Genomic DNA, 263,516 nt, shown 5'->3' with positions numbered 1-263,516 from the left:
CGTAGCTTTGAGACATAGAAATTAGAGAGGAACGGAAAGTGTAGCCTCGACAAAGCTTTAAAATAATCTTCACGTCTCAAAGCTATGCGAGATCAAAGTTGGCTGTACTTGAGGCTACAATTTCTGCTCCTCTCTCTAATTTTATGGAATAGCTTCACGCAATATTATCATTCTACCTCTAAATTTGGCGGGAAAATGGAGGTCCCTGAATTTCAGAGTGTTTCAAACAAAATATACTAAATCTAGCAGCACTACTATGCTTTTCAGCAGACATTGAAATTGTTTGTCTGGCAGCGCTGTTTCTATTTTTCCTAAACTGTCAGCGGCTTATTTATTATTATCGATTGAAACAAAGTAACTTGAAATATTAAGTTTGGAGAAATTGCCATAATATTTGCCCCTTAGAAATGCGCGGTTGGGCTGATCCTAAAGACTTCGGCCTAAGGCTGTTGGAACACTTCAACAGGCGTCAGTTGACCAGTTAATTCCAAGTTAATTGGTCTATTATTCGTTTAAATTAGGATTTGGTATTAGATTTTTTTCTCCATAAAAATTGTATGATGTGATTTATTTATTATAAAATTAGGGTTAAAAACAGAAGTAATAAAAAAGAAAACGAAAGTAAAAATAAAAGATGGGGGGGGCGAAAAGGGGTAACCCACAACACCTGCGCGTGGAGTGATTATGCTTTTGAGGAAAGGGTAGAGAGGTTTCAGTCTGCAGAAGAAGGATTTCGACGCGGGATTTTTGGCGGGGGGAATACACATTGAAAAATAAAAACAAAAACTGTCTAGACACAAGCCGGGCGCGTGTCTGCCGATTTTGCTCGATAGAAAGGAGAGGTTCTGCCGAAGAAGGATTTCGATGCGATATTTTTGGCGGGAAAACGCATTGGAAAAAAATTAGTGGGGCGAAAAACGGTAACCCACGATCCCAGGGGGGGGGAGTACTGTGATATTGGTAAAAACGTTTTCGTTTTGAAAGCATAGACTGTGTAACTATTAAATAAATAAGCTTTTCTCATAATAATTGGCATTTTATTTGATATGCTACCATAAGCATAAGTATTATCCCAACGCTCAGTGGCGTAGGCACGAGGGTACAGGGGTACAATATACAATATACCCTCTGATTTAATAACCTAAAGTTTCGATTATTTTGATATATGATATTTATTCATATTTTTTCTCGTTAAAGTGAGGTAATACAAATACCTTTAAAATTATACCTACAAACCGCGAAACCTTCCGTAGCTGTTGTATGGCCAGAGGTGAATTAATACGTTTTAACTCCAAAACATTTTTTAAACTAATCATATCTCGGCCGTAACGTGTGTGAATTAAAAAAAGCAATGCAATATTCACGTAATTTTAAACACCTCAAGGAATTGAAAGTCTCAAACACCGGAAAGCAAAGTTTTAAGAAGTTTCAAATCGCATTGCTTTTTAGTTTCTGCCACAAAGAATTGCCAATTTCTCAAAATATTGATATTTACATTTATAAATATTACAATTTCTTTTATCCATGGAAAACACTTAACTAATTATTTTATAAAAAGAAGAGACACGCATGGATTTACTTTTAACAATTTATATTAGGTCTTTTACAACTAATAAATTGTTAAAAGTAAATCCAGGCATGTCTCTTTTTATAGAATACAGTCGAAAAGCAAAACTCGCGATCTTTCCATACGCGGTTTTCCCCGTTTTTTTCTGCTAACTTTGGAGCCTTTTTAATTGTTGGCCGGGGAATAATTAGCGGCTGCGGGAGGGCGAAAACGTAGGGGTCAACCGGAAAGAGGTCAAGATAGAGCGAGAGACCGAGAGCGAGGGGGGGACTTAGGGGATGATCGTCCGTTCGCAGACCGAGAGGGAGGAGGAGAAAACGATCGGTCCACGGAAGCCACAAACACACAAACATTCAGCTAGTTGAGTAAATTGGGGTTTAGAAAACGGAAACAAAAAGCACTTTACTTTAAATATGCAAATTAAATTATTTTTCAATAGTAAATAGGCATTTTTTTAAATTGCAAACGTTTAATAGTGCAATATTAACATATATTTGATTTCTTTGATTAGTTTCAGATGTAATTATGATAAAGCGTTTTTGTACACAATATTTTTAGTTTCTCCGTTTGGAGTAAGTATGTACGGGTTATTTGCAGCTCCAACCCACATAAAGCATGGGTTTTCTAAATTAATTCCCGCAGTTTTAAGTGACTGTCCTTTGGAAATTGCAGGCGTTTGAAATCAAAGGCATATCGGTTGGTATTATGGGTATGCGTGGAATGAATACGGCCCGGGCAAAGGTGTCTGCGTGACACAGCTAGAGAGGGCAGGGGGAGGGCTGAGAAAAGAGAACGAACGCAAGCGAAAAGGGTCGAAGGTCGTGCCATGCAGCAGCTAAGTGAGGCAATTAGAGCCAGAGAGATAAACTCCCGTGTCTTTTAATACCCGCGTCTCTTGACAGCGTGAGGTCAGGGGTTTCGGTCTTGCGGTCACCGGTTATTGGTCCCGTGGTCAAAAACTACGAAGGTTAGCAATCTCAAGACGCCATAAAACCTGACGGCAGGGGCCACAATGCCACAGGCCAAATTTCGTGCGAATCGGACAATTATCTTTGGCGTGCATAGAAGGTAACAAACCAATATATATATACAGGGTGTTTCCCAAATGGTGGTAGGACCGAGCGGCTACGGGTTCTACAGATTATTTTAAGACGAAAATGTTCTATGGCATTTTTCCGATTTAGGCCACCGTTTCGAAGTTGCGAAACAATTGATGTATGGACGACCCCTAATTTAACAATACATTTTAATACCTTAACGTAAATTAGCCGTTTCATTCAAAAAACATCGGCACGCGGCCGAAATTAAAAATCTTTCTCGGCGAACGTAACTTCTGATGAATTAATAAAAAATCCACGCGCTCACAGTGACTTCAAAATCATTTGATTGTGACGCGAACGCGCTATTTTTTTCGTTACCATGGCAATTATCTGATTTGATTTTTTTAAATTTGTGTGTTTTATCGGAAAACTAAAATTTAAATTTTTTCGAATGTATCTAATTTTATTGCAATAGAGTAATGGCAGTGCTACGTCACACGACGTCACCCATGCTTTTTTCATATTCATAAAAAATTAAAGCTACGAAGTGCTACTACTCTATAGCCAGAATTCTATATTTTAAAACGGCTATACCCAATCTTGGTAATAAGCACATTTTGTGAAGTTTATAACCTTGTTTATTGGTATTAACCAAAAAAAAAAAATAATAAATAATTAGAGAAAATGGTGACATGCTCTTCTGTGTAGAACCAAGACAATTGGGAAATGATACTTAATAATTGACTATTTAAGGAATTGTTCAAAATGGAGTCCTTCGTGTTCTATGCATAATTGTGATCGGCGGACTATCGCGTTGCAATCTGCACTTATTTCACCGCTAGTCCTGATGACGTTGAACGCGTCAATAATCCGAGCGCGTAGTGTCTCTTCGTCAGGAACCTCTGTGGCGTACACCATGTCTTTAACGCGACCCCAGAGGTAATAATCCAATGGTGTTAGGTCCGGTGATCTCGCCGGCCAAGGCGTAGGCCCTGCTCGACCGATCCATCTTTCACCGAAGTTTTCGTTCAGATGTGCTCGAACTTGGCGTCCAAAATGGGGTGGCGCACCATCGTGTTGAAACCAGAGTCTTGCTCTATCGTGCAATGGCATGTCGTCTAAGGCATCTTCAAGTTCGTTGCGCAAAAAATGCAAATAGTGTTCGGCATTCAAGCGAAGAGGAAGGACGAATGGACCAATAAGGCTGTCGCCTACCATTCCTGCCCAAACGTTAACCCTCCATTCTTCTTGAAAATTTGCATTTCGGATGGCGTTAGGATTATCGTGCGCCCATTGATGAAGGTTGTGCAGATTTAAAACGCCTCTTCTTGTAAACTGTGCCTCATCGGACCATAGAATGCGTCTATGAAACGTATCATTAGCCCCGTGTTGCTACAATAGCCATTCACAAAAGAAGCGCCGTCTTGGAAAGTCGTCTGGCCGTAGGTGTTGCACTCTTTGATAGTGATATGGATGTTGTGAGTCGTCGTGTAGGATATTCCAAACGTATTTGCTAGACACGTTCAGCATTCTCCCCACGCGTCTGGTGCTTAGGGTAGGGTATATATATACAAACATCATATTTTATTTATATAGATTAGTTATATTTTCTTTTAGTTTTTGCCACAAAAAATGGCACCTTTTCCAAAATATTGCTATTTATATTTAGTTCTTTCCCAAAAATCAGACTTATTTTTTGGGGGTTTGTATTTTTACTTTAGTAGATTTAGTACAGTCTAAACATTTCGAATATTTGGTTACCGCCATCACTCGTATGGTATCCAAAATATCTATGGATGTATTTGTTGAGTCGAATTGACGATGTTAGTAGACGAGAGAAAAACGTGCAATTTGGAAATTTTCAAACAAATTTAAAAAATACTAAAAAAAATCTAAAATTTTAAAACCTGGAAAAATCGAGCACTGAGTTTTCTTTTACATTTTAGAAATAAAATAATATTAGCGAATGATGTCATCTTTAGAAAACACAATTATTGTTTTCGGCGATCTAGTCCACAATTTTCATTTAATGATCGTTAGAAAATAGAAATTTTTATTTAAAACATTATACGTGGAATTCGGTGACATAGGTATGCTGAGTATTAGCCTAGCCTCGCTGCGTAGTCGGGTTATCGAGTACTTGATAGGAGCTGGTTTTATTCCAGTAATTATGAAATTAAATGTAAAAGGAGTATAAAGTAACCTCCAATGCTGAAAAATATTTATTTAATTTTAACGAACCACAGTTTCCACAACTTTGTAGGTACCTCTTTGAACTTTGAAGTAACGAGGATAGAAAAAACAAATACCCGAATATGCAATTTTTTGGTACTCGTAATCGAAGAGTATTCTCCAATTACTTATTCGAGGTCGATATTATTTCTTTATGGTCAACCGGTCACTCCAAGACAAATCGGCCAACGCTGTGAACCAGACTACTTTCGATGTCCTTCAAAATTTGCATAGATTCTGAGATTTTCATAATTATCGAAAAAGCCGTGACACTTTTGGATTTTCTTCTAAGTGCACGCGTGTAGATTAAATAGTAGGAGGGGGAAAGTGGAGATTCTCGAGGGGGAGGACAATTTTGAGTGGCATCTCCAACCTGATTCTGATTGGGTAAAATAAAGTCCCCGAAATCAAAGGGCTAATGGGCGTCTTCGGGTAGTAGAGAACACCCTTCCGCAACTGAAGATGGGGATATTTTTTTTCACTAAATTTGTACTATCTACGTCATGAAATCCACGGAAACTACCGTTATGATGATTTACACTATACGTTTCATTTTTTACAACTATGGGCAGTACTCTCCATGACCGCTCAACGCGTATAAAAGGGGTTTACGGATGACTGAAAACTACAACTCTTGATTTGAAATTAATTGAAAATGGTCTTGGGAAAAGTGCTCCTAGCCAGCGAATGGCTAAGTGCCCCATCAAATTCTAGCGCGTCTAGCGACGACTTAGGCGAGGTATCCTCCACGGATACCGCGAGCGAGTCGTAAGTTTATTTATGATTTATAAAGTTATGATGGGTCTGGATATTTTCCGTAAATTGCTAATTCTTCAATTAAATGATTAGGGACCAACCGGAGTGGCCAACAGTAAGCGCTCTGATTGAGGAAATGCCGTCAACCATTTTGAATCTGAATGGTTTTGCGTAAATATACCACCTTTAACATTTCTGATATGATTTGTAATAAGATTTTTAATTTAACAATATATATTTATTTAGAATTATGATGTCAATTGTCATTGAGGTCCCTTCTCACCCCCCCCCCCCCCCGTTATTACTCCCTGGTACGACACAGGGGTAGTACTGGGAACTGTGGAGAACATAATTGCCACTCATATTTTCCATGTGTATGTATAATTAATATATATATATAATATACTTTCCTATAAATTTTACTTTCGTATTTTAGTCCATCACGAAACGCGGAGGGTGTATACATCCCTCCACCGGATGGATGTAAAGAACTGAATGCCGATGGTTTTGCGTATGTATTATTTCTAATACTGTTTGATAAACATTGTTTTTGAATAAAGTACACTCTTAAAAAAAGGGTGTTTTAATGGTATATTAAGGGTGTGATATCTGTAAAAAAAACAATCTTTAATGTTAATTTAAACGCCCTAAAGGGATTTTTATTGTCCCAAATTAAAAACCTGAAACGTTGTATAAAGGGTGCTATATTACCCCGTAAATTGAGTGATTTAACACCTGGTAAGGGTGTAGCTCCCTTAAGGCAGTAGTTTAGTACCCTAAAAGGAGTATTTTAACACTTTTAAGGGAGTATTGTAGCACCCTTAAGGAAGTAGTTTAGAACCTTAAAGGGAGTAGTTATAAAACTTTAAAGCGAGTATTATAGAACCCTTAAGGGAGTATTGTAGAACTATGAAGGGGGTAGTGTAACAACCTGAAGGGAGTCGTTTGGTACCCTAAAAGGAGTGGTCTCGTACCCTAGAGGGAGTAGATAATAACCCTGAAGGGAATAGTTTTATACCACCAACTGTTAACAAAGGAACCAAAACGGATGACATAAGCACTCCAAACAGTGTAAATAAACACCCTAGCAGGAAAACTGCTTTTTAAGGTGTAGAATAACATCCTTTATAAACCTGTTAAGGTGTTAAATATGGGACAAGAAAACACCCTTAAAGGTTTGAAAAGAAACCTTTTTTTTAAGAGTGTATGATTATTATTACTATATATAATTACATTTTTATTTTATTTATCTTCCTTGACTAGTATTCAAACTTCGTTAACGGCGATTTTCATCCGGCGGAGGGATTTTCAACAGTTGATGGAAGATTAGAGTAGGGAAGCTTTACATAGGCTGGATATTTTCGTGATGGAATTCGTAATATCCGAAATAGGAAGAACTGCCGTTGAAAATTTTCCTACAGCGTTGCGAATCTAATTTTAAAAATAATTGTTAATTTAAAAATTTCCATGAGAAAATCTCGGACTAATTAAATAATTTATTTTTATTCATTCTTCAATATTTTTTTTTGTATAAAGTAGAGGGGCCTTCTTGTTAAAATGTTGCTCTTACGTCGCAGTCTCTTACTTTTACAAGGCTATACAAGCGCGCTACAGTTATGACGAATATAAGTTTTCTAAATTTACAACATTTATTATTGTATAACGAACATTTTATATCGAGATTTGAAATCACTATGTAGCGAGGGGCTAACCACTCTTAGAAAATCTGTACACCGGATTACGCTTAGATTACCACTGCCAAAGGCAGGGACTTCAAAGATTACGCGTAATCCCATTAGTACAGTCAAAGGTACGGCTCTGTACACCGATTACGCGGAGTGATCAGCCCCTCGCTATGTAGTGATCATCAACCTAATAAATTCTGATTCTGTATGATATATTTCGCTTTCAACACTTCTAAACACCCAACAACTTTTATGTTTTTTTTCTAATCTACCCTAGTTAAGGCCGAGATAGGATTAGTTAAAAAACTGTTTGGGAGTGAAAACGTATTAATTCACCTCTGGCCGTACAACAGGTAAGGAAAGTTTCACGGTTTGTAGGTATTATTTTAAAGGTATTTGTATTATCCCACTTTAAAGAGAAAAATATGAATAAATATCCAATTTAGTCTAAAATACAATTTAATTACCAATTATTTAAACTTAAGTGTATAATAATATAATCGAAACTTTAGGTTATTAAATTCCGAGGGTATATTGTATATATTGTACCCCTGTACCTTGGTGCCTACGCCACTGAGCGTTGGGATAATACTTATGCTTATGGTAGCATTGACAATTATTATGAGAAAAGCTTATTTATTTCCTAGGTACACAGTCTATGCTTTCAAAACGACACGGCACTCCTTCCCCCGGGCCCGGGGTCGTGGGTCACCGCTTTTCGTCCCGCTCATTCTTTTCCAATGCGTTTTCCCGCCAAAAATCTCGCGTCGAAATCCTTCTTCTGCGGAACCTCTTTATCCTTTCTCTCGAGCCCGGCTTGTGTCTAGACAATTTTTGTTTTTATTTTTCAATGTGTATTCCCCCCCCCCCCCCCCCAATCATATCGTGTCGAAATCTTTCTTCTGCAGACTGAAACCTCTCTCCCCTTTCCTCAAAAGAAAAATCACGCCACGCGCAGGTGTTGTGGGTTACCCCCTTTCGCCCCCCATCTTTTATTTTCACTTTCATTTTATTTTTATCACTTCTGTTTTTAACCCTAATTTTATAATAACTAAATCACATCATACACTTTTTATGGAGAAAAAAATCTAATCCCAAATCCTAATTTAATCGAATAACAGACGCCTGTTGAAGTGTTCCAACCGCCTTCTAAAGGCCGTAGTCTTTAGGATCAGCCCAACCACTCATTTCCTAGGGGCAATTATCTCAAAACTTAATATTTCAAGATACGTTGTTTCTATAGTCTTAATCGATAATTCAACCCAGAATGTAAATTTATAAAAAAAGTGCTTATGCAAGTTATGCTTCTTGCTAGTTCACGTAAAAGCTGGTTCGATAAAAAGACCAATTAATGAATTATTTTTATAATTTTGGCCAAAAATATTTTGTAAGAAAAATAGAATACATTACTACTTTTAATGCCCATCCCTTTTTCAATTTAAGTTCTTATCCATATACTTCATTGTTTACCCATTCTTCACTGTTTTTTTTTGTGTTAAAACAACAATGAAATTAAAAAAGTAAGAAACCATGTTTGTACCATTTTAAACATAATTTTATTACCAAAATTCGAAATTGAAATTGATTAACGACGCACACCCTTAAATGATTAAATCCGACTTAATCATGATTATTTTGATTAAATTCGATTTAATCACGATTATAATGATTAAATCATATTTAATCATGATTGGGATTGGAATAATCTAATTTCGATTAGAAATTTTGAAATTATTACAATCGTGATTATAATTATTGTAATCGTGACTAAAATTATTTAATCGTGATTACTATGATCAGAACGATTTAAACTGATTAGAATTATTAGATCGTGATTCGATTGATTAAATCGTGATTCGATTGATTAAATCGTGATTCGATTGATTAAATTACGATTAGTTACGATATCAGTTACACCATTGATGATAATAGGTGGAGCTACTACTAAATTGTACGGCCTATCATTAAACACAATTACTCTGTCTTGATAATCTAAAATGGCCTTATGTTCTAATAAGAAATCGTGTCCCAGTATTAAATCACCAAATAAAGTAGGTACTAAATGGAACTTATGGAAGGTATGAGTGTAATAATAATAATAATAATAATAATAATAATGAGTGTATAAATTATCGTCAACGACGTCAATTTGGAACGTTATGGGGACCTTGCCTTTTGTAAAAAAGAAGTGTCCGCCAGGCATAAAGACACAATCATCTCTCAATTCCACCTCCGCTACATTTTTAAGTTTACAAAATGTCTGTAAAGACATAAAGGAAGCTTCAGCACCGCCATCGATGCGAGCGAAGAAAATATAAGACGGTAGCTTAGAAGATGGAATAATAAGGGGTAACGAGAAAGATGAATGCCCCTTTTTCCTCAAACTACCAAAGGCAAGATTAACAATAGACCTAGCCTCCTAGGCCTCTTGTTTATATTTCTAAGTGTTACAGAGGATTTTCTACTTATCTTACAAGAAACAAAACCTCTCCCTTTGTTTTTGTTTTCTTGTTTCCCAATAATTCTGGGCAATTAAGCCAATATGACCTTTCTGGCCACAATGATGGCAAATGAGACGCCACTGTTTATTAGGAACTTCCCTTTTTGTGTCAAAGTTACTGTTAGCCTCTCGTTCCTCTTTTTGTCTTACCTCCCTTGGAATTTCAGGGACATTGCTAATAGGCCTAATCCGACGTTCAACATGTTCAGCAATACGTAATAATTCAGCGATAGATGTGAAATCTCTGGCCAAGTGAACGCTAAAACTAGTTCTCATGTTCTCAACCAAAAAATGAACAAGTTTCGTTTCATTTATTGGTTCCCTTAAAGTTAAATTTAACCGTTGGATTCTATTAATAAAGGTAGCTACGGATTCGTTAAACTTTTGCTTAGAACTAAGAATCTCAACCTCTAATTCTTGCACTTCGACCAAGGGTAATAATGTGGTCCTTAGTATTTGTATAAATCGTTATAATTAAGTAATAAACTGGTATTGGCCTTGTCTGTACCAAAAGAGAGCTTTGTCCTGTAAACATAAAGATATGAGGGCTAAAATTTCCGCCTCGGTTAGTTGATGTAAGTTTTGAAACATATCTAAATTAAAGTGAAACTCCGTAATTTCTCTCTTATCTCCAGAGAATTTAAAAGTCGGCATAGGAAGTTTAGGCCTATGGGGAGCGACACTCCTTTGAGCTTGATTAGCTGCTAAACCTTCAAAGCATTGTCTCATTACCCCTATTAAATCATCCAATTGCTCATTATGGTTAGGGAGAGATCTATGTTAGTTTTTACCCCTTGAGGACTACGTTTTATACTATTAAACTGAGGGTTATCCTCTTGAGTACGTTTATTCGGAGAAGGAAAGATAGGAAGATCTGGGTATTTTTGTCATACTCGAGGAGTATCCTCTCTAGTTATGTTAGTATCAGAGAGAAAGGGACTACTTCTAAAATACTTTCCCGATTATCTTTAGGAAGAGCAATAGGCCTCCGTACCGCAGATTGATCTCGAAGTAAGGGGTGAACGTAATCAAAGTTACCCAAATCCCCAGTAGTTATACTACCATCACATTCCCCTTGGCTGGCTCTATTGGTAGTGGTATTTTGGCAAGGAAAATCATTCCTACTCACGTCTCTCCAATTGCTACCAACCGTTGGAAAATCCCCAAAAATGGTATGTCGTATTCGACGAGTGGCTTCTTGGTGCGAAGTGTAATCTCTTCGACGCGTGACTGTAGGAGCATCCCTCTCGATGGCAAGTGTCGCTTGACCGCTTTGTACGCTTGAATGGAATAAACCAGGTGTTAGAGAACCAGTCAACCTTTCTGGGTTTCTTACATTCTGGGAGACCAAGAGTCTAGGTGCCCGTAATCTAAATCCCGAGGGATCCCCTGCTCCAGACTCCAGTACCCGGCATACTTCTGGAAGGAACAACTGGTATGCGTTGTGCCCTTTCCGGTGACTCCTCAGCATCCTCAGAAACGGGATTTTGCCAATTGCTACAGTGAGCCATTGCCCCTAGTAAATAGGTCCAATTATAGTAAGGGATAATAAATAAAAGAAATAAACACGAGAGATAATACATTCAAATAAAATACAAAGGGAAACCTGTCAATACTTGGCCAAGGCTCACAATGATTCGTAAAATGGAAAAAAAATATCAGCATCAACGCTTAAGAAGCCTCGTGTCCCAGTTCGGGCGCCATTTTTTTAACTTACTGCAACCGATATGGATTCCAGTAGACTAAAAATAACTCAGAAAGACAAATAACTAGAATTGTAAGTTTTAATGTTTCATCGTTAAATATCGAAATAATACAACATAATTAGGCCTGAGCCTCTTTAAATAACAATGGTTAAGACGATATAAATTAAGTTTAAAGCTTTATTTCGTACATTAATATTAGTAGTTTACGCCGATAAACAAATTTACACTCACCAATGCGTTAAGAGCCATGGCGACCGACCGAAAAAAGGCCCTCCGAGGAAAACTCTGTATGTCCATAGCCGACTGAATAAAACTAAAATACAGGATGCTTTCATTAATATGTTGCCATCCTGACGGATCATAGCCTTCAGTTTTCTTGTCAAACCTTTTAATCTTTAAGAAAATACAATCCACCATTCATTGAAACGTTTTATAACTCCCTAGTTCTCCCCCAAGTTGGTTTACGCTTCTCTATTTGGAAACCGCATGTCCATTCTGATATTCTTCCCCTTCAAAATGCCTTCACTAAACTCCGCTTTAAACTTTCCAACCATCCAGCTCGTACCTGCTTGCGTTATAATTTTTTTTTCAAATAGAGCTAATACCCAAGGCACCAACTTTGACCACATAAACAATGTTGCTAATGAACGAGGTTCGGAACAAGCTAATATAGTAAGTTATTGTCTAGGGTTTTTCTATCGGTTATTCTAGAGAGAGCTAGTACTCGACAAAGTTATCGAATATTCGCTAAATCTTGAAGTAGGGAAGTAGAATGGAAGAGAAATTTCGGTGGGCAATGCGTGAGACCGAGGGGTAAGACACTGCGAACTCGGTGTACACTGCCGTACCTTTGACAGTGCTAAATGGCACTCGCGAACTTTTGAAAATATGTACCTTTAACAGAGACAAAACGTTACCCATAAGCCTTTTCCAGGTCGGTAGGGTGGTCTAGCGTCGCCAGCACCTTGGATTAATAATATGACTACTGGATATAGCACTACTTCATTTAGCCGTTTCTCATAATGCCCGCATCCGCACCGCGGCGCTCGCGTCTGGGTGGGACAAATATTTTGCAGCCTCGGAGCAGCTGTCGGTACGCGTGGTTGTTAGGCGTAAAATTTTTATTACCTTTTTTGATTCTAATGTGATTTATGCTGTTTTATGGATTTTTTGGTAAGTTTCCCAGATTTATTTATTTGTTTGTAGTAGTGAATTAACGTTTTTCAATTGGTAGCGGTTATAATAATGAATTTATGGAATACGTATGAAGAATTGGGAATTTTAAGTCCCCAAGGAGTTTCAAACCGAAAACAAAAGGGAAATTTTTCAAATTCTGAATCTTCTGGTAATAAATTTCATAATTTGTAAATCTTTGTTGTTAAACTAGACAGTAATCTTTCTCTTGATTAGATGAAATTTCATCAGATGACGTTACTGATTCCAGTAGTGAAGGGATTACCGGATTATCTGGTAAAGTGCCTATATTTATTTTTACTTCATTTGGAGTTAACCTTATTGTTGTTTAGATGAGAGTGAGAATTATCCATCACCTGGCAAAAACAAAAAAGAGGTTCCCCCTACAACTGCAGAAATACATTACGATGGTTTTTCTTCAGATAATAGTGGAGGTAATCCATCACGTGGTAAACTACAGAAATATTTTATGATGATTTTCCATCAGGTGTGTGTTTTTTTTTGGTTAATTTGGAAATTAGGTTTAACAAATTTTCTTTTGCCATAGATGAAAATGTCATCAGTGAAGATGATTTCCTAAGTGACGGTGATATAGAGAAATATTTTGCTTCTGAAAATAATCTTAGTGGGCAAGCTCTCAGGACAATATCAAAGTAAGCTTAACTATATAATAACACTACTTTGTTTTATGTAGAATTTGTGGGTTACACACAATTTCACTTGTAGTACTCCGAAGCCCCCGGGCAAAAATAATAATAAAGTGCTGCCGAAGAAAAGAGCCAAAAAAGTGATACGAAGTTACATGATTAATCGTAAGTGTAATAGTTATTTTGGTTATTTTCATAGTTTATGCTATAAATTCAAAATAAAACTATATTATAGCAAATGACTATGATGGAGCTTTTGGAGGAATTTTCTCTGAGGTACAAAACTCAATTCGAACCTCACAATTAAAACTAAACGCAGGTGCCAAGAAATGTTACGATTGGGTTTTGAACCTTAAAGTTCATGACCTAATAGAATTAAAAGGAGCAATTTGCCATATCTTAACAGAAACAGCGGCAGATAAAATCACTATTAAAATAAATAACTTGATCAAAAATAGAAATAGAGTCCAAAAGTTTTTAAATTCATTGAAACACACTGCGGTGAGTAAGAAGTTATCTAGAGTAGATTTTTAAAACAGTTCATTATAATTATTTTTAAATAATGCAGGGTTTTCAAGATATGGAAATTCGAGAAAGGGTTTTTGCAATAAATATGTTGACAAGGAGATTAATTGAAATGGGTTGTGCTCAACGCCCAAATGTTCCTATTGATATTGATGTTCCTATAGAAGAGGCACAAGATACATTAATGTATGTTATTGGTGCAGTGCTGAGAGCGATTGGAAGGAAGAGTAACTGTGGTACAAAACTTGTGCACAACCTTTGTACAACAAAGGAGAATAGCCCTAAAGAATTACGGGCATGGATTGAAGCCCAAGATAGGGGTGGATTGTTCTACCCAACAACCGAAGCCTTAATTTTTTTAAACAGATATACAGACAAATTGGAAAGTATTTTGGGAAAATTGCGATAGAAAATAGAATTTTAAAAGCGAAAAATGACGTTTTAGCTGATAGTGAGATTCTAAACAAGTGGAATAGTTTTTGCAAAAATACTAATGTTGAAAGCAGTCAAGAAATATTGTTACTTAACCATGCAATACAGTATTTTTTCAACACTGTTGCGAATGGACATTTGAAGAAACTAAAGCATGACTTCAAATCCAAAGCTATGCAAAAACCAGCCAAATCAAAAGCAAATTCCAAGGACAGGCAGCGAAAACAAATACTACAAATGTCTTCAGGATTTAATAAATAAATTTAAAAATTATTAATTTTTTCCATGGCTTAGATTGTAAGTTAAAATAAAAGAATAACATATGGAATTGTTTTTGAAATTTAAAAACCTTTCATTAAGTTTCAATAAAATCTAGGAGCGTTCGAGGTTGAGCCTTTATAAAGAATCTCAAACTCCAAAGCTCCTAGATTTTAGTTAACCTTAATCAAAGGTTTTTAACTTTAAAATAAACTGCCATATGTAATTCGTTTATTTTATCTTAAGAATTTAATAACTTTATGTGCAATAAAATAAAGAATTGCGTTTTTAAAATGATTTACTTATTCATATATTCCTTCAAAAGAGTCAATTGATGTATTGCCTAATGCACTGTGACAAGGTAATTTGTAATTTTTCAGCATGAACAGGGTTTCTCTGTTGTTTCCAATGGTGTCAACTGTGGGGTTGTCATTCGACCCATTGGCTCCTCTTTGCCTGGAGAACTCCAATTCCAGAGGATCCTGGTTGAAGTTGCCAGTCAAAACGAATTTTGCTCCTTTACTCAATAGGAATTTCACAATTCCTACCATGGCTTTAGCTAGAAACAAACAATTATTATACTGCATTTATTTTTGGAAAAATGAGAAAAACCTACTGGATTGCCTAAGTCCTGAAAGGGTTTCAGTTGATAGTAACATCTTTTTTTTTTCCTCCACAGAATAATTTCCTGGGCGCAGCTCTATTTCCTGGTCCCATGCATCTAGGTAACCTAGGAAATCTTCCTCTAGCCACTAGAAAGATATAGGTTTATGGTTTAACTAACTAATAAGCAACTTTAGTTATAGAAAGTACTAGTTAGTTACTTTTAGACGTATATCATTGATTGTAGAAAATGGTCTCTTATTTTGTTTCCGCTTATGGTAAGCCTCGTTGAAGTTGGTCGAATTGAAAATGTCAAACCATTTGTCAAATAATTTGATGAATTTGACAGTTTCTGCATATTTATCTATATGTTCTTTAAACATTAAGTTTATTGAATTTGCTACAGATGTACTCAGAACTTGACTTGCGTATCGCACCTTCATCTTGCTATACGAATTTAATTGTACGTGATCAAGGGTAAGTTTGTGTGCTTTTCTTAAGTTTCCTGTATTTAGCATTTCCCTTGTGTACACTTCTTTCACAGGATACCACGTTATGTTTTGGCCATTTTTATACATTAACCGAACTTTGGATCCTTCTTGGCTTGCATACAAGCAATTTCGAGGTGGATCAAACATGAAGAAAAGTTTTTTTTCTTCGTCTAGGCTGTATGGATTATCGCAACAGTGAAGAATTTCATCCATGGGCTGTGTATTCATTGAAAAAAACTTGCGGTTCGAAGCAGCTCCATCAGCAATAACAGATATAATTTTGAAACCCAGAGATTCCAGTTTTTCAATCGCTTCCCAAACTATAGAATTTAGGTCATCTGCTGTTAAGCTATTGGTCGCAAAATGAGCAAACGGATATTTCACGTGACTCGTGGCCCCTCTCAGCATTAGCATTAGCACATGCGTTGCCACACTTTTATCTGAATATTTATTTGAATCTAGCTGGTTAATGTTATTTCTTGCATCATTTAGATGGGTGTAGCCTATTATATCACCAGTTGTCTTCTTAAAAATAAGTTTCTCCTTGGCTTTTATTTCATCTAATAAAATGCTGAAATATTGCTTATGTGGTTCCAAAGTCTGAGGCTTAATATCGTCTTTCATTTTATTTAGTACGACATCATTGAATCCTAGTGTACGTTTCTCTTTGGGAGTATGTCGGAACAAAGTACTAAAAGATGGTAATTGCAAAATGCTTGAATCTGATAGGCTTCGGTATGCACTTGGGGACTTGTGATACTGATAAAGGCACCACTTGATAACAAGTGGGTGCCACCTCCGACCACGTTCATCAGTGTGCTTTATTATTTTCAATTGAGTTCTTAAAAAAAGTGCAGCGAAGGATTTATCCTCTTCTTTGGGCAATGAATTCTGTAGTATAGATTGAATGCATGTATCGTCGCTTTCATTTAGTCTTTCTCCTTCTGTGGCTATATATTTCTGGATTCTTTTTTTCAATCGTTTCACCTTTCTTCTTGAAAGTATTTCTTTATACTTCGACGCTTTGATCAATTCAATCAGATCATTCCTTGACATAGACTTATACTTCTTGTTTGTTGTTTTTGCATCTAACGATTTTCTTTTCAAAGCGTAACATCTTAGTTTTAAGCAAAACATACAGGTCTTCTTATTTGATAACTGAAGGCACCTTTCATCGTGCATAGCCCCAGAAGACAAAAAAAACTTTCCACGTGACCTATTCTTTAACAAGTTTACTAAATCTTCTCCGATAACTCCAGTGCAAACCTTTAATTGATTGAGACTAGGTAATACTTCGCAAAGATCCGTTTTGTTAGAGATCATCTTAGGCACAATAAACAAATTATGACTCTCCAAATTTTGTCCTGACACCGAAGCTTGAAATCCAAACTCGGCATTTACAGTCACAGTTATTTGCAACCTATTTGTTTCTCTATCAATCTTATGCATTTGGAGTCTTCTGTTATTCAATGAAAAGAACCAATTTGAATCATCCTGAAATTTTAGCCATTCATCAGTGTTGAAAAAATCTTTAAATCTGATAACAATAGGCTCTGCATTGGCATTTTGTGCTGTAGCTGTTGATGTAGTTTCCAAGATTGTTATTGTATTTGTGCTTTCTAAATGGCTTTCAGGATGTCTTTCATCGATGTTAAGTTCCTCATGAGTAGTAAACTTAGATGTAGAGGCTTTCAAACTTGGTACCAAACCCTACAATTAGAAAATACAAATATATTAGTGGAAGCTACATTAATTAGAGTAAAGGATTTACTTACTTTCTCTGTATTGTCATTTTGTGCTGTAGCTGTCATTTCTAAGATTGCTACTGTATTTAGACTTTCTAAATGGCTTTCAGGAGGTCGTTTATCAATGTTAAGTTCCTCGTGAGTAGTAAGCTTACATGTAGATAATTTCAAACTCGATAACAAACCCTACAATTAGAAAATACAACTATATTAGTGGAAGCTACATTAATTACAGTAAAGGATTTACTTACTTGCGAATGTACAAGATCCGAATACTGAGTAGGACTAGTTTGGTTAACAAAATGTTTTGAACATAGATATGTTTCTTTTGTTACATTTTCCATTTTAAATGTACTTCGTACTTGTGTTAACCAATTTAGCCATTTCCGACAAAGCTCTGGCTTCTTTTTCCCTTTTGGGAAAGGTACAAAGGAAACGCCTAACATGTGATTTCTATGTCCGTATCTAGAATCGCTATTGCAACTTGGGTAAACGCAATGTTCAATTCTACCCATTATATCGAGATATACGAAATAATTTATGTTTATATCTATTAATTAGTATTGTATAATGAACTCACTGTTTACAACCGCTAACATCCGCACAACCTAAAGAACTAGTTTCGCGTGCCTAGAGACACGGCCCCTTTAAGTTCGCTTACCTGTGCCCGCCAAAGTTATTTTAAAAATTTCGCGCATGCGCCAAAGCACTTGTCCGGCCTCAAGCCCGATTTTTATTTTGCCGTTTGAAAGACGCCCTAAATAGCTGTAGCGGAGGTAGAGTGCTATATCCAGTAGTCATATTATTAATCCAAGCCAGCACTAACGGTTCGGTAAAGGCGTTGCGAGCTTGTACGTATACGAAGCTTCCAAAACCCTAGGTATTCTGGGAGTAATTCGTCAGCTTTGATGGGGAACGGAAATCTAGAGGCATTATGTTTTCCCCTCGATTTTCCCGCCTTCCAGCCTTAATTATCTCCTGCAAGGCTAAACCACCTGAATTAATGGCTTTAAAAGTCGCTCGATGACTTAAGCCTAATGTGGTGCCTTGAGTATTAGCCTTTAGCCTTCAAATTCAGAGCCGCTTCATCAATTAGGTGAAATAGGGGCGCTACGCGTTTGGACGTGCTTCGTAGTCGAGTGTGTCAGATGGAAAAACTTCAAAATAAAGGTTTAAAGAGTTCGTTTATGTATAAAAGGGAGCACGACGTGAAAGACATAAGTTAAAAAGGCAATAGCAATATCAGCTAGTATTGTCTGTATAATTTGGTTCACCGTCGTATACCCGGGCTTACGCCGCTTACCTCAATATACTACTATTAGTTAAATAAGACCACGTGTCGAGCCAACTGTCCTAATGTAATGTTGTAATTTGGATAAAATGGGTACGTGACGAACAAATACACGTATTATGAAGTTAAACTATACTAACTACTAACCCGATTTTACTTGCCTATGAGCGCCAAAGGTTTTAATTTTAAAATATATTTATCCGGTTTTATCACATTTGTAAACTCAAGAGTTAAAGTTCGGCGTTTGGATAAAAAATTATCCGTCCTAATCAAACCGAGCAGAGCCTTCAGCGCGCTTGAAAGCTGCTTTGCGAGAAGTGAGGACCTCGGTCGCTCGACTTCAGTAAAAATGTTTTTACCTGACGTTTTTTCTTCCAGTATATTTAGTTTGACAGTTTCCATCTTCATGGCGAATCCAAATAAAAAACAAGTTGTAAACGACAACCAAGACTCCAGTTCGGATTTATTTTTAAAGCGTATGAAAGATGAACTTCCAGATCAGTTGTACACTTGTTTAATCAATACAGGGTATGATACATCAGACTCTATTAAAAAACTTACCGAGAGAGGGGGAAAATTCAGCAAATTGAAGAATTTATTAAGGAGAATCATGATATCTTTGAAGAATCTGTTGCTAAAGTAATGTTTGGTGGATTCATTAAATATAAAGAGAAATTTCGATTTCTTCCTGGGCACTTTGATAAGCTGGAGTCTTTTGCCAAGAAGCTGAACGACGAAAACATGTTACACCCGTTAAATAATAAAACATGTAGTAGGCTTGCTACTATAGGCCTAAGAGCAAACGTAGTTTTTCATCTTGCAAATCAATTGGACAAGATCACTGTAGTCGACTCGATAATCGATTTAACATCAAATAAACAGGCAAACAAAACATCAGAAACTCTCGAGGAAACTCCTGAGGAAAATCCACCGGCAGTCTCAAATTTGGAGATACTTAAAGGGCTTCGCGATCAAGTAAACAAGTACAAAAAGAGCGCTGCTTTCAACAAAACGTCATTGTTACTGGAAAATGTTAATTTCAAGTTCGAATTTGAACTCGCAAGTGGTGGAGGTGTCTATAAAATACATTGTTTAGATTGTGGGCTAAAGTAACTTTGAATAAAACTGTTACTGGTATTGGGTACAGCTGTTAAAATTTTTATAGACATTTAAAGAAATGTTTAACCAAACTACAAAGCTCGCTCCGTCAAACCAAACTTTGGGAAAATTTTTCTTTGGGCCAAATAAATTCTAACCATCAGCATGAAAAGAGACAAAGCCAAGATTCTACCGATCCTAAAATTAAGGATTTTACGACTCATGTTACAATCGAGGTTACAGCTAATGAAACACATTCAAGTTTAGCGGATTCTACCCAAATGAAAACCAAAAATGTCGGTAAGGAGGATTCTAGTTCGAAATCTTCGGATTTTTAGAAAACCTCCCTTCCGAAGTTGCGTTTGTGAAGGGAGGTAACTCGTCAATTTTTAGTACTGCAGTGGAGCCTACATTAGCAATTAAATCACCAAATTATAATAATTCAAGAACTGAGCGCAAACGTCGTAAATTAGAAATCGATAGTATGGACCCATTGCAAACGAAAATAAATGACTTTTATCGGGTGTTAGACAAAATAGAATTTTATACGAAGGAATATGTTAACCTTTTCGATGACTTTCGTTCTAATTTAACCAAGAACTTTGCTAGTGATTCAATTGCTAGTTGTAGCTCAATCACACACATAACTGAAACTGATCCCCCGAAAATTTGTGTTTTTCTTAAAGAGCTTTGGCGAAACTGTTATTCAAAAACAAGGTAACACACGGATAGCGTAAAGAAGTTCAGTGTTGCGTTTTTCATTCTTGTAGGATCGTTGGCATATACATTCATGTCTCAAAATATGCCTTCTGCTTTACCTCCTCTGCGTCAAGTAAGAAGGTATCTTTTCGAAGAAAGGCGACCGATAAAAGAAGGTGAAATTCGAACGATCCAGTTGCTTGAACACCTGAAACGTTATAAAGTGCCACATAAATACGTAGTCGTAAGTGAAGACGGAACTCGTATTTTAAGAAGAATCGATTACGATCAGTGCACTAACAGTTGCGTTGGATTTGTTAGACCTCTGAACAAGAACGGTTTCCCTAATTTGCAAACAATGCTATTCACCACTTTTGAAGAAGTCGAAAACTACTTTTCAAAAGAAACTAAAGCCAACGTTGCCTACGTATATGTGGCTCAGCCGCTTCATCCTGGGACACCGTCGATATGTTTATGCGTCTTTGGATTTGACAACAAGTTTACGTACCTTAACGTCGTACAACGATGGAACTTTCTGAAATCGGAATGCGCAAAGGTGGGAATCACGGTGGTGTCATTTTCTAGCGACGGTGATCCTAGGCTCTTGAAAGCAATGACCAATGAATCGGGTATTCTAGAGCGTCGACAATGGTTAGAGCCATCGTCATTGTCAAGCTTTGTTCCACAAACTCGTTCACAAGACTGGGAATGGTTTCTGAATGTAAAACTGGAACCGCCGTTTTATTTTCAAGACCATATACATGTGGGTACAAAATTACGGTGCAGATTATTGAAACCGTCGATAATATTACCAAAGGGCAAAGAGGTTTGCTCAATTTCTCATTTAAAATTGTTGTTGTCATAATGTACCAAGGTTGATCATGGTTTGAAAGAGTCGGATCTTAACCCGAAGGATAAGCAGAATTTTGCCGCTGTCGAGAGAATTATGTCTCTAAATACTGAAAACCTTCTAGTAGAAAAAGTTCCTAATAGTCAAGCCACAATTTTATATTTGAAGATCATGAGAGCTGTAACTTTTGCATTCCTCAACAAAGCGACGTCTTTCGTTGAAAGAATACGTGACATTTGGTGGGCTGTATTTTTCCTTAGATTTTGGAAACTATGGATTGAAAAATCGGAATTTTATAATGTTAACGAAAACTTTCTGACTCTTAATTGTTATACTTGCATTGAGTTAAACGCCAATAATCTCGTTAGCCTATGTTTGACGAACAACGAGTGTAAAAACGCGCTGCGTCCTTATCTTACCGGCTCCCAGCCTTGTGAAAAGTTGTTTCGTTCGTGCAGAAGCATGTCTACGGTATTTTCTACAGTAACGAATTTTTCACTTTTGGAGTTTCTCAACCGAATTCACGGATTGGACGTTCAAGCTCAATTAGTGAGCGAGGGTATATTTCAGTATCCTAAACAAAAGAAGGATGGGAGTCGCTTTGTCGAACAAAAGACATCCGACGTTATCTCCATACCCAGTGCTTCTGAAATTTTACAAATTATTAAAGATGCGAGGTTAAAAGCCATCGAATCGGTCCGTCTTCTTGGAATGTCTGAGGTACTTAAAGCGACAGATACGGAATTGACTGGGGTGTTCTTGCGTAAAACTCCATCTCTGTCACTATCAGAAATTTTGGAGGCTGAGGGATCCGTGGACGACAACAGAAACATGCCGGAATCTTTGACGTTAATGATGAAATTGCCGAAGACTTAGAAACCATTTCTGCTTTCCACGAGAGAAAGTTTGAGCCGAGGGTTGGGCAATTTGTCAAGAAGCAACGCGACGGAAAAAGTGGCCTACCACAATACGAACTCAACTCCCATACTTCAAGTTCCGAAGTTGAAGTTAAATTGGAAAGTTCTTCACCATTTACGTCTTATAATATTCAAGGAGAAACGATATACATAAGAAAAAGAACGGCTCTTTGGCTTCTCAATTCAAATGAATCTCTTTCTAATGATAGACTTCTTCGTGTCCGTAGCGCTTACTCTTCCAGTGAAAATAACGCCCACGTTTCGAATAAAGACACTGTTCGAACCATTCAATCCGAAACGATTCACGTTGGAGACTTTTGTGCCTTCAAATACGAAAAAACATTTGTCGTAGGAAGGATTCTTCAGTTCTCTTATCTTAAAGGGAAAACAGAAGCAAAGAGAAGCTATTCTGGGTCTTACGCTAATAGAAAAGATGCCGAAAATATTGGCGTTATGTGTCATTGGTACGAACCAAGCAGCTTCTCTAAAGAGCAGTCCGAGAAAACAGAATTACAATATTGTGATAAATTTAGTCACGGCTATTGCAAGTTGGAGCAATACGTTTGTACACTCCCTGAAAACGGTGTTTGTTATAAAGATTCCAAAATGTATTTAGCGGAAAGTGTTCGCGTAAAAATACTCACTATCCTAAACAAATAATTTTTTTACTTGACTTAATACCGGAAATTCATTTAATACGGAATTTAAAACCAGACCCATTTTAGTAGGAGGAACGTCGGGAGGAACACCGTAAGGAATCTTAGATACCGCGTATTCTTTGTTTCGAAGTCAGATATAGTTGGGAGTGGGCTTGGTTTTAATCAGTAATTCTCTAGTTATTATTGGCTCGATTTTTATTTAAGTACATGTTTAGGATAATTCGTCAGGCAGTAGGGCTAAAAATCTAAACTCAAATGTTCCTTTTACCTTAATGTTTTCCCGTTAAAACTGGTATTCTAATCAGTTTAAGAGCGCACCAATCAATAAAAATATAACTTCATTTTTTATTTAAAGAAGATTCTCAGCAATTAAATTAAACTTACTAAGGAAGGCCTGAAAAAATAGGATAGTACCAATTTTCTATAGGAAGTGAAAAAAAATTAGATGAAATAAATTAGTTTTTTAAACGTAAAATCGAAATAAATCCCACAACTACTCGCTGAATTACGGAATCGGATGCAAAATCATGAAATCAGTCGGTTAATTTCAAAAACAGTCAGAAAATTCCAAAATCAGTAGAAAAATCAACAACCTTATCGTAAAACCGCGTAATCAACGAAAAAACACGAAAACATTCGCTTGATTTCGAAATCATGAAATCAGTTACTTGATTTCGAAATCAGACGAAAATCCATGAAATCAGTCACAAAATCACGAAATCATTAAAAAATCTCGAAATCATTAAAAATTTTGAAATCAGACGAAAATCCATGAAATCAGTCACAAAATCACGAAATCATTAGAAAAATCTCGAAATCAGTCGCCAAACTTCGAAATCAAGAAATCCGTCACTTGATTTCGAAATCAGTTACGAAATCACGAAATCACACTGATTTCGAAATCCCGTACGCTTTGCCAGTCTTATGTCCGACCCCTCGCATTACACCCGCCTTCTTGTTTGTCATTATATAAATAAACTATCCCTTCAACTATTAATACAAGACAATATGGTGAGGATTTTGTCTTGAAATCAATTTTTTTGCAGATTATTGAAATGGCCGAACAACTCTATGTAAAACCAAAATATTTTTATCTTGAAAACAGATATTATTTGAGTAAATTGGATATTAACTCTTTCTTTAAAAGCTCATGCTCAAGAAATATTGGATATTATTCAGAAGTTTGGGAACATCTTTTTTTAATTCACGTGGAGCAACAAAAGAATATAATTTTAGGTTCTTTTTACTCACCCAAATTATTGACAATTTTAACGATTGTAATAGTAATCAATTAAACGATGAATATTATTATAATTTTATTTCACATCCAAAAATAGTGGACTTTATGAATGCTTTTCTAAATGAATCGGAAAATCTGGTATATAGTGATTTTGGGTTTGCACAACTAAAAACTGAATTAAGTAAGATATTACCAAACTCACCTGTAAATTTATCACCAATTCCGATAGAAACTGAATTAATGAGAGCACAAATTTAAAGGAAAGGGTTGAATTATTTTTGCAATTTTTTTATCCGCAATTTTTGAGAAAATGTAATTAATTATGGTGTCCTAAAAACATTTCCAGGGACAGACAACAATGCCGTCTCAAAACCATCTCCAGGGACAGGCAACAATGCCTTCTCAAAACCAGCTCCGGGGACAGGCAACAATGCCGTCTCCAAAACATTTCGATAGACAGGCAACAATGCCGTCTCAAACATATTTCCAGGGACAGGCAAGAATGCCGTCTGAAACATATTTCAAGGGACAGGCAATAAAGCTGTCTCAAAACCAGCCAGATCAGCAAAAGCGACGACCAAACAAACCCTAAAAATTTTAAAGTCTGTCCAGGACCCAAGACTACTTTCGAAAATACTTCTGACGAGGGAGAAATTAAAAATGATCTATCTGAAACAACCAGTGATGGTGACAGTGTTAGTGGTGAAGAAAAGTCAAATATTTCCATTTGAAAAAAGGGGAAGCCATTTCGAACTGGAATGCAGAGCTCATTGCCAACTAAAGAAATAAAGATGTTGTTGGTCTCGATAGAAAATAATTAATTTGTTGGGCCATTATTCCACACATCACTACCCATGAATATTAAAGTACGTCGTGGGGACATGCATGCTTTTTGCGTCCCCAGAGATGAAATTAATGATATAAAATGTGACAGAGTAAAATTTATATCTACAAAAGGAAATCTGAAAATGGAAGACCTGGTGAAAAATATTTCTGGGAAAAAAGTTAAAACAGTGAAGCAACAATACTTTTATGTGCATAAGGTGCAAGGTTTTTAGAAAAGAATGTATGTGCTGACCCATCCGTCAAATTAATCAAAAGTTAGAGTCATAGCCCACTAAATTGTCTTGTCTTAAAATTATTTCCCTAAATAGCTTGAAAATCGGGTAGAGTGGGAGAAATCTATTTGTGACAGAGGCCTTCAAATAAGTAATCCCTTTACCATCCTCTTCAGTTCCGTTTTCCATCTGAAGTACGCATTTCCCTTATCTATTTATTTTCTAATGTATATTTTATCGAAAAACGTTTCCCCTTTTTCCTTATTCAGTATTTAATTAGTATTTTAAACGCCCTTGTAGATTAATGTCGATAGAAAATGTGAATTTTGAATATTAGGAATTCATTAAGCTCCATAACCAATTTAAAAAAACTTGGAATAATAATTACAAAACTGATGGTGATCTTCTCCCAAATCTGTAAAAGTTAAATGTCACCGTAAAAGGTAATTAAAAAATGTGCTTTTATAAATTTTACATTGTAGTAATTTGTTACGTTAGTGTGCATTTAAATTTTATGCTTTTGTAAAGGTGGGTCTCAGCATGCTGACTATATTTGTGATTTTATAATTTATTTTCCTTGGTTGAACATTGGGAATTTATATTTCATAGCTATTTGAATACGTACAATGTATTTATATTTTGTTATCTGTACCAACGGAACATGATTTTCATAGAAAAAAATCTAGAACTTTGCCGAGATCATAAGTGTTGTTCAAATTTTAATGACGACAATCGAAATACATTTTTAAAACTAGATAATCGTCAAAGCCATCCTATGAAATCTCTCAATCTCCAAACATTTCACAGTTGATAAGGTATGCTTTGCTTTCTAGTCTCAAATTTTCAATGGCTTAATAGAATTAATTTTTTATTATTCTTCAAGTTTTTTTTTTGTAAATATGATAGTGCCTTGTTTTCTGCTTCAACTGTTCAATTACGAATACGGTCAATACTGGTAGAATAAAAATCGGCTTGGAAAGTGTTGAACCTACTCCAGAGGATAAGAAAGGAAACCCCAACATAATTTCCTTTGCAAGCTGCAGTTTCTCCAGTTAACCCGATGTAGGTCCTACCAGTGTTAAATATCATAAATTTATACATGATGGTTTAAAGCTAGGATTTACGAATAACATTCATAGAATATTTCCCTGGATTTCCGATATGTAGTTATCAAAGTGTTGAGAGATTTTTGACAGCAAAAACTGAAAGTAACCTAAAAACATTCCTGAGGTATCAAGGACACATTTTGCATGGCTCAACAGTTCCGCACGATAATAATCATAGAAGCAATTAAATCTGTACCATATGAAACATAAATAATAGTTTGAACCGAAAACCGATTTATTTTTACACAAAAAAATTGATCTTCGTATACCTGCAAGTATGGGATACCATAATTGGTTAAAAAAAAGTAACAAAATAACTTTGTTAATTCAAGTGGTTTTTTACGTTTAAGAAATAGGTAATAGAGAGTTTAAAGGAAATTTTTTTAAAAACTGTGTTAACATTATCTGCTACCAGATCAATTTATCAAGTATTGTTTAGATATCTCTTCGGACTGGTTTTTGGGAGGGAGAAGGCAGATGTTACTCTCCTTATGAGGCTGATGGATAGCTTTAGCACTTCAACTGCTTGACCTCTCTAATGCTTTAAAAATATTAACAGTGATCCAAATAAATTTAAAAGCACATAAGCAGTGGTTGAAGTGGTATGAAAATGAGTAATATCTTAGAAATTTTATTAACAAACCAACTGAACTATATTCTAATAGAGTATCATGTACAAAGCTAAATACAAAGTAGAAATGTTAAGGAAAATACCCAAAAAAAAAAATTTAATCATGTTAATATTTTACATAAATCAAACCTCAAATCCCACTTCCACCATTATGAAGAAGTACACTAATTTTAAATTTATATTTTTCTATTAAGGATCTATATATTAGTTTTGTAAAATCAGGTTACTTATTTATATAAATGATCAATATCTAAACGCTAGGTTAAATTTCCCAAAATATCACTGACAGTTAAACATATCATACGTAACTTAATGACTCATAAGTATGCCTCTGATTTATAACATTTAAATAGAGACAATTTCATTAGGACTTATGAGAGCGGTTTTCAACCGGAACATAAAATTATCGGACTGTTAAAGGGAATATAACCTCTGGTATTTCTGTCGCCCTCCGAGGGTTCCAATATTGTCCGCTGCCTCCCATGGCTTTTCACCATTGCGGCGCTGATAATTGCTGATTGTGAAGGGAATAAAGGAAATTGATGGGGTCTTCCATAAAGAACGCGTTGGAGGTTCTATTCCCTTTAATTGAAAATTTCTAAGATTACTTGTGCTATTGAAATGGTTACCATGGACACCAAACTCACTTGACACAAGCTAAACTATCGTGCAAAAATTCTGTGAATTTTCAAACTCTGCTTTTGAAAATTTGTATGTACACTGGTCTTCATCACCTATTTTCTTTATCGTATTTTGGCAATTTTCATTGTGATGGAGGGCAGATAAGGCCAACCTTATTTAAGGAAATTTGGTAATAAATAAACTTATGTTTCAAGTATTAAAACTGACCTGGATTGCATTGCCTCATTAGACAACCAAGTGGAATTGTACCCTTCAAGCGAACTTATCTGGATGTTAATTCTATATCTTTTAATAACCTTTTCCCTTTCAATTACTTTTACAACTTGAAGGTGAGTCAAGGTTCCTACAAAGGTACTGAAAGTTCAACAGGCGCACAACAAGTTTCCTAGTAAAATTTGTATCTAAACAAGGTTGATTCATAAAATATTTTCACTAGCCAAGATAAATTTTAAGAGTCTCCAATACCCTTCAGATTTCTATATGAAATGCACATAAAGGCAATCACAGAGGAAAAATGTTGTTACCTTAACATCAAGAAAACTTGGTACAATTAATATTTAAAATATTGTAGAGAAAAAAATTATTAATAATAATCAGCTAGGCTAATACCCAAAAAGAGTAATCATCTAAAGGATTATAAATTATAAAGATAAAAACCCAAACGAACAACATAGTCAACTGATATTAACATTGAATTGTCCACATACAAGTGGAAACAAGAATGGAGCATATATCTCGCGCCCTTCATTTAGCGAAGTTATAACGACTGACATTTGTGGATCCAGTTAAATTTTAACGCACATGCTTAAAAACATGTTCAAGGACAGGTGTATTAAAGTTTTGATATTTAATCACATTCTGACGCAGTTTTGTTGATAGTGCTATGATGCCATGGTGAGCTGGAGGGTTTCTTAGGAAGATATCGTCATTACTGACCTTTGTAAGAGTTAATTTAATTATAAAACATCATTTCAAGACGGTACTGGCGTTTAGCTTCTAAAGCAAATTATCTAGGATTGCTATCTAAGAGTCTGATCGAATCTTTTTTTTATTTTACCCAAGTTCAACCTCTAATTTTAACTTCAACGGATAAATCTCATCATGCGCACACATTACTGGCACTAGCGCACACAACTGCTGTACCCATATGGACTGACTAACATCATACTAATTTTGTTACAAAAACTAGAGGCGCACTTTAAAATATGCAACGAAAGTTTCTACCTATATCACAATTTTCAATACACTTTTAAGATTTTAAGGAATATTAATAATAATAATAATAATAATAATCAGCTAAGCTACTAGCCAAGGCACCACCTTAGGCCTAAGTCATCAAGCGACTTTTAATTCAGGTGGCCGGGTTACAATGCCAACTTTAACAACGGGGAAAGTGAATATGGAAGACAGAGTGTAACACATATGGAGGGGAACTATCCCACTAACCTAAAGAAGAGAATCGAGTAGAGTTCTTAATGGGAAAATGCTAGGTTAGGGCTCTGGTCATTGAGTCCCAGCCCGCGTGGATCACACGTGGACAATGATAATGGGAACCACTCATCCCCCGCATCAACACATCCTTGCAGGAGAATTAAATTCCCACCATCACTGACATATACACTTTTAATTATATTTTTAAGGGTGATAAATTGATAATTTATAAATAGAAGGGGCTTTGTTTTAAGTTACCATCTAACCAAAAGCCATAAAAAAATTTCAAATGATAATTTTCAAATTTCCCAATTGTGTTCACTGTTCATATAATACAACTGAATACTATGTTTTGTTGTGCATATGAATTATGGACAAAAATTTGCGGTGTAATGACATTTTGAGGCTTGGTACAAAACAAATGCAGGTCAACCCTTAAAAAATTGGGGTGAAATTTAAAGGTCTTACCACGAATATTTTCACACAAAAAGGATAACATTTTTAAAACAGATCTTAGGTTATTTTTAAATAAATTATCTTTTACAAAAATATAAAGTGCCCTCTGAAAGTCGCTTCACCCCTCCCAAATATAATTGAGAAATAACTTCCGATTATTCAAATTTCCAAAGGTATGGTGCTTAATAGATGTACACTTAAGCTTATTTCAAAATTTAACCATCCTTATTATAAAAGTGTATTGCCCATTTCATTTAGTTTTACAACATGTTAGTTACACATTCATTATTCAAAGAAATCTAAAAAAAATAAAAAATATAATTTAAGTTAAATCTTAAATGGTTTTATCTTTGAAATTTATCAAGCCAAGCAGGCCATTATTGTTCAAGCATGAGACACGCTAAAATTTCTTTATTCCAGGATTGATTTTCTTCAAAATAGCAAGAGCATTTCAAAATTTCATCATTTTATAATTCTTTCTCATTATTTAATTTTTGACAATCGTTTATAATTATGAAAATTCACCTCACTTAATAAACTGAATTTGCGTTTTCCAATGCTGCTCCAGAAATTTCTTATTTAAATTAATGGACCATTTTGATTTTCTTAACTTCGCTGTCTGTAATCAATTCCCAATCGGTTTCCCAAATTTCATCACCAAACGAATTATATCTTAACTGCGAATGATTTGATTCAGAGCTCTCATTTTTGTTTGATGCATTAAAATTATTGGAATGAATGTCACAATTATCTACATTCAGTTAAACTTGTATAGAATCAAGTTGATTTTCGGTCTAACTTGTTGAATAATCTTTGCAGTATCAAAGTACTTGTTTTGTTCCTCCACCCTTTTATTTGTTTTGGTTATGGTTGAGTTTGCTTTTGGAGTAAAGTGAAACACATTCTTTTTCCAATGTAGTTTGACCCTCAAACACTATTTGATCTGTATTTGCAATACACGTGCTAGGTGACTTTGTAAATAACTCTTTTCCCACGAATTGATGAAATAGTTATCTTAAACGTTTTACTTGGTGGCGTCTTAAAATAAATTGGGTTCAATTAATTAACAGATTTTGAAGCTGTTAATTTTCGATGTGGATAACACGATTTTTAATAATCCAGAATGGGTAGTTTCGTTTCTACTAGGGAGAAAAACTTTTTTCTTAGAGGTTTTGCTTGCTGATTTTGAAAAACTATATGTGGAATTTTCTTAGGGCTACAACTATCAGGAGAAACAAATTTTCTCACAGTCAACACGTGAAAGCAATCTTTTTGTTAAAATGAACATTTTCTTTTTCCCAAGTCTATTAGGCTGAATTTCTAACTGTTGTCAGTCGAAAAACTACTACGAACCACGTAAACGTGGTGATGATCGTCAAAATCTACACAATTCTTTTTTACATAATAATCTGCCATTACGTCTTTTGTTGGTAAGCGATCTTCGCTAGAATCTTGTTGGAGGTTAGCAATACAATTTCCACGACCACTATTTTCTATTAAGTTTTCAAGATTTCCAAATTCATGGGATATTCAGTTTATGACTGCCTTTTTTGTGACCTTTTCTTACAGTGCATTCATCGACATTGTCATATCTACAATTAAAGCATTTTAAGTTATCAATTTGCCAAAAACAGTGGCCAATATAATTTGATCATATTTAAAAATTTTCATAGTATCTTTTGTAAACAGTTTACCTTAATTATTCATTATGTCAATTGGTAAAAAGTTTTTTTTTCTGAAATATCCATATTATCTTTAATTTGGCATATTGGCCACTAGTTGAAAGTAGAGGGGGGCGGAACGAAATTTTACCTCTCTGAAAGCGATGTGGCGGAGAAAACTGGAAATCAGTCACTTCGTAGCGGTCGCAAAGGCGCGCTTACTGCTCCAAATCCCGAAGAGCAGTATCGGTTAACCTATAAAAACGTTCTGCGAAGAAAACGGAGAAAATAAAGGAGGTTAGCTGCTAGTAAGCGTAAGCTCTCGAGACAGGTGAATTTTCTGTTATCTGTATGAAAAGTGCGGAGAAAAAGAAAATGAGAAACAGTTACCTAGTAGTGGTGACAAACTCGCACTTACAGGTTCAAATCACGCAGAGCAGTATCCGTCGGAAGGGGAAAATTCGGAAATTGTCTTCCCCCTTTTCGTAAAATGGCCCCGGAACTATAGCCTTCTTTAATAAGTGTGGCACTTTCTTATCGAAACCGTGTATGGTCAGAAGTAATAAATAAGTGTGCCACTTTCTTATCGAAACCGTGTATGGTCAGAAGTAATAATTAAGTGTGGCACTTTCTTATCGAAACCGTGTATGGTCAGAAGTAATAAATAAGTGTGGCACTTTCTTATCGAAGTCGTTTATGTACGGTACGAAATAATATTATCGCCTTCTTGGTGAACTTGTTTAAGTCGGGAATTGCACTATTAATTTCGGTCGGCACCCTGACTAAGAAAAGTCTAAAAGACGTACATAATTATTTTTTAAGATGAAGACTTTTTGGGTCGGCTTTTGGTCATGGACCTAAAACGACTTTTCGACCCAAGGCCGACCCGTAACCGACTCCCGTGTGCTACAAGGGTATTGGTTTTCAAACTTTGTACAAGCAATTCATCTCAATTTTGGCATTTGCTTCGCTTTTAAACACTATTAAACTGCTATTTTGTTAATAGCTGTCTAATTATTTCATAAATTTTTTATATATAGGTATGTAATCTATCACTAAAGCCTGTATTTTCCTGGTTCAATTATTAAATATTTCCAAAATCTTATGAAGGGATAAAATATATCAAAATATTATCAGAATTAAAATTCCGACCGCCAAATTTAAAGCGTTTCATTGGCTACAGGCGTGGGCGGAGTTTCGTAAATGGAAGTTTCTGTAGCCTCGTTAAAATGTTTCTGTGAAATGCGTTTTGCTAACTCTAGTCTGGGTCTCGGGATTTTTGAAAAGGTCTCTGGAACGGGCCCTGAAATACGTATTGCATGTTCAATTTGAGTAGGGAAAGGGGGTATTATGAACTAAAGAAGTTTACAAAAATTATATATTGCATTTCTCAGTCTTCAAAAACAGTTTAAACTATTTGACCTTTGACCTTTTCTTGTTACCCCAATTTTAGTGAAATGGAAATATTTTTTTCGAATTCCCCGTCTATAATTTAGTCGAAACGATCAAAATCCCAAAGTAGTATTTTTAATTCTTTAGAAATAAATTCTTTTGTACAACCCCTTATGCCAAAAACCGTTTATTTCGATTTCGTTCAAATATTCACGTTTCCGACAGTTCAAAATTTTACTACATTTTTAGACTTATACAGTAAAAACGCCTTTACAATATCATGTTGGTGTTAGGGTTAAATGGTAAGATCTTGAAGAACTTTCACTGACAGAGGTCGTTCAATTTTACACAAAATATTATCGAGGGGAACCCAGAATTTATATTTATTTTCACCAAATTCCGCCGAATGTTCTTCAACTAATGCTATATATGCTATCATAGACACATGATACATAATCGCCAACAGTAATATCGTCAACGTACTCGTGTGACTCGTCTACCTCGTTCCCATAAGATACCTGAAAGGTTTTCATTTCATTCATGGAAGAAAGCGCCGCTACTTGAATTTTGGTCTTATTAAGAGGAATAAATTTATGATAACGTTGAGTCCCTTTAATAGTTATAGAATTTAAAAATCTCTCTGTTAAAAAGGCAGTTTTTTCTTTCATCTCGTCGTTCGAAATATAGACAAATTCTATATTAGAAAAAGCCGATTTACAAAAAGAAAACATATCAACGGGTGTTAGAATTTGTCCCGAAATGGGACGTTGTAAACTGGTTTTAGCGACTTTTCTTTATACTGTTCCCCCGATTCCGTCACAGGGGCCCTTACCATGAGACGTGGCAAAAAAGTGCCATTCGCAATCTAAATGAAAGTCATCTTTGTGATAACAAAGGATATGAAAGTTATACTTGTTTTTGTACTGAGCCGCGCATCCATCGGTGAAATAAACAATTTGTTTTAAGTCCGGAATTTTACTCTTCAATATTTTTATAAGTTTAGATTGAAACATATATACAGTAGAGATAAAGGAGTGCGTCTACCGATAAGGGGGCACCTGCGGGCGGGGGAAACGGGGGTGAAACGGGCCCCTATAGGGGCCCCCCTTTTGCGTACATTTTCGGCGGGTCAAAAGGTTAGGTCAATAGGTTAGATGATTTACGATGTTACCCTCATAAAACCTAACCCCCCATTGTGGGTCAATAGGTTATCTGCCCCTATTCGACAGGAGGTGTGGATAACGATGTTATGCAAACAGCTATAAACCGTTAAATAGGGTGGAACGGGCCCCTGTAGGGGCCCCCATTTTGCGTACATTTTCGGCGGGTCAAAAGGTTAGCTGTTTTACGAGGTTGATTTACGATGTTACCCTAGGTGGTAACCCAATTTAGGTGAAAAGGTTAGATGATTTACGATGTTATAACCCATAAAACCCGGGTTATAACCCATAAAACCCAGGTGCTAACCCATTATAGGTCAATAGGTTATCTGCCCCCCCCCCCCCTATGGCGGTGACACGATGTTATGCAAACAGCCTACCCGTCATAGTGAATGTCACCCCCCTGTCTTTCGAGTTGGTTGGTTTTCGCCGACAAACACTTTCGGGCCCCTAAGGGTAGCGTAAAATAGCGGGCGGTCATCGGTAAAAGTGTTTTGGAAAAAAAGAGCAGAGTGTATACAAATTATAAGGTTTTATTTATACATTCAAAGTTACAGTACATTAAGCGGATGAAAACGTTTAAAGATAAAACAATTTATTTTTAATATATTTATGGTTGGTAGATACCATATTAAACAAATTGTAAAAGTTAAATACACAAAACATATTTTGGTTGGCCACTGTTTCTTTAAAATCGTCAATAATTTTAAATGCTGTTACGTAATTGGACGCGTAGCGGACAACGGTATCATACCTTTCATGTTCATCCGATAGAAATAAATTGTTGGGTGCACATGGTTCTTTATACAATATTTCGTAAATTTTACGATAATTATCGGTTATAACGTAACCCATTAATTCAAAGAGTTTTTGGTTCACTTTAAGGAGTTGAATGTGCGAATTAATGAAATATTTGAGTCTGTCCAATTCTCGAGTTTCCGGCGCTTTGATTACGACCGACGCTTCGGATATCGTACTTTGCAAGGTTAATTCTTTTTGGTCAGACATGGCGGCGGTCACTAGCGCATCAGATAGCGGGAACGGTGATCGAAAGGGCAACCGTTGGGGATCATTTATTTGTTCCCAGTGGCCGTATAAATCATCCCAGGCGCGCGAAGACATTTCAAAGACCTGGTGTGTGATTTTATTGCATAGAGCTACAGATATATCGAGCTCAGACGTAAAACCCGTAGTAACGAAAAGCTCGGATGAAAGTGAATACCGAGGGTTAACTTTCCGCTGAGTCGGATCAAATTTAGACATTTTAGTAGGCGCTGGAACGTTATCTACACAGCTTCGTTTAGACATGATGCTCGAGAAACGGTTTGTAGTGTACTGCCGATGGATGACGGGGATGAATCCCTTATATAGCGATAATAATTTGATGACGTAATCAGGATGACGTAATGGGTTGACTCAATGACTCACGCGATTAGTCAAATTTTGCGGTGTTATGTGTATAGCGACGGCCATATTGGTAAACCAAAGAGATAGAAATTCTACAAGTCCCATTAAAAGTAAAATCAACGCGATTAGTAATGCGTTTTTAGGATTGTTCGCGATAAGGCGAGTAACGGGAAAGGCGGGATCGTCCCTATTCGGTAGGGCTGGTGGAATCATCTGACATGATGTTATGCAAACAGCCAGTAGCTATAAACCCGAGTAATGGGCCCCCTACGGCATCTGTCAAACACTTTTTTCCACGTGCGAGTGGTGTTATGAAATAAATCCAAATAGTTCAATGGGTCGAGCCCTTTGTGTATCTATTCATAACTATTTTCACCGACAAACACTTTCCCCGTGTAACATTATTTTCAAACACTTTTACGATGCGCAAAGCTATCCGTCTTACGGAATATCGGCCCTAAGGGGTAAAGGGTAGATAGAGGATGGCCCTTGCCCCCAGCGCGTAAAATAGACACAGCGGGTGTCCCCTCTCGCTAGCTAAAAGTGTCGTTTTTACATCAGGTGTGGATTCTTCGCGCTAAAATGGTTATAACAAACGATTGTTCCCACCAAAAATGTAAAATCCATCTCCGCTGTTCTCGGATGAGGACGTAGCCATTTAAGTTTTTATCAATTTTTATATTTTTAGCTTGGCGATGTATTCCAAAATTAAATGGTAACCAGTATGCGTTACAATTTCAAGATGCAAGATACTCGAGAATGGTAAAATAGTCTATATTTAAAGTTAAAATGCGAAAACTATATTTGTATAGTCGAAATTTATTTTAACGTATTAAAATAAAAATTCATCTTTCTGACAAGAGTCTTACCCATCATACATACACCATCTAATCTGGAATCTATGTTTAACAATTGGAGGAATTCGTGTTTACGATAGGCTCTTTTTTAACGTAACTTAGTACATTAATTGAGTATTTTGAAATATTTTAATATCGGAATTTTTTTTGATGTATTAAAAGTAGAGTTAAGATGCTTTTATAGTATTTTCTATGTATTAGCATATCTGAACTTGCGGTTCAATTTTGGGTACATGGACCACTTACACGCTAATGAAATTCAAATGAAGTTTAAAAATATTTCCATTTGAACGAGTCCCTCTTTTTATATCAGCAAAGTACTGAACGATTCTATCTTATGGATTTAAATAGTTCTAACAATAGTACAACTACAACATTTGAGAAAGACACTTTTCCCATTGTGAAAGTGGAATACAAAATAAGAATCACTTCAATTTAAAACGCACTTTAAATTTAAGTATAGACTATTTTACCATTCTCGAGTAACTCTTTTTTTCTTTAAAAGCTGAAGAAATATTAGAAACGACATCAGTGATCAATTAATTGTTTCCGAGTATGACAGACGATTTTTGATATTAAAGAGTCATTTTTCAAAAGTAAGATTGTTTTCGGTTATTTTTTTTTAAAGCTAGCTTAGAAATCACATTATTTTTATATATAATTATTTAGTTGTAATGTTAATTCTTAATTACTGGTAGCCTTCACTAGAAACTATTATAAGAATTATATATGAATTTATAACCAAGCGTGTATTTACCACTAGTGAATGCAATATCAGTCGAAGAATTGAAGAAAGACGGAATCACGTCATTATTAAGAACTGGTGACTACTTCTGTATATATTGTGACGGTTCAGTTTTTCATGTTCCAACTGTCGGACGGCTAGCATGGTACTGTGACGGATACTCAATCTGTTTGAAGTACCGTAAAGCTGTTTATTTCCAATCAAAAAGAATTCTAAGTATAAGAATTCCTCCAGGTGTATTAAAAGCGTTACCACGCATATATTTGTGTTTAAATTGTGATATGTTGGGCACTAAGAGAGCAGCCAATTTGTCATATTGCGAAGTAACTGGTGGATGTTGTGTATTTCCAAAAATTAAAAAATAATAATAGTATGTGTGTGTTTTTCTATTATTTTTCCACCTATATTTGGCGTATTGAAAGCTATTTTAACGTATTGAACGTAGAGTCAGGGGTTTTTATAGTATTTTACTACCTATATTTACATTTTGGAAAGCTATTTAAACGTATTGAGCGTACAGAGTATTTTGCATTATTTATGGTAATAAAAGGTAATTATTGTAGAAAATAAAAGATATTTTAATTAAAACATTTCGGTGATCTATTCCAAAATTAAATGGTAACCCCGTATGCGTAACAATTTCAATATGCAAGATACTCGAGAATGGTAAAATAGTCTATATTTAAAGTTAAAATGCGAAAACTATATTTGTAGTGTTCAATTTAAAAGAAAATTACTTCAGCTTTTAAATAAGATTTTTTTTCTGTATCTACCCTATATCATTTACATATTATTTTTTTATTCTAATTTAACCATAACTTTAAAAACGTTGCACGTCTGAATAGCTGTGTAGAGCACGATTAACAGAGATAAATATTTCTGGGTTCAGTTAATGTGATGATTCGAGTGAAAAATTTGAATATGTTAAAGTTATTAGATTGAAGGAAACTTCAGTGTTTTCAGAGTGATAATTAAGGGAAGTTGCCGTACAATATAGTTGAAAATTATCTTTTTAAGTCTGTGTCCACCCATTGATTATGTTAGGAAGTGAAAAAATTTCATTTAGCAAGCTTTTCTTCAATTTCGGTATCCACCCTGTATCATTTAAAAGCTCAAGCATTGTTTTTATCAAGTTAATTTCAAAAATATCTTAAAACAAGCTTCCCTAAGTCTGACTAGCTCTGTAGGGTAATAATAAAATAGCTAAATATTTTTTGGGTTTAATACTTGTGATGCTTAGTGAAAATTTTCCATATATTACAGTATTAGGTTGGCTAATTATTTTTTTCACCTGCTACCATTCTCAACGGGTGAACATAGAATAACAAAGATAATTGTCCAATATATTTAAAGCCAACTTTCCTTACATTTCTCTATGAAAACACTGAAGCTTCTTTCAATGCGATAACTTTATTACATTCATTTTTTTTCCAGAATTACAATTATTGAATCGAAAAAAATATGGAACCACCCTAGAATTAACCAACACAGGTATTCAGAAGAGATGGTGTTCAATTTAAAAAAATTACTTTTCTTGGATCCACCCTATATCAGTTATATAAAACCTGAAATTATTTATTTTTTTGAATTCTAATTTAACCATCACTTTAAAAACGGTAACTTCCCTTAAATTTCAAACTGAAAACACTAAAGTTTCATGCAATCCAATAACTTTGACTTTTGAAATTTTTTCACTCAGAATCATCACATTAAATGGGAGCCACTCTGTATCGTAAAATTAAAAGCTCAAGCAATTATTTTTCCAAATTCATTTTTAACTTATCTTAAAACACGCTTCCCTAAGTCTGACTAGCTCTGTAGGTTAATAATAAAATAGCTAAATATTTTTTGGATTCAATAATTTTGATTCTGAGTGAAATATTTGCATATATTACAGTATTAGTTTGACTAATTAATTTTTTTTCATCTGCTACCATACTCAATGGTTGAACATAGAATAATAAAGGTAATTTTCCACTATATTTAAAGCCAACTTCCCTTACATTTCACTATGAAAACACTGAAGCTTCTTTCAATGCGATAACTTTATTACATGCATTTTTTTCCCAGAATTACGATTATGGAATCGAAAAAAAATATGTGACCACCTTAGAATTACCCAACACAGGTATTCAGAAGAGATGGTGTTCAATTTAAAAAAATTACTTTTTTTGGATCCACCCTATATCAGTTATAAAAAACCTGAAATTATTTATTTTTTTCAATTCTAATTTAACCATCACTTTAATAACGGTAACTTCCCTTAAATTTCAAACTGAAAACACTAAAGTTTCATGCAATCCAATAACTTTGACTTTTGAAAATTTTTCACTCAGAATCATCACATTAAATGGGAGCCACTCTGTATCGTAAAATTAAAAACTCAAGCATTGTTTTTATCAAGTTAATTTTAAACATATCTTAAAACACGCTTCCCTAAGTCTGACTAGCTCTGTAGGTTAATAATAAAATAGCTAAATATTTTTTGGGAGTCAATAATTTTGATTCTGAGTGAAATATTTGCATATATTACAGTATTAGTTTGGCTAATTAATTTTTTTTCATCTGCTACCATACTCAATGGGTGAACATAGAATAACAAGGGTAATTTTCCATTATATTTAAAACCAACTTCCCTTACATTTCACTATGGAAACACTGAAGCTTCTTTCAATGCGATAACTTAATGACATGCAATTTTTTTGCCCAGAATTACAATAATTGAATCGAAAAATTATCCAACTCGGCTTATTACGCGGATAATACAGAAATATAAATTACTTGATCAAAACGTTTTACGAATAATTTTGAGAGCTTTATCTATTGAATAAAAGTTAACCATCCCCAACCTCAAGGGTGGTATCGCGCTTAGATAGAAGACCCGATATGTTCGCGAATTCCGACAACGACCATAATTTCAAACTATGTTTTTTATATTTTTTATTTATTTCTTTCTTTTATTTTGTTTAATTATATATATTTAAAATTGAAGCTGAAACAAATTTTAAAATGACTTTGGTTTCCCCATAAGACATGCTACCCTCCCCACCTCGCCGTCTTGCGCGCGTGCGCTGATTTCCCCTGGGGGGGCGCGGTCTGGGGCGCGGATTTCTCGGGGGGCGCGTCGCGGTTAATTTAAAAATCAAATGAAAACATAGATTTAAGTGTTTTGCGCTGTTAATTTGAATTTGAAACATGGATTTGAGTGTTTTGACGTCATAGAATATTCGTTGTTAAAGTAACGTAGAATGGAAATATTTTTAAACTTTATTTTAATATCGTTGTAGTACTTAAATATGCTGGGCACTTGACCCTATATCACGAGTATTTCTTAAAACGACTATACATCTAAACTCTACTTTTAACGCGGGCAAAATACAATTCCGATATTCAAATATTTAAAAATACTTAATGAAAAGAGACTTTAACCGTTTTTAAAATTCACAATATATTTATGCCATCCCGATTCTCTTTGAGCTACGGAATAATATTTCTGGGTTTAAACCCCCCAAAATGACGTAATCTATAAAAATGACGTAATCTATAAAAATGACGTAATTTAAAAATGACTCACTAAAGATGACGTAATCTACACCATGAAACGTAAAGATTACGTAGATGCGTTGTGGTTTTCATAAGCCAGCCGCTATGGGAAAGAGGAAGATGTCTCCGCTTAGTGTACCCAAGGAATGCTGGATATGCGCGGAAATATACCGGTCCGTGAGAGGTTTCAAACAACATTTAATGACTCATTTATCGTGTAATACAATGAAAGAAGATTCGGATCTGGCGTGTGATTGTGATACGAGTGAATCTCTCCATTACACGGAGGTCGAGGAAATGTCAGATGATAAAATTATCGATTATCTTAACGAACTTATTGGGGAATGTAAAAAGCGCGGTGCCACAATGGAATCAACCGAGTCAACTACATCTAACCTGCCAGCCGAATTAAAAATGCCGACTGAAAAGGAAATGGCTGCTCTGATTTATTTTCAAGAATATTGTAAAACTAATCAAATTCATAATATTAAAACCGCTGTAAAGAAAATGTGAATAAACGTTTTTATATTGAATACATTGTTATTTTTAAAGGTGCCCGTATAAAGTAAATTTTACATTTGGGTAAATTGACACTTAATATTTTTAAAATTCTAAAATACGTTTATAATATTTTTCCAACGTGGGCGAATGAATGGACACAATGAACTATTAATTACATAATCTAAAAAATGACGCGAGCAATGAGAAATAACGAGTCGGATTTATAAGATAATAAAAAATATTTATTTTTACAAAAAAAATTTATAAGATGATATATTACAAAAATTATTTTTCTTTTACGAGTCAAATAAAAATATTATAGTGCGATACAAAAAAAAATTAAAATGGACATCGTATTTGGTTGTCTATTTCAGCGCGGTTCTGGGTAATCCAGTCGGCGAAAAGTAGACTTCGTTCCAAAGAACACGGTTGTCGGGTGTTTAGAGTTTGATGTCTGAATAGACATTTCACTGGCGGGGGCGTATCAAAAGTCACAGCTCGGGGACAGTCAAAAGTTTCCAAATCGTATATGGCGGTCTCAATATAATCGGCTAAAAATTTACACTTTACGTCTCCTTTTGTAAAAATCATATCAGCACTCGAAACAGCTGATATAAGGCAGGCGGGTAGTTTATAATAGGGGAGATACCCCGCGGTCCAGCAAATACCGTGAAGGTTCCTAGACACCCAGCCGTTTTGTCTTTTAATGGCGTTCGGAAGTTGTTGTACTGGATAGGGTTGTTCGAAAGTCCAAGCTTGAACGGCGGGAGGGGTCGATACTGTTGATATAGCTAGTTCCTTCACGACAATGTCGGGGGGCTCTCCGCCGGAGCGCGAGGCGGATTTTCCTAGTAGAAAGTCAAATTCGACAACGGCCATTCTCGCCATGCCACCGACACGATACTGAGGGTTTAGTTATGAATAAAACGGGGTGTAGTCGCGCGACGGGAATTTATACTCCGTTTATGACGACGTAACACTAGCCTTTGAGAAAAAACGGGCGCGGCTAAAGAACAGTAGCCTCCACTATATGTATGCATAAATATTTTTTCGTCCCAAAGTTCCCCCCGACCGCGCCCCCCCGAGAAATCCGCGCCCCAGACTGCGCCCCCCAGGGGAAATCAGCGCACGCGCAAGACGGCGAGGTGGGGAGGGTAGCATGTCTTATGGGGAAACCAAAGTCATTTTAAAATTTGTTTCAGCTTCAATTTTAAATATATATAATTAAACAAAATAAAAGAAAGAAATAAATAAAAAATATAAAAAACATAGTTTGAAATTATGGTCGTTGTCGGAATTCGCGAACATATCGGGTCTTCTATCTAAGCGCGATACCACCCTTGAGGTTGGGGATGGTTAACTTTTATTCAATAGATAAAGCTCTCAAAATTATTCGTAAAACGTTTTGATCAAGTAATTTATATTTCTGTATTATCCGCGTAATAAGCCGAGTTGGATAATTTTTCGATTCAATTATTGTAATTCTGGGCAAAAAAATTGCATGTCATTAAGTTATCGCATTGAAAGAAGCTTCAGTGTTTCCATAGTGAAATGTAAGGGAAGTTGGTTTTAAATATAATGGAAAATTACCCTTGTTATTCTATGTTCACCCATTGAGTATGGTAGCAGATGAAAACAAATTAATTAGCCAAACTAATACTGTAATATATGCAAATATTTCACTCAGAATCAAAATTATTGACTCCCAAAAAATATTTAGCTATTTTATTATTAACCTACAGAGCTAGTCAGACTTAGGGAAGCGTGTTTTAAGATATGTTTAAAATTAACTTGATAAAAACAATGCTTGAGTTTTTAATTTTACGATACAGAGTGGCTCCCATTTAATGTGATGATTCTGAGTGAAAAATTTTCAAAAGTCAAAGTTATTGGATTGCATGAAACTTTAGTGTTTTCAGTTTGAAATTTAAGGGAAGTTACCGTTATTAAAGTGATGGTTAAATTAGAATTGAAAAAAATAAATAATTTCAGGTTTTTTATAACTGATATAGGGTGGATCCAAAAAAAGTAATTTTTTTAAATTGAACACCATCTCTTCTGAATACCTGTGTTGGGTAATTCTAAGGTGGTCACATATTTTTTTTCGATTCCATAATCGTAATTCTGGGAAAAAAATGCATGTAATAAAGTTATCGCATTGAAAGAAGCTTCAGTGTTTTCATAGTGAAATGTAAGGGAAGTTGGCTTTAAATATAGTGGAAAATTACCTTTATTATTCTATGTTCAACCATTGAGTATGGTAGCAGATGAAAAAAATTAATTAGTCAAACTAATACTGTAATATATGCAAATATTTCACTCAGAATAAAAATTATTGAATCCAAAAAATATTTAGCTATTTTATTATTAACCTACAGAGCTAGTCAGACTTAGGGAAGCGTGTTTTAAGATAAGTTAAAAATGAATTTGGAAAAATAATTGCTTGAGCTTTTAATTTTACGATACAGAGTGGCTCCCATTTAATGTGATGATTCTGAGTGAAAAAATTTCAAAAGTCAAAGTTATTGGATTGCATGAAACTTTAGTGTTTTCAGTTTGAAATTTAAGGGAAGTTACCGTTTTTAAAGTGATGGTTAAATTAGAATTCAAAAAAATAAATAATTTCAGGTTTTATATAACTGATATAGGGTGGATCCAAAAAAAGTAATTTTTTTAAATTGAACACCATCTCTTCTGAATACCTGTGTTGGTTAATTCTAGGGTGGTTCCATATTTTTTTCGATTCAATAATTGTAATTCTGGAAAAAAAATGAATGTAATAAAGTTATCGCATTGAAAGAAGCTTCAGTGTTTTCATAGAGAAATGTAAGGAAAGTTGGCTTTAAATATATTGGACAATTATCTTTGTTATTCTATGTTCACCCGTTGAGAATGGTAGCAGGTGAAAAAAATAATTAGCCAACCTAATACTGTAATATATGGAAAATTTTCACTAAGCATCACAAGTATTAAACCCAAAAAATATTTAGCTATTTTATTATTACCCTACAGAGCTAGTCAGACTTAGGGAAGCTTGTTTTAAGATATTTTTGAAATTAACTTGATAAAAACAATGCTTGAGCTTTTAAATGATACAGGGTGGATACCGAAATTGAAGAAAAGCTTGCTAAATGAAATTTTTTCACTTCCTAACATAATCAATGGGTGGACACAGACTTAAAAAGATAATTTTCAACTATATTGTACGGCAACTTCCCTTAATTATCACTCTGAAAACACTGAAGTTTCCTTCAATCCAATAACTTTAACATATTCAAATTTTTCACTCGAATCATCACATTAACTGAACCCAGAAATATTTATCTCTGTTAATCGTGCTCTACACAGCTATTCAGACGTGCAACGTTTTTAAAGTTATGGTTAAATTAGAATAAAAAAATAATATGTAAATGATATAGGGTAGATACAGAAAAAAAATCTTATTTAAAAGCTGAAGTAATTTTCTTTTAAATTGAACACTACAAATATAGTTTTCGCATTTTAACTTTAAATATAGACTATTTTACCATTCTCGAGTATCTTGCATATTGAAATTGTTACGCATACGGGGTTACCATTTAATTTTGGAATAGATCACCGAAATGTTTTAATTAAAATATCTTTTATTTTCTACAATAATTACCTTTTATTACCATAAATAATGCAAAATACTCTGTACGCTCAATACGTTTAAATAGCTTTCCAAAATGTAAATATAGGTAGTAAAATACTATAAAAACCCCTGACTCTACGTTCAATACGTTAAAATAGCTTTCAATACGCCAAATATAGGTGGAAAAATAATAGAAAAACACACACATACTATTATTATTTTTTAATTTTTGGAAATACACAACATCCACCAGTTACTTCGCAATATGACAAATTGGCTGCTCTCTTAGTGCCCAACATATCACAATTTAAACACAAATATATGCGTGGTAACGCTTTTAATACACCTGGAGGAATTCTTATACTTAGAATTCTTTTTGATTGGAAATAAACAGCTTTACGGTACTTCAAACAGATTGAGTATCCGTCACAGTACCATGCTAGCCGTCCGACAGTTGGAACATGAAAAACTGAACCGTCACAATATATACAGAAGTAGTCACCAGTTCTTAATAATGACGTGATTCCGTCTTTCTTCAATTCTTCGACTGATATTGCATTCACTAGTGGTAAATACACGCTTGGTTATAAATTCATATATAATTCTTATAATAGTTTCTAGTGAAGGCTACCAGTAATTAAGAATTAACATTACAACTAAATAATTATATATAAAAATAATGTGATTTCTAAGCTAGCTTTAAAAAAAATAACCGAAAACAATCTTACTTTTGAAAAATGACTCTTTAATATCAAAAATCGTCTGTCATACTCGGAAACAATTAATTGATCACTGATGTCGTTTCTAATATTTCTTCAGCTTTTAAAGAAAAAAAGAGTTACTCGAGAATGGTAAAATAGTCTATACTTAAATTTAAAGTGCGTTTTAAATTGAAGTGATTCTTATTTTGTATTCCACTTTCACAATGGGAAAAGTGTCTTTCTCAAATGTTGTAGTTGTACTATTGTTAGAACTATTTAAATCCATAAGATAGAATCGTTCAGTACTTTGCTGATATAAAAAGAGGGACTCGTTCAAATGGAAATATTTTTAAACTTCATTTGAATTTCATTAGCGTGTAAGTGGTCCATGTACCCAAAATTGAACCGCAAGTTCAGATATGCTAATACATAGAAAATACTATAAAAGCATCTTAACTCTACTTTTAATACATCAAAAAAAATTCCGATATTAAAATATTTCAAAATACTCAATTAATGTACTAAGTTACGTTAAAAAAGAGCCTATCGTAAACACGAATTCCTCCAATTGTTAAACATAGATTCCAGATTAGATGGTGTATGTATGATGGGTAAGACTCTTGTCAGAAAGATGAATTTTTATTTTAATACGTTAAAATAAATTTCGACTATACAAATATAGTTTTCGCATTTTAACTTTAAATATAGACTATTTTACCATTCTCGAGTATCTTGCATCTTGAAATTGTAACGCATACTGGTTACCATTTAATTTTGGAATACATCGCCAAGCTAAAAATATAAAAATTGATAAAAACTTAAATGGCTACGTCCTCATCCGAGAACAGCGGAGATGGATTTTACATTTTTGGTGGGAACAATCGTTTGTTATAACCATTTTAGCGCGAAGAATCCACACCTGATGTAAAAACGACACTTTTAGCTAGCGAGAGGGGACACCCGCTGTGTCTATTTTACGCGCTGGGGGCAAGGGCCATCCTCTATCTACCCTTTACCCCTTAGGGCCGATATTCCGTAAGACGGATAGCTTTGCGCATCGTAAAAGTGTTTGAAAATAATGTTACACGGGGAAAGTGTTTGTCGGTGAAAATAGTTATGAATAGATACACAAAGGGCTCGACCCATTGAACTATTTGGATTTATTTCATAACACCACTCGCACGTGGAAAAAAGTGTTTGACAGATGCCGTAGGGGGCCCATTACTCGGGTTTATAGCTACTGGCTGTTTGCATAACATCATGTCAGATGATTCCACCAGCCCTACCGAATAGGGACGATCCCGCCTTTCCCGTTACTCGCCTTATCGCGAACAATCCTAAAAACGCATTACTAATCGCGTTGATTTTACTTTTAATGGGACTTGTAGAATTTCTATCTCTTTGGTTTACCAATATGGCCGTCGCTATACACATAACACCGCAAAATTTGACTAATCGCGTGAGTCATTGAGTCAACCCATTACGTCATCCTGATTACGTCATCAAATTATTATCGCTATATAAGGGATTCATCCCCGTCATCCATCGGCAGTACACTACAAACCGTTTCTCGAGCATCATGTCTAAACGAAGCTGTGTAGATAACGTTCCAGCGCCTACTAAAATGTCTAAATTTGATCCGACTCAGCGGAAAGTTAACCCTCGGTATTCACTTTCATCCGAGCTTTTCGTTACTACGGGTTTTACGTCTGAGCTCGATATATCTGTAGCTCTATGCAATAAAATCACACACCAGGTCTTTGAAATGTCTTCGCGCGCCTGGGATGATTTATACGGCCACTGGGAACAAATAAATGATCCCCAACGGTTGCCCTTTCGATCACCGTTCCCGCTATCTGATGCGCTAGTGACCGCCGCCATGTCTGACCAAAAAGAATTAACCTTGCAAAGTACGATATCCGAAGCGTCGGTCGTAATCAAAGCGCCGGAAACTCGAGAATTGGACAGACTCAAATATTTCATTAATTCGCACATTCAACTCCTTAAAGTGAACCAAAAACTCTTTGAATTAATGGGTTACGTTATAACCGATAATTATCGTAAAATTTACGAAATATTGTATAAAGAACCATGTGCACCCAACAATTTATTTCTATCGGATGAACATGAAAGGTATGATACCGTTGTCCGCTACGCGTCCAATTACGTAACAGCATTTAAAATTATTGACGATTTTAAAGAAACAGTGGCCAACCAAAATATGTTTTGTGTATTTAACTTTTACAATTTGTTTAATATGGTATCTACCAACCATAAATATATTAAAAATAAATTGTTTTATCTTTAAACGTTTTCATCCGCTTAATGTACTGTAACTTTGAATGTATAAATAAAACCTTATAATTTGTATACACTCTGCTCTTTTTTTCCAAAACACTTTTACCGATGACCGCCCGCTATTTTACGCTACCCTTAGGGGCCCGAAAGTGTTTGTCGGCGAAAACCAACCAACTCGAAAGACAGGGGGGTGACATTCACTATGACGGGTAGGCTGTTTGCATAACATCGTGTCACCGCCATAGGGTGGGGGAGATAACCTATTGACCTATAATGGGTTAGCACCTGGGTTTTATGGGTTATAACCCGGGTTTTATGGGTTATAACATCGTAAATCATCTAACCTTTTGACCTAAATTGGGTTACCACCTAGGGTAACATCGTAAATCAACCTCGTAAAACAGCTAACCTTTTGACCCGCCGAAAATGTACGCAAAATGGGGGCCCCTACAGGGGCCCGTTCCACCCTATTTAACGGTTTATAGCTGTTTGCATAACATCGTTATCCATACCGGCATAGGGGCAGATAACCTATTGACCCACAATGGGGGGTTAGGTTTTATGAGGGTAACATCGTAAATCAGCTAACCTTTTGATCTAACCTTTTGACCCGCCGAAAATGTACGCAAAAGGGGGGCCCGTTTCACCCCCGTTTCCCCCGCCCGCAGGTGCCCCCTTATCGGTAGACGCACTCCCTTATCTCTTACAGTGTTTACTGTGTGAGATCTTGTATCACTTATGACGCATATATTTAGGTGTTTAAGTGGTTCTTCATTTTATTTCTTAAAATATACCACGAAGGGGTGAATATTTGCTTGCGTTGTTTCCCAATGAAAACCTTGGATTTCGTCCTGTACGACAAAGGAGTAGTTCTTCGCGAAATCACCTAGTACTATTGCCACCCCTGGATGAAGACTTTCCTTTAATTCCTTCAGGTATTGCGATTGCGATTTCGCTGTAAAGAAATGTCTGGTTAAATTAACAACTCTCGTCGCCAAACTCTCAATAAAATCGGTAGCTGCTTCTTTGAGTGTAACTAATTGAGATTTATCTGTCGAAATCTATTGCATAAACTCAACCTCGTCAACATCTTCGGTTATCGTTTTCAAATATTGATTTTCAATTATACCTGGCCTTCTGGTTTTGATATAGCTCTTACTTCGTGACGTAAGAACAACATTTTATATTTAGGACAAATATGTGGCACTTGTACATAAACTAAATAAACTAAAATTGAAATAAAAAAATTCACTTATTGTACAGTCTGTTACTTGTGGTAAAAACGCGCTTGCCGCAATCGGTTGTGGGGGTTTAATGGCGGCAACCTTTTTCTACTTTAGTTGTTTTCATTCTCGTCGAGTCTCTATTCTTAAACGTTCCTATAAAATATTAATTGTTGTTGAAAGGCTCCGAATCATTGGAGGGAACGCCAAAAGTGATATTTTACGTCTTTTAGTTTTTCCCAAATCAAAACAAAAACTGCTACCGGCTATAGCTAAACAACCGTTGGTCGTAGAGCGATAACAGTGACAGTTATAAACTAGAAATCGACCACCCTGAATTCAAAAATGCCGGTTACAGGGCCGTAACTCCATTATTTTAAAAGTTGTCAAAAACGACATTTGGCGTTTCCGCCGAAACTACTACTCCTTTTCAAAAACCGACAACCCTACTTGAAAGGAAATAAAAAATATTAGAAATGCATTTGGTTTAATTTTTCTATCGTTTCCACGTTTCGAGAAAATTAAGAAAAATGCAAAAACTCCCTTTGTCCAAGACTTTTGTAACAGACTGTACAATTAAAAGTGTTTAATTTTAAAAACGACTACAAAGTTTCGTTACCCCTTCGGGAACATCATCAGGTCTAACCCTAGCGAGGTACGGTTAGCCAATAAATACCGAATCACACAATACGGGAATTGATTTACATAAAAAATTATTATTGTTTCAACAAATGTTTATACCAAAAAAACGCGATTGAATTCCCAGGACCGTCGTCTCTATTTCACAAAACAACGTCAGAATTACGTTTTTTAGTCATTTCTAAAGACTCTCTAAAGTTTAATTTTAAAACATTATCAGTTTTATGAGTTATTCGGTCAATTCCTCTATTTCAAATGTAGTTGTCAAAACTTCTATTGGATGCGATATGTTTAATAAAATCGATTTCATTAAAACATTGTTTTGTCGCGCGAGCTATAAAATAGTAAAAAGAGCTAAGTTTTTGATTTCTGGGGTTGTTAGATCGATCGTGTGGTCAAGAATGTGAACTTTAAAAAGCTAACAATCTATAAGACCAAAAAAATGGGGTGAAAACTAAGCTTTAATCAGGAAAATACGCGGTACTTCGGCCGATAGGCCTTCAAGGCGAAAATATTACTTAAGACTAACCGACAAATCGTTTCCTGAATAGATACCCCCCCCCCCTAGCTCTTTGGTCTGTTTTCGCTATTCAAAGAGCTACACTGATAAAAATTACCGTGGAGCCACTGGAAGAAAACTACGGGTAAATTTCCTATAACAACGTGTTATTACTTTAACGGTAATATGCGGTTTGCAAAGAAATTACCACACTTGGAATGGTAATGAATTTAAGGTATTTTTCCTGTAATGTTTCAGGAAATTTACTGTTAATTTTATGCCAGCAATTGAACCGGTAACTTTTAAGTGTAGAGTTATAGCATTTCGCTCGGCTTTTTACACATAATCCCTTTGTATATAGCGATTGTAATGTATTAGTTTCACGTACAGTGTAGTCCGCCGCCGTTCGTTCGATTACTCTCGAACCGTTGCCGATACAAAATCATACGATACGTCAATCTATTAGGTATAAAAAAAACCCTTGAGGCCATTGTTAATTATTTAAATCGAGCGCTAAGACGTTGGTCATTTACCCATTTTATTGGAACGTCTCATTTCTTTGCGATCGAAATATGAACAAATTTCGCTTTATTACTCTCGGACCGTTTGCGTGACAAAATCAAACGAAACGGCAATCAATCGGGAATATCAAACCCTATCTTCTACAATTAGGAATGTTGAAATCGAAGAAGAAGTTAGTTATTTGTACACTTTACGTTTAAAAAATATTCATTTTACAAACGTGATTAACCGTAAATGAAGATAAAGATAAGCAACCAAAAACGATTTGTTTTCCATGCTTTATTTGTTTGGAATTTATATTTCAAAGAAATTGCATAATAACAAATTACCCATCCCTTATCGCAATTGGACAAAATTAATTAAAAATAACCACTTTTTACAATGAACCGTAAATTTGGTGGATAACGGTTGGATAATGCCGACTTCTAGTTGAAACGTATTATAAGATATCACCACGCCAATTTGCATAGAAAAATGTTAACGTTTTCCGCTTAGTTGTCGTTTTAGGCTTACGCGTGTACATCAATTGGCAATTTTGTTCGCCGTTAATAACGAATTTAACACGATAAGTTTTTTTATATAAATGAACTTGGCAATTTTGGCTGAGGGCCTTGAAAAAGAAGTAGGAAAATTTGAGTTTGTTGATACCCAACAATTAAATGCTCTAGTGCGGTATAGATGTATTTAAACGGGTTTCAGCCTTCCCCAAATTTATTATACCTCTCATTAACGTTTCTTTTATAACGATTTTCCTCAATGCCGAATTATACTGGTTACTTTAACTTAATCGCCTTTTTAAATAATAAACACCTTAAAACAGAACTAACTTTCACCTCAAACAAACATTAGTGCTTATTTTAATAGCCTGGAAGCATTTCTTTTCGCGAGTTTCTTTATGATCAAGTCGTGGCACCAAGTTTGTTGAATGTCAATAAATTATAAATAACTTACTCGTTAGTGACTTAATAGAAAAGTAAAATTGTTATATCACGCATCTCTAGTAATTTTACCGAACATGCATTGGGGTACCACAGCATTGGAATTAAAAACATTGCTCTGCCAATTAAGATTAAAAATGTTATGCTTAGACAACTTTCAACAATAAAAACTTTTCTCTTACCTTTGAGTAGGACAAAGTTATCGTGGGCGTTGCTTTGATACAGACCACCACATACGTGTTAAATAGCACACGTAACTAATATTAAATAGGGGAAATTAACTAATTACGTAACGAAGTAAGGGGTAGGGGGATTTCTTCAAGCGTTGCTAATGTGATAAGGGGGAGAAGCGACTCATATCATTTTATACCCGAAACCTAAATTATCTCTAGCAAATTTACAATTATCTTCCTATTCGAATTGTATTTGTTTTCTACAAATAACACAATATTTAAATGCGCTAAGTTTCGAAAAAAATTAATTAAAGGTGCTAGAGTAATGTAACTATTCGTTACGGGGGGAGGTGTCGAAAAAAAAAGACTTTTTGGGTTAAGTAATTGGCGAAAGCCCCTTAATTAAAAAAAATTGACCTTTGTGAGCGGTACTTCCTACGCATTATAACTTAACCACCTAAATTAACGGCTTTAAAAGTCACTCAATTACTTAGGCCTAAGGTGGTGCCTTGGGTATTAGCCTAGATGATTATTATAATTATCATCACAACAGTTGTTAGTAAATTATTTACAATTCAACTACCAAGCGACATTTTAGTTGACCATTTCCAAAACAGAAATTCGGTTTTCAGTTATAGTATTGAAAGTTACGACGTTAGAAAAAGTATTTAACAATAGATATTAATTTCCTAGTTACCTGAAACAAATAATTAACATTCGGAATGTTGGTTTGATTGTAATTTATATGATATCAGCTGCTCTTCGAGAAAGCCGAAATCAGCCTTTTCAGTTTAAAAAGAGGCGAAAGTGAGATTTTGGTTTTTCGTCTGCTAAGCAAGCGATAAATCGAAAAGCGTCTGTTTAGCAGACGCAAAATAAGCAACTTGTGGCGTTCTCCCGTTGGCCGCTTTTCTTTGCGAAAAGAAAAGTCTAATTGCTACCCACTAAATCTGTTGTAAAAAAAAACCTAATTCTATCTATGGTTCGAAACTCTTGCAGAAATCTTTGAAAAATGTTGTATTTTTTTTGCGAGCTTTTGTAACAAATATAACCAGAGTACGTACAAAATGTTTCGCCGACTATGGAGACGCTCCGAAGTTACTGTTTGAACGTAGTACGCTCAACCTATTTTCAAATGAAACAACGTTTTAATTAATATTTCTTTTCGACTGCTGGCTGCCCAAACGAATTTTACAATACAATTATGAAAATTCTTAGTGACGTAGCCCGGTGGGACCCAGGGGCATGTGCCCCCTCGCTACGTTTACTTGTGTGTACAATTGTTAAAATTTTATCCCCGAATGAATATCCTAGTTACGCTATTACACCAACCACAGCTGTGACAAAATATAAACTAAATATATCTGACGCGTGCATTAAGGGCACCCAAGGATATTTCAAAGTATTTATGCTCGTTTTTATACGCGGGCCAAATATTATATATCAATGTGTACCATTACTTACTAAAAACAGTTTTATGGGCATCAAATCCATTTTCTACAGATCTCTAGCTGTTATAAAAATTGTTTATTACCATTCAACAAACATTCTTTGTCCTTCGAAGTCGTAAATTCTTTTTTCTTCGTTGTCGTAATTAAACAGGTTAAGCGAGAGAAGCCCGTTACATGTGCTTCGTAAACTTATAAGATTGCTTCATAAGCGCTGTCACCTTAGCATGGGGAAACAATACTGTAGAGTTCCGTACGGCCGACTCTCTTTTTTTTCGCTAGCCCATAGCGAAGTATCCTATTCCGAATTCCGAGACAATCTTGCTAACGTATAGATAAGAAAAGCGTTGACCTTCATTCGATAGAACAATTACCGGAATAAATATACCGCCAGCAATTCAAAGGTACTATTGAAATCGTTCTACCGAAGAGCGGCACATGACCGTCGCTATTCATCAGGCCAAGATACATTTTTGAATTAAAAATGCGTTTTCTTTCTTGGTCGTTGTTGTTCTGCTCATTATGGTTTGTTTGTAACAGCCTCAGCTTCACGCACAACTTGAGAGATTCATTCTTTAGGCTACATCACAGGCTGTCCGGGTCAAAAAGCTATCACGAAATTCGTAAAAGGGTGAGTGCAAGAATTTCTCATAGGGAAATATTATTCTTGAAACCTAATTACCCTCGAGTTTTAACAGTTTTAGAATTGACCGTAAGTTTGGCATACACTTGTTTGTTAAATTTTCAAATTAGATATGATTGGTTATTTGGAATTTACTACTTTACTTTTATTCAAAAGAAATTTAAAATACCCCTATTGTACAATTTTATGATCAAGTATGTCTCTATGCAAAATGTACTTGGCTTCGTATTTTACCATTGAATAATCTCCAAAGCTTTTGATGCCACTTTAATATTGAGGCCATGACCAGGAAAACAAAATTTTAGTTGTTCTACTTTACGATTTACATTAACATGAAAGAGGTTTTTAAATGATTAAACATAGGCTTTTGTGACTGATACAATGGATGAACTACGTTTGTATACAGTATTTTCAAATTTTATATAGAAAAATTGGAAATTGATCACGTATCTGTTCAGCTTTATGTTGATTTCATAGCAGCTAGCGTATTGACTTACTAATATCCGGAAGATAAAGATATATTATCAAAGTATATGCTATTCTACATCACTCAAATATCCATTCAATATTCGACCTTATTTCTCTGAAAGCCGAAATCAAAAAAAGAAAATCTGAGATCTACAAACTTCGAAAAGTTAAACTTACGATGTTAGTGACGTGTCGCCATTTTTGCGTGAACAATTTAATTACCCAAAATAGAAATTTACCACAGTTTTTACGTTGACAAAAAGGTCGTCAAACAGCTTTTGGTACTCTCATTTAAGTGGCGCCTGGTTGAAAACGCCTCTTTGAAAATCAGAAGTAAACGTCATAAATTAGCTGGATCATCTCGTATGAATGTTAATAGGTTTGGATTTGATCAGAGTTACAATTATACGAGAAAAGATAAGTGATAACTTTAGAATTAAAAGAAGTGGGATAAAAACTAGCTTCTGTGAAAAGTTAAAGAAGAGTCTTTCTTAGAACATCCTTTTGAGAAGCTGTGAATCGCGGACGTGCACAAATGTACAGAATGAATCGTCCCAAATTATTGTGCCAATAAATGTTCGTTTTCAAACCATTCCAGTGTACATGTAAGAGTTTTAACAATTTCTTATTCTCATAAAACAGCGTAGTTGCAGACGACAGGAGGTAAACCAAAACTATTATAGACTTAATTGGTCAGTCCGTTCTCAGGAAGTGATTTCTTTAGTTATTGCTGTTAAAAGAATGTAACGCTTTTTAACTGAAATATTACACTTCTGGTATTAATTATACATAATATCTATAATTTGGCGTGTCTAACGTAATTATTTCATTAAGGTTGAAATCAGCAATCTTCGGTTTTTGGAATTTCTAAAACAATAGTTAAGATTTTCTATCAAAAGGTATTTTGACGAATTATGAAATGGCAACCCTTAAGCACCCTCGAAAAAAGCTAAAGTGATTATGGATTGAGGTTTTACAGAAGGTTTAAATTTCAAAACCACCAAGTACAATTAAATGGGCAGTAGAGGCGGATGGACACATAGCGTTCGCCCGCGAAATTTCGCTGGCAAATCGCGACGCGTCGCGTGACTTAAATAGAATGGAAATGTGTGTTTGGGCCTTTACTTCTAGAAAAGATTTATTTGTATGTATCGAGACTCATAAAATTTTTAACAGCCATAAGCATTCTGAAAAGTTATATAACTCAAATTAGCATTATCAAGCTTTGTTTGTCCTTAGAAGATTTTGAGAAAGAGTGACGTAAGATGTTTGTGAAATTAAATATTTTTTTGAGTTATTACTGCAAAACAAACGACCTTTATCCTGTAATTAAAAACTTCAATAATGTGCCACCACTAAAGTTAATAAATAGAGCGAAGGGCATTCTTAATATATGATCTATCTATGGTTAGAAAGATCCATTTTTAAATAATGTGTTTTCATTTTAATAATAGGCCACAGATGATGTAGCTGCGGAGCTCAAAGTTATCGAAACACCTCCGGAAAGTCGAATCACAAATTCAACCAAGAGAATTGGACGTGCCACATTTAAGCTTCAACCATGTGGAAAACCACAGGATATAATTTACGTAGAAAAAGCGGTGGTTAAACCAAATCCAGTAGTTTTACCAGGACCGATGGGAGTTTCTTTCAAATTTGTTGCCAGAGAAAACATTACGGGACCTCTTCAGGTAGTTATATTTTATGAGATTCTTAAAACTGAACCGAAATTATCAGTGACGCCTCATTTGGAGGCATTTGTTTCCTGGGTCTGTGGAAGAGAAGAAAGTATATTGCAAAATTTCAGACCATTCCAAACCATACGAGAGCATCACCTGTATTTTTGGATAAAGGGCTTACAATATCATAGAATCCGCATGATGGCATTGTCTAGCGCCTGGAAATCCAAGATGGCGGCCAATTCAAAATGGCGGATTAGTCTGATTTTTAACACTCAATATATCGGCTTTTATTCATCCGATCATCATGGGGTTTTTACCGAGGGGCTAACAACTCTTAGAAAGTCTGTACACCGGATTACGCTTAGATTAGCACTGCCAAAGGCAGGGACTTCAAAGATTACGCGTAATCCCATTAGTACAGTCAAAGGTACGGCTCTGTACACCGATTACGCGGAGTGATCAGCCCCTCGGTTTTTACCATGGGATGACATGTTATAATATCTAAACATAATATTTTAAGACAGTTTTCGCTATATAGCGCCATCTGCTGGCAAATCGAGAAAATATGTTTTTTCAATAGTTTGATCTAGGATAAATTGGTCGTTTCCTTTAAACGAAACTTTTAAATAAATTAATTGTGTAAACATAAGTATTGTAGAGTACAATACCTTTAATTTAAAACTGATTTGAGCTCTGTAGTGTAAACACAAGCTGCGCTGCAAGGAAAAGAAATAAGGGGGGTCTCTTACTTGTTTTGAAAAGTTAAAGAAAGCGCGCCGTACGCATTTCGTAGAGAGATGGCGCCAACTTACTACGGGCAATGTTTTTCTTTTGCGATTGCACGTGAAGAATACAGTTTTAGTTTCGGAATTTGGGCCTTCACAAAAGATAAACAGCGATGGCGGAAAGCTGAGTTAGAAGTGATAAACGACTTATAAAGTGTATAATATGTCGAGAAAACACAGATAAAACGGAACTGACCAATCCCGAGGATGATAATTCTTGGAATTCGCTTTTGCAAGATGCAAAGCTTCGTAAATTTGAACCGTTACTTGAACTGGAACAAAGAGTGCAATTTCCAACTTTAAATGAAATATTTGTGAAGTGCGCTATCGCATGAACCAACTGAAACGCTAACCAGGAGATCTGGTCGGCAAAGCCTTGGAAAAGGTCTGTATATTTTGTCAGAAACAAATATATGAAAGGAAGTAACACACGGGAAGCGATAAAACAAGCATTAGAATTGAGGTCAGACGAAACTATACGACAAATACCCACAGGGATGTAGTGGCCGTTGAAGCACACTATCACAGAACGTGTTACCTAGGAGCAACAAACACAACACCCCACACAAGGAGACCGCAACCCGTCAAAAGTCGCGGATTTTCTTGTGTACGTTTTTCATTGGCTAGACGCTTTAGCGCCTGCTGCCGTCGGAAGGGGAAAATACGGAAATTGTCTCCCCCCCCGCCCGTAAAATGTTCAGCGTAAAGGCTCGTGACGCTCGTCCAATGAAATTCGTACACAACCCTTCGTTAGCGTGATTAAAGGCTAGCTGCGTTCTCCTTGTGTTTGTTGCTCCTAGGTGTTACAAGGACTACACTAGAAAAACCAAAATATCTGATTTAAAAGAAACAGGTGAAGAAGTCAACGTGTATGAAAAAGCAGAGACGCAGTCAATGAAGCTATTATATTATTAATTAATTAATTAATTATATTCGTTAACCAATCTGTCTGCTCCATGCTTCATTTATGTAAAATAATGGAATTTCTCTTCACGAAGTTTACGATGCGTGCGATGCGACTAAAACGCACTTGCGAAGGAATATTGAAATAGAATTGGGTAACTCGTTGAACTTTTTCGTTGTAAATAGACGGGTTTATGTTATCCATGGATTCCCTATTAGAAGAATTCGTCAAATTGAAAACCAAACTTGAAGAGTACGGTGAATTAGAAAAATCAAAACAATTAATTCGTGAGACTGCCATTTCACTGCGTAATTAAATTAAACGTAGCAATTTTGAGCAACACTGGCCACGTATGCCACAAGAGCTGAATTCGGACTATATCACGATACCATCTTCCTTGTCAGATTTTTTTACGTATTTCTTAGGCGGAACAATTGCACCGAACGAATAAAAAAAGTGTCTTGGTCTTTAGCCCAAGATATTCTTTACGAAGTAACAAGGGGAAAAGTAATGACTCCGAAGCACATTTTATTTCCTTGGGTAATCAAAACTTTAAAAATTGCCAAAGGCCTCGGACATTCCGGTTCATATTCTACATTAGAGGGAATAGACACAGCACTATGTATAGAGAAGCTAGAACAAGTGGATGCTACGACGTACCCCTTCCAATCAATACACGCGAAAACGTACCAACTGTATTAGCATTTGACAATATCAACCGTCAAGAAGAGGTTTTTAGGGGGGCTGCTACATCCCATCGAGTCAATGGGAATAACGTTCAGCGTTCGACGGGAGAGTGGGTGCCCACGAGAGCCACAACTCAGATTAACCGAAGCGATAACGAACTATTCACTAACTAGGAAAATCGTTAGATCCATGCATCGTCAAAAAACGAAAAGGATCTCCTTCTATCGTGTCAAAAGATCTCTGCGATTAGATATTATAAATTGTCATTCCATGGTAAAAAACCCATGATGATCGGATAAATAGAAGCCGAGATATTGAGTGTTAAAAATCAGACTGATCCGCCCTTTCGAATTGGCCGCCCAGGGGCGTACCGAAGAGAGTACGTTTGGGGGGGTGGGATGTAAGTGAAATTTGCCAAGTAAACAACAAAGTTTGTCAAGTCGTCTAAGTTCGGATTGTTACGGTAGATTTCAATTTAAATGTTCATTAAAATTATAATCGGTGGCGCCATCCGCTGTTAGCGGCGGGAACTATATACTATACAATTGAATTAATAGTACTAATGTACTTTGAAAGTTATAGATGGCGCCACCCGTATAATGATAGAGTTGACGGCTGAGTGCGCCGACTGGAAATTTCAGAATTTGTTTCGCGAAACCACGACCACATTGTAATTTGCCTATTGATAAAAAACGGTAACTCTCATGGCGGCCACTATTAACACTACAGCTGTGACGTTACAAGTTTTCAAAATCGTATCAGACGACAACACTCTATTCAATGGCGAAAACGGCTCGGCATCTAGTTATATTGAGTGAAGCATTTGCGTACTCTCATTATATATAAAGTGAGATACACGAAGAAGAAAACAGAGATTGAACGATGATACAGCAATTTAAGAATCCAATCAAACCCTCTTACTATTTTCTCGTCTTGTATCCCGCTGTAGTAAAAAATAGATACATTTCATCCTGACGAATACTAGTGGTTGTTAACTGAACTGCTTTGAATAACTGGAATAGGGACTTGGCAGCTGGGGAAAGAAAGGGGGTCGCATAGGTATGACGTCAAGGTATACGTACAGTTTTTCAAAGTGACATCTAACGGGACTTCTACGAATTAACACGGCGGCCATTACGGTAACAGTTTTAACCATTTTAACACTGCACTGAGTATGTTTTCCAATTAAATAAAGCCCTCGACGAGTAAATCGAGTAAACTCTACTTTGAAAGTTTAACGCCTGATAGTAAGAAAAGGTATCTTGAGAAAATTTCTTTTATAAATGGTCTAGACCCTTACCAATTAAAAAAAAGTGAGTGTATTTGTATCGTCGAAAATCAAGATCAAGGCACCAATACCAATTTCGAACATCTTCCGCCAATATTGTATCCTGATCTATACAATTATTTAATATCTGGAATATCTCCTTTTACATATGCGCAACTTAAAAATTATAAAGCTTTGGATGCATACAACCAGTTTGTTTGTGGTTTTGTTCAGCAAGTCGCACTTAAGGTGTTTGAAACCTCTAAGAATGTCCTTGTTAAGTGTAGAGTAAGTATCAATTTTTGACTTATTTTGGTTGTTTGGGTATAAAAATATCTATTTGTTTTCAAATATCCCAAAGGTTTTACATTTTCAAAGATTAAGAGAAACGCCTCTTAAAACCTGGATCATTGCTAATGAGTATGGGGTTATTCAGTCCGGACATTGCACATGCATGGCTGGATTGGACGAGTGTTGTACGCACATTGGTGCACTGTTATTTTACATTGAGTATGCTGTAAGGTATCGAGAAATAATAACTGTAACAGGAAAAAAGGCGTATTGGAAAGTTCCTACAATGAAAGATGTTACATATGGCCCAGTTGTTAATTTAAATTTAATTTCTGCAAGAGCGAAACTAAAGCTTCTTAATGAAACTTTAGAGTCTGCCAAGAGTGGTTCAAATTTGAATTCCGTGAGTGCAAAAACCAACATTAAAAAACAGGAAAACATTCCAAAGATAAGTATGGGGTTATTCAGTCCGGACATTGCACATGCATGGCTGGATTGGACGAGTGTTGTACGCACATTGGTGCACTGTTATTTTACATTGAGTATGCTGTAAGGTATCGAGAAATAATAACTGTAACAGGAAAAAAGGCGTATTGGAAAGTTCCTACAATGAAAGATGTTACATATGGCCCAGTTGTTAATTTAAATTTAATTTCTGCAAGAGCGAAACTAAAGCTTCTTAATGAAACTTTAGAGTCTGCCAAGAGTGGTTCAAATTTGAATTCCGTGAGTGCAAAAACCAACATTAAAAAACAGAAAAACATTCCAAAGATGAGTTTACCAGAATTCAACGAAAGAAATCTGAAACTATATGAAAAATTCCCCAATGCTGCAATATTTCGTACCCTGCCAGAATTTTTTGAAAATTTCAAGCCAAAGTGTGTTGATGAGATAAATCCTCCTTATTTACCAGACCTATATTCTGAAAAACATACAGCCCTTTCTTTCAATGAACTTCTGGTTGAATGTGAAAAAATAAATATTGATCTGACAGATAAGCAAATTAGTAGAGCCGAAAGAGAAACGAAGTTACAATCCAAAAGCAAGCTATGGCAACGACTCCGAGCAGGAAGGATTACTGCATCCAATTTTAAAAGAGCTTGTCATACTGACCCATCCATGCCTTCTTTATCATTACTAAAAATTATATGCTATCCAGCCAATCATAGTTTTTCCACTAAAGCAACCAGGTGGGGTTTGGAGAATGAAGAGACGGCTAGAAAGGTTTATTTTCAACAAATGAAAGATAACCATGTTAATTTTGTTGTGCAAGATTCAGGCCTGGTTTTGACCAAAGAATATCCATACTTAGGGGCATCTCCAGATGGTATGATTTCATGCGATTGTTGTGGCAAAGGTGCCCTTGAAATTAAAGCTCCTTTTAGTTTAAAAAATAGCTCTCTAGACGAAAAGTCTGCTAATTCATGTCTGTTATTAACTGAAAAAGGGTATAGATTAAATAAAAATCACCCTTACTACTATCAAGTTCAAACACAAATATTTGTTACGGGAGCTGTTTATGGTGATTTTTGCGTTTGGACTCTCGTTGATTGCCATATAGAACGTATACTTCCTGACATGGAATTTTGGGAAACCAACATTGCAAAGGCCGAAAAACTTTTTAAATGTGCCATACTACCTGAGTTGCTTGCCAAATTTTTCTCAAGAGAGCCTTGTCAAATTAGTAGTCAAGAGGACCTTCAGAGTTTACCAAAGTCACGCCTTCCAAATCTTTCCGAGAACTTAGAAATAACTAGTCAAAGTTGCATTCCGAGTCAATCATTGTCACTGGGACCAACTAGTCAAAGTAACCCAAACCTTCAGAAACCATGTCCAACTACTAGTAAAAAGAACCTACCAAATATTTTGAAAAAACAACCACGAAGTAGTCAAAGGAAATCAAGTCAAGAAAACTTTAGCAGCCCAACCAATAGACGTAAAGTAGTTAGTCAAGGCAATCTTCCAAGTCCATCTAAGTTACATCCATTAAATAATCAAGGCAACTGGAGTCCATGTAAATTTCATCTAATAACTAGTAATGGGAACTTTCGAAGTCCATCAAAGTTGCACCCAATAAATAGTAAAATCTCAAATAGTCCTGTACCAAGTTCCCCAAAAACTATTTTGAATCATCCGAGCCATCACGCTATTCAGTTGGGAATGTTCAGTCCAACGAAGAATGTTCATAAGCCCCCCGGCATCACAGATGTCCCAAGACACTTTCAAAGTCCAAATAAAAATGAAAACCAATCCCTCTCTAATATACTCAGTCCACGTAAACCTTTTGATCAAAACCACGATAGTGATAATTCTGAAAAATGGTGTTATTGCAAAGGAAAAGATGATGGCTCTAAAATGGTAGCATGCGACGAGGAAAATTGCCAAATTAAATGGTTTCACACTCAGTGCTTAAAAATAGTTGTTCTAGCAAAGAAAAAAAAATGGTATTGTCCAGACTGTATTAAAATCCGCCAATCAAAAAAGAAACCTAAACTTAACTATGGTACTTGATTTTAATTAAACATTTAAATGTACCTGATTTTAACCTTAAAACATGAGTTTAAGCATAGATAAAATGTTTCATTAATTTTATATTAATTGCCTTTCTATTCATTTTCTAATTTATTTAAATTTCACAGCAAAAACATTTTAGTACATAAAATTTGGTTTTGTCAATTAGTTCACTTTCAAGGTTATTCCAATGGCACAACTGATGGACAAAGATTTACTAGGGCACATGCTACTAAAGCTATTTTATCAATACTAGCTTCATTCTCCTCGGGTGCACCATGTAAAAGTTCAACGGGTATTTTGTTATGTAATATAGTAAATTTTTGACGGAGATGTCCTATGACTCTTTCAACATGTATGCGAACGTTAGCAATTTTTCTGGTCTCCTCGATAGCCTTTGGATCTAATTGCTTTTTATTTTTGGTAAAGGTGGGTAATTTGACAGTGGCATAGTATAGGCCAACAGAATCTTGAATATTGAAGCCTCTATCCGCTAATACTACATCCCCAGGCATTAATTTATCCAAAAATTTACAATTTTCTGTCTAGTATTTATCGCTAACTCTACCCCCCCATCCTTTAGATAAGAAACTGACAGTTCCTTGAGGTGTAATACCAATAAGGAACTTCACGGTATTATGGTGTTTATAATTTGACCATGTTTCTGCTTGTCCAAGTACGCTTGATGGTTTTTCTGTAAATATCTCAAAGCAATCAATAATCACGGCGACTTTAGTATCAAAATGTTCGCGAAAGGACATGGGCATTGTTGCTTGCAAAATATGTCTTTCTGGCCAGTAAACGTATCTGGCAAGTCGCATGACCAAGGCATCTAATCTGTTATAAAACATCCTCCCCACTGTTCTCTCGGATATATTGAAGCGATAAGCAAGATCTCTATTTGTAAGAGCTAGCCTTAATTTCAGTAGTGTTAGAATGCATTGTTGAAAAGCTGATAGTTTAGAATTTTGAAATAGATAAGGTGTTACTTCGTCAACTATTTCCATCAAAACTTCATACGTTTCAAGACCCGTGTAAAATTTTACTTTTTCATTGTCTGCAATGAAAGAAATCTCCGAATAGCTTTTCATTTGCAACTGATTGCGTATGAACTCTAACTCTGAAAATTTTCCTTGCATTTCACTTTGATAACTCAACAGAAGCCTTTCTTTTTCTCCTAATTTGGCTGTTAAATCATTGATTAATGTTTTGGCTTCATTTAAATTCGTGATGGCATTTTCTAAGTCAATCAAATCACAAACATTAACACAAGTTTGCGTACTAAAGTCTTTGCTTAGATTATCAGTTTGTGTAGCCATATCTGTGGAAAAAATATATTCAGTCTGAACATACACACTCTTATTTTTTTTCCTTATTTGTCTATCAGTTGGTTCATTGAAGTCCATCACCAAATCTTCAATGACAGTACTATTTAAAATGAGGGATACATCAGTAGAGACATTTGCTGATGAATCGTTGTTAATGATAGATGGTAATTCCACATAATTATCAGTAGTAAAAGACTCTCCATCAATTAAATTCAAAGGTTCCTCATTAGCTGTTGTAATTGCTGAGAATGAGTCTTGGTAGAATGAAACGCTAGGCTGCTCAGACAATATAGTTGCCGACTCTCCTGGTAGTTTGCGATCTAACATAAAAAAGCAAAATTAGTAAATATTATTGAATGTTTATTATAAGATTAATTAATTTTACTTGTTTTAGATTTTGAGCGGTTAATTTTTCTTTTATATCGCTTAAATCTGGATAAAAGTTGAGAGTTGTCTTCTGAATTTTTTCCATCACTATCATTCAAATCCATACAGGGGACCCAGTCTGGATTGGTTTCATCAAAAAGAGAAGCTGGGGCTCCTAACAGAAACTCATTAATCTTTCCAATTCGACATATTTTAAAAGAGAGTAAAGAAAATACCTGAGTGAAAATGATTTGAGCATACCCTAAGATGATCACTTTCTCCACTAAGCCTTAGCTTTTTAAGCCACAGTTCATTACGACTTATTGATAAAGTTTTAGTTTTATCGCACTGATTGACTATCTTTTTCGGTATTCTATGAAATCTAATTAGTTCCCCACTTTCATTTAAATACCCAGTTTTGCTCTTACACACACTTTTGAACCATTTTTATTAAAAACTCCGAAAAAATTAGGCAAATCGCTACCGTAATGGCGGATTTCAATATTACAGTTCAAGCAACTGCCACAGATGGCGCTAAATTATTAATCTATAAAATTGTGACGTAGCGCTGCCAAGTCCCTATTATTCATACCCAAATATAACATAAACAATTCGAACACTTATTACTGAAATATTAACGTAAGAACAACCGACACTGCATCACACCATATGATCACACGTTATCTTTACCCAACGCAACTTTAGGAATATTGGCTTGTGAAATTTTCACTTTCCTAAAGAATATCACTATAATATTCACGACTTACCTAATTTACCCGAAGTAAAAAAAACTGTAACATCTCCTATAGAAATTAAAACTATTTTTATAAATTTTATACAGATTGCCAAATTTAACGTAGAAAATGAACACTGAAATAATAACGAACAACCGATATTCTCTATCAAGCGTCTATCTGCCTTTCCATTTTATAAGGTGCTGTAGGAAAAATGACTATTTAAAAAGCTTTTACCACAAGGCTGAACTAAAGTTCCGACACACTAGCTGCCTAGCATAGAAATCAGGTCTTGTAAGTTATACATAAAGAGAAGCAACTACATAGAAATCTCAAACATAGTTAATGATTTTAGGGAAGTAATTTGCTGGGAAATTCTAAATGATTTGTTGCAATATCGTTTACTATCGATTTAGGAGTTTTTTAATTAACTAACATGTTTCATGATTTTCATTTTGCCAAGTTCACCTCGATTTGACAACTCTACAAAGCTTTGGGGGGGGGGTAGCCTCCCCCCCCCCAAAGGTACGTCCCTGTGGCCGCCATCATATATTTCGGCGTTTAGGGCTCTGGCTATCCTTGAAAACTGCCAATAAAACTATTTTGTCCTATATGTGAGCGGGCCATTGCAATTTATAGTGAAATTCTTTACAATTATTGCACGGCATTTCGTTATTTATTGATAATCTTTTTTTTGTATTTTTGACTTTGGTATTTTTATAGGAACATCGGATTTCGACGAATGCATTAATGTTGTTTGATGAATATCAACACGCCATGCAATAATTAAGAAGAATTTAGCTATAAATTGCAATGGATCGCTCACATATAGGATAACATGTATTTATAAATTTATCAAAAATATAATGGTATGTTACTTTAGCGTTACAAAGATTAATCCATTTAAATATTTTATTGGTACAAAGATTTCAAGCAACTTTAAAAAATATTTTCATTAGTTAAATACTGTAACAATTATGTGTAGGAAGTACATACAGGGTGCTACGGATAAGAGTACCGAAACTTTTATATTGTATTCTATGGGTCCCTACGAGTTTAAAATGTCAAATTAACCATGGTCGTTCAAAACCCCGTTTAAGAGTTACGACCACTCCTAAATCGGCCTTAAACAACAACAAAATAAACGCAAATGTGAAATCTTTATTCTTCCTTCAATTGTTTTCATTAACTCATCGGTTTTTTTTGCGATAAAGTGACAATCTTTTAAGATAATGATAACATCAGCTAGACTCTAGTTGTGAGTGATACGCAAAAACCAAGGACACATAATGAAATTGTTATCTTCTTCAATAAATAAAAAAATGTATTTACAACAACTGTTCAAATACCCACTTTGGACAACGTCGTAAAAATGATTGACGGACGTTTTCAAAAAATTTCTAGTGTACTAAGAATAGTTTAACATCCATCAATTACGCGCTGCGTTAGTCGTCGACATCTTGGACTTCGGTTTTGTAAACTAAGTCTTTGAGATGTCCCCAAAGATAAAAATCGCGTGGGTTCAAATCAGGAGATCGTGCCGGCCTTGGATTGGCTCCTCCTCGTCCTACCCACCTCAAAGGAAAGGTCGCGTCAAGATGGTCTCTTACGGCACGGTGGAAATGTGGTGGCGCTCCATAGTGCAAGAACCACAGTCACTGTCTAGTCGCTGACGGAATAGCTCTGGTAAGGCTCATAGAAAAAATTCTAGGTACGACTCTTCATTTCGCCTAGGCGGAAGGAAGTAGGGTGCCACTAAATTGCCTCCAACAATGCCACACCAAATGTTGAGACTCAATTTCTCTTGGTGCAATGTGACACCAGCTCCCTGAGGGTTGTTTTGCCTCCACTGGTGGCTATTGTACAAATTGAGAATACCATCTCGGGAGAAATTGGCCTCATCGCATGCTAGGATGATACTTGGGAACTGCGGATCGTAAATTTGCGCTGGCCACAAACCACTGGTAGAAGTTGATACGGCGAGGATAGTTGGCTTCGTTTAAGGCTTGGACCATGCAAAATTTAGGGGTGTCGTCTTACCAGTTGTTACTCTTTGTTGCATAAATTAGGGGTAGTGAATTTCCAATTTTTACTTTTTGTTACATAATTTAGGTGTGGGGTCTTTCCCGTTGTTAATTTTTGTTGCGTAAATTAAGGGTGTGGGCCTTACTTGTTGTTAATAATGTTTTACGTAATTTAGGGGTTTGGGTTTTTCAATTGTGACTCTTTGTTGCGTAAATTTGGGGCGGGGTCTTTCCAGTTGTAACCCCTGTAGCATTAGGGTGTCGGTCAAGAGTCGGGTATGGGTCTAAAAGTCGTTTTCAGGTCGACGACCGTATGCTGACTCAAATTGTTCAATTTTTTTAAACCCCAAAAATTACAAATTTCCATTTTGAGACTTTATAAAGTCGGCAAGTCGACTTTATTGTACAGTCGATATGCCGACTTGATAAGGACCACACATGTATTTTTTTCATATTTTAAAAATAATTGTATTTTATTGTATAATTATACTTGAAGTTAATTTTTACTAATTATGATTAATTAATTTTTAGAAATTAATTATTTCCCCTGTAGCAAATTAGAGTCGGGCCGACGTCGGCAAAAGGTACTAAACACTAAAGTCGGCCGACCTTTGGATTGAGGGTCGAAATGTCGTAGAGGTAAAATGGTCGGCCGACTACAAAACGTCGACTCTTTACCGCCAATTAATAGACCTAAGAACCGACTCCGAAAGGACGTCGGGCCGACTTTATATTAATGCTTATTTCCGACCCAAAACTGATCTCATTATTAGATTTTCGAATACAAATAAGTTTGAAGAAAATATAAAAGTGAATAAAAAATTCATCATCATCAAATAGTCAGAAAATAATTAGAATATCCCCTTTTCCTAAATAAATATGGTCGGTTTCATAAAGTTAATGTCGAATCAAATAATTAAATATAAGGTCTATTTTAAGTTGGATAATGGTCGGCATACCAACCATAAATAGTCCCAAAAAAGGATTTATGGTTTTAGTGTCGAAAAACGTTCGACGTTTTTAGGTCGGCATTTGGTCGTCGACTATAAACCATTGAATTGGGAATAATACTGCTAGAATTAAAATTACCATTCCAGTTGCCATGGTTACGCGGGACCTATTCTGATAAGACTGTACGAAATTCATCTTTATAATTAGGCGGTAGCGCCATCTATATTTTGTAAAGTTATATGGCTAAAAATAAATAATTATTAGCTAACTCACCGTAACATGAGTTAAAAAGGATCGTGTTGACAGAATAAAATTATTTTTAAACAACTTCAAAGGTTTGTTTGTTACGAGAAATCATAGATTTCAATTTCGCATCAGATTAGCGAAAAAATTCAATTGCAATAGTTGCCACCAATAGAGACAGATACCCCACGGTAGAACGATAAAGTTGATAAAGTCTCCTTATGGAACGAAATTGGTCCCGCGCCAGCCAGATTTAGTTGTACCTCTATTTATTCCCAACTCAATGCTATAAACCGACTTTTCGACCGTACCCCGACTCTAAACCAAAGACTATATATAAATAGATTGGCGTGTTCAATGGCTCAACTTGCATACGATAGCAGACGCTGGTCAAAATTTTCCCCGCGCTTCAGAGTGCTACTAGTGGCGCCTCTAACGGCTGGTCAAAGGCTTCTCCCGGGTTTCGAAAGTGTTAACAGGTTTTTTGTATGGAGCCGCCTGTCTAGTAAGCGAAGCGTATATAGTCTTTGATCTAAACCGACTTCATGTGTTACAGGGGTTTGCGATTTACGATATTATTTCAAAATATTAATTCCTGATTTTTATTGATACTGATTAATTATACTCTAAATAGATTAAAAAAATTTAAATGTATTATTAAATAGGCCTATTGATACGAGCACAAAAGTTTTTCAAACGCTTCATAGTTTAAAAAATTCAAAAGCACGCGCCAGTTAATACTTTCGCAGCGCCATCTCCGGACTAGCAGCATGTTAGAAGTTTATTGGCGAACTCGCTTGAGATGAGAGGTGTAATTGTTGACTTGTGCGCTTAATTTTCTATTCAAAATTAATGGAAAAATCATTGAAATCTTGAGAAATACATTAAATCTAAACTAACAAAGTAAGTTTTTCAATAATATATCAATATAAATAATATCTATATCAATTAATTATAGCTTTGTGAACAATGTTTTGCATGAGCTGTTAGGCCTTGGCAATTACAAGGTCATGTGTTTTATAAATAACATATAAAATAGACTACAACATCAAAAGATAATGATATTTGTTAAAAGTATTTGAATTGTAAATGTTTTTACGTATTAAAACCTAGAAGCTGAATTAAAATGTTTCTTTTCTATATCACTACTATATTAATTCTATGTACTTCGCCAAAAGATTTTTAGACTTGTTTATTGTTTGGATTAGTTCTATTAATATAAATAGCTCATTTTTATTGAAAATTATTATCGATTCAATCTCAGCTAAATTACTGTTAAGGCATCAAATTGTTATTAAGTGGTAGTTCCGAAGTGCGATTTAATTTGACGTCGGCACAACGTCGTTTCACAGTCGGAATTGTATGTATAAGAAGTTAGCCCAACGTCGTTTCCGAGTCGGAAATATGCCTTTTTGAAGTCGGCTCATAGTCATTTCTGAGTCGGCCCATAGTCCTTTCTGAGTCGGCCCATAGTCTTTTCTGAGTCGGCAAATAGTCATTTCTGAGTCGGCCCATAGTCATTTCTGAGTCGGCCCATAGTCATTTCTGAGTCGGCCCATAGTCATTTCTGAGTCGGCCCATAGTACTTTCTGAGTCGGCCCATAGTCCTTTCTGAGTTGGCCCATAGTCCTTTCTGAGTCGGCCCATAGTCCTTTCTGAGTAGGACATACATCGGAAGTGAGTCGAATTTTTTGTCGATCGACTACTTTTCTACTAGGACATTTCGACCTTTCAGAGTGGGGTGGCCCGACAGTAGGCCGACCTTTCTGTTTTAAGACACTAGCCGACGTCGGCCCGACTCTAAAATGCTACATGGGAAATGGCCCCATAAAGGCTGGAGACAAATCACTTGCATCTCGGTACGTGACGTTTTGACCCCGCCGGCTTGACTCCGCCGTTTCGACCTCGGACGTTAAGACCCCTAGGAAGATTGAACCCCAGCCAGTTTGACCCCATCCCCAATTAATAAATACTAATTAAAAAATTAATACGTTTATTCAAATAAAATATGTTTAGTCCATTAAAAAATTATGGGCTAGGCCTCTCAAATACTCCAAGTTCGTGCGATTTTTATAATCGACCACAATTTTTTCGTCCGTTTTAATATATTTACGACGCTTTTTGGGGGGTTCTTCTCCGCGAATGAATTCTTCGTAGTGTTGGTCTCGCCCAGCCTGGACAGTTCTAATGCCATCAATAAATTTCCAGAGCGTCCGATTGGCCCTCATATCTTCAGAAAGTTCATCGAAGGCTTTTCCGATTGAATCAAGCGGAACGATTTTTAGTTCGTCTTTTGCGCTGAATGACTTTCCTTAGAGTCTCCCTACTTATTAGACGGCCGCATACCGCAGTAGAAACACCTTTCACTGCGTTGTTAAGAATTACAGCTGGTCTTTCAACGGTATCTTCCGCGTGTCTCTTGATTATAGTACGTATAACCTCTACTTGAATTTGCGCAGCATCGCTGCCGTGTGAGTGATTGTTAATTACCGATATAACGCCATCCGAGAGTGTTGTGTGTAGCCGAGCTTTGCATTCACAACTACATCGCTTGTCACACCTCCAAAATTTAATAGATCTGTCACTACTAAGTTTCGCGAAACAAAATAGATGTCCATCGTGCGACAACTTCACTTCACCCCGCTTAGACTTAATGACCTCCATTTAACACTGACTAATTCGAAATAATTTCAACTATTTATATACCTCAAAAATTAAAAAATAAAATACCTAAAAAAGAATATCCCTGAAAATAAAAAACCTAAAATAAGAAGATGAGAAATTAAAGCTTGGGTCAAAGTGGTCGGGGTCGAAAGGGTCGGGTCCGCTTGCATCTATAGGGTTAGAAAGATAAGTCATTGATGATTTTATATCCGGTATTTATACTTTTGGCCTAAATATTATACTGAAAACGTTCAGTGAAAAAGATTCAAACTCTCATTAACAGATCAAAATATTGGCTCGAAAAAAATTGAATTTCCTCTTCGGCCTGGAGAGTTGGTTTGATATTCCCTGTCTAACGTTTCCACAAGGACGAGTTGGCTCTTGCGAATACGAAGATGTACATATATGTAACATCACGCGGTTAATTAGCCGCATCTGCACCAAACAGAATGACGAAGAAGTCTGCGGATGCCCAATATCGATGGTAAGGAAACGAAGTAGCTGTTTTCAGCCGAAAATAGCGCACGCTAAATTGGATGCTATTTAGGCCCGATAAATAGTTAAAAATTGCATACGAGTGAAATAGCGCCCACTAACATGTACGAGGGATTCTTATTATAGTCAAAAATAGCGTATGTGTGCGTTATTTTGACTTGTTTTAAGGCCAAAAATAACGCTCATTAAGCGGAATGCTACTTACTCCCGAAATGTAATCTAAAATATCCTACGAGTGCGCTATAGCTATTTTGACCTGTTTTCGGTCAAGAGGGATTCTATTTACGCCCAAAAACTAGTCAAAAATAGTCTACATGTAAATGTGTATATTTCGACTTGTTTATAGGTCAAAAATAGCGCTCAGTAACCGTAATGATATTTTACTCCCAAAAAATAGTCCAAAGGAGCTATCAAGTGCGCTACAGCTAGTTTGACCTGTTTTAGGGCGGAAATTGCATCCATCTTAGCTGGCGCAATTTTTGGCTGAAAAACAAGACATAATAGGTTTAGAAATATACTAAGAAAACCACCCTTGTCTGATAGACATCATACTTTCTATTAGGGAACTTACTATTCGAAACCTGTGGTTCTGGAATTACCCGAGATACCGGAAGACGTGCCTCCGTACTTGCTGTCTGGCGATTTTCAAGGAACACTCACTATTTGGAAAGACGGCAAAATGATAACTTGTTACACGGCAGAAATAAATTTGACTGTTGAAACTCGCAATCCTCATCAGTAAAATGATAAGGGCGATTGATTTTGAATTCTGACTTTTTGCGGTTATTTTTCAAAAAAATAAAAAATAATAGACATTAAAAATAAACCGATGAAGTTTAATTTTCGCATTCACGTTCTTTTTTTCGTTATAAATATGGTCAGGGTTATAAGGGTACTATCGGTTGGCTTTGAAGGTAGTGTTTTCAGCATGTTCTTCGGTTTTTGATTAAGAAATTAAAGTGCAAATTCATTAATTGGGAACTAAATCTAATACTTTGAGATTTGAAATTTCAATTAATTTAGTTGAATCTTTGACGAGGATTTCGAAAAGCCATTAAAAATTGGGTTTTTGATAGGTCAATGGTCGAAAATTTCAAAGCCACTAAATTGGACAGACAATGATATACTCTTAGAACACATTTTTTCAAGAAAGCAAGTCAAAGGGTTTTTACTGTTGTTGTTCCACGTAAAATCCTTTTTGAAATGATTTTGGTAACCATTAGGGTTCAATCTTGCACCGTTAAGTTTTCATTTTCGATTCCTTCAAGGATTCTTTTAGGGGTTTGGTGTCAATCTCATTTATAATCCGTTCACGGCTCTAAAATACCCGTTTTATAGTGAGAAACTATTCGTCGTATAACAACATTCATGAGTGACCAAGTATTTACATCTATATAAATTATCGTTTTATATTATGTAGTACTTTTTCATGTGAATAGGTACATTTTAAGATGTGCTGTGTCTATTAGTAAGGTGTTGTCTGTTGGTCTGTGTATGTGTATTTCTTGTATACGTAGGAAGGTAGGTATTAAGTTATATGAATGTTGGAATTTATGTGCATTCGTATCTACGTACATATAGGTATCTTATAAAGGTTTCAACCCTCTAGTTACCCTGACACTATCAGGGTAATCTCCATTACGTAGGTAAATCACCTTTAATTAATACCACCCTCCGGTATACCACATATCGAAACCTTAGTTCATATTTAAGATACATTTATCGCGATTATCGCGTAGATTTTTAAACAAGAAATACAGCCATAATAGTCATAGTTTGTAAAAAATAGTGGCGCCCGCATTTTGGCGTGAAATACATTTTATATAATAAACTGAGATGTTCTATAATACAACCTAATGGTCAAATGCTAACGTATTTACGTTCTAAACTCTGACTGTTATAAGAATCCTTTCAGGTTCAAAGTTAAACCTATGGACTTCCTGCACTAAATTCCTTAGTTTCTGCTTCACAAAAAAGGATGCAATGAAGGATCTAGGTGATCGGATAGGTACTTCACAGGTTTCCCGTAATTTTGGAGGAGTCTCTAAATTGTAAATACTGGTGTGGCGTTTTGAATATTGTACATAGTCTAACTTGCCTCGAAGAAGATCCTTGATTCACCATTTTGAAGATCCCCTAATAAAAGTAAAAGTCCAAATACCTTGGAAATCCTGATTTCATTTCATATCGGTTATGTGTTAAAACTCACCCTTTCTTTTACAAAGGGTTTTTTACACCGATAAAGTCAACTATTTGTACTCCAAACAATCTTTCGGTGAAAGACTAAATTTTTAAATCGTGAGAAAAACGAGAAAAAGCGTGCCAAAATAAAATGTACACTCTGTTTAAAAAGTCTTCGACAGGTGAAATTTTTGCCCTCTTTTTAATTCTGCTAGAAAACTATAATAGATAGATTGATAAAACCAATTGCAACTATTATTTATTTTCTAATATCTTTCGTTTTTTATCGGTTTCGTCCGCCAAAAATTAATAGTTTGGCGGGAACCGTCAAAACTCATTTTTGAGAACTTTTTAAATATTGGTTCTACGGCAATGACTCTCGCGTTTTTGAATTCACAATGGTCGGTTCATATTTAGAAAGTGGAAAAATTATTCCTCTACAACCAACGGTTGAGAAGTTATCGCGTGTACAAACTTTCGTCGAAACTAGGAAACACCTAAAATGCATCCAGCGATTATTAATAACGCAACTTCGACAGCGATCCAACAACATTGAAAATATATTTAATTAAAGGCCGGTTTAAAAAAAAAACAAATTCCTAGGACAATTTGGCAAGTGGTTTTAAGAATATCCTTTTTTATACGCTAAAGCTTTTAAAAAGCTATTTGCGTTATAAATTGTTTATAATAATTGTTACCACAATTTCAAACCAGCCTTTAATTAAATATATGATGTTGGATCGCTGTCGAAGTTGCGTTATTAATAATCGCTGGATGCATTTTAGGTGTTTCCTAGTTTCGACGAAAGTCTGTAAACGCGATAACTTCTCAACCGTTGGTTGTAGAGGGATAATTTTTCCGTTTTCTAAATCTGAACCGACCATTGTGAATTCAAAAACGCGAGAGTCATTGCCGTAGAACCAATATTTAAAAAGTTCTCAAAAATGAGTTTTGACGGTAGCTGCCAAAACTATTTTTGGTGGACGAAACCGATAAATAACGAAAGATATTGGAAAATAAATAATAGTTGCAATTGGTTTCATCGATCTATCTATTATAGTTTTCTAGCAGAATTAAAAAGAGGGCACATTCTACGTCTGTGTTAATTTCTTGCGTACATTTCTAACGAATGGACACGCGTCATGTGTTGTCTCATTATTCAAATTTCACTCGTATGAAAATAGTAAGACACACAGACTTAAGAGTTTTAAGAAATTATCTAGTTTTTAAAGTTAAATTTACAAAAAAAATGAAATTCCATAGAAGATTCCTGTATTTACACGACATTAATTTTTTTTTGCTTTCACTCTTTAAAATATCTTTTAATAATTAAAAAAAGATTTACAGATCTAGTAGAAATTCACGGTTAGGATATAGTTTATTTCAGAATGGCTACGAGACTATAATATCGCATTTTAATTTAAAACTATTAGTTCGAGTATTTCGTAAGTTTTTCATAACTTTAAATTGGTTCGGTTTAGCTTTTTTGCCCCCTTCTTATTATGGAATTTAATACTTTTTCTGCATTATAGTCCATAGGTGGTTTTTATTAACTGTAAGTAAAATAAAAATTATGTAAAAAGCAACTTAAGAAATAAAGGCAATTCATCAGAAGATCAATTGTTGGACACATTATTCCCGTGCGCTTATTGGTCAAATCATTCACCGCAGCCCCACAATAAATTTTAGTAAGCAACAAGTCGTTGGACTTTGTAATGTGGGTCTACGATTTAACCGGCTCCGCGCCAAAGTTATATTTTTAAATAACAGATATAAAACTTTTGCATATTGGCTCGCCTTAGTGTATTAATGTTGTAAATTTCTTCATATTTCTTTATTCAAATTTTACCAAATTTTAAATTACATGACATAGATATTGCAACAAAATAATTACTCAATCTTCTCTCTTTTGAAGGGCTGAATTTTTTTAAACTTAACAGGACAACGGAATTGTTTGAATAGGGTCCAAAACATCTCTTGAATTTGCATTACGCTTCTTAATAATAACGATTTGTTTATCAAGGCCAATGAAAACGAAATAATATGCGAAATATTTGCGATCTTTGTACCGCAGCGGCAAAATGATTCTCATCAATGATTGAAATTATCCTCCTCTTACGCAACAATTAAATATTTTTTTTTCGTTTAAAACCAAACTCGTTCTCGCCAGCTCTTTAATCATTAAAAAGTTGAATTTCTCTTATAAATCGTATTTATCCTTCAAAGTGTAAAATTCAGCTTTTCATCGTTGTCGTTAACGAATTTTATTAAAGCAGGTTAAGCGAAGCTTCTTTTAATTTTATCGGGAGCTTTATAAGCGCTGGCAAGTTAGCATGGAGAAATTTCGGCTTGATACTGTGAAGTTCCATAACGTTAGTCCATTTTTTTCTTTATTATTTCGCTATTTCATAGCGAAGATAGCTATTCGTATGTGGATATGGTCTTGCTAAGGTAGCGATAAGTAAGACGTTTGACCTTCACCCAAGAGAGCAATTAGCGGAATAAATCTGAAGCGAGCGTATATAGAATTTTAAAAGAACTATTCGGATGTCTGTAACCGACAGCAGCACACGACCAAGATATTTTCAGGCCAAGATAAATTTTTATATTAAAAATGCGTTTTCTTTCTTGGTCGTTGTTGTTTTGTTCATTATGGTTGGTTTGTAAAAGCCTCAGTTTCACGCACACCTTGAGAGATTCATTTCTTAAGCTGCATCACAGAATGCCCCGTTCCCAAATCCATCACGATATTCGCAAAAGGGTAAGCGCAAGTTCATCTTTTTATTAATTATTTTTTTGAAAACTCTCATCTTCAACTAATTACCTAGGCTTAATAGTTTTATTTTAAATATTTTAAATGGGCAATAGGTGATTGTATAAAGTACGGGAGGTCACGTGTATAGCTATAGCTATAGAGTGATTTCGTCTGATTCGACTTTGAAAACTTGAAACGTCACAGCTGTAGTGTTAATAGTGGCAGGAATGACAGTTACCGTTTTTGATCAATATGCCAATTACATTGGTGACGTCGTGAGTTTTTAATTGAAAGCACTCTATTGAAGACAGAGATCACGTGCTCGAGTCGATTAAAATTTTTTAATTTAAAGTCCCCGCGCAATACCCGCGTGCCAATAAAGTACTTAAAAGCTTAAATGACACGGATAACATTGAAAAAGGTTATGAAGACATTCACTTGTCCCTCCAAAAGTCCAAATCAACGTTCATGGTTTTTGGTACCCCTAAAATGCTCACCAAATTTACAAATGTATCGGAATTGCCCTTGAGTCGCGTCTCACGAGTCGAATCTATGAAGTATCTTGGCGTATTAATCGATGAAAGACTTTCATTTGGTCCACATACCGTCCATCTCTCCAAGAAACTGAACCAACGACTGTGGTGCATTCGTACTCTTAAGCCCGCCCTTGACATTAAACTTTTAAACACAGTTTTTAAAGCCCTTGTGCAGCCTCTATTTGACTACGGGGACTTATTCTACAATGTCGCTCCAAACTATCGTTTAAAACCACTTCAGATTTTGCATAACAGAGCCGCAAAAACCGTCATTGGAGCCAAAAGTCGATCCTCGTCTACTGTCGCCCGTTCAACTATTAAGTGGCTCACCATTAAGCAACGCTACGTCTTGCACATACTCGTCTTTATGTACAAAATCTACTACAATCAAGTCAGGGAGTATGTGGCTCGACGATTTACGCGTGTTTCGTCGGTACATAATTATAGAACTATGAACAGTGCGTCATCATTCTACTTGGAAAAATTACCTCCCGCGTTTGCCAAAGTTAGCCCAAGATGTCGTGGAATAATTCTATGGAACTCTCTTCCGTCTAAACTAATCTCCAGCAACCCCTCTCTTTCAAAGTTCAAAAATCTTATTCGTGACTTCATTTTAACATTTGATTAACTTATCTTTTATTGTTATGTCTATTGCTATTTGTATCTTAAAATTTTATGTACACTGGACCCAACTGGAAATCAGTATAGTCATACTGAGTTGGATATCCATAATAAAGCCTTATTATTATTATTATTATTATAAAAATATTTTAAACTTTTATTTTTTTTTAAGGTTTCATTTTATAGAAATATCTATTAGATATGATTGTAATATTGGAATTTTTTACTTCGAGTTAATAGTCTTAGAGTCTTCTGATGCCACTTAATCGTAATTGTAATTTGAGCGAGCTACATGATCGAAATCAATGATTTTCTTAGATAATTAAGCATAGGCTGTTGTGACAGACGCAAATTTACCGAACCCTTAAATTACTTTTCTTTTAAATAATAACTTACTAATATTTTAAAGCGGTTCATTACTATTCCTAAAATATAAACCAGAGATTCCGTATCTTTTGCCAAAGGGCGAATTCTACGAGAAGCGACATTCACGGCAAACCGCTTCGCGCTATTCAAGAAACGTCAAACAGGAACTAAAAATTTACAAAACCCAAATAATAAAATAATCATGCTTCTTAAGTCCAAATATAAAAGGTTTTTGATTTCGTATCAATTTCTATGTAATCATAAGTAACATAAGAACCAAAAAGAATGACACTTACTATTGATCATTTTCTTAATAATACTTATACTCTCACGCAGCTCCAACTTTTACCCGCAATCGAATCTGAGTAGTTGTAGTTTGTTTGCGCAGTAACTCGGAAAATCAGTTAAATATTAATTATTAATATTAAGTTTCGTTTATAGGGATCCAAGAAAAGTTATATCACTCTTAGTACCAATTTTCTTTTTCTCAATACCTCATATCATAGTTGAGCCTAGGTTATTTGAAGTTTTTGAGTTTGATCTGCAACTGCTTCGCGGAACCAATATGATCACCACAAAAGTGGTAACGAAATAAAAAATTCGGAAATAAATAAATTAAAAAGTTTCTTATTAAATACACATTTCCTGAAAATTTCAGGATTGTTGTTCATTTACTCTTTGAGTAATTTTATAAACCGGTCGAATCGTAACTTCTGTATATTTTTAAAAATTAGTGCACTTCTTGAAATCAAATTCTTTATAATTTTTGTTTCATCATTTACGTTTACCTTTTGTAACAAAAGCTTCAAGGAAGATTTATTAACTAAAATTTACCGAATTGAATTAAAATGCTGTGTCATATTTCTAAAATAAATAAAGGTATTTATATAATTTTATCGGTATAATTAGCTCAACAAAAATTAATATAGAGACCGCTGATTTGTCATTTCGTTATCAAAATTTGTTTCATCATTGCCGTAAAATAAAAGCTTTTTTATATACACAACTGGTATTAATCATTGCCCATGGTGCTAATCTTTAAAAGTGGTGATATATGTATATTAGTCCAGTAAAATTAGACTTAGACCTCAACAATTTTCCGAAAAAGATTAAAATTTGTATATAGGTAGTCTTTAACGAGAAAAAATATATACTGAAAGTCCCAAAGTCTGGGACGCGTGCGTCTACCGCTAGGGGGCGTCGAAGTTCAAAATGGCCGCTTCTAGTTTTTATTTTATTTCTGTTAAACTACTTAACCTAGAATCAAAACGTCAACGACAATTTAAAGGGTATGTTTAGCGTAATTATCTTATTTTTTTTCTTTAAAGCAGTGGTGTTAACTGGGGAAAAGCAGTGGTTTGATTTCACCCCCACCGCCTTTAATTCCGATATATTGTAGTTAATTTTATATTTAATCTAACTTTAATTTTTTAAATTTCTTTTATATTAATTAGTTTAAGGGGTATCTAATTTTGGTTTCCTTTTTTAATAAGGAGTACATTTTTAGCGTAATTTACAATTTATACCCGCCTATCGTTGATATGTTACCTTGCATTATTGTACAAGCTATAATTTCATCGATTACGCGATATCTATTTTGTTTGGTTTTTTTTGTGATAAATAGGGAAGGCAGGGAAGTCTGCCACGAGATATATATATATATATATATTTTCCGACATCTTGGAAGGTGGTCGCCATTTTTGTAACGTCTCTTTAATGGAATTTGACATAGACCTCAAAATATTTCTGAAAGGTTAAAATTGGCAGATATTTAATATCGAGTAAAAGAATTAAAAAATGTGGGACTTGCGCTTCCTCCGTTAGAGGGCATAAGATATCAAAATGGCACAATAGTAGATCTCCTAAAACCAAAATTACTATCTATTGGTTGAAAATTGAAAATAAGAACGGTGAGTGCTTAGGGGATTTTTTAACTCAGTCATGGCACCAAGGATCGAACCCTTTATCATGCTTGGAAATAAGCGGTGGTCACTGGGTCTAAGACCAGTTTATTAATTGCTTGGACTAGGTTTTTTATTCAAAAACTAGGGGTTCACTGGTCCAGTGTCCAGTTTATCAATTAAAAATTATCTACCGTATTATTTACCAACTGGTCTACGTGACCACTTAAATAATTCAAGAGTCACTGGCCAAATAGGCCAGTTTATAAATAAACCTTATTTCCAAGCCTGCCCTGGACGCCTTTTGACCTCGTCACGCGCGGGGGGCAAGACAAAACGTAAACGGTGGTCCGGTGTCAGTTCGGATCGCGTTGAGAACTTGAGACTCGAAAATCTGATGTTTTACCGAACCAATAAAATAACGGGACGTTTTACTTTATTTTTAAGGGGAGGGGAGGCCTAAGGGAGTTTTTCGACCTTTTTTCGATCCTTGCATGGCACCTTGTTGCAACAAACACATTTTGTTTTTCAATCACTTGTTATGCTTCTTTAGAGTTCCATGAAACAAATTCCACGCGAGAACAGTCACTGTGCTATTTTTGTCCATGCTTCTAAACGCCATCAATGGCAAATATTTTCGTTAGACCCTTATTAAAAGATTAAAGGTTACTTAATCTGCGGAAAAGTATACAAAGCTTCGAGAAATCAATCGTTGAATGTCAATAGTGTCAAATGGCTGAAAATGTATCAACGACGTGTATTATTTGTGGTTTAGAACTTACTACAGGTGAAACAGTTGGCGTTTCAAGAGGTATAAAAGCACTTATCGAAACAAGTGTTAAACGAAAAGATGATCTAGATAAAAAGATGATGGGTAAAAAATCCATATCCCTGCACGTCAATTGCCGCAAGGACTACACTCATCCTACTTCAATCACCAAAGCCTTACGTTCCGCGTCACAGTTGGAGGAGCCAAGGAATAATCCCAGACAATTGCGATCCTCCGATGATATTTTTGATTTCAAACAGTGCTGTTTGTTTTGTGGAGAAAAAGCGGATAATCGTCTAGAAGTAAAGAAAGTCAAAAAGTACAGAAGAACCATAATTGAAGTAAGAACCTTAAAAGTTATTGACACGATAAAGAAACACGCGCTAGAGCTTAAAGATGAAAGAGGTTCAACTGTATTAGCAAGAATTGGTGATTCCATAGACCTGATGTTACAGCAAATTTCTTAATTTCAAACCATCCGAAACGGTATCTATCAGAGAAGCCTCTACTTCTGGAACAAGACCCGAGTACTCCGCCGCTGCCTTGGCATTTGAAAAACTCTGCGATTTAATAAATAACAGTGATGAATGTCAGTATTCAGTAAAACGTTTGTATGAAACGCTCCAGGAACTTTGCGAGTCAGAAATATGCTATACGGAAACTCATATGAGGCGCAAATTAACGGAAGTGTTTGGTGCGAAAATATCCATCACAGATCGTCCTCCGAAGCCAAGTGTTGTAACGTTCCTTGAAACGGCAGATAATATATTTTTAGATTCTTGGTACAATCAAAGAAAGGACAGTTTAGTCGATGAACGGAAGAGAATAGTAGAAGCTGCGCGGCTTCTATTATTAGAGAAGATATTCGTTCAACCATTTACGACTTGACTGTGTACCCCAGTGAAACCGATATATTAAATGGAAGTCAGGATGACATTCCAGAAACACTCCGTCTCTTTGTTGAAGAAGTAATCTTCTAACCGGAAGTGTCTATCCATAGAACACGCTATAGTATCAGCAGTGCGTCCTCGCTCATTTATTTCTTCTTTACAAATAGCCCTAGCAATTTATCTACACAGAAACTACGCCTCCCGCCAACTGATTGATACATTGTCTCATTTGGGTCACTGTGTCAGCTACAACGAAGTAATACTTTATGATCGGGAAGTTATTCGTGATCCTACGTCAACAACCATTGACATCAAGGCATACGTGCAGTTTGTGTTCGATAATGCTGACTTTAACATTAGAACTCTCGACGGACTAGGAACTTTCCATAGCATGGGTGGCATCAAATGTGTTACACCATCAAATTCGGTACGAATCTCATCAGCGGTAAAGCGCGTTTCCACTCCTACTTCAAATGAGTCCTTAACAGATACAGGCAAAATAAATCCATTGGTATACAACAAACCCGTTGAATCTGGTCTGAAGAAAATAGTTGCTAGAGGTGTATATATTTCAACGGAGAAGACTAGTCATTTTCAATTTTCCACAGTTATTCTAGACCTTCTATGGGCTATTGGTGTAACACTCGAGAAATACGCTCCAGGTTGGAATGGGTTCATGTTAAAAGCATTTTCAAATAACATAAACTTTGAAACAACAAAAGTTATACCCGTTCCTTTTATAAATATGGATCCAGGTAACTTGACTACAATTTACACGGCTCTAACATATGCTATTAACGAAGCACAAAAACAAAACCAAGACCACTGTTTTGTGACCTTCGACCAGCCCTTGTACATTAAAGCTGTAGAAATGGTTTCTGCAGCCGAAAAAAGTAGTCCACTATCGAAAGTTATCCCTCGCCTTGGAGGGTTCCATTTATTGATGTCATTTATGGGTGTGATTGGTAATATTATGGCAGGGAGTGGACTTGAAGAGGTGTGGTGTATAGCGTATGCAAAGTCTTCAGTTGACCGTATGCTTAAGGGTCATGCTTACGCTAGAGCCCTTCGAGCACATTCATTGACTCAACTGGCTCTATTTTCTTTGTTAATCGAAGACGTTGAGATCGCAGACGATGATATTGAAGAAATACGCCAGATGTTCAATAGTTTCGTCGAAAACAAGGTAACTCTTGAATACGTAGAAAATTCACGTACCCTCTTGTCACTGCAAGGGAAACTAAAAAAAATAATCTTAAAAAACAAAGAAGAGAACTTGACTTCAATGTTATGGATACAATATTTTGAACAAGTAGCCTTAATTCGACAGTTTATTCGTGCGGAACGCACTGGTGACTGGAATCTTCACATACAATGCATTAAAGAAATGCTGCCGTATTTTCACGCTGCGTCACATTTGCCCTACGCTAAAGCATCTCAAATATATATTCAACAAATGGAAGACCTAAAAAATATCATGTCCAAAGAAGATCTCAAAAAAATTGTCGAAGATGGATATTTTACCGTTCGTCGCTCTGAACGCTACTGGGCTGGTATTTGGACCGATATGACAATTGAGCAAATACTAATGAAGTCCATGAAGACAAGAGGAGGTCTAACCCACGGTCAGGGTATTACCGACAGCACACCTTCTACTTGGATTAATGCGACTCCAGAATGTATACAAATAAGTGACGCACTTGAACAATTTGGCGGTGTCGCTAGCGGTTCTTCAGATCAACATGTCGAATTACGGGATAGTCGTCAGTGCAGAGATAAGGAAGACGTTGAAAAGCTATTAGCGTGGTTCCGCGATCGCAACCCCTTCAAAAAGCCAAACAAAAGTTTAATATCACTCGCGTCTGGTATGGTTGGTGATGAAACTATAAATTGTCATCTAGCTAAAGAAGTTGGCCTGAGATCTATGAAGGGTATGATAGGAACCAATTTTGCTGACGCAAAGACAAAGTGAAACCTCTGGCGTCTATGAACAATGCGATCAAAGTTCGAGATGACTTTAGGGTGTGAATTCGCAACAATTGTTCAAAAAACGACATAACAATACCCAACAAGATATTGTACGTCGTAGATGGTGGCCACCTTTTGCATAAAGTTATATGGCCTAAGCCGGCTACATACAAAGATGTCATTAGTGCGTACGTAACTTATTTATTAAAACACTACGGCTCGAGTGTTACAGTTGTTTATGACGGATATAATACCGTAAGCTCTACGAAATGGATCGAACATTTAAGGAGGTCTTCCAAAAACATATCCACGGATGTGGAAGTAAAAGAAAACTTCTTCGTTTCAACAAACCAGGCCAATTTCTTAAATAACTCCAATAGCAAAAAACAACTAATAAATTTACTGCGTGAAAACCTTGAAAAATCCGGAATTAAGAGTTACGAGGCTCAAGCAGATGCAGACAGACTTCTAGTTACAACCGCCATTGATCTAGCTAAAAACATAAACATCGCGGTTGTTTCTGAGGACACAGACGTCTTAGTGCTTTTGATAGTATTAGCAAGGGGAAACTCAAACCTGTATTTTTATAAACCAGGATCTAAAAATACCAACAGCAAGCTAATTAAAATAGACATTTTTGAAAAACATTTGGGAGATGTTGGTCAACATTTACTCTTCGTTCACGCAGTCACCGGGTGCGACACTACATCGGCCCTGTTTGGAAAGGGCAAGAAAACAGCACTTAAACTCCTACAAGGGAACAAGGCGTTGATGAAGTCTGTATAAAAATTCAACGAGGCCAACAGTTCACACGAAGAAGTAGCTGGTGCCGGTGAACACTTCCATACTTTATATTACGGAGGTAAAAAAAAACGAATCACTAGATAGCTGTCGATTTTACACCTACAACAAATCCATAGCACGGCTAGCTGTTAAATCTACATTTGATTTGGCTAAACTACCTCCTACATCAGCAGCCGCAAAACAACTCTCATTTAGAGTGTACCATCAAATACAGCAGTGGAGAGGCAACGATTTACCCCCGGACGACTGGGGTTGGAAAATGAATAGTAATGGTAATTTATTCCCTATACCAACGTTACTTCCTCCAGCGCCTGACCACCTCCTTAAGCTCATTAGTTGCGGGTGTAAAAAAAGATGCGTTAGTAATTGTGAATGTAAGAAGTCCGGTCTCTTTTGCACAGCTATGTGTGGACATTGCCGAGGAAACGATTGTGAAAACATCGAATATCTTGAGCAAGATGACTTAATAATAGAAGATAACGAAGTCTAAAACTAATTATAATTACGGTATTTTGAAATTAATAAATGACTTATATGAAACACATTTAAATAAAGCTAACTTGAGTTCGTAATTTGTTTCACTTATTTATGTGCGCTTTTGAACGAGGTGATACAACGTTCCGTTCACAAAAAATCAATTCGGTTTAACCGATAGCATAAACGGCCCCTCTTTAAATTGGGCTTCTACTTTTCGAGTTAGACGTCGATAATTTATAGGCAGCCATTTTGATATCTTATGCCGTGTAACGGAGGAAGCGCAAGTCCCACAAACAAAATAGATATCGCGTAATCGATGAAATTATAGCTTGTAAAATAATGCAAGTTAACGTGTCAACGATAGGTGGGAACACATTTTAAATTACGCCAAAAATGTATTCCTCATTAAAAACCAAAAAAGAAACCAAAATTAGATACCCCTTAAACTAATTAATATAAAAGAAATTTAAAAAAAATAAAGTTACATTAAATATAAAATTAACTACAATATATCGGAATTAAAGACAGTGGGGGTGAAATCCAAACACTGCTTTTCCCCAGTTAACGCCACTGCATTAAAGAAAAAATTAAGATAATTACGCTAAACATACCCTTTAAATTGTCGTTGACTTTTTGATTCTAGGTTAAGTAGTTTAACAGAAATAAAATAAAAACTAGAAGCGGCCATTTTGAACTTCGACGCCCCCTAGCGGTAGACGCACGCGTCCCAGACTTTGGGACTTTTAGTATATTTTTTTTCTCGTTGAAGACTACCTATAAACAAATTTTCATCTTTTTCGGAAAATTGTTGAGACAAACACCTTTTTGAATTTATTTTTACTGGGCTAATATGGGTTTAAGAATTTCCAAAATCATAGTTATATTTTTAATGATACGGTATCGAAAGGTTGATTGATCACAGCAAACAGCCTTAGCGTTATACTGAAAATGTCAAGAGGTAGAGGTACTATATGTGTGTTGAATTAGAAAATCTTTAAAAAGATATTAATCTAGAAAGCCTTGAAAAAAAATCGCGTGAAACTGTAATAAAGTTTTATATTCCAAAGCCATCTGGTGCAACTAAATGAATTGGTATATTTATGTAGAGAGCAAATGAATATTTCGTTGCCCTTGCGGAACTAAATAAAGTGTTGAATAATGTATATCCATAGTGGAAAATGGCGTTCATACAAGGCTTCTACCATATACAAAAGACAGTGATTGAAATCAGCATTATCAAAGTTTCTTTTTTATGAACTTAACGTTTTTGGAAAGTTTTGGGAAAGAGTAACGTGAAGAATACATACAAGGAGTGGGCAGTGTGGAGGGGTTCGCGTGGCACCTTAAACAAAGACATTGGGTAATGCAAAAATACAAAATAACTTATCACTAAACCAAAATTCATACTCGCGTGATGTGTGGAAAGCGTTCACTGGAGCCACCCGGCGCTGGAGCTCTAACGATTTTCACTACCAAGCACCTTTTTGCGGGTTTGTGTGCGACTTACACAATTTCGTGTCCGATTCTTTATGAACTTAGGGCCCGGTGCAAAGACGTTTTTTAGAATCGCATCGTCACTCAATTATATAGCAGAAAAGTGGGGTGGCTTCGAAAAATCGCCAACTTCGCGCCAATCGGTGTGCAGAGACATCGTGATCGCATAAATAATAGAGAAGCTTTCTCCTTAAATTTCTTTAAGGACAAAAAGCGCGCTAAAACAATGGTTGATTATTACCCGTTTAGATAGGTGGTTTTCGAAAATCTCTAGAAGTAAACATAATTTATAAAGATACATAATGTCTTTGAAATTATACGATTTCCGAAAAATGTGTGTCATAATTCTTGACTTATTTATTGATTTATGTAAATTGCTATTAGCCAAGTTTTCCAAGTAAATTTGTTCCCAAATCCCAAATGATACGGTTCATTTTCTAACTGATAATTATCTTTGGAAAATGTTAGCTTATAATATATGTATGCTATTTTATCTAACGCTAAAAATCATCTAAACATAGTCGTTATTATTCGCGGGAAATTCAAAATTAAATATTATAAAATATTTGAAGTTATTTAAAATTTAAAGACCTACTTTTTTCAGCTTTAGTTATTATGAAACTGCTTTCAAGATTTTTAAGGTATTTTTATGTGTAAAGGCGTTTTCATATATTGCGTATTTCAAAAATCTACGTTTTGGCTGGAAATTCAATACGAAGAAATAAAATGATATTAAATAAAGAAAAATTAATGATGCCTCTGTATAGAGAGTGAAACTAGTCGTCGATTTTAATTTGTTTTTAATTAAAATTTGTATTACGTAAACAAAGTGGTTTTTAATTTTTCTTTATTTACCTTATACGTAAGTAACCGTCTTAGATCATTAAAATGATATTAATTACAAATATTTTCGGGTAAATTTTCGAGCAGTTTTTGGTATTTTCAAGATTTCTAAAGTTATATTTCTTTTTTAATGGCTATTCATAAATAGCATATTGGCAAAAAAAAATAATAATTTAAAATGTTTTTTAGAAGTTTTGAAAAAAGAGGTAAAATTTGAAAAACAATTTTTTAATTTGTTGGTTAAAAATAGCAAATTTAAAATAAAAATAGCAAATAGTTAAAAGCGCTTTTTTATCACTTAATTTGGTCGCTGTTCTCATGAAATTCCATAAATATAGAAACATTGGTATAAAATACAAATAAAATATTTGGCATATTTTTAAAAAAATATATAAAAAAATTATTATGTGTTTTAGGTTGATAGTGGGTTTCAAAAGAAAGGTAAAAATATGATGAAAACCATTTTTGTATTTGGTGGTACTTTACATAAAAGTATTTAAAAAAAAATATAAAAGATTTAAAAGTTATGAAAACTTTCAATTTCCAGACGAAATGTTTTTAAGTCACTACAAATGGTCTAGTTTAAGAGACTCATTTGAATGATACCTTTTTTAGCTTAATCGGTCACATACATGATGATAAAATCGATACTAAAAACAAGAGATTTGAGGAGATTGCACTTTTTACATCCTTAACCCTTGGATCAAGTCATTTTAATAAGGGATTCTGTTGGTGAAATTAAAGATTTTTAAGATTGCAAACTACATTTTATTTGGCCAATTGAAAACCTTTTAAAAAACTGTCAACACTTAATTTGATAATACTTAAGAAAATGAAATACTTGTAACCATAGGCTACGGATGATGTAGACGAAGTCAAGGAAGCGGAGAAATTGCGAGTTTTCGAATCACCTCCGGAAAGTCGGATCACCAATTCGACGAAGAGAATTGGACGAGCTAAATTCAAGCTGGAACCATGTGGGAAACCACAGGATTTACTTTATATAGAAAAGATAGTCATTAAACCAGATCCAGTAGTTATACCAGGACCGATGGGATTCGCATTCAAATTGGTTATCAGAGAAAACATAACGGGAGCTATTCAGGTAACTATTTCATAAATCCTTGGTCGATATTGTATATCGTTTGACAACTATTTACATCAATATACATAATTGATAGCTTTTATCTTTGGCTTTTCAGGTTAAAGTATTAAAAATTTAATTATTGGCATGGTTTGAAGCAGGATTTCACAACTAACGATTAAAATAAGGGGCTTTTGTCGGCCATAATTTAAAAGTGAGGAATGCAGTTGAGGCTTCCGAAAAAGGCAGGGCTAGGCTACATGTTGCCTATTTGAGTTATAGAAGAGGGCTACAAATTTGAATTAAGAGCCTCCTAGAAGCTCAAATTAGGAGCATCCAAAATTAAAATTAAGGGCCCATGAGTAAAACAAACTTTGAAAATGTTAGATTTCGAATGAACTGGTTTATATTAAACGATATTCTTTTCTGCAGTCTACTTATTTAAGAGCTGTAGCAATCCGTTAAGCTGGCTGGTTTGATTTTTGGGTGTAATAGAGTACACGATGACGCAATTTTCTAGTTGGACCAAAGTACAGCTAGACTCAGTTTTAGGTTTTTTATTCCGTCTTTTTAAGTGCAATGATTATACTTTAAATTATAACACAGAGTTACAGATGACCCATTTCGAGGTCTTATAAATAGGGGACTACGCCACTGGAATAAATAGACAGTTTATTCACAAAAAGCCTGTCTAGCTTTACTGTCTTGCTATATTGTTTTGAAAGTTTTCCAATTAGATATAACATTTTGTTTTCTATTATTTACAGGTAAAACTCTTTGCTAGAAAAAAGCTGAGCTTCCTCTTTGGTTTAGAGAGTTGGTTTGATGTACCTTGTCTAGAGTTTCCCGATGGACTAGTTGGTTCTTGCGAATACGAAGATATATGCAACATTACACTATTCAGTCATAGCGTATGTACCAAAGTGAATGAGGAAGAAGTCTGCGGATGCCCAATATCGGCGGTAGGGTGTTTAATTCACTCTGGTTTACGAACCAATGTGATTCTGATCTGTTTTTCGAGTGAAAATACAGAGACTAAGAAAGATTATATTTTGGCCAGAAAAAGCTATTTTGATCGGTTTTTTCGGTCATACGTAGCATTTCTTTTCGCTGGAGCTATTTTCACCCGTACACTCTAAGAAATAGGGGTGTTTAAAAGTTGTTAAGAAAGTGTTACACCTCGTTCACACCGTTTTAACACTTCCAAACAACACTATACAAATGTTTAAATAAGATAAACATTCCAAGAAATTGGGATTCATTTCACACCGTTCTAACACCATTTCCACTCAATTTGATAAGTCCAACCCTTTTGTTAGAGTGAATTCACACCTTTAAAAGTGTTAATACGCCCTTTTGTTAGAGTGAAATCACACCTTTAAAAGTGTTAATACGCCCTTTTGTTAGAGTGAAATCACACCTTTAAAAGTGTTAATACGCCCTTTAGTTAGAGTGAAATCACACCTTTAAAAGTGTTAATACGCCCTTTTGTTAGAGTGAAATCACACCTTTGAAAGGGTTAATACGCCCTTTTGTTAGAGTTAAATCATACCTTTAAAAGTGTTAATAAGCCCTTTATTAAGAGTGAAATCACACCTTTAAAAGTGTTAATACGCCATTTTTAATAGTTAAATAACAATATTAAATCTCCAACGCCTGGGCCAATGAAATGATCCATAACCCCGAATTTGCATATCAACATCCGTGAATTCTATACAACAGACCTGGTCCGAGACGATCAGCCATTACGCCTTAAGTAATATCTTCATCGAGGGTGATCACTTAAGAAAAATGAGATGAAGGCATTTTTTGTTCTTCAGCTATTAATAGTCAGTAGTTTTTTATTCATATTTTATCTCTCTGGCCTTCTGTTTTTTAGCAGATAAGAATACTTTTTGTCACGCTTGGTTTTAGGTATAAAACACCCGGGCATTATTGCTCTTTGTTGCAGTTAAAATTACGTCTTAGGCAAAGCATGTTCGTTGTGGCGTTGCTATAGTTATAGTTAACGTTTTTGTAAATTGTCTGCATAATTTTACCGCTGCGCCCGGTTTGTCGTGCTGTAAACTGCAACCCTTTTTCTGTGGTTTTTTAACTAATTAAAGGTTTTTAGAACACTACAAAAATTACATAGTAACACCATTAAAATTGTTATTGAGCTCTTGTAGGTGGAATGTACCTTTCAAAAAGGCATTTTAACACTTTTATAGGTGTTATTTATCTCTTACCAAGTGAATTTACACCTTTGAAAGTCTGATTTTACACCTTTAAAAGTCTTATTTTACACCTTTAAAAGTCTGATTTTACACTTTTAAAAGTCTGATTTTACACCTTTAAAAGTCTGATTTTACACCTTTAAAGGTCTGATTTTACACCTTTAAAAGTCGGATTTTACACCCTTAAAAGTGTGATTTTACTCTTTATACGAACCTATTTACACCTCTAGAGGTGTGATTCAACTCTCATCAGGTACAATTTTTATATTTAAAGTGCGAATTTACACCTTTAAGAGTGTTATTTTATTCTTTAAAATGGCTTATTTACACCTCTAAAGGTTACTTTTAACTAATTCACGGGTGTTAATTTACTCTTGAAATGGGTGTATTAACACCTTTAAAGGTGTGATTTAAAGCTTACAAGTTTCAAAATGACTATTTAAAGGTGTGTTATTACACGGTTATTGGAAATATTTTGTGTCACAAACAAAGAATGATAAAACAGTGTTTAAATAGTGTGGAAAAGGAGTTTTAAATCTCATTTTTTACACCGTATTTTTAAGACAAAAATCTTGAGGGTGTTAATACGGGGTTTGATTTGTGTAATAAAACGCCCCTAGCAGTGTCAAATTTCGACTCATGAAAAAGTGTACAAATAGTGTTAAAACGGTTTGAATCAAGTTCAATCAACACCCCAATTTCTTAGAGTGTACAACAAAAGAAAACAACCCTTATTTGATCAGCGGCATATTTTCAATTAGGGAACTTACTATACAAAACCAGTGATAATGGAATTACCCGAGATACCGCAAGACGTTCCTCCGTACTTGCTGTTCGGCGATTTCCAAGGAAACGTCACTTTGTGGAATGACAACCAAATGATCTCTTGTTACTCCACCGAGGTCTTTGTGACGGTTGAAACTCTTAATTCTGAGCAGTTAAATTAATTTGACTAAGGTTTCAGACATTTTTGCGATTATCATACAGTAATAAAAATTTTACCACACTTTCGACTAATTTCTAGTGAACTGATTTTTAGAAATAACTTTCATTTAGTTGATAAGTATGGTCAATATACAGTTGAAATATCAATGAATCAATTGTCAACGTGCTGGTTTTTGGAACGTTTTCTTCTTTTTGAGACTAGGCTTTATGTCGACTAGGAGCCGGGTGCACCTTCACACGTCGCGAGCTCAATCTCTACTATAAGCCACGCCCTTTTCTTAGATATTTCAAGTGCATACATACCAACATAGTTTCCTGGTAGGTTCAGGGTTATTAGTGTACAACTGGCAGGCCAGCTCTCCCATTGAACGAGTTTTTAGGGTAGGCTTTCCAGCTAACTTGGAAATGGAGTGGAAGATTTCTGTTTGACCCTGGTTTAAACAGGTAAAACTTCTTATTGGGTTACCTTCGACACTCCAAAGGTTTGCAACATACATTTAGTTTGGTAAAAAAGTGCTAATGTTTATTAAAAAAAATGTGGCATCATATTTCGATACATAACATTTTCAAAGATGTTTTAAAATAATTTTATAATGGTATATAAAATTACCAAAATCACCTTTAATTTTACATCCGACAAGACAACCATTTGTACTCTAATAACTCTGATATGTTAACAAAAGCCTCAAACATTTGACTGTACACACATTGTCGTGAAAAGGCGATAAAATATGGATTCCGTCATTTTGTAAAGCCATGAACGGCTACCCTGTTTATAAGAAAGTAGTATAAAATATGAAATGAAATTAAATGTTTTTTATTGCGGATACCAACAGTATAGACATACGGACAAGGGCATACACAGTAGTGGTTTAATATTCACAAATGATGATAAAATAAATTAGTGACTAGATTATAGAAACATATTCCGGTTAATTAGTTTATTAGTTTTTAAGCTTTAAAATATCTAAATATTTACATGAGTAAATTAATTTTATCGTGAAAAAGGTGATAAAATATTACTTTTTGTAAAGGTAATTTTTGCCTTGTATTTAAAGATGATATATGAATAGGTGCTTTAATAAAACATCTTCAAAGAAAACGCCCTGAAGTAATATATCCGAGAGCCAAGACCTGCAAGCTACTGTTTATTTGGTGCTTGTTGAAATAATCGAAACTTTTAACTTGTACGAAATGGAACAAGTGTTTACTTTTAACCAGGTGGTTTTTTTTGACATACTAAGGCTTAAAGAAAACACGACGTTCTATTTGCAGGAGAAAAGTTCCATTATTTAACAAGCACTTTATAAACAATCCTTGCAGGTCCTGGCTCTCGAAAATATCACTTCTTGGCAATTTCCTTGAAGATGTTTTATTGAAGCCCCTATTGTGATAGAGTGGGTTAAATGATAAGTGGATAAAAAAATTAGTATGGCACAGAACGAATTCGGTTAATGATAGTCTGTCGTGGAGTGATTATGAAAAAGGACGTTTCCGAACAGGAAACTCGTCCCTTCCTACTCTTTCCGTTGGAAAAATAGTTGGTTAGTTGGATGGCGAGAAATACGAGCGTACACGTGTTTAGGTTTGAAATTCGAAAAAAACTAACTTCTGAAATGGAACCAGTGTTTATAATAATTATTTTTATCTTACGATTCAATAATTAATCCTAATTTTCCAAAAGTAAGCGTTATTTACACTATTGAAAGCATTTCAATTTCCATCGAAAAGGCTGCCGGCGGACCATCAGCGATTTTCGGGCTTCCTCCAAATACTAGGATCAGTTCGCGGAAAGTTGTCAGTATTATACATAAACTGTATATGACCAACATTTATTTAAGTTTATAAGGACCATATCGGGGCTGCAATGCATAGAATGGAAAAAGTTGCGAAAATTAAAGATGCCAAACCCGAACTAAATAGATATTCGAGTAAAAAACTAATTAAAAATGAAATTAAATAGCCAGAATTTCCAACGATATAACGATAATCAGTACCGTGTGGGAAGTCTGGCTTTCTATTAACATGCCAAAAAGAGAAGCTAAGCCTAATCATTAAAAAATTAAAAACTCGTTGCGTAGCAATGGTAAGCCAAATAGGGGGATAGTGGTGAAGAATAAAATATACGAAACATTTAGTTAATGCACAGAATGGCATATAATTAACTGTATTTTAATAGTATTACCAAGAATGTATTGAAGTTACTAAGAATATTGGACTACAGGATTCTGATTCCCATCCTCGCAGCTAGAGCTCGGCGTTTGGATAAGAATTAATCACTTTATTTATTTTTATCCAAAACACACATTTATCCACAAATTATCCGAAAAAATCTATTATTTTTACATGTTAAATTGCTTTTTAGTCTGGATAATATCCACGAATAAACAGTTAATCGAATTTTTTATGGTTAACCGAAATTTTAGTGGTTAATTTATTTGTTTCGCCGAGCTCTACTCGCAGCCTTTGTAGCTTAAATTTGTCTGATTTCCCATTCAAGTTTGCTATATGGTATGACCTTGAATGCGCCTTAAATGCAGACGAACTTTCTCCACAAAAGCTGTGAGGATGGTACCAGGGCCGGGTTAATGCTATGCTCAAATATTCTTAGTAACTTCCATACATTCTTGGTATTACCCAGAGCCTTTTTGGCTGTTGTAGTTCTAAAACTGAGTACTACGGAAACATCTTCAGTCTGGAAGTCATTTAAGGGAATAGTAAAATTAGTTTTGACCACTAAATTTTGGCAAAAGTTACATAGTTACCAAGCTTAACCCAACATTGGTTAAATTTTGGATAGTTTTAAAAACTCCTTCAAACAGACAGTGTAGTTCCTATTACCAGAAAAGACAAAACCACAAATTTCTCAAATTTTACTTTTAACATTAAAAATACAGTTTAGATAATTGGAAATATGTGTATTTTTTATAATAATTCTGGTTGACTATATTTTAAACGATACCGGTTTTGATATGTCTGTTTCTCAACTCGTTCTAAATTGAAGCTGGTGGTTAAAATAGGGGTCAAGGTCAAATATCGTAAAATATCTAAAGAACGGCTACGTATAACGTTAACACCTTTTTTAAAGAGATATATTAAACTTGCCTGAATACATTCCAAATCGACAAACATATATTGCGTTTTCGTTTCCTTCAGGTTCAATTCGGTCCATACTTTTTTCTGTTATTAGCTTTTAACATTTTGAATTCTTAGGACTCGAACATTTCAATGACACATTTAAACAATACCGACGTTATATCAAAAGTCAAATCTTATCTTAAGTTCGGATGAATAAAATATCTTTTTGTGAAGTAGACTTTCGACAGATTTACTAGCATATCCACATATATATAAATATTGTTGTCCATGGTTCAATATGTATAAGTAGGTAAAGGTATTTTTTAAAGAATTCACATGAAGTCAAAAATTTCAACTTAAAATATAATTTTAATTCGTGTTTAGTTTAATACATGAATTAAAACTATATTTTTTGATTGAAACATTAAACTCCATGTGTAAATCTTCTAATTTAAAAATACCTAAACCGTTTTAAGCATATCCATATATTTTTAAATTTACTTAAATATAAGTATTTTGCCCTTACTGCGTACTTTTCGTCTCAAATGAAAATAGTTTCCTTGAAAATAAATATAAAATTAAAAATAAAATTCGGCACAGGCGAGAAACTAATCAAACAATTAGTTGAATTCAAATCTAAATCATAATCAGACAAAAGCCCGCATTTCACGCCACTTGACATCAAATATGCTAGACCTTGCGCGGCCTGGTTTTTTAATGAGTTGTAAGTTCTATTTTATTTGTTTAAGAAATAAGCTAAAATAACTTACAACTCATTAAAAAAAACAATTCGCACATTTTTGTTTTAATGCAGATAACTTGCGAATTTCAACCTTAAGGTTTTTGGCCAGAATGTTATGGAGTTTCATATTTATTTGCTGAAAACTCGATAAAACTCACTTTAGAGTAATGCGCAGTGTTCCAGAGACCCCAAATTTTGGAATAAACTTCACAAATAATTATGTGGAAATATTTTACACATTGTGTATATCATATACGGTATAATATAATATAAGCACGGAAGCACTGTGACCCCTGGCGGCGGAACTAGCTTCCGTGAAGGAATATAGAAAAACCACTAACGGATATGTATAGTACACCATCAGATTTCAGATTCTTACGTATAATCATACTCTCTGCACAGACGAAATAATAGTGAAAAAACACGTTTGTGCTCATGTTCAGAAGGGTATTCCAGTGTCGTCTGGAACGTTTATCAACAATTTCAAGAACACTGCCCTTAGGTTTAATTCCACATAATAAAATTTGTTGACCTTCGCCCAAATTCTCAATAAGGTCATTTTAAAATTCTAAGTGAATTAACAAAAATAAAGGCAAAAATTGCCCAAAGCCGCGCTATTTTGGCTAGAAAAGGTAGAATAAAACTAAAAGTTTCAATAAGTAAATTCGGGTTAAACTAAATGGCAGAACTGGGTGTTTTTTCCTCGAAAAAGTTATTTTGTTTTAAAAACTTTGTTTTCTAGAAAGTTGAAATTTTTATGGTACGTTAAACATGCTGGACGACACTCGCTGACAAAATTTCATTGATTTCGGAAATTATTTTCACGTTTTTCCAAAACTTAATTTTTCACCGCTAGCTGCTGGAATTAATTTGTCAATGGGAAACTTGTAGAGCGTCATCGAAAACATAAGAATATCGTTGGTTCGAAAAATTAAACGAATCTTTCACTGAAAAACGCGACTTGAAAAAATGAAAAGTTGGGCTAGCTAAAATGTATTCGCAGTGTCACAAATTAAATTTACGCTTGTTGGAAACAGTCGGATAATTGTTTAAGTTAAAGGTTAGGAAGATACAATCATTAAAGAATATATCGTTTTTCCAAATACGTACAATAAATAATTTCCAAAAAAGAATCAGAAAAATAAATTTATTTAACAAAATGCGACGAAAATTATAAGAATGGTTCAAATATTCCACCATCAGCGGCGATAAAAGCTTGAGCGCGAGCAATCAAGTTGTCAAAAGCAGGTTGAATCATTTCTGGGGTGATTTCCCGGCAGGCGCTTATAATTCCTTGACAAAGTTCTTCTTGCTAGAGGTCGGTAACGGTTAATCATTATCCATGTTTAAATGGATTTTTTCGGGGGAAAAATGTAAACAAAGAAATTTACCGGTTAATATTTCGGAAAATGATTAAAAAACATGTATTATTCGTAAAATTTGAGCTTTTTATCGAAAAAGACGTCGTTTTTCCGATTAATTTTACAATTTTATAAAAAAATTAATCGGATAATACACAAATATAAATTACTTGATGAAAACGTTTTACGAATAATTTTGAGAGCTTTATCTATTGAATAAAAGTTAACCATCCCCGACCGCTACTTCTTGCGTTTCAACGGGAGTGGCGTAGACAATGGAGTTTCTATCTAAAGAGGAGTTGAAAGTGCCTCCCCCTCCTAGCTTTTACTCTGCTTCTCGAGAGTAGAGTTTTTATATTTGTCCGTTTTTGCGGGCGGAATTTTTTTCGGCCCTCGGGAAAACGCGGAGCCCATGTAAACAACAAAGATGGTCGCGACTCACTAATAGCAATTTGGTACTAAGCCTTGTAAATTTAGTAATTTGATTTATAGTTTCGTAAATTTCGTTTTTAATATTTGTTTGAAAAATGGATACAAACGTTACATTAAGGAAAGGGAAGAAGGAAAATTTGTTTATGGTAGCTGTAGGAGTGATTCGCGATATCCTGCTTCATTTAATTTCAAGGATATTAAATTCATACCTTTCCCTAAGCCAAGTAAGAAATTAGAAAGAATGAACAAATACCTAATGTGGATAGAGCGATGGGGAGGGTTGGATAATTTAAATGTTGAAAGCATAGGGCCTGATTGCTACATATGTTCCCTACATTTTGTTGGGGGTAACGGACCAACGATAGAAAACCCAAATATACTAGACTACAGGGATACAGAGGATACCAGGTAAAGATATTTGTTTTAACCAAACTTATATTCGCTTTTAAAATGAACCTGTATAATAAACACATGTTTATCTTTGAAACATTTATAGATATATAAGGAACAATACACTTTCTATGATGATCTTAACATTCCACGTTCTGCATCTGCGGTAGCCCTTCCATCAACGAATGAGGATTCTCAAAATAGTTCCAACTCATCTCCTACCATATCTCTTTCATTAAATTTCAATAAAGACGGGGAACAGCCTCAAGATGATCCCCAATATGTCGGAGATAATGGACAAGCCATTGAAAATACAGATACGGAAGAAAACAAGGTAACAATGTTTGTTTTTACCAAACTTATATTCGCTTTTAAATTGAACTTGTATAATAAACAAATATTTCCTTTTTAAAAATTTGTCGGTATATAAGGAACCAAACGATTTCTATGATCATCTCAACATTCCACGTTCTTCACCCGCGGTATCCCTAAGCTTCCATCAACTATCAATCAAGTCAATGATTATCCTCAATATATTTCCGACTCAACTCCTACCATATCCTTTTCGTCAAATTTCAATAAAGACAGGGAACAGCGTCAAGATGATCCCCAACATCAGTGTTGTGAACAGCTTGAAGAAGACAACCAAATGAAAATATATGGGACAACTGCGATGGAAATAGACTTCGGGGAGGTCGAATCTACATCACTCCTGGATCACTTAAACAAAATGACCCTATAGATGATTTGTTTTCCAAAATTTTCACCGAGTTTTCAAAAAGAGTTCCAAGAGGATGGACTTTCTCGTACGATGATGAGAAAAAAGCAGTTAACTTTTAAAACTTTTCCTCTGAACTGAGCAGCTTAACTATTGCTCTGTCACTCAATCTATCATCTAACAAATATGAAAAACATACCATTGTTATGAAAGTCTTAAACAAAATTATCCCAGCTAAACATAAAGCAGTTTTAGCTTTTGAAAACTACTTAAACCATGGGCAGTAGTTTGTTTAGGTGTACATGAGGCTAAGTTTAAAGAAGAATTTGAGAATAGCATACAGAAAAACGGCATGATAACTCTTTACATTCGAATTATTGCGATTATTTAGTATTCAAAAATATCTGTCAAAGTTTCAAAAAGACTACTCAGAAGGAAAAATAATAATGCTGTGATATATAAACGTTCTTCCTTATCCCGTAAATCACATTCTCAACTAATGGAAAATATTAGAAAACAAAAGAGAAAAGGTTATTATTTAAATGCCAAAAACCATAGACTAAAGCAGTTAAACAACCAAATCAAGTAGAATTGTCAGATTTTAAATGAAAGGGATAGCAATGACCTACTTCAGGTATATATTAGAGAAACATCGAAATGACTTCCCTTAAGATTCTGATAAACATCTTTTTCTTGACCAACAAATAAAAGTTCTAAAATGTAAAAATAACAGGGGTAGGCGTTTGCACCCCAAAACTATACAATGGTGTTTATATTTACGAAGTAAATCTCGAAGTGCATATGAAGCTTTTATTTAGAGAGAAACCAGTGTTTTGAATTACCGTCGCAAAGAACTTTGTACAACTATGCTTCTCATTTTGGAGCGAAGTCTGGATTTACAGATGAAGCATTTATTGATTTGAAAACTAACTTTGAAAAGACGTGTCCTGCAGCTCATCAAAAATACATAAATATATTAATTGAAAAGAAACTGTGAAACTAATTAGAACTCTAAACAAGTTTTTGGACTGCATGAATACGAAGAATTTTATGGAAGAAGTCCGTAAACGCAATCCTAATTTGAAGCCGTATTCTGACAGTAATGATCCAAGATTAAAAGTAAATTTGTTCAATTCATATATGTTATATATGTATAAAATCATCATGTTAATGTTTCATAGATGGCGCCACTCTCCAGCTTTTAATCCCCTGCCGCTGGAGAACGCTCGCCCTAAAATAAATCAGTTGTTCATCTCTCATACTCGGTGCATGTAGGTAATTTTAATACACATATTATCATCTAAAATTAGTTAGTCCTGAAGATATTAAACCAAAGAATTTAACAATATTGTATACCCATTAATGAATATTTAATTTCTTTTTCCTTTTTAGTGGTTGTAGGAAGATTTTATGGAATATTTGCAAAGTTGGGAAAATGCAATCCCAAATTGGCCTGGTGACTTTACTACTGAGTACTGAGCAGCGAAATGCGACGATCCTTACTATAGAAACCATGGAGGGATTAAAAATTACAGGTGATTTAAAATTTAGTCTTTCTCCATGAAGTGGAATCAAATTTAACTTTATGTATATTCGCTTAGCAAATTCAGTCAGTGCTCAGTATTGTAAAATGTTTACTTGCAAAACGACCTAAATTTTTCCTGACTAATCGATTAAACCAAGATAACCTTGAAAAAGAGTTTGGGAAACAAAGATCAGCTTGGGTTACCGTATACCTTTAAAATTGTGTAGTTTTTGACTATCGCCTTCTAGTGACCGACGCTGTATGTATATATCGAAACACACTAACAACTACATAACCGTAATGGCAACCAGAATTGTTTACTACCCGTAAACCGCGTATTTGATTAATAAAAAAAACGTTGAAGTTTTAACAAAGTGAACAAAACCAATGTACAAATATCATCTTATGTATTGCTGTTTTCCTTTTCAGCCTATATATATATCGGCTTATTCCTATAATATATGTCCCTTCTTAAGAACTATACACGCATATATTTTTTGAAATACGTTATTTGTTATATTTCATAAATTATATAGTTATATACTAAACACTATACACACTAAATATGAATTTGTTACCAATTTGAATTTATAATTATTGTTACAACATTATGTATAGAATAGTTTTGATTCTGGTGTAAAACTAAGAGCAGAAACGATAATCAATTTAAAATGAACGTATTTAAATCTATAGAAATATACAATGAAAAGAAATAGTTTAAAGCATACATTGACACTTATCACACCAAAACTATATTAATGAACGTATATAATCGTATATATTTATTTTCGTGACCATGGTTTGAATTCTAGAATAAAATTTAAATATTACGCAACGGATACTTCATGGTTTTACAATTTTTATTGTATGGTTAAAAATACACTTTAACACGCTTGCTTTCGGGTCGGAACCCCTCTTCAGGTGTAAAGTTTACAAATGATTTAAAATAATTTAAAATAATTCACAAGTCAACATATTTCAATTTACATTTCTCTTATCAGTGTAATTTTTTACAATCGTTGTTTTAAATTTTTTATTATTTTTTTTAAATCCCCCCAATTTTGAATACACAGTTTGCCCTTATCTAGATTTAATTTACCTATATTAAATTGCCTTTTGTAGAAATGTGACTCTCTATCTAGAATATCAGCTCCATCAAAATTCATATCGTGACCTTTGGTTGTCCATACGTGGTTGGCAATAAAAAATTAAAAACAACGATTGTAAAAAATTACACTGATAAGAGAAATGTAAATTAGAATATGTTGACTTGTGAATTATTTTAAATCATTTGTAAACTGTACGCCTGAAGAGGGGTTCCGACCCGAAAGCTAGCGTGTTAAAGTGTATTTTTAACCGTTGCGTAATATTTAAATTTTATTCTATATTAATGAACAGTTAACAATAAATTACAAAAATGTTTATATTTATTTCCACTATGTTTACTGTTTAGTAAAATCGTAGACAAATTTCTCCAGTTATACTTCTTTACAATAATTTTTTAAGAAGAACAAAATTCTATGTTTTAAAAACATTTTCGCGTGAGTAATGTTGTTCTACTTTTTTAAGTTATGGGATGAAATTGAGCCTTATTCAAAATCCCTTTTTAAATTAAAATTTTTGATGCCTCCTCGTGATTGCTGTCATTTCTAAACAACTTTATCTGGATCATTTTTGGAATTGTAAAATGAAAATTTATATTTTATATGTGCACAGTCTACAACCAAAATTTTTTAATTTGTCCACCCTCCCATCTTAGATTTCATTGAAATTTCGTATATAGGGTACTTTAGTGCCGAAAAGTCGATTTCCAAGTTTTAAGTATTATACGATTAGCCGATTTTGAGATATTCGATACCCAATTTTGGCAAAAATGGTAAAAAATGACGTTGACCCATAAACTAAAATATTTATATTTTTTCAAATAATAGTCCGATTTTAACAGGACTACGTTTATTTTAAAGACATTTATAGGTACGTTTTGCAAAAAAAATTGAAAATTCTATTCGGAACAGTTCCAATATTAAAATACAGTTAAAACATATGACCTTTGACCTTAACCAGTTACTCAATTTTTAAAAAATATTTAATAATTTATTTCGAATTCTTCATATGTGATTTAGTAAAAAATGCTAAAATCTCAAGGTATTATTTTTAGTTTTCGAGAAAAATAAACTTTTCTCCAGCCCCAATAGCTCTTTCTATAATTATATATAATATACTAATATATATAACAATAATGAATTTATGGTACCGCTGAGTCCCATTTATCGTTACTGCGTCTAAAAATCTTGTCTCTAAAAAGGCAGTTTGTTCTTTGATCTCATTATTTGAAATATTATCAAAGTTTATGTTTCCAAAGGCATCTTTACAAAAATCATTAAAATATATAACTTTATTCAAGGCAAGAATTTTCTCTTTTACTTTTTCGAGCAATTATAAGTGAAACATGTAGACTGTAGTAGCTGCGTGAGATCTTGTGTCACTAATCATACACATATTTATGTGCTTAAGAACCCCTCCAATTTCTTCTCTGTGATATACTACGAACGGATGAATCGTCGCTTGGGTTGTTTCGCAATGGAAACCCTGTATTTCGTCGTGCACAACAAATGAGTAGTTTTCAGCGAAACTAGGCTGAAGCTCTTTTTTAATTTCTTTAGGTATTTCGATTGCGATTTTGCTGTATAATGGTGAAATGTATGCGTGAAAGGACCTTTGCGTTCAAATATGACGACTTGTATAGCTCAAACCTACAGAAGCGTACTTCCCCCTATTTTCTTCTGGTATTATACAGGGTGTCCACTAAAAAAGGAACCAGGGCGAATATCTCAAAATCTGTTTTAGGTGCGATTTTGAGATTTTGAAGTCGAATACAAGATGTAGGGGGAAACCTACGGCAAAAATGTCGATGACCTTGAACCATGTCTTCAAGGTCAACCAAAAACTAACTCGAGAACCGCAAGTTAGTTCCAATTAGAAGAGTGTTCCATGTGAATTTTGGAGTACAAATAGCTTTGACCTGCTTGGATTTGACCAATAGGAAGAAGAGATGAAAAACAAGAATGTCGTTAAGTTGATAACGTGTCGAAAGAGAGGTTCGGGAGCTGATAACTCTAAAGATACTCGTGTTAGAGTACTGAAATTTGCTACACATCCTTATCAGGATTGAGGGTCTTTAGTTTAAAAATTTCAATGACCTTGAACAATGTCTTCAAGGTCATTCAAAAACTAACGATCAGATTTGACCAAAAGGAAGTTAAGGTCATTTTTGAATGTCTTTGAAGACATGGTTCAAAACTACTTTGACGAGAAAGTGGTGATTCGCAAATTTCCTATTGAAACCTAGTTTATAAACCCAATGGATCGCGAGATAATGTTTTCACACCGTAAACCACGTCTTCAAGGTCATCCAATTTTACAAACTTGAAAAACTCCCACCATATTGAGTTTGTCTAGCAAATTTCGATGTAACACGAATTGGTTTCGAGTTATGTACGTTTTCTTTTAATTTTCATTTTAACAACCTTTGTGATTTTGAAAATGAGTTCCTCGACTTCCTATTGGTCAAATTCGATCGAATCAAAGCTAATTAGACCTACAGTGTGACGTGGAAAACCTTTCTAATTGGAACCAATTTTCTAACACATAAGGTTCTCGCGTTAGTTTTTAGATTGAAATTTTTTAACTAAAGACCCTCAATCCTGATGAGGATGTGTAGCAAATTTCAGTACTCTAACACGAGTGTCTTTAGAGTTATCAGCTCAAGGTCATCGAAATTTTAGCAGTAAGTTTCCCCCTACATCTTGTATACGACTTGAAAATTTCAAAATCGCACCTAAAACAGATTTTGAGATATTCACCCTGGTTCATTTTTTAGTGGACACCCTGTATTATAGAGAGAGCTATTGGGGCTGGAGAAAAGTTTATTTTTCTCGAAAACTAAAAATAATACCATGAGATTTTAGCATTTTTTACTAAATCACATATGGGGAATTCGAAATAAAATATTAAATATTTTTTAAAAGTTGAGTAACTGGTTAAGGTCAAAGGTCATATGTTTTAACTGTATTTTAATATTGGAACTTTTCGGAATATAATTTAAAATTTTTTTAACAAAAATTACCTAAAAATTCCTTTAAAATAAACTTAGTCCCGTTAAAATCGGACTATTATTTGAAAAAATATAAATATTTTAGTTTATGGGTCAACGTCATTTTTTACCGTTTTTGCCAAAATATAGTATCGAATATCTCGAAATTGGCTAATCGTACAATAATAAAAACTTGGAAATCGACCTTTCCGCACTAAAGTACCCTTTATACGAAATTTCAATGAAATCTAAGATGGGTGGGTGGACACCTCTGGTTGATTTTTCATGGAATGACCCACCTATGCAAATTTTCTGGCAAAAATAATTTCTTAGTTTTCACCAATCTTTTCAGTTGCCTTAAAATTCCGTATTAGGTAGCCTGAATTTCTTAGTAGAAAATAAATGAAACGAGTAAACACCCTTGATTTATATGGAAACTTAAATACGAGAAATTTAAGTAAAAACTAAATCGTGGGTTCGAATCCCATCCCCGTCGCTCATTCTTGTTTTTCATTTTTATCCTTTGCAATGTAACTTAAGCGATAGATGATGACGACGGGGACGGGGTGGCCGAGTGGTTAAGGCGATGGACTGCTAATCCATTGGGCATTGCCCGCGTGGGTTCGAATCCCATCCCCGTCGCATATTCTTGTTTTTCATTTTTATCCTTTGCAATTTAACTTAAGCGATAGATGGATGAAGACGGGGACGGGGTGGCCGAGTGGTTAAGGCGATGGACTGCTAATCCGTTGGGCATTGCCCGCGTGGGTTCGAATCCCTTCCCCGTCGCTCTTTCTAGTTTGTCATTTTTATCCTTTCCAATTTAACTTAAGCGATAGATGGATGTTGAGGGGAACGGGGTGGCCGAGTGGTTAAGGCGATGGACTGCTAATCCGTTGGGCATTGCCCGCGTGGGTTCAAATCCCATCCCCGTCGCTCATTCTAGTTTGTCATTTTTATCCTTTCCAATTTAACTTAAGCGATAGATGGATGTTGAGGGGAACGGGATGGCCGTGTGGTTAAGGCGATGGACTGCTAATCCGTTGGGTATTGCCCGCGTGGGTTCGAATTTCATCCCCATCGCTCATTCTTTTGGTTTTCATTTTTATCCTTTGCAATGTAACTTAAGCGATAGGTGGATGACTACGGGAACGGGGTGGCCGAGTGGTTAAGGCGATGGACTGCTAATCCGTTGGGCATTGCCCGCGTGGATTCTAATCCCATCCCCGTCGCTCATTCTTGTTTTTCATTTTTATCCTTGGCAATGTAACTTAAGCGATAGATGGATGACGACGGGGACGGGGTGGCCGAGTGGTTAAGGCGATGGACTGCTAATCCATTGGGCATTGCCCGCGTGGGTTCGAATTCCATCCCCGTCGCTCATTCTTGTTTTTCATTTTTATCCTTTGCAATTTAACTTAAGCGAAAGATGGATGTCGAGGGGGGCGGGATGGCCGTGTGGTTAAGGCGACGGACTGCTAATCCATTGGGGTGGCCGAGTGGTTAAGGCGATGGACTGCTAATCCATTGGACTTTGCCCGCGTGCGTTCGAGTCCCATCCCTGTCGCATATTCTTGTTTTACATTTTTATCCTTTGCAATGTAACTTAAGCGATAGATAGATGACGACGGGGACGGGGTGGCCGAGTGGTTAAGGCGATGCACTGCTAATCCATTGGACTTTGCCCGCATGCGTTCGAATCCCATCCCCGTCGCATATTCTTGTTTTTCATTTTTATCCTTGGCAATGTAACTTAAGCGATAGATGGATGACGACGGGGACGGGGTGGCCGAGTGGTTAAGGCGATGGACTGCTAATCCATTGGGCACTGCCCGCGTGGGTTCGAATCCCATCCCCGTCGCATATTCTTGTTTTTCATTTTTATCCTTAACAATGTAACTTAAGCGATAGATGGATGAAGACGGGGACGGGGTGGTTAAGGCGATGGACTGCTAATCCATTGGGCATTGCCCGCGTGGCTTCGAATCCCATCCCCGTCGCTCATTGTTGTTTTTCATTTTTATCCTTTGCAATTTAACTTGAGCGATAGATGGACGCCGACGGGGACGGGGTGGCCGAGTGGTTAAGGCGATGGACAAATTGATTTGAAATGGAAAACGTGCGCGTACCGTTTGAAGGAGTTGCAGGCGATTCTGCGCGCGGATTGTCCTTCTTGGCAGAGAGATCTTGCCGTGGCACTGTTGAATCCATTTGGCGGTACTTCCAGCCCCGGAATTAATGTTTTACGGTGCCAGTTAACTCAGCCGTTATTAAGTCGTCTTTCTCCGCGTTATCGCGAAATGTGGATTGCCTGGCAGACATTTCTCACTTCGCAGAATTTACGTCTACAGATGGCGGTCGATCCGTTCCACGAGCCGGTGTTTTATAGTCAGCGTGTTGATCTATCTACTCTGACTTCGCGGTCACGGCTTCCGTTTCTTTCGCATGGCCTACTATGTCTCCGCGATTTTTGTTACGAAGTCGTACCTGGTTTTCTTCCAGAGGACAGTGTATTGGAACTATGCGATATTGATGCCTCGATGCAGCGGGCTCTGGATGCCAAACGCGTTTATTCCGTTATTAAAGAATCTTTGCCGAAAGTTTTTTTCGACCGCGTGTACGCTTCTTCGTCGCGGGTTCCAGTCGAGAACGCAATACGTGTTTTTACCAAAGACAACACCGAATTCGATTATTTGGCGGCCTCGGTTAAAGAACTATATCAGCGCTACCTTTCGTTTCGAAATTACGAGTCATCCGGTGAGCTTAAGTGGCGGGAATATTTAGGAGGTCCCTTACCGAAACCAGGATGGAGTTGGTTAAAAGGACGAGTTTTAAGTCCCGAACAACGCGATAATAATTTAAGAATTGTTCATCACGCGCTATTTCTTAACAAACGTATTCATTTGTTCGATCCGCAGATCTCTCCCAAGTGTACTTTTTGTAAAAACGCAGAAGAAACATTATCACATATATTATTTGGGTGTAGCATTGTTGAGGCCTGGTGGTCATGGCTATTTAAAGATAAACTTTTTTTAAAAGTCGATTATTTTACCAATCCCGGCTTTGTTCGAAATTGTTTTATTGTTTTTCAAGGTAAATGCCCGATATCTTTAAATTGTCACGAGTTAAAAATAATACATTTCATGGTATCTCTTTTAAAGTATCTTATTCTGGACTGCCGTTCCTTTTCTAATTTCAATCAAAACATACCTCTCGTAGTAGTTCAACATAGATTTTATGCAAAAATTAAATGCGAAATACGTAAAACCATTAAAATTTTTAAAGATAAAGATAAAGAATTTACTAACATGTTGTCAAAAATATTTTAAGAACTCTAATTTAACAGTGTCAATAGTCTTTAAAAAGCACTCCAGTCTGTTTTAAGGGGTTAACTATTGTTCTTTAATTGCATTCATATATATATATAGCATTCCAAGAGTTGTTTTTGGGTTAGAATTCCTGTATTTTTATGACTGTTGTCATTCTTTTGTTAATATTGGTCTCGCAACTTTTGTAATATACACTAAAAATGTATTTTTTAATGATATAATTAAAAAAAAAAGCGATGGACTGCTAATCCATCGGGCATTGCCCCCGTGGGTTTGAATCCCATCCCCGTCGCTCATTCTTGTTTGTCATTTTTATCCTTTGCAATTTAACTTAAGCGATAGATGGATGTCGAGGGGAACGGGATGGCCGTGTGGTTAAGGCGATGGATTGCTAATCCATTGGGGTGGCCGAGTGGTTAAGGTGATGGACTGCTAATCCATTGCGCTTTGCCCGCGTGCGTTCGAGCATGGACGAATTATAAGAGGACTCCTCTCGGGCAGCCTTCTACAACGCTATCTCTAAAGTTTGATTCCTGTACCGAGGGAAAAAACGCGGGTTGAAGAAAGAGGGGGGGGGGAGACAAGACTTTTCAGGGGCAACACGTGATCTTTACGTCACTTATAAATGAGTGCTGCGCTCTATCGTCGATTTAAGTAACAAAGCGACAAAATCCCGCCATAGCGCCAGCTTTAGCAAATGTTTCTTTCTAAATTCCGATCATAGTGAAATTTTAATAGGTATGTTGACATTTTTAACTGTAACTATAGTTAAATAGACTTACCTAAATTTAAATTGTCATATATATTTATAGGTTATAAACGCTATCGTTAACAATCAACTATAGCTGCTTAACCCTTGGTCATTTGTTTACAAGTTACAACAAGAAAACAAAATGAAGAAACGTTGTATTTTTAAGGGGTGTAAAAGTGACAGTCGTTATAGCCATAAGGATCATATGAAAAATGTTTTCTTTTTACCATTTCCGAAGCCAAAGTTCCGGTTAGATAAATGCCTGAGGTGGTTGCAGTGTTTGAATCGCGATGATTTTAACGTAAAAAGTGTGACATATTATACATTTGTATGCTCAAAACATTTTGTTGGTGGCAATGGACCCTCATCAGAGAACCCAGATCCAGTGAACCCATTACTAAATTCTGGTGGTAATGAATTTCAAGATGATTCTGGAAACCTTAATTTAGCAAATATGGAAAAACAGAAAGTTAATGAAGCTGTAGTACCAGAGGTACAATTTTTACAATGTTACATTATTTTTTCATAAGTCTTAAATGTTTTCGTTATTTTTGTATCACAGGTTGGATGTGAATACGAAATATGCGAGAAGGACGTGGTACCCATAGATAGTTACACTACAATTCCTCTGGTCAGAAAGTTTACTTTTCCAAAATGTTTATTAGTGGTAATTAATTCTTTGTTAATATTAGAATTTCCAACTTGAGCTAAACTCATCTAAAACTGGCACTAAGGACCATGCATATTCTATCTGCAAGAGTACTACCACCAAGGAAATATCATGCGAAACAGATTTCTTTAAAGGATTCATTCCTCCGTCAGGATGGTTTGCATTGCGTGTGAATGAGTTCTTGCAACTTGGAAAACTGGATCAAAATACTAACAGTGCGGTTATAAAGGTTAATGTGACAGAGTCTGGAGTATTAACTATTGAAGTCCTTAACCAAATTCTGGAGAATATCTCAAGTCTAAAAATTCCTAATAAAATTCACAATAGCAACACACTTAATCATGTTCTAGAAAATCTTGATTCAAGAAAAATCTGCCAAGGGTGTCAAGACAAAGATAGTGTGAGCTATGTAAAGAAAAGACCTGTCAAACATGTACACTATTGTTGGCAACTGAAAGCAATTCGTAGTAATGATTGCCAATTACTTACATTTTCAAATAAAAGTATCTGCTGTCTTAATTGCAAATCGGTTAAGGAAAAATTGAGAACTCTAAAAAATAGGGACAAGAAACATTGTGCAGGTGGAATCAGGAAAAGATATATAAATTTTACGAAGGAGGAACTAATTTCTAAGATTAGGAAAGAAAAAAAAATTAACCTTAGTTTACAAAGAAAAATTGTAAATCGTGATAAAAAAATAGAAAAGATAATTTCAAACAAAGGGTGCCAAGTTCAAAATAAGGATCAAAATGACCAGTTATTAAATGTTTTGGAACAAGAAGTTAAAGCACGTGACACGGATAACTCATTTCCAGCTCTATTTTTGAAAACTCAACTTGAGGTCCTAAAACAACCAAATCCTAAGCAACGAAAATGGCACCCTCATGTGGTTCAGTGGTATGCCTATTTGTACAGACAGTCTCCCAAGTTGTACAAGACATTAAGAGAAACGGATACTTTAAAACTGCCATCACTAAGTACGTTACTCAGAAATTCATCAACATTAGGAAACTCTCCTGGTTTTCATGATGAAGTTTTTGAAAAAGTTGTAAAAATGGTTAAACCAGAAAGTTTAAAAGAACATGAACAATACTTTGGACTATTAGTGGACGAGATCAAGATCAAAGAAGACTTAGTTTATAAAAAAAGTTCGGGTGATATAGTTGGTTATACCGAATTAAACAATACATTTGAAAGAATTGCTGCCTTAGAACAAGACTTAGATGAACCGAAAAAACTAGCAAGTCATGTTCTCCTCATAATGCTCAGAGGAATATGCACCAATGTGGTACTTCCCATAGCTCATTTTGCAACACATTGCCTCACGAGCGAAAAACTTGAGAGAATCATGTTTGAAGCTGTACGCCGCTCAGAGATGTGTGGGTTCAAAATTTTATTCATCGTTGGAGATGGGGCCTCTATCAATAGGAGGTTTTTTACCAGCAATGGCACTAAAGATGCAAACTACAAAAGTAGAAATCAATTTGCTACTGAAAACAGAAATGTATATTTCATTTTTGACGTTCCACATCTTTTGAAAACAGCGAGAAACTGTTTCGCGAATAGCACTGACGATTGTAAAATTAGAAGGCTTAAAAAAATGAACAACTAATACTTTGGAAGTACATACAGAACCTATACAATAAAGAGCAGAATATGGCTGGAAACCTGAGAAAACTGCACAAACTAACCCATGATCATCTTAATCTCAGGTCATACAGAAAAATGAAAGTCAGTTTTGCAGCTAACGTCATGAGTCTCTCAGTGGCTAATGCTCTAAATGAGGAATATGGTGAGGAGGTTAGGGAAACCGTTAAATTTATCAGGATGATAAATAATTGGTTTGATTGTTTAAATACAAGAAGTTTTGGAGAAGCAGCAAGGACTCGCAACAACAATCTGAAGCCGTTTGAATCTCCAGATGATGCCCGACTAAAAGTAAGCTATCAATTAATATTTTTCATTAAGTTTTAACATTAAAAATTAACCTTTTTTTAAGTGGCTGAAAGAAGAATTTTTGGGATACCTAGAAGACTGGGAAACTGAAGTTAAGACCCTTGAAAATTTTACAACAGAGGAAAAGAAAAAAATGCTGCTTAGCTCTGAAACTATGTCTGGACTAAAACAAACAAGTAATATTTGTTTTAAAAACTTGTGTTATTTCATGGACTATTCACCTAATTTTTATTTTTAGCCATGTGTCTGTTAGAGATTATACCTTTTATGTTATCAAAAGGCGCAAAATACATTATTACAAGACATTTTAACCAAGACCCCGTGGAGAATGAATTCTCTCATTATCGGAGGTCATGTGGGTTTGCAGACAACCCCAACCTTGATCAGGTATCAACGGTTATAGGAAACCTTAATAGTGTTCGAGGTGTCAAGGAAAAAATTAAAATTAAAGGAGCCAATATTGAAGCTATGCACTAATAAAATTTTATTAAATTTAAATCATAGCATGATGAAATTCATTTTGTAGTTGTTTTCTTAAGCTAGTTTTACCATTAACGATAGACTTATTTTTTAATTTTAATGCTTTTTGTCTGGCCAATTCTTTGTGATAGTTTTTTAACTTTTTTATTTCCCCATTTCCTACGGTGTTAAGTATAGTAGTAATTGCCAATTTCAGAAGGATTTCTCCTTGAATAGGTGATATTCCTGAAAGGGTGTTTAAGCTCCTCCAAGTGTTTCTTATTTCCTCATTTCCCATAATCTGATCTTGAGCTTTAATTTTTTTGTTTTTTATACATTTCCCATCATAAAATGGAACTGCCAAATCTAAAACTGAATTAATAAAAGTTTGGGCCTCGATAGTTGGATTTATTAATCCACCCTTTGATTGCATAGTCGTCCAATTTGAATATGGTGATTGGGTTGAATCTGTCACAAGAAACTCTACTATCCTAGCACCAGGCTCTGAGTGATCTCTCAGTCTTCTAAAAATACTGCCAATAACATAGTGAACGACTTCGGGTGGCTCTTGATGTTTTTTCACAATAGTTGTACGTGAGAAAGCAGTCACACATAGTATCCAAAATCAGTCCAACACACCAAAAAAAGTGTGAGCATGTAAAATGTTCAGAATTCTATTGAGATTTAACCAATTAGACTTGAATATTAAATTGTTTGACAAGTTAAAAAACTTACTTTTTCATCTCTAAGTTTGTTTTGCAACTTTTCCAGAATATTACTATTTTGACGAACATCTTTTATTTTATTTCTATATACTTCGTGAGAAACATTAAAGCATTTTAGAAATACTACTTTCCAACACATAAATATATGTGCTTGTAGTGTTGTAATCCATTGAATAAGTTCTTTAATTTCTTTAGTAAGGAAATCTTTGTTCAATAATTTTATTTTATCTGTTGTTTCTTTAATTAACTCGTGGAAACATTCTTCAAAATCTACTTTTGACATGGTTTTAGGAACTATTTTCTTAGTTGGTTTTGATCTGAAATAATCAGCAAATTATATTAATATTAATATATTAAATACGACTTCAAAACATCAATAATACATACTGCACTTTGGCCGGAGATTTAGGAACATTAGTTAATGTTGACAATGGTATACTATTGGAAATTATGTCCATTTCATCATCTGAAACCCATTCAATATAATTATGTTGTTTAAAAATATTTTTTTTAAATACTTACCACTCAATAAATTGTCAAATTGACGACAGTTAATAGTAAGATCCAATGGCAAATCCATTATCACAGATAAAATTCATAAATATCTAATCTAATTTAAAAAAACCTATTTCCCATAACTTAAAAACCGCCATAATTCAACTTCGCCAAGCAAGCGCCGGAAACATGTGGGAATTCCAATATCACGTGGTGCTTTATTTGCCCCTGAATTCGAAGCCAACGCACCCTTTTGAGAAAGTCGCGAACTAATCCTATCTCGGGCTGCTACGGAACGTTAGCGTGAAGTAAAAAGCGCCCCGAGAGGAGTCCTCTTATAATTCGTCCATGGTTCGAGTCCCATCCCCGCCGCTCATTCTTGTTTTTCATTTTTATCCTTTGCAATTTAACTTGAGCGATAGATAGATGTTGAGGGGGACGGGGTGGCCGAGTTGTTAAGGCAATGGTCTGCTAATCCATTGGGCATTGCCCGTGTGGGGTCAAATTCCATCCCCGTCGCTCATTCTTGTTTTTCATTTTTATCCTTTGCAATTTAACTTAAGCGAAAGATGGATGTCGAGGGGGGCGGGATGGCCGTGTGGTTAAGGCGATGGACTGCTAATCCTTTGGGCATTGCCCGCGTGGGTTCGAATTTCATCCCCGTCGCTCATTCTTTTTGTTTTCATTTTTATACTTTGCAATGTAACTTAAGCGATAGATGGATGAAGACGGGGACGGGGTGGCCGAGTGGTTAAGGCGATGGACTGCTAATCCGTTGGGCATTGCCCGCGTGGGTTCGAATCCCATCCCCGTCGCTCATTCTAGTTTGTCATTTTTATCCTTTGCAATTTAAATTAAGCGATAGATAAATGATGACGGGGACGGGGTGACCGAGTGGTTAAGGCGATGGACTGCTAACCCGTTGGGCATTGCCCGCGTGGTTTCGAATCCCATCCCCGTCGTTCATTCTTGTTTGTCATTTTTATCCTTTGCAATTTAAATTAAGCGATAGATAAATGATGACGGGGACGGGGTGACCGAGTGGTTAAGGCGATGGACTGCTAACCCGTTGGGCATTGCCCGCGTGGTTTCGAATCCCATCCCCGTCGCTCATTCTTGTTTGTCATTTTTATCCTTTGCAATTTAACTTAAGCGATAGATGGATGGCGAAGGGGACGGGGTGGCCGAGTGGTTAAGGCGATGGACTGCTAATCCATTGGGCATTGCCCGCGTGGGTTCGAATCCCATCCCCGTCGCTCATTGTTGTTTTTCATTTTTATCCTTTGCAATGTAACTTAAGCGATAGATGGACTACGACGGGGACGGGGTGGCCGAGTGGTTAAGGCGATGGACTGCTAATCCATTGGGCATTGCCCGCGTGGGTTCGAATCCCATCCCCGTCGCATATTCTTGTTTTTCATTTTTATCCTTTGCAATGTAACTTAAGCGATAGATGGATGAAGACGGGGACGGGGTGGCCGAGTGGTTAAGGCGATGGACTGCTAATCCGTTGGGCATTGCCCGCGTGGGTTCGAATCCCATCCCCGTCGCTCATTCTAGTTTGTCATTTTTATCCTTTCCAATTTAACTTAAGCGATAGATGGGTGTTGAGAGGAATGGGATGGCCGTGTGGTTAGGGCGATGGACTGCTAATCCGTTGGGCATTGCCCGCGTGGGTTCGAATTTCATCCTCGTCGCTCATTCTTGTTATTCATTTTTATCGTTTGCAATATAACTTAAGCGATAGATGGATGAGACGGGGACGGGGTGGCCGGCTCGTTAAGCCGATGGACTGCTAATCCATTCGGCATTGCCCGCGTGGATTCTAATCCCATCCCCGTCGCTCATTGTTGTTTTTCATTTTTATCCTTTGCAATTTAAATTAAGCGATAGATGGATGGCGACGGGGACGGGGTGGCCGAGCGGTTAAGGCGATGGACTGCTTAACCATTGGACATTGTCCGCGTGGTTTCGAATCCCATCCCCGTCGCATATTCTTGTTTTTCATTTTTATCCTTAACAATGTAACTTAAGCGATAGATGGATGCCAGAGGGGACGGGGTGGCCGAGTGGTTAAGGCGATGGACTGCTTAACCATTGGACATTGTCCGCGTGGTTTCGAATCCCATCCCCGTCGCTCATTGTTGTTTTTCATTTTTATCCTTTGCAATGTAACTTAAGCGATAGATGGACGACGACGGGGACGGGGTGGCCGAGTGGTTAAGGCGATGGACTGCTAATCCATTGGGCATTGCCCGCGTGGGTTCGAATCCCATCCCCGTCGCATATTCTTGTTTTTCATTTTTATCCTTTGCAATGTAACTTAAGCGATAGATGGATGAAGACGGGGACGGGGTGGCCGAGTGGTTAAGGCGATGGACTGCTAATCCATTGGGCATTGCCCGCGTGGGTTCGAATCCCATCCCCGTCGCATATTCTTGTTTTTCATTTTTATCCTTTGCAATGTAACTTAAGCGATAGATGGGTTTTGAGGGGAACGGGATGGCCGTGTGGTTAAGGCGATGGACTGCTAATCCGTTAAGCATTGCCCGCGTGGGTTCGAATTTCATCCTTGTCGTTCATTCTTGTTTTTCATTTTTATCCTTTGCAATTTAACTTAAGCGATAGATGGATGAAGACGGGAACGGGGTGGCCGAATGGTTAAGCCGATGGACTGCTAATCCATTGTGCATTGCCCGCGTGGATTTTGAATCCCATCCCCGTCGCTCATTGTTGTTTTTCATTTTTATCCTTTGCAATTTAAATTAAGCGATAGATAAATGGTGACGGGGACGGGGTGACCGAGTGGTTAAGGCGATGGACTGCTAACCGGTTGGGCATTGCCCGCGTGGTTTCGAATCCCATCCCCGTCGCTCATTCTTGTTTGTCATTTTTATCCTTTGCAATTTAACTTAAGCGATAGATGGATGGCGAAGGGGACGGGGTGGCCGAGTGGTTAAGGCGATGGACTGCTTAACCATTGGACATTGTCCGCGTGGTTTCGAATCCCATCCCCGTCGCATATTCTTGTTTTTCATTTTTATCCTTAACAATGTAACTTAAGCGATAGATGGATTCCAGAGGGGACGGGGTGGCCGAGTGGTTAAGGCGATGGACTGCTAATCCATTGGGCATTGCCCGCGTGGGTTTGAATCCCATCCCCGTCGCTCATTGTTGTTTTTCATTTTTATCCTTTGCAATGTAACTTAAGCGATAGATGGACGACGACGGGGACGGGGTGACCGAGTGGTTAAGGCGATGGACTGCTAATCCATTGGGCATTGCCCGCGTGGGTTCGAATCCCATCCCCGTCGCTCATTGTTGTTTTTCATTTTTATCCTTTGCAATGTAACTTAAGCGATAGATGGACGACGACGGGGACGGGGTGACCGAATGGTTAAGGCGATGGACTGCTAATCCATTGGGCATTGCCCGCGTGGGTTCGAATCCCATCCCCGTCGCATATTCTTGTTTTTTATTTTTATCCTTTGCAATTTAACTTAAGCGATAGATGGATGGCAATGGGGACGGGGTGGCCGAGTGGTTAAGGCGATGGACTGCTTATCCATTGGGCATTGCCCGCGTGGGTTCGAATCCCATCCCCGTCGCATATTATTGTTTTTCATTTTTATCCTTTGCAATTTAACTTAAGCGATAGATGGATGGCGAAGGGGACTGGGTGGCCGAGTGGTTAAGGCGATGGACTGCTTAACCATTGGACATTGTCCGCGTGGTTTCGAATCCCATCTCCGTCGCATATTCTTGTTTTTCATTTTTATCCTTAACAATGTAACTTAAGCGATAGATGGATGCCAGAGGGGACGGGGTGGCCGAGTGGTTAAGGCGATGGACTGCTTAACCATTGGACATTGTCCGCGTGGTTTCGAATCCCATCCCCGTCGCATATTCTTGTTTTTCATTTTTATCCTTAACAATGTAACTTAAGCGATAGATGGATGCCAGAGGGGACGGGGTGGCCGAGTGGTTAAGGCGATGGACTGCTTAACCATTGGACATTGTCCGCGTGGTTTCGAATCCCATCCCCGTCGCTCATTGTTGTTTTTCATTTTTATCCTTTGCAATGTAACTTAAGCGATAGATGGACGACGACGGGGACGGGGTGGCCGAGTGGTTAAGGCGATGGACTGCTAATCCATTGGGCATTGCCCGCGTGGGTTCGAATCCCATCCCCGTCGCATATTCTTGTTTTTCATTTTTATCCTTTGCAATTTAACTTAAGCGAAAGATGGATGTCGAGGGGGGCGGGATGGCCGTGTGGTTAAGGCGACGGACTGCTAATCCATTGGGGTGGCCGAGTGGTTAAGGCGATGGACTGCTAATCCATTGGACTTTGCCCGCGTGCGTTCGAGTCCCATCCCTGTCGCATATTCTTGTTTTACATTTTTATCCTTTGCAATGTAACTTAAGCGATAGATAGATGACGACGGGGACGGGGTGGCCGAGTGGTTAAGGCGATGGACTGCTAATCCATTGGACTTTGCCCGCATGCGTTCGAATCCCATCCCCGTCGCATATTCTTGTTTTTCATTTTTATCCTTGGCAATGTAACTTAAGCGATCGATGGATGACGACGGGGACGGGGTGGCCGAGTGGTTAAGGCGATGGACTGCTAATCCATTGGGCACTGCCCGCGTGGGTTCGAATCCCATCCCCGTCGCATATTCTTGTTTTTCATTTTTATCCTTAACAATGTAACTTAAGCGATAGATGGATGAAGACGGGGACGGGGTGGTTAAGGCGATGGACTGCTAATCCATTGGGCATTGCCCGCGTGGCTTCGAATCCCATCCCCGTCGCTCATTGTTGTTTTTCATTTTTATCCTTTGCAATTTAACTTGAGCGATAGATGGACGCCGACGGGGACGGGGTGGCCGAGTGGTTAAGGCGATGGACAAATTGATTTGAAATGGAAAACGTGCGCGTCCTTCTTGGCAGAGAGATCTTGCCGTGGCACTGTTGAATCCATTTGGCGGTACTTCCAGCCCCGGAATTAATGTTTTACGGTGCCAGTTAACTCAGCCGTTATTAAGTCGTCTTTCTCCGCGTTATCGCGAAATGTGGATTGCCTGGCAGATATTTCTCACTTCGCAGAATTTACGTCTACAGATGGCGGTCGATCCGTTCCACGAGCCGGTGTTTTATAGTCAGCGTGTTGATCTATCTACTCTGACTTCGCGGTCACGGCTTCCGTTTCTTTCGCATGGCCTACTATGTCTCCGCGATTTTTGTTACGAAGTCGTACCTGGTTTTCTTCCAGAGGACAGTGTATTGGAACTATGCGATATTGATGCCTCGATGCAGCGGGCTCTGGATGCCAAACGCGTTTATTCCGTTATTAAAGAATCTTTGCCGAAAGTTTTTTTCGACCGCGTGTACGCTTCTTCGTCGCGGGTTCCAGTCGAGAACGCAATACGTGTTTTTACCAAAGACAACACCGAATTCGATTATTTGGCGGCCTCGGTTAAAGAACTATATCAGCGCTACCTTTCGTTTCGAAATTACGAGTCATCCGGTGAGCTTAAGTGGCGGGAATATTTAGGAGGTCCCTTACCGAAACCAGGATGGAGTTGGTTAAAAGGACGAGTTTTAAGTCCCGAACAACGCGATAATAATTTAAGAATTGTTCATCACGCGCTATTTCTTAACAAACGTATTCATTTGTTCGATCCGCAGATCTCTCCCAAGTGTACTTTTTGTAAAAACGCAGAAGAAACATTATCACATATATTATTTGGGTGTAGCATTGTTGAGGCCTGGTGGTCATGGCTATTTAAAGATAAACTTTTTTTAAAAGTCGATTATTTTACCAATCCCGGCTTTGTTCGAAATTGTTTTATTGTTTTTCAAGGTAAATGCCCGATATCTTTAAATTGTCACGAGTTAAAAATAATACATTTCATGGTATCTCTTTTAAAGTATCTTATTCTGGACTGCCGTTCCTTTTCTAATTTCAATCAAAACATACCTCTCGTAGTAGTTCAACATAGATTTTATGCAAAAATTAAATGCGAAATACGTAAAACCATTAAAATTTTTAAAGATAAAGATAAAGAATTTACTAACATGTTGTCAAAAATATTTTAAGAACTCTAATTTAACAGTGTCAATAGTCTTTAAAAAGCACTCCAGTCTGTTTTAAGGGGTTAACTATTGTTCTTTAATTGCATTCATATATATATATAGCATTCCAAGAGTTGTTTTTGGGTTAGAATTCCTGTATTTTTATGACTGTTGTCATTCTTTTGTTAATATTGGTCTCGCAACTTTTGTAATATACACTAAAAATGTATTTTTTAATGATATAATTAAAAAAAAAAGCGATGGACTGCTAATCCATCGGGCATTGCCCCCGTGGGTTTGAATCCCATCCCCGTCGCTCATTCTTGTTTGTCATTTTTATCCTTTGCAATTTAACTTAAGCGATAGATGGATGTCGAGGGGAACGGGATGGCCGTGTGGTTAAGGCGATGGATTGCTAATCCATTGGGGTGGCCGAGTGGTTAAGGTGATGGACTGCTAATCCATTGCGCTTTGCCCGCGTGCGTTCGAGCATGGACGAATTATAAGAGGACTCCTCTCGGGCAGCCTTCTACAACGCTATCTCTAAAGTTTGATTCCTGTACCGAGGGAAAAAACGCGGGTTGAAGAAAGAGGGGGGGGGGGGAGACAAGACTTTTCAGGGGCAACACGTGATCTTTACGTCACTTATAAATGAGTGCTGCGCTCTATCGTCGATTTAAGTAACAAAGCGACAAAATCCCGCCATAGCGCCAGCTTTAGCAAATGTTTCTTTCTAAATTCCGATCATAGTGAAATTTTAATAGGTATGTTGACATTTTTAACTGTAACTATAGTTAAATAGACTTACCTAAATTTAAATTGTCATATATATTTATAGGTTATAAACGCTATCGTTAACAATCAACTATAGCTGCTTAACCCTTGGTCATTTGTTTACAAGTTACAACAAGAAAACAAAATGAAGAAACGTTGTATTTTTAAGGGGTGTAAAAGTGACAGTCGTTATAGCCATAAGGATCATATGAAAAATGTTTTCTTTTTACCATTTCCGAAGCCAAAGTTCCGGTTAGATAAATGCCTGAGGTGGTTGCAGTGTTTGAATCGCGATGATTTTAACGTAAAAAGTGTGACATATTATACATTTGTATGCTCAAAACATTTTGTTGGTGGCAATGGACCCTCATCAGAGAACCCAGATCCAGTGAACCCATTACTAAATTCTGGTGGTAATGAATTTCAAGATGATTCTGGAAACCTTAATTTAGCAAATATGGAAAAACAGAAAGTTAATGAAGCTGTAGTACCAGAGGTACAATTTTTACAATGTTACATTATTTTTTCATAAGTCTTAAATGTTTTCGTTATTTTTGTATCACAGGTTGGATGTGAATACGAAATATGCGAGAAGGACGTGGTACCCATAGATAGTTACACTACAATTCCTCTGGTCAGAAAGTTTACTTTTCCAAAATGTTTATTAGTGGTAATTAATTCTTTGTTAATATTAGAATTTCCAACTTGAGCTAAACTCATCTAAAACTGGCACTAAGGACCATGCATATTCTATCTGCAAGAGTACTACCACCAAGGAAATATCATGCGAAACAGATTTCTTTAAAGGATTCATTCCTCCGTCAGGATGGTTTGCATTGCGTGTGAATGAGTTCTTGCAACTTGGAAAACTGGATCAAAATACTAACAGTGCGGTTATAAAGGTTAATGTGACAGAGTCTGGAGTATTAACTATTGAAGTCCTTAACCAAATTCTGGAGAATATCTCAAGTCTAAAAATTCCTAATAAAATTCACAATAGCAACACACTTAATCATGTTCTAGAAAATCTTGATTCAAGAAAAATCTGCCAAGGGTGTCAAGACAAAGATAGTGTGAGCTATGTAAAGAAAAGACCTGTCAAACATGTACACTATTGTTGGCAACTGAAAGCAATTCGTAGTAATGATTGCCAATTACTTACATTTTCAAATAAAAGTATCTGCTGTCTTAATTGCAAATCGGTTAAGGAAAAATTGAGAACTCTAAAAAATAGGGACAAGAAACATTGTGCAGGTGGAATCAGGAAAAGATATATAAATTTTACGAAGGAGGAACTAATTTCTAAGATTAGGAAAGAAAAAAAAATTAACCTTAGTTTACAAAGAAAAATTGTAAATCGTGATAAAAAAATAGAAAAGATAATTTCAAACAAAGGGTGCCAAGTTCAAAATAAGGATCAAAATGACCAGTTATTAAATGTTTTGGAACAAGAAGTTAAAGCACGTGACACGGATAACTCATTTCCAGCTCTATTTTTGAAAACTCAACTTGAGGTCCTAAAACAACCAAATCCTAAGCAACGAAAATGGCACCCTCATGTGGTTCAGTGGTATGCCTATTTGTACAGACAGTCTCCCAAGTTGTACAAGACATTAAGAGAAACGGATACTTTAAAACTGCCATCACTAAGTACGTTACTCAGAAATTCATCAACATTAGGAAACTCTCCTGGTTTTCATGATGAAGTTTTTGAAAAAGTTGTAAAAATGGTTAAACCAGAAAGTTTAAAAGAACATGAACAATACTTTGGACTATTAGTGGACGAGATCAAGATCAAAGAAGACTTAGTTTATAAAAAAAGTTCGGGTGATATAGTTGGTTATACCGAATTAAACAATACATTTGAAAGAATTGCTGCCTTAGAACAAGACTTAGATGAACCGAAAAAACTAGCAAGTCATGTTCTCCTCATAATGCTCAGAGGAATATGCACCAATGTGGTACTTCCCATAGCTCATTTTGCAACACATTGCCTCACGAGCGAAAAACTTGAGAGAATCATGTTTGAAGCTGTACGCCGCTCAGAGATGTGTGGGTTCAAAATTTTATTCATCGTTGGAGATGGGGCCTCTATCAATAGGAGGTTTTTTACCAGCAATGGCACTAAAGATGCAAACTACAAAAGTAGAAATCAATTTGCTACTGAAAACAGAAATGTATATTTCATTTTTGACGTTCCACATCTTTTGAAAACAGCGAGAAACTGTTTCGCGAATAGCACTGACGATTGTAAAATTAGAAGGCTTAAAAAAATGAACAACTAATACTTTGGAAGTACATACAGAACCTATACAATAAAGAGCAGAATATGGCTGGAAACCTGAGAAAACTGCACAAACTAACCCATGATCATCTTAATCTCAGGTCATACAGAAAAATGAAAGTCAGTTTTGCAGCTAACGTCATGAGTCTCTCAGTGGCTAATGCTCTAAATGAGGAATATGGTGAGGAGGTTAGGGAAACCGTTAAATTTATCAGGATGATAAATAATTGGTTTGATTGTTTAAATACAAGAAGTTTTGGAGAAGCAGCAAGGACTCGCAACAACAATCTGAAGCCGTTTGAATCTCCAGATGATGCCCGACTAAAAGTAAGCTATCAATTAATATTTTTCATTAAGTTTTAACATTAAAAATTAACCTTTTTTTAAGTGGCTGAAAGAAGAATTTTTGGGATACCTAGAAGACTGGGAAACTGAAGTTAAGACCCTTGAAAATTTTACAACAGAGGAAAAGAAAAAAATGCTGCTTAGCTCTGAAACTATGTCTGGACTAAAACAAACAAGTAATATTTGTTTTAAAAACTTGTGTTATTTCATGGACTATTCACCTAATTTTTATTTTTAGCCATGTGTCTGTTAGAGATTATACCTTTTATGTTATCAAAAGGCGCAAAATACATTATTACAAGACATTTTAACCAAGACCCCGTGGAGAATGAATTCTCTCATTATCGGAGGTCATGTGGGTTTGCAGACAACCCCAACCTTGATCAGGTATCAACGGTTATAGGAAACCTTAATAGTGTTCGAGGTGTCAAGGAAAAAATTAAAATTAAAGGAGCCAATATTGAAGCTATGCACTAATAAAATTTTATTAAATTTAAATCATAGCATGATGAAATTCATTTTGTAGTTGTTTTCTTAAGCTAGTTTTACCATTAACGATAGACTTATTTTTTAATTTTAATGCTTTTTGTCTGGCCAATTCTTTGTGATAGTTTTTTAACTTTTTTATTTCCCCATTTCCTACGGTGTTAAGTATAGTAGTAATTGCCAATTTCAGAAGGATTTCTCCTTGAATAGGTGATATTCCTGAAAGGGTGTTTAAGCTCCTCCAAGTGTTTCTTATTTCCTCATTTCCCATAATCTGATCTTGAGCTTTAATTTTTTTGTTTTTTATACATTTCCCATCATAAAATGGAACTGCCAAATCTAAAACTGAATTAATAAAAGTTTGGGCCTCGATAGTTGGATTTATTAATCCACCCTTTGATTGCATAGTCGTCCAATTTGAATATGGTGATTGGGTTGAATCTGTCACAAGAAACTCTACTATCCTAGCACCAGGCTCTGAGTGATCTCTCAGTCTTCTAAAAATACTGCCAATAACATAGTGAACGACTTCGGGTGGCTCTTGATGTTTTTTCACAATAGTTGTACGTGAGAAAGCAGTCACACATAGTATCCAAAATCAGTCCAACACACCAAAAAAAGTGTGAGCATGTAAAATGTTCAGAATTCTATTGAGATTTAACCAATTAGACTTGAATATTAAATTGTTTGACAAGTTAAAAAACTTACTTTTTCATCTCTAAGTTTGTTTTGCAACTTTTCCAGAATATTACTATTTTGACGAACATCTTTTATTTTATTTCTATATACTTCGTGAGAAACATTAAAGCATTTTAGAAATACTACTTTCCAACACATAAATATATGTGCTTGTAGTGTTGTAATCCATTGAATAAGTTCTTTAATTTCTTTAGTAAGGAAATCTTTGTTCAATAATTTTATTTTATCTGTTGTTTCTTTAATTAACTCGTGGAAACATTCTTCAAAATCTACTTTTGACATGGTTTTAGGAACTATTTTCTTAGTTGGTTTTGATCTGAAATAATCAGCAAATTATATTAATATTAATATATTAAATACGACTTCAAAACATCAATAATACATACTGCACTTTGGCCGGAGATTTAGGAACATTAGTTAATGTTGACAATGGTATACTATTGGAAATTATGTCCATTTCATCATCTGAAACCCATTCAATATAATTATGTTGTTTAAAAATATTTTTTTTAAATACTTACCACTCAATAAATTGTCAAATTGACGACAGTTAATAGTAAGATCCAATGGCAAATCCATTATCACAGATAAAATTCATAAATATCTAATCTAATTTAAAAAAACCTATTTCCCATAACTTAAAAACCGCCATAATTCAACTTCGCCAAGCAAGCGCCGGAAACATGTGGGAATTCCAATATCACGTGGTGCTTTATTTGCCCCTGAATTCGAAGCCAACGCACCCTTTTGAGAAAGTCGCGAACTAATCCTATCTCGGGCTGCTACGGAACGTTAGCGTGAAGTAAAAAGCGCCCCGAGAGGAGTCCTCTTATAATTCGTCCATGGTTCGAGTCCCATCCCCGCCGCTCATTCTTGTTTTTCATTTTTATCCTTTGCAATTTAACTTGAGCGATAGATAGATGTTGAGGGGGACGGGGTGGCCGAGTTGTTAAGGCAATGGTCTGCTAATCCATTGGGCATTGCCCGTGTGGGGTCAAATTCCATCCCCGTCGCTCATTCTTGTTTTTCATTTTTATCCTTTGCAATTTAACTTAAGCGAAAGATGGATGTCGAGGGGGGCGGGATGGCCGTGTGGTTAAGGCGATGGACTGCTAATCCTTTGGGCATTGCCCGCGTGGGTTCGAATTTCATCCCCGTCGCTCATTCTTTTTGTTTTCATTTTTATCCTTTGCAATGTAACTTAAGCGATAGATGGATGGAGACGGGGACGGGGTGGCCGAGTGGTTAAGGCGATGGACTGCTAATCCGTTGGGCATTGCCCGCGTGGGTTCGAATCCCATCCCCGTCGCTCATTCTAGCTTGTCATTTTTATCCTTTGCAATTTAAATTAAGCGATAGATAAATGATGACGGGGACCGGGTGACCGAGTGGTTAAGGCGATGGACTGCTAACCCGTTGGGCATTGCCCGCGTGGTTTCGAATCCCATCCCCGTCGTTCATTCTTGTTTGTCATTTTTATCCTTTGCAATTTAAATTAAGCGATAGATAAATGGTGACGGGGACGGGGTGACCGAGTGGTTAAGGCGATGGACTGCTAACCCGTTGGGCATTGCCCGCGTGGTTTCGAATCCCATCCCCGTCGCTCATTCTTGTTTGTCATTTTTATCCTTTGCAATTTAACTTAAGCGATAGATGGATGGCGAAGGGGACGGGGTGGCCGAGTGGTTAAGGCGATGGACTGCTAATCCATTGGGCATTGCCCGCGTGGGTTCGAATCCCATCCCCGTCGCTCATTGTTGTTTTTCATTTTTATCCTTTGCAATGTAACTTAAGCGATAGATGGACTACGACGGGGACGGGGTGGCCGAGTGGTTAAGGCGATGGACTGCTAATCCATTGGGCATTGCCCGTGTGGGGTCAAATTCCATCCCCGTCGCTCATTCTTGTTTTTCATTTTTATCCTTTGCAATTTAACTTAAGCGAAAGATGGATGTCGAGGGGGGCGGGATGGCCGTGTGGTTAAGGCGATGGACTGCTAATCCTTTGGGCATTGCCCGCGTGGGTTCGAATTTCATCCCCGTCGCTCATTCTTTTTGTTTTCATTTTTATCCTTTGCAATGTAACTTAAGCGATAGATGGATGAAGACGGGGACGGGGTGGCCGAGTGGTTAAGGCGATGGACTGCTAATCCGTTGGGCATTGCCCGCGTGGGTTCGAATCCCATCCCCGTCGCTCATTCTAGTTTGTCATTTTTATCCTTTGCAATTTAAATTAAGCGATAGATAAATGATGACGGGGACCGGGTGACCGAGTGGTTAAGGCGATGGACTGCTAACCCGTTGGGCATTGCCCGCGTGGTTTCGAATCCCATCCCCGTCGTTCATTCTTGTTTGTCATTTTTATCCTTTGCAATTTAAATTAAGCGATAGATAAATGGTGACGGGGACGGGGTGACCGAGTGGTTAAGGCGATGGACTGCTAACCCGTTGGGCATTGCCCGCGTGGTTTCGAATCCCATCCCCGTCGCTCATTCTTGTTTGTCATTTTTATCCTTTGCAATTTAACTTAAGCGATAGATGGATGGCGAAGGGGACGGGGTGGCCGAGTGGTTAAGGCGATGGACTGCTAATCCATTGGGCATTGCCCGCGTGGGTTCGAATCCCATCCCCGTCGCTCATTGTTGTTTTTCATTTTTATCCTTTGCAATGTAACTTAAGCGATAGATGGACTACGACGGGGACGGGGTGGCCGAGTGGTTAAGGCGATGGACTGCTAATCCATTGGGCATTGCCCGCGTGGGTTCGAATCCCATCCCCGTCGCATATTCTTGTTTTTCATTTTTATCCTTTGCAATGTAACTTAAGCGATAGATGGATGAAGACGGGGACGGGGTGGCCGAGTGGTTAAGGCGATGGACTGCTAATCCGTTGGGCATTGCCCGCGTGGGTTCGAATCCCATCCCCGTCGCTCATTCTAGTTTGTCATTTTTATCCTTTCCAATTTAACTTAAGCGATAGATGGGTGTTGAGAGGAATGGGATGGCCGTGTGGTTAGGGCGATGGACTGCTAATCCGTTGGGCATTGCCCGCGTGGGTTCGAATTTCATCCTCGTCGCTCATTCTTGTTATTCATTTTTATCGTTTGCAATATAACTTAAGCGATAGATGGATGAGACGGGGACGGGGTGGCCGGCTCGTTAAGCCGATGGACTGCTAATCCATTCGGCATTGCCCGCGTGGATTCTAATCTCATCCCCGTCGCTCATTGTTGTTTTTCATTTTTATCCTTTGCAATTTAAATTAAGCGATAGATGGATGGCGACGGGGACGGGGTGGCCGAGCGGTTAAGGCGATGGACTGCTTAACCATTGGACATTGTCCGCGTGGTTTCGAATCCCATCCCCGTCGCATATTCTTGTTTTTCATTTTTATCCTTAACAATGTAACTTAAGCGATAGATGGATGCCAGAGGGGACGGGGTGGCCGAGTGGTTAAGGCGATGGACTGCTTAACCATTGGACATTGTCCGCGTGGTTTCGAATCCCATCCCCGTCGCTCATTGTTGTTTTTCATTTTTATCCTTTACAATGTAACTTAAGCGATAGATGGACGACGACGGGGACGGGGTGGCCGAGTGGTTAAGGCGATGGACTGCTAATCCATTGGGCATTGCCCGCGTGGGTTCGAATCCCATCCCCGTCGCATATTCTTGTTTTTCATTTTTATCCTTTGCAATGTAACTTAAGCGATAGATGGATGAAGACGGGGACGGGGTGGCCGAGTGGTTAAGGCGATGGACTGCTAATCCATTGGGCATTGCCCGCGTGGGTTCGAATCCCATCCCCGTCGCATATTCTTGTTTTTCATTTTTATCCTTTGCAATGTAACTTAAGCGATAGATGGGTTTTGAGGGGAACGGGATGGCCGTGTGGTTAAGGCGATGGACTGCTAATCCGTTAAGCATTGCCCGCGTGGGTTCGAATTTCATCCTTGTCGTTCATTCTTGTTTTTCATTTTTATCCTTTGCAATTTAACTTAAGCGATAGATGGATGAAGACGGGAACGGGGTGGCCGAATGGTTAAGCCGATGGACTGCTAATCCATTGTGCATTGCCCGCGTGGGTTTGAATCCCATCCCCGTCGCTCATTGTTGTTTTTCATTTTTATCCTTTGCAATTTAACTTAAGCGATAGATGGATGGCGAAGGGGACGGGGTGGCCGAGTGGTTAAGGCGATGGACTGCTTAACCATTGGACATTGTCCGCGTGGTTTCGAATCCCATCCCCGTCGCATATTCTTGTTTTTCATTTTTATCCTTAACAATGTAACTTAAGCGATAGATGGATTCCAGAGGGGACGGGGTGGCCGAGTGGTAAGGCGATGGACTGCTAATCCATTGGGCATTGCCCGCGTGGGTTTGAATCCCATCCCCGTCGCTCATTGTTGTTTTTCATTTTTATCCTTTGCAATGTAACTTAAGCGATAGATGGACGACGACGGGGACGGGGTGACCGAGTGGTTAAGGCGATGGACTGCTAATCCATTGGGCATTGCCCGCGTGGGTTCGAATCCCATCCCCGTCGCTCATTGTTGTTTTTCATTTTTATCCTTTGCAATTTAACTTAAGCGATAGATGGATGGCGAAGGGGACGGGGTGGCCGAGTGGTTAAGGCGATGGACTGCTTAACCATTGGACATTGTCCGCGTGGTTTCGAATCCCATCCCCGTCGCATATTCTTGTTTTTCATTTTTATCCTTAACAATGTAACTTAAGCGATAGATGGATTCCAGAGGGGACGGGGTGGCCGAGTGGTTAAGGCGATGGACTGCTAATCCATTGGGCATTGCCCGCGTGGGTTTGAATCCCATCCCCGTCGCTCATTGTTGTTTTTCATTTTTATCCTTTGCAATGTAACTTAAGCGATAGATGGACGACGACGGGGACGGGGTGACCGAGTGGTTAAGGCGATGGACTGCTAATCCATTGGGCATTGCCCGCGTGGGTTCGAATCCCATCCCCGTCGCTCATTGTTGTTTTTCATTTTTATCCTTTGCAATGTAACTTAAGCGATAGATGGACGACGACGGGGACGGGGTGACCGAGTGGTTAAGGCGATGGACTGCTAATCCATTGGGCATTGCCCGCGTGGGTTCGAATCCCATCCCCGTCGCATATTCTTGTTTTTTATTTTTATCCTTTGCAATTTAACTTAAGCGATAGATGGATGGAAATGGGGACGGGGTGGCCGAGTGGTTAAGGCGATGGACTGCTTATCCATTGGGCATTGCCCGCGTGGGTTCGAATCCCATCCCCGTCGCATATTATTGTTTTTCATTTTTATCCTTTGCAATTTAACTTAAGCGATAGATGGATGGCGAAGGGGACTGGGTGGCCGAGTGGTTAAGGCGATGGACTGCTTAACCATTGGACATTGTCCGCGTGGTTTCGAATCCCATCCCCGTCGCATATTCTTGTTTTTCATTTTTATCCTTAACAATGTAACTTAAGCGATAGATGGATGCCAGAGGGGACGGGGTGGCCGAGTGGTTAAGGCGATGGACTGCTTAACCATTGGACATTGTCCGCGTGGTTTCGAATCCCATCCCCGTCGCATATTCTTGTTTTTCATTTTTATCCTTAACAATGTAACTTAAGCGATAGATGGATGCCAGAGGGGACGGGGTGGCCGAGTGGTTAAGGCGATGGACTGCTTAACCATTGGACATTGTCCGCGTGGTTTCGAATCCCATCCCCGTCGCTCATTGTTGTTTTTCATTTTTATCCTTTGCAATGTAACTTAAGCGATAGATGGACGACGACGGGGACGGGGTGGCCGAGTGGTTAAGGCGATGGACTGCTAATCCATTGGGCATTGCCCGCGTGGGTTCGAATCCCATCCCCGTCGCATATTCTTGTTTTTCATTTTTATCCTTTGCAATGTAACTTAAGCGATAGATGGATGAAGACGGGGACGGGGACGGGGTGGCCGAGTGGTTAAGGCGATGGACTGCTAATCCATTGGGCATTGCCCGCGTGGGTTCGAATCCCATCCCCGTCGCATATTCTTGTTTTTCATTTTTATCCTTTGCAATGTAACTTAAGCGATAGATGGGTTTTGAGGGGAACGGGATGGCCGTGTGGTTAAGGCGATGGACTGCTAATCCGTTAAACATTGCCCGCGTGGGTTCGAATTTCATCCTTGTCGTTCATTCTTGTTTTTCATTTTTATCCTTTGCAATTTAACTTAAGCGATAGATGGATGAAGACGGGAACGGGGTGGCCGAATGGTTAAGCCGATGGACTGCTAATCCATTGTGCATTGCCCGCGTGGGTTTGAATCCCATCCCCGTCGCTCATTGTTGTTTTTCATTTTTATCCTTTGCAATTTAAATTAAGCGATAGATAAATGGTGACGGGGACGGGGTGACCGAGTGGTTAAGGCGATGGACTGCTAACCAGATGGGCATTGCCCGCGTGGTTTCGAATCCCATCCCCGTCGCTCATTCTTGTTTGTCATTTTTATCCTTTGCAATTTAACTTAAGCGATAGATGGATGGCGAAGGGGACGGGGTGGCCGAGTGGTTAAGGCGATGGACTGCTTAACCATTGGACATTGTCCGCGTGGTTTCGAATCCCATCCCCGTCGCATATTCTTGTTTTTCATTTTTATCCTTAACAATGTAACTTAAGCGATAGATGGATTCCAGAGGGGACGGGGTGGCCGAGTGGTTAAGGCGATGGACTGCTAATCCATTGGGCATTGCCCGCGTGGGTTTGAATCCCATCCCCGTCGCTCATTGTTGTTTTTCATTTTTATCCTTTGCAATGTAACTTAAGCGATAGATGGACGACGACGGGGACGGGGTGACCGAGTGGTTAAGGCGATGGACTGCTAATCCATTGGGCATTGCCCGCGTGGGTTCGAATCCCATCCCCGACGCTCATTGTTGTTTTTCATTTTTATCCTTTGCAATGTAACTTAAGCGATAGATGGACGACGACGGGGACGGGGTGACCGAGTGGTTAAGGCGATGGACTGCTAATCCATTGGGCATTGCCCGCGTGGGTTCGAATCCCATCCCCGTCGCATATTCTTGTTTTTTATTTTTATCCTTTGCAATGTAACTTAAGCGATAGATGGGTGTTGAGGGGAACGGGATGGCCGTGTGGTTAGGGCGATGGACTGCTAATCCGTTGGGCATTGCACGCGTGGGTTCGAATTTCATCCCCGTCGCTCATTCTTGTTTTTCATTTTTATCGTTTGCAATATAACTTAAGCGATAGATGGATGAAGACGGGGACGGGGTGGCCGAATGGTTAAGCCGATGGACTGCTAATCCATTGGGCATTGCCCGCGTGGATTCGAATCCCATCCACGTCGCTCATTGTTGTTTTTCATTTTTATCCTTTGCAATTTAAATTAAGCGATAGATAAATGGTGACGGGGACGGGGTGACCGAGTGGTTAAGGCGATGGACTGCTAATCCGTTGGGCATTGCCCGCGTGGGTTCGAATCCCATCCCCGTCGCATATTCTTGTTTTTCATTTTTATCCTTTGCAATTTAACTTAAGCGATAGATGGATGGCAATGGGGACGGGGTGGCCGAGTGGTTAAGGCGATGGACTGCTTATCCATTGGGCATTGCCCGCGTGGGTTCGAATCCCATCCCCGTCGCATATTATTGTTTTTCATTTTTATCCTTTGCAATTTAACTTAAGCGATAGATGGATGGCGAAGGGGACTGGGTGGCCGAGTGGTTAAGGCGATGGACTGCTTAACCATTGGACATTGTCCGCGTGGTTTCGAATCCCATCCCCGTCGCATATTCTTGTTTTTCATTTTTATCCTTAACAATGTAACTTAAGCGATAGATGGATGCCAGAGGGGACGGGGTGGCCGAGTGGTTAAGGCGATGGACTGCTTAACCATTGGACATTGTCCGCGTGGTTTCGAATCCCATCCCCGTCGCTCATTGTTGTTTTTCATTTTTATCCTTTGCAATGTAACTTAAGCGATAGATGGACGACGACGGGGACGGGGTGGCCGAGTGGTTAAGGCGATGGACTGCTAATCCATTGGGCATTGCCCGCGTGGGTTCGAATCCCATCCCCGTCGCATATTCTTGTTTTTCATTTTTATCCTTTGCAATGTAACTTAAGCGATAGATGGATGAAGACGGGGACGGGGTGGCCGAGTGGTTAAGGCGATGGACTGCTAATCCATTGGGCATTGCCCGCGTGGGTTTGAATCCCATCCCCGTCGCTCATTGTTGTTTTTCATTTTTATCCTTTGCAAGGTAACTTAAGCGATAGATGGACGACGACGGGGACGGGGTGACCGAGTGGTTAAGGCGATGGACTGCTAATCCATTGGGCATTGCCCGCGTGGGTTCGAATCCCATCCCCGTCGCATATTCTTGTTTTTCATTTTTATCCTTAACAATGTAACTTAAGCGATAGATGGATGAAGACGGGGTCGGGGTGGCCGAGTGGTTAAGGCGATGGACTGCTAATCCATTGGGCATTGCCCGCGTGGGTTCGAATCCCATCCCCGTCGCATATTCTTGTTTTTCATTTTTATCCTTTGCAATGTAACTTAAGCGATAGATGGACGACGACGGGGACGGGGTGGCCGAGTGGTTAAGGCGATGGACTGCTAATCCATTGGGCATTGCCCGCGTGGGTTCGAATCCCATCCCCGTCGCATATTCTTGTTTTTCATTTTTATCCTTTGCAATGTAACTTAAGCGATAGATGGATGAAGACGGGGACGGGGTGGCCGAGTGGTTAAGGCTAATCCGTTGGGCATTGCCCGCGTGGGTTCGAATCCCATCCCCGTCGCTCATTCTAGTTTGTCATTTTTATCCTTTCCAATTTAACTTAAGCGATAGATGGGTGTTGAGGGGAACGGGATAGCCGTGTGGTTAGGGCGATGGACTGCTAATCCTTTGGGCATTGCCCGCGTGGGTTCGAATTTTATCCCCGTCGCTCATTCTAGTTTGTCATTTTTATCCTTTCCAATTTAACTTAAGCGATAGATGGATGAAGACCGGGACGGGGTGGCCGACTGGTTAAGCCAATGGACTGCTAATCCATTGGGCATTGCACGCGTGGATTCGAATCCCATCCCCGTCGCTCATTGTTGTTTTTCATTTTTATCCTTTGCAATGTAACTTAAGCGATAGATGGACGACGACGGGGACGGGGTGGCCGAGTGGTTAAGGCGATGGACTGCTAATCCATTGGGCATTGCCCGCGTGGGTTCGAATCCCATCCCCGTCGCATATTCTTGTTTTTCATTTTTATCCTTTGCAACGTAACTTAAGCGATAGATGGATGAAGACGGGGACGGGGTGGCCGAGTGGTTAAGGCGATGGACTGCTAATCCATTGGGCATTGCCCGCGTGGGTTCGAATCCCATCCCCGTCGCATATGCTTGTTTTTCATTTTTATCCTTTGCAATTTAAATTAAGCGATAGATGGATGTTGAGCGGAACGGGATGGCCGTGTGGTTAAGGCGATGGACTGCTAATCCGTTGGGTATTGCCCGCGTGGGTTCGAATTTCATCCCCATCGCTCATTCTTTTGGTTTTCATTTTTATCCTTTGCAATGTAACTTAAGCGATAGGTGGATGACTACGGGAACGGGGTGGCCGAGTGGTTAAGGCGATGGACTGCTAATCCGTTGGGCATTGCCCGCGTGGATTCTAATCCCATCCCCGTCGCTCATTGTTGTTTTTCATTTTTATCCTTTGCAATGAAACTTAAGCGATAGATGGACGACGACGGGGACGGGGTGGCCGAGTGGTTAAGGCGATGGACTGCTAATCCATTGGGCATTGCCCGCGTGGGTTCGAATCCCATCCCCGTCGCATATTCTTGTTTTTCATTTTTATCCTTTGCAATGTAACTTAAGCGATAGATGGATGAAGACGGGGACGGGGTGGCCGGCCGGTTAAGCCGATGGACTGCTAATCCATTGGGCATTGCCCGCGTGGATTCTAATCCCATCCCCGTCGCTCATTGTTGTTTTTCATTTTTATCCTTTGCAATTTAAATTAAGCGATAGATGGATGGCGACTGGGACGGGGTGGCCGAGTGGTTAAGGCGATGGACTGCTAATCCGTTGGGCATTGCCCGCGTGGGTTCGAATCCCATCCCCGTCGCTCATTCTAGTTTGTCATTTTTATCCTTTGCAATTTAAATTAAGCGATAGATAAATGATGACGGGGACGGGGTGACCGAGTGGTTAAGGCGATGGACTGCTAACCCGTTGGGCATTGCCCGCGTGGGTTCGAATCCCATCCCCGTCGTTCATTCTTGTTTGTCATTTTTATCCTTTGCAATTTAAATTAAGCGATAGATAAATGGTGACGGGGACGGGGTGACCGAGTGGTTAAGGCGATGGACTGCTAACCCGTTGGGCATTTCCCGCGTGGTTTCGAATCCCATCCCCGTCGCTCATTCTTGTTTTTCATTTTTATCCTTTGCAATGAAACTTAAGCGATAGATGGACGACGACGGGGACGGGGTGGCCGAGTGGTTAAGGCGATGGACTGCTAATCCATTGGGCATTGCCCGCGTGGGTTCAAATCCCATCCCCGTCGCATATTCTTGTTTTTAATTTTTATCCTTTGCAATGTAACTTAAGCGATAGATGGATGAGACGGGGACGGGGTGGCCGGCCGGTTAAGCCGATGGACTGCTAATCCATTGGGCATTGCCCGCGTGGATTCTAATCCCATCCCCGTCGCTCATTGTTGTTTTTCATTTTTATCCTTTGCAATGAAACTTAAGCGATAGATGGACGACGACGGGGACGGGGTGGCCGAGTGGTTAAGGCGATGTACTGCTAATCCATTGGGCATTGCCCGCGTGGGTTCGAATCCCATCCCCGTCGCATATTCTTGTTTTTCATTTTTATCCTTTGCAATGTAACTTAAGCGATAGATGGATGAAGACGGGGACGGGGTGACCGGCCGGTTAAGCCGATGGACTGCTAATCCATTGGGCATTGCCCGCGTGGATTCTTATCCCATCCCCGTCGCTCATTGTTGTTTTTCATTTTTATCCTTTGCAATTTAAATTAAGCGATAGATGGATGGCGACTGGGACGGGGTGGCCGAGTGGTTAAGGCGATGGACTGCTTAACCATTGGACATTGTCCGCGTGGTTTCGAATCCCATCCCCGTCGCATATTCTTGTTTTTCATTTTTATCCTTAACAATGTAACTTAAGCGATAGATGGATGCCAGAGGGGACGGGGTGGCCGAGTGGTTAAGGCGATGGACTGCTTAACCATTGGACATTGTCCGCGTGGTTTCGAATCCCATCCCCGTCGCTCATTGTTGTTTTTCATTTTTATCCTTTGCAATGTAACTTAAGCGATAGATGGACGACGACGGGGACGGGGTGGCCGAGTGGTTAAGGCGATGGACTGCTAATCCATTGGGCATTGCCCGCGTGGGTTCGAATCCCATCCCCGTCGCATATTCTTGTTTTTCATTTTTATCCTTTGCAATGTAACTTAAGCGATAGATGGATGAAGACGGGGACGGGGTGGCCGAGTGGTTAAGTCGATGGACTGCTAATCCATTGGGCATTGCCCGCGTGGGTTCGAATCCCATCCCCGTCGCATATTCTTGTTTTTCATTTTTATCCTTTGCAATGTAACTTAAGCGATAGATGGGTTTTGAGGGGAACGGGATGGCCGTGTGGTTAAGGCGATGGACTGCTAATCCGTTAAGCATTGCCCGCGTGGGTTCGAATTTCATCCTTGTCGTTCATTCTTGTTTTTCATTTTTATCCTTTGCAATTTAACTTAAGCGATAGATGGATGAAGACGGGAACGGGGTGGCCGAATGGTTAAGCCGATGGACTGCTAATCCATTGTGCATTGCCCGCGTGGGTTTGAATCCCATCCCCGTCGCTCATTGTTGTTTTTCATTTTTATCCTTTGCAATTTAAATTAAGCGATAGATAAATGGTGACGGGGACGGGGTGACTGAGTGGTTAAGGCGATGGACTGCTAACCAGTTGGGCATTGCCCGCGTGGTTTCGAATCCCATCCCCGTCGCTCATTCTTGTTTGTCATTTTTATCCTTTGCAATTTAACTTAAGCGATAGATGGATGGCGAAGGGGACGGGGTGGCCGAGTGGTTAAGGCGATGGACTGCTTAACCATTGGACATTGTCCGCGTGGTTTCGAATCCCATCCCCGTCGCATATTCTTGTTTTTCATTTTTATCCTTAACAATGTAACTTAAGCGATAGATGGAGCCCAGAGGGGACGGGGTGGCCGAGTGGTTAAGGCGATGGACTGCTAATCCATTGGGCATTGCCCGCGTGGGTTTGAATCCCATCCCCGTCGCTCATTGTTGTTTTTCATTTTTATCCTTTGCAATGTAACTTAAGCGATAGATGGACGACGACGGGGACGGGGTGACCGAGTGGTTAAGGCGATGGACTGCTAATCCATTGGGCATTGCCCGCGTGGGGTCGAATCCCATCCCCGTCGCATATTCTTGTTTTTCATTTTTATCCTTAACAATGTAACTTAAGCGATAGATGGATGAAGACGGGGACGGGGTGGCCGAGTGGTTAAGGCGATTGACTGCTAATCCATTGGGCATTGCCCGCGTGGGTTCGAATCCCATCCCCGTCGCATATTCTTGTTTTTCATTTTTATCCTTTGCAATTTAAATTAAGCGATAGATGGATGTTGAGGGGAACGGGATGGCCGTGTGGTTAAGGCGATGGACTGCTAATCCATTGGGCATTGCCCGCGTGGGGTCGATTTTCATCCCCGTCGCTCATTCTTGTTTTCATTTTTATCCTTTGCAATTTAACTTAAGCGAAAGATAGATGTCGTGGGGGGCGGGATGGCCGTGTGGTTAAGGCGATGGACTGCTAATCCGTTGGGCATTGCCCGCGTGGGTTCGAATTTCATCCCCGTCGCTCATTCTTTTTGTTTTCATTTTTATCCTTTGCAATGTAACTTAAGCGATAGATGGACGACGACTGGGACGGGGTGGCCGAGTGGTTAAGGCGATGGACTGCTAATCCATTGGGTATTGCCCGCGTGGGTTCGAATCCCATCCCCGTCGCATATTATTGTTTTTCATTTTTATCCTTTTCAATGTAACTTAAGCGATAGATAGATGAAGACGGGGACGTTGTGGCCGAGTGGTTAAGGCGATGGACTGCTAATCCGTTGGGCATTGCCCGCGTGGGTGCGAATTTCATCCCCGTTGCTCATTCTTTTTGTTTTCATTTTTATCCTTTGCAATTTAACTTGAGCGATAGATGGATGAAGACGGGGACGGGGTGGCCGAATGGTTAAGCCGATGGACTGCTAATCCATTGGGCATTGCCCGCGTGGGTTTTAATCCCATCCCCGTCGCTCATTGTTGTTTTTCATTGTTATCCTTTGCAATTTAAATTAAGCGATAGATAAATGGTGACGGGGACGGGGTGACCGAGTGGTTAAGGCGATGGACTGCTAACCCGTTGGGCATTGCCCGCGTGGTTTCGAATCCCATCCCCGTCGCTCATTGTTGTTTTTCATTTTTATCCTTTGCAATGTAACTAAAGCGATAGATGGACGACGACGGGGACGGGGTGGCCGAGTGGTTAAGGCAATGGACTGCTAATCCATTGGGCATTGCCCGCGTGGGTTCGAATCCCATCCCCGTCGCATATTATTGTTTTTCATTTTTATCCTTTGCAATGTAACTTAAGCGAAAGATAGCTGTCGTGGGGGGCGGGATGGCCGTGTGGTTAAGGCGATGGACTGCTAATCCGTTGGGCATTGCCCGCGTGGGTTCGAATTTCATCCCCGTCGCTCATTCTTTTTGTTTTCATTTTTATCCTTTGCAATGTAACTTAAGCGATAGATGGACGACGACTGGGACGGGGTGGCCGAGTGGTTAAGGCGATGGACTGCTAATCCGTTGGGCATTGCCCGCGTGGTTTCGAATCCCATCCCCGTCGCTCATTCTTGTTTGTCATTTTTATCCTTTGCAATTTAACTTAAGCGAAAGATGGGTTTTGAGAGGAACGGGATGGCCGTGTGGTTAAGGCGATGGACTGCTAATCCGTTAAGCATTGCCCGCGTGGGTTCGAATTTCATCCTTGTCGCTCATTCTTGTTTTTCATTTTTATCCTTTGCAATTTAACTTAAGCGAAAGATAGATGTCGTGGGGGGCGGGATGGCCGTGTGGTTAAGGCGATGGACTGCTAATCCGTTGGGCATTGCCCGCGTGGGTTCGAATTTCATCCCCGTCGCTCATTCTTTTTGTTTTCATTTTTATCCTTTGCAATGTAACTTAAGCGATAGATGGACGACGACTGGGACGGGGTGGCCGAGTGGTTAAGGCGATGGACTGCTAATCCGTTGGGCATTGCCCGCGTGGTTTCGAATCCCATCCCCGTCGCTCATTCTTGTTTGTCATTTTTATCCTTTGCAATTTAACTTAAGCGATAGATGGATGGCGAAGGGGACGGGGTGGCCGAGTGGTTAAGGCGATGGACTGCTTAACCATTGGACATTGTCCGCGTGGTTTCGAATCCCATCCCCGTCGCTCATTGTTGTTTTTCATTTTTATCCTTTGCAATGTAACTTAAGCGATAGATGGATGAAGACGGGGACGGGGTGGCCGAGTGGTTAAGGCGATGGACTGCTAATCCGTTGGGCATTGCCCGCGTGGGTTCGAATCCCATCCCCGTCGCTCATTCTTGTTTTCATTTTTATCCTTTGCAATTTAACTTAAGCGAAAGATAGATGTCGTGGGGGGCGGGATGGCCGTGTGGTTAAGGCGATGGACTGCTAATCCGTTGGGCATTGCCCGCGTGGGTTAGAATTTCATCCCCGTCGCTCATTCTTTTTGTTTTCATTTTTATCCTTTGCAATGTAACTTAAGCGATAGATGGACGACGACTGGGACGGGGTGGCCGAGTGGTTAAGGCGATGGACTGCTAATCCGTTAGGCATTGCCCGCGTGGGTTCGAATCCCATCCCCGTCGCTCATTCTAGTTTGTCATTTTTATCCTTTCCAATTTAACTTAAGCGATAGATGGGTGTTGAGGGGAACGGGATGGCCGTGTGGTTAGGGCGATGGACTGCTAATCCGTTGGGCATTGCCCGCGTGGGTTCGAATTTCATCCCCGTCGCTCATTCTTGTTTTTCATTTTTATCGTTTGCAATATAACTTAAGCGATAGATGGATGAAGACGGGGACGGGTTGGCCGACTGGTTAAGCCGATGGACTGCTAATCCATTGGGCATTGCCCGCGTGGGTTCGAATTTCATCCACGTTGCTCATTCTTGTTTTTAATTTTTATCGTTTGCAATATAACTTAAGCGATAGATGGATGAAGACGGGGACGGGGTGGCCGACTGGGTAAGCCGATGGACTGCTAATCCATTGGGCATTGCCCGCGTGGATTCGAATCCCATCCCCGTCGCTCATTGTTGTTTTTCATTTTTATCCTTTGCAATTTAAATTAAGCGATAGATAAATGGTGACGGGGACGTGGTGACCGAGTGGTTAAGGCGATGGACTGCTTATCCATTGGGCATTGCCCGCGTGGGTTCGAATCCCATCCCCGTCGCATATTCTTGTTTTTCATTTTTATCCTTTGCAATGTAACTTAAGCGATAGATGGACGAAGACGGGGACGGGGTGGCCGAGTGGTTAAGGCGATGGACTGCTAATCCATTGGGCATTGCCCGCGTGGGTTCGAATCCCATCCCCGTCGCATATTCTTGTTTTTCATTTTTATCCTTAACAATGTAACTTAAGCGATAGATGGATGCCAGAGGGGACGGGGTGGCCGAGTGGTTAAGGCGATGGACTGCTTATCCATTGGGCATTGCCCGCGGGGGTTCGAATCCCATCCCCGTCGCTCATTGTTGTTTTCCATTTTTATCCTTTGCAATGTAATGTAAGCGATAGATGGATGGCGACGGGGACGGGGTGGCCGAGTGGTTAAGGCGATGGACTGCTAATCCATTGGGCATTGCCCGCGTGGGTTCGAATCCCATCCCCGTCGCATATTCTTGTTTTTCATTTTTATCCTTTGCAATGTAACTTAAGCGATAGATGGATGAAGACGGGGACGGGGTGGCCGAGTGGTTAAGGCGATGGACTGCTAATCCATTGGGCATTGCCCGCGTGGGTTCGAATTTCATCCCCGTCGCTCATTCTTGTTTTCATTTTTATCCTTTGCAATTTAACTTAAGCGAAAGATAGATGTCGTGGGGGGCGGGATGGCCGTGTGGTTAAGGCGATGGACTGCTAATCCGTTGGGCATTGCCCGCGTGGGTTCGAATTTCATCCCCGTCGCTCATTCTTTTTGTTTTCATTTTTATCCTTTGCAATGTAACTTAAGCGATAGATGGACGACGACTGGGACGGGGTGGCCGAGTGGTTAAGGCGATGGACTGCTAATCCATTGAGTATTGCCCGCGTGGGTTCGAATCCCATCCCCGTCGCATATTCTTGTTTTTCATTTTTATCCTTTGCAATGTAACTTAAGCGATAGATAGATGAAGACGGGGACGGGGTGGCCGAGTGGTTAAGGCGATGTACTGCTAATCCGTTGGGCATTGCCCGCGTGGGTTCGAATCCCATCCCCGTCGCTCATTCTTGTTTGTCATTTTTATCCTTTGCAATTTAACTTAAGCGATAGATGGATGGCGACGGGGACGGGGTGGCCGAGTGGTTAAGGCGATGGACTGCTTAACCATTTGACATTGTCCGCGTGGTTTCAAATCCCATCCCCGTCGCATATTATTGTTTTTCATTTTTATCCTTAACAATGTAACTTAAGCGATATATGGATGCCAGAGGGGACGGGGTGGCCGAGTGGTTAAGGCGATGGACTGCTTATCCATTGGGCATTGCCCGCGGGGGTTCGAATCCCATCCCCGTCGCTCATTGTTGTTTTCCATTTTTATCCTTTGCAATGTAATGTAAGCGATAGATGGATGGCGACGGGGACGGGGTGGCCGAGTGGTTAAGGCGATGGACTGCTAATCCATTGGGCATTGCCCGCGTGGGTTCGAATCCCATCCCCGTCGCATATTCTTGTTTTTCATTTTTATCCTTTGCAATGTAACTTAAGCGATAGATGGATGAAAACGGGGACGGGGTGGCCGAGTGGTTAAGGCGATGGACTGCTAATCCATTGGGCATTGCCCGCGTGGGTTCGAATTTCATCCCCGTCGCTCATTCTTGTTTTCATTTTTATCCTTTGCAATTTAACTTAAGCGAAAGATAGATGTCGTGGGGGGCGGGATGGCCGTGTGGTTAAGGCGATGGACTGCTAATCCGTTGGGCATTGCCCGCGTGGGTTCGAATTTCATCCCCGTCGCTCATTCTTTTTGTTTTCATTTTTATCCTTTGCAATGTAACTTAAGCGATAGATGGACGACGACTGGGACGGGGTGGCCGAGTGGTTAAGGCGATGGACTGCTAATCCATTGAGTATTGCCCGCGTGGGTTCGAATCCCATCCCCGTCGCATATTCTTGTTTTTCATTTTTATCCTTTGCAATGTAACTTAAGCGATAGATAGATGAAGACGGGGACGGGGTGGCCGAGTGGTTAAGGCGATGGACTGCTAATCCGTTGGGCATTGCCCGCGTGGGTTCGAATCCCATCCCCGTCGCATATTCTTGTTTTTCATTTTTATCCTTTGCAATGTAACTTAAGCGATAGATAGATGAAGACGGGGACGGGGTGGCCGATTGGTTAATGCGATGGACTGCTAATCCGTTGGGCATTGCCCGCGTGGGTGCGAATTTCATCCCCGTCGCTCATTCTTTTTGTTTTCATTTTTATCCTTTGCAATTTAACTTAAGCGATAGATGGATGAAGACGGGGATGGGGTGGCCGAATGGTTAAGCCGATGGACTGCTTAACCATTTGACATTGTCCGCGTGGTTTCAAATCCTATCCCCGTCGCATATTCTTGTTTTTCATTTTTATCCTTAACAATGTAACTTAAGCGATAGATGGATGCCAGAGGGGACGGGGTGGCCGAGTGGTTAAGGCGATGGACTGCTTATCCATTGGGCATTGCCCGCGGGGGTTCGAATCCCATCCCCGTCGCTCATTGTTGTTTTCCATTTTTATCCTTTGCAATGTAATGTAAGCGATAGATGGATGGCGACGGGGACGGGGTGGCCGAGTGGTTAAGGCGATGGACTGCTAATCCATTGGGCATTGCCCGCGTGGGTTCGAATCCCATCCCCGTCGCATATTCTTGTTTTTCATTTTTATCCTTTGCAATGTAACTTAAGCGATAGATGGATGAAGACGGGGACGGGGTGGCCGAGTGGTTAAGGCGATGGACTGCTAATCCATTGGGCATTGCCCGCGTGGGTTCGAATTTCATCCCCGTCGCTCATTCTTGTTTTCATTTTTATCCTTTGCAATTTAACTTAAGCGAAAGATAGATGTCGTGGGGGGCGGGATGGCCGTGTGGTTAAGGCGATGGACTGCTAATCCGTTGGGCATTGCCCGCGTGGGTTCGAATTTCATCCCCGTCGGTCATTCTTTTTGTTTTCATTTTTATCCTTTGCAATGTAACTTAAGCGATAGATGGACGACGACTGGGACGGGGTGGCCGAGTGGTTAAGGCGATGGACTGCTAATCCATTGAGTATTGCCCGCGTGGGTTCGAATCCCATCCCCGTCGCATATTCTTGTTTTTCATTTTTATCCTTTGCAATGTAACTTAAGCGATAGATAGATGAAGACGGGGACGGGGTGGCCGAGTGGTTAAGGCGATGGACTGCTAATCCGTTGGGCATTGCCCGCGTGGGTGCGAATTTCATCCCCGTCGCTCATTCTTTTTGTTTTCATTTTTATCCTTTGCAATTTAACTTAAGCGATAGATGGATGAAGACGGGGACGGGGTGGCCGAATGGTTAAGCCGATGGACTGCTAAACCATTGGGCATTGCCCGCATGGGTTCGAATCCCATCCCCGTCGCTCATTGTTGTTTTTCATTTTTATCCTTTGCAATTTAAATTAAGCGATAGATAAATGGTGACGGGGACGGGGTGACCGAGGGGTTAAGACGATGGACTGCTAACCCGTTGGGCATTGCCCGCGTGGGTTCGAATCCCATCCCCGTCGCATATTTTTATTTTTCATTTTTATCCTTTGCAATTTAAATTAAGCGATAGATGGGTGTTGAGGGGAACGGGATGGCCGTGTGGTTAAGGCGATGGACTGCTAATCCATTGGGCATTGCCCGCGTGGGTTCGAATCCCATCCCCGTCGCATATTCTTGTTTTTCATTTTTATCCTTTGCAATGTAACTTAAGCGATAGATGGATGAAGACGGGGACGGGGTGGCCGAGTGGTTAAGGCTAATCCGTTGGGCATTGCCCGCGTGGGTTCGAATTTCATACCCGTCGCTCATTCTTGATTTTCATTTTTATCCTTTGCAATTTAACTTAAGCGATAGATGGATGGCGACGGGGACGGGGTGGCCGAGTGGTTAAGGCGATGGACTGCTTATCCATTGGGCATTGCCCACGTGGGTTCGAATCCCATCCCCATCGCTCATTGTTGTTTTTCATTTTTATCCTTTGCAATGTAACTTAAGCGATAGATGGATGAAGACGGGGACGGGGTGGCCGAGTGGTTAAGGCGATGGACTGCTATTCCATTGGGCATTGCCCGCGTGGGTTCGGATCCCATCCCCGTCGCATATTTTTGTTTTTCATTTTTTCCTTTGCAATTTAAATTAAGCGATAGAGGGATGTTGAGGGGAACGGGATGGCCGTGTGGTTAAGGCGATGGACTGCTAATCCATTGGGCATTGCCCGCGTGGGGTCGAATTTCATCCCCGTCGCTCATTCTTGTTTTCATTTTTATCCTTTGCAATTTAACTTAAGCGAAAGATAGATGTCGTGGGGGGCGGGATGGCCGTGTGGTTAAGGCGATGGACTGCTAATCCGTTGGGCATTGCCCGCGTGGGTTCGAATTTCATCCCCGTCGCTCATTCTTTTTGTTTTCATTTTTATCCTTTGCAATGTAACTTAAGCGATAGATGGACGACGACGGGGACGGGGTGGCCGAGTGGTTAAGGCGATGGACTGCTAATCCATTGGGCATTGCCCGCGTGGGTTCGTATCCCATCCCCGTCGCATATTCTTGTTTTTCATTTTTATCCTTTGCAATGTAACTTAAGCGATAGATAGATGAAGACGGGGACGGGGTGGCCGAGTGGTTAAGTCGATGGACTGCTAATCCATTGGGCATTGCCCGCGTGGGTTCGAATCCCATCCCCGTCGCATATTCTTGTTTTTCATTTTTATCCTTTGCAATGTAACTTAAGCGATAGATGGGTTTTGAGGGGAACGGGATGGCCGTGTGGTTAAGGCGATGGACTGCTAATCCGTTAAGCATTGCCCGCGTGGGTTCGAATTTCATCCTTGTCGTTCATTCTTGTTTTTCATTTTTATCCTTTGCAATTTAACTTAAGCGATAGATGGATGAAGACGGGAACGGGGTGGCCGAATGGTTAAGCCGATGGACTGCTAATCCATTGTGCATTGCCCGCGTGGGTTTGAATCCCATCCCCGTCGCTCATTGTTGTTTTTCATTTTTATCCTTTGCAATTTAAATTAAGCGATAGATAAATGGTGACGGGGACGGGGTGACTGAGTGGTTAAGGCGATGGACTGCTAACCAGTTGGGCATTGCCCGCGTGGTTTCGAATCCCATCCCCGTCGCTCATTCTTGTTTGTCATTTTTATCCTTTGCAATTTAACTTAAGCGATAGATGGATGGCGAAGGGGACGGGGTGGCCGAGTGGTTAAGGCGATGGACTGCTTAACCATTGGACATTGTCCGCGTGGTTTCGAATCCCATCCCCGTCGCATATTCTTGTTTTTCATTTTTATCCTTAACAATGTAACTTAAGCGATAGATGGAGCCCAGAGGGGACGGGGTGGCCGAGTGGTTAAGGCGATGGACTGCTAATCCATTGGGCATTGCCCGCGTGGGTTTGAATCCCATCCCCGTCGCTCATTGTTGTTTTTCATTTTTATCCTTTGCAATGTAACTTAAGCGATAGATGGACGACGACGGGGACGGGGTGACCGAGTGGTTAAGGCGATGGACTGCTAATCCATTGGGCATTGCCCGCGTGGGGTCGAATCCCATCCCCGTCGCATATTCTTGTTTTTCATTTTTATCCTTAACAATGTAACTTAAGCGATAGATGGATGAAGACGGGGACGGGGTGGCCGAGTGGTTAAGGCGATTGACTGCTAATCCATTGGGCATTGCCCGCGTGGGTTCGAATCCCATCCCCGTCGCATATTCTTGTTTTTCATTTTTATCCTTTGCAATTTAAATTAAGCGATAGATGGATGTTGAGGGGAACGGGATGGCCGTGTGGTTAAGGCGATGGACTGCTAATCCATTGGGCATTGCCCGCGTGGGGTCGATTTTCATCCCCGTCGCTCATTCTTGTTTTCATTTTTATCCTTTGCAATTTAACTTAAGCGAAAGATAGATGTCGTGGGGGGCGGGATGGCCGTGTGGTTAAGGCGATGGACTGCTAATCCGTTGGGCATTGCCCGCGTGGGTTCGAATTTCATCCCCGTCGCTCATTCTTTTTGTTTTCATTTTTATCCTTTGCAATGTAACTTAAGCGATAGATGGACGACGACTGGGACGGGGTGGCCGAGTGGTTAAGGCGATGGACTGCTAATCCATTGGGTATTGCCCGCGTGGGTTCGAATCCCATCCCCGTCGCATATTATTGTTTTTCATTTTTATCCTTTTCAATGTAACTTAAGCGATAGATAGATGAAGACGGGGACGTTGTGGCCGAGTGGTTAAGGCGATGGACTGCTAATCCGTTGGGCATTGCCCGCGTGGGTGCGAATTTCATCCCCGTTGCTCATTCTTTTTGTTTTCATTTTTATCCTTTGCAATTTAACTTGAGCGATAGATGGATGAAGACGGGGACGGGGTGGCCGAATGGTTAAGCCGATGGACTGCTAATCCATTGGGCATTGCCCGCGTGGGTTTTAATCCCATCCCCGTCGCTCATTGTTGTTTTTCATTGTTATCCTTTGCAATTTAAATTAAGCGATAGATAAATGGTGACGGGGACGGGGTGACCGAGTGGTTAAGGCGATGGACTGCTAACCCGTTGGGCATTGCCCGCGTGGTTTCGAATCCCATCCCCGTCGCTCATTGTTGTTTTTCATTTTTATCCTTTGCAATGTAACTAAAGCGATAGATGGACGACGACGGGGACGGGGTGGCCGAGTGGTTAAGGCAATGGACTGCTAATCCATTGGGCATTGCCCGCGTGGGTTCGAATCCCATCCCCGTCGCATATTATTGTTTTTCATTTTTATCCTTTGCAATGTAACTTAAGCGAAAGATAGCTGTCGTGGGGGGCGGGATGGCCGTGTGGTTAAGGCGATGGACTGCTAATCCGTTGGGCATTGCCCGCGTGGGTTCGAATTTCATCCCCGTCGCTCATTCTTTTTGTTTTCATTTTTATCCTTTGCAATGTAACTTAAGCGATAGATGGACGACGACTGGGACGGGGTGGCCGAGTGGTTAAGGCGATGGACTGCTAATCCGTTGGGCATTGCCCGCGTGGTTTCGAATCCCATCCCCGTCGCTCATTCTTGTTTGTCATTTTTATCCTTTGCAATTTAACTTAAGCGAAAGATGGGTTTTGAGAGGAACGGGATGGCCGTGTGGTTAAGGCGATGGACTGCTAATCCGTTAAGCATTGCCCGCGTGGGTTCGAATTTCATCCTTGTCGCTCATTCTTGTTTTTCATTTTTATCCTTTGCAATTTAACTTAAGCGAAAGATAGATGTCGTGGGGGGCGGGATGGCCGTGTGGTTAAGGCGATGGACTGCTAATCCGTTGGGCATTGCCCGCGTGGGTTCGAATTTCATCCCCGTCGCTCATTCTTTTTGTTTTCATTTTTATCCTTTGCAATGTAACTTAAGCGATAGATGGACGACGACTGGGACGGGGTGGCCGAGTGGTTAAGGCGATGGACTGCTAATCCGTTGGGCATTGCCCGCGTGGTTTCGAATCCCATCCCCGTCGCTCATTCTTGTTTGTCATTTTTATCCTTTGCAATTTAACTTAAGCGATAGATGGATGGCGAAGGGGACGGGGTGGCCGAGTGGTTAAGGCGATGGACTGCTTAACCATTGGACATTGTCCGCGTGGTTTCGAATCCCATCCCCGTCGCTCATTGTTGTTTTTCATTTTTATCCTTTGCAATGTAACTTAAGCGATAGATGGATGAAGACGGGGACGGGGTGGCCGAGTGGTTAAGGCGATGGACTGCTAATCCGTTGGGCATTGCCCGCGTGGGTTCGAATCCCATCCCCGTCGCTCATTCTTGTTTTCATTTTTATCCTTTGCAATTTAACTTAAGCGAAAGATAGATGTCGTGGGGGGCGGGATGGCCGTGTGGTTAAGGCGATGGACTGCTAATCCGTTGGGCATTGCCCGCGTGGGTTAGAATTTCATCCCCGTCGCTCATTCTTTTTGTTTTCATTTTTATCCTTTGCAATGTAACTTAAGCGATAGATGGACGACGACTGGGACGGGGTGGCCGAGTGGTTAAGGCGATGGACTGCTAATCCGTTAGGCATTGCCCGCGTGGGTTCGAATCCCATCCCCGTCGCTCATTCTAGTTTGTCATTTTTATCCTTTCCAATTTAACTTAAGCGATAGATGGGTGTTGAGGGGAACGGGATGGCCGTGTGGTTAGGGCGATGGACTGCTAATCCGTTGGGCATTGCCCGCGTGGGTTCGAATTTCATCCCCGTCGCTCATTCTTGTTTTTCATTTTTATCGTTTGCAATATAACTTAAGCGATAGATGGATGAAGACGGGGACGGGTTGGCCGACTGGTTAAGCCGATGGACTGCTAATCCATTGGGCATTGCCCGCGTGGGTTCGAATTTCATCCACGTTGCTCATTCTTGTTTTTAATTTTTATCGTTTGCAATATAACTTAAGCGATAGATGGATGAAGACGGGGACGGGGTGGCCGACTGGGTAAGCCGATGGACTGCTAATCCATTGGGCATTGCCCGCGTGGATTCGAATCCCATCCCCGTCGCTCATTGTTGTTTTTCATTTTTATCCTTTGCAATTTAAATTAAGCGATAGATAAATGGTGACGGGGACGTGGTGACCGAGTGGTTAAGGCGATGGACTGCTTATCCATTGGGCATTGCCCGCGTGGGTTCGAATCCCATCCCCGTCGCATATTCTTGTTTTTCATTTTTATCCTTTGCAATGTAACTTAAGCGATAGATGGACGAAGACGGGGACGGGGTGGCCGAGTGGTTAAGGCGATGGACTGCTAATCCATTGGGCATTGCCCGCGTGGGTTCGAATCCCATCCCCGTCGCATATTCTTGTTTTTCATTTTTATCCTTAACAATGTAACTTAAGCGATAGATGGATGCCAGAGGGGACGGGGTGGCCGAGTGGTTAAGGCGATGGACTGCTTATCCATTGGGCATTGCCCGCGGGGGTTCGAATCCCATCCCCGTCGCTCATTGTTGTTTTCCATTTTTATCCTTTGCAATGTAATGTAAGCGATAGATGGATGGCGACGGGGACGGGGTGGCCGAGTGGTTAAGGCGATGGACTGCTAATCCATTGGGCATTGCCCGCGTGGGTTCGAATCCCATCCCCGTCGCATATTCTTGTTTTTCATTTTTATCCTTTGCAATGTAACTTAAGCGATAGATGGATGAAGACGGGGACGGGGTGGCCGAGTGGTTAAGGCGATGGACTGCTAATCCATTGGGCATTGCCCGCGTGGGTTCGAATTTCATCCCCGTCGCTCATTCTTGTTTTCATTTTTATCCTTTGCAATTTAACTTAAGCGAAAGATAGATGTCGTGGGGGGCGGGATGGCCGTGTGGTTAAGGCGATGGACTGCTAATCCGTTGGGCATTGCCCGCGTGGGTTCGAATTTCATCCCCGTCGCTCATTCTTTTTGTTTTCATTTTTATCCTTTGCAATGTAACTTAAGCGATAGATGGACGACGACTGGGACGGGGTGGCCGAGTGGTTAAGGCGATGGACTGCTAATCCATTGAGTATTGCCCGCGTGGGTTCGAATCCCATCCCCGTCGCATATTCTTGTTTTTCATTTTTATCCTTTGCAATGTAACTTAAGCGATAGATAGATGAAGACGGGGACGGGGTGGCCGAGTGGTTAAGGCGATGTACTGCTAATCCGTTGGGCATTGCCCGCGTGGGTTCGAATCCCATCCCCGTCGCTCATTCTTGTTTGTCATTTTTATCCTTTGCAATTTAACTTAAGCGATAGATGGATGGCGACGGGGACGGGGTGGCCGAGTGGTTAAGGCGATGGACTGCTTAACCATTTGACATTGTCCGCGTGGTTTCAAATCCCATCCCCGTCGCATATTATTGTTTTTCATTTTTATCCTTAACAATGTAACTTAAGCGATATATGGATGCCAGAGGGGACGGGGTGGCCGAGTGGTTAAGGCGATGGACTGCTTATCCATTGGGCATTGCCCGCGGGGGTTCGAATCCCATCCCCGTCGCTCATTGTTGTTTTCCATTTTTATCCTTTGCAATGTAATGTAAGCGATAGATGGATGGCGACGGGGACGGGGTGGCCGAGTGGTTAAGGCGATGGACTGCTAATCCATTGGGCATTGCCCGCGTGGGTTCGAATCCCATCCCCGTCGCATATTCTTGTTTTTCATTTTTATCCTTTGCAATGTAACTTAAGCGATAGATGGATGAAAACGGGGACGGGGTGGCCGAGTGGTTAAGGCGATGGACTGCTAATCCATTGGGCATTGCCCGCGTGGGTTCGAATTTCATCCCCGTCGCTCATTCTTGTTTTCATTTTTATCCTTTGCAATTTAACTTAAGCGAAAGATAGATGTCGTGGGGGGCGGGATGGCCGTGTGGTTAAGGCGATGGACTGCTAATCCGTTGGGCATTGCCCGCGTGGGTTCGAATTTCATCCCCGTCGCTCATTCTTTTTGTTTTCATTTTTATCCTTTGCAATGTAACTTAAGCGATAGATGGACGACGACTGGGACGGGGTGGCCGAGTGGTTAAGGCGATGGACTGCTAATCCATTGAGTATTGCCCGCGTGGGTTCGAATCCCATCCCGGTCGCATATTCTTGTTTTTCATTTTTATCCTTTGCAATGTAACTTAAGCGATAGATAGATGAAGACGGGGACGGGGTGGCCGAGTGGTTAAGGCGATGGACTGCTAATCCGTTGGGCATTGCCCGCGTGGGTTCGAATCCCATCCCCGTCGCATATTCTTGTTTTTCATTTTTATCCTTTGCAATGTAACTTAAGCGATAGATAGATGAAGACGGGGACGGGGTGGCCGATTGGTTAATGCGATGGACTGCTAATCCGTTGGGCATTGCCCGCGTGGGTGCGAATTTCATCCCCGTCGCTCATTCTTTTTGTTTTCATTTTTATCCTTTGCAATTTAACTTAAGCGATAGATGGATGAAGACGGGGATGGGGTGGCCGAATGGTTAAGCCGATGGACTGCTTAACCATTTGACATTGTCCGCGTGGTTTCAAATCCTATCCCCGTCGCATATTCTTGTTTTTCATTTTTATCCTTAACAATGTAACTTAAGCGATAGATGGATGCCAGAGGGGACGGGGTGGCCGAGTGGTTAAGGCGATGGACTGCTTATCCATTGGGCATTGCCCGCGGGGGTTCGAATCCCATCCCCGTCGCTCATTGTTGTTTTCCATTTTTATCCTTTGCAATGTAATGTAAGCGATAGATGGATGGCGACGGGGACGGGGTGGCCGAGTGGTTAAGGCGATGGACTGCTAATCCATTGGGCATTGCCCGCGTGGGTTCGAATCCCATCCCCGTCGCATATTCTTGTTTTTCATTTTTATCCTTTGCAATGTAACTTAAGCGATAGATGGATGAAGACGGGGACGGGGTGGCCGAGTGGTTAAGGCGATGGACTGCTAATCCATTGGGCATTGCCCGCGTGGGTTCGAATTTCATCCCCGTCGCTCATTCTTGTTTTCATTTTTATCCTTTGCAATTTAACTTAAGCGAAAGATAGATGTCGTGGGGGGCGGGATGGCCGTGTGGTTAAGGCGATGGACTGCTAATCCGTTGGGCATTGCCCGCGTGGGTTCGAATTTCATCCCCGTCGGTCATTCTTTTTGTTTTCATTTTTATCCTTTGCAATGTAACTTAAGCGATAGATGGACGACGACTGGGACGGGGTGGCCGAGTGGTTAAGGCGATGGACTGCTAATCCATTGAGTATTGCCCGCGTGGGTTCGAATCCCATCCCCGTCGCATATTCTTGTTTTTCATTTTTATCCTTTGCAATGTAACTTAAGCGATAGATAGATGAAGACGGGGACGGGGTGGCCGAGTGGTTAAGGCGATGGACTGCTAATCCGTTGGGCATTGCCCGCGTGGGTGCGAATTTCATCCCCGTCGCTCATTCTTTTTGTTTTCATTTTTATCCTTTGCAATTTAACTTAAGCGATAGATGGATGAAGACGGGGACGGGGTGGCCGAATGGTTAAGCCGATGGACTGCTAAACCATTGGGCATTGCCCGCATGGGTTCGAATCCCATCCCCGTCGCTCATTGTTGTTTTTCATTTTTATCCTTTGCAATTTAAATTAAGCGATAGATAAATGGTGACGGGGACGGGGTGACCGAGGGGTTAAGACGATGGACTGCTAACCCGTTGGGCATTGCCCGCGTGGGTTCGAATCCCATCCCCGTCGCATATTTTTATTTTTCATTTTTATCCTTTGCAATTTAAATTAAGCGATAGATGGGTGTTGAGGGGAACGGGATGGCCGTGTGGTTAAGGCGATGGACTGCTAATCCATTGGGCATTGCCCGCGTGGGTTCGAATCCCATCCCCGTCGCATATTCTTGTTTTTCATTTTTATCCTTTGCAATGTAACTTAAGCGATAGATGGATGAAGACGGGGACGGGGTGGCCGAGTGGTTAAGGCTAATCCGTTGGGCATTGCCCGCGTGGGTTCGAATTTCATACCCGTCGCTCATTCTTGATTTTCATTTTTATCCTTTGCAATTTAACTTAAGCGATAGATGGATGGCGACGGGGACGGGGTGGCCGAGTGGTTAAGGCGATGGACTGCTTATCCATTGGGCATTGCCCACGTGGGTTCGAATCCCATCCCCATCGCTCATTGTTGTTTTTCATTTTTATCCTTTGCAATGTAACTTAAGCGATAGATGGATGAAGACGGGGACGGGGTGGCCGAGTGGTTAAGGCGATGGACTGCTATTCCATTGGGCATTGCCCGCGTGGGTTCGGATCCCATCCCCGTCGCATATTTTTGTTTTTCATTTTTTCCTTTGCAATTTAAATTAAGCGATAGAGGGATGTTGAGGGGAACGGGATGGCCGTGTGGTTAAGGCGATGGACTGCTAATCCATTGGGCATTGCCCGCGTGGGGTCGAATTTCATCCCCGTCGCTCATTCTTGTTTTCATTTTTATCCTTTGCAATTTAACTTAAGCGAAAGATAGATGTCGTGGGGGGCGGGATGGCCGTGTGGTTAAGGCGATGGACTGCTAATCCGTTGGGCATTGCCCGCGTGGGTTCGAATTTCATCCCCGTCGCTCATTCTTTTTGTTTTCATTTTTATCCTTTGCAATGTAACTTAAGCGATAGATGGACGACGACGGGGACGGGGTGGCCGAGTGGTTAAGGCGATGGACTGCTAATCCATTGGGCATTGCCCGCGTGGGTTCGTATCCCATCCCCGTCGCATATTCTTGTTTTTCATTTTTATCCTTTGCAATGTAACTTAAGCGATAGATAGATGAAGACGGGGACGGGGTGGCCGAGTGGTTAAGGCGATGGACTGCTAATCCGTTGGGCATTGCGCGCGTGGGTTCGAATTTCATCCCCGTCGCTCATTCTTTTTGCTTTCATTTTTATCCTTTGCAATTTAACTTAAGCGATAGATAAATGGAGACGGGGACGGGGTGGCCGAGTGGTTAAGGCGATGGACTGCTTAACCATTGGACATTGTCCGCGTGGTTTCGAATTCCATACCCGTAGCATATTCTTGTTTTTCATTTTTATCCTTAACAATGTAACTTAAGCGATAGATGGATGCCAGAGGGGACGCGGTGGCCGAGTGGTTAAGGCGATGGACTGCTAATCCATTGGGCATTGCCCGCGTGGGTTCGAATCCCATCCCTGTCGCTCATTGTTGTTTTTCATTTTTATCCTTTGCAATGTAACTTAAGCGATAGATCGATGGCGACGGGGACGGGGTGGCCGAGTGGTTAAGGCGATGGTCTGCTTAACCATTGGACATTGTCCGCGTGGTTTCGAATCCCATCCCCGTAGCATATTCTTGTTTTTCATTTTTATCCTTAACAATGTAACTTAAGCGATAGATGGATGCCAGAGGGGACGCGTTGGCCGAGTGGTTAAGGCGATGGACTGCTAATCCGTTGGGCATTGCCCGCGTGGGTTCGAATCCCATCCCCGTCGCATATTCTTGTTTTTCATTTTTATCCTTTGCAATGTAACTTAAGCGATAGATAGATGAAGACGGGGACGGGGTGGCCGAGTGGTTAAGGCGATGGACTGCTTATCCGTTGGGCATTGCCCGCGTGGGTTCGAATCCCATCCCCGTCGCTCATTCTTGTTTTTCATTTTTATCCTTTTCAATGTAACTTAAGCGATAGATGGATGAAGACGGGGACGGGGTGGGCGAGTGGTTAAGGCGATGGACTGCTAATCCATTGGGCATTGCCCGCGTGGGTTCGAATCCCATCCCCGTCGCATATTCTTGTTTTTCATTTTTATCCTTTGCAATGTAACTTAAGCGATAGATAGATGAAGACGGGGACGGGGACGGGGTGGCCAAGTGGTTCAGGCGATGGACTGCTAATCCGTTGGGCATTGCCCGCGTGGGTTCGAATTTCATCCCCGTCACTCATTCTTTTTGTTTTCATTTTTATCCTTTGCAATTTAACTTAAGTGATAGATTTATGCAGACGGGGACGGGGTGGCCAAATGGTTAAGCCGATGGACTGCTAATCCGTTGGGCATTGCCCGCGTGGTTTCGAATCCCATCCCCGTCGCTCATTCTTGTTTGTCATTTTTATCCTTTGCAATTTAACTTAAGCGATAGATGGATGGCGACGGGGACGGGGTGGCCGAGTGGTTAAGGCGATGGACTGCTTATCCGTTGGGCATTGCCCGCGTGGGTTCGAATCCCATCGCCGTCGCATATTCTTGTTTTTCATTTTTATCCTTTGCAATGTAACTTAAGCGATAGATAAATGGTGACGGGGACGGGGTGACCGAGTGGTTAAGGCGATGGACTGCTGACCCGTTGGGCATTGCCCGCGTGGTTTCGAATCCCATCCCCGTCACTCATTCTTGTTTGTCATTTTTATCCTTTGCAATTAAACTTAAGCGATAGATGAATGGAGACGGGGACGGGGTGGCCGAGTGGTTAAGGCGATGGACTGCTTAACCATTGGACATTGTCCGCGTGGTTTCGAATCCCATACCCGTAGCATATTCTTGTTTTTCATTTTTATCCTTAACAATGTAACTTAAGCGATAGATGGATGCCAGAGGGGACGCGGTGGCGGAGTGGTTAAGGCGATGGACTGCTAATCCATTGGGCATTGCCCGCGTGGGTTCGAATCCCATCCCTGTCGCTCATTGTTGTTTTTCATTTTTATCCTTTGCAATGTAACTTAAGCGATAGATCGATGGCGACGGGGACGGGGTGGCCGAGTGGTTAAGGCGATGGTCTGCTTAACCATTGGACATTGTCCGCGTGGTTTCGAATCCCATCCCCGTAGCATATTCTTGTTTTTCATTTTTATCCTTAACAATGTAACTAAAGCGATAGATGGATGCCAGAGGGGACGCGGTGGCCGAGTGGTTAAGGCGATGGACTGCTAATCCGTTGGGCATTGCCCGCGTGGGTTCGAATCCCATCCCCGTCGCATATTCTTGTTTTTCATTTTTATCCTTTGCAATGTAACTTAAGCGATAGATAGATGAAGACGGGGACGGGGTGGCCGAGTGGTTAAGGCGATGGACTGCTTATCCGTTGGGCATTGCCCGCGTGGGTTCGAATCCCATCCCCGTCGCTCATTCTTGTTTTTCATTTTTATCCTTTTCAATGTAACTTTAGCGATAGATGGATGAAGACGGGGACGGGGTGGCCGAGTGGTTAAGGCGATGGACTGCTTATCCGTTGGGCATTGCCCGCGTGGGTTCAAATTTCATCCCCGTCGCTCATTCTTTTTGTTTTCATTTTTATCCTTTGCAATGTAACTTAAGCGATAGATGGATGACGGCGGGGACGGGGTGGCCGAGTGGTTAAGGCGATGGACTGCTAATCCATTGGGCATTGCCCGCGTGGGTTCGAATCCCATCCCCGTCGCATATTCTTGTTTTTCATTTTTATCCTTTGCAATGTAACTTAAGCGATAGATAGATGAAGACGGGGACGGGGACGGGGTGGCCAAATGGTTAAGCCGATGGACTGCTAATCCGTTGGGCATTGCCCGCGTGGTTTCGAATCCCATCCCCGTCGCTCATTCTTGTTTGTCATTTTTATCCTTTGCAATTTAACTTAAGCGATTGATGGATGGCGACGGGGACGGGGTGGCCGAGTGGTTAAGGCGATGGACTGCTATTCCATTGGGCATTGCCCGCTAGGGTTCGAATCCCGTCCCCGTCGCATATTCTTGTTTTTCATTTTTATCCTTTGCAATGTAACTTAAGCAATAGATGGATGACGACGGGGACGGGGTGGCCGAGTGGTTAAGGCGATGGACTGCTAATCAGTTGGGCGTTGCCCGCGTGGGTTCGAATCCCATCCCAGTCGCTCAGTCTTGTTTTCATTTTTATCCTTTGCAATTTAACTTAAGCGAAAGATAGATGTAATGAGGGGCGGGTTGGCGGTGTGGTTAAGGCGATGGACTGCTAATCCGTTGGGCATTGCCCGCAAGGGTTCGAATTTCATCCCCGTCACTCATTCTTTTTGTTTTCATTTTTATCCTTTGCAATGTAACTTAAGCGATAGATGGATGACGACGGGGACGGGGTGGCCGAGTGTTTAAGGCGATGGACTGCTAATCCATTGGGCATTGCCCGCGTGGGTTCGAATCCCATCCCCGTCGCATATTCTTGTTTTTCATTTTTATCCTTTGCAATGTAACTTAAGCGATAGATAGATGAAGACGGGGACGGGGTGGCCGAGTGGTTAAGGCGATGGACTGCTAATCCGTTGGGCATTGCCCGCGTGGGTTCGAATTTCATCCCCGTCGCTCATTCTTTTTGTTTTCATTTTTATCCTTTGCAATTTAACTTAAGCGATATATGGAAGTAGACGGGGACGGGGTGGCCGAATGGTTAAGCCGATGGACTGCTAATCCATTGGGCATTGCCCGCGTGGGTTCGAATCCCATCCCCGTCGCTCATTGTTGTTTTTCATTTTTATCCTTTGCAATTTAAATTAAGCGATAGATAAATGGTGACGGGGACGGGGTGACCGAGTGGTTAAGGCGATGGACTGCTAACCCGTTGGGCATTGCCCGCGTGGTTTCGAATCCCACCCCGGTCGCTCATTCTTGTTTGTCATTTTTATCCTTTGCAATTTAACTTAAGCGATAGATGAATGGCGACGGGGACGGGGTGGCCGAGTGGTTAAGGCGATGGACTGCTTAACCATTGGACATTGTCCGCGTGGTTTCGAATCCCATCCCCGTCGCATATTCTTGTTTTTCATTTTTATCCTTAACAATGTAACTTAAGCGATAGATGGATGCCAGAGGGGACGGGGTGGCTGAGTGGTTAAGGCGATGGACTGCTTATCCATTGGGCATTGCCCGCGTGGGTTCGAATCCCATCCCCATCGCTCATTGTTGTTTTTCATTTTTATCCTTTGCAATGTAACTTAAGCGATAGATGGATGAAGACGGGGACGGGGTGGCCGAGTGGTTAAGGCGATGGACTGCTATTCCATTGGGCATTGCCCGCGTGGGTTCGAATCCCATCCCCGTCGCTCATTCTTGTTTTCATTTTTATCCTTTGCAATTTAACTTAAGCGAAAGATAGATGTCATGGGGGGCGGGATGGCCGTGTGGTTAAGGCGATTTACTGCTAATCCGTTGGGCATTGCCCGCGTGGGTTCGAATTTCATCCCCGTCGCTCATTCTTTTTGATTTCATTTTTATTTTTTGCAATGTAACTTAAGCGATAGATGGACGACTACGGGGACGGGGTGGCCGAGTGGTTAAGGCGATGGACTGCTAATCCATTGGGCATTGCCCGCGTGGGTTCGAATCCCATCCCCGTCGCATATTCTTGTTTTTCATTTTTATCCTTTGCAATGTAACTTAAGCGATAGATAGATGAAGACGGGGACGGGGTGGCCGAGTGGTTAAGGCGATGGACTGCTAATCCGTTGGGCATTGCCCGCGTGGGTTCGAATTTCATCCCCGTCACTCATTCTTTAAGTTTTCATTTTTATCCTTTGCAATTTAACTTAAGCGATAGATGGATGATGACGGGGACGGGGTGGCCGAATGGTTAAGCCGATGGACTGCTAATCCATTAGGCATTGCCCGCGTGGGTTCGAATCCCATCCCCGTCGCTCATTGTTGTTTTTCATTTTTATCCTTTGCAATTTAAATTAAGCGATAGATAAATGGTGACGGGGACGGGGTGACCGAGTGGTTAAGGCGATGGACAGCTAACCCGTTGGGCATTGCCCGCGTGGTTTCGAATCCCATCCCCGTCGCTCATTCTTGTTTGTCATTTTTATCCTTTGCAATTTAACTTAAGCGATAGATGGATGGCGACGGGGACGGGGTGGTCGAGTGGTTAAGGCGATGGACTGCTTACCATTGGACATTGTCCGCGTGGTTTCGAATCCCATCCCCGTCGCTCATTGTTGTTTTTCATTTTCATCCTTTGCAATGTAACTTAAGCGATAGATGGACGACGACGGGGACGGGGTGGCCGAGTGGTTAAGGCGATGGACTGCTTATCCATTGGGCATTACCCGCGTGGGTTCGAATCCCATCCCCGTCGCATATTCTTGTTTTTCATTTTTATCCTTTGCAATGTAACTCAAGCGATAGATGGATGAAGACGGGGACGGGGTGGCCGAGTGGTTAAGGCGATGTACTGCTAATCCGTTGGGCATTGCCCGCGTGGGTTCGAATCCCATCCCCGTCGCATATTCTTGTTTTTCATTTTTATCCTTTGCAATGTAACTTAAGCGATAGATGGATGAAGACGGGGACGGGGTGGCCGAGTGGTTAAGGCGATGTACTGCTAATCCGTTGGGCATTGCCCGCGTGGGTTCGAATCCCATCCGCGTCGCTCATTCTAGTTTGTCATTTTTATCCTTTCCAATTTAACTTAAGCGATAGATGGGTGTCGAGGGGAACGGGATGGCCGTGTGGTAAGGGCGATGGATTGCTATTCCGTTGGGCATTGCCCGCGTGGGTTCGAATCCCATCCCCGTCGCATATTCTTGTTTTTCATTTTTATCCTTAACAATGTAACTTAAGCGATAGATGGATGCCAGAGGGGACGCGGTGGCCGAGTGGTAAAGGCGATGGACTGCTAATCCATTGGGCATTGCCCGCGTGGTTTCGAATCCCATCCCCGTCGCATATTCTTTGATTTCATTTTTATCCTTTGCAATGTAACTTGAGCGATAGATGGAAGAAGACGGGGACGGGGTGGCCGAGTGGTTAAGGCGATGGACTGCTAATCCGTTGGGCGTTGCCCGCGTGGGTTCGAATCCCATCCCAGTCGCTCATTCTTGTTTTCATTTTTATCCTTTGCAATTTAACTTAAGCGAAAGATAGATGTCGTGAGGGGCGGGTTGGCCGTGTGGTTAAGGCGATGGACTGCTAATCCGTTGGGCATTGCCCGCAAGGGTTCGAATTTCATCCCCGTCGCTCATTCTTTTTGTTTTCATTTTTATCCTTTGCAATGTAACTTAAGCGATAGATGGATGATGACGGGGACGGGGTGGCCGAGTGTTTAAGGCGATGGACTGCTAATCCATTGGGCATTGCCCGCGTGGGTTCGAATCCCATCCCCGTCGCATATTCTTGTTTTTCATTTTTATCCTTTGCAATGTAACTTAAGCGATAGATAGATGAAGACGGGGACGGGGTGGCCGAGTGGTTAAGGCGATGGACTGCTAATCCGTTGGGCATTGCCCACGTGGGTTCGAATTTCATCCCCGTCGCTTATTCTTTTTGTTTTCATTTTTATCCTTTGCAATTTAACTTAAGCGATATATGGATGTAGACGGGGACGGGGTGGCCGAATGGTTAAGCCGATGGACTGCTAATCCATTGGGCATTGCCCGCGTGGGTTCGAATCCCATCCCCGTCGCTCATTGTTGTTTTTCATTTTTATCCTTTGCAATTTAACTTAAGCGATAGATGGATGGTGACGGGGACGGGGTGGCCGAGTGGTTAAGGCGATGGACTGCTTAACCATTGGACATTGTCCGCGTGGTTTCGAATCCCATCCCCGTCGCATATTCTTGTTTTTCATTTTTATCCTTAACAATGTAACTTAAGCGATAGATGGATGCCAGAGGGGACGGGGTGGCTGAGTGGTTATGGCGATGGACTGCTTATCCATTGGTCATTGCCCGCGTGGGTTCGAATCCCATCCCCATCGCTCATTGTTGTTTTTCATTTTTATCCTTTGCAATGTAACTTAAGCGATAGATGGATGAAGACGGGGACGGGGTGGCCGAGTGGTTAAGGCGATGGACTGCTATTCCATTGGGCATTGCCCGCGTGGGTTCGAATCCCATCCCCGTCGCATATTTTTGTTTTTCATTTTTATCCTTTGCAATTTAAATTAAGCGATAGATGGATGTTGAGGGGAACGGGATGGCCGTGTGGTTAAGGCGATGGACTCCTAATCCGTTGGGCATTGCCCGCGTGGGGTCGAATTTCATCCCCGTCGCTCATTCTTGTTTTCATTTTTATCCTTTGCAATTTAACTTAAGCGAAAGATAGATGTCGTGGGGGGCGGGATGGCCGTGTGGTTAAGGCGATGGACTGCTAATCCGTTGGGCATTGCCCGCGTGGGTTTGAATTTCATCCCCGTCGTTCATTCTTTTTGATTTCATTTTTATCCTTTGCAATGTAACTTAAGCGATAGATGGACGACGACGGGGACGGGGTGGGCGAGTGGTTAAGGCGATGGACTGCTAATCCATTGGGCATTGCCCGCGTGGGTTCGAATCCCATCCCCGTCGCATATTCTTGTTTTTCATTTTTATCCTTTGCAATGTAACTTAAGCGATAGATAGATGAAGACGGGGACGAGGTGGCCGAGTGGTTAAGGCGATGGACTGCTAATCCGTTGGGCATTGCCCGCGTGGGTTCGAATTTCAGCCCCGTCACTCATTCTTTTTGTTTTCATTTTTATCCTTTGCAATTTAACTTAAGCGATAGATGGATTATGACGGGGACGGGGTGGCCGAATGGTTAAGCCGATGGACTGCTAATCCATTAGGCATTGCCCGCGTGGGTTAGAATCCCATCCCCGTCGCTCATTGTTGTTTTTAATTTTTATCCTTTGCAATTTAAATTAAGCGATAGATAAATGGTGACGGGGACGGGGTGACCGAGTGGTTAAGGCGATGGACAGCTAACCCGTTGGGCATTGCCCGCGTGGTTTCGAATCCCATCCCCGTCGCTCATTCGTGTTTGTCATTTTTATCCTTTGCAATTTAACTTAAGCGATAGATGGATGTCGACGGGGACGGGGTGGTCGAGTGGTTAAGGCGATGGACTGCTTAACCATTGGACATTGTCCGCGTGGTTTCGAATCCCATCCCCGTCGCTCATTGTAGTTTTTCATTTTCATCCTTTGCAATGTAACTTAAGCGATAGATGGACGACGACGGGGACGGGGTGGCCGAGTGGTTAAGGCGATGGACTGCTTATCCATTGGTCATTACCCGCGTGGGTTCGAATCCCATCCCCGTCACATATTCTTGTTTTTAATTTTTATCCTTTGCAATGTAACTTAAGCGATAGATGCATGAAGATGGGGACGGGGTGGCCGAGTGGTTAAGGCGATGGACTGCTAATCCGTTGGGCATTGCCCGCGTGGGTTCGAATTTCATCCCCGTCGCTCATTGTTGTTTTTCATTTTTATCCTTTGCAATGTAACTTAAGCGATAGATGGACGACGACGGGGACGGGGTGGCCGAGTGGTTAAGGCGATGGACTGCTAATCCATTGGGCATTGCCCGCGTGGTTTCGAATCCCATCCCCGTCGCATATTCTTGTTTTTCATTTTTATCCTTTGCAATGTAACTTAAGCGATAGATGTGTGAAGACGGGGACGGGATGGCCGTGTGGTTAAGGCGATGGACTGCTAATCCGTTGGGCATTGCCCGCGTGGGTTCGAATTTCATCCCCGTCGCTCATTCTTTTTGTTTTCATTTTTATCCTTTGCAATGTAACTTAAGCGATAGATGGACGACGACGGGGACGGGGTGGCCGAGTGGTTAAGGCGATGGACTGATAATCCGTTGGGCATTGCCCGCGTGGGTTCGAATTTCATCCCCGTCGCTCATTCTTTTTGTTTTCATTTTTATCCTTTGCAATGTAACTTAAGCCATAGATGGACGACGACGGGGACGAGGTGGCCGAGTGGTTAAGGCGATGGACTGCTAATCCATTGGGCATTGCCCGCGTGGGTTCGAATCCCATCCCCGTCGCATATTCTGGTTTTTCATTTTTATCCTTTGCAATGTAACTTAAGCGATAGATGGATGAAGACGGGGACGGATGGTCGAGTGGTTAAGGCGATGGACTGCTAATCCATTGGGCATTGCCCGCGTGGGTTCGAATCCCGTCCCCGTCGCATATTCTTGTTTTTCATTTTTATCCTTCGCAATTTAAATTAAGCGATAGATGGATGTTGAGGGGAACGGGATGGCCGTGTGGTTAAGGCGATGGACTGATAATCCTTTGGGTATTGCCCGCGTGGGGTCGAATTTCATCCCCGTCGCTCATTCTTTTTGTTTTCATTTTTATCCTTCGCAATGTAACTTAAGCGAAAGATGGATGAAGACGGGGACGGGGTGGCCGAGTGGTTAAGGCGATGGACTGCTAATCCATTGGGCATTGCCCGCGTGGGTTTGAATCCCATCCCCGTCGCATATTCTTGTTTTTCATTTATATCCTTTGCAATGTAACTTAAGCGATAGATGGATGAAGACGGGGACGGGGTGGCCGAGTGGTTAAGGCGATGGACTGCTAATCCATTGGGCATTGCCCGCGTGGGTTCGAGTCCCATCCCCATCCCCGTCGCTCATTCTAGTTTGTCATTTTTATCCTTTGCAATTTAACTTAAGCGAAAGATGGATGAAGACGGGGACGGGGTGGCCGTGTGGTTAAGGCGATGGACTGCTAATCCGTTGGGCATTGCCCGAGTGGGTTCGAATTTCATCCCCGTCGCTCATTCTTGTTTTTCATTTTTATCCTTTGCAATTTAAATTAAGCGATAGATAAATGGTGACGGGGACGGGGTGACCGAGGGGTTAAGGCGATGGACTGCTAATCCGTTGGGCATTGCCCGCGTGGGTTCGAATCCCATCGCCGTCACTCATTCTTGTTTGTCATTTTTATCCTTTGCAATTTTACTTAAGCGATAGATAAATGGTGACGGGGACGGGGTGACAGAGGGGTTAAGGCGATGGACTGCTTAACCATTGGACATTGTCCGCGTGGTTTCGAATCCCATCCCCGTCGCTTATTCTTGTTTTTCATTTTTATCCTTAACAATGTAACTTAAGCGATAGATGGATGCCAGAGGGGACGGGGACGGGGTGGCCGAGTGGTTAAGGCGATGGACTGCTAATCCATTGGGCATTGCAAGCGTTGGTTCGAATCCCATCCCCGTCGCTCGTTGTTATTTTTCATTTTTATCCTTTGCAATGTAACTTAAGCGATAGATGCAAGACGGGAACGGGGTGGCCGAGTGGTTAAGGCGATGGACTGCTATTCCATTGGGCATAGCCCGCGTGGGTTCGAAGCCCATTCCCGTCGCATATTCTTGTTTTTCATTTTTGTCCTTTGCAATTTAAATTAAGCGATAGATGGATGTTGAGGGGAACGGGATGGCCGTGTGGTTAAGGCGATGGACTGCTAATCCATTGGGCATTGCCCGCGTGGGGTCGAATTTCATCCCCGTCACTCATTCTTGTTTTTCATTTTTATCCTTTGCAATTTAACTTAAGCTCAAGATGGATGTCGTGGGTGGCGGAATGGCCGTGTGGTTAAGGCGATGGACTGCTAATCCATTGGGCATTGCCGGCGTGGGTTCGAATTTAATCCCCGTCACTAATTCTTTTGGTTTTCATTTTTATCCTTTGCAATGTAACTTAAGCGATAGATGGATGACGACGGGGACGGGGTGGCCGAGTGGTTAAGGCGATGGACTGCTAATCCATTGGGCGTTGCCCGCGTGGGTTCGAATCCCATCTCCGTCGCATATTCTTGTTTTTCATTTTTATCCTTTGCAATGTAACTTAAGCGATAGATGGATAAAGACGGGGACGGGGTGGCCGAGTGGTTAAGGCGATGCACTGCTAATCCATTGGGCATTGCCCGCGTTGGTTCGAATCCCATCCCCGTCGCATATTCTGGTTTTTCATTTTTATCCTTTGCAATTTAACTTAAACGATAGATAAATGGTGATGGGGACGGGGTGGCCGAGTGGTTAAGGCGATGGACTGCTAATCCGTTGGCCATTGCCCGCATGGGTTCGAATCCCATCCCCGTCGCTCATTCTAGTTTGTCAATTTTATCCTTTCCAATTTAACTTAAGCGATAGATGGATGTTGAGGGGAACGGTATGGCCGTGTGGTTAAGGCGATGGACTGCTAATCCATTGGGCATTGCCCGCGTGGGGTCGAATTCCATCCCCGTCGTTCATTCTTGTTTTTCATTTTTATCCTTTGCAATTTAACTTAAGCGAAAGATGGATGTCGAGGGGGCGGGATGGCCGTATGGTTAAGGCGATGGACTGCTAATCCATTGGGGTGGCCGAGTGGTTAAGGCGATGGACTGCTAATCCATTGGACTTTGCCCGCGTGCGTTCGAGTCCCATCCCCGTCGCATATTCTAGTTTTTCATTTTTATCCTTTGCAGTGTAACTTAAGCGATAGATAGTTGACGACGGGGACGGGGTGGCCGAGTGGTTAAGGCGATGGACTGCTTATCCATTGGGCATTGCCCGCGTTAGTTCGAATCCCATCCCCGTCGCTCATTCTTGTTTTTCATTTTTATCCTTTGCAATTTAACTTAAGCGAAAGATAGATGTCGAGGGGGGCGGGATGGCCGTGTGGTTAAGGCGATGGACTGCTAATCCGTTGGGCATTGCCCGCGTGGGTTCGAATTTCATCCCCTTTGCTCATTCTTGTTTTTCATTTTTATCCTTTGCAATTTAACTTAAGCGATAGATGGATGTCGAGGGGGACGGGGTGGTTAAGGCGATGGACTGCTAATCCATTGGGCATTGCCCGCGTGGGGTCGAATTCCATCCCCGTCGCTCATTCTTGTTTTTCATTTTTATCCTTTGCAATTTAACTTAAGCGAAAGAGGGATGTCGAGGGGGGCGGGATGGCCGTGTGGTTAAGGCGATGGACTGCTAATCCGTTGGGCATTGCCCGCGTGGGTTCGAATCCCATCCCCGTCGCTCATTCTTGTTTTTCATTTTATACCCTTGCAATTTAACTTAAGCGATAGATGGATGTCGAGGGGGACGGGGTGGTTAAGGCGATGGACTGCTAATCCATTGGGCATTGCCCGCGTGGGGTCGAATTCCTTCATCGTCGCTCTCTCTTGTTTTTCATTTTAAAACTTTGCAATTTAACTTAAGCGAAAGATGGATGTTGAGGGGGGCGGGATGGCCGTGTGGTTAAGGCGATGGACTGCTAATCCGTTGGGCATTGCCCGCGTGGGTTCGAATTTCATCCCCGTCGCTCATTCTTTTTGTTTTCATTTTTATCCTTTGCAATGTAACTTAAGCGATAGATGGATGGGGGCGGGATGGCCGTGTGGTTAAGGCGATGGACTGCTAATCCGTTGGGCATTGCCCGCGTGGGTTCGAATTTCATCCCCGTCGCTCATTCTTTTTGTTTTCATTTTTATCCTTTGCAATGTAACTTAAGCGATAGATGGATGGCGACGGGGACGGGGTGGCCGAGTGGTTAAGGCGATGGACTGCTTATCCGTTGGGCATTGCCCGCGTGTTTTCGAATCCCATCCCCGTCGCATATTCTTGTTTTTCATTTTTATCCTTTACAATGTAACTTAAGCGATAGATGTTATTCAGCGGGGACGGGGTGGCCAAGTAGTTAAGGCGATGGACTGCTAATCCGTTGGGCATTGCCCGCGTGGGTTCGAATCCCATCCCCGTCGCTCATTGTTGTTTTTCATTTTTATCCTTTGCAATTTAACTTGAGCGATAGATAGATGTTGAGGGGGACGGGGTGGGTAAGGCGATGGACTGGTAATCCATTGGGCATTGCCCGCGTGGGGTCGAATCCCATCCCCGTCGCTCATTCTAGTTTGTCATTTTTATCCTTTCCAATATAATTTAAGCGATAGATGGATGTTGAGGGGAACGGGATGGCCCTGTGGTTAAGGCGATGGACTGCTAATCCATTGGGCATTGCCCGCGTGGGGTCGAATTCCATCCCCGTCGCTCATTCTTGTTTTTCATTTTTATCCTTTGCAATTTAACTTAAGCGAAAGATGGATGACGAGGGGGGCGGGATGGCCGTGTGGTTAAGGCGATGGACTGCTAATCCGGTGGGCATTGCATGCGTGGGTTCGAATTTCATCCCCGTCGCTCATTCTTGTTTTTCATTTTTATCCTTTGCAATTTAACTTAAGCGATAGATGGATGAAGACGGGGACGGGGTGGCCGAATGGTTAAGCCGATGGACTGCTAATCCATTGGGCATTGCCCGCGTGGGTTCGAATCCCATCCCCGTCGCATATTCTTGTTTTTCATTTTTATCCTTTGCAATGTAACTTAAGCGATAGATGGATGAAGACGGGGACGGAGTGGCCGAATGGTTAAGGCGATGGGCTGCTAATCCATTGGGGTGGCCGAGTGGTTAAGGCGATGGACTGCTAATCCATTGGACTTTGCCCGCGTGCGTTCGAGTCCCATCCCCGTCGCATATTCTTGTTTTTCATTTTTATCCTTTGCAATGTAACTTAAGCGAAAGATGGATGAAGACGGGGACGGGGTGGCCGAATGGTTAAGCCGATGGACTGCTAATCCATTGGACATTGCCCGCGTGGGTGCGAATCCCATCCCCGTCGCTCATTGTTGTTTTTCATTTTTATCCTTTGCAATTTAAATTAAGCGATAGATGAATGGTAAAGGTGACAAGGTGGCCGAGTGGTTAAGGCGATGGACTGCTAATCCATTGCGCATTGCCCGCGTGGGTTCGAATCCCATCCCCGTCGTTCATTCTTGTTTTTCATTTTAAACCCTTGCAATTTAACTTAAGCGAAAGATGGATTTCGAGGGGGGCGGGATGGCCGTGTGGTTAAGGCGACGGACTGCTAATCCATTGGGCATTGCCCGCGTGGGGTCGAATTCCATCATCGTCGCTCATTCTTGTTTTTCATTTTAAACCCTTGCAATATAACTTAAGCGAAAGATGGATGTCGAGGGGGGCGGGATGGCCGTGTGGTTAAGGCGATGGACTGCTAATCCATTGGGCATTGCCCGCGTGGGTTCGAATCCCATCCCCGTCGCATATTCTTGTTTTTCATTTTTATCCTTTGCAATGTAACTTAAGCGATAGATGGATCCCGGGGGGGCGGGATGGCCGTGTGGTTAAGGCGATGGACTGCTAATCCATTGGGCATTGCCCGCGTGGGTTCGAATCCCATCCCCGTCGCTCATTCGTGTTTTTCATTTTATACCCTTGCAATTTAACTTAAGCGAAAGATGGATCCCGGGGGGGCGGGATGGCCGTGTGGTTAAGGCGATGGACTGCTAATCCATTGGGCATTGCCCGCGTGGGTTCGAATCCCATCCCCGTCGCTCATTCGTGTTTTTCATTTTATACCCTTGCAATTTAACTTAAGCGAAAGATGGATCCCGGGGGGGCGGGATGGCCGTGTGGTTAAGGCGATGGACTGCTAATCCATTGGGCATTGCCCGCGTGGGGTCGAATTCCATCATCGTCGCTCATTCTTGTTTTTCATTTTAAACCTTTGCAATTTAACTTAAGCGAAAGATGAGTGTCGAGGGGGGCGGGATGGCCGTGTGGTAAAGGCGATGGACTGCTAATCCGTTGGGCATTCCCCGCGTGGGTTCGAATTTCATCCCCGTCGCTCATTCTTTTTTTTTTTTCATTTTTATCCTTTGCAATTTAACTTAAGCGATAGATGGATGGCGACGGGGACGGGGTGGCCGAGTGGTAAAGGCGATGGACTGCTTATCCATTGGACATTGCCCGCGTGGTTTCGAATCCCATCCCCGTCGCATATTCTTGTTTTTCATTTTTATCCTTTGCAATGTAACTTAAGCGATAGATGTATTCCAGCGGGGACGGGGTGGCCGAGTGGTTAAGGCGATGGACTGCTAATCCATTGGGCCTTGCCCGCGTGGGTTCGAATCCCATCTTCGTCGCTCATTGTTGTTTTTGATTTTTATCCTTTGCAATTTAACTTGAGCGATAGATAGATGTTGAGGGGGACGGGGTGGGTAAGGCGATGGACTGGTAATCCATTGGGCATTGCCCGCATGGGGTCGAATCCCCACCCCGTCGCTTATTGTTGTTTTTCATTTTTATCCTTTGCAATTTAAATTAAGTGATAGATGGATGTTGAGGGGAACGGGATGGCCGTGTGGTTAAGGCGATGGACTGCTAATCCGTTGGGCATTGCCCGCGTGGGTTCGAATTTCATCCTCGTCGCTCATTCTTTTTGTTTTCATTTTTATCCTTTGCAATGTAACTTAAGCGATAAATGGATGAAGATGGGAACGGGGTGGCCGAGTGGTTAAAGCGATGGACTGCTAATCCATTGGACTTTGCCCGCGTGCGTTCGAGTCCCATCCCCGTCGTATATTCTTGTTTTTCATTTTTATCCTTTGCAATGTTAGTTAAGCGATAGATGGATGACCACGGGGACGGGCCGAGTGGTTAAGGGATGGACTGCTTATCCATTGCGCATTGCCCGCGTGGGTTCGAATCCCATCCCCGTCGCTCATTCTTGTTTTTCATTTTTATCCTTTGCAATTTAACTTAAGCGAAAGATGGATGTCGAGGGGGGCGGGATGGCCGTGTGGTTAAGGCGATGGACTGCTAATCCGTTGGGCATTGCCCGCGTGGGTTCGAATTTCATCCCCGTCGCTCATTCTTGTTTTTCATTTTTATCCTTTGCAATTTAACTTAAGCGATAAATGGATGAAGATGGGAACGGGGTGGCCGAGTGGTTAAGGCGATGCACTGCTAATCCATTGGGCATTGCCCGCGTGGGTTCGAATCCCATCCCCGTCGCATATTCTTGTTTTTCATTTTTATCCTTTGCAATTTAAATTAAGCGATAGATGGATGACCACGGGGACGGGTTGGCCGAGTGGTTAAAGCGATGGACTGCTAATCCATTGGACTTTGCCCGCGTGCGTTCGAGTCCCATCCCCGTCGCATATTCTTGTTTTTCATTTTTATCCTTTGCAATGTAACTTAAGCGATAGATGGATGACCACGGGGACGGGGTGGCCGAGTGGTTAAGGGATGGACTGCTTATCCATTGCGCATTGCCCGCGTGGGTTCGAATCCCATCCCCGTCGCTCATTCTTGTTTTTCATTTTTATCCTTTGCAATTTAACTTAAGCGATAGATGGATGTTGAGGGGAACGGGATGGCCGAGTGGTTAAAGCGATGGACTGCTAATCCATTGGACTTTGCCCGCGTGCGTTCGAGTCCCATCCCCGTCGCATATTCTTGTTTTTCATTTTTATCCTTTGCAATGTAACTTAAGCGATAGATGGATGACCACGGGGACGGGGTGGCCGAGTGGTTAAGGGATGGACTGCTAATCCATTGGGCATTGCCCGCGTGGGTTCGAATCCCATCCCCGTCGCTCATTCTTGTTTTTCATTTTTATCCTTTGCAATTTAACTTAAGCGAAAGATGGATGTCGAGGGGGGCGGGATGGCCGTGTGGTTAAGGCGATGGACTGCTAATCCGTTGGGCATTGCCCGCGTGGGTTCGAATTTCATCCCCGTCGCTCATTCTTGTTTTTCATTTTTATCCTTTGCAATTTAACTTAAGCGAAAGATGGATGTCGAGGGGGACGAGGGGGACGGGGTGGCCGAGTGGTTAAGGCGATGGACTGCTAATCCATTGGGCATTGCCCGCGTGGGTTCGAATCCCATCCCCGTCGCTCATTCTAGTTTGTCATTTTTATCCTTTCCAATTTAACTTAAGCGATAGATGGATGTTGAGGGGAACGGGATGGCCGTGTGGTTAAGGCGATGGACTGCTAATCCATTGGGCATTGCCCGCGTGGGGTCGAATTCCATCCCCGTCGCTCATTCTTGTTTTTCATTTTTATCCTTTCCAATTTAACTTAAGCGATAGATGGATGTTGAGGGGAACGGGATGGCCGTGTGGTTAAGGCGATGGACTGCTAATCCATTGGGCATTGCCCGCGTGGGTTCGAATTTCATCCCCGTCGCTCATTCTTGTTTTTCATTTTTATCCTTTGCAATTTAACTTAAGCGAAAGATGGATGTCGAGGGGGGCGGGATGGCCGAGTGGTTAAGGCGATGGACTGCTAATCCATTGGACTTTGCCCGCGTGCGTTCGAGTCCCATCCCCGTCGCATATTCTGGTTTTTCATTTTTATCCTTTGCAATGTAACTTAACCGATAGATGGATGACGACGGGGACGGGGTGGCCGAGTGGTTAAGGCGATGGACTGCTAATCCATTGGGCATTGCCCGCGTGGGTTCGAATCCCATCCCCGTCGATCATTCTTGTTTTCATTTTTATCCTTTGCAATTTAACTTAAGCGAAAGATGGATGTCGACGGGGGCGGGATGGCCGTGTGGTTAAGGCGATGGACTGCTAATCCGTTGGGCATTTCCCGCGTGGGTTCGAATTTCATCCCCGTCGCATATTCTTGTTTTTCATTTTTATCCTTTGCAATGTAACTTAAGCGATAGATGGATTACGACGGGGACGGGGTGGCCGAGTGGTTAAGGCGATGGACTGCTAATCCATTGGGCATTGCCCGCGTGGGTTCGAATTTCATCCCCGTCGCTCATTCTTGTTTTTCATTTTTATCCTTTGCAATTTAACTTAAGCGAAAGATGGAGGTCGAGGGGGGCGGGATGGCCGAGTGGTTAAGGCGACGGACTGCTAATCCATTGGGCATTGCCCGCGTGGGGTCGAATTCCATCATCGTCGCTCATTCTTGTTTTTCATTTTAAACCCTTGCAATTTAACTTAAGCGAAAGATCGATGTCGAGGGGGGCGGGGTGGCCGAGTGGTTAAGACGATGGAATGCTAATCCATTGGGCATTGCCCGCGTGGGTTCGAATCCCATCCCCGTCGTTCATTCTTGTTTTTCATTTTAAACCCTTGCAATTTAACTTAAGCGAAAGATGGATGTCGAGGGGGGCGGGGTGGCCGAGTGGTTAAGACGATGGAATGCTAATCCATTGGGCATTGCCCGCGTGGGTTCGAATCCCATCCCCGTCGTTCATTCTTGTTTTTCATTTTAAACCCTTAGCAATTTAACTTAAGCGAAAGATGGATGTCGAGGGGGGCGGGATGGCCGTGTGGTTAAGGCGATGGACTGCTAATCCATTGGGCATTGCCCGAGTGGGGTCGAATTCCATCCCCGTCGTTCATTCTTGTTTTTCATTTTAAACCCTTGCAATTTAACTTAAGCGAAAGATGGATGTCAAGGGGGGCGAAGTGGTTAAGGCGATGGACTGTTAATCCATTGGGCATTGCCCGCGTGGGTTCGAATCCCATCCCCGTCGATCATTCTTGTTTTAATTTTTATCCTTTGCAATTTAACTTAAGCGAAAGATGGATGAAGACGGGGACGGGGTGGCCGAATGGTTAAGCCGATGGACTGCTAATCCATTGGGCATTGCCCGCGTGGGTTCGAATCCCATCCCCGTCGCTCATTGTTGTTTTTCATTTTTATCCTTTGCAATTTAAATTAAGCGATAGATGAATGGTAAAGGTGACGGGGTGGCCGAGTGGTTAAGGCGATGGACTGCTAATCCATTGCGCATTGCCCGCGTGAGTTCGAATCCCATCCCCGTCGTTCATTCTTGTTTTTCATTTTAAGCCCTTGCAATTTAACTTAAGCGAAAGATGGATGTCGAGGGGGGCGGGATGGCCGTGTGGTTAAGGCGACGGACTGCTAATCCATTGGGCATTGCCCGCGTGGGGTCGAATTCCATCATCGTCGCTCATTCTTGTTTTTCATTTTAAGCCCTTGCAATTTAACTTAAGCGAAAGATGGATGTCGAGGGGGGCGGGATGGCCGTGTGGTTAAGGCGACGGACTGCTAATCCATTGGGCATTGCCCGCGTGGGGTCGAATTCCATCCCCGTCGTTCATTCTTGTTTTTCATTTTAAACCCTTGCAATTTAACTTAAGCGAAAGATGGATGTCAAGGGGGGCGAAGTGGTTAAGGCGATGGACTGCTAATCCATTGGGCATTGCCCGCGTGGGTTCGAATCCCATCCCCGTCGATCATTCTTGTTTTCATTTTTATCCTTTGCAATTTAACTTAAGCGAAAGATGGATGAAGACGGGGACGGGGTGGCCGAATGGTAAAGCCGATGGACTGCTAATCCATTGGGCATTGCCCGCGTGGGTTCGAATCCCATCCCCGTCGCTCATTGTTGTTTTTCATTTTTATCCTTTGCAATTTAAATTAAGCGATAGATGAATGGTAAAGGTGACGGGGTGGCCGAGTGGTTAAGGCGATGGACTGCTAATCCATTGCGCATTGCCCGCGTGGGTTCGAATCCCATCCCCGTCGTTCATTCTTGTTTTTCATTTTAAGCCCTTGCAATTTAACTTAAGCGAAAGATGGATGTCGAGGGGGGCGGGATGGCCGTGTGGTTAAGGCGACGGACTGCTAATCCATTGGGCATTGCCCGCGTGGGGTTGAATTCCATCATCGTCGCTCATTCTTGTTTTTCATTTTAAACCCTTGCAATTTAACTTAAGCGAAAGATGGATGTCGAGGGGGGCGGGGTGGTTAAGACGATGGAATGCTAATCCATTGGGCATTGCCCGCGTGGGTTCGAATCCCATCCCCGTCGTTCATTCTTGTTTTTCATTTTAAACCCTTGCAATTTAACTTAAGCGAAAGATGGATGTCGAGGGGGGCGGGATGGCCGTGTGGTTAAGGCGATGGACTGCTAATCCATTGCGCATTGCCCGCGTGGGTTCGAATCCCATCCCCGTCGTTCATTCTTGTTTTTCATTTTAAGCCCTTGCAATTTAACTTAAGCGAAAGATGGATGTCGAGGGGGGCGGGATGGCCGTGTGGTTAAGGCGACGGACTGCTAATCCATTGGGCATTGCCCGCGTGGGGTTGAATTCCATCATCGTCGCTCATTCTTGTTTTTCATTTTAAACCCTTGCAATTTAACTTAAGCGAAAGATGGATGTCGAGGGGGGCGGGGTGGTTAAGACGATGGAATGCTAATCCATTGGGCATTGCCCGCGTGGGTTCGAATCCCATCCCCGTCGTTCATTCTTGTTTTTCATTTTAAACCCTTGCAATTTAACTTAAGCGAAAGATGGATGTCGAGGGGGGCGGGATGGCCGTGTGGTTAAGGCGATGGACTGCTAATCCATTGGGCATTGCCCGCGTGGGGTCGAATTCCATCCCCGTCGTTCATTCTTGTTTTTCATTTTAAACCCTTGCAATTTAACTTAAGCGAAAGATGGATGTCAAGGGGGGCGAAGTGGTTAAGCCGATGGACTGCTAATCCATTGGGCATTGCCCGCGTGGGTTCGAATCCCATCCCCGTCGCTCATTGTTGTTTTTCATTTTTATCCTTTGCAATTTAAATTAAGCGATAGATGAATGGTAAAGGTGACGGGGTGGCCGAGTGGTTAAGGCGATGGACTGCTAATCCATTGCGCATTGCCCGCGTGGGTTCGAATCCCATCCCCGTCGTTCATTCTTGTTTTTCATTTTAAGCCCTTGCAATTTAACTTAAGCGAAAGATGGATGTCGAGGGGGGCGGGATGGCCGTGTGGTTAAGGCGACGGACTGCTAATCCATTGGGCATTGCCCGCGTGGGGTCGAATTCCATCATCGTCGCTCATTCTTGTTTTTCATTTTAAGCCCTTGCAATTTAACTTAAGCGAAAGATGGATGTCGAGGGGGGCGGGATGGCCGTGTGGTTAAGGCGACGGACTGCTAATCCATTGGGCATTGCCCGCGTGGGGTCGAATTCCATCCCCGTCGTTCATTCTTGTTTTTCATTTTAAACCCTTGCAATTTAACTTAAGCGAAAGATGGATGTCAAGGGGGGCGAAGTGGTTAAGGCGATGGACTGCTAATCCATTGGGCATTGCCCGCGTGGGTTCGAATCCCATCCCCGTCGATCATTCTTGTTTTCATTTTTATCCTTTGCAATTTAACTTAAGCGAAAGATGGATGAAGACGGGGACGGGGTGGCCGAATGGTAAAGCCGATGGACTGCTAATCCATTGGGCATTGCCCGCGTGGGTTCGAATCCCATCCCCGTCGCTCATTGTTGTTTTTCATTTTTATCCTTTGCAATTTAAATTAAGCGATAGATGAATGGTAAAGGTGACGGGGTGGCCGAGTGGTTAAGGCGATGGACTGCTAATCCATTGCGCATTGCCCGCGTGGGTTCGAGTCCCATCCCCGTCGCATATTCTTGTTTTTCATTTTTATCCTTTGCAATGTAACTTAACCGATAGATGGATGACGACGGGGACGGGGTGGCCGAGTGGTTAAGGCGATGGACTGCTAATCCATTGGGCATTGCCCGCGTGGGTTCGAATCCCATCCCCGTCGATCATTCTTGTTTTCATTTTTATCCTTTGCAATTTAACTTAAGCGAAAGATGGATGCAGACGTGGACGGGGTGGCCGAATGGTTAAGCCGATGGACTGCTAATCCATTGGGCATTGCCCGCGTGGGTTCGAATCCCATCCCCGTCGCTCATTGTTGTTTTTCATTTTTATCCTTTGCAATTTAAATTAAGCGATAGATGAATGGTAAAGGTGACGGGGTGGCCGAGTGGTTAAGGCGATGGACTGCTCATCCATTGCGCATTGCCCGCGTGGGTTCGAATCCCATCCCCGTCGTTCATTCTTGTTTTTCATTTTAAGCCCTTGCAATTTAACTTAAGCGAAAGATGGATGTCGAGGGGGGCGGGATGGCCGTGTGGTTAAGGCGACGGACTGCTAATCCATTGGGCATTGCCCGCGTGGGGTCGAATTCCATCATCGTCGCTCATTCTTGTTTTTCATTTTAAACCCTTGCAATTTAACTTAAGCGAAAGATGGATGTCGAGGGGGGCGGGGTGGCCGAGTGGTTAAGACGATGGAATGCTAATCCATTGGGCATTGCCCGCGTGGGTTCGAATCCCATCCCCGTCGTTCATTCTTGTTTTTCATTTTAAACCCTTGCAATTTAACTTAAGCGAAAGATGGATGTCGAGGGGGGCGGGATGGCCGTGTGGTTAAGGCGATGGACTGCTAATCCATTGGGCATTGCCCGCGTGGGGTCGAATTCCATCCCCGTCGTTCATTCTTGTATTTCATTTTAAACCCTTGCAATTTAACTTAAGCGAAAGATGGATGTCAAGGGGGGCGAAGTGGTAAAGGCGATGGACTGCTAATCCATTGGGCATTGCCCGCGTGGGTTCGAATCCCATCCCCGTCGTTCATCTTGTTTTTCATTTTTATCCTTTGGAATGTAACTTAAGCGATAGATGGATGACGACGGGGACGGGGTGGCCGAGTGGTTAAGGCGATGGACTGCTAATCCATTGGGCATTGCCCGCGTGGGTTCGAATCCCATCCCCGTCGCTCATTGTTGTTTTTCATTTTTATCCTTTGCAATTTAAATTAAGCGATAGATGAATGGTAAAGGTGACGGGGTGGCCGAGTGGTTAAGGCGATGGACTGCTAATCCATTGGGCATTGCCCGCGTGGGGTCAAATTCCATCATCGTCGCTCATTCTTGTTTTTCATTTTAAACCCTTGCAATTTAACTTAAGCGAAAGATGGATGTCGAGGGGGGCGGGGTGGCCGAGTGGTTAAGACGATGGACTGCTAATCCATTGGGCATTGCCCGCGTGGGTTCGAATCCCATCCCCGTCGTTCATTCTTGTTTTTCATTTTAAACCCTTGCAATTTAACTTAAGCGAAAGATGGATGTCGAGGGGGGCGGGATGGCCGTGTGGTTAAGGCGATGGACTGCTAATCCATTGGGCATTGCCCGAGTGGGGTCGAATTCCATCCCCGTCGTTCATTCTTGTTTTTCATTTTAAACCCTTGCAATTTAACTTAAGCGAAAGATGGATGTCAAGGGGCGCGAAGTGGTTAAGGCGATGGACTGCTAATCCATTTGGCATTGCCCGCGTGGGTTCGAATCCCATCCCCGTCGATCATTCTTGTTTTCATTTTTATCCTTTGCAATTTAACTTAAGCGAAAGATGGATGTAGACGGGGACGGGGTGGCCGAATGGTTAAGCCGATGGACTGCTAATCCATTGGGCATTGCCCGCGTGGGTTCGAATCCCATCCCCGTCGCTCATTGTTGTTTTTCATTTTTATCCTTTGCAATTTAAATTAAGCGATAGATGAAAGGTAAAGGTGACGGGGTGGCCGAGTGGTTAAGGCGATGGACTGCTAATCCATTGCGCATTGCCCGCGTGGGTTCGAATCCCATCCCCGTCGTTCATTCTTGTTTTTCATTTTAAGCCCTTGCAATTTAACTTAAGCGAAAGATGGATGTCGAGGGGGGCGGGATGGCCGTGTGGTTAAGGCGACGGACTGCTAATCCATTGGGCATTGCCCGCGTGGGGTCGAATTCCATCATCGTCGCTCATTCTTGTTTTTCATTTTAAGCCCTTGCAATTTAACTTAAGCGAAAGATGGATGTCGAGGGGGGCGGGATGGCCGTGTGGTTAAGGCGACGGACTGCTAATCCATTGGGCATTGCCCGCTTGGGGTCGAATTCCATTCCCGTCGTTCATTCTTGTTTTTCATTTTAAACCTTTGCAATTTAACTTAAGCGAAAGATGGATGTCAAGGGGGGCGAAGTGGTTAAGGCGATGGACTGCTAATCCATTGGGCATTGCCCGCGTGGGTTCGAATCCCATCCCCGTCGATCATTCTTGTTTTCATTTTTATCCTTTGCAATTTAACTTAAGCGAAAGATGGATGAAGACGGGGACGGGGTGGCCGAATGGTTAAGCCGATGGACTGCTAATCCATTGGGCATTGCCCGCGTGGGTTCGAATCCCATCCCCGTCGCTCATTGTTGTTTTTCATTTTTATCCTTTGCAATTTAAATTAAGCGATAGATGAATGGCAAAGGTGACGGGGTGGCCGAGTGGTTAAGGCGATGGACTGCTAATCCATTGCGCATTGCCCGCGTGGGTTCGAATCCCATCCCCGTCGCTCAATGTTGTTTTTCATTTTTATCCTTTGCAATTTAAATTAAGCGATAGATGAATGGTAAAGGTGACGGGGTGGCCGAGTGGTTAAGGCGATGGACTGCTAATCCATTGCGCATTGCCCGCGTGGGTTCGAATCCCATCCCCGTCGTTCATTCTTGTTTTTCATTTTAAGCCCTTGCAATTTAACTTAAGCGAAAGATGGATGTCGAGGGGGGCGGGATGGCCGTGTGGTTAAGGCGACGGACTGCTAATCCATTGGGCATTGCCCGCGTGGGGTCGAATTCCATCATCGTCGCTCATTCTGGTTTTTCATTTTAAGCCCTTGCAATTTAACTTAAGCGAAAGATGGATGTCGAGGGGGGCGGGATGGCCGTGTGGTTAAGGCGACGGACTGCTAATCCATTGGGCATTGCCCGCGTGGGGTCGAATTCCATCATCGTCGCTCATTCTTGTTTTTCATTTTAAACCCTTGCAATTTAACTTAAGCGAAAGATGGATGTCGAGGGGGGCGGGATGGCCGTGTGGTTAAGGCGACGGACTGCTAATCCATTGGGCATTGCCCGCTTGGGGTCGAATTCCATCCCCGTCGTTCATTCTTGTTTTTCATTTTAAACCTTTGCAATTTAACTTAAGCGAAAGATGGATGTCAAGGGGGGCGAAGTGGTTAAGGCGATGGACTGCTAATCCATTGGGCATTGCCCGCGTGGGTTCGAATCCCATCCCCGTCGATCATTCTTGTTTTCATTTTTATCCTTTGCAATTTAACTTAAGCGAAAGATGGATGAAGACTGGGACGGGGTGGCCGAATGGTTAAGCCGATGGACTGCTAATCCATTGGGCATTGCCCGCGTGGGTTCGAATCCCATCCCCGTCGCTCATTGTTGTTTTTCATTTTTATCCTTTGCAATTTAAATTAAGCGATAGATGAATGGTAAAGGTGACGGGGTGGCCGAGTGGTTAAGGCGATGGACTGCTAATCCATTGCGCATTGCCCGCGTGGGTTCGAATCCCATCCCCGTCACTCATTGTTGTTTTTCATTTTTATCCTTTGCAATTTAAATTAAGCGATAGATGAATGGTAAAGGTGACGGGGTGGCTGAGTGGTTAAGGCGATGGACTGCTAATCCATTGCGCATTGCCCGCGTGGGTTCGAATCCCATCCCCGTCGTTCATTCTTGTTTTTCATTTTAAGCCCTTGCAATTTAACTTAAGCGAAAGATGGATGTCGAGGGGGGCGGGATGGCCGTGTGGTTAAGGCGACGGACTGCTAATCCATTGGGCATTGCCCGCGTGGGGTCGAATTCCATCATCGTCGCTCATTCTTGTTTTTCATTTTAAACCCTTGCAATTTAACTTAAGCGAAAGATGGATGTCGAGGGGGGCGGGGTGGCCGAGTGGTTAAGACGATGGACTGCTAATCCATTGGGCATTGCCCGCGTGGGTTCGAAACCCATCCCCGTCGTTCATTCTTGTTTTTCATTTTAAACCCTTGCAATTTAACTTAAGCGAAAGATGGATGTCAAGGGGGGCGAAGTGGTTAAGGCGATGGACTGCTAATCCATTGGGCATTGCCCGCGTGGGTTCGAATCCCATCCCCGTCGATCATTCTTGTTTTCATTTTTATCCTTTGCAATTTAACTTAAGCGAAAGATGGATGTAGACGGGGACGGGGTGGCCGAATGGTTAAGCCGATGGACTGCTAATCCATTGGGCATTGCCCGCGTGGGTTCGAATCCCATCCCCGTCGCTCATTGTTGTTTTTCATTTTTATCCTTTGCAATTTAAATTAAGCGATAGATGAAAGGTAAAGGTGACGGGGTGGCCGAGTGGTTAAGGCGATGGACTGCTAATCCATTGCGCATTGCCCGCGTGGGTTCGAATCCCATCCCCGTCGCTCATTGTTGTTTTTCATTTTTATCCTTTGCAATTTAAATTAAGCGATAGATGAATGGTAAAGGTGACGGGGTGGCCGAGTGGTTAAGGCGATGGACTGCTAATCCATTGCGCATTGCCCGCGTGGGTTCGAATCTCATCCCCGTCGCTCATTGTTGTTTTTCATTTTTATCCTTTGCAATTTAAATTAAGCGATAGATGAATGGTAAAGGTGACGGGGTGGCCGAGTGGTTAAGGCGATGGACTGCTAATCCATTGCGCATTGCCCGCGTGGGTTCGAATCCCATCCCCGTCGTTCATTCTTGTTTTTCATTTTAAGCCCTTGCAATTTAACTTAAGCGAAAGATGGATGTCGAGGGGGGCGGGATGGCCGTGTGGTTAAGGCGACGGACTGCTAATCCATTGGGCATTGCCCGCGTGGGGTCGAATTCCATCATCGTCGCTCATTCTTGTTTTTCATTTTAAGCCCTTGCAATTTAACTTAAGCGAAAGATGGATGTCGAGGGGGGCGGGATGGCCGTGTGGTTAAGGCGACGGACTGCTAATCCATTGGGCATTGCCCGCGTGGGGTCGAATTCCATCATCGTCGCTCATTCTTGTTTTTCATTTTAAGCCCTTGCAATTTAACTTAAGCGAAAGATGGATGTCGAGGGGGGCGGGATGGCCGTGTGGTTAAGGCGACGGACTGCTAATCCATTGGGCATTGCCCGCGTGGGGTCGAATTCCATCATCGTCGCTCATTCTTGTTTTTCATTTTAAACCCTTGCAATTTAACTTAAGCGAAAGATGGATGTCGAGGGGGGCGGGGTGGCCGAGTGGTTAAGACGATGGACTGCTAATCCATTGGGCATTGCCCGCGTGGGTTCGAAACCCATCCCCGTCGTTCATTCTTGTTTTTCATTTTAAACCCTTGCAATTTAACTTAAGCGAAAGGTGGATGTCGAGGGGGGCGGGATGGCCGTGTGGTTAAGGCGATGGACTGCTAATCCATTGGGCATTGCCCGCGTGGGGTCGAACTCCATCCCCGTCGTTCATTCTTGTTTTTCATTTTAAACCCTTGCAATTTAACTTAAGCGAAAGATGGATGTCAAGGGGGGCGAAGTGGTTAAGGCGATGGACTGCTAATCCATTGGGCATTGCCCGCGTGGGTTCGAATCCCATCCCCGTCGATCATTCTTCTTTTCATTTTTATCCTTTGCAATTTAACTTAAGCGAAAGATGGATGAAGACGGGGACGGGGTGGCCGAATGGTTAAGCCGATGGACTGCTAATCCATTGGGCATTGCCCGCGTGGGTTCGAATCCCATCCCCGTCGCTCATTGTTGTTTTTCATTTTTATCCTTTGCAATTTAAATTAAGCGATAGATGAATGGTAAAGGTGACGGGGTGGCCGAGTGGTTAAGGCGATGGACTGCTAATCCATTGCGCATTGCCCGCGTGGGTTCGAATCCCATCCCCGTCGCTCATTCTTGTTTTTCATTTTAAGCCCTTGCAATTTAACTTAAGCGAAAGATGGATGTCGAGGGGGGCGGGATGGCCGTGTGGTTAAGGCGACGGACTGCTAATCCATTGGGCATTGCCCGCGTGGGGTCGAATTCCGTCATCGTCGCTCATTCTTGTTTTTCATTTTAAGCCCTTGCAATTTAACTTAAGCGAAAGATGGATGTCGAGGGGGGCGGGATGGCCGTGTGGTTAAGGCGATGGACTGCTAATCCATTGGGCATTGCCCGCGTGGGGTCGAATCCCATCCCCGTCGCTCATTCTAGTTTGTCATTTTTATCCTTTCCAATTTAACTTAAGCGATAGATGGATGTTGAGGGGAACGGGATGGCCGTGTGGTTAAGGCGACGGACTGCTAATCCATTGGGCATTGCCCGCGTGGGGTCGAATTCCATCATCGTCGCTCATTCTTGTTTTTCATTTTAAGCCCTTGCAATTTAACTTAAGCGAAAGATGGATGTCGAGGGGGGCGGGATGGCCGTGTGGTTAAGGCGACGGACTGCTAATCCATTGGGCATTGCCCGCGTGGGGTCGAATTCCATCATCGTCGCTCATTCCTGTTTTTCATTTTAAGCCCTTGCAATTTAACTTAAGCGAAAGATGGATGTCGAGGGGGGCGGGATGGCCGTGTGGTTAAGGCGATGGACTGCTAATCCATTGGGCATTGCCCGCGTGGGGTCGAATTCCATCCCCGTCGTTCATTCTTGTTTTTCATTTTAAACCCTTGCAATTTAACTTAAGCGAAAGATGGATGTCGAGGGGGGCGGGGTGGTTAAGGCGATGGACTGCTAATCCATTGGGCATTGCCCGCGTGGGTTCGAATCCCATCCCCGTCGTTCATCTTGTTTTTCATTTTTATCCTTTGGAATGTAACTTAAGCGATAGATGGATGACGACGGGGACGAGGTGGCCGAGTGGTTAAGGCGATGGCCTGCTAATCCATTGGGCATTGCCCGCGTGGGTTCGAATCCCATCCCCGTCGATCATTCTTGTTTTCATTTTTATCCTTTGCAATTATACTTAAGCGAAAGATGGATGTCGAGGGGGGCGGGATGGCCGTGTGGTTAAGGCGATGGACTGCTAATCCGTTGGCCATTGCCCGCGTGGGTTCGAATCCCATCCCCGTCGATCATTCTTGTTTTCATATTTATCCTTTGCAATTTAACTTAAGCGAAAGATGGATGTCGAGGGGGGCGGGATGGCCGTGTGGCTAAGGCGATGGACTGCTAATCCGTTGGGCATTTCCCGCGTGGGTTCGAATTTCATCCCCGTCGCTCATTCTTGTTTTTCATTTTTATCCTTTGCAATTTAACTTAAGCGAAAGATGGATGTCGAGGGGGGGCGGGATGGCCGTGTGGTTAAGGCGATGGACTGCTAATCCGTTGGGCATTGCCCGCGTGGGTTCGAATTTCATCCCCGTCGCTCATTCTTTTTGTTTTCATTTTTATCCTTTGCAATGTAACTTAACCGATAGATGGATGACGACGGGGACGGGGTGGCCGAGTGGTTAAGGCGATGGACTGCTAATCCATTGGGCATTTCCCGCGTGGGTTCGAATTCCATCCCCGTCGCTCATTCTTGTTTTTCATTTTTATCCTTTGCAATTTAACTTAAGCGATAGATGGATGAAGACGGGGACGGGGTGGCCGAATGGTTCAGGCGATGGGCTGCTAATCTATTGGGGTGGCCGTGTGGTTAAGGCGATGGACTGCTAATCCGTTGGGCATTGCCTGCGTGGGTTCGAATTTCATCCCCGTCGCTCATTCTTGTTTTTCATTTTTATCCTTTGCAATTTAACTTAAGCGATAGATGGAAGAAGACGGGGACGGGGTGGCCGAATGGTTAAGCCGATGGACTGCTAATCCATTGGGCATTGCCCGCGTGGGTTCGAATCCCATCCCCGTCGCATATTCTTGTTTTTCATTTTTATCCTTTGCAATGTAACTTAAGCGATAGATGGATGAAGACGGGGACGGGGTGGCCGAATGGTTAAGGCGATGGGCTGCTAATCCATTGGGGTGGCCGAGTGGTTAAGGCGATGGACTGCTAATCCATTGGACTTTGCCCGCGTGCGTTCGAGTCCCATCCCCGTCGCATATTCTTGTTTTTCATTTTTATCCTTTGCAATGTAACTTAAGCGAAAGATGGATGTCGAGGGGGGCGGGATGGCCGTGTGGTTAAGGCGATGGACTGCTAATCCGTTGGGCATTGCCTGCGTGGGTTCGAATTTCATCCACGTCGCTCATTCTTGTTTTTCATTTTTATCCTTTGCAATTTAACTTAAGCGATAGATGGATGAAGACGGGGACGGGGACGGGGTGGCCGAATGGTTAAGCCGATGGACTGCTAATCCATTGGGCATTGCCCGCGTGGGTTCGAATCCCATCCCCGTCGCATATTTTTGTTTTTAATTTTTATCCTTTGCAATGTAACTTAAGCGATAGATGGATGAAGACGGGGACGGGGTGGCAAAATGGTTAAGCCGATGGACTGCTAATCCATTGGGCATTGCCCGCGTGGGTTCGAATCCCATCCACGTCGCTCATTCGTGTTTTTCATTTTATACCCTTGCAATTTAACTTAAGCGAAAGATGGATGTCGAGGGGGGCGGGATGGCCGTGTGGTTAAGGCGATGGACTGCTAATCCATTGGGCATTGCCCGCGTGGGGTCGAATTCAATCATCGTCGCTCCTTCTTGTTTTTCATTTTAAACCTTTGCAATTTAACTTAAGCGAAAGATGAGTGTCGAGGGGGGCGGGATGGCCGTGTGGTAAAGGGGATGGACTGCTAATCCGTTGGGCATTGCCCGCGTGGGTTCGAATTTCATCCCCGTCGCTCATTCTTTTTTTTTTCATTTTTATCCTTTGCAATTTAACTTAAGCGATAGATGGATGGCGACGGGGACGGGGTGGCCGAGTGGTAAAGGCGATGGACTGCTTATCCATTGGACATTGCCCGCGTGGTTTCGAATCCCATCCCCGTCGCATATTCTTGTTTTTCATTTTTATCCTTTGCAATGTAACTTAAGCGATAGATGTATTCCAGCGGGGAAGGGGTGGCCGAGTGGTTAAGGCGATGGACTGCTAATCCATTGGGCATTGCCCGCGTGGGTTCGAATCCCATCCTCGTCGCTCATTGTTGTTTTTGATTTTTATCCTTTGCAATTTAACTTGAGCGATAGATAGATGTTGAGGGGGACGGGGTGGGTAAGGCGATGGACTGGTAATCCATTGGGCATTGCCCGCGTGGGGTCGAATCCCCACCCCGTCGCTTATTGTTGTTTTTCATTTTTATCCTTTGCAATTTAAATTAAGTGATAGATGGATGTTGAGGGGAACGGGATGGCCGTGTGGTTAAGGCGATGGACTGCTAATCCGTTGGGCATTGCCCGCGTGGGTTCGAATTTCATCCCCGTCGCTCATTCTTTTTGTTTTCATTTTTATCCTTTGCAATGTAACTTAAGCGATAGATGTATTCCAGCGGGGAAGGGGTGGCCGAGTGGTTAAGGCGATGGACTGCTAATCCATTGGACTTTGCCCGCGTGCGTTCGAGTCCCATCCCCGTCGCATATTCTTGTTTTTCATTTTTATCCTTTGCAATGTAACTTAAGCGAAAGATGGATGTCGAGGGGGGCGGGATGGCCGTGTGGTTAAGGCGATGGACTGCTAATCCGTTGGGCATTGCCTGCGTGGGTTCGAATTTCATCCACGTCGCTCATTCTTGTTTTTCATTTTTATCCTTTGCAATGTAACTTAAGCGATAGATGGATGAAGACGGGGACGGGGTGGCAAAATGGTTAAGCCGATGGACTGCTAATCCATTGGGCATTGCCCGCGTGGGTTCGAATCCCATCCACGTCGCTCATTCGTGTTTTTCATTTTATACCCTTGCAATTTAACTTAAGCGAAAGATGGATGTCGAGGGGGGCGGGATGGCCGTGTGGTTAAGGCGATGGACTGCTAATCCATTGGGCATTGCCCGCGTGGGGTCGAATTCAATCATCGTCGCTCCTTCTTGTTTTTCATTTTAAACCTTTGCAATTTAACTTAAGCGAAAGATGAGTGTCGAGGGGGGCGGGATGGCCGTGTGGTAAAGGGGATGGACTGCTAATCCGTTGGGCGTTGCCCGCGTGGGTTCGAATTTCATCCCCGTCGCTCATTCTTTTTTTTTTTCATTTTTATCCTTTGCAATTTAACTTAAGCGATAGATGGATGGCGACGGGGACGGGGTGGCCGAGTGGTAAAGGCGATGGACTGCTTATCCATTGGACATTGCCCGCGTGGTTTCGAATCCCATCCCCGTCGCATATTCTTGTTTTTCATTTTTATCCTTTGCAATGTAACTTAAGCGATAGATGTATTCCAGCGGGGAAGGGGTGGCCGAGTGGTTAAGGCGATGGACTGCTAATCCATTGGGCATTGCCCGCGTGGGTTCGAATCCCATCCTCGTCGCTCATTGTTGTTTTTGATTTTTATCCTTTGCAATTTAACTTGAGCGATAGATAGATGTTGAGGGGGACGGGGTGGGTAAGGCGATGGACTGGTAATCCATTGGGCATTGCCCGCGTGGGGTCGAATCCCCACCCCGTCGCTTATTGTTGTTTTTCATTTTTATCCTTTGCAATTTAAATTAAGTGATAGATGGATGTTGAGGGGAACGGGATGGCCGTGTGGTTAAGGCGATGGACTGCTAATCCGTTGGGCATTGCCCGCGTGGGTTCGAATTTCATCCCCGTCGCTCATTCTTTTTGTTTTCATTTTTATCCTTTGCAATGTAACTAAAGCGATAGATGTATTCCAGCGGGGAAGGGGTGGCCGAGTGGTTAAGGCGATGGACTGCTAATCCATTGGGCATTGCCCGCGTGGGGTCGAATTCCATCCTCGTCGTTCATTCTTGTTTTTCATTTTAAACCCTTGCAATTTAACTTAAGCGAAAGATGGATGTCGAGGGGGGCGGGGTGGTTAAGGCGATGGACTGCTAATCCATTGGGCATTGCCCGCGTGGGTTCGATTCCCATCCCCGTCGTTCATTCTTGTTTTTCATTTTTATCCTTTGGAATGTAACTTAAGCGATAGATGGATGACGACGGGGACGGGGTGGCCGAGTGGTTAAGGCGATGGACTGCTAATCCATTGGGCATTGCCCGCGTGGGTTCGAATCCCATCCCCGTCGATCATTCTTGTTTTCATTTTTATCCTTTGCAATTTAACTTAAGCGAAAGATGGATGTCGAGGGGGGCGGGATGGCCGTGTGGCTAAGGCGATGGACTGCTAATCCGTTGGGCATTTCCCGCGTGGGTTCGAATTCCATCCCCGTCGCTCATTCTTGTTTTTTATTTTTATCCTTTGCAATTTAAATTAAGCGATAGATGGATGTCGAGGGGGGCGGGATGGCCGAGTGGTTAAGGCGATGGACTGCTAATCCATTGGGCATTGCCCGCGTGGGTTCGAATTCCATCCCCGTCGCTCATTCTTGTTTTTTATTTTCATCCTTTGCAATTTAACTTAAGCGAAAGATGGATGTCGAGGGGGGCGGGATGGCCGTGTGGCTAAGGCGATGGACTGCTAATCCGTTGGGCATTTCCCGCGTGGGTTCGAATTCCATCCCCGTCGCTCATTCTTGTTTTTTATTTTTATCCTTTGCAATTTAAATTAAGCGATAGATGGATGTCGAGGGGGGCGGGATGGCCGAGTGGTTAAGGCGATGGACTGCTAATCCATTGGGCATTGCCCGCGTGGGTTCGAATTCCATCCCCGTCGCTCATTCTTGTTTTTTATTTTCATCCTTTGCAATTTAACTTAAGCGAAAGATGGATGTCGAGGGGGGCGGGATGGCCGTGTGGTTAAGGCGATGGACTGCTAATCCGTTGGGCATTGCCCGCGTGGGTTCGAATTTCATCCCCGTCGCTCATTCTTTTTGTTTTCATTTTTATCCTTTGCAATGTAACTTAAGCGATAGATGGATGAAGACGGGGACGGGGTGGCCGAGTGGTTAAGGCGATGGACTGCTAATCCATTGGGCATTGCCCGCGTGGGTTCGAATCCCATCCCCGTCGCATATTCTTGTTTTTCATTTTTATCCTTTGCAATGTAACTTAAGCGATAGATGGATGAAGACGGGGACGGGGTGGCCGAGTGGTTAAGGCGATGGACTGCTATTCCATTGGGCATTGCCCGCGTGGGTTCGAATCCCATCCCCGTCGCATATTCTTGTTTTTCATTTTTATCCTTTGCAATTTAACTTAAGCGATAGATGGATGAAGACGGGGACGGGGTGGCCGAGTGGTTAAGGCGATGGACTGCTAATTTATTGGGCATTGCCCGCGTGGGTTCGAATCCCATTCCAGTCCCTCATTCTTGTTGACAGCGATCCAACAACATGTTTAATTAAAGGCTGGTCTAAAATTGTGGTAACCATTATTATAAACAATTTCTAACGCAAATAGCTTTTTAAAAGCTTGAGCGTATAAAAAAGGATATTCCTAAAACCACTTGCCAAGTTGTTCTTGGGATTTGTTTTTTTTTAAACTGGCCTTTAATTAAATATATTTTCAATGTTATTGAATCGCTGTCGAAGTTGCGTTATTAATAATCGCTTGATGCATTTTAGGTGTTTCCCAATTTCGACGAAAGTCTGTAAACGCGATAACTTATCAACCGTTGGTTGTAGAGGGAAAAGTTTTTCCACTTTCTAAATATGAATCGACCATTGTGAATTCAAAAACGCGCGAGTCAGTGCCGTAGAACCAATATTTAAAAAGTTGTCAAAAATGAGTTTTGACGGTAGCTGCCAAAACTATTAATTTTTGGTGGACGAAACCGATAAATAACGAAAGATATTGGAAAATAAATAATAGTTGCAATTGGTTTCATCGATCTATCTATTATAGTTTTCTAACAGAATTAAAAAGAGGGCAAAAATTTCACTTGTCGAAGACTTTTTAAACAGAGTATACATCAATACTTATATAGTTGTAGCTATAGCTATAGTCACTGCTTAGCGCCCGAAACGTAAGGTTTTAATCTTATGTTTTATCAAGAATTAATGTTTTAACTGTTTTTCCAAAATTTTGTGTGCTCCAGAACCAAATTCCTGGCTGCTTCACTTTTGCAATTAAAATGACCAATTTCAAGATGTTTAATTTATTAGACATGTCTGAAAAGTACAAAAGCATGTTAAATACAAGGTATACAGCTATTATTAATTTATTATGGTTATATTCCGCATCCAGCGATGTAGCTAGATAAATCCTGATTCTGGCACTTCTTTATCCAACCGTACCTAAATTGAAATGTATACTAGAATCAGTACCGAAAGACTATTTCAAATCAATTTGAATCAATGATAATTTTTAAATTTTAGCATTGGACTAGGCAAATGGATTTTAATTATACAGTTGGATCATGGCTAATAAACCATATTTAATACCATAAGACTAATAATTATCGATAATTGTGTCAGTTAATCGAAATAATTAGTAAGAGCTATGTGCGGAGTGACTTCGAGAAAAGTTTAAAACTTCAAAAAAAATTTATCACTCGTCGGTCCAACGCCAGAGCGCTAAAACCAATAGACAATGTGGGCAAAGAGTGCGTAGTAGGCGCAATGACCAAACCTAGTGAACGCCAATTTTGAAAATTTCGAGTTAGTAGTAAATTTCAGTACATGGGAATTGAACCCGCCAAAAAACTGTTTGATGAATACCACTTACGTTATCATAAGAAATAATCATTGTTTTCCCCCGAGATCTTCGGTTTCCCCTTCCATAAAAACTTGTCGAGGTTAACGGTAATAGTTAGTGTAGGGAGCTGTTGGCTCGATCTCGTGGCATGCAGGGCTTGCCACCACCCTCCTACGCATTGTAACCCGGCCACCTGAATTAATGGCTTCAAAAGTCGCTTGATGACTTAGGCCTAAGGTGGTCCCTTGGGTATTAGCCTAGCTGATTATTATTAATCTTATTTTTGTAAGACTGAGAAACGGACACACAAACATATAAAACACTAAAAACATAAACCCCCACTAATTGTCTCTACGCCAATACCTTGTACATTCCTGGGGTTTTTTCCACGGTATTGTCACCGCTCGTATCCGGCGTTAAAAGTTTTCCCAAGCCGCGGTCAAGTGAAAACCCGTTTGACCAATAAGACTGCGGGTGAAGTTCGCGCCAAAACGTTTTGGAGCGAAAGAGATGCTTTCTTTCTCGCCAGTTGGACATTTCTTGCGAAGTGAGCAGATCACCTTAGCGAATTTTTATCTGTTTCACTAATTTTCTAACTCAGGATTTTTCAGTTTATTACTTTTAATTGTAACCATTTTTACCTCTCCGAGGGGACTGTGTACCCTGGAGGGGTATTACAATCACCGTGTCTGTCTGTGGGTCTGTCTGTCAGTGGGTCCGTGCAAACGTTAATCATTGCGTTTTCTCTCCAACTTCTACTTAATGACTTTCGGACGGACCGAATTCTGAGTGTTAAGCTGGTTTCACACTCGACGGAAAATTAGCAGCGGAAAGTTGAACGTTAGCGGTAAATGTAATTTGAATCAATTTTCAGCTCGGCGTTTATTATCGTCTTTCCGTCATATTTTCGGTCGAGTGAGAAACCAGCTTAAAGCAACCTCTCAACGTCCAATGGCAGGGTTTCCACCAATTGTGCACGGTATTCGTCTTAGTATCAATTTGCGATTTATTGGCGCCGGCCGGGAATCGAACCCGGGTCAGCCTCGTGCAAGAGATTTACTCAAACCACTCAGCCACCAACGCTTGTTAAGTTACGGTGTTTTTCTAAAAAACAGCTTTGACGAATGTCATTTACAAAGCTATAACGTTAGGTACTATAATTTATTCAACATCATTTTAAATATTTATAAATTATATTAATCTTATATTTAATGAAATATTTATAAATTATATTAATATTATATTTAATTAAATATTAATAAATTATATTAATCTTATATTTAATTAAATATTTATAAATTATATTAATCTTATATTTAATTAAATATTTATAAATTATATTAATCTTATATCTAATTAAATATTTATAAATTATATTAATCTTATATTTAATTAAATATTTATAAATTATATTAATCTTATATTTAATTAAATATTTATAAATTATATTAATCTTATATTTTATTAAATATTAATAAAATTGATTCGTTGCCGCTGTGTTATTGTTTCCTTTTACGTTGTGTTATAAATCTGTAATATATTATTCAATGACGTTGTTAAACTCTTTAATTGTCAGTAGGTTTATTTTTTCGGATACGCTTTTTTGTTGTGTTTTTTAACTGATCCAGATTACGTTCTTTTTTGTCTAATCTTTGGTATTGTTGGTTTTTTCTGTCTTATATTTGTATCTACTATTTAAGTTTATTTCCCTATTCCCGCAAAATCGTCCAGTCTTAGAGGAACCTTTAAGAGCGTAAGTCATCCCCAAAAGCTTATCCGGTTTGATTATAATAACGTTAAAAATCGTATTTGTGAATGGTAAGGTGTTGCGCTTCTTGATATTATATTTTATATTGCTTGATTTATAAGTATTTGAACTAATTTATTGCTTGACTGCGTTATAATATTTTTCTATGAATTATTTTGATTCTGAAGTCTGATTGCTTGACTGCGTTATAATATTTTTCTATGAGTTTTGTTTCTGAAGTCTGATTGATTGGGTTGTTATTGTGTATTTTTCTATTCGTTATTTTTATTTTTTGATACTCTAATATTTTAAACTGGATATAGTATAACGTTACTTCTGCGTATTTCGAATGTGCGTGACGTGGAGGGCATTTTCACGTTTTATTAGGATCAGTTTTTTTAATTTTAAATATCTTTCGCTTTATTTGTATTTTATTTCGTTTTTTCAGTCGTTTATTTTATCGAGTTGTATACATCGTGCGCTTACACTTATGTTGGTCTGGTTTTTAACTGGGTCATCATTACTTCGTAATTTATTTTAAACGTTTTCTCGACTGATTAAGATGTTTAATTTGAAATGAAATGAGCGTTAAAGATGCGGCAAGTATTTCGTAAGCGAGAAAAAATACAAATACCCTCTGTAGATATTTCTTTCATTAAAATTGGCTTCGTATTATATTTAACTGATAAACTTGTACCGTAAATAGGGTTAAATTCAATTGTGCATTGTTTTAGTACGTCTAACTCGCTGTTGTAACTACTTAATTTATAATATTCTGAATAAATTAAACTCGGTGGTTTCGTCTCAATTATTTTAAATAAATAAAATTTTATACCGGGCGGGATTGAACCGGGATTACGTTTTTAGTAAATAACTCGGAATTGCGGAGATATATCTTTAATAAGAGTCATCTCGAAAAATTAATACCGCAGTGGCGTACCTAGACCCTTTGACGTACAATATTGTGCAAGCCTAACATTATGGTACGACCAAAATTTTAACCTAAGATTATTGTTTTGAACCATAATTATTGTACGTCTGGCAACGCTGATTTCAAGGCAGTCTAACAATGTAAGTTAAAGTGAAGTAGAGTAAAACTCGTAATTCGTTAAGATGTGATAAACGTATTTAAACCGAACAAAATTGCACTCTTTTCGATTTTCGTGCTATAAAGGTTTTAAGTAGTGTAAAAGTGAGAGTTTAGAGCCACGGGGTGCAAAATTCCCATAGGGTTATAACGGGGTGCCAATATTTTCCATAGGGTTAGCGCGGGGTGCCGGTATCTCCCTCGAAACCGCGTCGGCTCGATGTGGCCAGATTTGCCGGCATCGAGAATACGAGAGAGACCGATGAAAACGTGGAGTGAGAATCGAAGCCGGTCAGAGTCTTGTTGTAATATCGTTCGAGGAGGAAGCTGAGTTTCGTGACGAGGTAGGGGAGAGAGACCCGGAAGAGAGTGAGGTCTCGGATTTCAACCGCGTCAGAAAGGAGCGGCTTGTTTATACGCGCGTTTCCTCGGTACGGGGTGGGAGTTTACGCGGGGATTAACGAAATACCCAATAGGGTATGGCATGGGGTATAATTCATGAACAAAGTACGGGTCAGCATCGAGAATACGAGAGCGTCCGTCGAAAACGCGAAGGGACCATCGGAGCCAGCCGGAGATATATTGACGGGGCGTAATAAGGAAGCGGAATAGAGGTCCGCTATAAAACGAGGTCAAGCTTTTCATCCGCGCCAGAAAGAAGCGGTTTGTTTATACACGTGTTTAGTCGGTACGGGGCGTGAATCTACGGTGAGGGTAGCGATATTACGACGATTATAATATCTTTCGGAGAAAAGGGAGAATATTTGCTACGAACGAAATAGACTTAAATTAACGTAAATGATAATGAATAAAACGATGTATCGCGCAATATAGGAACTAAGTTAAAAAAAAACGACGAGTACTATATAAGGAGTTTTATTTTCCCACAAAACTTCATTCTCAATTTGTAATTGCTAGTCTATGACGTCTTGGAATACTGATAAAATGTATGTATAAAACATGATCTTAATACCGAGATTCTGTTTAACAAATATAAAATTTTCAGGAATAGCAGTAAGGTTTTTCCGGTTTCTACCACGAAAGGAGTGTTGGTAACCCCGGACTGTAATATCTACATCGGAACCCTAGAGGGAGGCGTTGGCATAGCGCTGACTGAAAGTCAATTCAAGCAATTGTGGAGAGCGAACGAGGAAATAACTTCATTCTTGGAAGACGATTCTATCCCACCCTCAACGTGGTTCTTCGAAGGATCGGAAACGAGACGGGTAGAACTGTGCATTTTTCAAGACCGTAGAGTAGTGGACGTCAGGGAAATCGTTCTTGGCACTGGGACCAATTACGGCAAGCACTACCTGACCAAGCGTGGATTCACTCTGACGCGGTATCCCTGGAAGACGTTGATGGAAAAATACGGTGAAGTGATGATCTACCATAACGAAGTCAAACGCGTCTTCAACGATATTAAAGAAACTGTACTAAACAAAGTTACCGATTATATTAATAAGCAGTGCAGTGGTTGTGAAGTTGATCATCTTTCGCAAGATGAGCATGACTGTTTAATGATAGATTGGAATTCCCGTTTAGATGCGTACTTGTTTGACGCCATGGCAAAAATAAGTTATTCGGAAATAATCTCAAAACTTAACACATTTTTAAGCGAGGATTTTCGGGATAATATTTTGTCTTTTATTATGTGTAATTTGAAGAATATGTTACATAAGACGGTAGATTGTTAAAAAAATATCAATAAAAAGAATCGTATTAAAAACCACGCTTATTATTTCTTATCTCATTTACAAACATGAATCCTATCATGATACATCCTTTCACGGGGCTCGTGTCAGGACCCACGCAGTCTGGAAAATCTCACTTTATCGCGAAATTAATCAAACATAATGACTCTTGCATATCTCCCCCACCCCAACGAATAATTTGGTGTTATACAGAGTACCAACAGAAATTATTTAATTCAGTATTGGAGCATAATCCAACAGTCGAGTTTCACGAAGGATTGTTGGACCCAGGAACTTTGAATCCAACGATTAGAAATTTTGTCATTCTCGATGACCTATTATGCGAAATAGCTAATAACAAAGACGTGACCAATTTATTCATCCGAGGTTCGCATCATCGAAACACGTCGGTACTGATTTTAATGCAAAATTTGTTTTATCACGGGAAAGAGGTTAGAACTCTCAATCTGAATTCGCAGTACCTCGTCATCTTCCGTTCCGCTAGAGACGTTTCCAGCGTACTAAATATTGCTAAACAAATTTCTCCGTCAAATACCAAATTCGTCGTGGACGCTTTCCGTCAAGCCGTGATGAAACCGTACGGCTATTTATTCATCGATTTAAAACCAAACACTTCAGATGAATATCGGCTGCGAACGGGAATCATACCGGGAGAAGAAGCCGCGATTTTTGTTCCAAAATGAGCGTACGAACTTCAAAACGAGTTTGTAAAAACTTAAACTTTTTGAAATATTTGAGCACTTGTAACGTGAAACAGAGAAAATCTATCGTCAAGCTAGCAAATCGAGACGCTATTTTATCGTTGGTCGAATGCTGTATAAATGTACTTCGTGGGAACGTTCAACTTACAGATGAGCAAAAGAGTCGGTTGAAGAAACATCGTAAAGTGATACACCATCTATGTCGTAAAATTCCTCTCGCTAAAAGAAAACAGATTCTAGTGCAGAAGGGGGGATTTCTCCCGCTTTTATTAGCTCCGCTTCTTTCAATCGTGAGCTCAGTCGCCGGCGCGGCGATAAACCGCGCTATTAATAAGTAAAAATGGCCCGCAAAATGATTTTAGTTTCCGAAGACGCCTTACGTCGTATGAAAAACGCTACTCTAGAAGAAGTTGTTCTGGAACCGGAAATACCCACTTTGGATAAGGAAATGAAAGCGATTCTCGAGAACCCCAATATGTCCCAATCCGAAAAATTATCATTTTATAATCAAACTTTACAGCGACACTTAAGTTCTAATCAGAAACCAGTTGAAAAACAACAGCAATCAAAAAAAACCTGGTACGAAGAAATTGCCACATCTATACCACCAAGTCTGCTCACCGACGCGATATCTCTGTACAATTGGACATTGCGATATATTTCGTGGAACGAATTAGGCGAAATGGAAATTGGGGGGCGGGTCGTTTCGGGATCGAACGTTATAGATTTAATTTACGACGCGGTTAGAAAAACCAAATCAAATGTCGATCCTACGGGAATTAATAATTTTTACGAAACTTTGCAAAATAATAATGTACCAAAAAAATTTATCAAGAATCCCGCGAGGTTAAATTTGTTAAAATCATTATCTTATCTCGCGACTCCACCCAGACCGCAACAGTGGGTGACGATTTGACTGTATTTATCAATAAAACCTTTAACGTAAGTTAACGAGTATTTATTTCAATTTTTTGTCTCAGGATGGATGGTTGTACTGAAACTGTAGCTGTGGGTGTGACGTCCAGATTAGTGGATTCTTATTCCAAAAATCCGAAAATTTTAACCGCTGTCATAATAATATTTATATTCGTAATAATGGAATTATCTGAATTCCTATTATGGTACTACACGGTACCCACACCGGGAAATTTTACCAACTATGGATAAACTTAGAAATATATACTACGACGTAGCAGACTCTGGCGGTTACGTTGGCCTTCGAGAATTGTATCGTTCAGCCCGAGAAAAGGGATTCAACGTATCATTGAATGAGGTTAAAACATTTTTACAGAACCAAGATACGTATACGTTACACAAAAATGTAAAGCGGCGGTACGAAAGAAATAAGACAATAGTTTACGGTATTGACGAACAATGGCAAGCTGATTTAATTGACCTGCAGAAACTATCGAAACAAAATAAGGGATATCGTTACATACTCGCTTGTATTGACGTATTTAGCAAATTCGCTTTCGTTGAGCTGGTGAAAGATAAGAAGGGGGCTACCATAGTGAATGCTCTGAAAAACATACTAGATGGTGAAAGACGACCAAAACGCCTACAGAGTGATCACGGGAATGAGTTTGTTTGTAAAGCCGTTCAATTGGAGTTAAAATCACGGGGAATAGAATTTTTCGCGACGAATTCTGAAGTTAAGGCCAGTATCGTCGAACGCTTTATTCGATCGTTTAAATCAAGAATGTATCGATATTTCACTGGCAAAAATACAAATAAATACGTCGATACGCTCCAAGATTTAGTTACCGCGTACAATAACAGCTATCACCGTTCAATTAAATGTAAGCCCGTCGAAGTAACGTCAGAAAATTCGAAAATAATTTGGAAAACTCTATACGGAGGTATTGATTTCAGTCCGCCAGTGACCTATGATTTCGAAATTGGTGATATTGTAAGAATTAGCAAAAACAAGGGTATCTTTGAGAAAGGATATATCCCAAATTTTTCCGAAGAATTGTTTCGAGTGATTAAGCGGATACCGAGGCAACCGGCGGTATATAAACTGGAGGCTTTGGATTCGGAACCCATTTTGGGAGTGTTTTACAAGGAAGAAGTACAAAAAGTCGGAAAAGATCTCGAGACTTGCGCTTTTAAAATTGAAAAAGTGCTCAGGCGGCGACGCAAATCTGATAATTCAGTCGAGTTACTCGTACGCTGGAAGGGGTACGGACCGCAATTTGACAGTTGGGTTCAAGAAGTAGACTTAGAATGAGTTTCTACATCACTCTACCATCCGATTCTTCGCTGAATTACTTTCCCGATAATACTCTGAGCAAATTCAGAGCTTACCTTCCGGAAAATGTTCAGCTGAATGGACCTTACGAAGTAGGGTTAGCGGAAATAAGTTATCCTAGAACGTGGAACAATATCAAAGAAGAGCGGGTAGTCCGAGTTTGGACGGATGATATCATGTCGGAAGGTTTTACGGAAGAAAAACTAGCTATTATACCCAAAGCAAATTTCTCTACAATCGAAGATTTACTTGAAATGTTAAAATTTGAGGGTAAAAATGTTGAGTTTAAATACATAAAACATCTGAAACGAGTTTCGGTTCACATTGCTAAGAGTTTTTATTGTAAAATCCCTCCTGATATAGCGGTTATGTTGGGGTTTTCGATTCAGCAAGTACAAGAACTTGAAATTAGGGAATCGACGATAGCTCCATATACCGTAGATATGGACGTGGGATTACATTCGTTGTTTGTTTATTCCGATATCGTTGAAAGTACGATCGTCGGGGACAGGAACGTACCTCTCCTAAGAATTATTAGCGTTAAAGGGAAAGACGGTGAAACTATAGACTCGATATTCACTAAACCACATTATTTACCAGTCGCGGGTTCAAATATTCAAATTATCGAAATTAACATTATGGACGACTTGGGGAACCCCGTGCGATTCGAACGTGGAAAGGTGCACGTTACTCTACATTTCAGACCACGGAGGGCCTGGCTCACCCTATAACAACACGTGCGAGAACGAGTCGCGTTCATTTTAGTAAAGCATAACGAACGACCAACATCATGAGACACTCGCAGTATAATCCCGCCGTAAGCGATTACGAGAACTACTATTTGAATCAGGCTGGCTATGGATCAATTCCTGTTTATCGAGGTGTGGGTGTTCAAAGAGGATATGGATTAGGCAATATACTAGCTTCAGCTTTTCGCAGTGCCATGCCCCTTTTCAAGCGTGGAGCCCAGTTCTTAGGAAGAAAATTCCTCGATACTGGAGCGAAAGTCGTCACGGACGTTGCTAGCGGTATTCCAATCAAAAAGGCACTCGCAACTAGATCCAAAAGCGCTGGCAAAGAAACCTTAATTTCAGCCGCGGAAGTGGTTAAGCAAATGACGGGATCTGGACTTAAAAAGAAACGCTCCCGACCGCGCAAAATCACTCGACGTAAAGCCAAGAGGAGGAAAACATCGTGCCCTTCTTACTCCGATATATTTTCATAAAGCGTTATTATGGCACTGTTACATCCACATTCAAGCGGGTGTGTGAATTCGGAATTGGACCTTTTTCAAGTTCCGTTATCGCAGACGGGGATTATCGGTGGCGAATGGGTCGAATACAATCCCATTTCCAGTATTACCAACAATTCGGCGTTAACGTTTTGCATTAGTGGCAATTCAGAATCCTACGTAGACTTGTCGCAGACTCTCCTACACGTTCAGGTGGAAGTGAAAAAACAAAATGGATCTCTCCCCAAAGCCGCCGTGATCGGTGTGGGTGGAGTGGTAACTACACCAGCTGATAATGTGGCGCCGGTCAATTTATTTTTACACAGTCTCTTTCCCGAAGTGCATCTATTTTTAAACGAAAAATCCGTTACTCCTTCGGCTCAAAATTACCCGTATAAAAGTATGATTCAAACCATGCTAACTTTTGGTGACTCGGCTAAAACGAGTCATCTGACCAGCTCCTTATTCTATCGCGACACGGCGGGTGAGTTTAACGACTTTACCAAAAACGAAGGTTTCTTGAAAAGAGCTGAATTTGCTCAAAAGGGAATTATCGATATGATCGGCGTCCTCCACTTAGATGTTTGTCAACAACCTCGATATCTTCTAAACTTGGTGGATTTAAAATTTGTTTTTGGTAAACCGAACACCGATTTTTGTTTACACTCCGATGTGAAATGTCAATTGGAAATCAAATCAGCTTCGCTTTATCTGAGAAAAGTTAAATTAATTCCAGAAATACCATTATCTCACGCGAAAGTATTACAAGTGGCTAGAGCTAAATACCCCATCACTCGCACCGAATGCACTTCATTTTCGATCCCCCAGGGGAACATGAGTGTAGTGCAGGATCATTTATTTACCGGCCAGATTCCCAATAAAGTCGTGATTGGGATGGTTAGTCAAACGGCTTTTCTAGGTGACTTAAAATTATCACCATATAATTTCCAGCACTTTAATTTAAACCACATTGGATTGTTTGTGGACGGAAACAGCGTACCCCATCGCCCTCTCACTCCTAATTTCGCGGAGAATAGCTACATCCAGGCTTACGCCAATTTATTTCTACAAACGGGTCAGTGGAACATTGACGAGGGAAACCAAATAAGTCGCGAAGATTACGTTGGTGGGAACTGCCTTTTCGTCTACGATTTGACGGCTGATTTGATGAGCAACGCCGCCCATTTCCATTTAGTTAAAAACGGAAATTTGAGGCTCGAGATAAAATTCGCATCAGCTTTAGCCGAAACGATTGCTGTAATTGTGTACGCGGAATTCCAGAGTTTGATTGAAATTGATAAAAACAGAACAGTGCTTTTGAACTAGAATGGATACGTTACAACTAACTAGAATTATGGAAAACGATAAGTCCACCAAAAACCTATTTCGGGGAGTTATGGCTGCGGATCAATTACCCAAATACGTGAAGACTTTCCCCTCTCTTTATATTGTGAACACGGCTACTTCAGAAACGTCCGGAGAACATTGGGTTGTACTCTATTTCTCGAAAAATAACAGCGCTACAGAATTCTTCGATTCTTTCGGGAACGCCCCCGATATGTTTCGCTTTAATGACTTTGTCGAAAGAAATAGTAAAACTGTTACTTTTAATTCGTTACAACTACAAGGAAATCTTAGTAGGACTTGTGGAGGCTTTTGCGTGTATTTTGCTATTAATCGATGTCGGGGTGTAAAAATGTTTGATATTGTGACAAGATTTTCTAAACAAAAAAATGATAATGATAAGATGATTAAAGAATTTGTGTATTCAAACTATTCAATAAATATTGAATAACTTTTAAATGTTTTTTTTAATTTACCAATATTCAAAACAAATTGCAAAAACACTAGTTCATAAACTTTTTGTTAAAGTAAATTCACAGATCATTTCCAGTTGAAAATATTTAACATTTTTAGAATAATATTTGTGAAAATAAATCAAAATACTCTAAATATTCTTTTAGTCATATACATAATGTTCTTTTAGTCATATACATAATGTTCTTTTAGTTATATACATAATGCTCTTTTAGTCATATACATAATGTTCTATTAGTTATATACGTATTTTACGAATTCAGTCACACCTTTTTTATCTTGTCGATCCAGTGATGTCCATAGGATAGAGTTTGAATACCGTTACCCAAAATGTATCTTTTATTATCACAAGGATTTAGAGACATTTTGTTTTGGGAAATGGTAAAGAGTTGATGTCTCTGACTCACAATTCGCATCATACAGTTGCTCGTAATTTGATTCCGAAAAAGACAATTGCGGTAGCTCGAGTGGCGGATACTTTTTTTGACGACTCTCTTGCAAACACCCTTCGCGGTTTTTTTCTCCCCCTTCTCCGAAAGGATACTATACATTTTCGGGCGTAAACCGCAAAACTCGCGAATCGGAACTCCTTCCATCTCGTCTTTCATCTTCCCAATCACTTTTTTATTTGATTCATTGTGAAGAGGATGATTAACGGGATATCCTGAGAAATCGAAGAGGTGGGAGGACTTCTGTAAGTCCGCGTAGACATCCTCGGATTGTATGTCATACGTGAGGCTGTCAGTATCTGTGAAAAGGAGTCGCGCTTTACCCCCGAAATTCTTCCGCATGTACTCGTAATGAAACTCATACATGGAAAGTTTGGATAGATCCAAAATGGAGAAGCCGGTATAAATAGGTCTATTCAAAGTAAGCGACTTCCTCTTCATTTGAATGCCTACGAGTTCGTTGTGGAAAATAGTGAACTTTTCAAATGCCGGAGAAGACGCTTTCTTGATGGCCCGCTCAGGTGTTTGCACGAGATGAAAGTCTATACGATTACGGAGATTTTCCATGGTCTTACCTAGTATTAGAGAAAATGAGATTAGTATTGATTATTATTTAAATTTATATTTAATATACCAAAAGTGCTATTATTGAGCAACTTGAAAAATTCCCGTTCAAAGTTGTTTTTGGCAAGTTTTCTTTTCTCCGTATTGAACTCGATGAAGGGACGAAGCCAAGGACTTTGGTCAAACGAGAGTATCCTGTGAACTTTAGTAAGTTTCATCCCCTTCGAAACGTAGTATTTTAAATTACGATAGTGAACTACGTAACGTTGCTTGTTGAATAGATTAGGTACAAGCTTAGAAAGAGTGTCTTTTGTGGAAAGGTTCAATTGTTTAAGCATCAGTTTATAATATGAAGAAAATAAATCGGTGGTTATTGCGCGAGATTCGGGCGCAAGGGGGTAGCAATTGTGTTCTTGATGCAATTCAGCAGGATACTCTAAATCAACCTCCAAAATGAAACCATAGGATGACTCGTCCGATAAAGTAAGCACGTGTAAATTAGTGTAATCGAGGAGGTCTTTTACAGGTACCCAAGCGAACTTACTAGTGGGTAGGTAGCCGACCATCGACGACCCGTACAAATTGTTCATGTCGAAGTACATTATAAAATTACTCGGCTGCTCGGGGTCATAAGTTTCGGGTATGTATTTATTATTCGCCTTGGCGAATCTGTGGCTAATCATCGAAACCCCTCCTCGAATACCGCGCTCAATAAATAAGTGCATGTCAATATCGAGGAGTAACTCCAACTTCACTTTGGTCATGTGAAGCGCAGATTCCCAGGCGAATCCTGGTCCGGTGTACGCGTGCGCGCAATCCAGGCCATAGTATGCTACACACATGGCGCGGAAACTTTCGAAGACGTCAGCGAGCTGGAGGGTATCCGCTTGAACGTACAAATCGTGTAGTTCACCTGTCAAGAAAATTTTCGTTAGTAACATTATTTCTTTCCATTAAAGATTTCTGGCGAAATACCTAGATTTTTTACGTTGAAAGTATTCCACACTTGTCGGACTGATTCGTAACTTTCATCTGATATGTGTTCGTCAGTGAGAGAGTTGAAAAATGCTTCTCTGGGAGGAAGTGTCTCCTCAAACTTTGCCACGCTGCTCATGTAGTCGTAAGGATAGGTTAATTTTTTAAGTAAATACGGGACTTGATGCGAAGGATAGAAAGAGTTTAAAATAGGAAATTTATCCGACCCCCCCATAGCTAAGTTATTAATTAGAGTTTCGAGGGAAGCTGGCATGAAACGAAGTGAATCGATGAAACGGAGACGACCTATAGTGAAACTTATATAAGTTTCGGTGGTTGATGGAATGCAGGAAATTTTATGTTCCTTCATCAACCCAATCCTCTGCATAATAAGATTGGCGTCATATCTACAATTTGAAAATAAATATAATTTAGTTATAATTTCGTCGATAGTAGAAAGGAAAATAAATTACGTACCGTGATAAATTGTGCATGACGACGGGTGTAAACTTTCCAACTCTTAGCTTTAAATTACACGAATTGTGGGCCACTCCGCGAAAATGCCCTAAAAATTGTAATTAGACGTTAGCTTTCTGATAATAAAAACCACCGATAAAAGTGTAATATACCGGAATAATGACAATGGTCTCTAACTCCCGGATCGCTCTGCGTGAGAAGATCTCCACACACGTAACAATGAATGGCGTTGCGAACCGATTCTTCTTCGACTGGTGTCAAAACCATCGGAACGTTTTTCTTTAATAATTCGGTGATGTACTCCCGTTCCATCAACAAACTTTCAAGAAAAACATCAGTAGCGTCAGTTCCTCTATAAGTCACGGGCGGATGCGGTTTTCCTATAAATTGAATATTCTTTGTAGCGAAGATATTTTTTAAAAACAGTACAAAATATAAATACCATCGGGTCCTACAACAACATAGCTGAAACCACACGCTACATGTTCGGAAATTTTGGTTGTTGATGACAGTGAAGAATCGGGTAAACATGTATGGATTTTATCAATGATAGATTCAAAATCCGCGTATATGACGTAAGGTACCTAAATTTAAGAAGAATATTAAAAAGTGAAAATTTGTAATAAGATTTCTTTTTTACCTTTTGTAGCCAGTCGATTTTATTGAATTTTAAAATGGGTTCTTTGTGGGGCATTTTCACAAGCTGTGGACCGTGGACATTACAGTTTTTTACGTGCTCTCTATGATTACTTTCGGCGCTTACACCAGAGTAGCGGTGTAAGCAATAACGACATACGTAAATTTTTCCGTTATGATTTGTGAAGTGACTCAACAAGCGACTAAGGTCGCTAATAAGACAAAAGTGCTGGTTTTTTCCTGACACGAGATATAGAAGGTCTATTTGTCGATCTTCCGGCACTTTGTTTTCACTGACGTGAAGCGGGAACACTTCGTTATCATAACCAAAAACGTTGATTGATAGATTGTTTTTAAATTCAAATTTTGTAAGTTTTAAAACGTTTAATTGAAAAGGGAATGAAATGTCACTATAGTCTATTTCACTTTCAAATTTTTGGTATTCTTCCTTTCGGCGTCGATGTGAATTTGTAGGATGTAGTTTTGCTAGAATGCACCATAAGAAACACTTCTGGTCTTTAGTTTTAATATTTAGGAGACCTTTACCTTTACAAAGCTCCGAGGGTAGCTCTATATAGGTACCACCTACGAGTGGAAGATACGTTATAATATCCACTTGGAAAAACAAAATCCGATCAATGGTCCATCCACTACCCATGTCTTGGAATTCCCCCATTGCTTCCGCAACTTGCTTTATGCAAGAGTCTATTTGAACTGGTATTACGTCCGGCATGAGGGAAGTTTGAGTCTTGCTACGGAAATACGGTAACGCTTCAACTTCCTCGCCGTCGTTGAGTTTACGCACGTACTTCGCGCGAATAAATACGCTCCATTTTATACCCCGTTTCTTAGATAAGCGATTTTTCAAGTATTTAAATAAGGCTGAACATATAGAAGTGATTAATACCTCTGGGTCCGTTTGAGTGGTTTTCGGGGTATAACGCGAGCTAATGATGGCGTCCTCGATAACGGAAAGTTCTTCGACGTTTTCGAGAAAGCTATCCTCGGCGTCGTCTATTTCCATCGGTTTTTGAAGTGGTAGAGGATTATTTTGCCATGGCTGTGCGGGTGTCGGTGAAACTGGCTGCTGAAATGGGAGGATGGCTCCTTTACGCGATGAATCGGGTGTCGATGAATCTGAACCACTCGCGTGAATTCGCGAATGACGTTGCAATCCGTATTTGCGCGCGAAACTGTTACCACAAAGCAAACAAACGTATTTCCTATTACCGTGTTGTTCTCGTTTATGTCGATTCAAAGTAAACTTTGTTGCAAATTCTCTAACACATATGGTGCACGAAAACATTTTGACTCACTAGCCGCTACTCGCAACTGACAATGTCATCAGCTCCGATTCGAGCTTTTATACACTTTGCACCCCTAAACATTCGCTTCGCGTTGTTTAGGTTATAATAGTAGGGTCCTTCGTCAGTTGGGGAAGAGCAGGGTTTTTTTCGGTCTTAACGCTTGGGACGTGGGAGAATTCTTTCAATGAAAGTACATCACTACTTTGTTATTATAACGGGGGTCGCCTCTACCTCGCTAGAATGTTTTCAATGTGATAAAGAATCTTTGGAAAATTATATCTGATGCGCTCTTTAGAATTTACAAGGATTAAAAAAATAATATCTTATTAATTCGCAACCAAAATTAAATATAATTCCTAATTATAAGTACGTAAAAAGTAAACTTTGGTATTTTCTCTTAATATTTATTTATTTTCACATTACAAATTCCTCACCGAGGGTTTGTTGAACAATTTGTTCTAAAGCCAATAATTTTTCCAAATCATCGTTAAAGTCAATTTTTTTTGTTTTTTTTTTAATCTGCTTCTCTGATGGAGCGCTTCTTTTCTTCCGCTTCTGTGTGGAAAATGAAGCGGATGCGAGAAGAGTCGAAGGAACTTCGGGGGTAGAAGAAGTTGACGCTATTGATGGTAGAGACGATAGAGATGATGATGAGTTTCCGGTTATAGAACATGCCGATGAAGATGTGACAGGGATCATTGATAGTGTGGTCGGGATTTCTGGCGTTGAAGGATTCGGCTCGTTGTTCATTCCGAAAAAGAGGAGCGAAGCGATGGAGTCTTCTTCCGCCGATATTGTTAAATCCAGTTTTTCGATCTTAAAATAATTGTAATAAATACACGTTTTATACGTAATAAACGAAAATAAACATACCCCGATTAGTTGGTTTAATCCTCCGAGAGCCCGTCTTATGTTGGCTATGTTCGGGTGGTAACATAGGTGCACGTCTATAACTGCACACGCTTCATCCGGGCGGAATTCCACCCAAAATCCCCGATGTTGCTTCCGGATAATGACTTCGAAAGTTCGAAAATTGAAGACTGGTAATTCGGGGCGGCCGGGAATGTGTCCCAGCGCAGCCTTATATCTTAAGACTGCGACGGTAACTTTTTTGTCTAAGACGGTATTGTTAGTTGCCATTCTGAAATGAATATGATTTTGATTTTCGGGAGATGGACTTATATATCCCAGCCAGAATTGAAATTTCTTCTGGAAGTCGTCTCCACCACAAGTAATAAATAGAGCTTATAGTTTACAACCTTTCGTAATAACAAGGATGTATTTACGCCATAAGATATAAATTACGCTTTATTTATGTCACAAAGAATAAATAACGTATTTATACTATAAGGTATACATAAGAACGTATTTATACTATAAGGTATACATAAGATCGTATTTATACTATAAGGTATACATAAGAACGTATTTATACTATAAGGTATACATAAGAACGTATTTATACAGTGGGGTATAAATAAAGATTGTATTTATCTATATTTAGTATAAATATATTCTTGGTAATAAGACTAATTCTGATTTCCATCGGTAGACCTATTAGACGGTTGTAAGTAAAAATGTTTCTATTTAACCATTCCACTTCCCAATGTTTGATTCAAGTAAATGTATATGAGAGAGGTAAAAAAAAATCAGATATGGTTAAGACCAAAATATTTTATTTATATTTTTTCCATAAATTTATCTGATGCGCTTTAAATAATGCACAATTGAAATTTTGAAAATGGTATTTGCAGACCCTTGGACCCAAATCTGCAAAATTTTTAAATTTTGGGCATCCAATGTCCTCAACGTTAATGATCTTCTTAACGAAACGATTCGAGAGGAACGATGTTTTCTCCAGACCTTTCGTGAAGAAGGTTGACGCTTTAGATGTGATGTAGGTGATGATTCCATCCAATTCGTTTATTTCGTATTCACCCTCGTCCCACTGCATCCCGCAAATATTCGTCGAGATCCACGAACAAAGTCTTTTGTCTTTCACGTTTAGCTCGTGATACGGAAAAGGCGGCTTAAAGGCGTACACCCCACTCTCTCCAGTTTCAACCACCAAGAATGCCAATTCTTTGAGAACATATTCGTTGTTGGCTCTCAGAAAGTTGACTTCGAGAATGCAAGAGTTATTCTCCGACCTAGAATTGACAATACAAATTAAAAATGATTCGCGAATAATTAATACGTGATAAAACTCACATTTTGGGTTACTCCTCGTATGACTGGTGAGCGTCGCTTCTAAAACGTGAAAGACAAGATTCCAAATTCGGGATGTAATTTTAAGGAAACTGAGTCCCTTTATATAGTACTCATCCGTGCGCTTTTTACTTGGTTTCATATACTTTACAAAAAGAGTAATTTCAATCCTTGGCGTTACTCTCCGTTCATTTCAATTGACGTTTCGCATCTGTAAGAATTCTATTTGCAGACTAAACACGCTGGAAAACAAACGGCTTCTTTCCACCTGGTTAACCTTAGACGTTGCTCTCCGTTCAAATCCCCGCAAATATACAATCGTCGTAATATCGCTACCCTCACCGTAGATTCATGCCCCGTACCGACTAAACACGTGTATAAACAAACCGCTTCTTTCTGGCGCGGATGAAATGCTTGACCTCGTTTTATCGCGGACCTCTATTCCGCTTCCTTATTACGCCCCGTCAATAAATCTCCGGCTGGCTCCGATGGTCCCTTCGCGTTTTCGACGGATGCTCTCGTATTCTCGATGCTGACCCGTACTTTGTTCATGAATTATACCCCATGCCATACCCTATTGGGTATTTCGTTAATCCCCGCGTAAACTCCCACCCCGTACCGAGGAAACGCGCGTATAAACAAGCCGCTCCTTTCTGGCGCGGTTGAAATCCGAGACCTCACTCTCTTCCGGGTCTCTCTCCCCTACCTCGTCACGAAACTCAGCTTCCTCCTCGAACGATATTACAACAAGACTCTGACCGGCTTCGATTCTCACTCCACGTTTTCATCGGTCTCTCTCGTATTCTCGATGCCGGCAAATCTGGCCACATCGAGCCGACGCGGTTTCGAGGGAGATACCGGCACCCCGCGCTAACCCTATGGAAAATATTGGCACCCCGTTATAACCCTATGGGAATTTTGCACCCCGTGGCTCTAAACTCTCACTTTTACACTACTGTTTTAAAATTATATTTCCCCATCATAGCATACGTAGACACTATAATACGTGTCCACGTATGCTATAACTATACGATATAATTAATATTTAGTAAGAATTAAAACGGATTATATATAACGGTATATTATTATTACCTAAAAATATTTTATGCAGTGCCGGATTAAGACCATTGGGGGCCTCTAGGCACTAGGCTATCGGGGGCCCCTTTAATACAAGTAGAGGTCTCAAGGATCGAGTAAGAGGGTAGCTAAGCAAACCAACTTTTTCTAGAGTTGACACAATGACCATTTTGAAAATGAGAAATGGTTTTTTTCAATGGGCGCCCGCAGAGGTGTGCAAACGGGGAAATTGCTCCACCCCCCTTTCTTTAGCCATACCTCTTTACTCCCCCCCCCCCCGAATTGGGCCTTGCCCTGTTGTTTTTTCTGTTGAACTTTTTAGGGAGTGCAGTGACGGAGAAGAGTGATCCAGTTACTTGAAATGTGCGTTACATCAATTTCGGGAAACTTATATCCCTATTCCTACTAAGCTTCAGATATAGCTCGTTCATTTATCGGATCGTTGTGTGTGTAAATGTTGTATATTTCATCGGGCGAGTTCGCTATATGACTTGAAATTATTTCTGCCGGCGTCCATGCTCTCAGTAGCGTAGGGGGTGGCCTTGCCCCTTGGTCCACCCATCTGGCTATGCCACTGCATGCTCCTCTCTATTTGAACTCTGTTTGAACCCAAAAACCAACCTTTTTCTATTTGACTAGGCAAAAACCTAACTTTTCGCCCTACCACTCTAAGACCAAGCACTTAATTACATACGTTCCTGAATTCCATATGTGACAATTCACAACGTAACTTAAACCAAAAAATAAATAAAAATGCCATAGCACCCACTTAAAGGAAGTAATAACTGGACCATGATTATTCAAATTATAGTTGGACTATTCAAATTTGTTTAATTCTGGAAAAATGTTGTCAATTCAAATACTAACGATGTTTATATGAAAGACTATGTTGGGGCCAAACAAAATGAACAAGGGTGGGGCAACCCCCTCTCTGCTGAGCGGCCTGACACGGAGTCACAGAGTGGACAAGAGATTGGTTATGCAAGGTTACAAGGTAGTCGTTTTGGTACGGTTCTACCTCTATAGATCACCGTAAAACGAAATAGAGGCTACGCGGCAGTGGCGGACTGGGTCTAAGAATGTGGACTGCCAGGGGTCAAAGTGGGCCCACCCAAAACCAGAGGCGTAGACAGGGGGGAGACACCCTCCGAAAAAGGTACATTCCCCCCTGAAATATTGTTTTATGTTAATAATTTTTTCGCTTTAATTATTTTTACTCAATTGTGTGCGAACTACACTACTGCCGAAAACTAGAAGGATAAATGCTGAAATATTTTTAATTAAATCAAGGAAAACCACTGGGCATGCCTCAGGCTGGAATCAAACCAGCGACCTGTGGGTTGCGGTCCCAACGCTTCTTCCATTTGGACTACCTAAGCCCACAATAAAGGTGTTCCTTTGTTTCGCGTAAAATATATCCCGATTTTTTATTAAGCCATAACATTTTATAAATCACCTAGTAGTAACAGTTCCTTTCAATTGGAATACTCTTTGAAACGGCAACTCATAGGTCGCTGGTTCGTCGCCATTTATAGCGATATAATGTTTTTAATAATTACAGATAACATATTAAAGGCAATATACAGTCGATTCTAAATGTAAACATAATTATACAGATTGTTATAATTAGTTTATATTTTAGACAAATGCTAGCTTTTTAAATAGGTATACGGTGCCGAAATTTTACTTATTAACCGGTTGTTTAAAAGCATGTTTCATGTTCCACGTTGAGTAATCGTTGGAATACACTAGATGACTGTGCGAATCTGTCTATAATTGCTTTTACATCCAATTCATCTAACAATTACAAATACTCGGGCTTAGCCAAACTTCTAAAAATGGTTAAAATTGTTTTGAAACTGTATCCACGCTGAACCGCCAGCGCCTCGGCACCCCGACGATGTCATTGGAACTTTTTTTAAATAAAATATTAAGTTTTAGTTTTATTCAGTAAAAATAGAATTTAATATTGAAAGTTTTGGAACTTCTATTATACTTTGAAGCTACTATAATGTTGACATATTGTTGAAGGTTTAAGGTGTCCCACTGACGAAATTTATCATGGGGCCCACCTGCCATCGGGCAGGCCCAGTCTATGGCCAGTCCGTCACTGCTACGCGGTACCTTATCTCGACTTACTCGAATTCGTTTTTTAGTGTTTTTGAGTATTTCATTTATATTATAAATATTAAAAAAAGAATCAATATAGTTTCAAAGTTAATGATTGTTTTCATTTTGAAAAAACATGCCGTAAAACTGTTATTAAATTTAAATAATTTATTCTTTGAACTAGCCTATTGACGTGGGATCTTTCGGGGCCCCCTGACCCTCGGGGGGCCCCTAGGCAAGTGCCTAGTGTGCCTAATTCTTAATCCGGCACTGATTTTATGTTGTCTTGTGTGGTCGTGCACGCTACTACATCATAACAATATGGAACGTTTGAAGGAAACGATAAAGTTTTGGTTTCACTTTAGATCAGTGTTGCCAGATGGTGGGAAATTTCCCATGTTGTGGGAATTTTTTGAGTTACTTTTGGCTCTGTGGGAAAAGGTAATTTTTTTTCAAAAACGTTGATTTTGTGGGAATTTTCATATCCGCGGGTACTTATCCTATGTTTTTTTTTTAAATTGGACTATCAACAGAAAGCCCAAAATTATCTAGAGCTGTGTATTTTCGTGAATCTTGTGATTTTATAAATAATATAAAGGAGGTGCCTCCTAATACTGCAATCAATCAATGCACAAGCCTAACAACCAAAATGTTTAAACATTGTAATTTCAATAAAATTAAATAATAAAAAGTAATTTTTAAATTTTTTTGAAAATTATGGCATGTTTTCCGTTATGTTTTCCTTGGGGGCGGGGCTAAATATGGGTGTGGGAAATTTACTACCCAGCAATGGGAATTTCAACTTTCAAACATTGGCAACACTGCTTTAGATTATATATTGATACTATTGTTAGATTTTCGATTTTAAACCAAGGGTTAATTCAAGATTAATAAACTTGGTTAACAATTTACTATATGTATTATCAATATCATGTAAAATTAATGAAGTAAAAGCAAATACAGAAAAAAAGAACTTACAAACTTAAAAGTCGGTGTCAATGTCAAATGAGTAATCTACACTACACAGCACAGATATATTTCAACTATCCATATAATCCGTTTCCGTTAATCCAAAAACTGAAAACGATCGGCTAAAACTTCGACGGTCATTTATCTACGGTTATTACTACGATAGTAGCAGCCGGACTCAGGAAAGTAAAATTCGTATTTAAAAACTTGTATAATTCTAATACTTTCTTCATTTATAATTATCCCCGATTTATCGAAAAATCTTTTCCTAAGGACTGAAAACCTTGTGCCGTGATATAATAAAATAAAATCAAGTTCATAAAATGAACTAAAGGGGGGCCCTCTGGAACTCCCCAGGGCCGTAGCTAAGTCTCAACAAAGTTTTGGATTTTTTCAATCCTTTGGAATTGTTTTTTTTTAATTTTTGTGGGGGCCCCTAGGCATGTGCCTAGGATGCCTACCCTTAAATCCGGGCCTGCTCACTACGAGAAAAGACTAAACGTTAACCATTACTAAAAAGACGAATTTTTTCTTGAGTGAAAAATGCCGCCCCTCCCCCCCCCCTAGGTATGCCACTGTAATACCGTTAGGGAAATTCTTCCGAGGAGAGGTATATTTTGTCTTGCCAACTTGTTGAAGGCAACATGGACAAACTTAAAGCCTTGTCAGGGTTGGTTTTTGAAGCGATTAATGGAAATACCACAATTTCTGGAAAGGGAGTCAATTAATTTGATTGGTTTATCGTGGCTTTGTAGCTGTGGAGGTAAAGAATGCTATGTATTTTCAATAATATTTTATTTACTGCTTTTCCAGTTATCAATAACCCGATATGTGAAATGCCACTGCTTAAAATTAGTCCGCACTTTGGGCTTCATTATCATTGCATCATGACCCCGGGTTTTAGGAAGTGTGTCAAATTTGAAAAGTGATTCAGGGCATAACGCAGAGTGACCCTTCCACATACTCCAAAGTTGAATGATGTCATTTATAGCACGACATGCAATGGGAGACTGAAGTTTGAGTTTTTGGTTTCTGATGGTGGGTGGAAAGTTTTCAAGACCTCGGGTTAACTTTGTGAAGCGATTATGAGCTTTAATTAGTCGATCCTGGTCGCCAAGGAGAGGTGGACTCCATATTTGGGAAGCAAAATCTATTTGTGGAAGTACCAGAGCGGTATAGAGTGTCCGAATCAATCTTGGGGACCGAAAGAAAAAGTTACAGCGGGTCAAGCCTGTTAGAGAATTTATGCTCTTCACAATTTTCGAAGTGTGGTGACTAAAGGTGAGAGTAGGGTCAATCCACACTCCCAGATCTCGAGGGTTGTAGCGCCCCAAATGGTTTACTCCACTTTTAGTGACATTAAAGTCCATGCCATGGTCTTTCGCCCAAGAATTAACTGCGTTCAGGTCGAGCTGAAGGTTAAGGCGATCCGTATCGGTCGCTACTGAGTTTGCAAGTTTAGTGTCATCTGCAAACAAGTAGATATTGGAATGATGAACGGCATTTGGCAATGAGTTTATAAAAATAGAGAAAAGAATGGGACCAAGAACACTTCCCTGGGGGACCATACTTAGCGGCGTAAGAGGGCTTGATGTTTGACCTTGTAGAAATACCGAGTGTTTTCTATTGGTAATAAAGTCTGAAAGTCACGCAAGCGCCATGCCGTATACTCCAGCACTCCTCAAGGTGTCAATGATTCCCTGGTGGGGGATGGTGTCAAAAGCCTTGCTTAAGTCAAGGTAGATAACATCGACAAGAAGACCATTATCGAGCCAAGAAGTCCAATCACGTGTGGCTAGGAGAAGGTTGGTGGTACAGGAATGCTTAGGACGGAAAACATGTTGCGATGGGTGTAAAAAATTAGTGTCATCCAAAAATTTACGAAGTGGCTCGTCAGCCAAACGTTCACTGACACGGGCGATGTGGCTAGTGTTGGCAATTGGTCTGTAATTTTACGGGTTTGTACGTATTCCAGTTTTCGAATGGGGGTGATGGCTGCTTGCTTCCAAGAGGTGGGGACGGTTCCGGTGCTGAAAGTGAGAGAGCAAGAAATGGAGATAAACGCTTCAACAAATAAGGGTGGTGACCGTCAGGTCTGGCAGCTTGATTGTGATTCAATACGAGGAGCTGTTTAAGCACCGAATCAGTTGTACATGTGAAGTCAGTGAGTTTAGAACCGGAGACAAGACTACTAGGTGGTGAGGCAATTTCGGGTACCGGTACCGGTTTAGTGATATTAGAAGACACTCGAAGGAAATGTTCGTTAAGGATATCCGCCATCTTTTCAGGGTGTGACGTGTGAGGCTTTGGATCCATCTGCGGCTCGCATTTCCATGATAATAACTTCTGTTTTGCGAAGGCTATTAATATGAGTAAAGAAAGCCTTGGGATTGTTGGAGATATTAGCCATGAGTTCATGTTCAAATTTCGTTTAGACTTTCTCGAGACGTTAGTGACGGCATTTCGAACTTTCTTGTAATCATCGTGGGCGGAGTTAATTTGAGTTAGTGAATAATGTCTCTTTTTGGTGCGAACGAAACGTTTCCAGGTCGTAGTTTTGTATTGACTTGACTTAGCAAAACGGGCATTAAAATGAAATTGACGTAGTTGTCGAAGTTGACGGAAAGGAACATATAGGGCAATGCCTTTGTAAATGAGCTCAGTGAAGCTAGCCCAGCAAATTTCAACGTCCTTATTATCGAGCAAGACACTCCAATTGACCAGCGACAAATAGTCTTGAAAATAGCCGTAATCCCCTCGAAAGAAATCGCGTTATACTCGGGCATGCCAAGTTGAAGGTAACAATATTGTGTTTACTTTTCCCGATTGGCGCGTGTTGTTGGACGTCGAATACCAGATGTTCGTCAGTAGCGAATATCAAATCGAGAATACTAGGACTCTGAAATAGTGAACCCAGCCGCTTAAAGTCGTAGACAAATTGGAGTAAATTATTATTGCACATGGTTTCAAAGAAAGATTTTGTGGCTTGGTCAGCTGAAGGTAATGGTTGGCCTATGGTCCAAGATATCTTACGATATTTAAAGTCACGAATTAGAATAGGTTCAATGGCCCGTGATGAGCAATATGCGGTGGTCGCGTCAATGACTGTAATTAGTTCAGTATGATTATATTATCAAAGGAAGGAGAACGACAAACAAGGCAGAAGATAAAATCTAGTGAATGTAGTGAGCAACGAATAACTAGTACATCGAGACCAAAGATTTCGGAATAAGTGTCGTAAACGTCCGATGGGAGAAAATCAATTTGTTGGCATTTTAGATTCTGGGAAAGAATAGAGCAACTCCTCCACCTTTTCGATTTCCATGACGAAGTAGACGGAGTAGTTAGGTAGCCTGAACTCACCATTACACACCTCGGGTTTTAATACAGTTTCAGTTATGGCTACTATGTCCGTTTTGTGTAGATGAAGTAACGAGGAAAGTTCCGATAATTTATAGTGTGTTAGAGTGTCGGCGTTGGTTAGAAGGACGCGCAGGCTTTATGTCTTCTTATGGTTTTCAACAGGAAGAGCAACTGTTTGTAGGGGTTGAGTGTTTAAAACAGAGGGAGAAAAGGGCAGGGCAAGCGGATTAGTTCGCGATGAGAGTTCCGTGGAGTGTGAGTAGAGCACATAGAATAAAAAATATTTACATTACACAAATTATTTAAAAAATTAATAGCCGGGAGAGGATTTGCATCCTGGACCGAAACCAGTTTGTTTGGAGCAGGGAAGACGGTCAGGGGTGAGGTTTGCTTCAGGCTTGCACGAGGAAGCTCATTACCATTGCGAATGCACAGGTCTTTCTCTCCGTTTTCAAGGCGTCTTTTCAATTCATTATAAGCTAGCTTGTAAGCAAACCTGTGGATAGGAGAGCGATCGATGGACCATGATAATTTAATGGAGCTGTCATTGGCTTTGAGGGTTTTAAATCCGATTAGAAACACATGCTTCAGTTCCAACGATGGAAATACTATTTTAATTGGTGGAGTGCGTCCTTGAGGTACCTGAAGAGTACGAGTTGGGCGAAGGCGGTCTGATTTGACAAGGGATAGTTGGTCAATAGGAACGCCGACAGAACGAAGAAGGTCTTGGATTGCAACTGAGTCGTCCATAGGGTTTACAGCCCCTTGGAAGTTGTACAACATATCATTGTATTGTCTATTATCGACACCATGAGCATTAGATAGCGATGTCATTGAGTCATGGATTTTTTTTATCAATGTGGGTATTCAGATCGCGATCCATAGAGGAAACGGTGTCCCGTATACGCTGATCAAGGTCGTCAGGGATACTGGAGTGGTTAATTTGATGGCGCAAAATGGCCATTGAAGACTCCATTGCTTTCAAGTGCTCTGAGATATAGTTTTGAAAAGAGGAAGTAGCTTTAGCAAGATGAGTATAGCCAGAGTCAATTTCCGAAAGACTTTTAATAACGTTTATGTGATTGTTTGTCACCATGGTACGCAAATCCAAAAGGTCTTAACCCTGGCCATCGATATTTTCATTGAGAGTAGATACATGCTGCGTCAGCTCATCGAGTATAAGTCTTTGTTTCTCGACATCATTATGATATTTAAAGACATCCTCTCGATAAGTATTTAAGGAGGTGGAGAGTACTTCTATAGTATTTTTTGGGTTGACAATTGTTTCATCTTTCGAGGCGAGATCAGAATTCATTTGCTTAACATGTTTCTCTAAATGTCGCTGTTTCTCGAAAAGGTCAGAGAATTGAGTCTGGAGATTTCTAAAAGCCACTTCAATATCCATTGTTAGATTGGATGATGAGATTAAGTTTGTCGAAGTAGATTCTCCCAGTGTAGGGTCCGTTCCAGACGAAAAAATGTCCCCGGTGATCTTCCTTGAGCGTAATAGTGGTGGCGAAGGTAGATCTTCAACGTTGTCTTTCAAACGAGAACCAGCGTTTGCGTCATCGTGATTTGGTGTATCCTTGTAATTATTTCTCTTTTTTTGACAACACTTTTTGGAGATCTTGGTTTTTCATTTTCTGAAACATGTTGAATATTTCTTTTTATTTTCTTTGGGGCCATCACATTACTTGAGCTTTAGGTACAAATTGTTTATAAAGATGAAAATCAGGATCCTCGTTTAAAAAGTTAAAGTCACCGATATTTTTTGTTGAGCTGTTACCTTCGGGAATATGAATACTATAGGTATTTCAGTTAATAGCTGCCTTTGAAATCTTTTCTTTTCAAAATTTTGACTTTTTGGAGATATGGTTTTTTTATTTCCTGGAAAAACTTGAGAAGGACTAGTTTTATTTATCAGTATGTTCTTTTTGTTTGAAGTCATCACATAGTTTGAATTATGATATTCATTTTCAGAAAGTACGAATTGTTTTGGAGTGTCAACTTCAGGAATTTCTGTCAATACTGATTGTCTTGGAACTCTTGTCCTCTCGATATTTTTCTTTATCACAGATATTGAGCTTTTGCTTTCTATTTCGGAAGAACTTCGAGTATTTTTACTTCCTTGCGCGTTCTTTCTAGTCTTCTTTTTATCAGTGGAATTTATCTCTGATTCTTTACTTTTCTCCATAAGACTTTTTCGCAAAGCTTTCTTTGACCTGAGGGCTTCTTTGGTATCATATTGGTATCGTTCTAAAAGGTCTCTAACTAAACAGTTCCCTCTTGCATTTAAAAAAACATCTAAAAGTTTCACGAGCCATTTTTTCTATCCATTTCGTCATAAATTAATTTCCACCTTTGAACAATGTCATCTTTTTGTAAAATATGAAGCTTTGCTTTAATTTTAAGGTTTTGGTGACTAATCTTTTTAATATCAGTTACATATATTAAGTATGAAACAGTTTTAATGACTTTGACTAGAGCAAAAAATTCCTCAGTGACTGAAATCAATCCACCCCTTGATAGTTTTACAGTCCAGGACTTTGTTACGTCTAGTTGATCATCTTCAAATTCAATATTGCTCGGAACCTTATTTTTACTATAGCTACCGCTGGTTTCGTGGGACATTTACTTTTAACTAGTGAAAATGCTGAAAATCCAGCGACGTAACTTGTCACCCGAAGATTTTCAGCTATTTTTGTGTTATTAATGACTTTCAGTATCTTGAGTTTGTCTGTCAATCCTAGAAGCTCCATTTTCTTCTCAGCTTTTGATTGTTCTTTCGTAAGAGCGTGGTCAACTCGAACCTCCATTTTCACCATGACCTCATGGAAAAATAAATGAAGCAAGCGAATAATTATTTTTTTTTGGTGGGTTCCAATAAAGTTTTAAAGCTTGGGTGAATTTTGATTAAAATATGCCTAAGGCATTGCTTATTTCTCTCCATTTTTAAAATATTGTGTACATCTTTTAGGTATTCCTCCCTTGTGGAGTTCTTTATATTTTAAAGTTTCAGCTTTAATATTAACTAGTTCATCTTTTATTGTATCTAAGTTTGTAAAAACGTTTCCTACTCGTTCTCTCTCCAAACGAAAGGCGAATTTTTGGGTATAAAGCTTTTTGAAAGTATACTCCAAGCAGTGGTTTACAGCACCTAAGAAAATGTTATAAATAAGTAAAATAATAATAATATTCCAGTGTAAATAGTTGAGAAATAATTACCTCTCAAGAGAAACGACATAATTTGTTGCAAATCCGTTTTCCAGCCAAATTTCAAATAATGACCCCGCCTCTCGGGGGCGGTTACAAAATCGTGAAACCCGAAATCGACCTGGCCAGTTTGTGTTGATCACGTGGTATTGTGAGCTACATTCTGAACCCCTCTTCCTTCTCCCTATCTAAATTATCTCGGCTTATATTTAGCAATAAATTATTTATTGATCTTATTTGATGATTCAATTTCGTGACGGGAAATGGATTACGGTGAAGCGTCAATATTTTTAAACCGCGAAGTAAAACTTTCCTTAATTAAGTATCCTAGTTTAAAGTACGAAAAGAGTGTGTTAACATTTCGAAAGAAGTCGCAGAGAGTCTTAAAAACAGGTTTGGTTAACCAATACTGGATATGTATCGACTGTGAAAAAATTAAAAAGATCGAGGCAACGATTCTAGTGAACCCTTCTGTCTTATCTTTGTTAGCAACGATAAACTACGTAAATATCCGGACATCAGCCACCATAGCGACTGTTTGGGTAAAAGCTACTGTTTACTAAACGCACAACAGCTCAACCGAGAAGCCAGGGAAGAAAGCAAAAATGGACATTTGAGGCGTCCTTTGGAGGCGCATACGAACATGAATTCAGACCAAACACGTTTTTCATACTTAATGAGCGAAGTTCATAAATACATTAAGTATTTACGCTTTTGTACTGGAAAAAAAACCAAAGTTGTTTGAGAAATGAAATAAATTTTCAAATTTTTTTATGTTCTTTTTTCGCTGCACTTATGGGCCTGACCCAGCTTTTTCAGTCTACGTAGAGCCACGTAGCGGCCAACGTGAGAAACTGCTTTATTTTCGTTTCCTAAGCAGGGGATAAAACAAAAACCGCCTGCGTAACAGACGAAAATCCAGTAGTTTGGCCATAGAAGAGGAATATAGCAACTTGAGCCTATATAGAAGTGGCTTTAAAAATTTCTCAGAGTTTTAAAGCCAAGGGCTTTGTGCAATTCAATAGACGAAGCGAATATCATAACATTAATAGTCATTAATAGGCCCGAGAAAATAAGTTAGTCTATTTCTTTTCTACGTGGTGTATGTTTTCTACAGATGTTCGACCTAGAAGGGGGTAAAAATATTTCCTTCGCAAGAATGTTCATTTTTCTAGCCGTTCTGTTTGAAAGCGATTTTTCCGGTTCCACTTGGCAAACCCACCATATTTGAATTTTTGAAATGGCCCGCTACCAGCACTAACAAGGAGACTACCCGTTGTAGTTATCACCGATTTTGTTGAAACTCGGGGGTTAGGTAGACCTTATGGTAGTATGAAAATTTTCGAAGGGAAAAGTTGCAATGAGCTTTAGATTTCCCATGGCGACCGGAAATGTTTTTCCCTCTCAAAACAAAAAATCTCCATTTAAAAAAGCACGAGACTTTTTACCCAATTTGGATTTTTCTACGCAATTTTAATATTTTACAAAATTTTATTGGATTTAGCCCAATTTAAGTTAAAATTATCTCAATATTACTTTATTTGTGTAAATTATTGAAATTTTACAAAAATTTCCAAATTTGTTAAACATTACCCAAATATTTATAAATTTTACCCAAAATAGGTCAAATTTATCATTTTGAGTAAGTTTTGAAAATTATAATTTTTTCTAATTTTTTAAGAATTTTCACAGGTACTTACTTAAGTGCGAAACCGAGAAAATCCCATGCTTTTTAAATGGAGATTTTTTGGTTTTGAGAGGTCAAAAACATTTTCGGTTGCCATGGGAAAACTAAAGCCCATTGCAACTTTTCCCTTTGGCAATTTTCACACTATAGTAAGTTGCAGGCTAAGAAAGACAAAATATATAGTACAATCGGCACAAGGATACCTCAGATCATTTCCGGTCATTCCACCGCGCGAAATTTGAATTTGGCCATTTTACGGTCAAATTCGAATTTTGCTCTTTTCGTCGTCTTTTAGCGCCATCTAGAAACCAAAATTGGAATCGTTATTTTTAAATTTCATAATTGTGGTGGCGAGCAAATTTAAAAGATAAGGCATTCCTATCAGTCTTAAATTTAAAATAGTATGTATAATTATTTAATTTTGTAAATTTATTTCTACGTCTTACCAGTTAAATTGGCAGTTTCTTTAAAAACGTTACCACGCTTTCTTGGGGCTAACGTTGTCTTAGTGAGCTATAAACGTTTAAAATTATGTTTTTCTCTTTACTTGTTAACAATAAACCTTTATCGTGCTTTCTTTAGCAAAATAATTCGAATGTATTCAGTAATTAAACTCATGACAACAAGAAATTAAAAATTGATTCCGATTTCGGTTCCTAGATGGCGCGAAAAGACGATGAAAATCACGAAATTTGAAATTGACCGTTAAGTGGTCAAATTCAAATTTCGCGCGGTCGACTGGCCAGAAATGGTCTGAGGTATCCTTGCGCCGATTGTACTATATATTTTGTCTTTCTTAGCCTGCAACTGACTATAGCAGAAATACATGAACCGAAATTATCAGCGTCCTATTCCTCTAACACGGGAGGCAAGTTCCCCGTTTTCCCCACCTTAGTGGCCACGTGTCATCTTCCTCTCCTCGAAAAGAGAACCTCCCCACCTCCGCGGCGAAGGTTTGAATACGCTACCTGGCGACGGCCGAGCGAAACTTTTTCGAAAAAAAAATTAATAAAATATGCTGCTGGGGAAAAATTAGAAGTGCATCATGGGTCAGTGGAAGAAAGGCAAAACCAAAAACTAGACTAACTTGACTACGTTAAGAATTATACACAATAAATATTTGTATTATTTTGTTAAATAACTGTACTTGTTTTATTTGAAATATAAAACGAATAGCAACGTAAAGGTAGCCTTACTCGTAAACGAAATAATATTTTTTTTTCTTATTTCTACTAGTTCTTTACTCATGGTTTATTTTAGCATGGACTAATTAATGTTAATTAGTCCATGATTTTAGTTTCTTCTCCTTCCGTGGCCTTCTGTTTCTTTGCTACTGCAGGCCTGAATATTTTTCTCTGAGTTTCATGTATCTTAAAAAGCTCCAAGAAATAAATAATTCTGAATATTTTCTGATTCTAATAAAACTAAGTATTTCTCTGTTCTTTCATACATAAATGGTCTGGTAAGATGAGTTAAAAAGGTGTTTAATTCATCTACTTTTTCCATTTTGGACAGCTGCTGCAGCTACCGCCTTCCACTGACCTCTATCAATAACAAAACACGGCTAAGCCTAGGTTTGCCATCAGTTGTGGGGTTCTGCTACCCATGCTGGTTTTGTCACCTGTCCGGGCTTGTGGACGCTGGCGTAGGGCATTATGATGACAGACCTCCGGTGGTGTGGTTTGAATCTTACCGGTACACCGGGCTATAAATCTGACACATGTAGTCGCGGAAGGCGGAAAATTAACAAGGCTCGCTATTCAACCCTCCCCTGTCGCACGGAGAAATTGCCGTCCGAGAAAAATTTGCTCGCTGATAATTTCAGTTCATGTATTTCTGACACTTGTGGTCGGCATTATCCATCCATTATCCGAGGAAATTTTGGTTATTTTTCAAATAACCGCCAAAATCGGTTATTTTTATCCTTTTTTCTACTTCTAGTTAATTGTAAAGATAATTTAATTCAGAAAATTCAAAACACAAATAAAATCCGATAAAATAACTTTAAATATAAAAAAATGATATACATTGTTTAATTGCTTTAGCTTACTTAGATAGAAAATATATTTTATGTGCAAGTAAGCTAAGAAATTAAGCGGGTCAGATAAATTATTGGAAAATGACGAAAAGAAGTTTATCTTTAAGTGATGCTTACCTTTTAATTTATACAATTGATAATTTTTATCAGATATTCCTCAAATAAGATTTGATTGAAGAAATAACTTAGTTACGCCAAGCCATCAATTATTTTTTTTTCGTTTTTTTCATTTTTTGAAATATGGAAAGATAGTTTTTGAGAGATAAACTTTTAAAAATAAATTTATCTTATAAAATAGCTATTATAACTGAAAAAAAAACGTTATTTTTATTCTTCCATTAGATTTTTTCACTTAGAAAAGACAATCTATTGAATAGCAAGTTTCAAAAATAATTAGTTCTGATAAATTATCTATAAATGCCAAACAAAAAGATATTTTCTTTTTCGTTTTTGCAATATCTTTTTCAAAAATGTATTGTAGTTTAGAAAATCCCTAAACGGGCCAACTAGGATAAATTCAATTGTCATAATAAACTTCACTTGCATGGTAAGTTACGTTAACATGAAGTAATACACTTGTTAGAATTTAAGTTCATCGCTTATTAGTCTACAATGCGGTTCTTTTTTTTTTCATAATTTAATTTACGACAGTAACGAGTCTTAACTATCATTCGACCAAATTCCCATACATAACACAATAAGAACAGCAAATTAGACGGTTTACAATAAGAATTCCACAACATATTTAAAAAATGATATAGGCGGCTATAATAGGTATTAACGATTCAATATGAAGATAATCATTAAAGACACAGTAATTAAAATGCCTTGTTATCCTTAATATTCAGAATTCGGAAGAAATATAAAGCATTTTCCAATTCAAAAGAAACATGAGCTAACTATTTTTTAAATAAACTTGGATATTTTATAGTAGGAATTCGGTTGATGGAAGGATACCGAAACGAGTCACGAAGGCGCTTAGGAAGCGAAATGAATGTACTAATTTCTACCATAAGTATAGAGCTGTATTAGGTAGTCTGTCATCAGTTACGAAAAAGGAAAATAATAAATCGTAATATGTTATTATGTTCCCTTACTCGTCATGCCAAAACGTAGATTCCCTTTATATATTTGGAAAGTTTTATAATCATTTTATGATGTAAGAAATAAAAATTGCCAATATTCCTACGCAATATTAATTGTTGCTATAGTGGTCGACATTATCCATCCATTATCTGAAGGAAATGTTATATAAGTTTAAAAATTTATACTCCGGGGTAATACCTAAAAGGATAATTTTCGGTCGGTTAATGATATATTTTAGAGAAAAATTAACCGAATATAAATTATTTATTTTATTTTAAAAAGTACTAATTTTTTTAGATTAGCAAAGCAATTTAGTTATTTTTCGTAATCAATTTACGGCAAATATTATTTTTCTAATATTTTTTTTCGAATAATTATATTTCAGGAAAAATTCTATTTTAAAACAAGACGTACGACGGTCAGAATACACACAATCCTTCTAATGTGTTAAGTTTGTTTGAGCTATTCACAGCAACCTGCAACGCCGGTGTCACAACCAATATATATCCACGGCCACACATAATTGTATTTACACTTATTTGTTACTTTTAGTCATACTTTGAAAGCATCGAAGATTCCTTCGAACAGTGTCTTTCTTATTTTTTACTTAGATCACACTTATTTGTTACTTGTGGTCATACGTTGCAAGCATCGCGTACTGTTCCGATAAGTGTCACACTTATTTTTTACTTCAGGTCATACGTTATAAGCATAGCGTATTTCTCCGATAAATGTCACACTAATTTGTTACTTCAGGTCATACGTTGTAAGCATCACGTACTGCTCCGATAAGTGTCACACTTATTTGTTCCTTTTGGTCATATTAGAACGTTCTCCGGTAAGTGTCACACTTATTCGTTACTTTTGGTCATAATAGAACGGCCTCCGGTAAGTGTCACACTTATTTGTTACTTCAGGTCATACGTTGCAAGCATCGCGTATTGCTAGGATAAGTGTCACACTTATTTGTTACTTCAGGTCATACGTTATAAGCATCGCGTATTACTCCGATAAGTGTAACACTTATTTGTTACTTTGGGCCATATTAGAAAGGCCTTGAAAAATGCAAGAGATAATTTCGCGTATAGTCTCTATAACCCGAGGGGCTGATCACTCCGCGTAATCGGTGTACAGAGCCGTATCTTTGACTGTACTAATGGGATTACGCGTAATCTTTGAAGTCCCTGCCTTTGGCAGTGCTAATCTTAACGTAATCCGGTGTACAGACTTTCTATGAGTGGTTAGCCCCTCGCTATAACCACGCGTATTTCCAATGTTGGAAGGTGAGGGGGTCCGTATACGCTGCCCAAAAAACCTTACTTTGGATTAAAATTAAGCAACGTAATTGCAATTCTATGTTCTATGGAAACCACAGCTATTCAAAAATATTACTTTCATGAAAATCGGACTTAAATTAAGGAACGTTATGTCGACATTCAGGCGGAAATATAAAACCACGAACATTGGGGTCCCGTAGATAACCCCGAAAACTATACTTAAATTTAATATTTACTGATATAACCGAAGTTGTAGTTCAACTGAATCTTAACCTATCCAATAATATTTTTTTAACGTTACTGGACTTAATTTTTAACAAAATATCAACCACACAAAGCCAAACTACCGAAAACGGTAAATCGGGCAAATGCCCAACTTCTTGGGCTTCGATTTCAAAAATTTAAGAAAGGCTATCAATGGCGAGATATGTACACTCGAACGAGATATTATTGACTCTTCTAGCCCTAACCGTTGAAGAGATATGCGCGATACGGCGGCATCGGTGGCATCGGCCACGGCTACACTGTACGTGAAACTAATACACACAAATCCTTAGGATTGTGTGTAAAAACGAACAATCTTTAGCAGTTAGCCGCTCTTTAAATTAATCGTACCAAAAAATATAAAAATATATTCTTTAAAAATATTTTTTTTTGCGAGAAAGTGGTGAATTGATAAGACGTATAAAGAATGTTTTTTATTCATTAAATGAAATAATCGCTGATTTTTAATTTTCAAATATCTTTGTTACGAAAGAACATTTGTGGTATAAAGAAACTTATTCTTCGACAGATTTATCTATACGAATAATAATAGTTATCGGTTAACCGTACTAAATTGTTTATCCGAATAAAATAACTGAAACAAATAAGGTGATAGTCTTCGGATAATTATTCATTATTCAAATCGCCGAGCACTATTTCATACTACCTAAGCCCAGAGTTTCAACAAAAACGATGAAAATTTTAGTATCGTACACTCTGTTAAATAAGTCTTCGGCCGTTAGCATTTTGGCACTTATTTGCGATTATCTCAAAAACTATGAATGATAGCAAGTTGAAACCAATTTTATTTTTAATATTTTACTAATATCTTTCATACCTATGTCTTGATTCACGTGTAGCATATCCATATCCGCCGGAAAGGCCAAATATCATTTTTGACAACTTTTTTTAATAATGATGTTACGCCCCTGAAACTTGCATATTTGGATTCAAAAGGGTCGATTCATATTTAGAAAGTGCCATTGTTATCCGGCTACGTCGAACGGCTGCTAAGATATGGCCTATCGAAAATTCGGGTCTCATTCGGAAAATTCTAAAATGCCTAATTAATCCTAATTATTAATCCGGAATATAACCACAACGTTCCAACAACTCGTTAAATCAATGCTTATTGTGTTACCCGCAATGAAACGACGAAAGTTATTTTTTCCTCAACAATTAGATATTATTTATCGGTCGCCTCGAGCTTGTTTCCACCAACGCGCGTAAGAGCGGGTCATAATGGTATTTTTCTTGTCTCGCTTAAAAACGTTTAGACGTTTGAATGTTGAGTGCTGTTTTTTGACGGGTTGTTGGAACGCTGTGGTTATATTCCGGATTAATAATTAGGATTAATTAGGCATTTTAAAATTTTCCGAATGAGACCCGAATTTTCGATAGGCCATATCTTAGCAGCCGTTCGACGTAGCCGGATAACAATGGCACTTTCTAAATATGAATCAACCCTTTTGAACCCAAAAATGCAGGTTTCAGGGGCGTAACATCATTATTAAAAAAAGTTGTCAAAAACGATATTTAGCGTTTCCGGCGGATATGGAAATGCTACACGTGAATCAAGACATAGGTATGAAAGATATTAGTAAAATATTAAAAATAAAATTGGTTTCAACTTGCTATTATTCATATTTTTTTAGATAATCGCAAATAAGTGCCAAAATCCCAACGGCCGAAGACTTATTTAACAGAGTGTACGTGTATGGCCATTTTTACCACTTTTACGTGACAACAGAGATAAGGAAAATTGGACTTTAGACCTAACGATAACTTGTGACCTAGGGAAAACTACCCCTCGATGGGCTTCTTCAAATAGTAAAGAACCTTTTCTATAAATATAAATATTTTTGAAAGGATCCACGGGGAGAATTATACAATTAAAATTTTAACGGAGGAAGCACTTGGATTTTTTTGTTTATATTAAAAACTGTCGTGAGCTTTCGAAACGCAGGTATTTGACAGTTTCTAATAAAAACGGAAAAATGCTCGCTGACTTCGTCTGTTAGTAATAAGGGCCCCTTTGTTTTTATTTCATAAAATTGAAAGTGGTCTTGCCCAACTTGTTAAAATGTTGCTCTTACGTCAGAAGACCCGGTTTCATTAGTATATTCTTCGCACGAGTGATTTGCACGCGCGCTTGAAAACCTATATTCCTCGCGACTGTAGCGCGCGCTCGTAGACTTGTAAAAGTAAGAGACTGTGACGTAAGAACCACATTAAAACCAGAAGGTCACGTTACTTTATAAAACGAACTATTCTAATCAGAAATTCACATATAGCCTCCTTAAATCACCCTGAAGCATACAACTCACCAAGCTTGAAAACCGTGCCTTTGAAAAATGAGACGGACACACTTGACGTCATCGCTAATGTCGTCGTCTCTCAGACCTGAAACGTGTAATTACATAAATTTTTCAGTCGACATAAAGCCACGTAGGGTCTGCTAAGCCGATACTTTGTGTTTTAAAATGTGTGTCTGACTAGAGCAGCTCCCGAAGGTGTTCGATAAAGCCGGGACTAGCGCCGCCGATCAAACGCCGCCGCCGCCGGTTATTTAGATAACGCCGAAATTCCGCCGCCGATAAATTAAATTTTGGTGGCGCCGCCGCCGCCGAAACATTTTTATTTCGCCGTCGAATTAATTTAAATTATTAAAGTATAATAATTGCGTTTTGAGATCTAAATTCGAACTACATAGATTTTTCTATTGGTAGTGCTACGATTTATAGGCTGTTGGGTGCACCATACTCGCGTTATAAGATAATTAATAATTTCCAAAAGATCTGGCACCACTGCACCTCGCGCACCAATGGTTTCTGCAGCAGACAGCTGGGATCGGAGAGAGAGAAAAGAAAACGGCTTTGGAGTTGCCTCGCCTCGTATTTTGTAATAAGTACAGAAACGTTATCAGCTGCATTCAGCAATAAATAATCTATTATATTTTGAAAATTCCTTTGATACAAAGATAAAATAATTTGTGATAATAGACTTAAACGCGCCTTCCCAATCGACCGCCATTACCTTACAGTCTACGGGGAGGGTGATGAAAAAACGGTTTTAGGGGGGGGGGATGAAATTTCTGCGGTAGAGGGCTGGCTCGTTGGTTGTCTGTACGATCATAGACAGTATATATCCCTAAGGGGACGAGAATACGCTCTGATTTTTAGACCCCCACCACAGTCGCTTTGCGGCCAGCTGCAAGAGTTCGTGTCGATGCTAGGGCCCCAACCGAATAAAGACGGCCGTACTTTAAAAACGGGAACTTTCAAGGTCGTTTGAAGCGCTTAGAAGCTTACGTGTTTCCCCCCCTCTTTCAATAACAGAGCGTCAGTGAGAGAAACAGCGACGTTAATGCAGTGGAAGGTAGGCGATTTCTCGTCCCCTTAGGGATATATACTGTCTATGGTACGATAATGGCGGCGTCCTGTAAACGTTTCTAAAAAGAGTGTGAAATGGTAGTAAATAAGTACAGTATTGTTATTACTAACGTAAATGTTTTAGTTTAATAGTATCATATGTAACATAGTTCCTCATAAGTGTGCCACTGTTTAACATCTCTGTTTTAAAAATTTAAATGAGACCTTGTTTCACAGCCACCAAAGAAAATACAGCACTAACTTCGCGAAAAACTGGTTTTAACTTCCTTCCCTCCCCACCAGAACTACTTTTGATGACGATAAAACCGTCATCGACTGGGAAGTGACGTCAATTACGCCATATCCTTGCAACAAGGTCTCATTGTGAAAAAGTTCTTTCTGGCACACTTATGATTGAATAAGGCTTGGGTATTAGCCTAGCTGATTAGCTGATTAAGTTACATATGATAGTATGTAACCAAAGTTACCTCTTTCTCGTTTTGGAAACAAGTGGTTCCTATTTTAATAAAATACATTTTATTAAACATGTATTTTTTTAAAATGTGTTTAACAGTTTAAGTTCTAGCGGTCTATTAAAAGAGTGGCGCTATTTCTGAGGGGGGGGGGCAATTTTTCCCCTTAGGCGCCGCCGTCGCCGATTCTTTTCAACGCCGCCGATTATTTTCTGCAAATCGGCGCGCCACGCCGCCGCTGAACTAATTATCGTTCCCGCCGCCGCCGTTGAAAATTGGTTCGGCGCTATGCTCTAGGCGTAATATTTCCAAAGGTGGTTTTTATACTTCCGCCACGGGAGTACCATTCCTAACCCCACGTATGACCCAGGTTGCGTGACCGGTATCTTCCCATTGCGCCGAATCCCATTCGACCGATTTTTTTTTTGAGATACACAAACATCGGTGTCGACCCGAGGCCTTAGACACCAGCACACACACAATAACTGATTAATCAGGGTGAGATATGTGTAACGGCCACGCCAACGGAGGGATACGTGGGGACAGGGGTGGGGACACCCGTGGCGGAAGTATCCCGACCACCCGTTGGGGTATTGGTAGTCGTCCTCACACGGCCTTCCACAAACTCTGCCTCCCGGACGCCTGGGATTACAGGAGTGAGCCACTACTCCCGGCCATTCGACCGAATTCCCATTAGACCGAATTCCGCCAATGTTTTTGATGAAATTAACCCAAAGGCGGGTTTTGTATTTTTCTAATCGACCGACGCAATATTCACAATTGAGCGACCGCAAAAAAAATAGTTTTTCTGTCTACTCCTTTTGATTTTTTATGGAAGCGTTTTAGTATTTTTTTAAGTCTGTTGGAAACGATTTTTTGGTCTTCTTTTAATTAAATCTTTTTTATTAATACTATAAAATTTGAAGTATTTTTTGTTAAAACGTAATACTTTTATAATACGCTCAGTTCGCAGTTTGTTGAAATGGCCAATTTTTATGCTAAATTTTTATGTCAAAAATAAATTGCTTAAAATTTGTATTTGTATCTAATAAAATTGAATAAAATAGCATAGTATAAAAACTGGGTGTCTATATAATAACAATTTTTAGTTTGAAGTGCGGGTTTTTCGGTCGAATGGGACAATCCCATTAGACCGAATCCTAAATCCGCCAAAGTGCGGCTTTTTCGGTCGATTGGGATTCGGCGCAATGGAACAGATCCCACACATCCGAATCTCTAATAACAAAAATATTTCAATAAACCTTCCTCTGGGAATAGCAAACTCAGTGGAATTTTCCATAAATCTATAATTTTTCAGCCACATAATTACACTTGTCTTCGTATAGCCTACCGTAACCTTCAGTAGCGGCGCTAAGGGTGGGCTGAAGTGGGCTTTAGCCCCCCTACATTTCTGAGAGGGGCCACATATATATTAAAAGGACCACATATTTTTAATTAAGAGGCCACATATTTTAATTTATGAATTTTCTTTATCTCTAGAAATTTGTTTTATTGCCAAGAAACGTTTTTCTGGTAAAAAATCTTTCAAAATCAATTCGTTTACTCAAAAGGGTAGTAGACCATACAGATTCGGGAGGAAGTTAGCGGAAATTGAAAGAAAGTTGAAAAGAAAGGGGCTCATGGGAATTTAGGGAAATATCCCAGGCATGCACTTGTCCCCTCCAGGTCAGATACAATGCCAGTAGGGGGTCCAGTAAACGCGACGAGAGCCGGAACAATAAAACGACCTTGCCCTGCTCTCGCTTCCTGGAAAAATTTCGGGTATTTTCGATTTCACCACTTTATGGTCAATCCAAGGTTCCCGCTAAGGGCCACAAAATAATTAGCCCACCTATGAAAATACCTTAGCGCCGCTACTGGTAACCTTCACCAAAGTGGTTGAATTCGGAGGTATTATTAATGTCAATTTGGCAGCAAAGATGGCGACTAAAGTTCAATTCTGAGGCGCGAAACTGAACAATGTGATTTAAAATCGAAAACATTTAACTTTTTTGTACGATTAAATTGCTCTAGGCCATCTTAATTAAGGGCTTTAAATGTCGCTAAGGTGGTGTCTTAGCTTCTTATTATGATATTCAGCCTGTTTCATTTCGCTTTTCCGAAAGTATTTATCTTTATTTACTGCTAATGTTACTCACTTTAAATATGTACCTAGCGCGAGCTCAAATAGTTACTATATATCATACGTAAAATACATATTTAAATGCTACAACGTTTTAAACGCCTAAATGTTTGAGGCTTCATGCGGTTAATGCTTTTCCAGTTTGGAGTTAAATATAGTTTCCATTGAAGACTGCCTCGAGCCTACGAATGTACATGTTTCATATTTATGCACTAGAAGAACGCTTTTATCGTAAATAGCAGAAAATTTGGCGTCTAACGTTGTCTACGGATCAGTTGTCAGGGAAAATTATCCGCTCGTTGTCACTATCGAATTCTGAGTACGAGACATTGTGTGAGAACACAATGTGTTTAAGGGAAATGTGTAGGTTTTACAAGACTGCTCATGGAAAAATTGAAACATTTTCATGAAAATATGCTCGTAAGACTTGAAATAAAGACACACTTTAATTATTGTAATTGTAAATGTTATTCTGAATATCTTACTAGCGCAGTTGACGTTACATTCGTTGTGTGGACCAGGTGGAGCGCACCAGTACCTGTCGTTTATCTGCAAATATGCAAATATAAAATATTCTCGTATTGAAATCAATATGTAAAACAGTAGTTGTGTAAATTCTTATTAGAGGTACGAATTTTAAAAATGTGGCCTTACTTGAAAAAGTCCGTGATCATTGCTGCCATCCCAATTCAAACTTCCTAGTGCGCTTGTATCGTAAGTGCTCTCAGAAAAGGCTAAGCATACCCCTTCCAAATTTAATAAACAATTAACTAGGTGAAACTGAGATATCGCTTTGATTTCTGATCATAGGCGAATCTAACTGCGCGACTTGAATTTGCATTGTCCAAGTAATTTATTGAATATAGGATTTGGAAATAGTTTTTTGTGTTTTTCTATAATATTTTGTAAAATTGTAAAATAACAAATTTTGGAATTCTACTTGGGAGCTTCAGCTAGTGGAAAACGTTTTGTATGGTGATTGGTAAGCAATTGAAACAATATCAATTCATTTTATTTATACCAAATAATTTTTAGTCTAATTTTGATATGGATATAATCATATAAAATTTTAGTAACGAAATAATAGGTTTTGTTGTAGTCATGAAATAATAACTTTTATTTTAAACGTGATATAACAATTTTGAAATAAATTAATAACTAAATTTCATCTAAATATTCAAATAATTCTATGGTTTTCCGAAGGTTTATCTTTTTTCAATCTAATTAAAAGAACACCAATTTATTTTCGTGCAGAATTAATCAAGAAAGTTTTACAAATATGAAAACACGAACTATTTTTAATGTTAAATCGGTATCTATTTTTAATGTTACATCGGGTGCTATTTCAGTGTTAAATAGGGTACTATTTTAGAGATAAATCGAGAACTATTTTAAAGTGAAATCAGGAACTATTTTAATGTTAAAAAGGGTACTTTAATATTAAATTGGGAACTATTTCAGTGTTAAATAGGGAACTACTTTAATATTAAATTGGGAACTATTTTAATATAAATCTGAGACTAATAAAACATGATGCAATCAAACTTACAATCTGCGATCTCCGCTCTTTTGAAATTGAATCTATTCAGAAGGTCTCGAGCCAATTCACATTTGTCATAAATTTTACCATTCACCGACAATCCTAGGATAAACAATAGCAATCCCGTTCCATAATGTAGTGTAATCATATTGGTGCGCTTTTAAATAATAACGAAGTTCAAAGGTGTCGTGCCCTTCGAACAACACTTGAAGGGACACCTCGGAGAGGCCTTATAAATAACGGGGTTGTCGATTACTCTACCTCTCTCAAATAATTAATGGCATTATTTTTTATATAATCGTGATGTGTTCTAGCCGCACAGTTTGGTGGGAGCATATACCCTTAGTACGATGTCGAAGAAATTGGCCAAAGTAGTGACATCCTTGAAATTGCCATATATATCGGTGAAAATTTGTCATTGTGTCATCCTGTCATTAGCACCTGTTTTTTTATGAGTTGTGTTTATGCATGGAAAGTGATAATTTTAACTACGTTTCCCTACCCTAGATTATAAGAAAGGTTTGAAATTGCCAAATCTATCCAATAGTTTTAATTAATATGTTTACTTAATAATGAGTTTTACACGAAACTGATCTTCCGTTTACTAACTCATCGTCTTGCTCATTACCTGTCAACGTTTCATTATTATTTCAATTAATTTTTACAAAACATTGCTCACGACACTTTTTGTGATGCTGATAATAGTAATAGTCATCGAAGGGACCACCTTATGCCCAAGTCAGACCACGACTTTTAATGTCATTATTCCAGCTAGCTGGATGAAATTGGGTTGGAGGGTGGAAGGTTAATAATAAATTATTATAATAATATTATTATTCTTATATCTTCGAAGTGACATAAATGAAATGTTGTATGCAATGAAATAGAGAAAAAACAAATGTACACTCTGTTAAATAAGTTTTAGCGTGTCGAGATTTTGACACTTAATGTAAAATTTCTCAAAACGCGTAAAATATATAAATATGGAACTGATTAAGACTATAATTAATTTTTGTCGCTCTGTCGAATGGAATCGGTCATTATCCCGAAATGTTAATATTTTGTCGGGAAATCGCAAATTTTATTATCGTCAACTTTTAAATTATTCGCCCTTAAACTTGCATTTTTGGCGGAGTCGGTTTTTATGTAAAAGATGTGTTTACCGTAGAAGTAGTTGAAAAAGCCCTAATTATTAACGATACAGTACAGATCTATACCATCAAAGTAAAATATTTATATATCAGTGTGATATATAGATAGAGCTCGGCGTTTGGATAAGAATTAATCACTTTATTTATTTTTATCCAAAACACACAATTATCCACAAATTATCCGAAAAACTCTATTATTTTTACATGTTAAATTGCTTTTTAGTCTGGATAATATCCACGAATTTACAGTTAATCGTAATTTTTATGGTTAATCGAAATTTTAGCGGTTAATTTATCCGTTTCGCCGAGTTCTATATATAGACCTCCCGATCTGATTCATCAGTTAACGAATTTATTAATATCTTCGAGAAAACCATATGCGAATTAGGTAATGCCGATAGCAAAAAACTTATTCTGGGAGATTGTAATATAAATCTTTTAAAAGATTATACCGACGCAAATAAACTTATTGATCTTACCACGTCTTTCAATTTAATTCAACAAATTAAATCTCCGACAAGAATTTCCTGTACCTTAGTCGATCACTGTTTTTCTAATTTATGCAATATAAACGTAATCGAAGACTGGGACGTAACAGATCATCTGGTTATAAACTTAAATAATCAGACCACAGTCCCAGTGAATCAAAAAAAATACAAACTAGAAGCTTTACGGCGAAAAACATCAATACATTTAACAACCATCTAAAAAATACCGACTGACACGACTTCTACTGCACAACTGATATAGATACAGCGTTTGTTACTTTCTTTTGTAAATTTCTACAATTATATAACGTATCGTTTCCTTTATTTAGTGTATTTGAAAAAAAAATCACGTTGTTTGTTTTCTGAAGAAATTAAAAAAGCAATTAAATTAAAAAATAAATATTATAAAATATTTCGGGGAAACCCTAATGCCGAAAATGAGATTAGATACAAAACACTTCGCAATAAATTAAACAATACGATAAGGAACGCGAGAATTAACTACTATAAAAAGCAATTTTTGAAATCGCCTAACTCTAAAACACTCTACAATCTCCCCGGAACAATTCAATGACTATTACTGTATAAATAAGCATTTAGACACTGAAATTAATTATACTACTAGTTGCAAGTATGTTAAAAGTAATCCAAACTTTATGTTTCTCCTGGACTTAAATGAATTTGAAATAACTTCAATTATAAAAACCTCTGCCCCAGGGTTCGATAATATTACACCGAAGCTTATTAAACAAATAGCCCATATTATTATAACCCCATTACTATACCTAATTCACTTGTCGTTTAAAAATGGACAATATCCGACCCTCCTAAAAATGCAGTAATCATACCTCTCGTTAAAAAAAGGAACAATAATGATCCATCGAACTACAGACCAATCTCGCCACTGTCCCTTTTTTCCAAACATTTTGATAAAAGTTTCTATGTTCGTCTAAATAGCTTTGTTAAAAATATAATTTAATATCTGACAAGCAATATGGATTTCGCGATAACTGTGGCGTAGATTTCGCTTTAGCCAAGGTACATAGCGAAATTGTTGAGGCTGTTGACTCTGCATGGTAAATATGTAATGGCAGTGTGTATCGATCTTAAAAAGGCCTTTGACTTTGTAAACCATGATTTACTCTTACACAAATTAAACCTGATGGGTATACGTGGTGGCGCTCTGAAATGGGTCAAAAGTTATCTTAGTAATAGAACAACACAAACCAAAATTAATTTGGATCTCTCATCTAAAAAAAGGGTTTCATGTGGGGTCCCACAAGGATCAATTCTCTCACCACTATTGTTTAACATCTTTTTAAACGATCTAGCGTATTTAGACCGATTGACCTTTTACGCAGATGACACCCTTTACCTAGACTCCTCTAATAATCTCGATATACTCTATGCAAAAACAAATAATAAAGTAGCAGTCTTTAATGACTGGTTTAAATCTAATCTCCTCGAAATCAACAAAGAGAAAACAGTTTATATGATTATAACTACTCGAAATAATCCTATTGGAAATAATATACACAATATTAATATGGATGGAGTTCACCTGATGCGAGTGTCAGAGGCAAAATATCTAAGTGTGTGGATAGACAAACACCTTACGTGGACCACTCACATAAACTACATTGTCAAAAAAATCTCGTTTAACATTTATCTTTTAAGAACAAATAGAGAACTATTTAATAATAGCATTGTTCGTCAACTCTATTTTTCATTCGTCTACACGCATATTTCCTTCTGTATTTTTATCTGGGCGAATACATCAATTACCAATATAAACAGATTAACGGTACTACAAAAAAGAGCAGTACGAATTATAGACAAAGCCCCATATCTGGCGCACACTGCACCTATCTATAAAAAACTAAATCTTTTGACGATCAGTGAAATATACTATTACAACATGATATTGTTTATTTACAAATCATTGAAGAACCCTATTTTTAATGTATTCCGCTATGGCTTCAGAATTCAAACGCTTCTAATTAACACACCATCTCGTACCCTTATAAAATTAAAGTCTATATTCTATAATGGAATAAATCTTTTTAACTCTTTGGGTGTAACTGAACTCCCCAACGAATATAAATTAAAAAAAAATTGCCCGAAATTTCATTGCAACGAAGCTTAACTGGTAGATATAACGTATAAACTAGTGTATCTCTAAGCGAAATATATATTATATATATTATAATCTTGGCCAGTAGCTTTTCTTTTACGAACCTTGGGCCAGTAGGGAACAGTACATTACTGTTTTTTCTTTGTATAACAGGTTACTTATGTAATTAATTAACATATACATATAATACTATAAAGATTAAAATGTAACTTTGTAAAAACTTCTATGTAGTTTTGTAAAATTTAATATCTAACTTTGTAAAAACTTTATATCTAACTTTGTAAAAACTTTATATCTAACTTTGTAAAAACTTTATATCTAACTTTGTAAAAACTTTATATCTAACTCTGTAAAAACTTTATATCTAACTTTGTAAAAACTTTATATCTAACTTTGTAAAAACTTTATATCTAACTTTGTAAAAACTTTATATCTAACTTTGTAAAAACTTTATATCTAACTTTGTAAAAACTTTATATCTAACTTTGTAAAAACTTTATATCTAACTTTGTAAAAACTTTATATCTAACTTTGTAAAAACTATATCTAACTTTGTAAAAACTTTATATCTAACTTTGTAAAAACTTAATATCTAACTTTGTAAAAACTTTATATCTAACTTTGTAAAAACTTTATATCTAACTTTGTAAAAACTTTATATCTACCTTTGTAAAAACTTTATATCTAACTTTGTAAAAACTTTATATCTAACTTTGTAAAAACTTTATATCTAACTTTGTAAAAACTTTATATGTAACTCTGTAAAAACGTCTTTGTAAAAACTCTATTTGTAAAAATTGTATGGGTTACTTGTAAAAAAAATATATATGTATTTATAAATAAAACCGGGTTGTGGCTTAAAAGTCAATCTTGACTTAGCCCGTCACTTTCCCATGTAAAAATATATATAAACTTCTAATAAATTTCAGCTTAACTTGAACCTGATTAACAGTTTGTTAGCATTTTTATAACTAATGCGTTTTATAAACAAAAACTCAACTGCATCCCAATCTATTTCCTCTAAAACCTCACTGTACTATTCTATCCAGTATCTGTCCCTTCTGTTGCGTAATTAAATGCATCCTTTTCTCAGCGTAGTTTAGCTTTTCCCTATAATTACTGAAATATTCGTTGTGAATACTAAATCAATGAAAATAATTAAAAAAATTCCCTAATTCATATAAAAGAGAGATAAGCTTTAAAAAAATTATAAATGAAAGATGACTCGTTCATATGGAGATTCCAAATAATCATAAAATACGTGTAATAAATGATTATCATTATTCGCCCGGTGAATTGAATAGTTAATTATATAATTGAAAAATTAGGTAGATGCGCAATGTCAAAATAATTGCATCCTAGGCATTTCAACAAAATTAATTCTCGTTGCGGCTTCAATATCAGCGTAAAAAACGTAGTCGGTCAAGTGTAACAAAATCTGCAATTAAAAATTATCATAAAAACTTAAAAAGTGTCCCACATTTGCATCGTCCATTGTAGAACCTCGCAATTAAAAGTCGGCTTGTTCAGGAAAAATGTTACACTAGAATTACCACTTCGTAATGAAAATTAACGCCGCTCATAATAATAAAACTTTCAGATTACTTCTTGCGGTAATACAGACTGACTACGTAATTTTAAAAGAAGTGAATTTAGAGGTCGGGGATGGTTAACTTTTATTCAATAGATAAAGCTTTCAAAATTATTCGTAAAATGTTTTGATCGAGTAATTTATATTTCTGTATTATCCGATTAATTTTTTCGATAAATTTGTAAAATTAATCGGAAAAAAGACGTTTTTTTCGATAAAAAGCTCAAATTTTACGAATAATACATGTTTTTTAACCATTTTCTGAAATATTATCCGGTAAATTTCTTTGTTTACATTTTTTTCCCAAAAAAAATCAATTTAATCATGGATAATGATTAACCGTTACCGACCTCTAGAAGTGATGTTGCACTTCATTATTAAAAAACGCCCTCCAATTTCGCACTTTACTGACTTTACACACATTTTGCTACCGAACTTTGGAGCCCCTTTAATTCAAATTTATTCAAATCATTCTGTCGTCGTGTATACCAACTTCATCCTATATTTCATTTTATTTTATACACTGTTTTTCGATAACAATCCTTAATTTTGCTTATGATTTTACCAATATTTTCCTTTAATTCGCTTGAAAATTTCCTATTTTTCTATACAATTTTCGAGCCTTTTTGCTGATCACCCTGCATTTATACAAAATCAAAAATTAAACTAAATCTAAAACTTTGTTCTGGCCAGGTGAGACTTGTAATAATCTAAACCAAAACTAAAACTTTCGTTTCTATCGAGACTTGTAATAAATTATTTGCACCGGCAGTTTAATCTAGACAAACTTTTTATTACACATATTAATTCATAGCTGATTGGTAATATCTTTGCACGGTTAAACAAAAGCGAAAAATACATTAAAAGCAAAATTAAGCAATGTTTGAAAAAAACTGGTTTAAGCCAAAAACCGGTTTTTTGGGTTTTTATAAAAAAAACAGTTTTTTTCCCCAACCATAGCGGTGGGTCATGCGCGATAGATAATCCGTCTTTAGTTTCCGTCAAGGCCAAATCTTTCATTTCTTCTGCAAGTTTGATTTTTAGAACCATGGCTCGCGTTGTAAACACTTCAAACAAAAATATCTATTCATAATGATCATGAATATTTTCTAATTTTATATTTGTAAATAATTTTATAAATAATTAAATAATTAGCAAAAGTCTAATGCGTATATGGTATTTAAACGAATGAAAAAATACTTTACTTACAAAGTAAAATATCTTATTTGGTTAAAAACAATTAAAAGTACTACATTAGTACAGCAACGACTAGTTTCGCCGTTTATTCAGGTCCGGTTTAAGCGACAATACAATATTTTCGGCTAGGTTTCTATCACGTGTAAAATCACAATTGTGCGTCATAAATACTATTGACCCACAGTTCTGCTAAAAAACTACCAGGACCATTATCTCCATTCAGACTGATGTTATTGAGCCATTTTTTTACAATTTGTAAGAACCCTCTTATATTTAATTGATATTCATTATTTAAAAAAGCAATTTTATAATTTGAGTGCAAAATTCAATGTTTTTAGATAATTTCATTAATCCTGGTCTTTAAATTTAGGCAGGGCCGTAGCTAGAGAAAATGGCGCCAGGGGCGAGCTGCAATTTTGGTGCCCCTATACACTATTGCAGGGGCGTAGGAACGTTCTAAAAGTTGGAGGGGGCAAAGAGAAACGAAAAGGGGTCTGGAGAATGGTTTTTAATTTTTAATGGAGTGTAGATTCTCCGAATGCATGTGTACTTTTTAGTACTATGTAAATTGGTAGGAAAATACGGAAATTTAAAAACATTTGAGATTCTATAAACTGTATATGCTTTTAAAATGATAATTTGAGCCTTGCGAAGATTTCAACTGACCAAAAAGTTGGAGGGGGCAATAACATTAGTTGCCCCTCCCAGCCAAATTATAGGGAGGGGCATTGCCCCCCCCTGCCCCTCCCGGTTTCTACGCCCCTGCACTATTGCGGGGACGGCTGAGGGAGGAGAGTGATCATGTAGTTTGTAAAGGAAACATCTCTTGTCGGCTAATTGAACAAGAAATTGAAACTGAAGAAGGAATTGACCTTTAATTTGTTTTGTATAGATTTTCCTGAAGAATTCAACAGCAATAACTGTAAAGAAAAGACTAAAATTCTAATTATACCCGCTAAGAATACGCAAAATAAGTAAATAGTGAAATAAAAACCATTGAAGCTCAGAGTTAAAATTAAAGGTTTGTTCACTGGACAGTTTTATCTATTCATTTCTATGCGTAAATGTTAATGTCTAAGCCTCTCACAGAGTTTGACCTAAATTTCGTTTTATTATTTTAACTTCGGCTGCGTTCAGTGAAGTTTCCATTCGGCAGGGTTTTTTCTATTCTGGTTCCAAGATAACGGTATGCACCGAAGATACCAAAATACATAGCAGATTCGCACGGTTTCCGTCGGGTATGTCTCCGGATCGGTTTATGTCTGAACACAGCCCTATAATCTATATACTATTAACATCTTGTTTTAATTATCTGGAAAAGTATAGCATGCCACTATCTGTGTTTCTGTCAACATTATTTGTATTAATTTATTTTAATTTCAGAAATTTGTAGCATAAGCTTTCTAAGTGGGGTGGCTGAGTGGTTAGAACTTTAGCCTCGCAGCAAGAGGAGCCGGGTTCGATCCCAGCTAGTGGCACTGGGTGAAAATCCGGAACCACTCCTTCTGCGTAGAGTTTGTAAGTTCTCTCCCCACTGGTTAAAGGGGTTTTCCACCGAGATCTTCGGTTTCCACTTCCCATAAAAACTTGCTGAGGTTAACGGTAATAGTTAGTGTAGGGAGATGTTGGCTCGCGGGGCATGAATGGCTTGGCACCACCCTCCTACGCATTGTAACCCGGCCACCTGTTACTTGATCACGCACAAGCAACATTGCTCATGTGGTCGAAGGTGGTGCCTTGGATATTAGCTCTATAAAAAAAAACTGCTATAATTCATGATTTAATGTTTGGAAAACTTTCTATGTATGTTCCTAAATATTTGGCTGTCCTTTATTGGGAAAGAAGTGAAGCTCCAATTTGGACTTGAAATACATGGAAACACTTCAAAATGCTACGGTAAGCAATAACCTTTGTTCTCACACTCAAAAATTGCTAAGGAGCAACAAACACAAGGAGAACGCAGCTAGCCTTTAAACACGCTACCGAAGGGTTGTGTACGAATTTCATTGGACGAGCGTCACGAGCCTTTACGCTGAATGTTTTACGGGCGGGGGGGAAGACAATTTCCGAATTTTCCCCTTCCGACGGCAGCAGGCGCTAAAGCGTCTAGCCAATAAAAAACGTACACAAGAAAATACACGACTTTTGACGGGTTGCGTTCTCCTTGTGTGGGGTGTTGTGTTTGTTGCTCCTAGGTGCCATAAATTAGCTCTCGGGATTCGTACCAGCTGTAAGCCAGTAAGTCGCTACGTGAGAGCAATAGGCAAGAAATTCTCAAAACCCCTACTAGAGAAAAATATTTTAACAACAATTATGTCAATAATAAACTAATAGTGAAAGTACGTGCAACAAAGGTTACAAATAATTACAAAATATATCAAACCTAATGTATACTCTAAGATTAAAAATTCTATATATTTTCAAAAGTGACCTGTTTAACTCTTGCTCTCAAGTAACTTGTGATCTCATTAAATTTTATAATTTTTCCAGATGTTTTTGACTTTCAGTTATTTAAAAAAATCTTGTGCAACTGAATTAACTCTGGGAATTTGAAATTACTTTTGGAAAGCAATTGACCAAACTGTGATAAACAGTGAGGGGCAACAACCTCTCATTACGGCTGCAATCAAAACTACTGTACCTGCACCTGATGAGAAAGCAGATGCAATTTTTAATTTTGTTGTTGGGTCAACCATAAATACGGTTTGTGGAAAGAAAAAAGGACAAGGAAGCTTACTTGTGATTCCTAACGTAGTAAGTTCGATATTAAAACAAAATCGGAGAGGTTTAAATTTTGATCAAATTAAAACGTTCCTCTTGTTTAAAGAAATTGACAAAGAAGTGGATGTATTTTATAGGAAAGATAAACCTTTAAAAAGTTAAAGTGAAAATGTGAAGCGCAAAATATTAGCATTAGAAATTATTAGTAATATTAAGAAATTTGAGAAGTTATGGAATGAAATTTTATATGAAAAAATTACATTTCTAAAGATGAAGGATATGAAAAAAATATTTTTTTAAAAATGGTTAGGGAGCTTCCTCAAGTTGAGAGTAATGGATTAAAAGTATCCTTGATCGATAAGCATTTTGGTGATAAAATGCATAAATCTAAGCCTGGGTCGAGAAAAAGCTTGGAAAATAAAATTCCAAAAGTAAACACAGAATTGAATGGGATAATATCAAATTATTACACTGACAAGTAAGATCGTATCGTGAAATCAATGTTTCATTATTTCCATTTTGCAGGCTTTCATCTCCTATTCTGGTGTATCATCCAAGTCACATTGACTTGGAACCAAAGTCACACCTGTAGGTAATACCGGTATTTTGGCTTTTACGTGTAGTTTTATATACTTTCAAAGTTACAAACTGCAAATAGTTAAAGCGTTGGAATTAAATATTAAATGAAATCTTGAAACTTCCCCTGGGCTAATTATTTCATCTCTAATGTTTTGGAAGAGCTGTGTTTCAAAATTTACATATACGATATAAGCCAGCGCTAAGAAACGTGTAGAAGGAACTTGTAGAAGTGTAGACGTAGCTTTGTTGTGCACAATCTAAACTCCTACAAGTTTTACCTACACGATCTCGAGGGGCTGTTCAACCTGTCTATTATTGAAACACTTATAATTATGCTCGCGAATGTTTAAGCCTTTTATTAGAATTTCAAAGAAATTAATTGTTATAATTAGTTCACTTTATTTTACGGAATTACATTTTTAGAAAAAATCTATACATGTATACGGAAAGCAGAGACCAAAATAAAAATCATCTCATTATTATCAAAAGAACAATTCATTATTATTACTATTTTAAAATGAATATTTTCATTTTATCTCTTATTATAGCAGATTTTCTGGCACTGTTCTTTGGAGAAGAAATTATTCGCCGTAGAGTAACCGTTACATCCGCCATAAATGAACTGCTCGCATTGGTAAGTTTTCAAATTATATCGGTACCTCTTGAAAAATGCCATGCACGTCAAATCACTCGTCTCTGCTTGAGGTATTTCGCAAATGTCACCTTTGACGAAATAAAGTATTAAATGCAAATAAACAAATTGCAAAGCAATTTACGGATTACAGGGGAAAGGCAGACATACCAGAGTTAGCCCTTTTACATTTTTCCCAGCACGTGTATCTGTTGTCGAATCTGTTGTCGTTGCCTCCCGTTCCTTTAAACTGAAACGGAAGACACTGTTTCTCCGTGGCGTCGTAATAGTAACTCTCGATGGACTCTGGCCCTTCTCCCTCGGAACGCTGAAGGAAACAGAAGTCGTGCCCGGATTGCAACGTTGCTACAACAATTTTAAGATCAGGTTATAAAAATAATAAAATATATAGTGCTTTTGATTTATGGTAATTAATTAAAGGGTAATTCAGGTAGGACATGGTCCTCAGATCCCATGAAAGGCGACCCGAAAAAATTATTATTATTTATTTATTAAATTAATTGAATAAATTTTTTCTGAAATTTAGTAAAGGAAGCGTAGAAATTATTTTTTTAGAATGACACCCTATTTTTCTAGCTTTGAGAATGAAAAACCGCCTCAAAATCCTTCAAAAATATAAATAGAGGGGCCCATGTACTTGACCTACTTTACCAAAATAGCCTGTAGCTATGAGTGGAGGGAAGGGAAGAAGTGGTCCCACCAACTGTTTTCCAGAGTTGGTAAACTTTGATTAAGTTGGCAAAATAGGGAAGCTTCTTCATCACCGAATCCGATGATAATTCCTCCCCTCCCAGTAAAACAACTCTTAACTCTAAGCCACTGCAACATTGCAGAGGCTCTTTTCAACGCAATACTGAGGGTTATTTAACCGCCTGTGGTTGTCTTTTGGTCAGTCCTAGTATAGCTGTCTACTAAAAATTATACACTAACTATTTTTAATTTATGCAAGTAGACCATTGAGAGTGGGCAAAATAATAATTACGGATCCCACGAGAACCGTTATTAGTGAAGACAACAATACAATTTCGGAGAACAAGGTACCAAGTTTCTCAAAACCTGGGATATAATATAAATTTAAATCTTCAGTGTGGAATTTAACTAAGCATTGGCTATTATACTTATCAGCCTTCAACTCGACAGTAGCGGCGCTAAGGTATTTTCATAGGTGGGCTAATTATTTTGTGGCCCTTAGCGGGAACCTTGGATTGACCATAAAGTGGTGAAATCGAAAATACCCGAAATTTTGCCAGGAAGCGAGAGCAGGGCAAGGTCGTTTTATTGTTCCGGCTCTCGTCGCGTTTACTGGACCCCCTACTGACATTGTATCTGACCTGGAGGGGACAAGTGCATGCCTGGGATATTTCCCTAAATTCCCATGAGCCCCTTTCTTTTCAACTTTCTCTCAATTTCCGCTACCTTCCTCCCGAATCTGTATGGTCTACTACCCTTTTGAGTAAAAGAATTGATTTTGAAAGATTTTTTACCAGAAAAACGTTTCTTGGCAATAAAACAAATTTCTAGAGATAAAGAAAATTCATAAATTAAAATATGTGGCCTCTTAATTAAAAATATGTGATCCTTTTAATATATATGTGGCCCCTCTCAGAAATGTAGGGGGGCTAAAGCCCACTTCAGCCCACCCTTACCGCCGCTACTGCAACTCGAATGACCCCGACTTTATAATTAAGAATCAGTGTTACATAGTCTCATGTAAAATTCTACTATTTTACGGATAAAATGTTACCTCCAGACGTATCACTTCCACAAGTATCGTAACATTCTTTGGAGGTTTCAAAATTGTTGACGTTTCCTCTGCACCCACCGTAAACAAACCTCTCGCAGGACGTAGAAGTTGCGTTGTAGAAGAACCTGCTTATTTTTGATTTGCAAGGACCAGTAACTGGTTGCAAGGCGCAAAAGGACAACTTTGATTTTCCACCGCAACTTGCTTAAATAATGAATTGAACAAACTTAATTTAAAATGTACCAGATTACTATGGAATACAGATATAAAAATAAAAGCTACCATCTACGCAAGCACTCGTTGCACTGGTCACACTCAGCGCCGAAACTAGCAACACAACCAACGACGATAGAGAAGTCATGTTGCTTACGTTAATATCTCCGTTGATATAAAGTTCAAACGAATTTTCGCTGGCTATTTATACCATATACCGTTGCCCGTAACTGCTGGTTTGTTCTCAATTTATTACGCTGAACGATATTAGGTTAATAGTTCGTTAAAATGAACATACAAGAATACATTAATAAACAAAATAAATCATTTTATTATTTGTTTGATGGTCATTGCCCTCCATATATTTAAAACAATATGAATCATTCTCTTAAGGTCAATATTCGCGTCAGTTTATAAATATAGATAATCATCCACACCTTTTTATCGGTGATAAAGCTAAATTATTCCATTCGACTATGAATATTTATTAGATATAATCGGATGGCAACGTGCGAAGTGAATTTGACCTAATTAGGTGCTATTGACTGTTGGACTCACATTTCTGTCGCGCTAAATTTAAAATGTAAACAGGAAATTGAGGACGTTTCCAGTGATCAACATTATTTTAAGTTAATTTAACGTATTAAATGTCGTCATTAATTTCCACAATTCTTCCTCTCCTAGCAGTGTGGTAAAAAATTCATCCTATCTTCTTAAATCATCCTACAAGCCAGAGTGTTTCTTCTTTTCAAAGGGCGAAGATTTTGAGAGATTTTAAACTCATTTATTCGTTGTATTTTTGAACAAACCATGGAATACAGTGAAATAAAAATATATCATTGATTGTGTTAATAATTATTTTATACTAGTGCTATATTTTGAAAACCGCTGTATTCATTTCGGTCACCTTAGATAAATACCAAAACTAGAAAATACCAAACTAAATAGCCCCTTTATTGCTTTGGCTAGATGGAAAGAATATTTACACGAACAACTATGATTTCAATGATGGCGGTCAAGATTATACAAAAATGTGGCGGCCACATTTCGTCACGTTGTTCAAATATGTGCCGGTGCATTTTAAATCATTGTTATTATCCTATTCAAAAATACAACATTATTGTGCCCACGGTTATTGTTTAAAGCGTTTTAATTATCCGTAAGCCTTGGCTAGAACGTAAAATTCTAACCATAGAATAGGATGAAATTTATTTCATTTAATTAAAATTAAGTCTAATACATAATTGCAACGATACAACAAATCAAACTTCTACGAAGCAGTTATTTCTTATAAACATCTTTTTTACATTATATTTCCCAACTAACTGAAATACATTTATGAAATGAACTTGCTCTATAAAATATTAAAGAAATAATACTATAATTCTAACGCAGATGATAATGTATACCAATCGTAATGATCTATATTTAGAACTAATACTCAATGGGAATCTATAAATAACTGCTTCAAATCTAACAATCTAGAAATTAATAAAGAAAATACTGTGTATATGATCATCAAAACTAGAAACAAACCAATTGTTAATAATACAAATGATATTATCATTTAGATGGTTAGAATTTGAAAAAGGTAACTGAATTAAAATGCTTAGGATTGTGGATTGACGAATATTTAACTTGGAACACCCATATAATTCAAATAGCAAAAAAAATATCTTTTAGTATTTATCTACTAAGACTAAAACGAGGGTTTTTTAGTTCTAATGTATTATGACAATTGTATTTTGCTTTTTTATATAGTAATATTTCTTTTTGTATATTTATATGGGGAACACGTCTGTTCATAACATAAGTTGATTGGAAAAAATTAAAAAAAGCGGTTAGAATTTTAGACCAAGCTCCATACTTAGCACATACAGGCCAATCTTTAAAAAAATTAAATCTCTTAACAATTAAAGAAATATATATTCACAACATGTTAGTTTTTGTATATAAATCACTCCAAAATCCAATTTTTAAGGTCTTTAAATACAAAATTCCTTTGAAATATAACCTTCGAAATAAATTATGTTTCGATAATACTACTCCACGAACCAATATTAAATTAAATTAAATTTTTTACGAAGGATTTAGTAATTTTAACTCCATGGGCTTATCCGAACTCCCAATTTTGCATAAATTTAAATCAATGACTCGGGAATTCGTTTTAAAACAAAAAATGGTAACATTTAATATAAGTTAGTAATACTGTATGTAACTAGATGGTAATGATAAAAGTCCTAATATCCATGTTGTACTTACAATGTCATTGACTAAGCCGATTTTTCTCTCCTAACACTGAATTTAAAGTAACTAAATAAAACGTAATTATTATTTCTGACAGGGTTTCCTATCTAATAACTACCGTTCTAGTTTTTGTTAGGATTAAACATACCTGCATTAAAATATGCTTTGATTCTAAGGTGCTGTCTTTCTAGTTTAGAGGAGTGTGGCTCACGTGATTTTGCGCGCTTCCTACTGTTGTAGAAAAATCGGCGATTAGAGCAATTGCGCAACGCTTATCAATTTAATTCAACTATTATTGTCAAACTTTTGTAAAATAAAAAGCATTGTAAAAATTGTCAGACTTAAAATCCAATTCTAAACTTAAAACCTGTAAAATTAAAATTAATGCAAAATTTAGTAAGCTAAAATTAAAAGTAAAAATAATTGTAAAACTGTATAGAATTTAAGAAATATAAATGTATGACAAGTATTGTAATCCCTTTGAAAAAAGAAACTAAATAAAATAGTCAACGGCATTTTCAACACGTGGTGCAATATCCCGTGTATTGTGTGAAGGGAGCGAGAATTCTCCGAGGAAAGAGTGGAAAATTTGGGCATTCCTAACCTCGGGTCCGCTCGGGGTCTTCTCCCCGTAGCATTATAGAGCCTACGCGCTGTCCTTGGCCGAATTCTCGCACCCCCAATTTTGACCCCTCCTAAAGGGGGATAAACCCTTTGTATCTTAAAAGAGAGAAACATTTTTAAAAGAAGAAGCACATCTCCTCCAAATTTTGTAAGGAGCAACAACATTTCTTAGGGCTCATTGTAAATGAGCAACCAATACTAAAAATTAAGTTTAGTTAGCTATAGAAATATTGTGTTTCATTTATTCTAATTAGGTCTCGCTTATCGGTGTTTCAGTCCGCCGCAAGCTCTCCCCAAAAATTAGTCTCGGACCCGAACTTAAGCAAGCCGCTTAAGTTCAAACTTTGTGGGAACCCTCAAACTCAAACTCCCCCCAACAACTGTTGTGTAGCGTCCCTTAGTATCTAAAACATTCCACTTTGTTGTAATGTTGTATAAATACAAGTTGGCAAACCAAAATATACCTCTCCTCGGAAGAATTGTCCCTAGTGGTATTAATTTCTCGAGATAACCCTTAAAGATATATCTCCGCAATTTAGAGTTATTTGTTAAAAATGTTATCCCAGTTCTATCCCGCCCGGTATAGAATTTTAATTAAAATAATTGAGACGAAACGACCAATTTTAATTTATTCAGAATATCATAAGTTAAGTAGTTACAGCAGTGAGTTAGACGTAGTATAACAATGCACAATTGAATTAAACCCTTTATATAATATAATACAAAGCAAATTTTAATGAAATAAATATCTACAGAGGGTATTATAACGACCGTTCAATTTTTGGTTTATAATTTTAACGGAATCACGCCGATTTTAATTAAAGGATTTTGTTAAAAGAATATTCCCTAAGGCCGCGCGATAAATTTACGAGAATAATTTCCCGTCGTTGTTATATCGAAAATTTAGTTGATTCGGGATTGCCAGAACTTTAATGTTGTGGGCGAGTGATTAGAAAATAAAATGGCAACCAGAATTATGCAAAATTATAAATGTTAATTTTTATTCAGAACAGTTTATGGAACGTTCTAGATTTAACTTTCATCAATAACCCAACAATATATATCCCTCCTACGTAATTGTACAGAACTGGTACTCAAGTGCCTTAGACTAGATTTGTCTTAGTTCATCGTGATTGAAAAATAAACCAACACACACTTACACTTAAGTAAATATCATAAATTATACTGAGTAATTTTAACTAAATTCCAACTACCTTACTATAAACTCTTGTCTTAATTAACAGCTGAGAGCTGTTCGCTACTAATTACTTCCAATCTACTTAATTAGCCTCACAGGTTGAGTTGACAATTTCAAGGGTATAATTAGGTTATTCCAATTCAAAAATAAAAACAATCAATTTTATCTTACAGCTGACTTGAGTTAGTTCACAATTACTTAAACACTTTTAGTCTTAAACACGCACTGTTCATACATTTAAGTCCATTCACTCACGTTCCAAACGCGAAACACAATTTAACTCTTTCCTTGACCGAAGACCGAACATACTAATTAAAACCGCAAAGTTACCTCATAACTTTTGACCGACACCAAGACCCCGTCCTGTAGTAGTTCGTCTGACAGCCAAGAACTAAGAAAGACTAAATCTTCTATATTGGTTTGTTTTAGAACCGTCAAGATTTGACTAAAGTTCGAAAAATTTAAGAGATTATATTTTTTACCCGGTTTGATTGATAGTTCTCCACACGGTGGCGCTATATTATTACTTTGATATAGTTTCCGCGGGAGTTTTGAATAATTATCATTCAATAAAAAAACCCGCCTTATCATAATTGTTCCTTTACTTTAATATTTTACCTAAGGAAGTCAATGGCTCGGCGGTGAACTATCCGCATTGTAACAATGCGACCCGAGTTCAATTCCTGACCACGAGCAAATTTTACATTAAAATACTAAAATATTTAATTAAATATAAGATGAATATAATTTATAAATATTTAATTAAATATAATATGAATATAATTTATAAATATTTAATTAAATATGTGATTAATTTTATTTATTAATATTTTATTAAATATCAGTTTAATATAATTTATAAACATTTTATTAAATATAAGATTAATATAATTTATTAATATTTAATTAAATATAAGATTAATAAAATTTATAAATATTTAAAATGATGTAGAATAAATTTCAGTACCTAACGTTATAACTTTGTAAAGGACATTCGCCAAAGCTTTTTTTTTAGAAAAACACCGAAACTTAGCAAGCGTTGGCGGCTGAGTGGTTAGAGTACATCTCTTGCACGAGGAAGACCCGGGTTCGATTCCCGGCCGGCGCTAATAAATCGCAGAATGATACTAAGACGAATACCGTGTACAATTGGTGGAAACCCTGCCATTGGACGTTGAGAGGTTGCATAACACTCAGCACTCGGTTCGTCCCAAAGTCATTAAGAAGTAGAAGTCATTGGAGAGAATACGCCCGTACAAACACAACAGACCCAATATCCACAACCATCATAACACAAACACAACTAACTTAACACCCACAACCGTCGTAACACGAACTCAATGTTCCCAACCTACACATAAACGTAAACATTACAACAATGAAATATCCAATGAAATATCCAATCAAACTGACTTAAAACTGTCGCGACGGTGAGCGTAGACGAAAAAAAAAACCATCAAAACCAAACCCAACATCAAATCAATCCATTAAAGCTCAGCGTCACACGGTAGTTTTGCCAACAATTCGAGAAACTGCGAACGCAGAAATTTCAAGAAATTGCGTACGCAATGATTAACCTTTGCACGGATAATGCGAACGCGTTCGCAGGACAGACACACAGACACACAGACAGACAGACAGACAGACGGACAGACACGGTGATTGTATAACCCCTCCTAGGGGACTTTGTCCCCTCGGAGAGGTAAAAACATATGTACGCGATGTTAGATAAGATAAATAAAAAACTAGATCAGCTAGATATATAAACGGCCACCGAAATATCAGGGGCATTCCCTCTTGAGTCTTGATCAAATGTAGTACTTTTAAATGTAAATATCTGTAATTAATAAAAGTGATTTTAGACTATAATGTGCCGTCTCATCAATCGACTTGGACATAACACACTTGTAATGTTTTTGCAACTATTTTGTAGATATCTTTATTGAAACGTTCTTAAGGCAGATATGTTATAGATTACATAGAATATTGGCCTTAGGAAATGTTAAGAATACAGGAAATTGTATCTTACAAAATATTTAAATAAAATGCAGAGGAAGGTGCCACATAAAATATGAAACATGCGGGGAAGGTAGTTTCATATGAAATATTAGAGGTGCAGTCGTCATTGAGAATTTTAAAATGTAATAATGGAAATTAAATTATGAGGATAAGAAAGTTAATTACACTTATCGTGACCTGAATTCGCAGTCTAATTTATTAGCTAGTATGCTCGTTGAAATAACAATAAGACAAATGATATTTTGTTTAGTTCAAAGAAGACAAACATAATTGAAACGAGGTTCAAATCGTACGCCTCATTCGTTAATACCGTCTAAGGGTACATAGTTCAATTTAACATACTTTTAGCCTCGTGTTTTTTCAGTTCCAATATATGAATATAAATGTAATTTCTATATATTTCAGCAAACTAAAAATTGCTAAAATGCAACCTTGGCAGTGTGTACACCTGTATGACCTGCGTCGTTTACAATCGTTTGAGTGGAGGCAACCAGCCGAAGAAATTACCAGCATTGATCTAGAAACTCTCAGCGTACCATTTATCATTTGGTTTATTTCGCTGATGATATCCCTTTTTACATTGGTTATTGAGATGTTGATAGACATTTTTATCACACGCTTCAAACGGGAACCTCTTTACCTTTAAACAATGCCGTCTTTACATGTTGTAGGGTCCCTGGCACTTTTTACTTTGGGGTTCCCCTCCAGTAGCGTAGAAATTAGGGGGTACATAGTAACCCAGCAAATTTTTGGGAAGGGCACCATAATGCTACCTTAAAATAGTGAAAGGTGGATGACCGAAAAATTCCACCTTCCAACTGTACCCTCCTAAATCCAGAACGTTCATCTGCACCCCTTAAAAAATGTTTTTGTGCGGCAAATCGACAATTAGGCAGCTTAAATTTATTTTTCTAACAATTGATATTCAACGAAAATAAAATTAAGTAGGCTAGACAAGTTTGATACGTTAAAAGAATGACTAGAATATTTTTAATTAGATAGGCTTTACCAAATAAGTAGATTTTTACAAAAGGCATTTCTCGAGATTTTTCATGGGCAAAATCTTGAATTACTTCATCAAAGCTCAACTGTATTAGAATATCGCTTTCAATACTCAAGTTCTATTTGATGTAAATACGGTAAACAATTCAACTGGTCAGCTATTCTAGACCTTAACTATGGTACAGAGGTTTTCAAATGAACTTATAGTGTAGTCACCCTAGGCTCTGGAGAGGTGACACGTTAAGCTTGGTTTCCACCAGCGCGCGTCAAAAAGCGACACTCAGCTTTGAAACGTGCAAATGCTCTTACGGGCGTTGATGGAAACCAAGCTTAAGACAAGATGTAAGACTTGATACATTTTTGCAATACTATTTTATCTGTGATTTCCCTATCAACATTAACTCTCATCTCGCTCTAGTAGCAAATGACGTCAGTAATAGGCACTCAAGAAATGCAGGCAATGTAAAAACTCCAATTGGTAAGTGAATATTAATTTTTCAAGTAAAAATCGAGGCGTATAGAGAGAGAGAATGGGCTGGAGTCCTTGGTCGCTAACGATGAAGTCAACACATGCCACGCACAAACACTTTGAGAGAGAGATTTCAAGCTATAATGGGAAACACATTTCTACTCGCGCGAAACACAATTTTACAACAAACAAGTTGGCCAAGAAGGCGATAATATTATTTCGTGCCCCTTTTCCATTTAAGCAGGTAGCATAAAATCATGTATTAGTAATAACCCTTAAATTTGAGTTAAATATTACTTCTGGTCATACACGGATTTGATAAGTAAATGCCACACATATTTATAACTTCTGGCCATAAACGGCTTCGACAAATCACACTTATTTATTACTTTCAAATATTAAAAAAGCAAACTTATTCTAAATTGTAACAAACCCTTCAGAAGCAAAACTATTCCGAAATGAAACTATTTGGTGACGATGAGCGTTCTGAATAACGAAAGTAACTCAGCGCTGCCAGGCCATAAAAATGAATTTATATTGAAGTACATAAGTACGGACAACTTTGATAACTCGCTATAGTGTGGTAGCACTTGGCCATAGTTGGCCGTGACTCACATTTATTTTTGTGCAAATTTTTAATTTGTATATTGGCATATTATAACCCCCTATTTACATTCACAAGTTAACAAAATGGTACGTTCTAAAACTTCTTTAATTATCGCCCAAATAACGGAAATTTATTTAAATTATCGCAAAAAAGCGTACTATATAGTACTCTATTAAAATTATAGTTCGGAGAAAATCGAAAGGTTTATCGAATTATACGATAATAATAACACGATTGGCAACGCTAAACCAAAGGCTATATAAGCTATCGTTACATAGATTGGCTTTAGATATAGCAGAATACGTTATGGTTTTTTTCTGTGCACGCAGCGCCATCAAGTAGCGGTGGAAAGAACTTCTCACTAAAAAAATCGAAAGGCGGCCATCAGATCGCTACTTCGGAGTCACTGAAACCCCATGCGAGATTTGCGTTGTTTAGTTTGGTCAATAGTTTTTGGTCACCAAGTAGCGGTGGAAGGAATGTTTCACGAAAAAAAAACTATCCGACATTGGCGAGACCGCGGGCAATCGCTTGTTAAAACACATCATGTTTTTCTTTGTTTAGTAAGGCCTTTTTTTTTAGTACTTAACATTTAAAATTTACGAAATGGATCGCGAAAAACCTTTAAGAGCTACAAGTAGCTCCTTTTGCGCGTTTTTTAACTGTGCAAATGTACGGAAGAGTTCAAAAACAATAGAATTTTTTAGATTTCCTAGAGATAAAGAAAGGTGAGCTTGAAATTTATAAAGCTTTTTATTAAAAATCTATCCTATAATTAATGTTTTGTTTTAATTATTAGATATAATCTTTGGGTTTCCAATGCAGGTAGGAATGACCTAAAAACAAATCTTGTGAGTTATTAAATAAATCATTTACTGTTGGTGTATATCACATTGGAAATTGGTGTTTCATGAATTATTTAACACGAAAGTTGTTTTTAATGCTAACCCAACGGTAAAACCTGGTGAATTAGACTCAGTTAAGGATTCATTTCCTAATTCAGTAAAAGTTGGAGTTCCAATTCGTATAGAACAGTTGAATAATACTTCGATTCCAAATGGTAATATAGAAATTAAATATTAAATAATGCTAAGTTAAATTACACGTAGTTACCGATATTTTTTAATGAAGTGCCAATATCTCATGGCACAGAAAATGAAGTTTCTAACCAGGAAAAAGTAACATCAATAAATTCAACATCTCATCATTTAACAGGTTATTAATTGTAAAGGTATAGAAATAATTATGAAGAGCAATGTAAATTTCATTGCAACTTCGTTTAAGATTATACATCGGAAGTGGAAGTAAATCCAACCTTAACTACAGAAACTAAAGTTCCTATAACGCCTTCAAAGATAATAAAATAAACCTGCATTTTTTAACTAACAAAATTCTTGTAGCTTTAGTTAACCAGATATTTAATGCGAATGCATTAACATCACCGATGGAATTAGTGGACAGTTTAGGAACTGGTGATTCACAATATTCCAGTATTAAAAACATAAGTACATCAACACCATTAGAAAATTCCATTAATTTAACAGGTTAAATATAAAATCCTGTTTAAATGATTTACTAATTTCTAAGCTTTATTACCGGTCTATAGTCTGGCAAATAAAAGAAGCCCCCTGAGAATTTTTCCCAAATTGGGGTCACTATCGTCGATTTTTATCTCTTAATTTTTTTGCCTGCTCTTATCATTTTATGGCTTTTGAGCAAGTAGGCAGTAGCGCCACCAGAATTTTTTCGCCGGTAGGCACGTCATAATTTAAAGGCCTCATCTAATTTAATTTTTTCCTTGCAATCACATATCATTATTGGATACTAAGTACTTCTGGTTTTAAGTGCTACGATATATATGGAAATAAAATTTTGCGTCACATAAATACACCCCCTCTCATTTTTACCTCCTTACAAAATATTATGTCTTCATTCTTTATACTCTTATTGGCAAGAGTAAGATAACATTTTTTGGATTATAAGATTCTTAATCAAAAAATGATATTCTACGGTTAGATGTTTTTCCAAACTCGTCGACCACTAACGTAGGATTTTCTTTTATGCAGTTAGATAAGTCGCGATTTATCGAAAGTGTTTATAGTTAAATAATAAAGCTTAACAGTACTATTATTAAAAGGGTATTTATTGTGGACGTTCACTGTGATCGTTACATGTCAATGTCTGATGAGGCGAGGGGGAGAGATGACTCGTGGGCTTGAGGCCAGGTTGGGGAGGTGGCGCCATCTCGGGGTTAACACATACAAACATATCAACATCTCCCCTCTTTAAAAATAACTTAAAATTTATATTAATTCTTCTTAAATTTTAAGGAGATTATGAGAAATAATACATTAATAAGAACTATAACGAGATGGTTTAGTTATCTTCGAGCGGGGACGTAAATTTGGCAACAGTGAGGTATCTTGATGTGCATTCTTTGATGTCATCAATTTCAGACTAACAGTTGTAGAGCCTGGTATTAATGACGGTGCGTGGTACTGTACTGGATGGACCGCAGATTTTTGAATGCTAACCCTGATGAAGTCTGACGATGCTACTTGGCCCTGGTCTCTCACTGCTTCCCTGTGCTAATGCTCTCGACACTTCCGATTTTCAGATATAGCTGGGCTGATAACTGCAGATGGAGCTGGGCAATGCCATTGCTCCATAGATAGGTTATTTTTGTTACTGGACAAGGCAGAAGTATTTGACGTGTCAGCCAAAGAATGTAAATGACGCCGATTTCTTCTATATAATGGTCCTGACTCAGATTTACCGTTAGCCTGAGTAGAGGGAAAGTAAGGGCGAGACATCGATCCCAGGTTCAGGTTTAGGTTCGGGATCGAGATCCGGGATTTAAGGGGTGAAATGGGGGTAAAATCGTCGAAAAGTCAATGTATTTATGATATTTCTCGCGACGATTTGTTTTTTCGTATATCAACATATTGTGTCCAGGCCAACATGTTCATTTATCTACGCTTATCTCGAAAGATACTTGAACGTATATCTTATCAAGTTTTATCGTACGGAATAAGTTGAAATGATGTAAAAATTGATAACCTAGGCGACGCGTGCGCAGATTCCCCGGGGACGCGGTTAATTTGATTTTATGATTGTTTTGACGTCATGGAATATTCGTTGTTAAAGTAGAATGGAAATATTTTTAAACTTCATTTTAATATCATTGTAGTACTTAAATATGCTTGACACTTGAACCAATCTCACGAGTATTTCTTAAAACGAATATCTCGATCGCGTTTTATCGTACGAAATAAGTGGAAATTATGTAAGTTGTATGATACTTGATAACCTAGGCAGGAAGATAGCGCGCGCGTGCGCGGATTACCTGGGAGGCGCGGATTGCCCGGGCGCGCGGTTAATTTGAATTTAAAACATGGATTCCCTCTCCGAAATAATTCATGTACCCAAAATTGGACCGCAAGTTTTTTTCTTTTAGGGGAATCTCTATGGGAGTTTAACATTACAATAAAGCTAATAGGTCCAGTTTGGGGTACTTTTGGTCCGAAATGGGGTACATAGGGCCGAAAATGGTGACTTTGGTCGTTTTAAGGGTACTTTTGGTCTATTTTGGTCCATTTTTGGGTACATCAGAAAAGCAGTTGGAAAAACGAAGAGCCTTATTTTTTTTTCCACCCATCTCCAAACTCCAAAAATTTATTGCTTTAATTTATTTATCGCTTCCGTAGGTATAAAATAAGATAAAAACCACTTACCTCTATTTTAATTACGGTAAATTAAAAATACTTAATTAGTGTACTAAGTTACGTTTAAAAGAACCTTTTGTAAATATAGGTATAAGGATTGAAAAAATACTTAAAGTGGTTTTACTGATAAACTCTAAAGGAATTTAACTTTAAAGGGTATCTTAGATTATTGTTTTTAATTTTATTCAAGTTGAAAACGTATTAAGAGTCCTTCAAAGTACTATAAAAGGATTTTATTTACGAACTTAATTCATATTTTCTTCAAACTTTCAATTCGCTTTTATTACTATTTAAATACGGTAAAATATAATTCTAATACACAAATATAGCCAGAAAGATACTATAAAACACTAAAATTAAAATTAAATTAAATTTGTGTGGATAAGATTTGTAAATATCATTTTGAAACTAATAACTTTCACGCTTTATTTAAGTCAAGCCAATAAAAACAATTACCTATATTTTAAATACGGTAAAATATAAATACATTTCCGATATGTAAATAGGTAGAATAACACTATGAAAAGTTCCTTTTTCTTCTTTTAATACGACAACACACAACTCTGATACGCAAATATATAAAGAAAATATAAAAAAAATTTACTCTACGTTCGATACGTTAAAATACATTTCCGATACACAAATATAGATAAAGAAATACTATAAAATGTAAAAAGGTAGAAAAATACTACACATTAACCATTATGAATTTAAGCTTACAACATCCTTCACGTATAGAGCATAACATATATGTTCAGAGTTAACTTGTTTCCTCGTTATCTTCATCGCATGTGTTTTAAATAGCGTATGGAATAAGTTAAGAATGTACTGAAATGGTGTATGTTTAAACCTCGTAGAATAAAGAGTAAAACATATGTTCAGAGTCGGCTTGATTACTAAAGCGAATAACACAGAGACGTTTCCGGTGTAGTCACGTAGGAAGAAAAATACTACAACACTCTCTATACTCTACATTCAACACGTTAAAATATACTTCCGAAATGCCAATATAGGTAGTAAAATACTACAAAATCTCTATACTTTACCTTCAATACGTTAAATTACATTCCAATATGTAAATATAGGAGGAAAAATACTACAAAAGCCTCTTTTCTTGGCGTTCAATATGTTAAAATAGATTTCTGAAATGCAAATATAGGTAGTAAATACTATAAAAGCCTCTTTTCTTGGCGTTCAATATGTTAAAATAGATTTCTGAAATGCAAATATAGGTAGTAATTACTACAAAAGCCTCTTACTCTACGTTCAATACGTTAAATTAATGATATGCCTCCGATCGAATCGTTCATTTTTTCCTATTTAAATTTACGCATTTAAATTAGAATTGCTTCTAGTGTTCGGCAGTCGATTAATTTTTATCCACAAATTTTCCGATTTATTTAAAAAACGTTGGTAAAAAGAATATCATTTTAACTTATTTAATTGTGTTTTTTACCCAACCAAGCATTTATTTGAATAAAAGTGGTATTTATTTAAATAACCAATAGTTAAATAAAAATTGTTAAATGTTTAAATAATCGAAAGTGAACAAGCCTATTTTTTAAATAAAACAAACAGACTTTAGAGTTGATAAGATTTGTAAATATCATTTGAAACTAATAATTTTCACGCTTTATTTAAGTCAAGCAATTACATTTTTAAAAATGAAAGAAGTTAAACAATATAAAAATTTGTAAATATTGTAAATATTTTTAGGTAATAAAGAAATTAAGAAATGTTTTAATTAAAATATCTTTCATTTTCTACTACATTTTTAAAAATGAAAGAAGTTTAACAATATAATTATTCTAATATAATTTCAAAATCAGGTATTATTTAAAGTACAAATGCATAATTTAGTGAAGCAATTCTTATTTAAATACTTTTATTTAATTAATTTGTGTATCTGAAATGTATTTATTGAAAAATAAGTGGGTTTTACTATTTATCACGGTTTTTTTATATATATATATATATTGGAATTGTTACAAAAGGTTCTTTTAAACGTAACTTAGTACATTAATTTATTTTGGAAGTTCAAAACGTATTAAGAGCCCTTCAGAGTACTATAAAAGGATTTCATTTACAAACTAAATTAATATTTTCTTCAAACTTTCAATTCGTTATAATTTGAATTTAAATGAAAACATCATGGATTATAGGTGCGTAATCTACTATTAGACCGAACTAATTAAAAAAAATACTTAAAGTAAGTGGTTTTACTGATAAACTCTAAAGGAATTTTGGAATTTTCTAGAATAGCAAAGTAAAACTAAAACGTAAACCAAGTTTAAAACGAAACTAATAACTGGGAGAAAGGTTGAAGTAAGTAATTTTTTTGATTTTTCGTTTTTTAATTTTTGAGTTCCCTATATTATTATAAACTAAATTAAATATAATTTTTGAAAATTTGTTATAAAAGATCTGCTCCTTCGTGTTTTACATATATTTAAAAACTCGAGATTTTAATGAATTGTTTTCAAAGCATGAAAAATATATCAGATCCTTTGATTTTAATTGTAGTTAGTAGTTACTTAAAAAAAAAGTCGCTAGCTGACTTGGAGCTGGTGTAGTTAAATTTTAAAAATGTGTATTTTAAATTTTGTTTGTAAAAGTTTTTTTTTGAAAAAGTTTAGTATTATAGTTTAAATTTATTAAATAAAATAAAATATAAATTATAAATTTGGTTTAGTATTTTACTATTGCAAGTAAAATTAATAGTAATTTCAATTACTTTTCTAGTTTTTTTTTTGACAAATATGCAAACTATTTAGTTATTTCAAAAACAAATACGTCGAATTATTTGGTATTCGAAATACTATTGGTTAGTTTTTATATCTTTAATTTTATTTTTCAGAACAATTTCTCTTTGTCTAGCTTCTTCTAACTTTAATTTAGATGGCCTTAAAGCCAAGTATTTAACAAATTTTGTAACCAAGTAGATGGAGCTTTAAACAATTTTTCAGTCATGTAGTCAAGGAAATGTTCAAATATACGTGTATTTGGTCATTTTGATGGTCAAATAACCCAATATGGAACTGCCAGATGATAGTCAGACGTTGAGACGCGGGTGGCGCCCGTGCCCCAGCGTCCGCGCCAGCCCCGTCGGTGCCCCATTTCACATTTCAGACGTCGACGGGGGCTCGGGGCACCATCAGGGCGAGGGCGCAGACGCTGGGGCACGGGCGCCACCCGCGTCTCAACGTCTGACTATCATCTGGCAGTTCCATACTGGGCTATTTGACCATCAAAATGACCAAATACACGTATATTTGAACATTTCCTTGACTACATGACTGAAAAATTGTTTAAAGCTCCATCTACTTGGTTACAAAATTTGTTAAATACTTGGCTTTAAGGCCATCTAAATTAAAGTTAGAAGAAGCTAGACAAAGAGAAATTGTTCTGAAAAATAAAATTAAAGATATAAAAACTAACCAATAGTATTTCGAATACCAAATAATTCGACGTATTTGTTTTTGAAATAACTAAATAGTTTGCATATTTGTAAAAAAAAAACTAAAAAAGTAATTGAAATTACTGTTACTTTTACTTGCAATAGTAAAATACTAAACCAAATGTATAATTTATATTTTATTTTATTTCATAAATTTAAACTATTATACTAAACTTTTAAAAAAAAACTTTTACAAACAAAATTTAAAATACACATTTTTAAAATTTAACTACACCAGCTCCAAGTCAGCTAGCGACTTTTTTTTAAGTAACTACTAACTACAATTAAAATCAAAGGATCTGCTATATTTTTCATGCTTTGAAAACAATTCATTAAAATCTCGAGTTTTTAAATATATGTAAAACACGAAGGAACAGATCTTTTATCACAAATTTTCAAAAATTATATTTAATGTAGTTAATAATAATATAGGGAACTCAAAAATTAAAAAACGAAAAATCAAAAAAATTACTTACTTCAACCTTTCTCCCAGTTATTAGTTTCGTTTTAAACTTGGTTTACGTTTTAGTTTTACTTTGCTATTCTAGAAAATTCCTAAATTCCTTTAGAGTTTATCAGTAAAACCACTTACTTTAAGTATTTTTTTTAATTAGTTCGGTCTAATAGTAGATTACGCACCTATAATCCATGATGTTTTCATTTAAATTCAAATTATAACGAATTGAAAGTTTGAAGAAAATATTAATTTTATAAATGAAATCCTTTTATAGTATTCTGAAGGGCTCTTAATACGTTTTGAACTTCCAAAATAAATTAATGTACTAAGTTACGTTTAAAAGAACCTTTTGTAACAATTCCAAATATATATATATATATATATATATATATATATATATATATATATATATATATATATATATATATATATAAACCGTGATAAATAGTAAAACCCACTTATTTTTCAATTAATACATTTCAGATACACAAATTAATTAAATAAAAGTATTTAAATAAGAATTGCTTCACTAAATTATGCATTTGTACTTTAAATAATACCTGATTTTGAAATTATATTAGAATAATTATATTGTTAAACTTCTTTCATTTTTAAAAATGTAGTAGAAAATGAAAGATATTTTAATTAAAACATTTCTTAATTTCTTTATTACCTAAAAATATTTACAATATTTACAAATTTTTATATTGTTTAACTTCTTTCATTTTTAAAAATGTAATTGCTTGACTTAAATAAAGCGTGAAAATTATTAGTTTCAAATGATATTTACAAATCTTATCAACTCTAAAGTCTGTTTGTTTTATTTAAAAAATAGGCTTGTTCACTTTCGATTATTTAAACATTTAACAATTTTTATTTAACTATTGGTTATTTAAATAAATACCACTTTTATTCAAATAAATGCTTGGTTGGGTAAAAAACACAATTAAATAAGTTAAAATGATATTCTTTTTACCAACGTTTTTTAAATAAATAGGAAAATTTGTGGATAAAAATTAATCGACTGCCGAACACTAGAAGCAATTCTAATTTAAATGCGTATATTTAAATAGGAAAAAATGAACGATTCGATCGGAGGCATATCATTAATTTAACGTATTGAACGTAGAGTAAGAGGCTTTTGTAGTAATTACTACCTATATTTGCATTTCAGAAATCTATTTTAACATATTGAACGCCAAGAAAAGAGGCTTTTATAGTATTTACTACCTATATTTGCATTTCAGAAATCTATTTTAACATATTGAACGCCAAGAAAAGAGGCTTTTGTAGTATTTTTCCTCCTATATTTACATATTGGAATGTAATTTAACGTATTGAAGGTAAAGTATAGAGATTTTGTAGTATTTTACTACCTATATTGGCATTTCGGAAGTATATTTTAACGTGTTGAATGTAGAGTATAGAGAGTGTTGTAGTATTTTTCTTCCTACGTGACTACACCGGAAACGTCTCTGTGTTATTCGCTTTAGTAATCAAGCCGACTCTGAACATATGTTTTACTCTTTATTCTACGAGGTTTAAACATACACCATTTCAGTACATTCTTAACTTATTCCATACGCTATTTAAAACACATGCGATGAAGATAACGAGGAAACAAGTTAACTCTGAACATATATGTTATGCTCTATACGTGAAGGATGTTGTAAGCTTAAATTCATAATGGTTAATGTGTAGTATTTTTCTACCTTTTTACATTTTATAGTATTTCTTTATCTATATTTGTGTATCGGAAATGTATTTTAACGTATCGAACGTAGAGTAAATTTTTTTTATATTTTCTTTATATATTTGCGTATCAGAGTTGTGTGTTGTCGTATTAAAAGAAGAAAAAGGAACTTTTCATAGTGTTATTCTACCTATTTACATATCGGAAATGTATTTATATTTTACCGTATTTAAAATATAGGTAATTGTTTTTATTGGCTTGACTTAAATAAAGCGTGAAAGTTATTAGTTTCAAAATGATATTTACAAATCTTATCCACACAAATTTAATTTAAATTTTAGTGTTTTATAGTATCTTTCTGACTATATTTGTGTATAAGAATTATATTTTACCGTATTTAAATAGTAATAAAAGCGAATTGAAAGTTTGAAGAAAATATGAATTAAGTTCGTAAATAAAATCCTTTTATAGTACTTTGAAGGACTCTTAATACGTTTTCAACTTGAATAAAATTAAAAACAATAATCTAAGATACCCTTTAAAGTTAAATTCCTTTAGAGTTTATCAGTAAAACCACTTTAAGTATTTTTTCAATCCTTATACCTATATTTACAAAAGGTTCTTTTAAACGTAACTTAGTACACTAATTAAGTATTTTTAATTTACCGTAATTAAAATATAGGTAAGTGGTTTTTATCTTATTTTATACCTACGGAAGCGATAAATAAATTAAAGCAATAAATTTTTGGAGTTTGGAGATGGGTGGAAAAAAAAATAAGGCTCTTCGTTTTTCCAACTGCTTTTCTGATGTACCCAAAAATGGACCAAAATAGACCAAAAGTACCCTTAAAACGACCAAAGTCACCATTTTCGGCCCTATGTACCCCATTTCGGACCAAAAGTACCCCAAACTGGACCTATTAGCTTTATTGTAATGTTAAACTCCCATAGAGATTCCCCTAAAAGAAAAAAACTTGCGGTCCAATTTTGGGTACATGAATTATTTCGGAGAGGGAATCCATGTTTTAAATTCAAATTAACCGCGCGCCCGGGCAATCCGCGCCTCCCAGGTAATCCGCGCACGCGCGCGCTATCTTCCTGCCTAGGTTATCAAGTATCATACAACTTACATAATTTCCACTTATTTCGTACGATAAAACGCGATCGAGATATTCGTTTTAAGAAATACTCGTGAGATTGGTTCAAGTGTCAAGCATATTTAAGTACTACAATGATATTAAAATGAAGTTTAAAAATATTTCCATTCTACTTTAACAACGAATATTCCATGACGTCAAAACAATCTTAAATTCAAATTAACCGCGTCCCCCGGGGAATCTGCGCACGCGTCGCCTAGGTTATCAATTTTTACATCATTTCAACTTATTCCGTACGATAAAACTTGATAAGATATACGTTCAAGTATCTTTCGAGATAAGCGTAGATAAATGAACAAGTTGGCCTGGACACAATATGTTGATATACGAAAAAACAAATCGTCGCGAGAAATATCATAAATACATTGACTTTTCGACGATTTTACCCCCATTTCACCCCTTAAATCCCGGATCTCGATCCCGAACCTAAACCTGAACCTGGGATCGATGTCTCGCCCTTACTTTCCCTCTACTAGCCTGACTATAGTACGGTGATGTGGTTACGTGGACAAAACCCCAGGATTTTGCAAATTGATGAAATTCCTCACTTACAAAATTTGGTGCATTATCTGTCACTAATATCTGTGGAGCTCCATGTCTAGCAAAATGAGACTTGAAGCAATTAATGAGAGTTCGTGAAGTGAGGATAGGTAGCTTGTCCACTTCCCAATAATTGCTATAATAATCGACAGTAAGCAGATAATTATCTTTATTCAACGTAAAGACATCCTGGCCTACCATCTGCCATGGTCGTACGAGAATAGGGTATATTTTCGGTATCTGGTCATTAATGTATTGCAAGCTCCACATTTTGCTATATATTCCTTGATGTCCGCCTCTATACTTGGCCAATAAATTCTGTCCCGTGCTTTACGAATAGTAGAATCGGGCCCAGATGACAATAATGGAGTCTTTTAAGCAGTTCCTGTTTAAAACTATGAGGTATCAATAGACGGTGCCCTCTGTAAATCAACCCAGTTTCTGCCACAAACAAATGTCGATCAATAAAGTATTGCCTTAACTCTACGAGAAGATCTTTTTTCAACGGAGGCCATCCATTTTTATTATCTCTATGAATGCAAAATATGACTTGTCTGTTGCAGCTTGTCTTTGTACCTCGGTAAGGGTTACTGTACTTACAGGTAAATGTCTTGCTTCTGGCAATAGCTTCATATAATGCGACCTCTCCCTGGTTGGTCATTTGGTTTCCTGCTTTATATGCTCTGCTGAGCATATCTGTAATGTACAGCTCCGATCCGGGTACAAAGTGGATGGTGCTGAACTTGATGGTTTATCAAAAATTGGGACCAAAGGCTTATGATCAGTTTGCACAGCCACTGCAGGATGACCGATCAGATATTGTTAAAATTTGTGGCAACCATAAACAATGGCTAGGCATTCTTTTTCAATGTGTGCATAGTTTCGTTCCTTGATAGTTAACGCCCTGGATGCATATGCAACCGGTTTCCCTTGCTGAAGTAGTACTGCTCCCGGTCCACTTTCTGATGCATCGCATTGTACGACTACCTCTTGATCTTGCTTGAAATAGGCTAGTACTGGGGATCGAGCCAACAATGATTAAAGCTTATCAAAAGCTTTCTGCTGTGCAGACTGCCACATGAACAAATTGTCTTTCTCCAGAAGCTGACGTAGTGGACTTGTAATAGAAGACATATCTGGTATAAACCGAGTCAAAAAATTAATAGTACCCAAGAATCTCTGAACTCCTTTTTATATTCTTTGGGGCAGGCATTTTATCTATAGCTTTAACTCTGTCAGGGTCCGGATTTAGCCCTTCAGCTGAAATACAGTGACCCATATACGATACTTCTGTTTCAGCTAAACGAAGCTTTGCCTTATTGAACTTTAAGTTAACTTCTTGTGATCGCTTCAATACTGCTTCGAGATTTGCATTATGATGTTTCATAGCCTCTTCCATAGTGGTACCGCACCCAATGACTAGTATATAGTCAGCTATGTTAAAAACACCATTCAAACCATCCAGAATTTCCAATAAACGTCGCTGAAATTCTTCAGGTGTGGACGATATGCCAAATGGTAGCCTTTTATATCTATACCGTCCCCAAGGTGTCCAAAAAGTAGTTAAAAACGAACTATCGTCTGTTAAGCGGACTTGATGGAAACCATGTTTCGCATCTAAAACAGTGAAAACCCTTGCTTAGGCAATACACCATCTAATATTGGCATCTGATATTTGGGCCGCTTAATGGCACGATTTAAGTCCTTCGGATCCAAGCAGACACGTATTTTATTATTACGACTAACTATTAGCAGACTGCTTATCCAGTCCGTGGGGGTAGTGACTTTTTCTATCACACCCATAGCTTGAAGGTCTGTAATTTTCACTTTTATTTTATCCATTAGGGCCACTGGCTGGACTGGTTTCACAGTAGGATCGACTTCTACGTGGTAGAAACCTGGAAGAGTTTCCACTCCTTCAAAAACTGAATTATACTTATACTTTCTTGGGGCTCTACTGAAATGTCATCTCGATCTGGGGCGGCTCCTTGGATTAGAGTGTGATACGAATGAGACCTCACTTGATTCCAAAGGGGACTTAACTTCAACTTGAGATGCTGTTGGTGCATTAACGGCTTGCAACTGAACTTTGGCTACTTCACTCACACGAATAGTGTGTAGGACCTGCGGTAGATCAAAGTCTTTGGCTCGAAATAAAATGGCTTGAGACAATCACGAATTAACTCATCTTCCAAACCCGGGACCGCTGGATGTTTACAAGGATTTATCAAAGAAGCAACCGGACATAAAATTGGTCAACAGTCTCCGGAGGTTGTTGTGTAGCTTTTTGAAATTTCTTACGTTCAAATAAAATATTAGTTCCCGGTCGAAAATAATGTTCCAATGCCGGGGCCATATACAGCTACAGGCGAAGCCGCATCACTCTCGCTCGTATAGCGACCTTACTTACCTACAAGGATTACAGAAAAATACAAATGCAACATTAACAAACTTTCGTAAGTCATTTTAACTATTTGCGAGGAAAAGGGGCATTAATTATCACTGTTAGATTTGGATTCGCAACTCTTCCCTTACCAAAATCGTGACTGTCACTTTTCAACTTAAAAAAGGTTTATTTAAAGCTGCCACAGTTCCAAATACAGCCTCAAATCAGATTTAATTCATACTTATTCTGAGAAAATGAGTCTTAATTACGGTGCAAAAATCTTGTAAAATCAAGTTTTAAATAAGTATGCAAGAATAAACACATTTAAGACTTAATTTAAGCTGCCACAGTTCCAAATACATCCTTATTGATAACTTATTTTATACTTGTTTTGAGTCTAAATCAAGTCTTAAAGCCACAGATCCAAATACATCGATCCTTATTTATTACTTATTTCATACTTGTTTTGAGTCTAAATCAAGTCTTAACTGTGTTTATTCTTGCATACTTATTTAAAACTTGATTTTACAAGATTTTTGCAACCGTAATTTAGACTCTCGTTAGTCTCAGAATAAGTATTTGGAACTGTAGCAGCTTTAAATAAAACCTTTTAAAGTTTAAAAGTAACAGTCACGATTTTGGTAAAGGAACTCAAGCTTTAATTGGAAATCTGCCGATATCAGTAAAACTAATATACATCTAGGGTGCCCTGTATGTGAGCAGTCCACTGCAATCTATAGTGAAATTCTTCATTAATTATTGCATGGCGATCGCTATATAGCTGGTAGTTTTTACGCTCGGTGTCCTTTAAAAAAATAAATGACCCTCTATCTGGCTACTCAAATACTGAATCAAAAATGACTACTTTGTTCAGCTGCCATGCTGGATTGCAAGTTTTAAAATCTCCAGACTTCAAGGTTGGCGCTATATGCTAGGCTATTTTTGACCCAGTTCAGTTGTTTTACATACTCATAATTAGAATTAATTTTACTTGAAATGAAATATCCTATTTGAAGAATTTCAAGTATATTATTTAGTAAATAAACTTACAATTTTGAAACTGTTATTTTATAACAAAAAATTTAATTTTAAGTATGTGAGGGTTTCAAGTAAGTTTAGCTTAACCAAATATAGCCAGCCAATCCCGTATGACCATTTCGAGCCAAGCTTCAAGTTTAAAGTTGCAAATCCATTACCATTAATCGTAAGGGGTCATTATAGTTGAACTCATGATGAGTTCCATTGTTTGGACTTTACTACAATATAATTTTAAAAGTATAATTTAAAAGTATAGTACAGTAGAACATATGAAATATTTGGATTATTGTTCGGACTAATGTACATATATTTATATCAATTGCGCGGCAAGTGAGCGAAACTCATTTTAGATAACACTACCAAAATAGCTAGATAAGAGGATCCAGTCGAAAGTTTAACATGAAATTTACGGTTACTTTTAGTTTAACTTCAAATTGTTACCTTTAAGCATTTCTCAATTATGTATCTTTCAAGTCCCCAGAAATGAATCTCCCCATATGAGACTTAAGTGAAGTCTTAAATGACTCTTATTTTTATCTAATATTGTAACCCATAGTAAACTCTCAATTAAGTCCCTTTCAAGTCCCCAAATATGAGTCTTCATATATGAGACTAAAGTGAAGTCTTAAATGACTCTTATTTTTTGCATCACGACCGTCACGTTTTTGTCTACATTCCCTAGACTATTTATTGGTCAAATAAGGTGGTTTCAAAGTTATTTACACCTAA

At 38.7% G+C, this 263,516-nt stretch overlaps 5 protein-coding genes and 237 non-coding genes across 242 annotated transcripts; 237 read left to right on the top strand and 5 right to left on the bottom strand.

The window, feature by feature from the left end:
* Positions 1–62,199: 62,199 nt before the first annotated feature.
* Positions 62,200–63,336, bottom strand: LOC149946850 (uncharacterized). Its single transcript, XM_090170832.1, has 2 exons — positions 62,586–63,336; positions 62,200–62,516 (listed from the first exon to the last, which is right to left on the bottom strand). The coding sequence occupies exons 1-2, from the start codon at positions 63,334–63,336 to the stop codon at positions 62,200–62,202; spliced, it is 1,068 nt and encodes a 355-aa protein (XP_090026958.1).
* A 40,235-nt stretch (positions 63,337–103,571) lies between these two features.
* On the top strand, positions 103,572–103,653 carry TRNAS-GCU (transfer RNA serine (anticodon GCU)). The gene has a single exon. It is a non-coding gene; the product is annotated as a tRNA-Ser (tRNA).
* A 65-nt stretch (positions 103,654–103,718) lies between these two features.
* Positions 103,719–103,800, top strand: TRNAS-GCU (transfer RNA serine (anticodon GCU)). The gene has a single exon. It is a non-coding gene; the product is annotated as a tRNA-Ser (tRNA).
* A 65-nt stretch (positions 103,801–103,865) lies between these two features.
* Positions 103,866–103,947, top strand: TRNAS-GCU (transfer RNA serine (anticodon GCU)). The gene has a single exon. It is a non-coding gene; the product is annotated as a tRNA-Ser (tRNA).
* A 361-nt stretch (positions 103,948–104,308) lies between these two features.
* TRNAS-GCU (transfer RNA serine (anticodon GCU)) lies at positions 104,309–104,390 on the top strand. Its single transcript has one exon. It is a non-coding gene; the product is annotated as a tRNA-Ser (tRNA).
* A 253-nt stretch (positions 104,391–104,643) lies between these two features.
* TRNAS-GCU (transfer RNA serine (anticodon GCU)) lies at positions 104,644–104,725 on the top strand. Its single transcript has one exon. It is a non-coding gene; the product is annotated as a tRNA-Ser (tRNA).
* A 65-nt stretch (positions 104,726–104,790) lies between these two features.
* TRNAS-GCU (transfer RNA serine (anticodon GCU)) lies at positions 104,791–104,872 on the top strand. The gene has a single exon. It is a non-coding gene; the product is annotated as a tRNA-Ser (tRNA).
* A 7,257-nt stretch (positions 104,873–112,129) lies between these two features.
* On the top strand, positions 112,130–112,211 carry TRNAS-GCU (transfer RNA serine (anticodon GCU)). The gene has a single exon. It is a non-coding gene; the product is annotated as a tRNA-Ser (tRNA).
* Positions 112,212–112,570: 359 nt separating this feature from the next.
* On the top strand, positions 112,571–112,652 carry TRNAS-GCU (transfer RNA serine (anticodon GCU)). Its single transcript has one exon. It is a non-coding gene; the product is annotated as a tRNA-Ser (tRNA).
* Positions 112,653–112,717: 65 nt separating this feature from the next.
* TRNAS-GCU (transfer RNA serine (anticodon GCU)) lies at positions 112,718–112,799 on the top strand. The gene has a single exon. It is a non-coding gene; the product is annotated as a tRNA-Ser (tRNA).
* A 65-nt stretch (positions 112,800–112,864) lies between these two features.
* On the top strand, positions 112,865–112,946 carry TRNAS-GCU (transfer RNA serine (anticodon GCU)). Its single transcript has one exon. It is a non-coding gene; the product is annotated as a tRNA-Ser (tRNA).
* Positions 112,947–113,598: 652 nt separating this feature from the next.
* Positions 113,599–113,680, top strand: TRNAS-GCU (transfer RNA serine (anticodon GCU)). The gene has a single exon. It is a non-coding gene; the product is annotated as a tRNA-Ser (tRNA).
* A 65-nt stretch (positions 113,681–113,745) lies between these two features.
* On the top strand, positions 113,746–113,827 carry TRNAS-GCU (transfer RNA serine (anticodon GCU)). The gene has a single exon. It is a non-coding gene; the product is annotated as a tRNA-Ser (tRNA).
* Positions 113,828–114,481: 654 nt separating this feature from the next.
* TRNAS-GCU (transfer RNA serine (anticodon GCU)) lies at positions 114,482–114,563 on the top strand. The gene has a single exon. It is a non-coding gene; the product is annotated as a tRNA-Ser (tRNA).
* Positions 114,564–114,628: 65 nt separating this feature from the next.
* TRNAS-GCU (transfer RNA serine (anticodon GCU)) lies at positions 114,629–114,710 on the top strand. The gene has a single exon. It is a non-coding gene; the product is annotated as a tRNA-Ser (tRNA).
* A 65-nt stretch (positions 114,711–114,775) lies between these two features.
* TRNAS-GCU (transfer RNA serine (anticodon GCU)) lies at positions 114,776–114,857 on the top strand. Its single transcript has one exon. It is a non-coding gene; the product is annotated as a tRNA-Ser (tRNA).
* A 65-nt stretch (positions 114,858–114,922) lies between these two features.
* On the top strand, positions 114,923–115,004 carry TRNAS-GCU (transfer RNA serine (anticodon GCU)). Its single transcript has one exon. It is a non-coding gene; the product is annotated as a tRNA-Ser (tRNA).
* A 506-nt stretch (positions 115,005–115,510) lies between these two features.
* Positions 115,511–115,592, top strand: TRNAS-GCU (transfer RNA serine (anticodon GCU)). The gene has a single exon. It is a non-coding gene; the product is annotated as a tRNA-Ser (tRNA).
* A 253-nt stretch (positions 115,593–115,845) lies between these two features.
* TRNAS-GCU (transfer RNA serine (anticodon GCU)) lies at positions 115,846–115,927 on the top strand. The gene has a single exon. It is a non-coding gene; the product is annotated as a tRNA-Ser (tRNA).
* A 65-nt stretch (positions 115,928–115,992) lies between these two features.
* On the top strand, positions 115,993–116,074 carry TRNAS-GCU (transfer RNA serine (anticodon GCU)). The gene has a single exon. It is a non-coding gene; the product is annotated as a tRNA-Ser (tRNA).
* Positions 116,075–123,292: 7,218 nt separating this feature from the next.
* On the top strand, positions 123,293–123,374 carry TRNAS-GCU (transfer RNA serine (anticodon GCU)). Its single transcript has one exon. It is a non-coding gene; the product is annotated as a tRNA-Ser (tRNA).
* A 359-nt stretch (positions 123,375–123,733) lies between these two features.
* Positions 123,734–123,815, top strand: TRNAS-GCU (transfer RNA serine (anticodon GCU)). The gene has a single exon. It is a non-coding gene; the product is annotated as a tRNA-Ser (tRNA).
* Positions 123,816–123,880: 65 nt separating this feature from the next.
* Positions 123,881–123,962, top strand: TRNAS-GCU (transfer RNA serine (anticodon GCU)). Its single transcript has one exon. It is a non-coding gene; the product is annotated as a tRNA-Ser (tRNA).
* A 214-nt stretch (positions 123,963–124,176) lies between these two features.
* Positions 124,177–124,258, top strand: TRNAS-GCU (transfer RNA serine (anticodon GCU)). The gene has a single exon. It is a non-coding gene; the product is annotated as a tRNA-Ser (tRNA).
* A 359-nt stretch (positions 124,259–124,617) lies between these two features.
* On the top strand, positions 124,618–124,699 carry TRNAS-GCU (transfer RNA serine (anticodon GCU)). The gene has a single exon. It is a non-coding gene; the product is annotated as a tRNA-Ser (tRNA).
* Positions 124,700–124,764: 65 nt separating this feature from the next.
* On the top strand, positions 124,765–124,846 carry TRNAS-GCU (transfer RNA serine (anticodon GCU)). Its single transcript has one exon. It is a non-coding gene; the product is annotated as a tRNA-Ser (tRNA).
* A 65-nt stretch (positions 124,847–124,911) lies between these two features.
* TRNAS-GCU (transfer RNA serine (anticodon GCU)) lies at positions 124,912–124,993 on the top strand. The gene has a single exon. It is a non-coding gene; the product is annotated as a tRNA-Ser (tRNA).
* Positions 124,994–125,645: 652 nt separating this feature from the next.
* On the top strand, positions 125,646–125,727 carry TRNAS-GCU (transfer RNA serine (anticodon GCU)). Its single transcript has one exon. It is a non-coding gene; the product is annotated as a tRNA-Ser (tRNA).
* A 65-nt stretch (positions 125,728–125,792) lies between these two features.
* TRNAS-GCU (transfer RNA serine (anticodon GCU)) lies at positions 125,793–125,874 on the top strand. Its single transcript has one exon. It is a non-coding gene; the product is annotated as a tRNA-Ser (tRNA).
* A 506-nt stretch (positions 125,875–126,380) lies between these two features.
* Positions 126,381–126,461, top strand: TRNAS-GCU (transfer RNA serine (anticodon GCU)). The gene has a single exon. It is a non-coding gene; the product is annotated as a tRNA-Ser (tRNA).
* Positions 126,462–126,526: 65 nt separating this feature from the next.
* TRNAS-GCU (transfer RNA serine (anticodon GCU)) lies at positions 126,527–126,608 on the top strand. Its single transcript has one exon. It is a non-coding gene; the product is annotated as a tRNA-Ser (tRNA).
* A 212-nt stretch (positions 126,609–126,820) lies between these two features.
* TRNAS-GCU (transfer RNA serine (anticodon GCU)) lies at positions 126,821–126,902 on the top strand. Its single transcript has one exon. It is a non-coding gene; the product is annotated as a tRNA-Ser (tRNA).
* A 65-nt stretch (positions 126,903–126,967) lies between these two features.
* On the top strand, positions 126,968–127,049 carry TRNAS-GCU (transfer RNA serine (anticodon GCU)). Its single transcript has one exon. It is a non-coding gene; the product is annotated as a tRNA-Ser (tRNA).
* A 65-nt stretch (positions 127,050–127,114) lies between these two features.
* On the top strand, positions 127,115–127,196 carry TRNAS-GCU (transfer RNA serine (anticodon GCU)). The gene has a single exon. It is a non-coding gene; the product is annotated as a tRNA-Ser (tRNA).
* A 65-nt stretch (positions 127,197–127,261) lies between these two features.
* On the top strand, positions 127,262–127,343 carry TRNAS-GCU (transfer RNA serine (anticodon GCU)). Its single transcript has one exon. It is a non-coding gene; the product is annotated as a tRNA-Ser (tRNA).
* Positions 127,344–127,849: 506 nt separating this feature from the next.
* On the top strand, positions 127,850–127,931 carry TRNAS-GCU (transfer RNA serine (anticodon GCU)). The gene has a single exon. It is a non-coding gene; the product is annotated as a tRNA-Ser (tRNA).
* Positions 127,932–128,002: 71 nt separating this feature from the next.
* On the top strand, positions 128,003–128,084 carry TRNAS-GCU (transfer RNA serine (anticodon GCU)). The gene has a single exon. It is a non-coding gene; the product is annotated as a tRNA-Ser (tRNA).
* A 653-nt stretch (positions 128,085–128,737) lies between these two features.
* On the top strand, positions 128,738–128,819 carry TRNAS-GCU (transfer RNA serine (anticodon GCU)). The gene has a single exon. It is a non-coding gene; the product is annotated as a tRNA-Ser (tRNA).
* Positions 128,820–128,884: 65 nt separating this feature from the next.
* TRNAS-GCU (transfer RNA serine (anticodon GCU)) lies at positions 128,885–128,966 on the top strand. Its single transcript has one exon. It is a non-coding gene; the product is annotated as a tRNA-Ser (tRNA).
* A 65-nt stretch (positions 128,967–129,031) lies between these two features.
* TRNAS-GCU (transfer RNA serine (anticodon GCU)) lies at positions 129,032–129,113 on the top strand. Its single transcript has one exon. It is a non-coding gene; the product is annotated as a tRNA-Ser (tRNA).
* Positions 129,114–129,325: 212 nt separating this feature from the next.
* TRNAS-GCU (transfer RNA serine (anticodon GCU)) lies at positions 129,326–129,407 on the top strand. Its single transcript has one exon. It is a non-coding gene; the product is annotated as a tRNA-Ser (tRNA).
* Positions 129,408–129,472: 65 nt separating this feature from the next.
* Positions 129,473–129,554, top strand: TRNAS-GCU (transfer RNA serine (anticodon GCU)). The gene has a single exon. It is a non-coding gene; the product is annotated as a tRNA-Ser (tRNA).
* A 65-nt stretch (positions 129,555–129,619) lies between these two features.
* TRNAS-GCU (transfer RNA serine (anticodon GCU)) lies at positions 129,620–129,701 on the top strand. Its single transcript has one exon. It is a non-coding gene; the product is annotated as a tRNA-Ser (tRNA).
* A 359-nt stretch (positions 129,702–130,060) lies between these two features.
* Positions 130,061–130,142, top strand: TRNAS-GCU (transfer RNA serine (anticodon GCU)). The gene has a single exon. It is a non-coding gene; the product is annotated as a tRNA-Ser (tRNA).
* A 65-nt stretch (positions 130,143–130,207) lies between these two features.
* Positions 130,208–130,289, top strand: TRNAS-GCU (transfer RNA serine (anticodon GCU)). Its single transcript has one exon. It is a non-coding gene; the product is annotated as a tRNA-Ser (tRNA).
* A 65-nt stretch (positions 130,290–130,354) lies between these two features.
* TRNAS-GCU (transfer RNA serine (anticodon GCU)) lies at positions 130,355–130,436 on the top strand. The gene has a single exon. It is a non-coding gene; the product is annotated as a tRNA-Ser (tRNA).
* Positions 130,437–130,501: 65 nt separating this feature from the next.
* On the top strand, positions 130,502–130,583 carry TRNAS-GCU (transfer RNA serine (anticodon GCU)). The gene has a single exon. It is a non-coding gene; the product is annotated as a tRNA-Ser (tRNA).
* A 65-nt stretch (positions 130,584–130,648) lies between these two features.
* TRNAS-GCU (transfer RNA serine (anticodon GCU)) lies at positions 130,649–130,730 on the top strand. Its single transcript has one exon. It is a non-coding gene; the product is annotated as a tRNA-Ser (tRNA).
* A 496-nt stretch (positions 130,731–131,226) lies between these two features.
* Positions 131,227–131,308, top strand: TRNAS-GCU (transfer RNA serine (anticodon GCU)). The gene has a single exon. It is a non-coding gene; the product is annotated as a tRNA-Ser (tRNA).
* A 65-nt stretch (positions 131,309–131,373) lies between these two features.
* TRNAS-GCU (transfer RNA serine (anticodon GCU)) lies at positions 131,374–131,455 on the top strand. Its single transcript has one exon. It is a non-coding gene; the product is annotated as a tRNA-Ser (tRNA).
* Positions 131,456–131,816: 361 nt separating this feature from the next.
* Positions 131,817–131,898, top strand: TRNAS-GCU (transfer RNA serine (anticodon GCU)). Its single transcript has one exon. It is a non-coding gene; the product is annotated as a tRNA-Ser (tRNA).
* A 212-nt stretch (positions 131,899–132,110) lies between these two features.
* On the top strand, positions 132,111–132,192 carry TRNAS-GCU (transfer RNA serine (anticodon GCU)). Its single transcript has one exon. It is a non-coding gene; the product is annotated as a tRNA-Ser (tRNA).
* Positions 132,193–132,257: 65 nt separating this feature from the next.
* Positions 132,258–132,339, top strand: TRNAS-GCU (transfer RNA serine (anticodon GCU)). The gene has a single exon. It is a non-coding gene; the product is annotated as a tRNA-Ser (tRNA).
* Positions 132,340–132,551: 212 nt separating this feature from the next.
* TRNAS-GCU (transfer RNA serine (anticodon GCU)) lies at positions 132,552–132,633 on the top strand. The gene has a single exon. It is a non-coding gene; the product is annotated as a tRNA-Ser (tRNA).
* A 211-nt stretch (positions 132,634–132,844) lies between these two features.
* TRNAS-GCU (transfer RNA serine (anticodon GCU)) lies at positions 132,845–132,926 on the top strand. Its single transcript has one exon. It is a non-coding gene; the product is annotated as a tRNA-Ser (tRNA).
* A 506-nt stretch (positions 132,927–133,432) lies between these two features.
* On the top strand, positions 133,433–133,514 carry TRNAS-GCU (transfer RNA serine (anticodon GCU)). Its single transcript has one exon. It is a non-coding gene; the product is annotated as a tRNA-Ser (tRNA).
* Positions 133,515–133,579: 65 nt separating this feature from the next.
* On the top strand, positions 133,580–133,661 carry TRNAS-GCU (transfer RNA serine (anticodon GCU)). The gene has a single exon. It is a non-coding gene; the product is annotated as a tRNA-Ser (tRNA).
* Positions 133,662–134,314: 653 nt separating this feature from the next.
* TRNAS-GCU (transfer RNA serine (anticodon GCU)) lies at positions 134,315–134,396 on the top strand. Its single transcript has one exon. It is a non-coding gene; the product is annotated as a tRNA-Ser (tRNA).
* A 65-nt stretch (positions 134,397–134,461) lies between these two features.
* Positions 134,462–134,543, top strand: TRNAS-GCU (transfer RNA serine (anticodon GCU)). Its single transcript has one exon. It is a non-coding gene; the product is annotated as a tRNA-Ser (tRNA).
* Positions 134,544–134,608: 65 nt separating this feature from the next.
* TRNAS-GCU (transfer RNA serine (anticodon GCU)) lies at positions 134,609–134,690 on the top strand. Its single transcript has one exon. It is a non-coding gene; the product is annotated as a tRNA-Ser (tRNA).
* A 360-nt stretch (positions 134,691–135,050) lies between these two features.
* Positions 135,051–135,132, top strand: TRNAS-GCU (transfer RNA serine (anticodon GCU)). Its single transcript has one exon. It is a non-coding gene; the product is annotated as a tRNA-Ser (tRNA).
* A 214-nt stretch (positions 135,133–135,346) lies between these two features.
* On the top strand, positions 135,347–135,428 carry TRNAS-GCU (transfer RNA serine (anticodon GCU)). Its single transcript has one exon. It is a non-coding gene; the product is annotated as a tRNA-Ser (tRNA).
* A 212-nt stretch (positions 135,429–135,640) lies between these two features.
* TRNAS-GCU (transfer RNA serine (anticodon GCU)) lies at positions 135,641–135,722 on the top strand. The gene has a single exon. It is a non-coding gene; the product is annotated as a tRNA-Ser (tRNA).
* Positions 135,723–135,936: 214 nt separating this feature from the next.
* On the top strand, positions 135,937–136,018 carry TRNAS-GCU (transfer RNA serine (anticodon GCU)). The gene has a single exon. It is a non-coding gene; the product is annotated as a tRNA-Ser (tRNA).
* Positions 136,019–136,379: 361 nt separating this feature from the next.
* On the top strand, positions 136,380–136,461 carry TRNAS-GCU (transfer RNA serine (anticodon GCU)). The gene has a single exon. It is a non-coding gene; the product is annotated as a tRNA-Ser (tRNA).
* A 212-nt stretch (positions 136,462–136,673) lies between these two features.
* On the top strand, positions 136,674–136,755 carry TRNAS-GCU (transfer RNA serine (anticodon GCU)). The gene has a single exon. It is a non-coding gene; the product is annotated as a tRNA-Ser (tRNA).
* A 213-nt stretch (positions 136,756–136,968) lies between these two features.
* On the top strand, positions 136,969–137,050 carry TRNAS-GCU (transfer RNA serine (anticodon GCU)). The gene has a single exon. It is a non-coding gene; the product is annotated as a tRNA-Ser (tRNA).
* A 506-nt stretch (positions 137,051–137,556) lies between these two features.
* TRNAS-GCU (transfer RNA serine (anticodon GCU)) lies at positions 137,557–137,638 on the top strand. Its single transcript has one exon. It is a non-coding gene; the product is annotated as a tRNA-Ser (tRNA).
* A 65-nt stretch (positions 137,639–137,703) lies between these two features.
* On the top strand, positions 137,704–137,785 carry TRNAS-GCU (transfer RNA serine (anticodon GCU)). Its single transcript has one exon. It is a non-coding gene; the product is annotated as a tRNA-Ser (tRNA).
* A 65-nt stretch (positions 137,786–137,850) lies between these two features.
* Positions 137,851–137,932, top strand: TRNAS-GCU (transfer RNA serine (anticodon GCU)). The gene has a single exon. It is a non-coding gene; the product is annotated as a tRNA-Ser (tRNA).
* A 65-nt stretch (positions 137,933–137,997) lies between these two features.
* TRNAS-GCU (transfer RNA serine (anticodon GCU)) lies at positions 137,998–138,079 on the top strand. The gene has a single exon. It is a non-coding gene; the product is annotated as a tRNA-Ser (tRNA).
* Positions 138,080–138,144: 65 nt separating this feature from the next.
* TRNAS-GCU (transfer RNA serine (anticodon GCU)) lies at positions 138,145–138,226 on the top strand. The gene has a single exon. It is a non-coding gene; the product is annotated as a tRNA-Ser (tRNA).
* Positions 138,227–138,439: 213 nt separating this feature from the next.
* TRNAS-GCU (transfer RNA serine (anticodon GCU)) lies at positions 138,440–138,521 on the top strand. The gene has a single exon. It is a non-coding gene; the product is annotated as a tRNA-Ser (tRNA).
* Positions 138,522–138,586: 65 nt separating this feature from the next.
* TRNAS-GCU (transfer RNA serine (anticodon GCU)) lies at positions 138,587–138,668 on the top strand. The gene has a single exon. It is a non-coding gene; the product is annotated as a tRNA-Ser (tRNA).
* A 212-nt stretch (positions 138,669–138,880) lies between these two features.
* On the top strand, positions 138,881–138,962 carry TRNAS-GCU (transfer RNA serine (anticodon GCU)). The gene has a single exon. It is a non-coding gene; the product is annotated as a tRNA-Ser (tRNA).
* Positions 138,963–139,027: 65 nt separating this feature from the next.
* TRNAS-GCU (transfer RNA serine (anticodon GCU)) lies at positions 139,028–139,109 on the top strand. Its single transcript has one exon. It is a non-coding gene; the product is annotated as a tRNA-Ser (tRNA).
* A 65-nt stretch (positions 139,110–139,174) lies between these two features.
* TRNAS-GCU (transfer RNA serine (anticodon GCU)) lies at positions 139,175–139,256 on the top strand. The gene has a single exon. It is a non-coding gene; the product is annotated as a tRNA-Ser (tRNA).
* Positions 139,257–139,469: 213 nt separating this feature from the next.
* Positions 139,470–139,551, top strand: TRNAS-GCU (transfer RNA serine (anticodon GCU)). Its single transcript has one exon. It is a non-coding gene; the product is annotated as a tRNA-Ser (tRNA).
* A 65-nt stretch (positions 139,552–139,616) lies between these two features.
* Positions 139,617–139,698, top strand: TRNAS-GCU (transfer RNA serine (anticodon GCU)). Its single transcript has one exon. It is a non-coding gene; the product is annotated as a tRNA-Ser (tRNA).
* Positions 139,699–140,059: 361 nt separating this feature from the next.
* On the top strand, positions 140,060–140,141 carry TRNAS-GCU (transfer RNA serine (anticodon GCU)). The gene has a single exon. It is a non-coding gene; the product is annotated as a tRNA-Ser (tRNA).
* Positions 140,142–140,206: 65 nt separating this feature from the next.
* On the top strand, positions 140,207–140,288 carry TRNAS-GCU (transfer RNA serine (anticodon GCU)). Its single transcript has one exon. It is a non-coding gene; the product is annotated as a tRNA-Ser (tRNA).
* A 65-nt stretch (positions 140,289–140,353) lies between these two features.
* TRNAS-GCU (transfer RNA serine (anticodon GCU)) lies at positions 140,354–140,435 on the top strand. The gene has a single exon. It is a non-coding gene; the product is annotated as a tRNA-Ser (tRNA).
* Positions 140,436–140,648: 213 nt separating this feature from the next.
* Positions 140,649–140,730, top strand: TRNAS-GCU (transfer RNA serine (anticodon GCU)). The gene has a single exon. It is a non-coding gene; the product is annotated as a tRNA-Ser (tRNA).
* A 214-nt stretch (positions 140,731–140,944) lies between these two features.
* TRNAS-GCU (transfer RNA serine (anticodon GCU)) lies at positions 140,945–141,026 on the top strand. Its single transcript has one exon. It is a non-coding gene; the product is annotated as a tRNA-Ser (tRNA).
* Positions 141,027–141,238: 212 nt separating this feature from the next.
* TRNAS-GCU (transfer RNA serine (anticodon GCU)) lies at positions 141,239–141,320 on the top strand. The gene has a single exon. It is a non-coding gene; the product is annotated as a tRNA-Ser (tRNA).
* A 202-nt stretch (positions 141,321–141,522) lies between these two features.
* On the top strand, positions 141,523–141,604 carry TRNAS-GCU (transfer RNA serine (anticodon GCU)). Its single transcript has one exon. It is a non-coding gene; the product is annotated as a tRNA-Ser (tRNA).
* Positions 141,605–141,669: 65 nt separating this feature from the next.
* TRNAS-GCU (transfer RNA serine (anticodon GCU)) lies at positions 141,670–141,751 on the top strand. Its single transcript has one exon. It is a non-coding gene; the product is annotated as a tRNA-Ser (tRNA).
* Positions 141,752–142,110: 359 nt separating this feature from the next.
* On the top strand, positions 142,111–142,192 carry TRNAS-GCU (transfer RNA serine (anticodon GCU)). Its single transcript has one exon. It is a non-coding gene; the product is annotated as a tRNA-Ser (tRNA).
* Positions 142,193–142,257: 65 nt separating this feature from the next.
* TRNAS-GCU (transfer RNA serine (anticodon GCU)) lies at positions 142,258–142,339 on the top strand. The gene has a single exon. It is a non-coding gene; the product is annotated as a tRNA-Ser (tRNA).
* A 653-nt stretch (positions 142,340–142,992) lies between these two features.
* Positions 142,993–143,074, top strand: TRNAS-GCU (transfer RNA serine (anticodon GCU)). Its single transcript has one exon. It is a non-coding gene; the product is annotated as a tRNA-Ser (tRNA).
* A 65-nt stretch (positions 143,075–143,139) lies between these two features.
* TRNAS-GCU (transfer RNA serine (anticodon GCU)) lies at positions 143,140–143,221 on the top strand. The gene has a single exon. It is a non-coding gene; the product is annotated as a tRNA-Ser (tRNA).
* Positions 143,222–143,286: 65 nt separating this feature from the next.
* Positions 143,287–143,368, top strand: TRNAS-GCU (transfer RNA serine (anticodon GCU)). The gene has a single exon. It is a non-coding gene; the product is annotated as a tRNA-Ser (tRNA).
* Positions 143,369–143,728: 360 nt separating this feature from the next.
* TRNAS-GCU (transfer RNA serine (anticodon GCU)) lies at positions 143,729–143,810 on the top strand. Its single transcript has one exon. It is a non-coding gene; the product is annotated as a tRNA-Ser (tRNA).
* Positions 143,811–144,024: 214 nt separating this feature from the next.
* TRNAS-GCU (transfer RNA serine (anticodon GCU)) lies at positions 144,025–144,106 on the top strand. Its single transcript has one exon. It is a non-coding gene; the product is annotated as a tRNA-Ser (tRNA).
* Positions 144,107–144,318: 212 nt separating this feature from the next.
* On the top strand, positions 144,319–144,400 carry TRNAS-GCU (transfer RNA serine (anticodon GCU)). Its single transcript has one exon. It is a non-coding gene; the product is annotated as a tRNA-Ser (tRNA).
* A 214-nt stretch (positions 144,401–144,614) lies between these two features.
* On the top strand, positions 144,615–144,696 carry TRNAS-GCU (transfer RNA serine (anticodon GCU)). The gene has a single exon. It is a non-coding gene; the product is annotated as a tRNA-Ser (tRNA).
* A 361-nt stretch (positions 144,697–145,057) lies between these two features.
* Positions 145,058–145,139, top strand: TRNAS-GCU (transfer RNA serine (anticodon GCU)). Its single transcript has one exon. It is a non-coding gene; the product is annotated as a tRNA-Ser (tRNA).
* Positions 145,140–145,351: 212 nt separating this feature from the next.
* Positions 145,352–145,433, top strand: TRNAS-GCU (transfer RNA serine (anticodon GCU)). The gene has a single exon. It is a non-coding gene; the product is annotated as a tRNA-Ser (tRNA).
* Positions 145,434–145,646: 213 nt separating this feature from the next.
* On the top strand, positions 145,647–145,728 carry TRNAS-GCU (transfer RNA serine (anticodon GCU)). The gene has a single exon. It is a non-coding gene; the product is annotated as a tRNA-Ser (tRNA).
* Positions 145,729–146,234: 506 nt separating this feature from the next.
* Positions 146,235–146,316, top strand: TRNAS-GCU (transfer RNA serine (anticodon GCU)). The gene has a single exon. It is a non-coding gene; the product is annotated as a tRNA-Ser (tRNA).
* Positions 146,317–146,381: 65 nt separating this feature from the next.
* On the top strand, positions 146,382–146,463 carry TRNAS-GCU (transfer RNA serine (anticodon GCU)). The gene has a single exon. It is a non-coding gene; the product is annotated as a tRNA-Ser (tRNA).
* Positions 146,464–146,528: 65 nt separating this feature from the next.
* TRNAS-GCU (transfer RNA serine (anticodon GCU)) lies at positions 146,529–146,610 on the top strand. Its single transcript has one exon. It is a non-coding gene; the product is annotated as a tRNA-Ser (tRNA).
* A 65-nt stretch (positions 146,611–146,675) lies between these two features.
* TRNAS-GCU (transfer RNA serine (anticodon GCU)) lies at positions 146,676–146,757 on the top strand. The gene has a single exon. It is a non-coding gene; the product is annotated as a tRNA-Ser (tRNA).
* A 65-nt stretch (positions 146,758–146,822) lies between these two features.
* Positions 146,823–146,904, top strand: TRNAS-GCU (transfer RNA serine (anticodon GCU)). The gene has a single exon. It is a non-coding gene; the product is annotated as a tRNA-Ser (tRNA).
* Positions 146,905–147,117: 213 nt separating this feature from the next.
* On the top strand, positions 147,118–147,199 carry TRNAS-GCU (transfer RNA serine (anticodon GCU)). The gene has a single exon. It is a non-coding gene; the product is annotated as a tRNA-Ser (tRNA).
* A 65-nt stretch (positions 147,200–147,264) lies between these two features.
* Positions 147,265–147,346, top strand: TRNAS-GCU (transfer RNA serine (anticodon GCU)). Its single transcript has one exon. It is a non-coding gene; the product is annotated as a tRNA-Ser (tRNA).
* Positions 147,347–147,558: 212 nt separating this feature from the next.
* Positions 147,559–147,640, top strand: TRNAS-GCU (transfer RNA serine (anticodon GCU)). Its single transcript has one exon. It is a non-coding gene; the product is annotated as a tRNA-Ser (tRNA).
* A 65-nt stretch (positions 147,641–147,705) lies between these two features.
* On the top strand, positions 147,706–147,787 carry TRNAS-GCU (transfer RNA serine (anticodon GCU)). The gene has a single exon. It is a non-coding gene; the product is annotated as a tRNA-Ser (tRNA).
* A 65-nt stretch (positions 147,788–147,852) lies between these two features.
* Positions 147,853–147,934, top strand: TRNAS-GCU (transfer RNA serine (anticodon GCU)). The gene has a single exon. It is a non-coding gene; the product is annotated as a tRNA-Ser (tRNA).
* A 213-nt stretch (positions 147,935–148,147) lies between these two features.
* On the top strand, positions 148,148–148,229 carry TRNAS-GCU (transfer RNA serine (anticodon GCU)). The gene has a single exon. It is a non-coding gene; the product is annotated as a tRNA-Ser (tRNA).
* Positions 148,230–148,294: 65 nt separating this feature from the next.
* Positions 148,295–148,376, top strand: TRNAS-GCU (transfer RNA serine (anticodon GCU)). Its single transcript has one exon. It is a non-coding gene; the product is annotated as a tRNA-Ser (tRNA).
* Positions 148,377–148,737: 361 nt separating this feature from the next.
* Positions 148,738–148,819, top strand: TRNAS-GCU (transfer RNA serine (anticodon GCU)). Its single transcript has one exon. It is a non-coding gene; the product is annotated as a tRNA-Ser (tRNA).
* A 65-nt stretch (positions 148,820–148,884) lies between these two features.
* TRNAS-GCU (transfer RNA serine (anticodon GCU)) lies at positions 148,885–148,966 on the top strand. Its single transcript has one exon. It is a non-coding gene; the product is annotated as a tRNA-Ser (tRNA).
* Positions 148,967–149,031: 65 nt separating this feature from the next.
* Positions 149,032–149,113, top strand: TRNAS-GCU (transfer RNA serine (anticodon GCU)). Its single transcript has one exon. It is a non-coding gene; the product is annotated as a tRNA-Ser (tRNA).
* Positions 149,114–149,326: 213 nt separating this feature from the next.
* TRNAS-GCU (transfer RNA serine (anticodon GCU)) lies at positions 149,327–149,408 on the top strand. Its single transcript has one exon. It is a non-coding gene; the product is annotated as a tRNA-Ser (tRNA).
* Positions 149,409–149,622: 214 nt separating this feature from the next.
* Positions 149,623–149,704, top strand: TRNAS-GCU (transfer RNA serine (anticodon GCU)). The gene has a single exon. It is a non-coding gene; the product is annotated as a tRNA-Ser (tRNA).
* Positions 149,705–149,916: 212 nt separating this feature from the next.
* On the top strand, positions 149,917–149,998 carry TRNAS-GCU (transfer RNA serine (anticodon GCU)). The gene has a single exon. It is a non-coding gene; the product is annotated as a tRNA-Ser (tRNA).
* A 202-nt stretch (positions 149,999–150,200) lies between these two features.
* TRNAS-GCU (transfer RNA serine (anticodon GCU)) lies at positions 150,201–150,282 on the top strand. Its single transcript has one exon. It is a non-coding gene; the product is annotated as a tRNA-Ser (tRNA).
* Positions 150,283–150,347: 65 nt separating this feature from the next.
* Positions 150,348–150,429, top strand: TRNAS-GCU (transfer RNA serine (anticodon GCU)). Its single transcript has one exon. It is a non-coding gene; the product is annotated as a tRNA-Ser (tRNA).
* Positions 150,430–150,788: 359 nt separating this feature from the next.
* Positions 150,789–150,870, top strand: TRNAS-GCU (transfer RNA serine (anticodon GCU)). Its single transcript has one exon. It is a non-coding gene; the product is annotated as a tRNA-Ser (tRNA).
* A 65-nt stretch (positions 150,871–150,935) lies between these two features.
* Positions 150,936–151,017, top strand: TRNAS-GCU (transfer RNA serine (anticodon GCU)). The gene has a single exon. It is a non-coding gene; the product is annotated as a tRNA-Ser (tRNA).
* A 214-nt stretch (positions 151,018–151,231) lies between these two features.
* Positions 151,232–151,313, top strand: TRNAS-GCU (transfer RNA serine (anticodon GCU)). The gene has a single exon. It is a non-coding gene; the product is annotated as a tRNA-Ser (tRNA).
* A 212-nt stretch (positions 151,314–151,525) lies between these two features.
* On the top strand, positions 151,526–151,607 carry TRNAS-GCU (transfer RNA serine (anticodon GCU)). Its single transcript has one exon. It is a non-coding gene; the product is annotated as a tRNA-Ser (tRNA).
* A 65-nt stretch (positions 151,608–151,672) lies between these two features.
* Positions 151,673–151,754, top strand: TRNAS-GCU (transfer RNA serine (anticodon GCU)). The gene has a single exon. It is a non-coding gene; the product is annotated as a tRNA-Ser (tRNA).
* Positions 151,755–151,819: 65 nt separating this feature from the next.
* TRNAS-GCU (transfer RNA serine (anticodon GCU)) lies at positions 151,820–151,901 on the top strand. The gene has a single exon. It is a non-coding gene; the product is annotated as a tRNA-Ser (tRNA).
* Positions 151,902–152,268: 367 nt separating this feature from the next.
* Positions 152,269–152,350, top strand: TRNAS-GCU (transfer RNA serine (anticodon GCU)). Its single transcript has one exon. It is a non-coding gene; the product is annotated as a tRNA-Ser (tRNA).
* A 359-nt stretch (positions 152,351–152,709) lies between these two features.
* On the top strand, positions 152,710–152,791 carry TRNAS-GCU (transfer RNA serine (anticodon GCU)). The gene has a single exon. It is a non-coding gene; the product is annotated as a tRNA-Ser (tRNA).
* Positions 152,792–153,003: 212 nt separating this feature from the next.
* Positions 153,004–153,085, top strand: TRNAS-GCU (transfer RNA serine (anticodon GCU)). The gene has a single exon. It is a non-coding gene; the product is annotated as a tRNA-Ser (tRNA).
* Positions 153,086–153,150: 65 nt separating this feature from the next.
* On the top strand, positions 153,151–153,232 carry TRNAS-GCU (transfer RNA serine (anticodon GCU)). The gene has a single exon. It is a non-coding gene; the product is annotated as a tRNA-Ser (tRNA).
* A 65-nt stretch (positions 153,233–153,297) lies between these two features.
* TRNAS-GCU (transfer RNA serine (anticodon GCU)) lies at positions 153,298–153,379 on the top strand. Its single transcript has one exon. It is a non-coding gene; the product is annotated as a tRNA-Ser (tRNA).
* Positions 153,380–153,446: 67 nt separating this feature from the next.
* TRNAS-GCU (transfer RNA serine (anticodon GCU)) lies at positions 153,447–153,528 on the top strand. The gene has a single exon. It is a non-coding gene; the product is annotated as a tRNA-Ser (tRNA).
* Positions 153,529–153,746: 218 nt separating this feature from the next.
* TRNAS-GCU (transfer RNA serine (anticodon GCU)) lies at positions 153,747–153,828 on the top strand. Its single transcript has one exon. It is a non-coding gene; the product is annotated as a tRNA-Ser (tRNA).
* Positions 153,829–153,893: 65 nt separating this feature from the next.
* Positions 153,894–153,975, top strand: TRNAS-GCU (transfer RNA serine (anticodon GCU)). Its single transcript has one exon. It is a non-coding gene; the product is annotated as a tRNA-Ser (tRNA).
* A 213-nt stretch (positions 153,976–154,188) lies between these two features.
* On the top strand, positions 154,189–154,270 carry TRNAS-GCU (transfer RNA serine (anticodon GCU)). The gene has a single exon. It is a non-coding gene; the product is annotated as a tRNA-Ser (tRNA).
* A 65-nt stretch (positions 154,271–154,335) lies between these two features.
* Positions 154,336–154,417, top strand: TRNAS-GCU (transfer RNA serine (anticodon GCU)). The gene has a single exon. It is a non-coding gene; the product is annotated as a tRNA-Ser (tRNA).
* A 67-nt stretch (positions 154,418–154,484) lies between these two features.
* TRNAS-GCU (transfer RNA serine (anticodon GCU)) lies at positions 154,485–154,566 on the top strand. Its single transcript has one exon. It is a non-coding gene; the product is annotated as a tRNA-Ser (tRNA).
* Positions 154,567–154,778: 212 nt separating this feature from the next.
* On the top strand, positions 154,779–154,860 carry TRNAS-GCU (transfer RNA serine (anticodon GCU)). Its single transcript has one exon. It is a non-coding gene; the product is annotated as a tRNA-Ser (tRNA).
* Positions 154,861–154,925: 65 nt separating this feature from the next.
* On the top strand, positions 154,926–155,007 carry TRNAS-GCU (transfer RNA serine (anticodon GCU)). The gene has a single exon. It is a non-coding gene; the product is annotated as a tRNA-Ser (tRNA).
* A 65-nt stretch (positions 155,008–155,072) lies between these two features.
* Positions 155,073–155,154, top strand: TRNAS-GCU (transfer RNA serine (anticodon GCU)). Its single transcript has one exon. It is a non-coding gene; the product is annotated as a tRNA-Ser (tRNA).
* Positions 155,155–155,367: 213 nt separating this feature from the next.
* TRNAS-GCU (transfer RNA serine (anticodon GCU)) lies at positions 155,368–155,449 on the top strand. The gene has a single exon. It is a non-coding gene; the product is annotated as a tRNA-Ser (tRNA).
* Positions 155,450–155,514: 65 nt separating this feature from the next.
* On the top strand, positions 155,515–155,596 carry TRNAS-GCU (transfer RNA serine (anticodon GCU)). The gene has a single exon. It is a non-coding gene; the product is annotated as a tRNA-Ser (tRNA).
* A 67-nt stretch (positions 155,597–155,663) lies between these two features.
* TRNAS-GCU (transfer RNA serine (anticodon GCU)) lies at positions 155,664–155,745 on the top strand. Its single transcript has one exon. It is a non-coding gene; the product is annotated as a tRNA-Ser (tRNA).
* Positions 155,746–156,103: 358 nt separating this feature from the next.
* TRNAS-GCU (transfer RNA serine (anticodon GCU)) lies at positions 156,104–156,185 on the top strand. The gene has a single exon. It is a non-coding gene; the product is annotated as a tRNA-Ser (tRNA).
* A 65-nt stretch (positions 156,186–156,250) lies between these two features.
* TRNAS-GCU (transfer RNA serine (anticodon GCU)) lies at positions 156,251–156,332 on the top strand. The gene has a single exon. It is a non-coding gene; the product is annotated as a tRNA-Ser (tRNA).
* A 65-nt stretch (positions 156,333–156,397) lies between these two features.
* On the top strand, positions 156,398–156,479 carry TRNAS-GCU (transfer RNA serine (anticodon GCU)). Its single transcript has one exon. It is a non-coding gene; the product is annotated as a tRNA-Ser (tRNA).
* Positions 156,480–156,691: 212 nt separating this feature from the next.
* On the top strand, positions 156,692–156,773 carry TRNAS-GCU (transfer RNA serine (anticodon GCU)). The gene has a single exon. It is a non-coding gene; the product is annotated as a tRNA-Ser (tRNA).
* Positions 156,774–156,838: 65 nt separating this feature from the next.
* Positions 156,839–156,920, top strand: TRNAS-GCU (transfer RNA serine (anticodon GCU)). The gene has a single exon. It is a non-coding gene; the product is annotated as a tRNA-Ser (tRNA).
* Positions 156,921–157,133: 213 nt separating this feature from the next.
* TRNAS-GCU (transfer RNA serine (anticodon GCU)) lies at positions 157,134–157,215 on the top strand. The gene has a single exon. It is a non-coding gene; the product is annotated as a tRNA-Ser (tRNA).
* Positions 157,216–157,280: 65 nt separating this feature from the next.
* Positions 157,281–157,362, top strand: TRNAS-GCU (transfer RNA serine (anticodon GCU)). Its single transcript has one exon. It is a non-coding gene; the product is annotated as a tRNA-Ser (tRNA).
* Positions 157,363–157,429: 67 nt separating this feature from the next.
* TRNAS-GCU (transfer RNA serine (anticodon GCU)) lies at positions 157,430–157,511 on the top strand. Its single transcript has one exon. It is a non-coding gene; the product is annotated as a tRNA-Ser (tRNA).
* A 65-nt stretch (positions 157,512–157,576) lies between these two features.
* TRNAS-GCU (transfer RNA serine (anticodon GCU)) lies at positions 157,577–157,658 on the top strand. Its single transcript has one exon. It is a non-coding gene; the product is annotated as a tRNA-Ser (tRNA).
* Positions 157,659–157,723: 65 nt separating this feature from the next.
* TRNAS-GCU (transfer RNA serine (anticodon GCU)) lies at positions 157,724–157,805 on the top strand. Its single transcript has one exon. It is a non-coding gene; the product is annotated as a tRNA-Ser (tRNA).
* Positions 157,806–157,870: 65 nt separating this feature from the next.
* On the top strand, positions 157,871–157,952 carry TRNAS-GCU (transfer RNA serine (anticodon GCU)). Its single transcript has one exon. It is a non-coding gene; the product is annotated as a tRNA-Ser (tRNA).
* A 360-nt stretch (positions 157,953–158,312) lies between these two features.
* Positions 158,313–158,394, top strand: TRNAS-GCU (transfer RNA serine (anticodon GCU)). Its single transcript has one exon. It is a non-coding gene; the product is annotated as a tRNA-Ser (tRNA).
* Positions 158,395–158,459: 65 nt separating this feature from the next.
* Positions 158,460–158,541, top strand: TRNAS-GCU (transfer RNA serine (anticodon GCU)). The gene has a single exon. It is a non-coding gene; the product is annotated as a tRNA-Ser (tRNA).
* Positions 158,542–158,608: 67 nt separating this feature from the next.
* Positions 158,609–158,690, top strand: TRNAS-GCU (transfer RNA serine (anticodon GCU)). Its single transcript has one exon. It is a non-coding gene; the product is annotated as a tRNA-Ser (tRNA).
* A 359-nt stretch (positions 158,691–159,049) lies between these two features.
* On the top strand, positions 159,050–159,131 carry TRNAS-GCU (transfer RNA serine (anticodon GCU)). Its single transcript has one exon. It is a non-coding gene; the product is annotated as a tRNA-Ser (tRNA).
* A 65-nt stretch (positions 159,132–159,196) lies between these two features.
* On the top strand, positions 159,197–159,278 carry TRNAS-GCU (transfer RNA serine (anticodon GCU)). The gene has a single exon. It is a non-coding gene; the product is annotated as a tRNA-Ser (tRNA).
* A 65-nt stretch (positions 159,279–159,343) lies between these two features.
* Positions 159,344–159,425, top strand: TRNAS-GCU (transfer RNA serine (anticodon GCU)). The gene has a single exon. It is a non-coding gene; the product is annotated as a tRNA-Ser (tRNA).
* A 214-nt stretch (positions 159,426–159,639) lies between these two features.
* TRNAI-GAU (transfer RNA isoleucine (anticodon GAU)) lies at positions 159,640–159,721 on the top strand. Its single transcript has one exon. It is a non-coding gene; the product is annotated as a tRNA-Ile (tRNA).
* Positions 159,722–159,788: 67 nt separating this feature from the next.
* Positions 159,789–159,870, top strand: TRNAS-GCU (transfer RNA serine (anticodon GCU)). Its single transcript has one exon. It is a non-coding gene; the product is annotated as a tRNA-Ser (tRNA).
* Positions 159,871–159,929: 59 nt separating this feature from the next.
* TRNAS-GCU (transfer RNA serine (anticodon GCU)) lies at positions 159,930–160,016 on the top strand. The gene has a single exon. It is a non-coding gene; the product is annotated as a tRNA-Ser (tRNA).
* Positions 160,017–160,230: 214 nt separating this feature from the next.
* Positions 160,231–160,312, top strand: TRNAS-GCU (transfer RNA serine (anticodon GCU)). The gene has a single exon. It is a non-coding gene; the product is annotated as a tRNA-Ser (tRNA).
* A 65-nt stretch (positions 160,313–160,377) lies between these two features.
* On the top strand, positions 160,378–160,465 carry TRNAS-GCU (transfer RNA serine (anticodon GCU)). The gene has a single exon. It is a non-coding gene; the product is annotated as a tRNA-Ser (tRNA).
* A 212-nt stretch (positions 160,466–160,677) lies between these two features.
* TRNAS-GCU (transfer RNA serine (anticodon GCU)) lies at positions 160,678–160,759 on the top strand. Its single transcript has one exon. It is a non-coding gene; the product is annotated as a tRNA-Ser (tRNA).
* Positions 160,760–160,977: 218 nt separating this feature from the next.
* On the top strand, positions 160,978–161,059 carry TRNAS-GCU (transfer RNA serine (anticodon GCU)). The gene has a single exon. It is a non-coding gene; the product is annotated as a tRNA-Ser (tRNA).
* A 62-nt stretch (positions 161,060–161,121) lies between these two features.
* Positions 161,122–161,203, top strand: TRNAS-GCU (transfer RNA serine (anticodon GCU)). Its single transcript has one exon. It is a non-coding gene; the product is annotated as a tRNA-Ser (tRNA).
* A 361-nt stretch (positions 161,204–161,564) lies between these two features.
* On the top strand, positions 161,565–161,646 carry TRNAS-GCU (transfer RNA serine (anticodon GCU)). Its single transcript has one exon. It is a non-coding gene; the product is annotated as a tRNA-Ser (tRNA).
* Positions 161,647–161,711: 65 nt separating this feature from the next.
* Positions 161,712–161,793, top strand: TRNAS-GCU (transfer RNA serine (anticodon GCU)). Its single transcript has one exon. It is a non-coding gene; the product is annotated as a tRNA-Ser (tRNA).
* Positions 161,794–161,858: 65 nt separating this feature from the next.
* TRNAS-GCU (transfer RNA serine (anticodon GCU)) lies at positions 161,859–161,940 on the top strand. Its single transcript has one exon. It is a non-coding gene; the product is annotated as a tRNA-Ser (tRNA).
* Positions 161,941–162,339: 399 nt separating this feature from the next.
* TRNAS-GCU (transfer RNA serine (anticodon GCU)) lies at positions 162,340–162,421 on the top strand. Its single transcript has one exon. It is a non-coding gene; the product is annotated as a tRNA-Ser (tRNA).
* A 351-nt stretch (positions 162,422–162,772) lies between these two features.
* TRNAS-GCU (transfer RNA serine (anticodon GCU)) lies at positions 162,773–162,854 on the top strand. The gene has a single exon. It is a non-coding gene; the product is annotated as a tRNA-Ser (tRNA).
* A 643-nt stretch (positions 162,855–163,497) lies between these two features.
* TRNAS-GCU (transfer RNA serine (anticodon GCU)) lies at positions 163,498–163,579 on the top strand. The gene has a single exon. It is a non-coding gene; the product is annotated as a tRNA-Ser (tRNA).
* A 498-nt stretch (positions 163,580–164,077) lies between these two features.
* TRNAS-GCU (transfer RNA serine (anticodon GCU)) lies at positions 164,078–164,159 on the top strand. Its single transcript has one exon. It is a non-coding gene; the product is annotated as a tRNA-Ser (tRNA).
* Positions 164,160–164,559: 400 nt separating this feature from the next.
* TRNAS-GCU (transfer RNA serine (anticodon GCU)) lies at positions 164,560–164,641 on the top strand. The gene has a single exon. It is a non-coding gene; the product is annotated as a tRNA-Ser (tRNA).
* Positions 164,642–164,853: 212 nt separating this feature from the next.
* On the top strand, positions 164,854–164,935 carry TRNAS-GCU (transfer RNA serine (anticodon GCU)). The gene has a single exon. It is a non-coding gene; the product is annotated as a tRNA-Ser (tRNA).
* A 64-nt stretch (positions 164,936–164,999) lies between these two features.
* TRNAS-GCU (transfer RNA serine (anticodon GCU)) lies at positions 165,000–165,081 on the top strand. The gene has a single exon. It is a non-coding gene; the product is annotated as a tRNA-Ser (tRNA).
* Positions 165,082–165,145: 64 nt separating this feature from the next.
* On the top strand, positions 165,146–165,227 carry TRNAS-GCU (transfer RNA serine (anticodon GCU)). The gene has a single exon. It is a non-coding gene; the product is annotated as a tRNA-Ser (tRNA).
* A 362-nt stretch (positions 165,228–165,589) lies between these two features.
* On the top strand, positions 165,590–165,671 carry TRNAS-GCU (transfer RNA serine (anticodon GCU)). Its single transcript has one exon. It is a non-coding gene; the product is annotated as a tRNA-Ser (tRNA).
* A 65-nt stretch (positions 165,672–165,736) lies between these two features.
* Positions 165,737–165,818, top strand: TRNAS-GCU (transfer RNA serine (anticodon GCU)). Its single transcript has one exon. It is a non-coding gene; the product is annotated as a tRNA-Ser (tRNA).
* A 789-nt stretch (positions 165,819–166,607) lies between these two features.
* Positions 166,608–166,689, top strand: TRNAS-GCU (transfer RNA serine (anticodon GCU)). The gene has a single exon. It is a non-coding gene; the product is annotated as a tRNA-Ser (tRNA).
* A 505-nt stretch (positions 166,690–167,194) lies between these two features.
* On the top strand, positions 167,195–167,275 carry TRNAS-GCU (transfer RNA serine (anticodon GCU)). The gene has a single exon. It is a non-coding gene; the product is annotated as a tRNA-Ser (tRNA).
* A 221-nt stretch (positions 167,276–167,496) lies between these two features.
* TRNAS-GCU (transfer RNA serine (anticodon GCU)) lies at positions 167,497–167,578 on the top strand. Its single transcript has one exon. It is a non-coding gene; the product is annotated as a tRNA-Ser (tRNA).
* A 359-nt stretch (positions 167,579–167,937) lies between these two features.
* TRNAS-GCU (transfer RNA serine (anticodon GCU)) lies at positions 167,938–168,019 on the top strand. The gene has a single exon. It is a non-coding gene; the product is annotated as a tRNA-Ser (tRNA).
* Positions 168,020–168,084: 65 nt separating this feature from the next.
* Positions 168,085–168,166, top strand: TRNAS-GCU (transfer RNA serine (anticodon GCU)). Its single transcript has one exon. It is a non-coding gene; the product is annotated as a tRNA-Ser (tRNA).
* A 211-nt stretch (positions 168,167–168,377) lies between these two features.
* TRNAS-GCU (transfer RNA serine (anticodon GCU)) lies at positions 168,378–168,459 on the top strand. Its single transcript has one exon. It is a non-coding gene; the product is annotated as a tRNA-Ser (tRNA).
* Positions 168,460–168,671: 212 nt separating this feature from the next.
* On the top strand, positions 168,672–168,753 carry TRNAS-GCU (transfer RNA serine (anticodon GCU)). Its single transcript has one exon. It is a non-coding gene; the product is annotated as a tRNA-Ser (tRNA).
* A 65-nt stretch (positions 168,754–168,818) lies between these two features.
* Positions 168,819–168,900, top strand: TRNAS-GCU (transfer RNA serine (anticodon GCU)). Its single transcript has one exon. It is a non-coding gene; the product is annotated as a tRNA-Ser (tRNA).
* Positions 168,901–169,251: 351 nt separating this feature from the next.
* On the top strand, positions 169,252–169,333 carry TRNAS-GCU (transfer RNA serine (anticodon GCU)). Its single transcript has one exon. It is a non-coding gene; the product is annotated as a tRNA-Ser (tRNA).
* Positions 169,334–169,398: 65 nt separating this feature from the next.
* Positions 169,399–169,480, top strand: TRNAS-GCU (transfer RNA serine (anticodon GCU)). The gene has a single exon. It is a non-coding gene; the product is annotated as a tRNA-Ser (tRNA).
* Positions 169,481–169,977: 497 nt separating this feature from the next.
* TRNAS-GCU (transfer RNA serine (anticodon GCU)) lies at positions 169,978–170,059 on the top strand. The gene has a single exon. It is a non-coding gene; the product is annotated as a tRNA-Ser (tRNA).
* A 65-nt stretch (positions 170,060–170,124) lies between these two features.
* Positions 170,125–170,206, top strand: TRNAS-GCU (transfer RNA serine (anticodon GCU)). Its single transcript has one exon. It is a non-coding gene; the product is annotated as a tRNA-Ser (tRNA).
* A 351-nt stretch (positions 170,207–170,557) lies between these two features.
* Positions 170,558–170,639, top strand: TRNAS-GCU (transfer RNA serine (anticodon GCU)). The gene has a single exon. It is a non-coding gene; the product is annotated as a tRNA-Ser (tRNA).
* Positions 170,640–171,276: 637 nt separating this feature from the next.
* Positions 171,277–171,358, top strand: TRNAS-GCU (transfer RNA serine (anticodon GCU)). The gene has a single exon. It is a non-coding gene; the product is annotated as a tRNA-Ser (tRNA).
* Positions 171,359–171,855: 497 nt separating this feature from the next.
* On the top strand, positions 171,856–171,937 carry TRNAS-GCU (transfer RNA serine (anticodon GCU)). The gene has a single exon. It is a non-coding gene; the product is annotated as a tRNA-Ser (tRNA).
* Positions 171,938–172,002: 65 nt separating this feature from the next.
* TRNAS-GCU (transfer RNA serine (anticodon GCU)) lies at positions 172,003–172,084 on the top strand. The gene has a single exon. It is a non-coding gene; the product is annotated as a tRNA-Ser (tRNA).
* A 65-nt stretch (positions 172,085–172,149) lies between these two features.
* Positions 172,150–172,231, top strand: TRNAS-GCU (transfer RNA serine (anticodon GCU)). The gene has a single exon. It is a non-coding gene; the product is annotated as a tRNA-Ser (tRNA).
* A 64-nt stretch (positions 172,232–172,295) lies between these two features.
* TRNAS-GCU (transfer RNA serine (anticodon GCU)) lies at positions 172,296–172,377 on the top strand. Its single transcript has one exon. It is a non-coding gene; the product is annotated as a tRNA-Ser (tRNA).
* A 65-nt stretch (positions 172,378–172,442) lies between these two features.
* TRNAS-GCU (transfer RNA serine (anticodon GCU)) lies at positions 172,443–172,524 on the top strand. Its single transcript has one exon. It is a non-coding gene; the product is annotated as a tRNA-Ser (tRNA).
* A 212-nt stretch (positions 172,525–172,736) lies between these two features.
* TRNAS-GCU (transfer RNA serine (anticodon GCU)) lies at positions 172,737–172,818 on the top strand. Its single transcript has one exon. It is a non-coding gene; the product is annotated as a tRNA-Ser (tRNA).
* A 350-nt stretch (positions 172,819–173,168) lies between these two features.
* On the top strand, positions 173,169–173,250 carry TRNAS-GCU (transfer RNA serine (anticodon GCU)). The gene has a single exon. It is a non-coding gene; the product is annotated as a tRNA-Ser (tRNA).
* Positions 173,251–173,462: 212 nt separating this feature from the next.
* TRNAS-GCU (transfer RNA serine (anticodon GCU)) lies at positions 173,463–173,544 on the top strand. Its single transcript has one exon. It is a non-coding gene; the product is annotated as a tRNA-Ser (tRNA).
* Positions 173,545–173,894: 350 nt separating this feature from the next.
* Positions 173,895–173,976, top strand: TRNAS-GCU (transfer RNA serine (anticodon GCU)). The gene has a single exon. It is a non-coding gene; the product is annotated as a tRNA-Ser (tRNA).
* A 65-nt stretch (positions 173,977–174,041) lies between these two features.
* On the top strand, positions 174,042–174,123 carry TRNAS-GCU (transfer RNA serine (anticodon GCU)). Its single transcript has one exon. It is a non-coding gene; the product is annotated as a tRNA-Ser (tRNA).
* A 497-nt stretch (positions 174,124–174,620) lies between these two features.
* TRNAS-GCU (transfer RNA serine (anticodon GCU)) lies at positions 174,621–174,702 on the top strand. Its single transcript has one exon. It is a non-coding gene; the product is annotated as a tRNA-Ser (tRNA).
* Positions 174,703–174,767: 65 nt separating this feature from the next.
* On the top strand, positions 174,768–174,849 carry TRNAS-GCU (transfer RNA serine (anticodon GCU)). Its single transcript has one exon. It is a non-coding gene; the product is annotated as a tRNA-Ser (tRNA).
* Positions 174,850–174,914: 65 nt separating this feature from the next.
* On the top strand, positions 174,915–174,996 carry TRNAS-GCU (transfer RNA serine (anticodon GCU)). The gene has a single exon. It is a non-coding gene; the product is annotated as a tRNA-Ser (tRNA).
* A 644-nt stretch (positions 174,997–175,640) lies between these two features.
* On the top strand, positions 175,641–175,722 carry TRNAS-GCU (transfer RNA serine (anticodon GCU)). Its single transcript has one exon. It is a non-coding gene; the product is annotated as a tRNA-Ser (tRNA).
* Positions 175,723–175,787: 65 nt separating this feature from the next.
* TRNAS-GCU (transfer RNA serine (anticodon GCU)) lies at positions 175,788–175,869 on the top strand. Its single transcript has one exon. It is a non-coding gene; the product is annotated as a tRNA-Ser (tRNA).
* A 65-nt stretch (positions 175,870–175,934) lies between these two features.
* TRNAS-GCU (transfer RNA serine (anticodon GCU)) lies at positions 175,935–176,016 on the top strand. The gene has a single exon. It is a non-coding gene; the product is annotated as a tRNA-Ser (tRNA).
* A 212-nt stretch (positions 176,017–176,228) lies between these two features.
* Positions 176,229–176,310, top strand: TRNAS-GCU (transfer RNA serine (anticodon GCU)). The gene has a single exon. It is a non-coding gene; the product is annotated as a tRNA-Ser (tRNA).
* A 203-nt stretch (positions 176,311–176,513) lies between these two features.
* On the top strand, positions 176,514–176,595 carry TRNAS-GCU (transfer RNA serine (anticodon GCU)). The gene has a single exon. It is a non-coding gene; the product is annotated as a tRNA-Ser (tRNA).
* A 65-nt stretch (positions 176,596–176,660) lies between these two features.
* Positions 176,661–176,742, top strand: TRNAS-GCU (transfer RNA serine (anticodon GCU)). The gene has a single exon. It is a non-coding gene; the product is annotated as a tRNA-Ser (tRNA).
* A 65-nt stretch (positions 176,743–176,807) lies between these two features.
* TRNAS-GCU (transfer RNA serine (anticodon GCU)) lies at positions 176,808–176,889 on the top strand. The gene has a single exon. It is a non-coding gene; the product is annotated as a tRNA-Ser (tRNA).
* Positions 176,890–176,954: 65 nt separating this feature from the next.
* Positions 176,955–177,036, top strand: TRNAS-GCU (transfer RNA serine (anticodon GCU)). The gene has a single exon. It is a non-coding gene; the product is annotated as a tRNA-Ser (tRNA).
* A 506-nt stretch (positions 177,037–177,542) lies between these two features.
* TRNAS-GCU (transfer RNA serine (anticodon GCU)) lies at positions 177,543–177,624 on the top strand. The gene has a single exon. It is a non-coding gene; the product is annotated as a tRNA-Ser (tRNA).
* Positions 177,625–177,974: 350 nt separating this feature from the next.
* TRNAS-GCU (transfer RNA serine (anticodon GCU)) lies at positions 177,975–178,056 on the top strand. The gene has a single exon. It is a non-coding gene; the product is annotated as a tRNA-Ser (tRNA).
* A 65-nt stretch (positions 178,057–178,121) lies between these two features.
* Positions 178,122–178,203, top strand: TRNAS-GCU (transfer RNA serine (anticodon GCU)). Its single transcript has one exon. It is a non-coding gene; the product is annotated as a tRNA-Ser (tRNA).
* Positions 178,204–178,415: 212 nt separating this feature from the next.
* Positions 178,416–178,497, top strand: TRNAS-GCU (transfer RNA serine (anticodon GCU)). Its single transcript has one exon. It is a non-coding gene; the product is annotated as a tRNA-Ser (tRNA).
* Positions 178,498–179,141: 644 nt separating this feature from the next.
* On the top strand, positions 179,142–179,223 carry TRNAS-GCU (transfer RNA serine (anticodon GCU)). Its single transcript has one exon. It is a non-coding gene; the product is annotated as a tRNA-Ser (tRNA).
* Positions 179,224–179,287: 64 nt separating this feature from the next.
* Positions 179,288–179,369, top strand: TRNAS-GCU (transfer RNA serine (anticodon GCU)). The gene has a single exon. It is a non-coding gene; the product is annotated as a tRNA-Ser (tRNA).
* Positions 179,370–179,730: 361 nt separating this feature from the next.
* TRNAS-GCU (transfer RNA serine (anticodon GCU)) lies at positions 179,731–179,812 on the top strand. Its single transcript has one exon. It is a non-coding gene; the product is annotated as a tRNA-Ser (tRNA).
* Positions 179,813–180,065: 253 nt separating this feature from the next.
* On the top strand, positions 180,066–180,147 carry TRNAS-GCU (transfer RNA serine (anticodon GCU)). The gene has a single exon. It is a non-coding gene; the product is annotated as a tRNA-Ser (tRNA).
* A 406-nt stretch (positions 180,148–180,553) lies between these two features.
* Positions 180,554–180,635, top strand: TRNAS-GCU (transfer RNA serine (anticodon GCU)). Its single transcript has one exon. It is a non-coding gene; the product is annotated as a tRNA-Ser (tRNA).
* Positions 180,636–180,700: 65 nt separating this feature from the next.
* On the top strand, positions 180,701–180,782 carry TRNAS-GCU (transfer RNA serine (anticodon GCU)). Its single transcript has one exon. It is a non-coding gene; the product is annotated as a tRNA-Ser (tRNA).
* Positions 180,783–181,143: 361 nt separating this feature from the next.
* On the top strand, positions 181,144–181,225 carry TRNAS-GCU (transfer RNA serine (anticodon GCU)). Its single transcript has one exon. It is a non-coding gene; the product is annotated as a tRNA-Ser (tRNA).
* Positions 181,226–181,290: 65 nt separating this feature from the next.
* Positions 181,291–181,372, top strand: TRNAS-GCU (transfer RNA serine (anticodon GCU)). The gene has a single exon. It is a non-coding gene; the product is annotated as a tRNA-Ser (tRNA).
* Positions 181,373–181,725: 353 nt separating this feature from the next.
* TRNAS-GCU (transfer RNA serine (anticodon GCU)) lies at positions 181,726–181,807 on the top strand. The gene has a single exon. It is a non-coding gene; the product is annotated as a tRNA-Ser (tRNA).
* A 212-nt stretch (positions 181,808–182,019) lies between these two features.
* Positions 182,020–182,101, top strand: TRNAS-GCU (transfer RNA serine (anticodon GCU)). Its single transcript has one exon. It is a non-coding gene; the product is annotated as a tRNA-Ser (tRNA).
* Positions 182,102–182,463: 362 nt separating this feature from the next.
* TRNAS-GCU (transfer RNA serine (anticodon GCU)) lies at positions 182,464–182,545 on the top strand. Its single transcript has one exon. It is a non-coding gene; the product is annotated as a tRNA-Ser (tRNA).
* Positions 182,546–182,610: 65 nt separating this feature from the next.
* TRNAS-GCU (transfer RNA serine (anticodon GCU)) lies at positions 182,611–182,692 on the top strand. Its single transcript has one exon. It is a non-coding gene; the product is annotated as a tRNA-Ser (tRNA).
* A 353-nt stretch (positions 182,693–183,045) lies between these two features.
* On the top strand, positions 183,046–183,127 carry TRNAS-GCU (transfer RNA serine (anticodon GCU)). Its single transcript has one exon. It is a non-coding gene; the product is annotated as a tRNA-Ser (tRNA).
* Positions 183,128–183,331: 204 nt separating this feature from the next.
* Positions 183,332–183,413, top strand: TRNAS-GCU (transfer RNA serine (anticodon GCU)). The gene has a single exon. It is a non-coding gene; the product is annotated as a tRNA-Ser (tRNA).
* Positions 183,414–183,624: 211 nt separating this feature from the next.
* Positions 183,625–183,706, top strand: TRNAS-GCU (transfer RNA serine (anticodon GCU)). The gene has a single exon. It is a non-coding gene; the product is annotated as a tRNA-Ser (tRNA).
* A 212-nt stretch (positions 183,707–183,918) lies between these two features.
* TRNAS-GCU (transfer RNA serine (anticodon GCU)) lies at positions 183,919–184,000 on the top strand. Its single transcript has one exon. It is a non-coding gene; the product is annotated as a tRNA-Ser (tRNA).
* A 214-nt stretch (positions 184,001–184,214) lies between these two features.
* On the top strand, positions 184,215–184,296 carry TRNAS-GCU (transfer RNA serine (anticodon GCU)). The gene has a single exon. It is a non-coding gene; the product is annotated as a tRNA-Ser (tRNA).
* A 65-nt stretch (positions 184,297–184,361) lies between these two features.
* TRNAS-GCU (transfer RNA serine (anticodon GCU)) lies at positions 184,362–184,443 on the top strand. Its single transcript has one exon. It is a non-coding gene; the product is annotated as a tRNA-Ser (tRNA).
* A 65-nt stretch (positions 184,444–184,508) lies between these two features.
* Positions 184,509–184,590, top strand: TRNAS-GCU (transfer RNA serine (anticodon GCU)). The gene has a single exon. It is a non-coding gene; the product is annotated as a tRNA-Ser (tRNA).
* An 865-nt stretch (positions 184,591–185,455) lies between these two features.
* LOC149946610 (lysozyme c-1-like) lies at positions 185,456–227,846 on the bottom strand. Its single transcript, XM_090170831.1, has 5 exons — positions 227,708–227,846; positions 226,813–226,904; positions 226,644–226,707; positions 222,499–222,574; positions 185,456–185,522 (listed from the first exon to the last, which is right to left on the bottom strand). The coding sequence occupies exons 1-5, from the start codon at positions 227,844–227,846 to the stop codon at positions 185,456–185,458; spliced, it is 438 nt and encodes a 145-aa protein (XP_090026957.1).
* On the bottom strand, positions 196,608–200,879 carry LOC149946612 (uncharacterized). Its single transcript, XM_090173103.1, has 8 exons — positions 200,481–200,879; positions 200,163–200,381; positions 199,380–199,521; positions 199,090–199,317; positions 198,938–199,025; positions 198,461–198,867; positions 197,556–198,398; positions 196,608–197,496 (listed from the first exon to the last, which is right to left on the bottom strand). Exons 1-8 carry the CDS (start codon positions 200,877–200,879, stop codon positions 196,736–196,738), a joined length of 3,087 nt encoding a protein of 1,028 aa, XP_090029229.1. The 3' UTR covers positions 196,608–196,735.
* Positions 201,295–202,095, bottom strand: LOC149946611 (uncharacterized). The gene is made up of 2 exons (XM_090173100.1): positions 201,754–202,095; positions 201,295–201,696 (listed from the first exon to the last, which is right to left on the bottom strand). The coding sequence occupies exons 1-2, from the start codon at positions 202,018–202,020 to the stop codon at positions 201,295–201,297; spliced, it is 669 nt and encodes a 222-aa protein (XP_090029226.1). The 5' UTR covers positions 202,021–202,095.
* A 10,245-nt stretch (positions 227,847–238,091) lies between the features above and the next one.
* On the bottom strand, positions 238,092–240,316 carry LOC149946609 (carboxypeptidase inhibitor SmCI-like). Its single transcript, XM_090170830.1, has 4 exons — positions 240,238–240,316; positions 239,956–240,159; positions 238,362–238,556; positions 238,092–238,282 (listed from the first exon to the last, which is right to left on the bottom strand). Exons 1-4 carry the CDS (start codon positions 240,314–240,316, stop codon positions 238,092–238,094), a joined length of 669 nt encoding a protein of 222 aa, XP_090026956.1.
* Between the last annotated feature and the right edge of the window lie 23,200 nt (positions 240,317–263,516).

Source organism: Leiobunum rupestre, chromosome 4 (genome assembly GCF_980474605.1).
Source record: "Leiobunum rupestre chromosome 4, qqLeiRupe1.1.hap1, whole genome shotgun sequence".
NCBI lineage: Eukaryota > Metazoa > Arthropoda > Arachnida > Opiliones > Sclerosomatidae > Leiobunum > Leiobunum rupestre.
Note: the sequence above shows the minus strand (reverse complement) of the source record. Positions and strands in the feature narration are given on the sequence as shown.

Coding starts and splice junctions, on each gene's coding strand:
- LOC149946612 (XM_090173103.1), bottom strand. CDS start 200,879: ATGTTTTCGTGCACCATATGTGTTAGAGAATTTGCAACAAAGTTTACT. Junction 200,382..200,480: donor CCACTCAAACGGACCCAGAG/GTATTAATCACT, acceptor ATTCGCGCGAAG/TACGTGCGTAAACTCAACGA. Junction 199,026..199,089: donor AGACCATTGTCATTATTCCG/GTATATTACACT, acceptor TACAATTTTTAG/GGCATTTTCGCGGAGTGGCC.
- LOC149946850 (XM_090170832.1), bottom strand. CDS start 63,336: ATGGCTACACAAACTGATAATCTAAGCAAAGACTTTAGTACGCAAACT. Junction 62,517..62,585: donor CTTATCTAAAGGATGGGGGG/GTAGAGTTAGCG, acceptor CTGGGGATGTAG/TATTAGCGGATAGAGGCTTC.
- LOC149946610 (XM_090170831.1), bottom strand. CDS start 227,846: ATGATTACACTACATTATGGAACGGGATTGCTATTGTTTATCCTAGGA. Junction 226,905..227,707: donor AAGAGCGGAGATCGCAGATT/GTAAGTTTGATT, acceptor TAAATTTGGAAG/GGGTATGCTTAGCCTTTTCT. Junction 226,708..226,812: donor ATGATCACGGACTTTTTCAA/GTAAGGCCACAT, acceptor GCATATTTGCAG/ATAAACGACAGGTACTGGTG.
- LOC149946611 (XM_090173100.1), bottom strand. CDS start 202,020: ATGGCAACTAACAATACCGTCTTAGACAAAAAAGTTACCGTCGCAGTC. Junction 201,697..201,753: donor GATTAAACCAACTAATCGGG/GTATGTTTATTT, acceptor AATTATTTTAAG/ATCGAAAAACTGGATTTAAC.
- LOC149946609 (XM_090170830.1), bottom strand. CDS start 240,316: ATGACTTCTCTATCGTCGTTGGTTGTGTTGCTAGTTTCGGCGCTGAGT. Junction 238,557..239,955: donor TGGAAGTGATACGTCTGGAG/GTAACATTTTAT, acceptor AAATTGTTGTAG/CAACGTTGCAATCCGGGCAC. Junction 238,283..238,361: donor ATGTAAAAGGGCTAACTCTG/GTATGTCTGCCT, acceptor ATTTCGTCAAAG/GTGACATTTGCGAAATACCT.